Source organism: Labrus bergylta, chromosome 23, assembly GCF_963930695.1.
Source record: "Labrus bergylta chromosome 23, fLabBer1.1, whole genome shotgun sequence".
Taxonomy (NCBI): Eukaryota; Metazoa; Chordata; class Actinopteri; order Labriformes; family Labridae; genus Labrus; species Labrus bergylta.
The window spans coordinates 4696330-4922976 of record NC_089217.1 but is presented as its reverse complement, the minus strand read 5'-3'; the positions used below and the strand labels follow the sequence as shown (position 1 = coordinate 4922976).

Sequence of the window (226647 nt, the reverse complement as noted above, 5' to 3'; positions counted from 1 at the left end):
TTTTTTCTACGTCCAAACATAAGGCTGAAAAAGAAACCCAGAGTCCAGCTGGTGTTGTCAATAATCTATTGATTGCTGTGGTTGGACTCACTTTTCCATGGATCAACAAGATATTTTATATAACTCTGTGTGCTTTGACTGGGCTGCTGTTCCAGGGCCGCTCACTCTGTGTGCTCATCCAGCCGTATTTTGTTGTTGTGTTTGCTCGCACCTCCTGAATATCTGCCTCTCTGTTGACATTTGGATCTCTCACTGTCTCTCTTTTCTTTTTCTGTTTATCTGAGCGTCTGTTTTTCTCTCTCTCCTCCGTCCCCACGGGTCTCCCAGGCACTTTGCCTCTTAACTGCTCTCTCCCTCGCTCTTCTTTTTTTCTCTCTCGCTCTCATCGTCCGTCTCACATCTTCTGTCTGGTGTTCTCGGTGAGTGCCAGGCAGAGGGCGTCCCTGGAGTGACCTTGGGGGGGGGGTAATGAGCTCCTGATCACGAGTCAGGAAATCCAGGCATTCAACACCCACCATCCTCCCCTCACCCCATGCAACACACACAGACACACACACACACACACACACACACACACAAAAAGAAAAAAAAAGAAACTACACAGCTATCTTATGCTCAGCCCACAAAGAGAAATAGTATTGGAGAGGCAGGGCAGCAGGGCAGAGGTGCAGATGAAAAGAGCCTAGAGATACTTCTTCTTCTTCAAGCTCTGTTATATACAACTACCAGACCTCCAAATAAAGTAAGTGGATTTCATTTTTCTTCCGGGTGCAAACTTACTGAAGCACGGCTCTCATGGGGTAGGTGTGATGGGATGGTGAGGTGGTCACTTGAGCAGCCAGGGCAAGCAGAAAAGTTTGGAGTTTGAACTCATTTCTGTGCAAAGAGTATCAGTTGTGCGGAAGACGTGCGAGCCAAAGTTTCTGTGTGTTTGGAGTTGGATTTTTGTGAATTCCTCAAATGCCTGCATCAACCTCCCTTGTTTCAAAAACTCAAAGTAGGAAAAACTTTGGCTAAAGATGCAAAAAAACAAAGCTCAGTAAAAGTTTCTGCAGGGATCAGAACGATGTTTTGCATTTTGCATATTTTCAGATACATTTTCTTCAACAGTTTAACACTTCTGTCGACATGGTTCCGATTGCCTTTTTGTAGCTTTTCCCTATTTAAACAGATCCCCTCCCCCCCGAGGCTGTTGATAGGAGATGATAAACACATGATAACATTAAAGACAATTAAGCTTAAAAATGTTGACAATTAAAACCGCAGATGGGGGGGAAAAAAAAAGTGGCTTGTAGACACGTCGGGTAAACAATTGGAAAGTGCTAATAATCCAGCAGCCACAGGCAGTGTGGACTGGTGGTGTTAAATCATTAACAGGGCCGCTTCCTTGGTGATTAGACTTCAAACATCCATATGTTTTCTAAAGTAGTGCTATCAGGCAAATTTATGCAAGTCCAATTGAATATGTCTTTGCTTGTATGGTGGTTTGAGTGGAACATTTTTAGCCCATCAGGGATGTCGTAATTTGGGTCAGGCCTGACTGGAATGACAAACCCAGAGCAGGCTGTATTGTATCGGCGCTACTTGGTCCGGCAAGACCTTCTTCCTTGCGTTGCCATGGTGTTCTCCAGCACTGGTATAGCAACCCGAGTCAGTCCAAACAGTGTTCCTCTCTGTCTTACCGGCATTCCTTGCTGCGGACAAAAGCAGCTCTCGGGGCTCATTCTTGTTCAAAATGAGGTGTCCGCTTCATTTCTTTAGAATCAAACACATGGTGTGGTCCTCGTGAAAGAGCTGGGGGAGATTAAACAAGAAGTGGAGATGAGCTTGAGAAACCAGCTTTGGTGTGTAGGAAATCGGAACACAATGTGGATTAAGCTGGAGGACGGCCAGCAAAGGCCAAACTCATAAAACTGCGCAATTTCGTAATAGGTCCTGGCATTTTCCTTCTAAGATGGCCACTTGGAGGCCCCTTTTTTAAAAGAGACATTTTACACATCCTGCCCTTTTCTCTTATTAAATGCTTAGCCCAGAGACTCACCCACGTGATCTTAGCCTATATGTCAAGACTAAGCACAAAGCCGGTTCATTTCCGTCTGTGTCTTCACAAATGCTTTTGACGCGACTGTTCTCCATGGAGGAGCCGGAGCAATAAGCCATAGAATTGCACTGTTAGGGGCCCTGAGAAGTCCACTCCAGGGGGGAGGGAAGAGCTCTGAATGGAGCCAATTCTGGTCTATAGGGCACAAGTAAGTAAGAGAGAGGGAGAGAAAAAAGAGTGGGGGGGGGGGGGGGGGGGAGGACATACACAAAGATTCTCACATTGAGTGGCTGGCTTATTCTTGTGGGGTACGCACTGACCCCTCACATGTGGGATGAACAGAATGAGACTTGATGGGGTCCGGAGGGCCTCCAAAGAAAGGGAGGAAGGGATAAAGAGAGGAGATGAAGAAAAGAGGAGGGGAGGGATGCCAGGAGAGAGAGGCCAGTAAAGGAAACATCCTTCATAGCGTCCAGTTTTAGACGTCATAGCTCACATGTAGCACAAAAGTCGACCTGGAGAAGATCATCATTAGGAATAATGGACAAATGGATCCTTACCAATTGTAATTTGGTTAGAAAAACTGTAAGGTTTAGGTTAAGGTTAAGATGGGGATGGATTTAATCCTTGTTTGGTTGCACTGTGGCCTGATATTCAATCAAATCCTTGTAATTGGCACTGGTTTTCATGTTAAAGAGGACAGCTTTTCAGAGTTTTTGTACCTGTTTGGTTTTTTTTTGCGAGTCCTGCTGCCTCTGTTTTTTTCCTTTCCTAGTTGCATATCATTTGAGCAAATGTGTTGTTTCCCCAAGTTAGAGGAGAATGCTCAATCAACCAAGGGCCCATCTGTCTACTGTTCTCCAGTAGAGGTAAAGTGTGCTCACTATGACAGCCCCTGAACTTCTCTCTGAAATCTCACCCTATCTTTTATTCAGTCGTTTGCGCTGAGCGGTGACTGCGAGGAGACCGGCTCCCGAAGCTGCTCGGTTAATAGTCATGTCTGGAGACGTTCTCATGGAGACGTCAAGCAAGCAGCTATCTCATTACAGGCAACGGCGAGACAATCAAAGCTGTCTGCAAAAACCTTTAAGCCGGTGATGAGAGAATGTTCTGCTTGTGTGGGGCTGGTCCCCTTTGTCTGGGGGGGAGACCATGAGTTTATATATGAACTATCTGAGGTTTGTTTTTGTGCACAAGTGTTGAGCGAGGTTTTTCATTTCTTGAATCAAACTTTCCCTTTATTAAGGTTCAGCTTCCAGACAAACATGCTAATTTATTTCCTTCCTCAAACTTTTAAAGGGTTTTTCCATTTCTCCATTTCAAAACTAAATATATAATCACGGCCCGCATCTCTCCAGCATTGGTTTGATCTGGTGTTTGATCCTCAGAGAGCTAATGATAACCCGAGGCTTTCCACTCTAATCAGTCAACTCATTAGTTTCCCTTTCAGTCACGCAGCCACCCACACACACTTAACGCACACATGTACAAACACCAACTGTCCCCAGGCTTGCCGGTTAGGTGACTGAAAGAAGAGAGGGCAGAGGTCACAGGGCTGGGAAATCGGTTCTGTGTTTACTGAAAATAGTAAACATGGAATCATTCAAAACTGAGCTCCAATATTTCCATTAATGTTTGATTGGATTGGATTGAGATTTGTGTCGCACACTTGTTTTTAAGTTGAGCCAATTCTTTTTTTTTTGTGTTACTTTATATCATGTTTTGAAAATGTAAAGTATTCTGTCATCCATGAACATCGTGTAATATTTTGCAAAACCAAGTCTGGCTTAGCCTCCGTTCTTACAAATCGTAAAGTAAAATTCCTGAAAATTCGGGTCAGCTTGATTTGCACTAGCGAATCACATTAGAAAAGTCTGCATAATACGTTTCCAGCCGAACATAAATGGATCTAGATCAATATCTGTCTGGAACAGTTGGAAATAAAACCTCCAAAATGACTGTACTGTACTGCATCGATTCACAAATGGTGAGCAAAAGATGTTAAAGCTGCACTGATTGATTTTTGGCCACTTGGGGGCCGAACAACAAGCTGTAAACACTATATTGACATATTTTCACCTTGTAAAGCTTGCAAATGTAATAGTAAACAATGGTTTATACATACGTGGATTGGACAGGGAGTGACATTAGCATTCTTATTTTGGGCTACACGGACTTGTCAACAAGTCCAAAAGCTAAATAAATGCATGATTCTCTCCCCGCTGCCATTGGCTTTGGCTTTGTGCAGATTGCGTCGTTTTCGTTCATATCTATTTATATCTGCTGAGCATGAAATTGCTTGTAGCAGTAAGCTGTAAACCTAATTAATGAGTGTAAAGAGGCTAATAAGCTCGCTCTGTAGAACTGAGGGGAACTGCAGAGTTGGGCGACAACTTTCTTTGGGTTTGTCCCTCGGAACAACCTCTTCTCATTACACGTAGTCTTTTGTGTCCTTGAGTTAAAAATAGTGTTCATGGCAGCTTTAAGTGTGCATATGTAAAAAAAAAAAAGGAGCTACCCTGTGTTGCGTTCTATAATCTCCCAAGCAGCTTCGACAGACACTACTGTGTACAGTTTGGGACGTTTGGGACGTTTGGGACGGGGAGGCCGTTGTTGTCTGTCTTCAGCAAATGTCATGCCGGGGAATACAGGTCATCAGGGTGCTCCCACTGCCCTAGTATGTGTGTGTTCAGGATTAAGACTGTGAAGCACAGGGGAGTGGAAGTGTTTGTATTCCTCTAATGAACTTGAGGGATGATCGAGTCTCTCTCATTCACGCTATCATCCGTAGAATAAAGAGAAACTTGGACAGGGAGAAAGAGTTGGACAAATTAAGCTGCTGCAATTGATTGATCATGAAAAGAGGAACAGGAAAAACAATTGATTACAGCCTTATAAATGACATTTTTTAAAATTGTAAGTCTTATGTTATCCCTCTTGATAATAACGGGTGCAGAAAGAAGCCAGGTTATCGACTTGGAAAACTTTCAACCCAATGCAGAACATTGCTAAATAGCTTAGAGGTAAACCCTGAGGGGACTATTAAATAACATACACCCAATGGGCTGCCAAAGCACCTCCTAAATGCTGTAATCTATTGTCTCGATCAATGCAATCTCCTTTTATTTAGAGCCACTGTTTTGGCTGCTTTCTAGCTCTGAGTGGATTCGACCCGATGTGTGGAGTTTTTAAAGATATTAAAATAATTTCTAGGCGGAGAATTGGATTCTTGCCAGGTTTAAAGAGATCGTATGTTGTGAAAGGTGGGGGGAAAAGGATTTAGAGATGTCGTTTCTCACATGTTGTGATAGGGCCACTGATGTTGAATGGAAAGTTAAATTGATCGGGAGCATCGCTGTGGAACAACGTCTGCCACTTAGTGCCTCCTTTCCAATCCTACCGCTAATTGGATTGCTAATGGTAATGTTGCACTGAGGTGACAAACTTCTCTGATTAGAAGGGGTTTGCATAGCTTTTGATGAAATAAAATGTTTTTTTAAGTGCACATGAGAGAGAGAGATCCATTGGCTTTAACAATACTTTCTTCAACTAGTACGTGTCAGTTATCAGTCTTTGATTCCTCTTGCAGCCAGCATTTTAATAGGCCAAACAGAACTGTGGTTACCCGGCTTCTTAAAGAGCCCAATCTTCCAGACTTAATACCAAAATAATTTCAACATGTTTATACAGCCACTAATGCCAAAGGGGGTGTCTAATCCTTTGGTAAATCTCAGCGGGTTTTAATCTGGCCCAGTGGAGAGTTTCTGCATCTCTGCGATGTCTTCCTGTTCCTCCCTCAAGGTGCCACAATCTGGAGAAAGTATGATTTGGAATTTAAACTCCTCAAACGCATGGGCAGAGGATTAGGCAGGCCCACACTATGGTTGCGAACACCAAGGCTTGATTTTATGTCCACCCACCAATAAGTGATTAGAAACCAGTATCCGGAAAGGTTGGGGACAAAGCCCCAAAGGAGAAACTGTTCTGTCAAGCACTTTTTTTACTTGGCCTAAATTTCCTTAAATGTGCATGTTTGTCACATCTGTCCCTTTAGTTGTCAATGAATTATGCATTTTTACTCCCTAACTTTGGATTTTCATCCACTTGGAGAGAAGGAACTGAGATGCGAGAGAGTCGAGTAGGAGAGAGAGACTCATTAGTCATATCCATTAGTATTCCATCCACAGCTTGTGCTGTGAGACAGCCGGTCTGTCCAAACAAACAACCAGCAGAGGGGGGATGCCTCATTATTACTTCCCCCTCTTTTTCTCGACCAGAGTTCACATTCCATCTGACCATAAACACCAGGGCCAGGGCTGTGGCCTTGCCCTCTGGCTCTGCTGGAGTTTAGAGATGTTAGCGGGGTTGGTAAAGCAACAGTTCACATGCTGTTCAGTACAAGATGAGGACAGTACAGTACAAGGCGGCCTCCAGGGAGGAAACAAGGAAAAAAAACAACAATCTGACTCGTGTAGTCCGCTGAGAGTTGAGTTCTTCAATGACATTATGTACAGTCTGATCCATTGTCTCGTAGTAGGAACGTCCTTCCACCCTTGAAATGTCCGCTCTTCAAACACCTTCCACTTTCCCTCCCAAGCAGTTTGTCACTGAAGGATCCCGATAAGCGACTTTGCTTTAACACAAACCTAAACTATCATCTTTGTCAGGAGCCCTAAATGTTAAGCAAAATGTTTGCGATCAAAAATTTGAATTAATTAATGTTTGCTTTAACTACCTTCTTGTGAAAATATTCACAAGGGGATCATTATATAATAAATAGAGCATGAGTAACTCTCATACATCAAGGCGTTTCACTGCTGCCTCCCACCTCAGCTGATGTTCTTTTAAGTAATGAGTTTGTCTCTTTTGATCAAGAGTTTGGATTACTAGAAAAGAAGGTGATATGAAACAAGAGCCCCCTCTGGACTTGATCTAGGGAGTTTGCAGTTATGTACACAACCCCCAAAATCTATTGAGTTGAACAGTGAGATGCTTTGGGACACCAGGTGACCACCTATATGTACACAAGTATTATCTGCTGCAAACATCCTTAGTCGACTTAATTACATCATCACTTCAGCCACTAAATTTAACTCAAAACCAATTTATACCTGGACGCCAGGGGCCTAGTGGTTAGTTTGCGCCCCTTGTACAGAGGATGTTGTCCTGGAAGTGGGCGGCCTGGGTTTAAGTCCAACCTGTGGCACCTTTCCCGCATGTCTTTCCCCACTCACTCTCAATCCAAAGCCCAAAAATACATCTAATAAAACAACTACTTTTTAACCTTATTGTCAATCTAAATACTGATGCATGCTCTCTTGAGGGCCTAGTAATTAAATAATGACTTTTGATGATCTAATATTTTTCTCTGGTCCATGTTTCTCTTCTTAAATGTTTTACTTTTCATTTGTCAACCGTTTTGTGTTTTAACTTTTTTAGCTGTGAAGCTTCAAGTTGTGTTTGATTTCTACTTTTCAGTACAAACATTTGTTCTTTTGCCGTTTTGACAGTGTACTCTCTGAAGAGACCAACAGCGCTGCCCTCGAGCCGACTAAACTGAGTGCACTTCGGGGGGACTTGGATGCTCTTTAAACACAGGGTGAAACTACCTTGACTGCAGTGGCCTGTGTGAGCCACATTAACCCCGCCACACTCTGCCTTGTTCGTACACCAAGACTCCCTGTCCCCTCTGACTGTTCTAATTTCCAGTGGCAAGCTAAAAAGGTCATGTTTAACGCCCTGGGCTGTGACTGTGGGCAAAAGCCACCTCCCCCCCAATACACCCTCCCAGAGCACAGCCCCTGTTGTAGTGAAACTACTGGCATTGCTCTGAGTTGTGTTTCCATTTTGAACGGGAATGATTGGATCTGTCAATGCAGGAAAATAAGCTCCCTTATTTATTTGTGCCACATACAGTATCGCAGCATTTATGGTTTGGCAAATAAAGCCGCAGCAAATAGAGTTTTGTGCTGATGAATTTAGACAATGACAGCAGTAGGAACACAGAAAATCTGCCGGGTTGGGTTGCTGATGGATGGAAATAGCTTGCTGCAGAGGCTGGGTGATGGTGAATAGGATGGTGGACACGAGCAAACACTGCATTGTGCGAGTGAGAAACAAGACGGAATGAGTTTGGTTGGGAAATGAAACATACTGTATATTACAAGGAGTGAAAATCAGCCAAACAGTGGCTACCCTTACAGTGTATTATGCGAACGTTAGATTGTACAATCTATTTTATGAGAACACTGCAGCCAATAACAAGGTAAATGAACTGCCCTTTCTATATTTCAAATGCATCATTTCTACAATGGAGTATTTTTGTCATTCTGAGTTTGCTTTTGCAGCTTTCAGTGGAATCAATGTGAAAAAATACATTATGCAAGTCAAAGTTACAGACAATACGAGTAGAAACTTGTCGAAATACAGACACAGATATCTCTGCAAGAGGACAAGATTGCATCTTGAAGCACCTGTGAAATATATTTTTCATATTTAAGCGTATCTTTGTTGTGAATCTTCAATGATGTTGGGGAGATGTGTGAAATATTCAATTGGAGTCTATACCTCACCTTGTTTTCTTGCATTTGCAACCGATAAGGCTACAAACAAACAATTTTACAGTACTTTAGCATCTCTGACAAACCAGTAATCATCGCTTTCCTTTCTTGTAAATATCTACATCATACCCAGGATCTTTTCAGATAAGGGCCTACCAAGTCTGAAGTGCAGATCTGTGAAAATTATATAATCGCGTTGCTCTTTATGCAGTCGCTTTAGAATGCATTAACACCAGGATAAGCCTTAGAGATCGTATATGGACAATGTCATTTTCAGCGTCTGTGTCGGATCAGATCTCCTTGATCTCCCCTGTAAACTTTGATGATATGCGTATCATTGGTGGTCCCTTTTATCAAGTGTTTCCCAACATGCAAAAAGAAAGCCAACAGAACCACAAAAAACACCAGTTAAAGAATCGATGTTGAACGTCAGTGGTGGTTCATCGGCCCCCAAACCATCAATGGAAGTGCAGAAAAACAAGCTGCAGCCGATTGTATTGTGGAATCAATTAGGGGGTGTGGAGGCTGTGTATTGAATTCCCATCAGGTTCTGAGGCTGACGTCAGAGGAGCTCAGGCAGTGGATCTCTGCGATGCGGCACAAGCCCCTCCATGGTGGCTGCTCTCCGCTTCCAACTCACCCAACTTTCCCTCTCACTGTTCGGTCAAGGACGTCGCAGATAAAAAAGTTATTTACATGTTTATTAGGTTTTGTTGTGATGGCAAGATTTTTGAGGACACCTAGGGAAAACAGGTGTTCAATTAAGTTTTGGCCAGCTGGTATTGGAGATGTTTTAAGCTGATTGCTTAAGTAGTTTGTTAAAAGTTGTGACAGACATCCAGACGGTGCATCGTCATGATCAAAGTTGGTGTAATTAATGTTTGGATCAGCAGTTTGCTCTGGAAAATCAAGGCCTTAAGCTACAAAGAAATGTTCTAGTGTTTCCAGACGCTACAGGTTATACAATGGACTTTATCTCTTTCAAAAAACAAAAAAAAAAACGTAGCAGTGGAAGACAGTGCTAGATGAAAGCAATGTGCCACGTTAGCCTTCCATTTCCGTCTCCTCGTGCCAAATGGGCCCCAAAGACAATGCAATAAAAGTGAGGGATTCTCCTCGGTCAAAAGTCATGTCCTTGACAGATCAGGGATGTCCAATCTTCCTCTGTCCACCGTTCTCAGTAAATAACTTTCTCCCCGCCTCCTCGATGGCTGGAAATAAGACTGTCACCGGGGCCCGGAATATAGTGCGTCGCGAGCTATGTTTGATTCATTGAGGGCCGCACCGAGTCTGGCAGAGCAGGAACTGAGTGACACTATCATTGCTAGCCGGAGTAAACAAGTTAAAAATAGCAGTCTTTCTTTGGCGTAGAAGGGATTCAAGAAAAATCATCCCTCACATTTGGCATAGAATAACAAGTTATTGAATAATCAGCAGTGTGTACATGTAAAGATATCAGAAAAATCATTTTAAGCCTCTTCCATTTTGGTCGAGAAGATTCACCTGATTGATGCTCATGCATACTTTTATCGTCAATATTTAACAACATTTAAAGTAGAAACACAGAATACATGCCTTCTTGTGCATGACAGCTTGAAAAAACGACCACACACATGAAACAATCAAATAACAGGAAGTGGGTTTCAAAGCAGGGGTGAAATAGGTTCTTCACCTTTAAAAACAAACCTCAGAAAGTTTGTCTCCTCTGCTAACAGACATGATTACCATTACTCATTGGTATTCATTTTAAGATATCTTCCTGTGGCCTATTGAACCAGTCTGTCTAACGTTTTGGTGCAAAGTCCACACTCTTTACTCTGTAATTAGATGGATGGAATTATCTCCACTCATTAAAAACTAAAGCGGGAGTAAAAACAGTCATCGTACATAAAGGGATGTAATCTATCACAGGGAACGCACTGCCCAAACCGCCAGTAAAAAAAAACCCATCTGCTCTTACTGACTGAAGTAAAACAAGTCAAGTAGCATGCTGCTAGCAATTACAACTTTCAACAAGTTGCAGCTGGAGCAATTCGGGGTTAAGTGTCTTGGCCACGGACACGTCGGACGTGTTGCTGCAGGAGCTGGGGATCGAACCCCCCTGACCGTCTGGTTGAGAGACGACCGACTCTACCAACTGAGCCTCAGCCACAAAAGTTTACTCTGACATGCAGGATGTCTTTTATAACTAAGTGTTTGTGAAGTATTCATTGATAAAAAAAAAAAGACCTGCAGACAGTATTTATCACTTTACCTTTCAAGAAGACAGAAAAACCAAGTGAAGCAAAGGCTTCACGTCTCATATAAAAGTATCTCTCTGTTCTGACGCAGTCTCACAGAGACAAGAAGTGGAGTTTTGACATGTTTGAGAGGCTCTTGCAAGCTGCGGGCATTTCATGCCTGTTTCACCGAATGAATGTTGATGGGCCGCTGTGGTCTCGGCGTCTTTAACAGGCCCGACAAGCCTTTGTTCTTTCCCTGTTTTTCATGTCTGATCCCCAACATCCCACAGGGAAAAAGCTCTGTCGGGCCGCACGCTCCGAAAAGCCTTTCTGTTTGATCAACTTCTAACATATTTGAACAATTTAGGCAGGGATGAGTGCAGGTAATTCAAAGCCTGCCAAAAGAGTGTTTTGGGGAGATGGGGAGATGCTGCGTGTTCACAAGAAACAGCGAAATAACCCAGCCATTTTTCATTCCTACGTCCGTGCATAGTCCAAAACTACCCATCAACACAAACAAGGACCTCTAATGTGGCTGACATCTTCCATCTGCAAAATAATCTTTGAAATAATCCTATACCTTCTCCACCAAAACTAGTCTCTCCTACCCTTTTCTTCTTCCTTTCCTCAGGCAATAACTTAGATCACCCAGTAGAGGCCAGTGTGCAGCTGATGAGGTCATCTGCTCAACATGACAGCTTTTGAACATGTATACTTGAGGACACAGTAAAAGAAAGGGGGGATGGATATCATTTCATCCAGTCTAAACAGGAGCGAGGGAATCAATGTGACATGGAGCAGCAGGAAACAAAGCAACACAGTGCTTGACAGCGAGGTGAGATAATCTCCACCATTGTTTGAGGTGGAAAAAAAAAAACCCCAGCAGGAAGCGGAGAAAAGCCCTGTTCAATATTCTCATGAAAGGACGCTGATGGTGGGAGTCATCAAATACAGTTCCTGCAACAGAGTGCAGATGAGAGGTCAGGGCCGTTATGGATAGATCATGAGAGCCCTCTGCTGACAGTTAAATCAAAAAAGAAACCAATAACAACATCATAACAAAGGCTCCAGCTTCTCATCCATTACCATTAAAAAGAAATATATACTTTAGTGATGATTCTTTTCTGCGGTTGAGTCATCACACTTGAGGTGCTTTTTTTTTTTGTTAAATAGAGATTTGAAAATTCGAATCATCTTTTAGCATGAACGTCTTATTTGAGACACCCACCTGCTGTGGTAAGAAGTAATGAAGAAATGATGTAGGGCCCATAAAGGAGATGTGTAAGACATACTAGTGTGATAATAGCATGTTTAACTGTTCACAGGCTCCAGGAATGGCCAGAGATTTATTCTCAGTTTGGACTGCTAACTGTTGAAGCTGTGCAACTTTACAGCTTCATGGGACACGTGAACCCACTGAAAGAAAAAAATGATTCTTTTTAACTTTGCTAATCATTTCTAAGGGCTCATTATTTACTTTTAAAGCACATTTTTAAAAATGCAATAACTGAAATCTGTTTTTTTCCCCCTGATGCTTCTGCATGTGTCAAAATCAAGATGGAGTAGAACATGTGAAATCATTTTTCTTGGATTGATTCAGTATAAAGAGATTCAAACATTTACATTAAATATTTTTTGATAGTTCATCATCAGAAGCCGTTTCAGCTTTATCAAAGCATGTCTGAATAAAAACAAAAAAAAAATCCAATTCAGACATTTACTATGAATGATTATATCTATTCATGGTGTTTTTCTGCTCTCATCCCAAGCCATTTTAACTTTAAGAAAATTAGCAAAAGAGCAGTATATGCGACATATTCATTATTACATTCATTTTGTGAGGTAATTTAATTGCTTAGACAAGTTTTGTACTCTGCTACAGTTTTGCAGAAGTTCTCTGTTGAAGGGTTCAGCTTCATTTTGACACCAGTGAACCTGCAGGAAGAAGAAATCTTTTTATCTACAAAGCAATTAGTACAGTCGCACATGGCTTCAAATGTCATTTTTACAAACTTTTTTTATTAGCAGGTAAAATATATCATCTTAAATGAAGAAAAGTAAATCTAGAATGTTAATACTAGGCAGTGAATGATTCAAGTTTCTTATTAAAATAATTTTACTACCCTATCTTACATCCCAAGCCATCTTGGCTAAAGGCAAAACTGCTAAAGACAAGATCGTTTTCTTTATTTATCTCATAAGGATTTAAAAAAAAAAAAAAAACCCATTCGACAAGTTGGTTTTCAGCCACAGAATCGTCATTCCAAAACTGCACCTCAACTCTTTCTGGCAAACATTGAGATTCAGTCCAGCTTGCATCGGGTATTTGAGGAGAAAAACCGCAGGGAAAAACAAATCCCCTCAACTAGAGCTGTGGAGAAACACTGCTATCGAAACGGTGCACCTAAAAACTCCCTTCTCTCTGCAGGGCAGCACCTGGTAGCAGCATGTGAGTGAATATTAATCAACAAAACATTTTGAGATGGGGATCGATACAAAACGGGTGGTGCGGTGGGGTTATTAATGCACACATGTTGGGTCACATGTCCAAATCGACGGGTCATGGAGTGGTGTCCTTGGGAGAAAATGACTGAAAATGACCACTGATGATTGCCTTCTAGCAAATCATACAGGTTAGTGATTAAAAGGTCTAAACTCACTCAGTTGCAGCCATCCCTGAAATTGGACGGATATCAAGGTAATGCTGCGACTCAAAGAGCTGTAGAGACTGACTATTTTTATTATTTCAAAATCAATAGGCCTTTTATTTTACCATTGCTTGTCGAGTTTGTGTGACGTTTATCTTATAGATGTCGAGCTGTAACTATTTCTCTCAGCGCTCTGCCGTGTGATCTGAGGTGAGCCTCCAGCCTGGAGGGAAATGTACCGCTGTTTGCTTTTGTGAAGCTTTTGCGTAATCTGGAGTCAAGCTTTTGTTCCACTGCCACACAGGCTGCAAAGCCCAACAGGGGCTGAGGTGCTTGAGCAAAAACAAAGAAGCCATATTGTATATTTGTTATTCTACACCAGAGACCATATAGACTTTTAATAGCTATTTCAAGAAGGCATAAAGAAATATGGAGGAAAAAGCTGCTCTGATTCACTGTGTGTGGGCTCAGGAGAGGACCAGTTTGAATGTGAGAGGTATAAATATACATAATATATATTCTCCGGTATCTGCGACATTAATACTGTAAACACAAACATTACATCTCCTCCAAATTGTAGGACGAGCTGTCAAAACCGTCCAGCGCAATTTGTTCTGCTAAAGTCAGCAAACACACTTTCACCACCCACACTTTCTGAAGTTATTGTCTACAGCTTTGATGTCAGACAGTTGAAACTTCTTATCTGGTACGTGTCTCAGTGACAGCATGTAGCGTTAGCGTGCCACACGGGCTAACGTCATTTCTCATCCAAGTCGCAAAGAGGAGATCTAAAAAGTCCAAGAGAAAAAGTAGAGCATTCACTTCACTTTTATTTGTCGAGCATATGTTGTACAAATGTTAACTCAACGCAAGTAAGGAGTTCAAGTATCTCCGGGTCTTGTTCACTGGTGAGGGTTGGATGGACTGTGGAGAATAGTTTGTTATAGTGATTTAAATGGACCGTTTGTGGTGGAATTTCTGTAGTTATTTAGATTATAACGTACGAACGTCATTAGGTTTATTCACTGTTCTCTAATGTCCGTCAGGCCTGACAGGATCTGCAAGGATGTTTGGTAGACTTGTTGTCTGCTCCAGTGTTGTTGACGTCACAGTTTTGTCTAGGTGGGTCAATGTGACCCTGATAATGGTAATGTCTTTTGGGATATATGCGATGCGTTTTCGAAAAGTTCTGCAGATGTGATTGAGCAAGACACGAGTACAGAAGTGTGATGTTGAATCATGTCTCCTCGAGTGTTCGTCTTATGTATAAACTTTCATCAACGTAAGCCATCTGATGTCAACTGAGTCTTATTGTGTCGAGTCAAGTCTTACCGTTAGGTTTTGACGTTCAGTTCAAAAAAAGAGACAAAAGAACTTTCACCAAACTGTACTACAAAATAATAGAAGCCAATGCTTGTCTCGTCTTAATGTGAATGATTCATTACCGACCTTTTCACTCCAAGATGAATGGGAAAGATGGATTTCTTAGTCTTTGAACTTACCCCAAGGAACTGTAGTTTGACCTTACCCTCATTCTAATTCTTCAAATCGTTTGGCATTATCCTAAAATCTTTAAGCCTGTTTTAACCAACCTTACAGTATCTGGTAGAATCTACCATATTCTGTTCTGTTTCACATTTCCAATAAAACATTTCAGTCATATCACATACAGTAGGTACTGTTATGTTGTGACTGCAGAGCTGACTCCATCCTGCATCCACAGCTTCTTGGCACTCGTAAATTTCCTACAGCTGACCTTGAAGCTCCATTCTACTCTTATTAGGGGAGGATTGGTGGCCGGCTTTAATGACGTAGCTCTTTAATCTTTGCACAGTTGTCACATGGCAGAACACCTTTCTCTTTGCCAACAGGCATCCTACTGACCACAACATCTGGCTTGTGAGGCTTCTTTTACCTTGAAAGCACTCAGATATTGTGCATTTCTCCCAAAAAAACATCCATATTAAGCTTAATTTTCTTAATTATTTTCCAATATTGTACCCTTCATATTTGACTTCCTACAATTTTGTTGCAAAATGTGAGCATATGATATTTAATACCTTAATTTAAGTATCCTTCTAGAGTGGATGAGATAAACTTGAAGTAATCATCTGCATGTGACTTTTTAATAAACATACATTTAGATTATGTTCTTCATCATGCATTTGTGCCAAAATAAAAACACACGTCTGAAGTTGTTGTAGTTAGCTTAGTTTGAACAGAAAGCAAGATGGTTTTTGGAAAAGAAAGCCACATGCAGGAGCTCAAACTTCCGGAGAGAAAGAGAAAGAGAAATTGGAGAGTGGAAATTCCCCAGCCTCTGTAGCCGTGGCTCCTGATGTTCCTGTTCTCAATCTGCTGTTAATCCTACACCTATACCCTGCTGTTGTTCGTGTCGCCGTGTGTTAGAAGCCGGTGTGGGATTACAGGTAAACTGCGGTCGTTATCTCTCCAGCAGCAGCTGTAGTCGTGCTCCCTCTCAGCCGCGCACTGAGGCTCTCGGTTTTGGGGAAAGTGGGTGGTAAAACCTCTGTGGAGAGATGTTGGCGAGTGTGTAGGTGGTAGACGTAGGTTATCTTGGATTGGAATCACAGTTTAATCCAAAGAATGAGCAATGACTTCCCTGTGTGTGTGTGTGTGGTGTACAATATGAAGTCATACAATGAGTCTCAGGTTTATTGGCAGATCTGGTTTTCAGCATAATGTCATTATTTAAATTAGTGCAAATGGGTCATCCAAAGTGGATAACACATCCGACTTAATGCCCCACAGTGGGCTTCAAATCTGGTTATGCCTTTGTTTAGATTTGCCATAATTCAACTAAGATCCTAAATGTCTTTATTTGCAAAACAATTACAAATTCTAAGTGTTGCTAAGAAGACATTTAACTTGGAATGCAGAGATAACACATTTTTGGAGTTACTAAACATTTTAAAATTGATGCGCAACTTTAGTGGATCATCCATCCATTAGCTTTACCAGTTTGGGTCACGGAGGGAGCCGATCCCAGCTGTCATTGTGTGAGAGGCGGGGTACACATTCTCAACCTACAGGCAAATTAGAGTCCCCCCGTCCCCAATTTCCGGTGGGACGCATGCACAGGGAGAACATGTAAACTCCTCACAGAAAGACTCCTGCCCTGAGAGGGCATGGGATTTGAACCAGGTTTCTTCTTTCTGTGAGGCGACAGTGCTAACCACTGCACCACCGTGGCATTACATTCAGGCATGTCTGATCTGACACTGCAGAAATGCAACATAACCACATCCAGCCTTATAAACCTTAAAATCTGTAGATTATGAATCAATGTGTTATTTATACTTTGTACTTTAATATATTATTCATGTTACAGTAAATCCACGACAGCATTATTTACCTTAATCCACTCACATTTTCACAGCCAATACTGGTCTCTTTAATAAGCTCTTACAGCCTTGCCTTACAAATTTGAAATCCAACGGTGTTTACATGCCAAAATGAAGCACACAGAGATATGAGTAGTCTGAAATACAAAGTCTTTGAACATATCTTTGAGCGAAATACATAAAATGAGAAGTCAAGAATGAGGGAGGCAGACGTGATGGGAAAAAATTGTGAAGGAGGGAGGATGACTTAATCAAAAGGCGGACAGAACTTCCTACACTGTGTGCGAAAGCTTTCTCATCCAGCACACTTTAATGAACAAGTGAGTCAAGGTGCTTTCAGTGGCTTCTTGAGAGAAATGCGCACACACACACTCACAAGAGATAAATGTTGCCTTTTCAATTAGACAGACACCTCTAAATTGGTGTCCTCCGAGAGCAGACGGGGAGAGAGAGAGAGAGCGTCTACAGCAGGAGAGAGGGATGTGGAGGATGCTAACAGGGATGGAGATCTGCGTTTCAGGGGCTGTCAGCGGCTGCCAGACTACACAGGGGTCCACAAACCAGCCAGACAGGATCTAAAAGGAGCAAACCCAGTTATTTCTAGAAATCAAAAGGCACTTAAACATCGAGAGAGAAAAGGCAGGTAGCAGAGATAAGACGTCCTCTGCAGCCGACACAGCCGACACAGCCCACACGTGATTTAAATGCAGCTCTCTGCACATTTTGAAAGGAATGGAGATTAATGGTCATGATGAAAAAACAAGGCAGTTTTGTGAATGCAGCAACACCCAGAGCCAGCGTGGTCTTAAATGATCAAACCTGCCGACTCAAAATGTTCCCGCTGTTGGGCTCTTTTTCAGCATTTTCTCTAAATGTGATGCATCTATCAGAGTTTTCGCCTGTGAACCCTTTCAGTTCTGACATTTTGGTTCACGCAGAAAACTTTACTTGAAAATACTGTTGCACCTGGAGTCAGATGTAATTCAAGTTTGTGTGAGCACAGGATATTCTCTCCAAGGGTAACAGAGCTCATCGTTGCAGAGAATGCAAAATCATCCAGGCAGAAAAGTAGCTGTGTTAAACTGCTTTGGCCTTATGGCAAAAATAAGCAATCAACTTCCACATTACACATTCTAAAACTTGTAAAAGCTGCCATGTATTTCTCAGTTATCAACACATGATCATAAGCAAACTATTTAAGGTTTAGAAAGGGTTTCTAGATGAACATAAGGAGACATAACACCTGAATCTGAAGTTTCCCAGCCAGGACACAATTTGTCAAATGTGCCAAGTCTGGTGAAGGTTAACACACCCATATTTGCTTTCAGTTGAGGCTAGTAAATCGGCTTCAAAGTTTTGCCTTCTGACAAACAGCTACGATGTGACTTTTGGAGCAAGCCTCAAGTGGACACTTGAGGAACTGCAGTTTTTTGCACTTCTGCGTTCAGCTTCATTTTTCAACAATGTTACCACTTAGTTTAGACTGAAAGACCATCGTTTCCATTCTGTCGTGAAGTATGCTTTCCACTTCAGTGTGCAACAGATTCTACTTGTTCAAAATGAGAGAAAACTCTCAAGTAAAGTGCTGCGTGCTTTCAAACTTTTCTACCATCATTCTCAGTTTCCAAATTTCAACATTCTCTAATATTTGTCTTGAGCCAGTGCTTATTTGGTGAGGTATTTTACCAACCTGTCTCCACTGAAAAAAAGTCCTTTTTGTAAAATGTCTAGTCCAATTGTGTTTTCTTTGTGCATTTGGTTCTCTTTGTGCAGCCTTTTTCCAAAGTGAAAAAATGGCTGACACCTTACAGAGCCTGATAGACTGTATTTAGAGGGGTTGTGGAGGTGCATTTGCAAATAAAGTTGAATAGACTTCATTTGTGGTAGTGCAGTTGTATAATCCTGAGAAAGGAGGGTAACTGATAACTGCTGGAGTTTGTCAGACCAGTGACAGTATGGTGCACATAATGGCCTTATAAGAGAGCTAATAATAACGTACAAAGGGGCACTGTGATGAGTGGGAGGATAAGCGACTGAGTGGGTGTTTTGAAGCGTAGATATAATGCGATCAGCGTAATGGAAGCATTCGTGCATAAACTAAAGTCTTCAATTTCAGCTGTTTCGGCTTCAATGCTCTCACAGGGTATATTGTTTGTCATCCTTATTATTGTGTTTTTATCATTAAACAAGGCTGCTATTCTGCACCCCTGTTCAAAGTGAGCTCTGTTTTCGAGACTGGGCCTCAAACACAACACATACAGAAAAGCAGACACACACACACACACACACACACAGAGAACCACACATGCTGTTTTTGTTCTGGAGCACGGCTCCCTGGGGGCTCCTCCGGGGCTGTTCTAAGAGATAGCGGGGACCCTCCTCCACACACTCTCTCCCCCACTGTCTGACCTTTACAAAACACAAGTCAGAAAATGTGTGGCATTTTCCTCTAATCATCCGCACCTAAACACATGAGAAATGGCGGCGTACTTCAATTAAGGCGCCTGACAGCCCCGTGAGAAATGATTCACTTTTTCCTCAATGGCGGTCAATCATGCCCCGAGGTATTATGGCACTCAACAGCATTATCTCGCTTTCTCTTCATGATTGAGCTTTTATCTATACCCTTTACACGACCGTTTAGGGTGCTTTCTGATAGTCCATGAAAAGAGTCTTTGTCTGCAAAGTTTTCTTTTTTCTTTTTAAGAAGTTAAAGAAAAATACCAACTCAAAATCCATCCACAAATTGATTTTCTGCGTCTCTTAGGTCCGTAGGTAGTGTTGCCAGTGGAGCCTTCCCCTTGAAGAACAAAAGCCTGTGTAAGTTCCAGTAAACAGCAAGGATGTACTACAACACAGTGAAACTCTTGGGTCTCCATGGGTTGTAAACTTACTGTCCTCAACATAAAGGGTCGAGACAACCTCAGGTTCCGGTATAGCAGTTGAGGAAAGGGCTGTGGATTGTGTTTGCTGCCCATAGCAAATAAAGAACCTGTTTCTACATCATTATCACGACATCTCGCCACAATTATTTTCGACACAGTTAGCTAATTAGCAGCTATAAACCCGTGGGAACCAGTGGTTACCAGTGGTTTTCCCAACTATGTTAGCTACTTAGCACTTTGAGCCTGTCAACGGTTAACGGGATCAGCTCAAAGAAGAACGTCCCATGCACATGTTCACTAGTTAGCATCTACAAGTCAGTCACTAGCTTCCTTAATCAGAGAACAGTCCACCAGCTACAGAAGCTATTTGGCAGCAACTAGCTAGTCCAAATGTATCTTCTTTAGAAAACTGGGTTTCCCAACTACATGAGCTAGTTGGCAGAAGCTAGCTTTGCTAAAGTTCTGAATTGGTCTTCACAAAACATGGGGTCTCCCAAATACATAAACTAGTTAGCAGTTTGGAGCAAGGAAAACGAGAGCGCCTAACTAATCTAGTTAGCTAATCAACCGTCAATAGCCAGGCTAAAGCTAATTTGGTAAGCATAAAGAAGCCAACTGTCTGGCAACAATATTTTGGAGGAGTGACTCCTTCTCTTTGATGTTTTTCTATCACAGTTTTAATAATTTTGCTGTCAGCATTGTTGTATTAGACAGTTCCTGGTTTGTGCATTTAATCATTTATTTGTATAAGAAGACTAAGTAATGTGGTGGTTTTTTTTGTCACTATTGCCAGTGTAACATTCAAACAAGTATCTGTCCCTATCAGTCAACTCATTATATTACCAACAACTGTTGTGGAACAGCAAATTAACTATTGTGACTAGGATACACTTAAGTAGGCAGCTTTACTGTTATTCACAGTTTTTTTTTTTTTTTTTCCGGTCCGTCTATTTCAAAGGCTCTCCTCTGTCCCCTAGCCGATACACTTGTCATTTCATCTGTGCTGGAATCTCTCCAAAGCTCAGCTCAAGGAACACACGGATGGAGAAACTCCTAAATAAATTCTTTCAATATGCCCTGTGTCTAGGTGAGGCATTCGCTTCTCTCTCCTCTGAATCACAACTACTGAGATAGTCAAGTCACTCAGAAGTGGATTTTTCTGCCTGCCTTTTCCCAAGGACGATGAGCTGTATTGTCTGGCTGTATTGAAAGAAAAAATAACACAGAGGTACAGAAACATCTTCTAAAAAGCAGTTGTTTCTGTTTTTCTAAATATCAAAAAACAGCATAGAGAGCAAGAAATTATCCTCCTAGTCAAAACCTGTCTGCGAGACGTGTGTATTGTATTCTATTTCTTTATTACCTTCACCTTCATTGACAAAGTCAAGGTTATTAATTTTGCAAGAGAAATCAATCCAACTGAGAGTTCTTTGAGAAACACCTTTGCCAAGGAAGCATCAACAACAGTAGAGAAAGAAGCTGCAACAACAAAAACTTTCCACACAAAGAAATACAAGAACAGACACATCGCAATGCAATCTAAAATATACATCACACAACCTGAAAGAGCATGATGTAAATTACCTCTCTCTGCTTGAAAGTTTCAAGTTTCTTGCCCCTGGAATCTCGACTTGCAACCAAAGGACGTCAACTAAAATAGAGATTTTAAAACTGTATCTAAGATAGGGCGCACTCACACTAGAAGAGTTGTCCCGTACCGTGTTTAAGCCTGGTTGAGATTCTGACCAATTGACGAGACAAATAAGTACTTTGGTTGTTGCTCTTTTTTGGTTTCAACCATTCAGACAAAAAAAAATTGTTGGCTTGGGCATAATATGGAAGTTGGTCTGGCTGGAGAGATTCCAGGGCACTTCCCGAGTACTGCAAATGTGCCCTTAAGCAAGGCACCGAACACCCAACTGCTCTGATTTGGAAAAAAGCTTGTTACACAACATAAAACTTGCTTAGTGTTGGTGACTGTAATATTTCTCCTCCCCTACTCCAAACTCACATTCGGCGGGTTGTGTTTTTTTCTCATCTTAATCAAATATTTTTGGCTGCCGTCCCTCTTTTTACTTTGCTGATGAATGAGGTGTGGAATCGTGTTATGTTCCTGTCTGACCTGCTGTCAGGGTTTATCCCCTGTTACAGGATATTTAAATTACAACAATTGTTATGCATTGTTGGTCTGCCTCAAAGCACAACCCCGAACATGTTAACCTGGAATTCCATTAAAGACTGAAGATGTAATGACTTCAAGGGCCCTTTAGGATTAGCTTTATGTATTATGCAAATGTTGATACTCAAAGGTGGGTGACGGAGCCCTTTAAGAGGGCTCCACTTGTGGTGAAAGTAGAGCAAGACTTGGGTTATTTTTATCCCAAGATTTGAATATGTATCTTTTCTAATTGAGTGGGAAAACTAAAAGATTTTCACTTCATTTAGAAAAACAACACCAACATCAAAACGACTTTAGAGTCAATAACTCAGTTATGAGTGTACAAAAGTTGATATTAACTTAAACGTGTGAAAAACAGTTTTAAGGCCAATTTAATTAAAAAAAAAAAAAATTAAAAAAAAAAAGGATACCGTCTTGCAGCTTCTGTGATGGATTTGGAGAGAGCTGGGAAAAACTTGCCTTTGGAAACAAGATCCTTTGATTAAGCCTCTAGGGGCAAAGCGATATTAAAAAGCATGTTTAATTCATGCACTGCTAAGTGATACTTAAACCATACACGTGTGTGATGATGATATTTGGGTTCACCGCTTACACACCACAGAGGTACAAAGATATTCTCACATTAAGAATTGTTTTTTAAGACGTTAATGGTTAAATAAAAAGAGACAATAATCCCTGCTTCGCCAAACCTTAATGGAGGAAATCTTTTTTCGCTCAGCCTGCACAGCTAATAACCCAAGTGATTCACCTTTTCCTGGGTCTTATAATTGATTGATTAAACTGTTCTCTGCTTTATTCCTTCTCTGCAGACTCCATCACCTTCTAACTTAGTATTAAAAGTGAGCAAAGGATGTGTTCGTATAAACAGATTCTCCTTTTTCTACCCAGCAGGGATAGCATCAGTTCCAATGAGTAAGAGAAGAGTGATTGAGAGCGTTTTAGCTCCCGTTCTTTGCCTGTGCTCGGGAGTGGTGGAGCATCTTGTGTTTATTTGCTGGAGTCACTGAAGGTCCATCGATTTGTGGCCAGTATTGGCTTTCATCCTCCATTCCTCTCACCAGGAACCCACAGCTGGGTCTGGATCAATGGGGCAAATTGAGGGTTTGATAGGACTAATTCTCACTGGCTCATGAGCCATATCGGCTTCTGGATGTTTCTGATGTTCCAGATAAAGTAACCTCCCTTCGTGTGAGGTTTGCAACCATTTAGTTCTCTTGTTCCCACAGAAGCTCAAAGGGGGAACTGTAATTCATTCCCAATTAAGCTATCTCATTTGGCTTCCACTTTGATACATGAAAAGAACTAGTCTTGTACCATTTCTCTAACTGTCTCATGAGGACTGTATTTATTTCTTCTCCTTTTGTTGCACTGGAGGCTTTTCATGGTGGTTTTGCCTTTGTCAAGTTAGATCTTAACTCCGCCTTTGCTCATACTTTCCATTAAATTAAAACATTGAAACAAACAACTGATGAATAAATCATTAACCAATCCAGAAAATACCAAACAATATGCAGGTCCAGCTACTTAAATTTGAGAATTTCCTTAATTTGTGTGAACAACACAAGCAATTTGTAACAAAACTTTACTGACTCCAGGTTTCTGAAATTTATAATCCCTTTAGCCTATTCACACAGGATTAGTATTCTGTGTGGATCTCTGGTAATTGAGCCCATCCCCAGACTTTTATCCCCTCTATTTTCATTATTTGGAGATATTGATTGAAGAATTACCGCACGGTTGATGTAGTGGTTGCCGAGCAACACTAATTATATCCCTGCCATCTTCTTTTCAAATTAAATTTAATAAAAACCAATGAAGTGCCACTTGCATTCTGCAGGCGACTATGCTTTAATGTACACACAGTGCTAGCATTATACAGGCTTTTGATTGAAACCTGTTGAAAGATATAAATCATCCTAACCACATGCTGTTGAGCCTGTCATCCATCCATTACTTTTTGATATCCTATACATTCTTCTGATGGATTTTATGTTATTTTTTCTGTGAATGGGTCTCCAGCACCAAAAATGATGTCAATCATTTTAGTGACCAAGAAGCCTCCATTTACTCGACTGGAAAAAGCCACAGAGACCTTTTACATTTATTTTACTACCAATCATTACTAGAATACCGATTGGGACAGGATAACTATTATCAGAGGGTTTGTTTGCTTTGTTTGCTCAAATACAACAGGTAATTTGCCTGGGAGGTTTTACATCACAAATTGCAGACATGGTTGATTCAGCCAGGATTAAAAGCACAGATGTCCTGCGCAATTATTACAAATTATCACCGGTCTCCAGGTAATACAGAGTTACCCATTGGGGATAGGGCTTTTGTTTTTTTATTGTAAGGGTGGAATCGGGCCCAAAATTGGCCACTGCTTTGTTCAAACTTTAGAGTCTTGGTGTCTTCAGTGTCCTTGCTTCCTTATTATCCAACCTTCTTCTTCCTGTCATCAAATGTCGAAACTGTCGATATGACTGAATCTGTGTGGTGAAGGAAAAGGAGAAAGAACATACTGGAATGAGAGAAAGTGGACATCCTGTAACTCTGCCAGCGTTTCTTATCAAAGCTTTACACATGCCTGCGAATGAAAGTCAAATGCTCCCATCCACCCAGTCATCCATTATAGGTGCTGTCATGCTCTGAAAATAGAGGCTACATGGTTGGGAGTGACATTAAATATATTGACCTCGAGAGGAGGAGGAGGAACCCGTCTTCTCAGACGATTCTCTGACTGCAGGCAAAAATGGTTAATTCAGAGTAATCGTCAAACTTATTTCTTTCTTTAACCCACTGTATGGAGTATTCAAAGTCATCAACCCCATCTCCCTTCATGCCCGCACTGCACCACGAGCCCATCTCTCTGCTTGTGACTAACTGAGGAAAAGGCTTTCTTATCTTTTGAAAGGCCTCAATGCCTTTTCTCTTGGAAAATGATCCTTATCAAGGAGCTTTCATTGAGTTTTCTCTCTGAAACTCTTAGAAGTCATTGTATGCACTTCTTACAGTTGGGATTCAATAGGTTTTTTTCCCCCTATTTTTTTTGGGTTATGGAGATGAATAGTTTGGATTCTTTTAAAAGAGTCGACAAAAAAGAAACTGGGCGTTGGAGTCGGAAGTATCTAATCAAAACAGGGATTCTCTGTGCACTGGCACAGTTGGAAAATATGAAGATTTCAGATGGTTTCTCCTGGCAGGCACTACCATGAAGCTCATTATTAGTTTCTCACAAGTGCTAGGACACATCCTATGTAAAGTGCACTTTCAATACATTGCAATGACTTAATATAAGGTTTGAATTCCCAGAAACAGACTGAGAGTTAACGTCTGCGGCGTTCTAACCGAGAGGCGGTTTTTAGCACAATGGGGCGTCGGGCTCAAAGCCAGCTCATAATTAATAAAAAATGACAAATGGGTTTTATTTCCCCGCCAGGCTCAACCTTTCCGCCAGAATTTGAGCACAGAGGAGCATTTTTTGGTGTTAGCCAGGTAATTGCTTCAGTCTCACGCTGTCTCTCCTCTTAGAGAGCGCTGACTGCGAGAGGATTTCTCTCACACACAAAAAGAGAGTAGTGGTAGTTTCATCACGGTGCACGAGGCTGGGGACGGTGACAGGAACAGCTTCTCTGGCGATCCAGAAGCAGCCAGAGGATCAAATGATAGAGTCTGATTCTGTTGCTATGAAGTTCATGTTTGATCGTCTTAAACCTTAAAATGTCAGCAGCTCTCTGTTAACAATGAAAAAACAAAGAACGAGTTGGCTGATGACATTCTGCGGTGACAATTCACAGAGCAGTGCTACGACCTCCTTAATGCTTGCACTTTTCTTCACTGTCTTGTGGAAGCAGTGGCGATGCTGGCCTCTGCTGGGGCCATTGGCAAACATTAATTTGGGGCCCCTCCTAACAGCGTTCATCAACATTATGTCTCCCAGTGTCCCAGCGTGAACCCATTTTCCTCTTTTTTTCCCCTCACAGACAGATCATTATTATTTACTTCCATTCCGCGACTCTCATTGACAAACAAACGTTTTCACAGAAATATTGTATTCGAGTGCTGTCAGATGGGGCCCCCTGAGGGAGGTTTCCTAGTGCCGTTGCAGAGTCAGTGCTGTGGTTCAACGTTTGTCAGCCGTCGGGCGCCCCCTTCTGGCCCGGGGCCCCAAGCAGTTGCCTGCCTTGCCTGTTGACAAGCAGCACCTCTCTAATGTCTCTAAAGCCTTTTGCATCTTCTGCCATGTAAAACGTCAAACGGTTGCTGAAATGGTCATCGCTTTCTTTTTGCGACTTTCACATCATTTACCCTTTTTTTCACGAGAAAAAAACTTATCATGAAGCACTTTCACAATTGTTCAAACTTTTAACTCTAAAAGCTGGAAGCATTGGCCGATTTCTCCATTGATGGCAATGATAGAAAAATGCTGCCTCGATGTCATGTGGTCAATCAGAGGTTAATCATTAACATGAACATCACCCACAGTGTCAATTGGAACGGTTCAGATGATGACATGCTGTAGAAACAGGATTTTGAACAAATCAAATCCAACTTTTATCAGACTTTGATCTCCCAGTGACAAGGTTTCACGGAGATTGACAGCAAATATGGTCATGACTGACAGTGTGGTGGCAGTGCAGACAATCATAATGTTCACATTGGAATCCAGCACAGTGGATATGACACAAGATGAGAGATGAACATTCCCCAGGCTATTCCTGTCTCGTGGGCTTTTTTTTTTCTTCTGCTTTCTCCTGTTCCAAACATCTGTCTGAATGTGTCTAAAGCAGACTTCACAAGGGAGTCAAAAGTTTTTAAAAATGGTGTGTTTTGAAATGTTAATTCTACTTGGAATAAGACAAATAATTTACATCGATACCTGGACAACTTCTGGATCTTCACCAAGCATAGCAGAATGATGCAATATGTATTTCCCAACAGGATATACGATACAATACTGTGCGCTTTATTCGTCTCCATGGGGATGTGTAGCATCAATATGGTGATGTATACAGGATTCTCCAAAACATGTTTTTGCATCTCTTTCAGAATGAACGGTCAGAAGCAGTGGACACGGGTGGCCGTGATGGCACTCCTTGTGCTAACGGTGATGGCAGCCGAGGGAGGAAAAGGAGAGAAACAAGGTGAGGCTGAAAACCTTAGAGAGGATTCTTTGACTCTGGAAAAAAAAAGTGTGAATTTAAAAAACAAATATGCAGGGTTAGTCGTGCGACACATCCTGTTTTCTCTGTAACTAAAAAAAGCAAGTCTTCAAAAGGTGTTTTAAAAATGATGTTTTGCTTACTTATTCAGAAGAGTTATTCTTTTTTTTTTGGCATTTTATGACCTTATTGTGATAGGAAACCGGGGTGAGAGAGAGTAGGGGATGATGTGCAGGAAATGAGTCACAGGTTGGACTCGAACCCGAGCTGCTACTTTGAGGACAATGGCCTCTGTACATGGGTTGTGCAAGCTAACCGCTAGGCTACCGGTGCACCTCGCTTACTTTAAAAGATGGAGAAACGCTATCAATCAATTCACCGAAAAAGAACATGTAAAATAATCAACGAGGAGTTCTAGGCGGCTCTGTGAGAGACATCCTTCTTAACTTATTTAGTTGGACACAACTCAAAACAAAACAAAAAAAAGAAAATGAAATGAGGGGGAAAAAAATAGCCACTGGGGTTGAAGTAATTTGTCTCCTATGAGAACTTAGCAGAACAAATAGCAGTATCTTGCAAGAGAGGCAAAATAAGTCGGATAAATCCCACTTGGGTGAAGCACAACAACATTTAGCCTAATTTAAATTCAAGCAAAAAAAAGTTAATTTGCATTGGAAATTAGCACAGGCACCTAAACCAATTACATCTGCCTTGGAATAATTTGAAAAAGCCCGAGAGGGTACAATACTTTTATAAACACTCCATGTTGCATTTCCCACTTCTTGTTTTTAATAAAGAACGAGGACAGCACATATTTAGTTCATCCAGAGCTGGAGATGTGAGACTCACTTCAGTCGAGTCAGATTCACGGCCTCTAATGAGACGCTCAAAACTTCCCTGCTTTGAAACTGAACCTTAAACTCTTCTTCTAGAATACATGACATGACACTTGAAAGCTAAAAGGTGTCGACTGCAGTCTGTATGCGAGAAGAAGACGTAGCCACCATGACACCGTTGGTTGTGAGGCCTTTTATTTTGAAGCCAGAATTGTGGCATTTTTGTGGTTTTTATTTTGCTTCCTTGGAAACATGAAGTACATGTGTGAATGCATTGATTTTTCTCATCTTTGTAAAATGAAACTGATGACACAGTTGACCCAAGTCGTCTTCTGAAGCCTTGTAACTGCATAATGCCCTCAAAATATTTAAACACACCTTGAAGTCTGGCTTGACAAGAGTTGTCATTGTCAATACGTTTCATTAACTCTAGAACTGGTTGTTACTTTCTCCCAAACAACACTGCGTCTTAACTTCATCCTTGGGCGGTTATGTTGGTAACACTGTCGTACGTTTGGTCTTACAGGAAAGAAGGAGCGCAAGTCGGACTGCGGGGATTGGCAGTGGAGTGTGTGTGTAGCAAACGAAGGGGACTGCGGACTCGGCACCAGGGAGGGGACACGCACCGGCACCGACTGCAAGCAGACCATCAAGACCCAACGCTGCAAGATCCCCTGCAACTGGAAGAAGAAGTTTGGAGGTGAGGCAGGATATCATCATCATTCACATGTTTCTTCTAGCACATCTACAATGTCTTCTTCCAAATGGTAGTTACATAATAAGACCAGGGAAAGAAGTCGGATAACTCTCTTTCTCCTGTACAACCCCATTTCTCTCACCCCACATCTTTCTATGATGCATGCCGGCCTGTCATTCACACAAACAATAGCCCCCAACTTCACAATGGGGATGAGTAAGCTAGCTAATTAGAGGTACAACAGAAATGCCTGGTGAGGAGGTGATACATCGCAGTGGAAAAAACACAGGAATAATCATCTTTCTTTGTCATCTGCTTTTTGGGCTGGAGCCTTCACAGCTGAAATGTCTCGCAGTGACAAGCCTCCGGGACTTTTGTTCCCCCCTAGTAAGGCCTGTCAGGCGGGGGCCTGCTGCTCTGCAATGAGCCTGTCAGGAGTGATGAACACACTGCAGGAAATAATGGTCCAGCTAACTGGCTGTATAGATTAGAGCGGCAGAAAGTTTGGCAAGAAGTTGCATGGCCCCTGGCGTTTAAATTGTGGAAAGTTTCTGGCCTTTTTTTTGAGTCAAGAGAGACTGTTTTTTTTATTTTAAGTTTGGTTATTGGGCAATTTAAAAAAGATATGGTAATACCATACACCCCACAAAACACATCAGCATTGCAGACCCCTGCACCCTGGCATGACAAATCTAAATTCAGCTCATGCACTTTTTTTCTTAATCGGTGATGTAAACACTCTTTTGCTACGAGGCTGAGCACGGCTACGTCGGGTATTGCACTGAAGAACAATATTATGTGGCTTTAGGTGCTACTACAAGCACCTTGTAAAAGAGATTAAACTTAAATTATGGGTCGTTCCGCAGCATGAAAGATTTCATGGCAGCCCCTTTTGGCGAAAACTGTTACATCTGATAAAACACTAAACTCCTCAAGAAGTAGGTTAATTGGGTTTCTTAAAGTTTTGCAGCACATGTCCCGGATTTGATTTTTGTTTTAAATTTAGCATAGGACAAAATACTCTTTGAGAAATACAATATAAACATAATTACATAACCAGAATCAACCATGCACCATGATTATACTGAATACAAAGATTTTTCACATTAAAAAATAGTTATGAACCTCATAAGCTCAACATGTATCAGACATGTTTGTTTCACCCACCTTGTCCAACCGCCCTGCCTCCAAATGGATGAGCTTTCCCTCTCAGAATATATTAAATAATCTCAATCTTCTTCCCACTTGTGTTTTTTTTTTTTTTTTGATTTGATTTTTTTTTGACTTGTTTTAATCCAGAAGAAATATGTGACTTTATATTTCAGTTTCTCAAAAGCAAACAGATCACATCTCTTCCACTCCTGACTTCTAATAATCGGACTCTGCAGTCAGGCTTCAGGGTCACTGATGAGTGGGCGTGCTCACACTTTTTTTTTTTGCCTACTTGCTAGTGACACCTTTAAGCGACCGTGGGCTGCATGCCACATCCCAGGGGAGCCTGCGAGAGAATCTCTCTCTCTCACTCTGAGACAAATTATGGAGGCCTTTAAAGTTGGATATTCTCAGGAAGTCCCTGTGGGATTCTTGCAACAATAGCACTGTCACTCCCTCTCTCTCCTCGCCCCGTCCTCTCCCCTCTCCCCTCGTCTGATGAGCACCCTGGGATCTCAGAGGTGCTGACAAGAGGGTCCGACGCTTTCATGTGAGAGGAAGCTGAGGAATGAGTGTCACAGCCTCCAGGGAGGCCCCGGCTGGAGCGGCAACAAAATAATGGAGGGAGATATGAGAGACATACAGTACACATACACACACACACACACACTCTGGTAGACACACAAACTTCAAACACATTTCTCCTAATATACATCCGGCACTGCTGCAATTTTCTGGAGCAACCTTGCATCCTCTAGGGGTTAGTTTGAGGTGTGTTTCATTTAATATCAAATAAAAGCACATATGTGGTATTTATCTGAGGTGTTTCTCACAGTATTGTCTGTTGCTAAGATTGTTTGAGTCCGTTATTTCCAGGCTGCATTTGATTGCGATTGTGTGCTTGCGGGTTTCATCATATAGAAAATATAAGATCAGAACCGAAGCGCCATCTGTTCTGGTTAGCACAAAGCCATAAGCGTCTTTTAATAAAAGGGTCCTTTGATGAGATTCAGCAGGTCTTCCCCTTTAGATAATGGACGTCTTCTACAGATGGGAAGGAGTTATGAGTGAAGTCAATTAAGACAGCTCATCGAACAACATCCATTCAGAGTGTGGAACGCACACCCTCGCAGGCTCCAGGGGGGCTTGTTTCATCGACTGATTGCGGCCGACTGCTTTTAAAAAAACAAAACAAATGCAGACGGTCACTGCACAAGGTTTTTCCCTGCTTGGTCGCTACCATACTCTCGTGTTCTCGGAGCCACTCGAACGCCGAACAAGAGCGTCTAATTAAGTATCTGATTTTCCCTCTCTTTGTGCGCAACAGGAGAATGCAAGTACGACTTCCAGGCTTGGGGGGAGTGCGATCTGGCGACGGGCAGGAAGAACAGGACAGGCGTGCTGAAGCGAGCGCTCACGGATGCGACCTGCGCCTCCACCGTCACCGCCACCAAGCCCTGTGGGAAAATCCCCAAGCCCAAGCTGCAAGGTACGCTGAGAGTGGAGTAAATATTCAGTAGATGATGTGTGACTCTCAGGGGGGACACGCTGAGTCTCAGGCAGGTACACAAGTCTTATTGATGGATTGTTTTGTCCTGTCTCTCACCTGAGGTGAAGATATGATGTTTTATACTCAGCAGAAAAACCCAACAGGGCTTTGTTCTTCTGATTGATCAACCTTTTGGGGAAAGAAGCTTCTACATAATAATTAATGAATATCTCATCAGACAAATTGGATTAGTTCATAGCTACATTTCTTTTGTTGGCAAACCAAGCTCTGCAAACCAAACTATAACTATAAAACTATTTAAAGCCAGCCAACTTGGAGAACAGCGACATCTACAGGCGCTGAGGTCGGTGTGATTGCAGACATTTAATCAAGTGAAAAAAGGTGCCCATGAAATGGCAAAACTCACAGGTCCAAAAAAAAAAGAAGAATTTCTTCAAAAATCCGCTTCAGAAGTTATTTTTCAGAGGGAACTTTCCTCTTCCTCCTTCGTGATGATAACTGTGCGAGTTCAACAGATATTTATCGACTTGAACGCGTCGAGCTGATTGCATCTTCTCGCTACATCTGACAAAAGCCTCGCAAATGATTTTAATCTCGTGCAACAGCCGCTGTAATTCACGTTCAGATCCAAACTCCCCCCCATCAGCGTGATGGAAAGCCACCTACTTAAATGCTGAGTTTGAAGCAGTGCGTGACAGCGTTAAGGCTTGGGTGAAGGGGTTAACTCACCATTCAACTGTAATTACATGCTTTTATGCTTCTTCTTCATCATGTCAAAGAAACTGAAGTCAGGGAAGTGTTCTCGCTGCTTCCAACGCTCGATGGGAAATGGCCAGTTATTAGAAAAGTCACTTTACACAAGATTTTACACAAATTGCAGAATATGAAATGTGGATGTGTGAAGAATAATAATTCCATCTTCTGTGAAGCTGGTGATAAGAAACCACTCGATTCATTCCAATTAAGCCAGTGCCCTTTGTTAACAATGTAAACAAGGCTGTAAGTGACCCGCTGTGAATGTCCCATTGTCCAAACAGGATTATTACGAGTGCAGAATCGCTGCCAGTGGCCATAAACTGCGTCCTTATCACGCTCTGCAGATGACATATGTGCACACAAGGGTTGGCACATGGCGTTTACTTAACCTCATTGTCACTTCATCAAACAGCCGGAGTCAAACAGAGCTCCAGAATGACGTCGATAAGACACAACGGACACCTTTGAGACACAGTAGGGGTGCCAGGTGTAACACATCTGTCTGCTCCACTGTTTGTCTTGAGAATTTAATGCCACACTCTGTTTGACTTTCAAAGGCAGGATGTGTTTAATCTTCCACTCAGTAGCACATCTTTAATGCCTCATGTCGGGAAGAATCTTGAGGGTACATGCTGTACTTGCCATCTGTTATTTATCATTTTCAAATATATATGGTACCGGATGATGCTGTTTAAATATAAAGAGATGTAGATGGGTTTATAGATGGGAAAAATGGATTTGATAAGTCCTGAGTGTCATTGGGCATCATTCACAAACTTTTCTTGGGAATAACTTTATTCTGAAAACCCTCTAATGCGGCTTTCAAGAAGATTCTGAAGCCTCGTATGCACACAATTTCTGGAGAATTTCGAGAAGACTTCTCCTGAAATCCTCCCGATCTGGTTGTTCATACATGATGAACCCCACTGTGGGATTTCACATTTTGTTTGTTTATTTTGGAAGGCATCTTGGCACTGTTGGTTGAGTCGGTCGTCTCTCAAATGGAAGATCGAGGATTCGGTCCCCACATGTCTGATGTGTCCTTGGGCAAGACACTTAACCTCCAAGGGGGGGTTAATGGGATTAGTTACTTCTGATGGTCACTTTATATAGCATCCTCTACCATCAGTGTGTGAATGTGTAGGTGTGACCTGCGGTGTAAAAAGCACTTTGAGGAGTCAGAAGACTAGAAAAGCGTTATACAAGCTCAAGCCCATTTATCATGTTGCGACCCCCCCTTCATTGGGACCCAACAACCTACATAGATCCCGGTGCCTCTTCTTAACAAACCGCTAACTGCTTAAATGTTAAAGCTTTTTGATCAGGTAAGTATCTCTGTGATAGAAAAGGTCAAAGGCCAGATTGAGTCTGTTAAAGGGCCAGACTCAGCCAACGAAAAAGGGGGCTGCCATATTGTTAGTACGTATTTTCATGGATTCATTCATCTTGATAATTTTGTGGACATGTCTTTAAATTGTGTCAACCATCTCACAGTAATTCTACTTTTGGGTCTGTGAAGCTGTAACCTTACATGGGTGAAGCACCTAAGTAGTAGCAGATCTATAAATGGATAGGAGCCAACTATATGTTGTTAGCAACTGTTTGCTAGACAGAGAGTCTACATCTGTTATGTATACAAATCAGTGTCATGTCATCTTTATTGTTTTATAGTGATGCACCCAAATGGAAAGGAATTTGTGGGCTGTACCTTCTAGCAGAATATAAGCAACACTGTGTGATGAAGACTTTGCCATTTTGCCATTTTGCCAATGATTGTCAATGACTGTGAGATCTTGGTCAGCATGGGTCAGCGATGGTCTGCACTTTGTCAGCCATGTGTGTTGTGTTTCTGTGTTGTCTGACCATGGCTGAATAAATCTAAGATGATCCACAGACTGTTTCACGATTTCATGATTGTCCATCTCATACAGAAATAACCCCCACCTAACACACATGGCATAAGAAATGTAAGAAAATCCATAAAGACAGGCGAAGCCATGATCTTAATTAGAATCCTGTTAGAAGATGCATGGACACCTCAACATTATTCTGCTTTTCAAATGTAATTCATCATGTTTCATTATGCAAGAATATCGATGCACATCGTGAAGTATTCATGCGGTGAATGTGCACGTGTATAAATTCATGTCCCATAGATGTGTGTGTGTGTGTGTGTGTGTGTGTGTGTGTGCGTGAATGAGAGTGTGTGTCCCGTGTTTGTAGCTCTGAAAACCTGTGCAAATCAATTCTAATGAAGGCCAGATGTGTGGATGCGGAGTGACAGAGGTGCGAGCGCTGAGGGCAACAGAGAGGCAGAGTGGGGATGACAGCAGCCGGGATGAAGGGAGGCAGCAGGAAGAGAAACTCGCTGGCTGATTGCAAAGCGATTTCCCAGGTCTGCCAGTTGGATGATAAGCCCTGAGAAGCAAAAAAAAGGGGGGGGGGGTTACTGGGAGAAGAGAAAGCACAATGAGGTGTGCACAGGAAGGGGGGAATTGTGTGCCGCTTTTCTGTGTGTGTGTCAGGGGATGGCAGAGATACAGTCCACAGCAGTGGGATCACAGGGCTTATGGGTAAAAAAAACATTTGGCTTCGCCGCGACTTAAAGGCTATCTAACCCGCAGCTGGGAGCAGAGATCTGCACGGCCAAAATCTGCAATTCTGAACACCAGCTTGGCTCTGGGCGATATAGGTGGGTTTCCCCTGAATGCAGCAGGTTGTTGTGATGGATGTAGCATCTGTCATTTGCAGATTCTTGTTGGAGACAATTGTAAGCGGCGACTTGGGAGCGATCCGAGATTCAGAGTTAGTCGTCTAACCCGGGTGAAACACGGACCCCGCGGAGCCAGAGAGAGAGAACAAAGAGTGACTGAAATGAAACGTCATGAACGCCTGTACAAACATTGATGTCCCCGCCTTCTCTTTCAATAGAACAGGCAGCAAGGAGCGCACGATGGGGGAGTGTGTGTGTGTGTGTGTGTGTGTGTGTGTGGATGCCAGGGCTGATTTCAGGTTAAACAAAAAGGCTTTCTCTCCAGAGGAAATTGCTTCCAACTAATTCAGAGATGCCACATTTGTTTGGTTGAGGATCAGAACACCACCTGTCTGTCTATAAGAATAAAACACGTAATGTCAGTCATTTAGTGTGAGTGTCCACACCGCTGAGTTAGGAGAAGAAGTGCAGACGTTTTGAGGCTGGGCGGCCAAACTCTTAACAGATACAGCAGGTTCTTCAAGCTTAATAGACATGCACCAGCAGGTGAATCGAATCAGACAGTTTTCAGCCTGTACTGCCGTGATTAGTGACTTGACCGGTCTTGTCAATATTTGATTCTGAGTCGATCTAAATCTAACCTTGAAACGATTTCCCGCTGAAAAGATTCACGGTGAGTGATACATTTGATTGTTCCAAGAAAGAAGGATTACATTTTTTTTAGATTACATTTTTTTTTAATACACATGTACAATAAAAGATAAGACTTATCACGTCGTCCACAAGGGGGCGCCAAAATCGACCGAAAAAGAAAGTTCCTCACAGGAGCTTTTTGCAGCGATATTAGCATAGAATGACTTAACTCAAGGTTGTATATCTCACTTTTAGAGTGTATGTACATTCGGACACAAAGCAAATGCCAAAAGATCAGATCTGGTGCCTAAGTCAAATTTTGTATGCAGCTCCAGAGGAGAGCGAGCGGTGTCATGGAATGTGCAAATTTGGTGTGTGAGTACGCATCTCAGATATCAAGCAGATACAACAGAGAGAATCTTTTTCTCCATCCATCGCTCCCCCCTGGGGGGCGGGGGGGGAGTAGAATATGCTGACAAAAACAACAGGGGGAAGAAGGAAAAAAAACAAAACAGAAAATGAAAACAAGTGAACAAATGGGATGGAAGAGCAATTTCCACATTTGCATGGGTGTGAACGCTTTGCACGTCAAAATGTTAATGCCCAAGGAAGTTTGCAGTGGAGGTGACAGGAACAGACTTCCTCATAGGGCACAGTCAGAATGTTAAAAAGGTTGAACTGAATTTAATCTCATTGATTTAGCATATGTCGTTCTGAACTGCCCGCCTGAATGACATTAGAGGATTTGTTGCGTTTTAGAAGTGTCCCTTTTCATAAGAAAAATTGATTTAGCTGTAGACTTTCTTTTTATATAAAATGACTTTGATCTCTTTTAAGATACTCGCCTTTATTTTTATTTTGCGCAGCCCTAAGCAGTGTGTGTTTTATTTTGAAACTTGTCAGCTTTTTGCTTAAACGTAGGTAGGAGGTGGTCCCAAGCTGACAGAGCCTGATCACAGCCTTGTGTTGACAAAACATAAGATCAATATCATGACCCTAAAAAGGAATTCAACCATCATTTATTGACTGCTTCAACAAAGGGCGTTCAAAGAGGCTGATTTGGCAGAGAAGCGTCTCATTAAACCGCAAAAAAACAACTTAAAACAATGTCGTTTCAGGTAAATAATCTACTACTGCACACACTCAGTGTCATGTTAAAGACAGACAGTTGAACAAAGAGACAGACATAGATGCATAAATAAGAGCAGGAACACACACCAAGCCCGCCTGATTGACAGTCCAACAAACATTTAGCCAGCAGCTAGCTAGCCAAACCGCTGCTGGGTTGTTCCCTCTTCCGGTCCAGCAGAGCAGAGAGGCGGCAAAGCAGAGAGGGACGCCATGGACTGTGGCTTCTGTCATGGCTGCCAGGTACCAATCCACTCTTGCGGCAAGATTATAAAGCGTGTGTTCATGGGAGCGTGGCGTTCCTAACACGCCACCAAATCAATCCCCGAGCAGAGGCCTGGAGGAGGGGACTGCACGCAGCGCCGCAGCTTCAAACCTGCACTCTGGCACCGAAAAAAAACCAAACTAATTAAACCTCATACTGTTGATTATTACAATCTGAAGCGGAGCATCTGTGCTCTTCACGGACACAATGGGGGTTTGTTTATTTTCAAAAAAGACACCACCTCTGGCAGAGAAATGTTCCGGTTAAGCAAAGTAACTTAACTGTTTGTCTTTCATGCCTTTTTTTTTTTTTTTTTTTTCAGACGCAAAGAAGCAAAAGAAGGACGGCAAGAAGCGAGAGCGCACCCAAATGGACTGATGAGGATGTTTGAGGATGGGAAGAAAAGGGGCGGGGATAAAGACGTCCACTGCCCTATTTCAAACACGGTTCCTCTTTGTATATCCTGTAGCTTTGCCAGTAGGAGCCTGTAGAGCTTTGACAAAACAAATGAAAATGTGTTTTTTAGCGTGTTTGGCTTTTTTTCCCCCCCTCTTTCTAGAACCTGATGAGAGAAACTTGTATGTTGCAATAGAAGACATAATACAAATAATGGATTTGGAAAAAGAAAAGTTTAATAGTGTTCTTCTTACCTAATGATTTGATTTCTAGCATGATTCTCGAAAGAGCGAATTGGATGGGATTTGTTCTACAGTTGCATAGCCTAATTCTCATTTGGGAAACTCTGCGGTCCATGCACTGACTTAATGAGGCAGTTTGCTAAAAGTGAAGCTTGCTCAATTAATTTGGGGAACAAAAAAAAAAAAAAGGAAAGAAAACAGTGTATTTGCAATTTTTAAAGTAACTCAATTAAATGGTAACACTCTCCCCCCAATTATTCTGCGCTATGATATGTTGCTTTAACTCCCACTTAAGAATACAAATAAGCTAGTTCTGTGTGGAAAAAGCTACAAGTTTTTCCCTCTGCTGCTCTGTTGTACCTCAATTTATACGCACTGTAAAAAATGAAGTCGTTGCTTTTGTAGTCCCCCCTCCCCCTCTTCAAGTTGGAGTTAACATCCCCTTTGTTTCCTGTTACATTTCCAAAAATAAAACAATTACAAAAATACAAAAAAATAAATGTTGTCCTTTTTTTTTTTTTTTTTTAATTTTCCCACAACGTCCTCCAAAATAACCCAAAAAACCACATTTTGATATATTTTTATTTGAATGTCATTCTGAGAGCATACGGCACATAGTAACCACTCAATGCCATTCATCTTACAGGGTCATATAGGCGGCCAGAGATATTAACACTCAGTCATTGTCCAGAACAAATAATCAATCAAGAATGCATCAAAAAAAAAAAAAAAAAGAATCAATACCATTGTTACTGTACAGGAAGTATCATAGAGGGGGAGGGGAGTAAATAAGGGTTTTTTGGGGGAAGGGGGGGAAGGGGAAACACTCAGATAGCTATTAAAAGACGTGTCTGTACATTTCAAATGTTCCACATCCCAGTTACATATTATTTATTATCATATAGATATGTACAATGCAAACAATAGACGGTTAAATTTTTCCTATTGCAAGAGAAGCCACAAGCCACAGTGAAGTGAACACACGATGAACATCTACGTACAACGCAAATGAAAAAATGAACACTTGTATGTACATTTAACACTTGCAGCAGGCTACTGATTGTTCCTTTTTTTTTCTATTTTTTTTGTTTTTTTTGTTTTAATTCCACATTTTAATCATGACCTTCGGAGTTCACATCAGGTCAAACAACCTCAACACTTTGGTTGCTCCACGGAAAAAAAACACCCCTCAGGATGTTAAAATTGCAAAAAAGTTATAAAGTGTGTCCAGTAGGATATCACAGCTTCTTTCCAAGGTGAGTGTGAAGCTTCATAACTTTCCAGGTGAAATCAAAATGAAGCCCCCCTTTGCCTCTGGGCCCTTTTGGTCACATTAAAACCAGTTTTAGCCTTTTTTTTAAAAACATTTTTTTGTCCTCCTCCAGGTTTTTTTCTGCCCCCTTTCTTTTCTGGCTGCAAAAGTCACTTTTGAATTCCCCTGGAACCCCGCTTGGAAAGTTCAAAAGTTTTTGATCCAGACGTTCATCTTTGCAAAGCAGGAATTCATTTCTTAGGGAAGTCATGCCCCCAGGAAATGCACATATATTTATAACTTCTACTCTTATAAGCATATTCTCCCCATGATCTTCAAACATTTATAGATTTTATGTAACACTTCAATTCCAAACCAAATAAAAGAAACTCTGGCTGTACAAGAATTATACTCTAATTTGTAATACTACATTTGTACAATGATAAACAGATTTATAAAATGTGATAGAAAATGTACAATATAATGTATTTCTATGTATTCCAGTCCCAAGCAAAGCAGCGTCTTTGTGAGTCTTTGGAAGCCTGTCGCTATTGTTTAAAGAGGAAGGAGGGATGACAGAGAAACAGACAATCACACCACGAGCGTCTTCCCTGATGTGTGCCGAGATATTTTGTCCAATCTGATGAAGTCTTCATGCTGAGGATGCCATTACCAAGGAAATAAACGCCGCACAGCAAGCTGCACACACACACACACATTAGAAAATGACAGCACTGATCTCAGTACAATCTCAGACACACAAACAGGGAAGCATCCCCCATATAGAAAAGTTAAACACACACACACTAACACACAAACACACACACACACATAATGGATGGAGAAATGAGCCAAAATGGCCTGCTGTGCCAGAGGATAGTACTGAAATATGTCACTGCTGTGATTGTAGCTATGCAGTGTTATTTTAAACAGGCATCGAGATGATTTTAAGATTGTTCAGTCCAAAGTTTCATTGCAGCTGCAATCAGTAAGCGGTTGTTAAAATAGAAATCATAGTGATGGGAGCTCAGAGCTGAGAAACATTAACTGTAAAGCCTCTGAGAATTCGGCTTGAAACCTCATAATGAAAAAGATTTACATGTAAATCTCTGCTAAAATAAACCCCTTGCTTTGAATAAAACTCAAGTTCATAATAAGCTAATTTTGCTGTTTAAACAATTTCTCCTGACTGTAGGCGTGGCCTTTGGCGCTTTGATTGACACTTGCCTTATTCCGCACACATCAACTCTTCAATCAATGTACAGCCGTAAACGATATGCTTGAGTCATGTTGGTCAGAATTATAGACTGTATATTAAGATGGATGCAGCAACAGTCGCCTGGGAGTGAAGTCAAAAATATATAGAGCTCCCCCTGCTGACTGGATGCAGTATAGGTCATGAACCCCCACCTCCTTCCATGTTACCAGATGGGACATGTTTCACACTATAAAGTTTAAGTGCACGTCAAATAAATGTTTGTCAAATCCGGTTTTGTTTTTATTAGTTACTTGATGCAAAAAAGGGCAGATTTGGAGTCCCGGTTCAGCTGAGTCAGTGGAGCGGGTGCCCCATGTACAGAGGATGCAGTGGTCGCACTGGTCGAAAGTTCAATTCCCACTCCTGACGCTGTGAGTTTTACGTCAGCAGCACCGTATATCTGCACCAGTCACGGAGGTATTTTGGCTTCACTTTTGGATAAACGGAAAGACAGAGACTCACTGTCTATATTAATAAATAAGTCAATGATCGGGATCAGGGGAGAAGCTAATTAGAAATAACCTGTTTAAACTGGTCACTGAATGGTGAGTTAAAAAAAAAACTCCTTGGTTATCCTTAACATAGCTAGCAGTTAGCTTCCACATTCAGCGTTAGCTAAGATACCATTAATTGTTCTCAAAATGCCGACCCAAAATACCAATCACCAAAAACTGATGATCAAACTCCAGCAGGACAAAGTAGACAACATTGGTGGAGACTCGACACCTGTGGCTGTTAATACTATCCTGCAAACAATGCTAACGTTGGGTGTGAACATCCAAATATCTACTGCATTACATCTACTATACACCCACGGTATCCAAACCAAATTCAAACTCAATATGGATTGAAAATTATTTCCTTTAAGATGCTATGCATAATGGACATAACACCCTTACTGAAAAGGTTTCAAATCTATTGTGGATTTAGCTTTCCAGCTGCTTTTACAGAATATTTTTTGAAGGCTCAACGACATGCACCACAACTTTCATCACAGTCACACTAACAACACAACGAGGATTTACGGATAAAAGGAGAGCAATTTGTTTTTGTCACTCTGGATAAGGCACTTCAAAATTGCTCTGTACAATCTGGCGATATAGATTTATTCTCCGTAACACTTCTCACAGCACGTACACGCTGCTGTGTTTTTTTACTCTGGCCCGGCTGCAGACGTTAGCCATCAGCCCCCATGAAAGAAGCCAGAGAAAACCCTCAAATATCAGAGTAGGTCTCTGAACAACGTTACGTATCACATGTACTCCATAAAAGGAGTTTGAGCCCTTTGACATTAGCCGTATGAAAGAGGAGCCCAGTTAGCTCTGACGGCACAAAATGATCTGTTGACTTGAATGGAGACAATGTTGACGCTAGTTTTATTAATATCAGAATATAGGTCCATGGCATGAGCGTACATGCATGAGAATGGATGGCGGATTCATGGAATTAGGTGCAATAAAAAGCGATGACAGTAAAGGTAAGCGGTGAGGATTCTTGCCATGATTACAGCACGGCAGAGTTTTTTTATTTTTTCCGGGACACTCAAATTCCTGCAGTGAAACCTTTGGCTGACCTGCCAAGAACGTCTGTGACTTTTCCAAACATGGTCGACACGCAGCGGGATCCGCAAGCTTTGGATTTTGTCACAGACAACATCCCCCCCCCCCCCCCCCCAACCACCCCTTTTCCTCCACCTTTTCCTTCCTTACTCTCGCTCTCTATCCCCCTCCCACCCGGTAGCCATGACTACAAAGGCAAGCTTATCTGTTTCATTTGTACAGAGTGTACACCTCAGGGGCTATCAGCCGCCTTTCTCCCGCGTCTGCATGACAGCCGCTCTCTTTCACTGTCAGCCGACAACACTCCGCTGTTCTATCATAAGCCCACATGTTCACACATCACACCCCCCCCCCCCCCCCCCCCCCCCGTTTCTCCTCCCAACATAAAAAGCAACGCCTGATACAAGAATGCTGTTTTGTTCTCATGTGTAGGACATCACGGCAACAGGAGTAGGGGGGGGTGGAAACACTTTACGGGAACTTTGCTCCTGATGTTCTTAAGTGCACGCCGTGAAGATAACCAGTTTTTTTGTGGGACGTATCTCGCCCCCTTTTCCCCCGGCTTCCAGGAGGTGATAAACTGCCATCACCTCCAATCAAACACCATCAAGCAGCTGTTCAAACCAGGACCCCTGGACCTCCGCCTGAGTTGTGAGCCACTTACTCTCCTGCTGGTATCAATCAAACGACAGCTTAGCAAAGATTAATCAAATATTCTGGAAGGCTCTTTACCCACTACTGAGAAGTGTGACAGATGTCAAACAGACACGGCTCGACTTATCACCGTGACGGATGGTTGGATGTGGAACTTGGATGGATGCCTCGGTTTCTCGCTGAAACTGCTCGAGTAGAAAACATGGACTGTCCATGAATGTGCATCAGTGGTGCACAGTACTCAAATACCATACTAAACACAGCTGCGTACAGTATATCTATGTCCAATATTAAACTGCTTTAGTGCCAATTTGACCGCTTTATCAAACCGAGAAAAGGAACAAGATCAATCTTATCTGAGGAATTGGAACCAATGAATTTCTTTCCCGTTGGCCGGGAAAATTTTAGAAAAATTGTTTCATGAAATAATTCAGAGTTAAAGAATAATCTGCTTACTGTGAAGCTGGGGGTCTTATCTGCTTCAGAGTTGGAAATTCCTTTTTTTTGTATGAATCTGTTAAGTACAAGATACCCTGGCCTTAGTATTATGCACTCTGCAAAAGCAACTTCCTAAAATGCAACAGGGTATTACTGATTTCATTTAAATGCATTTTTTGGGTTTAAGGGACAAGAGTTGGAAATTAGCAATAGCTATAAACTCTCTGTGCAGCAGATCAGTTTCATGCTTTGTACTAAAACTATTGAACATTGCATTGTCCCTATTAAATAAATCAATTCAATTAAAATCTCTGCCCGGTGGAGAAATGTGAAAGTTGGAGAAATTTACAGATTCTGTGATAAATGTTGATTACTCTATACACAAACTGTCCTCAGAGTAAAATGTGGTCCCTGGAACACTATTTACACAGTGTACACAGTGTTCACAGGACCCATTTTTTCCTTTGAATACAGTTTGTGTATTTAGTTCAGAAAATATAGCATACAATTGTTTCACTTCTCCAACTTTCAGGTTTTACCACCAGATCTTCATAGAGCACCTTTAATGTAACATTTATCATTTGGCTTTAGGTGGCCAGCAAAGCAAAAGTAAATGTCAGTGTGCTTCAGTAGGTTAATGAAAAATTATGCAAAGATGTTCATCCTGCGCTGGCACGGAACACATACAGCAGCTCGACAGTTTGAATATAGCATAAAGGAAGGGCGAGAATCAACTCAGAAAAAGAGAATGAATAATAACTGATGCTAATGAATGCACATGTGATATTTACATTACATTCATGACCTCATATATCTTGAGGTAGAGACTATAACAGGATTAGGGGCTGAGTGGAGCACTAAGTGGGGCATGGGCGTGGAGCAAGCGAAGCACAAGCTAAGCGTGTAATGGGCAATCTTTAATCTCAAATGTAGGTGTTCCACATCGTCCCGTAATCTGATCAGCCTCATGGTGAGTTTTCATTATAGGATCCGTCCCAGATCTCTCTTTCGGGGGAAAAAAAAAAAAAAAAGGAGACAAGCCTTAAGGAGGTATTCGGTGCAGGCGTAAGTCTTTGCAAAGCCCCCCTACCAGCACCTCTCTGCGGCAACCTCCTGATGGCAAGCGCTCATGAATATTCATGGCTGCGACTGATGTGCATACATTAATGTAACTCGAGAAACGTCTAATAGGCTGAAATGATGGATGACATGCATGGATACACAGAACATGTCTTACACTTAATTGAAATGTTCTCATTTCTTTTACTATGAATACAAACACGACTATATATTACTTATATGGATTTAAATTGGTTGTTGATGAAGCTGAAGATGCGTTACACTGAAGACGTGGAAATAGCCCTTATTTAAATCACAAGGTTTTATCCTGTGATCAGAAGTAGACTCCACTCTTGGAGCGAACACTCGTCAGCATTTATACTACCTACACAAACCTCACACAGGAGCACCCACACACAAACTCACACACACATACAGGTCTTCACAATCATCATCAGTACAGTAGAGTACTGTACACGCTGAGACATCAATCCACTAATCAGCAGGATCAAATGAAGTCTCCCACTCATCCGCACACACCAAAAAACAACAGGAGAAAACAACAAAAAAAAGAACCACACAATACCTTCCCACATACAGTAATGAGTCTCAGCTCTGAGCTCCAGCCACCTGTTTCACTCCCGAGTAGGAAGCTTCCTAGCATCGGTGAGTAAACTCGACAGCAAACATGAAAACCATAAAATATACATCAAACATCCTGTCAGCAGCTGGAAAAGCGGACGTGATGTGATGCAACAAGCTGGCAAATCAAAGAGTGCGACTGAACAATCTCATGCCACATTTTCTTTTTTTCTGTTTTTCTGCTTAGTCATAACGTGTTGTTTGTTGTCACTTTGTTGTTCTTACAGCTATTCTGTTATTCTCTATTATCATGCAGGACAGGATGTTGTCTCAAAGAAAATCTAAAATGTGAAAATGACAAATGATGGTTTTACATTGATTATTTAAGGGACTAGTTTTTGGCTAGATGCACCAAATGTCCTCGTAAGGATGAACTCAGGAAGTTTTTAGCTCCTAGACATTACTTTGTCATCTTTACAAGTTGTTTTTTTGTTTTTTTTTGTCCTCTAAAAATGGGAAAAGACATGGTATATATAGTGGGGTTAAGCAGCCTGTTCTCACTTTGAAGTTGTCAAATACAGCAGCGTGGTCAGTGTATAGATGTGGTTTCATTTCAAGATATGTTACCCTAGCTTAATGTTTCAATGTGATGTTAGACACAATAGGATGAGCACAAAAGTCAACATCGGCTGGCGGTTTTGGGTGCTAAATACTGGACTCTTACTCAGGGCTGTGTCCAAAACCATACACTAACATTCTGCCTGTACATACTCCAACAGTACTGCATACGGCCTAGCCAGTCCGTTAGCATGCCATTAGTAACTTACTCAACTACTGGTCACGGGACTTTGTTGGATAAGCTAGCACCACCGTCGATCCATAGATAGAATTCAACAACAATATTAAATAAAATTATTACTTTTAAGTTCCTGGTTTGAGGCATGAAATTTACACTGACACTTGAGCGCTAACTAGGTTTTTTAATATTTTAAAGCGTTGAGGCCACAGACCAAGCTTCTGTGTTTGACATGTTGGGCTTGAGAACTGGTTTGAGAGATGCTGGGAGTTGATTATTTGTTAAACACAGGGATGGATTTAGGCTAGCTGTTCCCAATGCTTTTATCTGTATGCTAAGTTAAGCTAACTGTTTGAGTTATCAGTTTCAAGTCTAAGACCTAGCGTCTGGTCAAGTCTAAGAATAACGTACATGTCCCAAAATCTGAAACTTCTTCTTTTTTTTTTGTTTAGCTAAGAGGAGGAGGTTCCTTTTTTTGGATGGATCACTGATTAATCTGGAAGGTCCAACTTAGACGATGAGCATTTCTTCACCGATTGCAAGATTTATCTTTTTAATGGCACCAAATTGGTCTAGAAAAGAGTACATTTGTAGAAATTGAAAAATCTCACATATGGTCATCTGTGATGCTGTAATTACAAAGTAATGTTGAAAAAAGGAGTTCAGTGGAAGGTTGACTATGTAGTTTGGATATTGCTTCTGGAAAGACATGCTGCTGTCAAATGTTTTGTATGTTAATCTTTAATGTGGTGAGCACTGCATTCATCTCCATTGTTGTAGATGGAGGTCCTTTTTGGGGCACATATTTCATTAGCTGGCTAAGTAACATAAAGGTACTATATGGTCTAAGACATTGAGAAATTGTTATGTAGTTTGGCTGACTAGATTTTGAAGTTTCTATGTATTCCTCGCCACCAGTTTGGCCCTCCAGCATGCAAAGTCAACAAATGCAGTGTTAATATATTTATACAGTTTATCTATCATGTATTAATAGCAACTCATTCCCATAGAGGCGCATTTGTAGATGGGAAAGCTTCCAGCCCTGATGTGACCATATCAGAGGCAATCTACACTAGCTAGCTGCCCCACTTTATTCTACATGTTGCTGGTTGGAAGTGCCATGATGAAGATCACAGACGGATAGAAGGAAGGCAGGCAGCGGGGCACAAATGGGTGTTCACGGATACTCTGAACCAGCACACACCCACATGTGCGCCCACATGAATATTGATTTCACACTGATATGTACAGTTATCTACAGGTGTCTTCACTGAACTTCAAACTTCTGAGGTTTATAGATTCAGTCAGCCCTATTTTCCCATTTTGAAGTTTTCTTGTGTTTCCGTACTGCGCAGATCTTCCTCTACTCTTTTTTTCAAATGTTTTTATCAGCTCTCTGTCACTCCAAAGTGTTCCCCTGCTTTACAAACCCAATTTTCTTGAGCTTAAAAACTCAGACTAATATTGAATATTTCACGATCTTCTTTTTCTACGCTGCTTCTGCACGACACATATCAACACAACTGGCATCAGTTGAATTCCTGTAAAGTGCTACAACCGGTTATTGAGAGAGGAAAAAAAAAAAAAATGAAATGATGAAAAGTAATTTTCAAATGTTCTCTTGCAGACTTCACAAGCACACCAACCTTTTACAGACAAACCCAGGAATATACATGGATGGAACATACACACACTCAGGCAACTCATACTTCAACATTTTCTCCTTGGTGGCTAAAACTTATCTAGCTGACCTAATGTTTTTATACTGGCAGAGGAGAAGATGTTTGAATGTCTTTTTGAATGTGGCATTGCAGAGAGCATAGCAGGCCGGGTTGATGGTGCTGTTGATGTAGCACAGCCAGTAGCCAATAGTCCACACTGTGTTTGGGATGCAGCTGGAACAGAAGGTGTTTATTAGCACCATCACGTTGTAAGGAGTCCAGGTGGCAACGAAAGCTACCAGGATGGCCATGATGGTTCGGGTAACTTTTTTCTCGCGTGATGGCGCCGCTTTCTTCTTCTTGATGGGCGCTTGCTTTGTCATCTTTACAATCTTCCGTGCCACGTGATTCTGTCTCTCTGTGGCTGGGACAATCTCGACTGTGGCGTTGGACGGTGTGTAGCAGTCACCCTTGGGGGATTTTGTCTTGATCTTGATGCAGGTGAGCTTGGAGACCCCTGCCTTTGCTCGCTGCCGAGGGGGCGGTTGGCTTGTCCCCGCACTGCAGTTCACAGTCGAAGGGGCTGCCTCGTCGTCCTTCTGATTGGACGCAGCCACACTGCCAGATGTTGAATCATTGGAGCTTTCCTTCTCTTCTCCAGGAGCACAGGTCTCTCTCGTGGCGTCTTCACCCTCGGTCTCTCCATCAGCAGTCATCGAGGAAGGTCCTTTTCCGTTTTGCAACTTCCCATCATTGTGGTTGGCTCCATCCACAGCATGCTGGCTCGGGGAACGACCGGTGTCCTCCCCTTGTACATTGTTATTGTTGGGCTTGGGTGTGTTGGTCCTCCTCTGGACAGGTGACAGGGGCTCTGGATTGGCTCCTGAAGAAGGCTTGCGGTTATCCTTCTTCACACGGCTCTTGCTTGCTCTGGAGATTTGCCAGTAGAGCTGAATCATGATGATGACAGGCAGGTAAAAGGCGGCGATGGCAGTGCCAAAAGTGACTGCGGCATTAGAGAAGAACTGGATGTAGCACTCCTTCTCAGGCACTGTCCGCCCACCCACAATGAACTGCCAGAAGAGGATGGCTGGTGCCCAAAGGATAAAAGACAGAACCCAGGCTGCAGCGATCATCATCCCTGCCATCTTGGTGGTCCTTTTGACAGGGTAGCTGAGGGGCTTGGTGACACAGAAATATCTGTCAAAACTGATGATGAGTAGATTCATGACAGACGCATTACTGACTACATAGTCCAAGGCTAACCACAAGTCGCACACCACAGGCCCCAGGGGCCAGTACCCTATTACTATGTAGACTGTGTACAAGTTCATCGAGCACAGTCCGATAATTAGGTCAGCACATGCAAGGCTGAATAAAAAATAGTTGTTGACGGTCTGTAAGTTCCTGTTGACTTTGATGGAAAGCATGACCAGAATATTTCCAATGACGGTGACCAAACTGAGGGAACCGGCCACCAACACGATGAACACCACCTCCACGGTCTTGTAGGGGCTCTCGCTCTCTGCAGCAACTTCTGTGTCATTGCCTTCGGAGGCATTCCAGTAGGTGAAATTGAATACATCCATGGCATTTGGTCTTTTGTTGCCACCTCCTACTCAGATGGAACCTACAAAAGAGAACAGAGAGAGAAGAGAAGATCTGTAATGAGGTGCAAGCATTTGCTTTCCCATGTATACAATGGAGTCATTGGTATCGCACAGTTATGCTGGTGTTCTTATTCAGGAAAATGTCACTTTTCTCTGAACTCAGAAAGAACTCTTACCATATTCCATTTGAATAAGCATAGAAAATATAATGATCTAAATAGAAATACTGAGGCCATCAGCAGCACTTTAACATGCATTAGTTCCATCAACATTCAGAATAACATATTCGATATGCTACAAAAGATCCAGTGCTGTCTCTTTATATATAATGATGTGCAATGATATCAATTTTGATCCTAAGGTACTTTAGAAAATATAAATACAAGATTCTCTAAGCCATCCGTGTGAGCAATGTGACCTTTTCTCTGTTACATCAGCTTTTAAGCTGGTCCAAAAGCAATTCATCATATAACAGTGACAATTTTGGGCTGTACGCCAATTAGATTGGTAATTACAAGCCTAGATATTTGGCACAGATATTTTTCATAATCACTGAGTAAATAACATCTCCCCCATTAGACACCTGCTTCATTATGAAAAAAATTAAAAGGGATTGAATAATCCAAGCGCACATGAATGACTGATGAAAAATGATATGGGAGGAAATTAGGCAAAAAGTCAATTGAGGACATGACAATGATAACTATCATTATACCTATAAACTAACACTTATTACAAGTTAAACCGGCATTAAGAAAACCCTACAGATACTAAACTGAGACACTGGAAACTCATTTCTGAAGATGTCATACATGTCTTTCTGATGAATGTGGACCAACCCAAAAAGCTTCTTTCTTCCACTTCTAGTACTTACATTTTGTTTTACTTTGTAATGCAAGCACGTACATTTGAAAGGGGGAAACTAATCATATACCACACACACAGAGTTCATTTTACCATTACTTTAATAAAAAACCTTAAAAGGAATTATTGACCAAATTGCAGCTGACATTTTATCTTCAAAGGTCCATTTCCAACTTGCACTTAAGAATTCTCTTCATACTGCGCTATAAAATTCTTTTGATCCCCAAGTGACCCACTGCTTCTTGCTTTTAACCTTAAACACATGCTTGTGTTGTAGACCTTGCTTTGATTTATACACTGCTCAGTTCTGCGTTTCACAGAACTTTGATAGTATGAGTAATATGATTTGTCTGCTCGGGGGCTGCCACGACTATTGGAGCTCTTTTGGGAGCTGTAGGTCAGATTTTATAGCACACTTGGTGGCTTTGCACTTATCAATTTGGCATAAATATCATCAGCCTTCAAGTGCTACACCTTTTTTTCATCAAGGTTCTTCTTTGGTGAACATAATTGTTAAACTTGAATTAATTGCAGGTATTCAGTCTGTAAATCACAAGCTTTTGGATGTTTCAATGTGTTACTCAAAAGAAAGATCAAATACATTTGAGCTAGGTCAAGATTCTTGACATTGAAGCTAGAGCTCTTCTTATGTGCTCACCAGCCAACTACCTGATGAAACAGGACAATGTGAAACTGGTGTATCGTGGTGTAACCAAGGTTGATAAAGTGTAATGGATGACACGCCGCCTTGGCTTGAGAGCTGCCTTGTCCAAGACTTTCGGCTTAAAGTCTTAAACAGTTGAGTGCAGTTGCTGAGTAACTAGTGAACATTCACTTATCTGCTGTGCCAGAAATCCCTAATCATTGCATTAGCCATGGAGCTAAGCTGGGCTAATCCCCATAAAATGTTTAAGACGGGTGATTTATATATATATAAATAAAAAAACATCACAATACAAATGGGACACATTTGTGGCTCCCTTGAGACAAGTGGATTAGTAAGGTGAAGTAGATCAGTAAAGATGGTCATAGCACAGTGGGTGCAGTCAACTCCAACTGCTCCCTTTGTCAACTGCCAGCTGCCATAAGCCTTGTTTTCCACTTGAAATCTCTGCCATGACACAGGGGAAGGCGTGCCCTAGCTAGAGTCAACTAAACATGCTCAAATCTAAGTCTACCCATGGTGTCTTAGGGGAGCCTGGACTTGACTTTCAAGCTTCTGGGTGGAGTCATATTCGCTTAAGCCTATTGTGAACAGACACTTCTATTTAAAAAAAAAAAAGAAGCCATTTTATTTTACCCATCAAACTTTACCTAACTGTTTTGCCTCTACTATCCCATCTTAAACGTCCTCATCTAATCTCACTTCGAAAAGGCAACGGTAGGGAAGTTGCACTGAACTGAAGGAAGACATCTTTGCCACAGAGTTGACTGATAGAAAGCTGGCACCCCAGCCTGCTGAGCAGGAGAGCAGTTGCCATTGCCTGGGGAGAGCAGCAGTGGCACTTCTAGCATAGCTATCAATCATAGAGCCTGCCTGTATTTCTCACTACTACTGCAGCCAGTACAAGGGCATCAGACAGAGCCCAATCAGAGGATGAGTGACACATCTTTATCTTTAGACTGATTAATATTCAGATGTGTAAGACTGTCTTATCACTCATCTTAATACATTAGCATACATACAAGACTTGATGCAAAGTAATTGATAGAGTTTTACCATAGTATGACTTGCACTGAGTTGAATTCTATTCCTCAAATTTGCTCTCTTTGTTTTGTACTTTAGACAAAAACAATGACAAGTCAGGGACTGCCATTGGGAGGATGTGAATAAATGAGCTTGAGTATTGCTCTGTGTTCGACTTAGATATTCCAGGAGCTGGCTCACTAGAGCTGAAAATTGCTTATGCCCTTTGGGAAGCAGAAACCTTGCCCTTTCTCCTCAACGTGTGTCCACATTGTCTTTTGTACTGGACCTCAGGATGGTCAAATCATTTCTGAGTAAACCTCAAAAAAACATATTGAACTAAGTGAGAACCATTGACTCTTTTGTATATTATGTATAACTATAATAGATGCTATCTTCGTTTTTCAATGCTAAATAGCCGCTTTGTCAAGGACAGACAACAGCATGTGTCAGCTTTACTGTATGCTTTCAGCAAAAAATATCAGAAACAATGTTTTCAAATGTGGCGGCCTCTGGTTGCACTTGAACCGATACATTTGGCTGCTTCCCTGGTGTCCAGATTCCCATTCTCCATCTCTGAGCACTGATCCAAGGTAAAGCCCAGGGCACATGCCCCCTGCTTTCAATGATTACATGCATTTTCATTGCTGGCTCTCTCCACAGGAGCATGCAGGGTTAGGCCTTCGTTTACTTGCTGTTTGCAGAGAAGCATGACTGGAATGCAAAACCTATCATTGCTGCTGTAGAGCTGCTCCACAGGGGGTTCAGATCCATTCAGCACTCCTCCCACTGGTATCACAGTTAATGGATATAAGTAAGTTTAACAAACTCGCTGCTGCCCTTGCTCATCCAAAGCATGGCCGTTGCCATTTCCTAGATAAAATAAATTCACATGGCAGTTTTGTGACAAGCTCTAAGGTTTATTTTGACAGTGTGGAAAGGTTGTGAAACTGTGACAAATCAATTAAGGCCGGTAAACAAAGAGGACGTCTTTTTCTTCAACGAGACAATCTCCTGCAACTTTTTGAACTCTGTCAGTTTAACTACCTGCTTTGGTAAATATTGGCTTAGTTTATCCTAAGTATGGGTAAATGACAGTCCAGTAGGGCTGTCTTTCAAAGGCGATAATAGGCAAATCCCTGAAGCGCACATGGACACATACATGCATACAAATATTGGAAGAAAGGTTTCGACAGGAAATGAAACTGGTTCTGATAACCATCGGGCCAACACACCGTCTCAGTGTTCTGATGGAACATTTCAACAAAATGATCTGCATCTTGAGCCAGTGAAGTATAATTACAAATTGGCCATTAATTTCCTCGAGGTCTCGTCACTGTCTCAGGAGTATCAGACTCTGAGGGATAGAGCTTTACAGATGTCTGTGGAGATGAATTGTTCATATTTAGAGAGAGGACTTTTTATTCACGCATTTGCAGTAATTTACTCGGGTACTGGATCATTGTGGTAGTAGGTTTTAAACAAAGAAGGCCAAACATCCTCCTCAAACCGAAACCTCCAGCTCCTACTGGATGAAAATGCGGGCGGGGGGGGGGGGGGGGGGGTCCGGGCCCAGAAAAGTGATGTAATTCCTCCAGCAAATTTTATAAAAGCCTTCTCCTGGATATCAACCTGGGAAGTGACCCAGGGGGATGGTACCATGGGGAATACCAACTGAACAACTTGCTCCTTTTAACTTTAAAAGGAGCAGAGGTTCTATCTAAATCCCACTTTGGAAGTCCCCCCCCTAGTGTTCCTGTTCAGTAAGTAAATCACATTAACTTTCACGGTAACTTTCATTGAAACCAAGTAGATCTTTGAAGAATCCCTAACATCGCCCATAATTCTGGGTTAATTTATCTATTGGGAGCTTTTTGCCCAGGGTGACGGTGGCACGCAAATACTCCAACATGATTACCATGTGGACTACAAAAACCCCTTATGAAACTTGACAGTGGCCTCTCATTAAAAGTTAGACAATAGCATTATGCACGAGAGGAGCTAATTACAGGAAAACCACTTCTTTTACAGGTGTGACAAAGCCTCTCATAGCCAGGCCTCTCTGGCAGTACTTGTGTTAAGTGGACGCGAAGCAAGAGACATTAATGGAGAATTAACAAGCAGGAAATGGCATTCAGGCGGGTGGAAAAACAAGCTGTGATAATCTGCAAACAGTCAACTACCCAGAGATTCCCCCGAGAAACTGTGGGTGGCCATGTGTCAGTGTGCGCCAAGTGAGGGGAATGAGATCAAAATGTACACTGGAGAATTTGCCTGTCTTTTGTGTGTGCACATATTTTGATTAAGAACACGGCGAGAGAGGGTAGAAAATACAGACTCTTTTCCATCTTCTGCTGCAGTCCTGATGCAGTCAAACCAATAAAGACCAACCGACTGTTCCACTCCTTCTCTATTTCCGTTTATGAATCGTCTTTGAGTCCTGACAGCGAGAGGCTCGTATTTCTTCCCCGATGACCTTTAAAGGCCACTTCATAGAAATTATATTCATACTGATTTACCGCAAATTATCTTCAACATTGCAATGTCGTTTTAAGGTGCCCTCTCTGAAGCTATCCCCTTCTCCCTACCTCTTGGAAGAATGCTCAGAGATCAACCTATTGATATTCAAGCTGCTTTGCTTTGGCAGCCTCCGCACCATCTGTGAAAAATGACAGTGTCAGATATGACCTCTGCCGATCTGCAAAACCAGCCCTGTCCATCGACCCTGATTCACATAAAGCTGCTACATACAACCAAAGACTCTGTTATGCAACAGTTTTGAGGCTGAATTTACAAGAAGCACATTTTAGCTTCCTGCTATGCACGGATTGAAATAGCACACGAGAGCCAATTCAACATATTTTGAACGGATACAGGTCAATGGAAAGATCAGATACACTTCTAACTGTTGTCAACAGTTGCAAAGCCACGCTGTCTAGAAATATCACACGCCTTCTGGGATGCAAAAAAAAAAACACTGGAGCTCAGCCAGTGGTGGATAAAAAAAAAAAAGTCCTCAAGCAAGCTGGGAAGGTAAGGTAGACGAGTCAATTTTCTCCTGTCATACCGAGACCCCACAGCAGCTACCACTTGAAAAAACACCGCCACGCTTCCTACTCCAACGCTCGCTATCTCGCCTCTCACTTCACACTTAACGTTTCATTTTGAAAAAATAACTTCCCCACAATGGAAGAAACCCTGCACAGTGTATCCTCTGTTGATTTGGCTTTAATTAGCAGATTTCCATTTTTCTAATCATAATTGCTTCTCAAGAGTGAAAACAGCAGTAAGAGCTGTTACCCCAACTAGTACATTTTCATTAGTGGGAATCTCAATGGATAGTTTTTGTTTCATTGTAAATCAACTTTGAGACCACTTTCTGCACGAAATATCAGCGACCTTGACCTCGAATTAAAATTCCCATTCATCCATGTGACATAAACAATAGAAACTAAACCCAGATGCAGATCTGGAAACACAATGGTGTAATGCTATAAGACATGGCTTCTTTTATGTTTTCCTCATGGCGCTCACCCCAGGTGTCTCTGTTAGCAGAGACAAACATTTTTCACTGGGCATGCAAGGAAATTTACTGCAGCAGCAGCAGCACTGAAACAAGCTATAACCAGACTGACTGACGTATTAAGCAACAGCTGGCGGGCAAGTCATTTCTCTGGTGAAATGCTGCAGGACATTGCCAGCGGTTGCTGGCAATGTTACGTTTGTCTTGTACTGTAACTGTGCTACGTTACTACATTGCACAGCAAATGCTGTGCAATGTAGTAACGTAAAAAAAATGTGTACTGATCCAACACGCTGCATGCAGAGATCCTTTGAGCTTGTATAAGTGTATTGACTTTTCCATTTCTTTTCCCATGAAAATACACCCATTTTTGATTATCTAATATGTGTCTCATGTGGGCAGGAATACAACATCGATGATTGTTGTTGCACGATACAGCGAACGCCTTTCTTCACAGTGCATCTTTAACCGACCTGCTGCATCTCAGTATGTGATTCAGATAAATCCAGGGAAATGGAGCCCCTACAGTACTAATCTTTACTTGGCCATGGAATGTTATCGTGTCCCTCGTGACATCTAGAAGTAATATGGTGTTTTACCCTATTGTTGCTATATCAGATGAGAGCATCTCCCCATGTTATGTACACTTGCCGTTAGAATGACAATATAGCCGGTTTCCGTCTCCATATTGCCTCTGGGACTCCCCCCTTCTGTCCCTGCCTCTTCATACTATGCATGGCAATGAGCTGGCCTGTGAGCTTCTCCTGGCAGTTGCTGGCTCATTACTGATTTCACATAGGGCGTCGACATGGATGCACCCTCCGCCCGAGCCTGTGCGTTTATGCAGTGGGTTCAGTAATCGCCTCACGCAGGTGAAACAGAGCCCTGCCGGTGCTGCTCTGGGGCATCCTCTCCCTGGTTTGTTCAATTAAACCTTGCTCTTAGCTGCCACCATGTGTGGAGCATGTGTGCGATGTCACAGTATGGGAATGTAGAGGGAAGGGGTGGATGAGTACATACTACATTTTTGATTTGTTGAAGAGTTCGAGACAGCCCGACTAAGAGAAGGGGAAAAAAAGACCAATGGAAAGGTCAACCTATATTAATGCCCTGCCTTTGAATAATGAGATTGTGTTACGCAAGTGAACTCCCAGACTTTGTGCAGCAAGTGCTTCTGATCATGCCACTAAGTGTGGACCGACTTCATGAACAGACATTTTCAACTCAGGCCGATGAGCAATTAAGAGCTAACCCTCGGACTAGAGTGTGTTAAGTGTGGCGAACATAAGCCTGTTAATGTCACTCTCGGTGTGACACTCCCAAAAGGTTCAAATGCGTCTCATAAAGGTGTCGAGCACATTTAGTTAGTATTCAGCAGATGAGAATCTGCCAAGAAAAAGTCATGATATTACAGGTACCCAGGCTGTAATACTTGAGATTCATTAGGGTCTCTAGTCCAGTCTCAAGAGGGCTTTTATGAAAATTCCCACTGCTGTTTCTATCCGTCGAAAAAAGTAATTTTATTGAATGCTGTATGATGCTGTTTATTCCATTACAGGAGATCAGAAAGGTTTCCGACATTCAGTGCAAACCTTCAAATAAGATGATAAAGGGGGACTGCAGACGATAATTAGTACTTACTGTTTGTAGCCTGCAAACCACTTAAATTGTCTTTCCACTTTATGTTACAGTTACCTATTGACACACATTCTTACACTTACTAACTCCATTCATATACCAATGGCTTTGTTAGGGAGCAATTTGGGGTTCATTGTCTTGCCCAAGGAAACTTCGACCGCTGATCCACAGCCGACAAATCTAGAGTTTCTCCATTGGTCATTACTTGTGTTCATCCCTTTAGGAGCTTGACTCAAACTTATCTAGACTTGGACTTGGAACTTAAGAAGTTTCTTACATTTTTATGTCTTAGGACAATGGCGGGTGCAATCTGCCCCCACGCATGAACATGATGGTGCTCTTTTGCTCACATTCTGAATCAGCATGCCTTCCTCAAGCACTCTTAATCGCTCTGCCAGCATCGGGCGTCACCCTGCGACTGTCCTGTCCTCGTTCCCCCCTGCATGTGTCCTGTGCCTGTGATGTATCACACTGGCACCATCCCTGGATAGAAAGCTGTGCTGCTCATTAAGATAGACAAAGATAGCATAAATGGAAAAAAAAAAAAAAAAAAAGGCAAGGGAAGGCGAAGGGAGAGAGATAAAGCGGGTGCCTGTTGGATTCGTTCCACTTCATTGTTTCTGTATTTCTCTGCCCATCCCCCCCCCCCCCCCCCCGATTGCTGCGTCTCCTGTGATTCAGAGTTTAGTGATAAAAAGCAGAGCCATGTTGCCCTTGGACAGGTTGCTATATTTACAATATCTGCTCTAGATTACCTCATATATAACAGTAAGGCAGACAATAATTTCCATCACAACATACAATGAGTTAGAAGACAATTCAGCGAGGTTATTCTGAGGCGTTCATTGGAGTAAAGTACTCAATAAGCTTTCAACTTTTTGCTAGTTTTGTTTCATTTCTCATCTCTGAATTATTTTCTCACACAATCTTTGAAAACAAAGAGACAGAAAACCAATCCTTGCATTGGAGTGGTGCAGGAATAATCAGAAAAGAACGTTTCCAATTGGGGAAATTGACATATAACATCCCTCAGATAGCCAATCATTTAGGTCGTTCCCCTTGTACGGTGTTCAAAGTCCTCTAAGCGGGAGATCCAGGTTGAAGACTGACCTGTGGCTCCTGTCCCACATGTTATATTGAATATATATTTTCATCACAATTGTAGCCATTATGATGCGTCTATACTACTACTTCAAGTTTTCAAACACAACAAAGTCAGAGAAAGCAACTTTTCAACTCTGTGAATGGGATCATCTGAAGGAGCGCATGAACGCAGCACATGACAAACTTGTCTACTTCACTGGAGCGTTGTGGGACTCGCAGTCCAAGAAGCACTCATGTATGAAGGCTCTCCGCGGTTGTTCACTCGCGGAGAGACACGGGGAATCTGTCTCACACTCCTAAAGAGGCAACTTCAGCGAGGTCTGATAAGACGGGGAACACAATGTGCCACAGCCGGTCACAAGTGGCCATCAGCATCCTTGGCAGTAATCTGCGTTCTGAAGCCAAGTGGTGTCGCTGTAAATAAAGCTGACAGATGCTCGTCCACAAAAGTCAACCTTGATCCAAACAACAGATGCGCCCATGACCAAAACTTAAAGCGTTCAAACCTGATGGCCTGTCAAGCTTTGGGTGTCACTCAAGACAGGAATGTTTTTGACAGGATCTACTTAAGTGGCTTTCTCCTTATGATTACCTTGTCATTGCATTTGGATAATCCTCAGATGAAGAGATTAGTAGTGGAGTAAAGTGATACCTTTTATTTCACCTTAATGCCCTGTTAAGAAGGGATTTACAATGATTTTTTTGACAGTTTTCCCATAACTTCTAATCCTGGGATTTTAAAGACCGGATGTTAGCAAAACTGAAAGAATCCCTTCCAAGTCCACTTTTTAACTTTCTTCAAAAAGTAACTCGATAATAAACTTCCAACCCTTGAATCCAAGTTATATTTCAAACTGTTGTCATCAGTTATAAAAGTTGTATATTAAATACTACAGCGTCACTATTTGCACTCCAATTATTTGCATTGCCTCCAGAGGCTGCCCTGCCTGGAATAAACATCCTTAATGGTTACCGCTTAGTTTGAGGATGTTTGTGAACGTTTAGAAGATAAATATTGACCACAGGGTTTTAGCGTATCTGAAAAAGCAGGACCACACACGGAGAGAGCTGCCCCGCTCGCTGCGAGAGACATTCTGATTCTGCTGGATGCCGGAGAATACAGGAAGCATTTTGATAGACAAGAGATGTGCTCCCGCATCGAATTTGATTTATTTACACCATCTGTTTCCTTTTTGTAGGTCTTGACACGTGGGATTGATAGCACAGACATGCACTTTTTTTTTTCTCTCAGTATTGCAATGGGAATAACAAACTGCCAATATTGTGGTTTGCTCAATACATGTCCCCTATCATTTCTGTCCATTTTACGAAACAATGGGCAAACAGAACAGACAAAAACACATGTTTGCACAACAATGCACACCGCAAACAAAGCCTTCTGTCATTGTGAAATTACTATGGAGATGTGGAAAAAAAAAAAACTTTTGTAAAAGGATGTTAGAAGGCAAAAGGTGTCAGCTATGTAATTAGCCTTTCTTACTTTGTCCTCCCCTAGCTTTCACTATCTCATTCCCTTGTGCTCTGACTGACAGCTTTATATTACAGGGGGGGAGAGCATGCCACTGGACTTTTGTGCTCCAAAGCCACTCTCCATCATTGAAACATGGCTAATTGGTGTTTCACATTTGCTGGAGCGACAGAAAATGCACCTAACCTTAACATATCATCAAAACATTGTGCCCGGAGCCAATCGTATCCCTTCAAACCTCACATTCATTAGCAGACCTGACACTGATGACGGCGATTTTGTTAACATTAGAGCACGCAAAGGAAAATCAGCCCAAGGAAATGAGCTGTCAGGTTGGATTCTGTTAATTGGTCATTTTTTGAGAAAAGTGTCGCCTGCAGCCAAAATCTTTTGTTAAAGTCCAACCTGACCCATTTTCACAGATGTCGTATTTCCATCATCTATTGATTCTGAAGAATTAATTATAAATTCCAGTTAAATTGAATGAACCATATTCGGCCAAGCCTCTCCAAAAAAACAAAAAAAAAAAACATTCTCTACCATCATTGTCTTTGAATTCAGGCTTTAAACATCCAAAACCCCTCTTTTATTTACAACATAAACCCTCCTATTGTTTATGATTAGATCGATAGGCACACATTCACCCAAATTATGTTAATAGGCCAAGTTAATGTGCCATTAAGTATCTCAGTGCCTTTCAGCTCTCAGTTAATTCATTCTCTGGTAACAGTTCTCCAAACAAGATTATTGCACATTACTAGACATGCTACAGCCGCATCTCTGCATTTAAATGTCTTTTTATGTGCAGAGGTTCAACTCAATCAATGATTTCAACCTGAAGAGTTATTACGTGACATTGGAGTTGTATGCAGTGTTCCTGCCCCCCCCCCCCCCCCCCGACACTCATCACTCATCCTGATGAGCTGTCTACCTCCAACACATGTATTCACACTTTATCCCGGCTGTGACTGCCGTGACGTCATCCTGCACCACAGGCGCCGAAACAAGCACACTGGGAAATCAGCCCATTTGGTATTAAAAAAAAAAAAAAAAATGGGATGTTGATGTTCACAGAGTCACAGCTGCCAGATATGGATTTACTGCTTTTTTTTTCACTTGATATATCATCATCGCTGTTACGCCCACACCCTTCCAAAACAGGCACAACAAACGGCGAGCACCGCTTGATTTTCTCCTTTTATGCACATTTGGGAATTGGGCATCTAAAACGTCAGACAGATTGATGATAATAGTTTTTGTATTTTTAAGTTAGTAAACATAACCCCAATCCTTCTATGTTTTTTTTCCAAGACCGGAAATTTCACTGATGCCAAAGCTGCTCAGAGTCGTAAAAACTTAATCGGTGTATGATGAGTTTACACACTGAAGCCTGAATTGCAGGAACACAGGCTTTGTTTGCCGCGCTCCTCTGTTCTGTTTGTATTGTGTTGTGTCCCTCAGTGTGTTTTCCCCCTTATCTTGATTGGATATGCTGAAGTTAATGAAGATAGTTCGGATTTATTGAAGGCATTATTACAAGCTGGGAAGTAACGATCATTACGGTAGACACAGCCAGAGCGTGAGCAAATAGACAGACAATGGCAACAAATGAAGAAGGCTTTTCAGTAGATCAGCCAGCCAGTCATAACACATTAACAGCTGATTGATGGTACACAAACTACAAAGACTGCCTTTTTAAATTGATGTTAGGACATCTACAATGCACTTATGATTGGTTTCCAAATCTTGATTTATAAGCTTTTCTTTCATTAAGCTGTTAAAGCAAGAATAAAAAGGTTTCTGACTGGACGAGCCAACAACTGTAGCTGCAAAGAAAAGGACGTTAAAAGCAAAGTATTGTAAAGCAAGAAGAATGATTTCATGGACAATTGGGATCAGAAACCTTGACATTAATAATAAATGCTAAAACCTTTTTTCAGTCCAAAGTGATTCTTTTTACAAATGGGATAAAGCTTCTTCCCATGCTCAGTCTAATGGGCTAAATCTAACTTCAATAAATCCAAAGGGAGCCTCTTCAAAACTTAGCTTCTTACAGAGATTGAGCACAGCTTTCCGAGTGTTAAAGAGTGCCTACGCAAAATGTGACAGTGACGATGACAGATTCAGATTAGTTTCCAGCGAATTCATCCCACATTTATGCTTCCAACTTCATCGCGGTCTATAATTTACAGAGAGAAAAAGGCTGATTTTGATCCCCTTTGTTGTAATGTGATTCAGATGACTGCCGGTTACACAAAAAAGGATAATTGACCTGAGTGAAAAGGGCGAGAACATCCTTGTCTCTGGGGAATAGATTCAAAATCTGCCTCGGCTGCAATCACGACGCCAGTCAAACAGAAAAGGTGAAAGTAGAAGTAGAGAGCAGACAGCCACAGTATAATGGTGGAAAAGAGGGAAAGTGAGCAATGTGCTGCACAGCTACTCAGAAAATCATGTTTTTATGCACTTGTTTACAATAACGCAGCAGTCCCTCCATGCTGATCAGAATGAAAAACCTCCTATTTGAGTATGACTCGCTGTTTTAATCTTGTTTCATTTTCATTTACTGACTGTTCACACATCGGTTGTGTCATTAAATTGCATAATACGCATATAGACTACCAATAAGCCGTAAGAAAGCGAGGGATTCAGATGGAATGCTGCAATGTAATAATGTCCGCATGGCAGGCTTTTTCATTCTAAGGCTGTTAGCCATCGTTTCTTTATTTGGTTTGAAAAGACATAAAGTTGTTTCTGCAGAAGAAGAAATGATGAAACTCTGGGAAAGTGAGGATTGCACTACGTTGAGTTTGGTCAGCCCCATTGTATCTTTCACAGCAATGGATTATAATTATTTTACCCCATTTTTTTTTTTAATCCTTGCTATTGAATGACGTCCGCAAACTTTAAAGTACTATTCAGTCAAATGGAAAAAGCGTCATAAAGGAAGTTTTATTTACAGATAGACCAAAGCATATTGTACAACAGTGCGTATTGTTTAAATTAGTTCAGCTCCTTCCTATATCCTCATTTCTATATGCCATACAGATGCATTGAGGGCTTTTCTTGCCTATTTTTAGACTCTAACCTTCACCATTTCTATAGCCATCGTCTTTCCATTCAACTCAAATGTCAACCTGGAACACTGTATCTACAGTATTTGCAGTCAAAGAGATGTCATGACTGAGCTCCAAACTGCACAAGCAAAGCTAAACTCGGGTATGTGTTTCAGAAGGAGCTTGTGTTGGATGGAAATGAAGCGAAAACAGAAAGAATCACAGAAAGGGTCTAAAAAAAGAGATAAACCAAGCTTTAGAATCGTCTTTGAGATCGATTTGCTAAAGAGCTGCCAAGTGGAAGAAGAGATGGTCTGCAGTCCCCAAACATTTCCACTATAGTTTTGACACTGTTGTTAGTAAAGCAGAGAGGTCCTTTAAGTGGGCAAAATACATCAACGCTGACTCCACCCACCACCAACCACCACAGCTGAGCGCACTCAGTCATTCGGTGAGCTCATTGGATTATACAAGCCACAGAGTTCAGAGGCATCGCTCATCGAGTTATTTACACAAAGACAAATAGTATATATACACTGAGAGAACATTATTTAGATAAATTTAGACTCTTCACGGCACAAGAAGTAAACCCAACGCCATGACTCACTTTCTTCTATCCGCCAACAAGTGCCATCCATATTTACAAATCGGTCCGTTAAACAGATGAAAGTGTTTAAAGGTGATTCCTCTTTGTAAGGATTCACAGATGTACATTTTCCAACATGACTCCTTTAAAAACTTAAAAAAGTCAGATATTTATGTTAACACTTGAATGAGAGTTTCTACAATCAGAAATCGGGCTGTAAACCTGACATTTGATGAGTCTTTCATGAATGAAATGTGCGGCTGGTAGCGCTGGTCGATGTAGATTTGTACCTTCTGTGAGCTCTGTAGGTAGCTTTTATAATCTTATTGGATCATCTAAAGACTGAGTGCCTGCAGCTGGAAGATGGTGGGCGGGGTCACACAAATATAGAATGCACGACCAAGCGTGCGCGGAGATGCATTTATACACAGAAGAAGGTTTAAAGTGGGAACATTTGTGCTCTATTTATTCCTTATTCCGCTCATAAAAATGTAAATACATAGGAAGGTCTATTTGACGACGGCGTAATTTTCTGCCTCAATATAAAAAATGTGAAGCCGTGTGATGAGATAAGATTATAGTTAATATCCTCTTTATCTGCTTTAAGCCACTGCTATTGGCACCCAGTTTGTTTATCCTTTTCTGCAACCTGTGCGTACCATGTTTGCACCTCCCTGCAGAATGAAAGGAGTCTATCAAAGAAGACATTTAATTTGAGGTGGATAATGGAGGTTTTAACGGTCCTCCAAAAAAAAAAAGAAAGCCTCCTGTGTTGTGTTTGCTTGGTTTAATGCTTTTGATTTGTTTGTTTATTCTCTCTCTGTGTCTGCGTGTGATTTCCCCTGGCTCCCCTGTGGAGCAGTGCTAAATGAAGTGTAGTCCACACACACACACACACACACACACGTACAAAGTGGCACTCTTGTCTCACAGCGAGCCGGGGGGTGGTATCCATCACTGCAGGTTTCATCCCTGGGGAAATGATTGATTTTAGGGTTGGCCTGGATCCCATGATGAATTTCACTGCTGAGGTGGAATTATTTTGTCTTATGGTTTTTTTTTTTTTTTTAAATCAGAAAAAAACGACATATTTTTGAGAAATGAAGCAATCCATAGTGTGAACGGTGACACACCCTTTCACATGACCGAATAAGCTCAAACATGGACTGAAGTGGATTTCAAGTGGTTTCTCTCAAATCAACTGAGCCTCGAAACAGAAGAGGTGATGCAGCGTGCACGCGCAGTAAATTTCCAGTTGAGTGACCATCTTGTCTTTGTATGAGTGTAAGTGGTAACTGCATTTGATGGATCAATGCAATAAATACATAAATGTATATCTATCTATCTCAACAGATTTCATAGATGAAAGAAAAATATCGGCCGATTTATCGGTATCTAATTTTTTTCCCCCTCCCCGATATCAGTATCGGCCCCATAAATCCCGTATCGGTCGGGCCCTACTGATTGTACACCTCCAAGACGCTGAATGGATCTTCAAATTGAAGGTACCACTTTAAAGATTTTCCGAAACTGTTGCCATGACTTTATGGGTGAGTCCCTGTTTTGTATGTTTTGTATGTGGGACACAATTCACATAACTACTGCTGGTTATAACACAACTTTTGACCAAAGATTGTTTATTAAGATGGACAGAGAAACACATCTGCTCGGGAGTGAAGCCAAAAGATTCAGAGCTCCCCCTGCTGACAGGCTGCAGCTGAAGTCATAACCACGGCATCCTCCATGATAAACAAGCATGTTAACAATGCATTTATAAATGCAAATAGATTTTCAGGAAGGAAACGTTAAGACCTCAAGGATGCATACAATGCATATGTTGAGAAACTGAAGGTAAAACAAATCTGCGGGGCATCTTTTAAAGGTCTAAGCTAATTTCAGCTAAGAGGAAAAAAGGATAATTTGCTGTCACAGTGACCTACATTTGAAAACAACTCAATCCATGAGTTTCTGGTGGGGTTTCTGGCTATACGGCTAGTCCTCCTATCAGTTGTGCACAGTTTCTCGTCAGTCTCAGCAGTGCATTTGGAAGTGGCTTAGCGTTCAAGAACACTTCATATGACAACAAACCTCTTACATGTGACATTTTAGCACACTTGGACACGAGTGCACGGCAGGGTTCTTTGTGAGTTAGCCTCTAGACTCATGCACAGAAGAGACCCGTCGTTATGAATCTGCTCCCTCGTGCTCTATTCTGTCCCTCTCGTGCTCAGCTGTGTCCATCTCATAATCAGATTAGGCCATTATATTTCAGGTTGTTGGCCTAATCAGTGTAATAAAGGGGTTTCAGAGAGCTTTGCTGCCCATTAGCGCCATTAGGCCGCGGCTGAAAGAGAGGCTTTGTAGAGTCTGCTTGATCGCAGCTGCTCGGAGGAGGTGAGCATCCATCTCTCAGGTGGGCCTATTGATCTGTTTACTCCCATATGAGCCGGCACGACTCGTAGGAGTTAGCCGCCGCACAGGAGCTAAAAGAGCTGCCTGTGTGTTGCGTAACGACTTCATTTTCTTCAGCTCCCTCCTGGTTTTGGAGAGTAAGAATGTGCTGCTGAGGAGAATGCAAAGGGTTTTTAAGGGTTGAGCTTTTAAAAAATGATGCCACATCTTAGGGTCTTAAAATGAGTACAAAACTGTAAGTAAACTCACTTCATCGTAAACTTCCTGGTCAAACTCAGACCCCTCATTTTGTAACGCAGGCTTTTCAATAAAGGCGTCTTTTCTAAATGTATCTAAATCTCAGATGACCCTGATGACGTGATTGACTGGCGTCCACTCCAGGGTGTAACTCCGCCTCTCGGCCAATGGCCACTGGAATCGGCTCCAGCTCCCAGCGACCCTAAACTGGAAAAGCGGTATAGATAAAGGATGGATGTGAAATTGGTCAGTCTACAGTCTAAATAATTATAGAGAAGTTTTGCTGTGGAAAGTGTAAAAAAAAGCGACGTTTCAGCAGCGTGTTGTTTGACTTTTTGTTTGATGCCTACCCAGCCGCAGCTTTTTTTGAAATTATAGATAACTATATATAACTACTTTAAAGCGACTAGAGCTTAAATGAATAAAATCATGTAAATTATGTTCTCTTTAAAGAGCTGAGTGTAACTTGTGATTTAAAGTTACTCTGTAAAGTTCGAAGCATGATGGGGGAAGTTTTCTTTGTGAATGCCTGTTTCATATTGTGAAGGTGTACACCTGCTTTGTGATCTTTTTAAATAAGATTTTCATTTCTTCTGCTCCTTTCTTGCTTTTGACGGAGGGCTTTTGTTTGGAAATGTTCACTTTGTACATACACAGAAAAGATGCTACCCAGTTTTTTCCTCTTCAAAAACATCTCGTGTTTTGTCTGCATTTCTTTGTGTTTAACATAGGCGAAAATGCATGCATAGGGACTGTCTGACTCTACAGTGCTTTTGCCAGTGGATCATTGTTTAAACAAGGGACGGCGAGATCAAACAGACGGGACCAAACTCAGCAAATTTGGATGAACCGTCAGTGTTTGGGGAGCAAAAAATGGAAAAAGGAAACGAAAAATTCCATCTGGCTCTGACCCAGAGCGATGACTCTTGTCAGACCTATTGTTACAGAGTGTTGCGGCTTCCTTCTTGCAATGTGTGGTTTTAATCTACAGGCCTCACGCCGTCGTACTTTCATAGCACAGTGGGTTTGATAAACCACCGCTAAGCGCCGTGTGCCTGCGATGGCAGGAAGCAAGCAGCACTACCAGGCAGTGGTCCAGCTGGACAGCCGCAGACAGACTCCAGGGGCTGGCATCAGTATGCTACACTCAGTTATACCGTCTTTATGTGGTCGAGGCAGAGACAAGGAGGGGCTTTGCCAGTTTGATTCATAGCTCCAGATTAGCTGCTGCATCGGAGGCTGATGTTGTCATCCTCTAGTCTAGAGGAAGGTCTTAAACGAAACCTTCCAAGTTAAAATTTCAACCAAAACTCAACGCAGGTGTGAAAACTTCATCGTACACTTTAAAACCCCGCCACTGTGTGTGTCAAAATGTGCGTTCAAATGAACAACCGCTTAGTTCATGAGCACGGGGCAGCTCTCTGCTCACAGAAACAGTCATGAAAGGAGCATTATCAATGACCCCTGCAGTAATAAAAGCCGCAGCTTTGTTCATGAGCAACTGGGGAGGCTGTAGCGAGCAGTCACAGAAGGCCAGACGTGAGTAATGGGTCACTGCACACTCTTAGCTGAGAGCTCCTTGAAGCTTTTTCCTCTGCCAGCTTCCGTCATCCGAGGATGTTTTTTCTTTTTTTTTTCTCCCTCACTATAGATTTCACTGAAGTAATTGCCGGAAGTTCAGAAGTGCACATTTTGGAAGTTGCTAAGCATCGAGGCAAATTGGTATTGCACTTATGTGTGTTTGATGATCCTGCTGACGGTTTTGGATAAAGTTAGGAGGAAATTAGTTCAACGAAGCCATTAAAGTTATTAGAGACAGCAGGAGAATGTTTCTCAAAAGCTGAATGGACATGAGATCAAACTGAAGCCATGTGTTCTGCAATACTGAAGGTTAACTTTTCAACCCAAACTCACGAGTTGAACCGGGTGGTAAGTGAACACTGTAAGCTCCATGTTAAGATTCTGAGTTCCCTTTGCTTATTTTTTAACGTCATGTTATAAAAGGAGTAAGATAAAGCTGTAATACGGTATATTACCGTACAAACATCTTTCTATTACTTTGTTTTTGTTCAGTTACCATTTGTTATTTTGTTGTAAACCTGTCCTTGTTTCTTCTAACTTACCACCTTTTGTGCGTCCTGTGATTGAGCGCCCTGTCCTTTTATCAAGAACTGTATTTGTTGTCTTTGTTCTGCCTACTACAAGTTTTTGTTTTCAACCTAGTTTGCCTCGACCTTGTCTTTTTAAATGTTTTACGTGAGCCTTCCACTTACCGGGATTCCTCATGCATTGTATTTCTTTTTACTGTTGCTGGGTCTGCATTTGGGCCTTTTCTCTTGTGTTCTCTTGTACACACTAAAATATTACAGTTCTATTCTACCCAATAACTTTTACAAATCATTGATTGAAGTTGATGTAAAGATCTTAAGTCAACCTCTAAAACTGAAGAGGATTTTAGTCGCTTTGCAGAATTTGAGGCCTGGTCATGTTTAGCCATTTTCTTTATAAAACCTAGAGCAATACATTTAACATGTCGTGCTTTCTCTGTCACAACCACCGTCTGAAAATACAGAACTAGAAGCAGTTTGCCTCAGATTCTCATCGACTTCCTAATGTAACAGCGCTTCTTGGATGATGTTGATTATCCTCAGTTGTCTTGCCGTTAACTATAACACTAAACATACTTAATTAAATATATATATTCGGGTGTGGGTAAGTAAAAGCACTGGAACAACTTCTGTGCGTCTCATACGTTTAATGTCCGTCCGTAACAAAGCATGACATATCCAGACTCAACAACAACAGTGACACCTTACTTGTCTTAAAGCAATATCGCTCCTCAAACCGTAACCATGGGTAACCTTAAAGGCACAGTGCATCATATCAAACAGATACTCTTGTAAAGTACAAATTGTAAATATGAAATGAAATTAGCATTAAATCAAATAATGTATATTATCTCAACCTAAGAAAAATAAAGATCTATAAAATAAAACTTCACAAAAATAAATCTCATCTCCATCTTACACTAAGAATGATTAAATCCACCAATCTGCCTGTCGTTGAAGTATTAACAACAGAAGCAGCTCCAGTACAAAGAAGTTTAACTTCTATATTATAATATCATAGCTGTTTGACAGAAAACTAAGCAGTGTCTGAGAAATTGGTGAAAAAATGCAATCTTGGCCTGTTAACTAGTTTGCAACAATCAATGAGCCTGAATTGATTGTGTGTGTTATAAACTTAGCAGGACTGAATGTTTTAGGTGTAATTAGAAAAGCCAACACTTTTCACTCACTTCTGAATCACTTTCAAAAAAATGTTTTAATGATCAATGATTTAACAACCTGAAACCATTCATTCTGCAGGAAACAGTAATTGCTATTCAACGTGACAAACGCTTAAGGTTTGTTCTCTGAATTGTATATTTGGCCGTACTTCACCCTCTTCTTGAAATATTGATCAGATAGAGGATTTTTCCTCTCTTCTGGCCTGAGATGAATGGGGCTGTTGGGTAATGGGTAGTGAAACCCACTGATTTTCCATTATACCAGAGTCGAAGTGAAAGATAGAGGACCATTGAGAAATGACCAAAGAGGGCAATGTTAATTACATCTGATTAATTCAGGCTGCTTGGCTCTTCCAACCCAACCCTGGTTGTATTGGACAAACCCCAATATTGCTCTCAGCATGCCATCATCCAGTATCAACAGTATCTTTTTATTGAGTGATTTCCAGGAGTAACTAAAATGAATGTTATAACAATTTCTTGCCTCATCATTTTTGCCCATCACTCAGCCCATCATTTTTGTAAAGATCTCAGTCCACCGTAACATGAGAGCAATAAGGATTTAAAGAAACCCTTTCGTAAACAGCAGCAAATGGAACTTTAAAAACAGTGCTGTTGCTGAAAGTTTAAACTCTATGCCAGTAACCTATGTTCATTGTGATGCACCATTTGGTTCCCAGTTAGTTCCCATTGAGTGCATTTCCTTCATTGGCTCTGAACCCATTGTGTGTCTGAATGTATTTGAGACAGAGTTTAACACAAAGAGGCTGGTGATAAAAGTTCAATGAACAAATAGTTTTATTCTCTTTTGCATGTTTTTCTTAATAGGTGGATCGTTTCTTTCTTCACAAGTCCAATTCTGGTGTTGTGCATGAAAGCTGTAGAGGAGTATGTTTTATGAAACTTTTAGTAAATGGTCAACTTGATGCATCTGCTACTTTGAGCTGTACCAACTCCCTTCAGACTCAACAACTGTTAACATGACTATATGGCTGGTCGAACTGGCGATTCAGTGGCAGCTTCTGATACAGCTGACGCCAGTTCATATTTCTTGGAACATATCTTCCAGGTAAATATGTCCACAACCGATCTTTCACCAATGCTAAGACCACAAGCCAACAGCCACTACATTTATCCACTTGAGTCAAACTCAAAGCATTTTGAATAAGACATTTAGACAGCCTGTTGTAAAAGACTACAGAAAGAAATTAACTAGTCATTTTTTTGTGTGATTGCAAATTTAGCTCCAAATCCAAAAATTCAAACTCTGAGAACGGGATATGTCAGTGTACTCTGTATAAACTGTACAAGACTAGCTCCTGCTAAGTGTGAACTTGCACAACACTGCTGCAGTCTTTCCTGTCATTTCCCACGTGGCCAAAGTTTTCACACTTACACATTCAGATGTCATCATATCTTACCAATTATCAGTGGCTGCTGCTGGAAGTCTGTCTTTGAGGCTTCATCCCCATCGCCCCATATCTACTCCCATAATATCGAGATTCTTCCAGGAAATTCAACAGTGCGGTTCTGTTTTCCACTTATATTGGCTTTCCTCCACCACCATCAGCATGTGGAGTCCTGGGGGACCCTTTCCCCATCTCCTGTCTTCATGAGTTGAATATAATGAATATCCCTCACATCCATGGAGCCTTTCTCTTTGGCTTTTTCAATACTGGTAATGTTTGCAATTTATTCATCAATATTCAAAAGGTGTTTTGAGACACTGTTGCTCTGTACTTCAGCTATGTTGGAAATAACTTGCCATGATATAATTGACATTAGGAAATGAACAGTATGAAAACTAAACAGGCAAAATTGGTGCTGTAACACATGGAGCATTAGCTTTGAAACAAAAGAGAATGTTGTCAATAGTATTTTTTGTTGAATTCCATTTAACTCAACAGTCTCAGCTACTAAAACAGCTCAAAAATGTGATTCAAGCTGACAGAACCTTCAGACCAAAATCAAGGTGAACTGACATTCATGAAGAGTGAGAAAGTGAGAAAATTAGAGTGCTGGAATAATCATGTCTGGCATGTTGCCAACCAAAGCAATTCAGAGAAAGTTCCTGAACAATGTGCTGTTGCTAACATTCAGTAGAAGGATTGCTTAATACGATTTACCAAGGCAGCCAAATCAACCATGGCGAATGTAGCCCATAATTACAGCGAGAAGATGAGGAAGGTGTATGACAGAGATTAGAAAAGGTGTACTCCAGCGAGCCATGCAAAATATGCCCTCTCCAAGCTCACAACACACTCACTGAGTTTACAGGCACGGTGTTGCTTTAATTGGATGGATTACTTTTTACAATGTGGACTGTATTTTAAAAAGAGTTGAAACAGGCCTTCCATCCTGTTACTTTCCATCCATTTTTTCTTTAAAAATGGACAAAAACTCAAACTTCAACAGCTTATTTTGTCCAACGACCTCCCGTCTTTTTAGCACTTTAAGTCTAATGGTTCCTTTATTCCGGATTTGTTTTGAGCAAAATCGCATAGCCAGCTTTGTATTGTCATATGTGTGTCTTTGTCAAATAATGTACAGTTGATTTTGTTGTTTGGTTTCTGCTTGTTGTTTTGCTACCTGTGTTCTGTGTACTACGGGTGGAAATCAGCATATGGTATATTTACATGTTTATCTTCATTGTTGTGCACTGTCCCTATTCAAAAAAAAAAGAAGAAAAGAATAAATAAGGACTGACAGGAAGTCGGCCTTAATTTGCACTATTGTTTGTTAAAATACAGTGACTGCTGGGACGGAGTTAGCTGATGACTGATGGGAAAACCTTGACTGGACTCACAGGACTTGTGACTGGTTTGTGAGAATTTCCCTTTTTTTTTCCACCTACTGTCCTTTCTAAATCTTTTTGGATCCAACTGCAATGTTTGTTTTTCCTGAGGAATGCTTTTTCTGTCTTTTTTCTTTGTGAATAATAATGCATTTAAACTAAATTTCAGTTGTTTGTGGAGACAAATATTTATGATTTTTAATACACCGACTCTTGTTGACACAAATTTCTAATATTTGCAGTCACTCCTGCCTCAACAAACATGACATTTGGCTAAACTTGCTTTTTACCCCCTTGCTGACTCTTCTCCCATGTGGGATTCTATTAATTTTCATCACATGTCACACGATGTTGACATTTCATTTACTGGACTCCAATGGGATCCACCTCAAATCAATTGCAGGCAACTGGAAGGTATGGTAAATCTTCCTAACAGGCGTGCCCTTAGGGTAAACGAAAGTGACGGAGCAGGAACGTGAAAACGAGACCCCTAAGATAATGTTCTTGCCAGTTATTCTAATGGTTGGAAAAGAGAATTCTCTTAATGAAACTTCAAAAATGTTCCCCGGGCGATGCATGATTGCAAAGCCAGTGTATTAAGATGTGAAAATGTAATTTAGGACACATCTGGTTTTCCTGAGCCTATCTGTATGAACCTGGCCTACATGTAATTGATCACCAGTCCATTTGCTCAGGCTGTCCTAATCACCATCCATCTAAAGTATTGATTAGGTTACATGAATACGATACAATTGACAGCTGTGATTGAGTTGACCCATACGTCCAAGATGACAGTCTTGAGAAAGCAGTTCTTAGAGGGACAAATGTGTTTAAAAGCATCTTTTAAATTCTTAATTCTCAAACCCGTGTTGTACAATGATATATTTCAGTGGAAGCCTGTACCATTTGAATTCTTGTGAAAGTCCATGCCTTAATTTGGGTCTCGTCTGAAAGAATAAAAATGATTTTGGTGTCTAAATCTTAAAGCAACCCATGTTTTATGTCGACACAAACAAAGCCATTAATCATTAATGTGCACATGTGGCACCTTTGAGACCTCACTGCACACTGCGTTGCCACTTACATAAGCTCATGTGTTTCTGTGCCTGGCACCTCGTCATTTGGCTCTCTTGCTCGAAATGCAATCTGTGTTCCGAAAGCTGCGCGTCTATCCCTCAACCATTGTCCAAGCCATTACATGAAACAGCGCACAAAGTCAAGGCCATCTTGTTTCAGTGGACCAACAGGTAATAGAATGTATTTGATGTAATCTATAATCTGTAATGCCGATATCCCAAGGAGAGAAATTAGTCTCATCTCAGAGGAAGGTGGCCATCCATCAGCGATTTCTCTCAGTTTATCAGCCTGACCAAGTTGAAACGCACAATGATGTCAACCATTCATCATATGCTGACAACTCACATTCAGGAGCGGGACATGTGCCCTTTTCTCCCTGCCCAGATCTGAGCATTTTCCCGTTGAGGCTCTCTGGCTGCAGATTTGAACCTCCTTTTTGGTGTCGAGTGCCAATATCAGGCAGGTGGAATAGTGTGATGGCAAAAGGCTTTCTTGACACATGAACTCAGGGGACTTGACATAAAGCTAAAGGGTACCTTGAAACATCCTCCAATAGACACCATTAGAGAAACATCAAAGAGTACTTAAACATGAAAGCCAATGGGTACCTTAACATAAATGCCATAGGGTGTATCAACCTAATAAGCAAAAGTGTATCTTGACATAAAAGCCAAAGGGTGTATCAACCTAATAAGCAAAAGCATACCTTGACATAAAAGCCAAAGGTTACCTTTAAATGAGTGAAAAGGGCACCATGAAACAAAAGCTAACAGAAATTACCTTGGGCTATTGTATTTGATACAAAAGTGGGGCTAGACAAAGCTTCAACAGTATTAGATGACCTGTGAAAAAGAGTGTGTGTTGGGCATTGGTAAATCTTTAAAAAAAAGAGCATAACCTTGGTATGATATCATAATAACAAAAGATGTGGAGAGTGCCGGGACTGAAGATCAAGCATTCTAAAAGCCCCTTGTTAAAAGGCCTGTACCTCCAGTCACTTCATTACAGTTTTATTCTCACAAAAGTGTTGCTGAAGTGCTCTTGGAGGCTACCCCTTGTAGAGGGAAAAGGCAGGAGGCTGTTCAATGTACTCTGTGTCACTGACTGTGCCGGGGAACAATGTTGTCACTGACAATGCAGCAGGACAGGCAGAAAGAGCTTCTATTGGCAGAGCTTGTTGTCTCATCCCCCACTGACCAATCATTCATTCTGTTTAGAAATAACTGAGTGCTATTGATGTGCTGAATCGAAAACCCTTATAGGAACCAGAGTTGTCATCAATCGAACACCTAGGCTGGCTGATACTCTCCATGGGGCTACATGCATGTCAAAACATTCATCTAAATCTAAGTTTGCCTTTGTAGAGCAAAACTTTATGAAAAGTCTACCACTGCTGTGTTTGATTCCACCACTGAGAGTTCTTTTACTCTTGTGGCTGATTATGAAACCGCTTAGAGGGACTTGATTTTTTCAGATGGATGATTATCCAGATACAAAATTGCAGCGAGCCAGATGTGACCCTGAAACACATTCCTACACTCTTTTGTAGAAATAAAGGATGTTTGCAAGAGATATTGGTTGAATTTGATCCAACCAGTATCCCTTGAAAATATTGAACATGTAGCCCAATAGAAGATGCAAAAAGCTCCACCATTTAGACCTTAATATTATGAACTCCCTATATCGGACACTACGTCCTGAGTTGGATGTAAACGTTTGCATTTGGTGTATCAAGAGGTGTCGATATGCACCAAAATTCTATGAACCCCTGAAAGACAAAGATTGTGTGTTTTTCTTTTAACGCACATTTCACCTTTATTTTTCTGTCATAAAACCAGATCTACAGTTCACCTCCTCCTCTCTGAAGCTGCAGCTTTTGGAGGCCACATTCCCCCCACCTTTTTATGACTATTCTGAGCACTTTAATGTCCAGCACCACAGGCTATGAGGGATTGCCGGTACCAAAACTTTATGACTAAGTATTTCTTTTACAGAAGCACAACCCTTTTCAATAAAAAAGATACTTGAAACCATTTGCACCAGCACTTGGAATCATGAGAAATGTCAGCTGCCATGCAATTACAGGTGGCATGGACTCGCTCTTGCACAGCTGCCATCTCGAGGAGGGAGAAGTCACGCAGAAAATTGCATTTTTCATGTTACCTACACACTGAGTGACTCTAACATGTATGCAAATTTTTGCCACCTGAGAATTCCTCTGTGGTAGACTTGGTGTCAATGCAATATGGCTTGTAACGGAAGACAATTTGCGGTATTTAATGTGCGTTCACTTAGAGATAATGTGTGGATTTTATGAGAATCTATTCGGATGATAATGGAAGCAATGAATGGCAATGGTCTGAGAGAGCAGGTGTACCAATTTCCACCACTAATGCTCAGAAGACACTATGGGATGACCTCCCCTACAGAACAAAAGTGTACACAGATAATTCAATACCTTTTGTCTCTTCAATACGCTATAAGGGCTGTTTAGACTCACATCCTACTAATGTCCCTCCTGTATTGCTTTAACATTACCCTTCCCCCTCAAAGACAATAAACTAACTTGAGCTTTTGTGCAGGTACATTGGCAGCTTTTTTCACAGGGCCATACTGGAGTTCCTTTCTGAGAGAACAGGACATTTCTTGGAGCTGCGTCTCAGGTGTGCCGTGTTGGCAAGTGACAGCCCCATTTGCATATGCACAAAGATCCTGAAAACGTCCTGAAATTATTTGAGGTTAAGCTGCAAGTTTAACACAAACAACCCATTTTTTAATTCTGACTTTACCCTGAATTGCTCTTGCCAGCCCCTAGTACATTTTCTTGTGTGCTGATGTGAAAACGCAGAAGGAAATTTTCAGGAAATTTTACAATAATCTAGTTGGAGGGGGGTGATGATGTTTATATCCCACGACCAGCGCACAACCAGTGCATGCAAGTGATGACACTGCTTCATTAAGTTTCTTGTTTGGCAGTATGTTCTGATCCGATCACATAGCATTTATATAAAGGTCAACATTTTCATCATCGCATCAGACTCTCTGACATTGATAGCCTCCCGCTGTGGGGGTGCATGTTTGAACAAGCAACTCTGGAAGATTGCAGGGGTAGCCCGCATTACATTTTCCAGAAATGTGCATGTGTGAAAACTGCTTGAGTGACTGGACTGAGGCAAAGATATGTCTGGTAGAAATGATATGACTTTAGTGAAAGATAGGAGTCAAAAGGGCACAGATGGCATAGTGGTTAGTTTGCGCACCCCAATTACAGAGGCTACAGTACTCAAAGCGGGCAGTCCAGACTCCAATCCCACCTGTGGCTCCTTTTCCGCATGTCATTCCTGACTCTCTCTCCCTGATTTTCTGACACTATCCACTTTCCTGTCTCTAATAAAGGCGTAAAATCCCTATATCATACCACGACAGGATATCCATACAACTCCCACATCAAGTAGGAAGTAATGTGACCCATATCAATTTTGAAAGATAGGGTATGAAGGTGAGGGTAATGGATGGGAGTGTGTCAGGTCTGACATACATGCAAGAGCTCTCATCCACTTCACACAGAACTGACATTTACTTTCATATTAAATACAACCATGCCCAATCCGCTGTGTTTGCTTCTTCCAACATGTATTTGGCATAACTGCAATCTCTCACCAAACGTAGTAGGACTGTGGTTACTGAGCCGAGAAAAAGTAGGTTATAAGAAGATACAAAAAAAAAACATGGCAACGTGGACACAATGCTGTTTTTTCGTTTTGTTTTAAGCTGCTTAATATTGATTTATTCTGAATTTAAAGCTCCTATGAGGAACTTTTACTTTGTGTCATTTTTGGCGCCCCCATGTGGACACATGCTGTAACACTGCTGATTTTTTTGATTTTTTTCTTGCACATCTGGTGTTTTAACAAACAAATCTCATTTTGCTTTCTTTTACCAATCAAATGCATCGGGGCTGTTTTGCAGTGGGAAGTGCGAACAAAGGCTGTTTAGGCAGCATTGCTGTCAATCACTTCATCTGACCTCCAGCAGCGTTTTTTCAAGCATTATTTATATTTTTAACAGCATAGAAATAATCAATCTTGTCGATAATGGTCTTGTTTGCTTTTGAAGGTCATAAAGAGAGATCAGTATAAATTTCAGTCAGATTCATGACCAGCTATAAACTCCTCACAGGAGCTTTAAGTTCTTTTTAAACCTTTAACATAGAGTCTAAACTTCAGTTGTGTGTGCTTACATCACGAGCTAGCTGAAGCTCAGTACATTAGATGTTTGATTAATTTGTATTTTTTGCTAGAAGACATTTCTATTCTCATATTTGTCATGCTATGTCCACATGTGCAACAAAGAGAGGATGACCAAAAACATAATAAAGGTTGTGCTATCAAAAAAACAAACATGACAACCACCTAATGCTCTTTTTTTCTGTACATCCAATGAACATACAAAAAAAATCTCAGTTTCTGTGTGTTTGCTTTTGATCTATAACCCTACCACCCCAGTGTTTCTGACACCTCACTCTGGGATTAAATCATAGTGAAGATTGAAATAACTTCAACAAATCAGCGATTTCTCAAGCCTTATCTCGCCCTAATGTAACGGCAGGTTGCATGGTCATGTATTCGCCCACTTCTCCGCAGAGAGGGCAAATCCATAGGACATACATAATTCACACAGCAGGCACGGGGCTCCATGCAAAGATTTATCATCACACTGCTAAATAAACGGTCGAGGGAGTGAATAAACATTTAGCAGGGAGGAGTCGTGATCAATCTCCATGTCTGAATGCAGCTGGATTTGGCAACATGTGGGCGCTTTAACGCGATATGAATAATACTGATTCAACAAGATTAATGGATTTCATTGCGAGCCACGGGGGTCACATGTTGCTATCAAGCGCATATTTGGAGATGTTCCCTTGCCTGGAGATTCCCTAAGGGCCAGTCAGAGGCAGAACTGTAATCAATGACCTGGTTCCAGTAATTACGGTTTACTTTAGCTCATTATTAGCAGAGCTTTGAATAAGCAATAGCCCTCATGTGAAGGATATGTGACCTTAATTGGTGGGTTGCCACGACTCGCATCTCCCTTCTGCTGTTGTGATGTCTGTTTGGAGGAATGGAGGTCAGGTTGCGAGAGGTGCCTCAGGTAGCTATTCCTGGCCCTGCCTGTGAGTCATTCACGTTCTGTAATTGTCTGACATGTCAACATGTGACAAAAGATGAACAGCAGTCCCTCGCCCGGCAACGCAAACAGCAAACACTCATGCTTCACGCGGCGGAAGAGAATGGTTCATATGTTGACATTTACAACCTAATTAAAGCCAAGAAAGAAAATGATCCATGTACGGGGTCAGATGCTCATTACATGCAGGTGGTTGCAAAGAAAAACATACACAAGAATACAAGCGCAGTCGTTTCACACGACTAGATCCCACACACAGTTTAGCTACTCTGCACACATTTAGCCGAGCAGCGCTAATCCCACCCGTCTGGCAAGACCTGCTCATTTGAATCGCTAAAATCCTTAGATGATTAAAATATATTACCACGGCACAGAAAATTCATACTGCTGATATTAAAGATGTATGTATGCACATAAATTCCCCCATTGCCCTCCTGCTATTTGATTAGGAGCTGAGAGAGAAATTGTAGGTAACAAATAAAGTGAATCAAAGATGGAATTTTAAGCAGAACAAAGCCGTTATTAGAATACATTTGCACATGATTGCACTATTTGTTCACAAGCATATGCACTCTAAGTTACCTAATGCTCAGCAGAGACCGCTCTCGCATCTAACTTCTCAGGTAGGAGCGCTCGCCTTTACATGGAGGACTAATTAGACTCTAGAACCTGAGACTTGGTGCTGGAACCAAAATGGATTCGGGGGATGCATTAAGATCAGTTTTTCCATTCAATTTTGGTAGATCTTGGATCTGTGTATCATTATGGATAATACCAGAATGGGTTCAAAAGACAAATGAATGTTGGCCACGGGGTAAAAGATCGAGAAGCGCGATGATCAGATTAGATTACTAAAGTGAAAAAAAGGTGAGGAAGAAAGATGGATGGAGCGGTAGGGCTCTGAGTCAGGAGCAGATGGCTGTTCAATATAACTCCGGTTCTGCTCAAGGTTTCTGACCCTTAAAAGGAAGTTAGTCTTTGCCACTAATACAGAAACGGACGCAGTAAGGTTGGCTGCACGCCGTCCCATGGAGCAAAAGCGTGGCTCTGACGGAACGCAGGGCGCACTGACTAAGTGGAATTTTCTCAGTTAGCCTATTTTAAGCCCATAACACATTATGCATCATGTCTCTCTCCTCTTGGACATGCAGTGGTTCTGGATGTGTCATGCTGGGTCCATGACAACTTTTACATCTCAGCCACTTGATTGATGTTCAGCAGGAAAAGAAAACTGGGATTTTGTTTTTGCAGAGGAAAGCATGCAACGCATAACTTTGTATTTATTTGACCATTTTTCCCCCCCCCCAAGTTAGGCATCAAACTGAATGGAAAACAGAATACTCACAGCGTCTCTTAGGTTCGAGATAACTGTAATTAACCATCCTGACTTTTTAATAATTAAGCATCTACATCACAACAGTATCTCCCCCCTTCCTGCTATGACAGCCAGTCCAACTGCATTCCCCAAGCTCCAATCATTAAAATGTCCTTTGAGTCCTCCCCTGTGAAGAACAATACCATCTAGACCTCACAATTCAGTCACCCCCCCCCCCCACCCCCACACCCGACCCCCTTTCCCTACCAAGAACCACTTGCTGTGCTGGTATCCCATGCTGTGTTGGCTTGTGCACAGCCTCCCTTTATAGCACACACTGGACTGTATGGTGTGTACTGAAAAATAGAAATCCAATAAGGTGGTGCCCCATTTTATTATTGCACTCTTTCACTTAAGACGATATAAGCTGAGGGCAGGGATGTGTTTTTTTTGTTCATTATACGCTCCAATACAAAATTTGATAATGAAATACAGCCCTAATACAAAAAATAGCACTTAGCTTCATTAAGCTAACTCCTGTACTACATCCTGCTTCTGCGTCCATGTTCAGGAATCAAGAAGGTGCTTTTTTGTGTGTGTGTGTGTGTGTTTGTGTGTGTGTGTGAATCACTTGCAACTGGCTTTCTCTCCCTTATTTTCACGGGTAATTGGCTATGCAGCACATGGAACCAGAGACCTGCAGGCGACACTGGGATGGAAGAGACTGAGATCATTGGAGCATGCTTGAAAAATTCCCCACCTCCTCTGTTCATTCAGTCCCCTCTCTCTTTTCTTTTCTTGTTTACTTAATAAGTTGCGCTCCTTTTCCCTCTCTCTCTCTTTTTTTACACATATTTTGTCCGATTTTAAAAAGAACATCCATCTCGAGCGGTGCAGGTCTTTTCCTCCACCTGTCTTCCCTCTCCTCCTCGTTCTCACTCCTACTCTGTCTGCGAGTGCTCCCACATCTCGATTAGACCTCTGGAAACGCCCGTGCAATTTCCTGGAAGATTATAGTGATGGATTTACACAATATCAATCAGAGCAAATGTGGGGCTTCAAATAGCCCTCCACTATTGTTTTTTTTTTTTTCAGTTTTAAGGTAGAGTCAATCAGAAACAAGGCTGATGTTTCCAATAATGCTCCTTGCATGCACTTTTTGACCCTCCTTTTGAGCTTGCAGGTTCATCTTTTTTCCTTTTTCTTAATTATATGAATCATTCAGTTAAACTGATCCAAAAAAAGAAAACCAGACATGGCAGACCTGACAGCAGCCACTTCGGATGAAGACGAGCATCTCACCGGCGACTTGTCATCTTACGGACTATTATTGCTCTTGCTCCCTTCAACAAGACGCTCCGGATGAGGTCGCATTCGTCTGACCTCGGGGCATTATTACCCTGTAATCATGTGTTGCTCTGCATGGCTACATTTGTTATTTCTCGTCGACAGCCTAATGTTAGGAGAAAGCAATTTTACCTGATGGATGGTCATAAGAGAGGGAGAGGCTATATCAGCTTCGTGCCTCTCCAGTGAGTTATGCAAGAACAAAATCCCGGCTCAACCACAATACATGCCTGCTCAAATATACTACCAGTGCATGTGTTTTTACATGCCGGGTTATTATTGCCGGAGCTGTGAGGACTTTTCAGCTTGTCAGAATGTGCAGGAGGCTGATCTATTACCATAGCATTTACTTGTCCTCCTAAATCAAACCGCCCGTCAGTCCTTACATTACAGCGGCGCCATGAAAAATTGTTGACTTATTTTCGAGCCCGAGATTCATAGGTCCAAGACCATTCATGATCACAGAAATCAATTGACGCTGCTCCTCGGGCCCCCGCACTTTGTCTGTTGGCGGCAATAGGGATAACGTGTCAAAGTGGGCCTCCTCAATCTTGTCACTTTAAGTGCAATCAATACTGCTTCCCCACCAACCGAATGCCTCTGAATACCAGCCCCCCTTCTTCTTCTTCTTCTTCTTCTTCTTCTTCTTCTCACACTAGGCTGAACATTTCAATCAATATCTGACTAGAGGCTAAAAACATCTTGCAGGAGACAAACAAAAAAGAGAGAGTCAGAATTAAATGCTTTGTAATATAGTGAAGACGACCACTTCCACCCTCTGCAGGAACAGTAATATAATAGAAAGAGCTAGATATATATAAAAAAAAAAATATATTCGTTTTTCAGGTCCATTAAGTACATCGTCACCCTCCTGATACTAAAGCAACAAGGGTCGCAATTATTTTTTAATAGTAAATAGTAATGGTGGATCTCTTTGGGGGGAAAGGGGGAGGGGCACTGTTTCTTACATCTCAGCATGTGAGCTTAATGCGAACACATACTAGAAATTGACTCCAAAGAGCTATCAGAATTAGCATCCCAATTCAGTTATTTTAACTTATGTAAAAAAGTTTATTTCTTGAGTGAAGTGATGCTAAGCTAGTTTCTCAACATTGCTACTGTTGAGTCTGTTACGGGGCAGTCTTGTCATCGGTCAAAAGTCACTCGTTCAACTGAGCTGTCGATCATGACGTGACAGGAAATGTATGTATTAACTCAGTAAATCAAAAAAAACTTCTAAACTGCTGATTTAGTTTTACATGACAGTCGTCAGAACAGGAATATTTTTTTTACCTTGAAAAAAAAGCTTTTCCGTTTTTTCCCTCAGCCCCATACATCACCGAGAGCAATTTTCAATGTATGGCCTGCCGTCTCTTCCCAGACGGCACCAATCCATTAAAGCCAGCCTGTGGCTAGCCTACCTTTAAATTAGTCTACCCTAAAAAAATCAACAAGCCCAGGGGAGAGGTTTAGTATGTGAGTCTTGGTGTTGGGCCTGGGAAACGATTGTATTAATTGCCCTGAGGATTATGAGACACAGACCTCCACTCCCTCATGCATATTTGACACCACTAGCAGCGCACTCAGGCCCCTGTTGCAGCTAATGGATGATGTTTGGTGGGGTGTTGCATATGTATTAGGTAGCAAGTTATGAGTGGGTATGCGGCGAGCGCTTCCCCCTGCGTGCCTATCTGTCTGAGCATGTGTGTGGCTGCTCTGTTATCTCCAGCCAGCCAGTGTGAGCGTGGAGCTGGGTGGTCGGGGTTCTTAATTGGTGCGACTGCTCCCACTATGCTTGCCCTCAAAGGCTGGCGCTGCCCTCTGCTGTTAATCTGTGCCAGTGATTTGGCCGGCTTGACATGGAGCTGACCTGACAGTCCTTTGGGGGTGTATGAGCAAACAAGAACACTTAGAAAAAAAGCAGACAGATGAATATACTCAAAGAATCACACACAAAGGTGCACAAACCCTCATGCAAATGATAGATACAGATATGCAGTTACACACACACACACACACACACACACACATTTTCAATCTCCTTAACATGAAAGTGCAGTGACTCCATTTGAGATATGGTTCTGGATAGTGCTGCGATGATGAAGAGGGGGAGCACTTGACAGTGTTGTTGGTGGAACGGCATCAAACACTGGCGTGAGTGTGTGTGTGTGTGTGTGTACTAGCAGATGCCATGTCTGCTGATAATGTTTGCACACACACACACTCGCAGTGGGGAGTGAGGTTGTTGATATCAAGTGCTCGCACATTGCTTTTTACATGACATCCATTTTGGAGTGCAGATATTGTCTGGCATGACAGAGTGACACGTGATCTGATATGTTTTGAAACCTCTGAACATTATAATCCACTACTGTAGAATCTGTGATTGGGGGTCTTGATTCTCAGCATGGGAAGGGATCTTTGTAGTACATTTGTTGAACGAGCTGTATTGTTCAAATCACCAGGCTTTTGTGTATACAGGAAAAAGAGTCCAGACGTAACACAATCTGCACTAAATGTGAACCAGCTCAGACCTGTCGAAATATTTAGCTCTAAAAACAGACATCTGCAAAAAAAAAAAAAAAAAACTGCCGCTAACAATCAAACATCAGATGCGACATGTCAACTTAACAGACAAATCTACCTTGATGCTGTTTCGCAAAAGCCAATCAGCATTTAGAGTCCCTGATTACCTGAAATGAATCAGAAATGATTGATCCCGACTCCAGTCGACAAACAAGCATCTTAAAAGTTGATTGCTTCTCCTCTCGAGGACAGAATTAACTTAACTCTGAACAAACCTACATCAAGATGTGGTTATTTCTTGAAAATGTAAGATCCCTTAATTGCAAAATAAATCACAAGGAAATTGGTTTCTTTTTTTGGGCACATGCAGTTGAAGTAAGCTAGAAAAGAAGCCTCTGTGTAAATATTCTCGACTGTTGAAGTGAGACTCACAGGAAACAGACATTAAGACATTATGGCGTCAGGGCTTCATGGGAAAGGAAGTCATGGTTAACATCAACTACTGGCAACACCAGAATAACTGAGAAGTTGGCATTGGTTCACAGTGGAATATTTCGCCATCAAATGCTGACAGACGATGATTTCCAAAAGATTCAGAGATTGCCTGGTGTACCTCATTGACTACATAATATTAATATTAAAGAATTCTATCATTAGGTTCAGTAAAGTAATTAATCTTTGGAGGAATTAATTTAGTTGTAAAAACATGTAATTTGGGTTTGGATACATTTAAGTCTGAGGCTTTTGGGTCACTTTTATTCTATCCAAGCCAACAGCAGTTTTTTTCATATTTGAAGACAAACAGAATTAACTTTATTCAAATAAACCTAATGAATAAGGGTAATCCATAACAACAGATGTTTCCCACATTTGAACAGAGAGGGCATGATTTAGGAATGACTCATTCAGAAATCTGGGCAGTAGAATGAGATTTTCAGTTTTTAGGGTTTGACTTTGGTTGAGTTTCATGAGTAAACACTCCAGAGTCAGAGTGTGTGAGTACTTACAGCGGGTGTTAAGCAGTCTGTTGGGCTTTCTCGCACTCGGATGGCATATTCGAAGAGCTTGTGTTCAATGTAGCACCAAAGAGGCTTTTCTTTGACAGAAGGAAGCGATGGGCGTGTCTGGCTCCAGCTTCATGGTTTATGGCCATGACCACTGTTACATAAAAACAGAAAAGTAAACGACAGTCAGCAATGGGCAAGTAATATCTGTTCTGCCTTTGAGTCTTACGAAAACCATTTGCCAACACAACATTAATTTTATGACCTTAACAATCCCTGCATGAATAGCTTAAATGATCTTCAAAATATCTGTGCAAGTCAAGGACATGGTAGACAATCTATTAAGATTCAAATACATTTAGAGAGATCTAAGTGTCTTAGAATTAGATGAAAACCAGTCACATGTCAAAGAGTCTGTTAAATATGAGAATAGAGCCATTAGCTTTACCTTAAGATTAGACAGAAGGGAAAACAGCCAGTGCGGCTATATCCATATCTAATGAAATCCGCCTACGAACATCCCTAATACTCTCTCTTCAAAACATTATATCCCTGACATTCATCCATACAAAAACCCAAGTGTGTAAGACGTATTAGTCATCCGCCTTGTGTTTCTTTTAATGATGTTTTAATGATTTTGTTGTTTTCCAAATCAAGAAATGAATCATCAGTTTTATAGTGCACGGTGTAACTGTTATTTCCACCCACACTTCCCTCATCGGCCATGTTAGATAATGAGAAGAACAAGGGAGAGCATGTTGCTCGGCTAGCTGCTAACTAGCTAACAGTCAAGTGCGGATATGATTCTAGTCGCCCTTAATGTCTTCTGAACGGATGACTAAACTAATTCTCAGTCTTTACAGTGTATGTGTAACTGTTAATTCCATCCACACTTCCTCACCAGCATTGTTAGATAATGATAAGTGTAAGAAGCTATTGTTCTGCTAGCTAATCAATAGCTAACATTCAACTGGATGTAGTGCAAACTGAGTTAGTCACTAATTTGTGTTCTTGTAGAGATTATGAGTTGTTAATCCACAGTCAAAGGGCATCAACATGGAGCTGGCCCGGGAGTTAGGTTTCAGTCCCCCACTTTGTAAATTATACAGTCCTCATTCCCCATGGACCTGTAACCACCAATATACATAATGTAGACATCCTGCATGACAATCAAGGAAAATGATGGTGGTTCAGACCGCCTTCGATGTAAATGATTGTAGCCTGATTTCACTATATGCGCTTGCCCTGTATGGAAGTCGCAGCCCTCTGAGACCATTATCCCAGAGTGCTGCAGCGCTTGCACTTATACTCCCAGATGAAGCCCCCTAACAGGCACACTTCATGTTTAAATGCAAATTTCCAACCAGAGCACCGTGCAAGAGCCACGGCAGTTTAGAAATCCCTTTACCCAAGTCTTGCACGCTTGTTGAAAAAAAAAAAAAAAAAAGCTCTTAACAAGCCCCTGTTAATGTCTTTAGCATAAGGAGTGCAAGAACGAAACAATGTCACACCTGCTTTTTTTGAACTGCGAGCAGGCAGTGGGATAACATGCGCCAGAGAAGTTGAGGGAAAAGACGGTGAGCTGCTGATAAAGGGATAAACCCTGAGGCAACAGTGTTTGGTACACTAAGGCAGTCTGTGTTTGTGAGCAGATGAAGTGTCATGATAACAACTTAGCCCGGGCGCATTTAGCTGTTATTGTCTGCAGAATACCATTCAGTGTTATGACTAATCACAGAAACAGCCTCCTCGAAAAAACATGAAGGTTATTTAGGCTGAATGCAAACAGCAGCGGGGGGGTTTTGGTGAGAGAAGGATTGAGGGGGGGGAAAACTGCAGGGTGAAACATGTTGAGGCCACGTGACGCATCACTGTTGTCTCACATTATTAGACAACACATTGTCCAGATGATTTCCCCATGGTGTGAATCCGCCCAATGATCTTTGTTTCTGGTGCTCTAATTCATTTATTATGCTAATAAGAAAAACTGTCAGTCCGTTCAGACATTGCATAAACATAAGTGTACTTCAATGTCCATTAATCATGTTGCAAGGCTCCAAGCAATTCTGCCATGTTATAAGTTGATGAAAATTAGTCGTACAATTATCAGATGGTGATAAGCGTTTTAAATGTTTAATAGGCAGCCTTGGACGTGGATTGCAATCTCCCAAGTGGACAGGCGGTTAATTCCCCCACGAGCTGGTCTGAGTACATGTGCAGTAAGGCTTAACGTATATGGATGAGATTTACTACCCGCTGATTGGCCTGTAGGTCGGCCTGACCTGAGTTCCTCCCCCTTTCCAAGCAGTGGACCTTTCGTATGTGTGTGACAGTGCAAACGTACAACAGTGTGTTTCTCCCAGGTGGGCTGTTTTTATCCTCACTCTATCACCGTAATCTCCCAAGAATTACCTCCGGCTCTGGGGAGAAGGGGGGCTCTCATTAAATAAAGTGAGCGACCTGTGCAGGAGACTGTCATCACAGCTCTGACACCAACTGGGCCTGAATGTGTGTAAGCCTAAAGATATAAGAATGAACTTTGTCCCTTGCTGGCTAAGGGATGATTGTTAGTGTGAAAGCTCTAAGCTGGAATTCGCCTCGACTACTGTTTCTGTTCTATTCTAACAATGTTTCATCCTTGCGGAAATATCACAACATTTATCAGCTTTTAAGACGTTTTAAATCTGAGCCTTGGCTCTCCAAAATTAACTCATTTATCCCAATTATTGTGCGGACAATCCGATTTTGTTCCCTACCCTTCTGTTTTCACAGCGGTAATCGGGTACCCTAAAGATACACATTAAATTAGATTGCTTCGAATTGGCAGGGCTGCCAACTAAATCGCATTTACATGTGATTACCGCTCTAAAAACACAATTTGTAGATGTGTAAGCAGACACCAGGATGGCCTGATACTAAAACTTTTTCTCATTGATTCATGGAGTGTTCAGCCAAGTTAGTGAAATCTCTTTCTGATTGCTCGGTGTTGATTTGTGGGTTTTAAATTATTCGGAGATCTTTATATTGATTGTTCATCAGTATCAGTGAGTTAAAATGACTTAAAATATGGACATACCATCTGCGAGGAATCCAATACGCCTCTGAGAGGACATTTTAAAGCTGCTCATATGCTCCTACTGGAGACAATTCATCTTATAGACGCCAATAGTTGATCAGTGGAATAGTGTCAAACAAACAATCTGTCTAACTGTCCCATGCCAGCCCCATTTATCTCCAAGTCCAGTCAGTGCTTCTCTTCACAGATCCACCATATGTCCGTCGTCGTCGTCATCGTCTTCTTCTTCTTCTTCTTTTGTATTTCTGGCAGACTAGATGCCTCTCTCAGATCACCAAATGCACTCACACTTTCCCTCCTTTTCCCCCATCACCTGACTGCCCCACCCAACTCCTCACTTGGGGTGCGTTCAAAGCACAACAAGAAATGTTTGTTCACCATGTGTTTTTGTGTTATACCAATGATACAGAAGGGTTTAAGCTCCTTGCAATGCTGATCAAGTTAACACAATGTCCAAAAAGAGAAAAAAAAACCACATTAAAACCTGTTGCAAACAGTCTCTGGGAAACATGTGGTTCAATGGAGCATATCTTCCCGAAATAGTTGTAGACAGTGTGAAAAAGGCCTTCAGATGTTTTTTCTTCTCTGAAGGTGTTACACAGGCTTTAATTTTGGTAACACAACATTCACAAAAGGATGTTCAGTGCAGCACTGTGTTTGTTGAAATTAACATTTAGCAACATCTCAACAGAGCTGAACGCAGCCCTGGACTGCACCCGCCCACTTCCTCACCTGCACCCCATTTTTCTGATCAGCCACTCACTATGAGCCAAAGCTCCTTTGTTCCCTTTCCTTGGATTCTCATGCAGACATTATTCTTTTGTTTTCAACCTTTTGACCTGGACATGTCCTGTGTGTTCCAAAAGTAAAGCAGTGAAAAAGAACAACTGCTTAAAGAGTTTTCAGATTTGGGAATACATCAATTTTCGCTGAAATCAATTCTATCTTTTGGAAGTGAAAGGGCTATTTTGACTTTCTTAAGGACCACTGGACTTTATTCGAGAATTGAAGTCAAAGTGAATCAATTCATTGGAATTCCGGCTGAGGACATCATTTTGCCTTGTAGCATAGCCTGCTGCAAATTCAGAAGAAGAAGAAGAAGACATGTATCTACCTATCTTCCTGTTACCTGTGGACCTGCCTGCCTGCCTGCACCTGCACCCACCTGTAAGTCTTTGCTTCTTTAAACTCTCAGATCACCATGCCTGTCTTTTATCTGTCTCCATTTGCGTTGAAGCCTGTTTTTCCTGAATCTTGGAAAAACAAACAAAATGGGTAAAAACCCAACATGGCTTCATACCACTGCTAGTTGTCATTTTTCGCAGCAGATCATTTAAGTAGCAGCCACATGTTAAACCTTACATTTCACACAGTAAGACAGCAGACTTGCAGGGTGAAGCTTTGGCCTTCTAGAGTTCTTTTAATCATCTTGCTTTTAAATAAGAATGTGACTCACTTTGAGTCAACACTGCATAGCAATACAGTAATCTCCATTAAGGAGCCATCGGTACACAGAGTACAATGAGGCATTCATGTGTTGGAAAATGGGGAATTTTGTTTGCCAAAGTAAATTCTAGGCCTATATCCTGGGAGATTAAACTATTCATAGCACCTTTTTCACTCATCCTCACTTCACCTCAGAAAACCCCTCTGTTAAACCGCTGTTTTACGTCTCATGACTTCTGCTTCTCCGCAAGATCCCCCAAAGAGCGCCGTGTTAACCGTCTCATAACAAAAACATGTGCGCACTGCTACGAACTGTTGGAAGTGCTTTGGAGAGAGCTCATTGAAAGCATCAGCAATAAAACGAGCCTTCCAGTGTTTCCATTTTTAAATACTCCAAGGGGAACGTCTGTAATGCAATTTCCTAGTACTTGGTGTCCCCTGACTGCAACCGCTAGAGCCCTCCTTCAAAGTGTGGAATGCTGCTTTATTGCACCATCAGCATTATGACGGGGAAGAAGGAGTGGGGGCGTTGCTTCTGCAAGTCTAAACCTGGTCATAGATCTCAGTGGACATGTACACTAGCTCTTCATTATCTGCTCTCAGCTAGCATCCCAGCAGGGAGGCATGTGCCTGGATAAAAAGCCTCAATTATGTAACCGTCTGAAAGGGTTGGCTGTCAGCCTCTTCTCCAGGCCAATGCATCAATCTTCGACTGACTCTGCATCTCTGCAGAATATTGCGGACCATTGCTCTCAATATACATGATGGATTTGAAAGCATGGTCAGCTGGTAAATGTTTTCCATTTAACTGCCTGCTCTGATCGATCAAGAAACTCGAATAACAAGTCGCTAAACATGCATGGACAAGTGCCAACATTTATTAAATCTCAATCTTGACTAATATAACCATCTATCTCGTTTACAGAGGATTGATGTTTTCTGCAACTGCATATCTAGCCAAATGTTTAAGCTTGAGGTACTTGGAAACAGCTGAACTGCAAATATACTTCCAGGTTCTGCCGAGATAAGCGCAAAAGCCAAAACCAAACAAAGGCAGTGATTAGTGGATCTGTTCAACCTTAGGGGAGAAGGATCCTGTTTTTCAGACCAGAGAGTTTACTTAGGGTTTTGCATTGTTGGTTTTCCAATCTTCTTCCTCTGAAGTACGTCCCAATACTGTCATTCAGAGCTAATGGCCCTAATAAGAGAAACCACCAAAAGCTGCAAATGGGGGTTTTCCATTGGGAAAGCTAATTTCATATTCAGTCACTGCAATACTGCACTGAAAGTAGCAATCTTTAACTTCAGCGTCTCTATCTTTGGCAAAAACAAATGTTTTGACTGTTTGGCTACATCTATAAGTCAAATTTGTTTTTTGAGAATTGGCTCTTCTTTATTAGTTTGTCTGTTCTGTTTTGGAGTAGTCTGTATTCTCTCTCTTATGGGCCAACCAGTGGGGGGTGAAATATTAAGCATGTGGCGATTCTAGAGCCCCGTTGGGGCCCTAGGCAAAAACCAATTGGGGGGGCCCTCCAACCAATGTTCAGTAGGGCAACAATCCTGAGAGTGAGCGCTGTCAGATGGGGCCCCCTTAGGGAGGTTTTCCAAGGTTTGCAGAATTTGCACATTTTAGGCCACTGCTTTGGGGCCCCCTACTGGTGTTGGGGCCCAAAGCAGTTGCCTGCCTTTGCCTGTTGATAAGCAGTGCCTCTGATTCCCGGTATGATACTGGACACCCAGTTCATAAAACCAAAGAACATTGCAAACGCAAGGGTTTTCATCATTGGGCTATGGGCCGACTCTTGAGAGTAGCATTCATTTGAAAATATATTCATAACTAAACATCTTTTGGTTCTAGACTTTGACTACAATGTTTACAGTACTCTATTGTATACTCCTTTGTGTTTCTATTCCATTAGAGCAAGATTTAATTATTGGTTTTCTTTGAATGAGAGCCCAATATCTTAATACGATAATGTTCAGATTATATCTCGACAATGGGCTGAGGCTTTGATAAACTTGGAGCTGTTGATGTTTTTCCCTATATGCTGCAACCAGACGGTTACCCTTTCAACAGTTCTAAGAAGTCTCTCTGATGTCTCCTCCAAAAACATCACAATGGGTTTGATTTTTTAATATATTTTTTGAATTGTTTCTCGTTTGTTAAGCTGAAAAAATTGTGTTCATTGTGAAAATGAATAGAAACATACTAGAAAGCATGATTTTTGTGTGCCTTTATTGGCCGTGAATAAAGTGAGATCAAAGTCAACAGATGGAGAAGGTCTTTGCTTGAGATGAATGTTTTATGTACACCTTCTCTGGCAAATAAATTTAGTATAGAGGGAAAAAAACATCAAGGCACAGGGTCCAAGTTTTAAAATGGAGCAGAAAAAAGCTCAAACTTTAGATGTCTATCCACCGAGCATACATGATAAGAAGTCCAATTTACTCTTTCCCTCTTTACTAAAAAAACACCACCTGCATATTTATAGAAATTCATTCTATCAGCTTTTCATATCCGTGCTATTGAAAAATGTGCTTTTACACTGTTCATCGTCTCTTCAGTGGAAATCGCTTTCCTTGGCCAAGCTTTTTTTTTCTTCCTTTTTTTTTCGCAGGGATGAATAGAGATTTGGGTTAAAAGTTCAGGGTGAAGCCTCAGCATGTGGATAAGATATGAATAAACACTTGGTGGGGATAATACAAAGGTTGGCTTTGCACATTATAGTCAATCAGAGCTGCAAAGAATTCCTCTCAAGAAGATTAAATTGAATTCCACTGTGCTGTGATTCATCTGTAATCTTGAATGCAACTTAATGGACCTCTTTTCAGACAATACAACTAGATTTTTTAAAATGATACATGTCTGAGTCTGTATTTAAAAGCTCCAGTCAAGAAGGTGGTAATGTCTGAATCACAGCAGCTTTGTTAGGGATTTCAGTGAAGGAGCATTTTACTCTTCCCTTGGACTAATTTAATTTACAGAGGACCTTTTTTATTTGGGACTTACATTAAGTGAAACAGCAGGGAATGTTTCCAAAAAGACTCATTCCCGAAATGGGTTTTAGGCCGACTTCAGTCAAAGTTGTTTGCTCCTTCCTTCCGGATATTCTGTTAGTTTCATTTCCTTTTGTAAATTTGACCTCCTTCTTGCAAATGCTGACATTAATTTGTGGCAAGTTCCAAAGGCTTTTGGACAGCTGAAAAGTACATTAATACTACTCTTGATCACATAATCCTATCGGAGGATTAGGAGAATTATTTCTGACGAAGTATGAACTTGACGTGACTTTACCAGCTTTTCATATCAAACCTCGAAATCCCTCATGAGATTTTCAGTGTTAGTTTTGAAGTCATGACTCTTCGTCTCCTCAAAACTTTATTTGTTATAATATATCTGTTACATATTTGAATCATTTTCCAGGTTGAGTTGACACAAGGCTAAGTCACATGAATCGAAGCAAAGGTAGTCACAACAGACCCAATGCTGACCTGTTTCCTGTCTTTAATTTACTACTTCCTCCTGTGGGGCCATACACTTGCATGGTGTTTACACAAGTCTTAATGTAGAATTAGTTTTGGATCTTCTCTTGCTCTTGAACAGGCAGCTGTTCGGAAGCTACGTTTCCAAACTCAGACTTAATACCGTTCTGAAAAAGCAGTGAATGCGTTGTTTTGATGCAATTTATCTGTATTTCTTGCTAGGACGTTTCCTTCTGTCTGCCTTTTATAAAAATGACCAAAATATATCATAGGAAATAGAGTAAAATAAAATATAGGGATGCATGTCCCCTTTGGGCTTCCGTACACAATACCCCAACCACCTATTAGTTTACCTTTTGTTTTTCCCTTTTCATAGTTTGCCAATCTAGTTTGACCTCATTTGGACCTAATTTCAAGAGTTAATGACTGAATGATTGTATGGTATAACAACAATCATTTCCATCAATGAAACCAACATGCCTGACGTCACCTTCACATTACCTCCAGATAATCATTTGCTGTAATATTTTTTATTACAACACTAAAAGAAGAGTGTTTCTATTCAGTGGATTCAATCGTGATCTGCCTTATAAGAAGATAGGCTCTTTCTTGTATCTTTTGTATATATTCATACACAAATTGAGCACTATATAAACACATGATAAACTTGTGGTTTTTTTTTTTACATTTTGGTGTATATTTTTTACACAGGATGAATCTCACCCTCTGCAAATCATCTTAGTCCTCCGGGAGGTAGCATGCTGCAGTCTGCTCTAGATTAATACCAAGGCATGTCTTTGGAATTGATCATTTAACTTTTTTTTCTTCGTCATGTTTTATCTCGGCCCAACAGAGTGGCTCCGTGTCGCTATAGAAGGCTTTGCCAGTGAATTGAAATCCTTCAGTGCAGGTGTGGAAAGCGGAGTGGTGAAGAGGCTCCTTCACTCCTGCACACCACAGATAACTTTAACATTTGACCACGTATTGTGCTCAGGCAGCTGGTCCTATAAAAGCGCTCGGCGATGCTTTCCCTCCAAACAGATTCCCATTTTTTTGTTCTCGCATTACTTTGAGTTTTTCAAAAAGGAGAGGAAACTCTTGAGAAGCAAATAAGATGGTGCGCAGGGGTTCAGCTGCTGCACAGACCAGATTAATGAGCATTTCTTATCTGCAATCTGCTTATTTAAGTTGGTGGACGCTTCAGACAAATTGAACCGCTCGCACCAAGTGGGTGTTGAAGTGAATTCTTAAGAAGATGCATTTTGTATTTACCTTCACTGTGGTCAGGTCTGAAATGATTTTTGGACTGTGAGCAGTTTGGTATTTCTCAGATTCAGGTTATAACAAAAGGGAGAGTTCTGGCACTCAAATGGCTTTATAGTGAATTGGTCAAGCTTGGAAATGAAAACATCCGCTGTCAGATGGATGGAAGTCAGACCTGTGCTCGCTGCCGCTACAAGAAGGGAAGATGAAGTGCCTGTGTGCTGATTTTTCGACTGGGTTATTGGTCACTCCTTCCTCCATTCTTGCCATTTCCTCCTTTTTCCTCTTATCTGCCAAAAGTCTGTCAGCGCCTGCTGGATGTTTATGAAGTGCTTTCATGTATCCTGAAGAAACTTCTAAATTCTAATAATAAACTCATTCCCTCCGTGGAAACTTGACATTTCAATTTATCTCCCTACCTGACCTTGCTTTTGCTCTCACTGGTTACATACCCAACCAATGAACCATTTCTATGCAACCAACCAACCGACCAACCAATCCCCACCCCCACCGCAAACCTCCACAAAACCCCAATCACCAATTCCCGTCTTCACGCTGCAGCCATTTTCCGGAGCGATTCCAGCGAATATTATAGTACTCACAAATCATCCGCTGGGTCGTGGAGCCCGTGAAATTGATGTGCCTTCATTTTAAAACAATGGAGGTGCCTTATGAGAGGCCTCATGATGTCATAACTTTAAGCAGCTGACAGGCAGGGCAGGTGTATTTTGGCCGCAGGACGGGCACGGGGCCAATGGGAAAACCCAGTTGGGACAGCTTAATCAATCGCTGCATCGAGTGAGATGGCAAGACTGTGGTGTAAGCAGCCACCAGACATGCTCAATCACATTCTCCGTACTGAGCAAACTGACAGCTTTTACTTAGAAAAAGCCGGCCTTCTTATCTCCTTGGAGTTGAGTAATGTTTCACTGTCAGTCTGTTAGTATCTCTCTGCAATATCCAGCACCAACAAAACAGCCCAAACAATGAAAAAGACAAACAACCATAAAAACCATTAAAAACGGCGGACATTCCAACAGAGTCTGATTCTATGATTAAATTAATTGCTTTTAAATGCAATGTGTAGTTTGTCATAATCATGGTATCAACAAGAGTGGAGAATTACTTACTACAACAGAAGACATGATGACGCAGTTTCAATATGCATATGAGATCGCACCGGTCGTAGGATAGAAACATCATCACCCAGCTGCTTGCTCGCGGTGATATTTCCTGAATATTTCCTGCTGTGTTCTCACATTGGCTCACTCTTCACAACTTCACGAGTATAATCTGCTAGGGGGCTCGTTCACACTTGCAGCTCTCCCTGAAAAGTAGTAATGTGTGAAAGCACCACTACTCTATTCTAATTAGGGGTCTGATACCAGCACCAAGAGGATGCTCCAGTTTTCTTAGAGAGATTGAAGAATTAATTATTAATGTGGCCCTGGAAGTCTTTAGATTTTTCAGAGCTTTAAAAAGGTTGGATTCTAAGTATTTGGACTTGGCTTCAGAAGCATTATAGTATATATGAAGTTAGGTGTCTTTTTGACTTTCTTCTTTTAATATATAAATTGACAATGTAGGCTACAAACAAAGTTTAGGTGCTAAACCCCAGGAGATTACCTCAATTCCACTAGATTTAAAAGTTACTGATGACATGTTTAGCTAGTTAGCTATAGCAGGAGCTTAGCAGTTTTTTCCTCCACCATTTTAACCACTGTCTCAAGGTCCATTCAGTCCACATTTGCACCGCCATGGTACCTACTCTGAAGCAGGAACTAAAAAGGATTCTCTAAACTAACTAATAGTTGTACTTTTGGACACAACCAAACAGACTCCAGTCTCAGCTTAGTTTTTCCCCAGATCTATTAACTAAGGTATCATAATACTCGTATTAAACCAAGTGGTTCGTCGACTAACTCACAATGCCCAACCTAAAGGTAATCAATTCCGAATGTCTCTCAAAAATCTTCAGAATAATTTAATATTTAGCAGTAATTGGGTTTCATGACTCTTACTCTCTTCTAAATAAGAGTCTGACTCTTGGACCAGCCAAAGAGTTGCTTGACTTTTTAGGAAAGATTGAGTGATAAATTATTCAGTTGGCAGAGTGAAATGACACCATAAATCTCTGCCAGTTTCTCAACTGTAAACGAGTGGGCTGGGCGTCAGTGCAACTGCCATTCTGATCTGCATGCATTAATTAAATTAAAACAAATGAACTGTATTTTTCAGAGGGAGAACATTCAACACTATCCATCTGACTGGTTGCCTCTTTTAATTAATTCCTTCTGCACTCGTTGACATTTTTCATCGAGGGTGCATGGGTTAAGCACACCTCCTGTATGAAAAGATTAAAAAGCCACTTACAAGCTAAAAAGAGTTATGGATGACCGAGGAGCACGGCTTAATTGGAAATTGATTGACTTGGCCGAGCTACACCTGGTCTCATAACATTTCACATCCCTCATACAGAGGAGGTTTGATGCATTTTGCAATAAGCAGAATCGTTTTCATACTGAGGATGTTGTGTGGATGAAGCCATGTTGCCTCAAACATATCCAAGCCATCACTTGAGGTGGAGTTGATCTTTGCATGACTGATGCAGCTCTCTTAGATGTAAGTGGTAAGCAAAAAAAAAGATCAGTCTTTTTCAAGTTTTATGTGCCTATGCCCTGAAATTGCTATTAACGAAAAATGCACTAGTGTCAAGAAATCTGCTAGTCCTTTTCCAAGATGGATGCATGGTGTTTATTCTGTGCAGCCAATGTTTTTCTCTTCTAAAAAAATCTCACTCTTGATGCATAAGAATACAGAAGCCTTGCACATCAATTATAATCCAAGTACATGTTGAATATAATCAAAATGCATGTTCTAAACACATGGTGCAGTTTACCAGATTTGCAGGCTGCCAATACAATTTGAATTATCCAAGATTTCTCAACAACATTCTGGTGAATAATGCATGAGAAAGCAAGATTCATGCAGGACGCACAAGTTGATTACACAATTGGTAAACATGCCGTTGTCAGTGTTTTGCAATCTGCATGTAAGCAGTTCCCTCAAGTTGCTCTTTTGGAACAGGCCCATATGTTCTAATTTAACCAGCTGTTTGGCAGTTTTGACATTCAATCAAATATGCAGTGGATTAGATTTTCGTAGTTGACTTCTTACGACAGATACTCAAATAAAGCTGCAGGAAGAAACTTTTAAAGGTTGTTGTGACTGAAATCTGAAATGTTTTAAACTTCATTACCCAGACAAACCAGAAAGCAGTAGTTGTTAAGTATGCAAATCTCTCAACTTTGGCAGACACCCAATGGTTCAATGAGTTAACAGCTCTGAGCATGAACCATGGTTGAACATAGAAGCAACTGCAAATGGCTTCCACCAAAATACACCAACTGTTTGGTCAAATGGAAAAACCCAGATGGTGTCGACTGATCTGGGATGCATTTCATCAAATTTGCAACATGAGATAATTGCCACTTGTTCATTCTGACATTTTTGCATATTTTCACAGAGGAAAACAAACACCATATTTTGGGCTCATGTACAAGCATTGGAGCAAATCGCAATAAACAATCATTTTGGAAAATAGATTTTCGCATCCATTCACAATCTGTATGTAGTTTGATAAACGGCTCCTGGAAGTATTATGGGTTATTTGCCATGGACCAATACCATGCTTTTATGTCCAATGGAAACCAATGAATTTGGCCAAAAAGCTAAATAATAAAAGAAAACCCAGAGGGCTTTTTATGGGCTACTTTATTACCTTGAATTTGGTGCAGTTGGTTGGCTGGTCCTTGATCAAATTATCAATATAAAAAAAACATGCAGTGCAAAAAGTTGGGGCTTTCATGTAGATCATGTAATGTATAAAATACATTTTGGCAGATGGAAGCTATTTGCTAGAACAACCTTTTCTTGCCTAGTGAATCGACATTTTAACCAGTCAGACAACTCGACTTGTTCTCTGTACACAAACATCAGAGAGGAGTTTTAGATTAGGGTTGTGCCTCAGAAGAGAACCTCCAAACAGACCTAATATAGTTTGCACTAAATAGATTAGACATCAAGCTTTAAAAGCATGAGTGGGCATGGCAGAGAGAGTCCATCTCTGTGATGGAGGGAAGGCATGCATGGCTGCTCAGCAGGCTCCAGACAGAGCGCGACTGACAGGAGGAACGTGGGGAAAAGCTAGACAGAGGAAACTCCTTCTCGTCTGCCCATGTACGTCAGCCAGGGTCACTGGTGCGGCTATCCTCAGATGTAAATGCAGCTAAGCACAGTGGCAGACAGACAGATGCACACACCTCGCCAAGAACACAGCACATCTCTGGCTGTCAGATCGAAAACCAAGGAGGTCAAGGCAGGTCAGAGTGGCAGAGCCGGAGCAGGCAGACAGCTTGTCAATGCTGTTGACAACCAGATGGATGAACCAATGCTTTAGGGAGCTTCAGGTCTACGTCCCTGTTTTTTAATTTATTTTTTATATGGAATGCACTTTTGTACTTGGATTTTCATCAAATTGATTAGACTGATTAGCAATTCATGTCAAGAGCATGTTAAGAGCACTCTGAAACATTCCCTTATGACTTGAATTAAAATTCTCTTCCCTCATATCCTCATCTTTTTCTTTCAATCAACCCGTTTTATTTGTACAGCAACAAACCTAAACAGTATTTTTTTTAGGTATTTTTACAAATACCCAACAATGTAAAAAATGTCCTTTTTAAAAGGTAGAAAACCTTTAGCAGGACCAGACTCATTGGTGGACAGGTCAACTGCCGAGATCAGACTGGTTGAGAAACCTTGAGCAGAATTTCGGTGGACTGACTCGCGCTATCAAGCTGGGCCAAAAAAAAAAGTTCAAAAAAGTGAGACCAAACCCTAGAGAAGGACTGCTCCCATTGGTGGACAGCCATCTGCCAGAATCAGGCTAAGCAGAAAATGTGAAATAGACAGAGACAAAAATAAATCTGTCTGCAAAGCATCCCAGCTCCCAGCTCTCAGTCAAAGCCATGGATCTATATGCGCTGTGTTATTGGTCTTGGGTTGGCTCAAGCTGGCACATTCATTTGTCACTGCTGTATGTCTTCGAGCAGAATCTGATCCCAGAGTCAACATTAACATGGCTTTTCTAGGGCAGTGGCTTCATTATTGAGCCCTGGCATGGTGAACCAGACCATTACTGCCCCGGAATCTAGAGACCGAACGATGAGAGAGAGAGAGAGAGACAGAGAGAGAGAGAGGAAGATGGAAAGATTTGAACATCAGGAATATATGGATAAGGAGAATGAAAGAGCAGGAAAAGGGAATGAAAAGAGGGATGCTAGGAGAAAAAGAAGTTACCAAATAAATCACCCCTACACAGATAATTGGACAAGCTGCACTCAAGGGACAGTTGCAGCACCATGAAAAGTGACACTGTGGTTTGCAATTAACTCAGAGAGGAGGAATGGGGATTTAGTTCCCTTTGGATTGATTTCAAGAACGTGATACCTGACAAAGTCGGTCCCCATAATGAATCTGTTGGGCTGCAGTAATCATTATCATCATTTAACTTGGCACCATTTCATGATGGCACCAATGTCTAGGGAGCAAATGTCTCGATCTGGATAAGCAGAAATACATCAAATAAGAGCTGCAGGTAGACCTGGAAATGTAATGATCCAAAGGAATCAACATGTACTGCTATGACAGGTCTTTTTTGTGTTTGATATTTGTCATTTCCCGCACCTTCGAAGCTCTTGTAAAGAGGTATTATCCTTTTCCCTGTTAGCTAAATGCTCCCACTTTAAGTCTGTTAGTATTGTGGAGAAAGTTAAGTGGCTGCAAGGACTCTCAGGCTTGATGTCTTCTGAACAGAGGTCGTTCATCAACGCCGTAATTAACCCGAACACGACAATCCCATTCTCACAGAAGAGTCATTTAAAGATAGGATCGAACAAATGCAAGACTTGTCTCGATTTATCTACAAAAAGTATTCTATTTCCTAATAAGGAGGTTTGTCTGAAGACGTAGAACTTTCTTGGTTCACTCAGTTGAGAAACAAAAAAAAAAAAGACCTAGAGAGGGCCCTTTAAAGTGTTTAAGTACTGTGCTTAAACAGAATGTCAAGGTCTCTTTTGTCTTTGATTTATGGTATTTGGAAGCTTTTAATGTGAAGGCTGACATTGGGGAACGACAGGAAATAAGGAAAGTTAGATCCTGAGAGGACTTTGCTGTAAGATATTTTTTAGTTAAACTCTGAGATGGGTTTAATGAAAAATGGACTTCACCGTAATCACTCTGATTAGGCAGCTGAAGCAAACGTGCTACTTTCCTGCAATGCACCTTGTAATTGCCTCTGATTGTAGAAAACTGGTTGACCTTTCTAGCACACCTGGTTCTTTATAAAGAACGGATTACAGGAAGTGTCCTCATTCAGAGAATAGCAAAGGAATAGGTCTTTAAATAAGATAGACGAGGCAAGATGCTACAAATGCAAGTTTCAATGATTTTTTATGGTCGTTTTCATTGGCTTTATCTTAGTACTGCTCAATATATAGCGCTTAAAACACTTGACTATTTTTCTTCCTGATCTGGTGTTAATTCATTGTTCTCTACACATCATTTAAAGGTAAATTGTTTGGCAGAGCAGTAGGCATACACTCTGCCAAACCTAGTGAAGGCTGAAGTGTCAATTATTTCTGCTAATATAAACTCAAGGATTTTATGAAGTGACAAACCAAAAGAAGTGAATGTTGAAGTGCTGTTTTTAAAACATCCAACACTTGAGCTTTTGACACAGAGCTCATCAGGCTCGGGCCTATACTAGAAAAAAAGTAAGACACTGTGCCAATTGATAGTCCCGTTCCATCCTCCATGGTAAAAGCTTCCAATTACCAGGTGACATGGGAATGAGACCTCGCTGATTTAGCCATGTTGGGCTGTATCGATCCGGCTGGAAAACTGTGTAAAATTGGAGAGAAGTGGGATGACCTTGTCTCTTGTACTCCTCTCCTGATTGACAAAGAAAGTAGAGACAGCAGGGGAGATGTACCTGCATAGCAATGCTTTCAGTTTTAGCCCCCAGGTACTTCAGCCAGAATGTGTGTTTTTGAAACACAGTGGAATAAAAAAAGTTGGTGGGTCTTCAGTCTTCTTAAAAGTGACATGTTTGAAAGGTAAAGGTAGAATATAACTTTAAGAGGGTATTAAATCGACTGTGAACATTACTAAGGGGGTTTTCACACCTATAGTTAATTTCCTGTCCGATACATGGACCAATTTGTTATGTCGTTGCATCATTTTGGTCTGTCTTCACATTGGGACATTTACAAGTGGACCAAAATGTGTGATGAAAATCCAGACGTGAACACAACATTTTGACATCTTAAGTTAAGAATTTCATTGGCTACAAGAAACATCCGTCATTGGCACAGTATGCTCCAATTGGCCGGTTATACATACATAAGAACAGGGCACACACCTCCTTTCAGCTCATGCTCTCATTGGTTATTATAGGCTGGGAACAGTGAATGGAAGGTGCTAATTGGCTAAATGAATCGCTCTTGAAAGGTCAGAGTGCGGCTGCCTTTTGGATTTATCTCAACCCAAATATGAGTTCAAATGAAATATGAAATATTACAGAAAATTCCGCGGGAAAGCGGCGGCAAAATTTGAAGCAATCCTTGGATCTTTGTGGATATAACATGTTGACATGGCGGTTAATGGGACTTCCTGGCCTTTTGGAGTCAGCCTCAAGTTGGACACTCGAGGGACTGCAGTATTTTGCATTGCATCATTTGGTTTCATCTTACAAGTTAAAGGTTTCTGCTTGGTTTAAAGTGACTAGTAAACGTGTTATGTCAGGAGCTTTTTCCAAACCTTCATACGTCAGTACCACTGTTTACTGATGTAAATTACTGCGGCAAAGTGAGAACTTGCACCAACAGTCAGTAAAACTGAGATTTACCAGAGCTTCTGCTCATAAATATCTTACAAGTTACAAAACGTTAAAGACTCGATACTCAGAAAAGACTTTTGACACATTCTAAGAGAGGGCTCAAGAAAGAGTTCAACACAATTTCAGAACTTGGGAAAAAAAGTATTTCTCTTTTTACTGCGTCTTTTAAGTTCCCTCATGATCAGACATGTCTATTCTCTGCTATGACTGCTCTGTTTGTGAGCGGCTTGTCAAAAAGGGCCATCAGAGAGTGTGAACATCGGAGGGGGAGTGTTTGCCCCCACACTGTGAATCTATCCCGCAGTCTGTTTGTGCTCCACTGACACAGTGTAGTCTCTGGACTCTGTCGGCAGTACTGTTCCTGTCAAGTCAAATAACAGCATTTCAGATGGGCTCCCCTGCTCTGACACGACTCAGGCCGGCTCATGGGGAGGCCGGAGAGGTTGAAAAACATTGTCGGAAAACTGTGCAGAACACGTGGTGTCGGCCTGCAGAATGCAAAGAAGAATTCCGAGAAGTTCTACAACCCAAAAACAAGGATGGATAGAAATTCTAGAAGTGCTCACTTTTCCTTCTTGCTGGCCTTTCTTTCAAAATGTCAAATCATTCACCTGGAACGAGTTACACGGACCTTCAGGGATCTTCTGTGAGAATGTCAAACCGGACCATGAAACTGTTCAAAGCTTTGGCCAAAGCACAACGTCCACTTCTTTTTGGCTCCTCATACTGAAGCCTTAGGGTGGGAAGTGAGGCACCCTGATCTCAGAAGATTGGGTCACGCTGCGCATTTCAAGGCAAGTAATCCAAGTCTGTGTTTGTCTCCTAAATAACCCGGTCATGCTTATCCTCATGATCCGGTTTCCTGTGCAACTTGGAATAATACTCTATGTTTGCAAGTAATTTCCTCTACAGCTCCCTAAGGCACTGCGAAAAAAAAAAAAAAAACAGAACAGTTGTCATTTCTTCAGGGAAAAAAACATCAACTGATACAAGAGAGTGGAATTTACTACCCTCATCTGGGTTATGTCTCAAGTTTACTTTTGAACAGAGTAGACAAGAGTCTATAAATTCAACCTGCTGACCACATAAAATGAAGCTACAGTTTACACTCCGCCCGGGCATTAAAAGAAACACAGGCTGAACCCAGTTACACCTAAGGTGATAAACAGGTCTTCTCTTGCAAAAGCGCAAAAATAAACAAAGACCTAAGTCAGAATCCAATGGCAATAACAGTCGATGATTATGACTTGACATAATAAATACCGGTTCAGGATGGGTGGCATGGCTTGCCCCCGATTCTTCCAACAGTTTGAAAGCCTCAGTTAGTGCTGCATAGTGACTCTCCAGGCAAAGAGAGATTGATGTTTACCTTTGGATTTGATCCGCAGAATCCAGGGGTCAGGACCTGTGTTTATCTGTTGAGTGTGTACACAGTATTGAGCTTTGTGTCAAGTTGTCTGTCTCCAAAGCAACTCTACTTCAGCTTTGATACAACACGTTCTACTTCTCGCTAGGAATGTGAAGAGGAAAGTAATTGACACACTTTAAGACAATTTGCAGACTACCTGAGCCATTTCTTTTCTGTTATTGTCATCTGTGCGCAGAGGAAATTCTCGAAGCCTTAGGAGAGGAAAGAAAAAACTCTCAAGCTATTTCAGCAATTGCTTCTTTAAATTAGTGATTATTAAAATTCTTGTAGAGAGGAAAGTGAAAGTTCTTGTGGTTTTCTACAGCCTTCCTTTTATTGCAGAGAAAAAAGGAATTGAATATCCTGTCACTGCCCCCACGGTGAGATATCTTTCATTGTGAAATGAACCGAGGGTGTCTCTAGCGTTCCAATTTTACTGGCGGTTTCGGGTTAATGGACTCACGTTGGTCACAAGAGATCCAAGTTCTCAAATTCTTAGGAAAGCCCAGGGACACATACCGGTACTTCTAACAGAGAATAATGATATAGAGTGTAAGTACAGAAAGCAATAAAGCACAGATTCATAATTTCTCACAGCTTCTGTAACCTGATAGATCAATATGATTCATTCAAGGTACACAATTACAAACATCATGTTCTTTTTAAAGTATTTCTTCAAAGTATGAGTTAATTATCAAGCACAGCCATAGGGACAAATCTGAACCTGAGTCATATTTCTATGTTCAATAAAAATAATATCACAAAGCCACTCATTTTATATCAGGAATATAATCCCTTATGCACAAATGTAATTAACTGATCCCGAATTCAACTTTCGAGAAAGTAGCTTTAAATGGCTAAAAGAATGAAAACAACAAATTGTCATCATCAATCATGCTAGCAGCTCTGTGAGCAGGTGTGAAGGCAGTTCCTTAAGTCTTTTAAGCTAAATGCTACAGGAAACATGAAAACCTGCTAGCAGTAGGATTTAGGATTCTTTGCTGCATTGAAGTTATTGCTAGCCAGCATGGCAACATGCTAGCTGTTGCTCTAAGGACAGCTTAGCTCCTTTATGCTAAATAATACAGTGAGAAATGCAACAAGGTGCACAGGTTGTACTTTGCACATTTAGCACATAAATGCTACAGCCATCATGACATCAAGCCATTTTGTCTTCACTTTTGAAAACAAATAGGACAGAGACACGCTGTCCATATTATTTTATAGTCAATGGGATCCCCAAGTAGTTGGAATTCATCTTTTTGGAAGCATAACTGTCTGCACAAAACTCCCACCAAATACATCCAGTGCTTGTTGAGAAAACTGCAATCGTAACTAAAACGTCTGAATTATAAACAGACCAACAGACTGTATCCAGGCAGAACCACACTATGACAAGAGGGCAGTGATTTATTATGGACATCAAGTCCATGGTGCCTCCATTTGGCCATCATTCCTGTTTATCAGCTTCAGGCAGGTCTGTAATTAGGACAGCAATACCTTCAGGAGTACAGTTTGACTTTTATTGCCCATTCAAACAGAAGTCAGCCTGCCAACAGCTCATTGACTTGCACTGAAAAGTGGCTGGATTAACACTTTACAGTATGTGTGATGCATTTGAAGCAGCAGTTTTAATGCGTGGAAAAATCTGAAAAATCTCTTAACTGGATATTCTAACTCATGAATATGCGTCTGTATCTTGTGTTTGGACATTTTCTGCTTTCATTAAAAATCCTCGAATATTCCCCTGGGGCCTTATTTGTCATGTCTAAATGATTTTAAGCTTCTTTCATGTCTGCTATGGCTGAAACGAGCGAAAAATCTGTCAAGAAACAAACAGAAAAAGAACAAACTCCGACTTTGTAAACTTGCATTTCATCCCCTGAAATACCAAGTGCTCTTCCTGTTGGCTAATTGCTTGTTAGTGCTCCTGGCCCAAGAGAAGAAAAAGTCACACAGGGCTACTTAAAAAAAAAAAAAAAAAAAACACCCACACAAGCAGCATCTCCAGCGGCACAGTGAGATATTGAGTCGCACTGTCGTGTTGGTGCCTTTTGCAAGAAGTTGTCGGTTCCCGCTGCTGCTAAAGAAGCAGCACAAAAAAGAGATAGGAAAAGTAATTTCCCTCCTACTTACTGTCTTATCTTTTTTTAATCTACATCACCAAACTCTTTTCCAACTGTGTGAAAAGTGGAGGTCAGAGGGAAAAGTTGGATACTGCCATTTATTTTTGTCTTACAATCTGCCATCACAGAGGAATTAGGGCCTGCTGGCAATTACAATAACCCTTCCCTGCCAAGGTCCCGAAGAGAGCAGTCGGGCACGCTGAATGTTTTATGGAGCCAGTGATAACGGCAGAGCCAAAGCTTGAAGTAGTCGGCTGGAATTATCTGCTGCTGAGGCTTACAGTAATTAAGAACAGCCCGACATCGTCGCTGGATGAGAGGCAGGACTGAGGAACACCTGAGGCTTTTGGAAAGCAGGGCACATTCGAAAAAGGAATCTCCAGAGATCTTTACTGGGAAAATCCACAACTGCTGCTCCAGCTGCTGTTCAGATTTTCACAAAGACTGACATGGAAGGTAGTAGTATACTGGCTTAAATAGAGGAAATGAGAAACAAACATTCCGAGTTAGAGTTAACAAGGACATTTTACAGCCAGCTTAATTAAAAAAAACAGAAATATTCTTCAGTAATAAACCGAACAAAAGATGCTTCTTTGTGCTGTTGTGAAAAGGCAGGGTTACATGTCAGCGCGCTCCCATTCAACGCTTCTAAAACGTAAACAAATCCTAATTTTCCATTTCTGATTGCGATTCAGCATCACCATGGTTACCAGCTTTGGCAGCAGCCCACCTGAAGAGTTTCCTTGATTTTTTTTTTTTTTTTTTTTAGTGACACAAATGCTGATGTGAGACATTGCCAGGTGTACAGTTTGATGTTTAATCAAATCCCCAGCGTTTTATTTTAATTGTGAACCTGATTGTGCCTTCTAAAAGGTGCTACCGTTGGATGCAAATCAAGGTCAACAGTTGCCTCATCATTTATTTAAATGCTTATGTTCCTGCTGGTGGAAATCCAGTTTGTGTGAAAGTGTTGAAATTTGTGTTGGCCAATTGAAATGTGCCGTTCACCTTCCTGAGGATATTCTTATCAAGCCATTTCTATTCTGTAGTTTATTTAAGTGGTTCAGCAACTTCAGTAATCTAAACGTTTAACAAACAAAACTGCTGGAGATTAGTCCAACATTACTACCGTTCAACTTTGAACCTTCTAAAATGATCTCTAACAGAAATTGATCGTGTGAATGCACGTAAAAGAAGAAAGTTGCCATTTTTAAGGACAAACTCACAGTTTTCAAACGATTTAGGGTCCCTCTGCACCTTTAAGAAAAAGCTAAAGACCCAGCTCTTTCATGAATACCTACTAACTTAATGATGATGGTCTCCATATTATTGATGATGATGATGGTAATGACGATGGTTTGATAACGACGACTTATAAGATGGTTTCTATACTGATTAGAGCTCTCAAGAACTGCCCTCAATGTTGTGCTTTGCCTCTGGTCACTTCCTGTCAGCACCTGTGTGTCCAATCAGACTCAAAGCTGATCGTTTGCTCTTACTGACATTGTTCCTTTTTTCTAGATCCTTGCTTGTGTTGTACTTACTCTCTGATGTACGTCGCTTTGGATAAAAGCGTCTGCTAAGTGAATTGTAGTGTCTTTCAGCTCACTTTGTTGGGTTAAAATCCCACAATTTAAATATTTATGATCAACACCCTCCGCTCTTATGATGTTCATATGATGTTCTTAGTGGAAACAAACTTTTTAAATTCCACAGTACGCAACCACTGAACAACCAAAACAGCCAACAAACAACGCTAGCAGCTAGCTGGTAAACATAGTAGAGTACCTAACAGCGAAAGAGCAGTATATTAAAAAAAACTGAGCCGAAAAGAGAGTGATTATTGTACTTACGTCTGCCAGGCAGCAAGGAAAACAACTCCTACAAAATTAATTAAAATAACATTTTAATGCTCAGAATTTAGCCGCATCCCGCTTGCTAGCAAATTAGCCACCAACAGTTTCTGCTGCCCCCAAGTGGCAACAAAAGCAGGTGCAGGTTTAAAAAAAGTCAAAAACATTACATCACTGCTCAAACCTCGACTAGGATTTACAGCATAATATTTTTCTCCAGCATTTTTTTATTACCCAAGTTTTTGGTTCACATCCTGGCTGTCAATCAACACTCGTAGCTCAGCTGTAATCACCGCAAACACTTAAGTGCAACACTTTACTCTCATGACTTTCAAATGTCAGAGTCCACACTGACTGCAGGCTTCAAGGAGCTACTGAATTTCCCTCGTAGAATAGACTTTATGAGCAATTATGGGCCGACTGGATCCATCTGCATGTTGATGAAAAACGCTGACACAATGCCGTAAGTAGTGCTTAGTCCATTGATTCCGAGTCTTTTGTTACAAATGCAATTACACTGGTTTGTTTCGTCCGACTCTCTCTGTCTGCCAGATAATGACCTGAAGGAGGAATCTCTCCCCCCCCCCCCATCTCTTCCAGTCAATGCCTCATGGTGAGGTTGTTTAATGGCACTTCATATTGTGAAGCTCAGCAATCACTTAGCATCTGATAAAACGAACAGCTAAAGGCTACACCACCCATTTGTCCAACTAGCTGAAGGTGCAGCATTAGCATGTGGATACTAATCTCTGCATGGACATTAAGAAACCATATTCTAGATGCATCAATGAGACAAATGCACACTTATCCACTCCGTCCTTTCACCGGTACAACCTTCCTCCACACGTTCATATGCAATGAACGTTACATAAAAACCTCTTTCCAACAAAATGTCCACACACAACCAGAGCCAATATAGTGTTTCTGCAAAATCACACCTTCCTTCAACACCCAAGTAGATCCTGCACAAACTTTTTCAGCTCATCCACAAAATGTGCAAAATAGCATTTTAATTGCGTAAAATGAAAAATAAATAAGTGTGTAATGACAGAAAAGGAAAGCGATTAGAGGAGCAGATCAGTGCAAATAGAGGAGCCTACTGCGGTTGAAAGCGTGATAATTAGACATTCCTTTCTGAGCGCGCCAGCTACACAGATTGACTAATGTGCACTGTGCAGCCGCTCTACAACAGAGGAGCTTATGTCCGTGGAATGAGGCATCCCAGCGGCTAAATTTAACTTTTCACAAAAGCAAAGACCTTGCTCCTAACGGTGTTCTCCACCTCTGCCAAAAATGCATATTTAAAGGATATGTGTGCGATGTGAATTCATGAAGGTAGGAGCCTTTTCCTTCACTCTTCACTCCTCTTAAGTGTGCCCAACAAATATTCCCATTTAGGATTTTGCATGCATGTCATTGATTAACATCCACATGATGTCAATATGAAGGAGAAATCAGCAAACTCTCACTTGAATCAAATCTATCCATGCCTTGTTTTCACCACAGGGGGCTCTCAGCATCCAAAAAATGTGTGCTTCTCTCCTAAAACGTGGGCGTTCTTTGATACATTTGAACAATCACATTCCCCATAGACGTTACCTCTCTCCCATCTGAGACATGCCGATCTGCAATATTCATGCAGAATCGCTGGCCAAGCAAATCAATGAAAGCTATAATTTGCTATCATAGTAAAACTCACTGACACCTCCAGAAAGAAAATGCAATATAGTCTATAGTATCTGCATCTCTAATGTGATATCAATAGATTCAGGAGAGGATATTGGAAGGAATTGGGGGCGGGGGGGGCAACATGTCTGACCTGGCGAGAGGTATTGAAAAACCTGTCAAATAACTGTTCGGTCACAGTGTATCAGAAGCTCATCCGTCAACATCAGGACGTCACACAGGATGAGGAAGAAGGAGGGCAACAAGTGTGAGGAAGTTCTGCAAAGTTGCGCGGAGCAATGATGCAACATGTTGGAAAGTTTCAGATCCAGAATGATTGCTATGGATGTAAAATGTTGCTAAAATTTGCTTGAAAACTAATCCTCTGCACAAATGTATTTAAACGTATATTCCAACATGGCAGTCCTCACAAATCTGAGTTTTTTTCCCTTTAAAAATAGAATTTGAATAACGTTAGTTTTTTGTGGCGTTTGAACATCTCAAAAAGTTCTTACCTTGATTGCATTTAAATATTTTTGGGGTTTCTGAGATTTATTTTTTTAAGCGAAAGGGATATTTGTGGCCCTACACATTTATGTAGCCTAATAAGCTGTCAAGAGTCCATATCAGCAGGCAATCTAATAGAAAATGTATTTTCTGCAACATTTATACATCACATTTGTTATCTTTTGATAGATACACATCATCCACACCAAGGCTACAAACATGAGTCTTCACCTATTTAAAAAACAGCATCATAGGACAACTGATGGAAAACTTTAAAATGGTTTCAAAACACAAGCAAAATGCAAATCATCTCCTTTTTCCTCTCCTAATCCCTAATTGAAGTCATGCATAAATCTGGAAGAACAAAAAAAAAACAGCATCGACCTGCAAACCCACGAGCGGTACGGTGGCAATGACAGATATTAAAGTCAACATCAGTCGTTTTCTTGTTCACCTGCCATCTCTTTCAAACAAAAAAACCAATTACAGCCTGAGACTTAATCAAGGTCAAGCCACAGCACTCACTCGGCACGCTGCGTGACAAAATATCAAATCTCTGCACATGGCTGCTGCAGGTGAAGTGTATCTGCAGGATTATTTGGGATCTGTCTGTAAATATGTGCAGAAAAGTAATCAAAATAAACACAACATACCACTGTATCATATAATCCACAGAGGCATCGGAGCATCATTAGGCTGTTACAGTGCAGGCATAAGCAGCAGGGTCCTTTTTCATCCCATATTTAGACACAGCCACAAAACCTGGCATTCACAGATTTTCCTTTTGCTGAAAACAAGTGATAATAACTTTCCATTTTTTTGATTAACAAGCTCTACTTACAACAGTAACACCTCTCTTAGTAATGCCAAGGTGAAGCCAAAAAGCCCGGAAACTGGAACCTGCCTCCATCCATCACAAGAAGAACTTTGCTCTGCACTGGTATATCCAAACCAATGATGGAAAAAGTACAGCCGATTTGTCTTCCCTCTTTATTAACATGAAGGGACTAAGCTGCTGTTAGTGTTGTGTTTCCCTATGCAGCCTGAAATAGTGTAAAAGAAGCTCGATCAATCACAGCGTTACCTTCAGGATAACGCGTCCTCCCGTGGATCTGCAGCCAGAGACCTCGCTGCACGTCACTCGGAGCATGGTTTGAGAGATCAAGTGCGCGCAAAGCATCTCACCCATAAGCCCCAACAGTGACACAGTCCGACACAAACCCTGCGCGTTGCGCTTTTACGCACGTAGGCTGCGTTTGGAAGGCGAAAACACCTCTCATTCTAAAATGGGTTTGATGATCTGAATGTAGACATAACGGCATCAGTTTTTCGATCAGACCGATCTTTAAACACAGGAATCACATGGTCGCTTAAAACACGTATTTCCCCACCGATCTGTGGTTGGAAACACGCCGGAAATCAAGACTGCTCGAGCGAATTGAGAAAGGAGAGGAGCACCCAGGCAATGACAGACTCACGATCATGTGCACCACTGCTAAGTGTGGACGATTAAACATCAAGGTTTATAGCACAGATGAAATATCAGAGAAGAAAGTAACCTGCTGTTATTCTGAGGGCAGGAATAAACTGAGATGGAGGACGCTTTTATCCAATGCGCATTGGAGTGCCATGGGCGCACACATTACTGCTCAACCGTTTCTTCAGATCAACGTTGTTTGAAAATCGTTTGATAGAGATGTGCTAAATTACTGAGAATAAAAAACGATTGTTTAATTGGATGAATGTCGAGCCAGAGCGCAATCTGCTGTCTGTGGTTTGGAAGTATTTGGCTTTAACATAAACCTGATGATGGCATTAAACGATCAAACCTTACGATCTGACACTGAGGCTGTTTTTTTTTTTTTATTGACCATAATAAACGAAACAAATCACTAATGAAGTTCTCACCTACATACGACACGCTGTCGTTTGGCTCAACATGCAAAGCTTCCACAGGAGGAGAGATATTGGTTAGCCTGATTTCTACGCGTTATTTTAACTGATGGCATCTCATCTTTGTCCACATTATACACTCAGGCTTGTTCTCTTTAAATCTCCGTAAAAAACTAAAGTTAGGCACACGTGTCAATGTGGCTTGCAGTAGAACTTTGAATGTCTTTAAGAGGGGGAAAAAAAACACTCACTTATGCGACCGAGTTTCTATATTTCGCCTTTTACGCGCCGGTGGGTCATGATTACAGGTGTCGACGTTGATGAATGAGCAACCGGGCGGTTTTGGAGGGACATCCCCACATCTCGAAAAAGTCCCAGGTTCGATTGCTGGCAAGAACTAGTCCCTGTTGTCGGACTTGTCCGCTCGCCCAGTCACTGTGGAGAACACCTCTATCTCCTGGTTCCAGAGAGCCGCTTGAGAAATATCGATTCCTTCTGGTTTTTATCAGAGTAAAAACACGCTACAGTTCACATGTGAAGGAGGGGGGGAGGGGGAAGATGATTCGGGATTTACCTGCTGTCATTCTGTCATGGTGGTGGCGTCTTTTGGTCCGCTTCATCGCACCGTGGCTGCATGTCTGAGGACATGCTTCTGGAGACAGGCTTTGGAGACGAGAAGCGCCTCGGCTGCAAGAGAGAAAGTCAGGAGGTGGGGGGGAGGGGGGGAGTGTGAGGGGGGAGTGAGAGTGTATGTGTGTATATATGTGTGTGTGTGGGATTGAGAGAGAGAGGGAGGGACACAGAGAAAGAGCTATAAGAAGTAGGCAGGGATTTTGTTTTGACGATAATGACAGTCGTTATTTGCCTTTTTATAGTCGATGAAACCAGCCTGAAGGTTTCGCACGAGTGCAACAACACCTCATTTAAAAATGCAAAAATGCCCATAATGTCCACAAATTGTAGGAATTATTGTCCAATACTCCAAATACACCTCAAAACCAGCAAGATAAGACGAATTCCACCAAATGTTCAATCGCACATTTAGCTTGTTTGGACCCAAGGCACTGTCTATTTTTCCACATTTTCTTGAATTTGGCGTAGGAACACATTTTTCCCTTTTACTTTTTGTGGGGTAAACAACTTCTGATAGTTTAGTTTCAATTCAGAAAAAAGACTTTCAGCACCAAGGAGAGCGAAAATTTGGAGAGGCGAGGGGGGAAAAAAGCAATTTCTCTCCCCCCCAAAAAAACTGATTATGTTGTGTGTTTAAAGGGGACAACGCTGTCTTTAAAACAACCATCAATGCTACCATTAAGTATAAAAATGTAATGTTAATATTTCCTCATTTCAAGCCAAACTTAGTGGGAAAATCCTGTGGGAGGGAGGCAAATCCGTTTCTGAATATCTTCAAGCAAGGCAGAAGAAAAGGCATTAAACTGTTCTTCTTAATTTGATACTTTAAGGGGAAAAAAACTAATTCGAAAGTGGAACAATTAAAAGTATACAAAAGAAGAATTAAAGTTCATGTATTACATCCACTGATTGGGTACTTTTTTCGCTCTCTCTGTAGGACTTGAACTCGGTCCCCACAAGGGAGCCTGTTGATCGTCTGAACACATGGCCGAGCGGAGCTGCTCTTCGTCACGTTGTATACATTGTATGGCCTGAGCCTCTCTCTCTCTCTCTCTCTCTCTCTCTCTCTCTCTCTCTCTCTCTCCCTATCCCTATCCCCGAATTGTTCGTTTCATCATAGCTGACTGGCACTTTATTGAGATTTACCCGCCTAACAAGTTTAGGAGGCGAGCTCCTGTCTGATTTATTAATGCGTTGGATTTGAAAAGAGGGCTGGTGGTATTAAAGGCTTAGTGTGATCTGACTATATTTAGTATTTACTTAATAAACCTGCCAAAGAGGCAAGATTGTTAGTGAAAAATAAACACGTGGATGTTTTACTGACATCTACTGGGGGAATAATCTCAAAAGACCTCTCTCTCCCTCTGTGTGTGTGTGTGTGTGTGTGTGTGTGTGTGTGTGTGGTTTATGCCTCTCACAGGGAGAATTCAGTTTCTTTAAACTTGAACCCTATGATTAAGATACATTAAAGTCTTAGTAATTTATGGGCACAATTTTATTTTAGGGATTGCTTCAACAAGCTGTAATTGCTGCAATGTAATCCAAGGGGGCAATTGCTCATGTTACTAAAAGAATTCCCACAGAGATTGTGTCATTGTGTGATTTTTATTTATTTTTTTACAAGAAAAGGCTGTTTCATGGCTTTCTTCAAAGCCACCAGACTCCATTCACAAAAACGACGTTTTTGCTGCATACGTTTAGCTTCCTCCACAGATGTTTCAATAAATAAAAGCAAATAAAAATCCCAAAAACAGAATGAAATGACTTATTCAAACACATCATAGCATATTGCACAAGATTTGCTTCGAACACAACATAATGAGTGAAAAAGAGAAGAATGACAAGGTGCTTTTGCACAGCCTCTTCCTCCAGGTCCACTCACACCCACAGTCAACACAAACTCCATTTTAATGATTGTACTCCTATAAGAGGAAAAAAAAAAACCTGTTTCCTCCTCCACCTCCCCTCCCTCCCTCCTCATTCTTACGATGCTATCAATCCACATTTCATCTCGTCACTTTTCAGACTTTTTATTTGTTTGCAAATTTGGGGAAAGAAGCCATTAGGCACAATTTGAATGGTGCCATCTTGAACCTCGGCTGTCAATTAAAGCATATCAAGCAGCCGTGTTTGGGGAGACGCATACATACTGTACTTGAATTATTTAACAATGTGGCTCGTCTGGCTGAGGAGTCTAAATTGGTATGCGGAAGTGATGCGTGGAGGTTGCATATAGAGCAGGAGAGGTCTGTGAAGAAGACAAAATAAGATACCGACGAGACGCTGTTCTCATCTTAGTGACAGATGTCAGACACAGTTTTACATATTTAAACTTTGTGAGGACGCGCTAATGGCTTGAATAAGTGCTCCCGTTTAGGCAATGTGTTATTAGCAAAACAATAAGAATATGTCTGTTCTTATTATTGAATCCAGTCATGACTGTTGAAGCCAGTTAATACGGTGACAAGGTGACATGCTTATAGATATTCACAGTAAAAACGCATGACTCACAGTAAATGCATGCATGCTAATCAGAGAAGATGTTTGGCTTCTGAATATGGGGAGAAAATACCACAAGAGTGATTGCATGGCAAAATAGAGCTCACCAGTCACCGCCCGCTTTTTCGGCGGCTCTGATTGAGGAAGTAAATTTTCCCGTTCACATCGTCCAATGATTTTTCACAAAATCCTTACATCAAGAGACTGAAGCCTCAAACCCAGACAAACAGCGACCCCAATACTTGTGACTATACAACATTTAATTCGGCGCCAAAACGGCTTTGGAAAACAGAGAAAAAGTCGAAAAAGTACAAGCCTGTGTACATAATTTTCCTCCCGAGTTAAGGAACTACCTAGGGCTGGGAAATAGATATAGATATATATAAAAGATATAGGGTAAGACAATACTGTTAATATCGATATAGTTTATGTTGCTTTAAAATAACGTTACAGAGGTGCCAGGTCACCTTTTTCTCATCTCACTGATGATGACTGACTGTCTGTCCCTCTTAACCCTGCTCCTCCTCTCTCTCTCTCTCTCTCTCTCTCTTTATTGTATTTAAGGAACATTTTTATTTTATAATATTACTTTTTAAATTCACAAACAGGTAGTTTATTTTCCATGTGTTTTCACTCTTAATAAAATACCTATCAATATTTATCGAGTATCGCCATTCAGCTAAACAATATCAAGATATGAGTTTTAGTCCATATCGCCCCGGCCTTAGAACTACCTATCACACAATCCATCAGGACCATAAAACACATGACTCTTAGTAAAAGCACGTAGTTGCTGTTTGTGTGTTTCACTGCAAACTGGCTCCTAAATGGTCGTGTCCCATTAGATCCCGTGTTGCATGTTGCACCTGTGTAATGCTGATGAACGAGGCGAGCCTCAAAGGCCGGCTTGAGTGCTCCGCAATTAGTTGAGGAAAATCCCAGTTTCTAAATGGACTCCCTGCTGCCAAAGTGAGAGAGACGCCGTGAACAAAGAGGCGTCTAATGCACCGTCCTGTAAATGGCAGATACATCAAAGTGCCTACATAAAAACTGAGTGTTACTGTATTTTTCTTTTCCTTTTATGGCTGCACGGAGCTGCCAGGTCTGCTGTGTGGTCTCGCAGTTTGAACCTGTCGAAGCTGTATGCTTTTTTTTTCTTCTGCGTTTTAGATCCCATCCTCACATCAGGGTGAAAACACTCATCTCTTCTATTTGTTGTAACATCAGTTAGACTCCTTATATCCTCTCTCTGTAGGATCCAAAGCTTTCTGCTTGTCAGACTGTTTTCTTTGACTGTTGTCTTTTGTACATGTCATCCTCTCTCACACAACCAAGGCATAAATGAAGTGCAAGAACACACTTGAAATGCATTAAAGTCTCATTCAACAACACAATGAAATCATCTTCTCTGATGTGGAATGAAGAGTTAGAGCAATATTTACTCAAATAAAAGCAATAAAATACAAGGGCTGTATTGAGAAGACAAACATTTTTCAAGCTAAAAACGTCTAAGAGTGTCCTGCCAATAAAGAAGGGGCAGGGATTGGACATAATCAGCCAGAGAGCAGAAATAAGTAGCTTCGTTTGTTTAAGAGAAAGTAAAGTGCATCCATTGATTTGGCTCATGTTTGCGGCTAAGTGGTGTTCTATTCTTTGTCGACGATCTCCTTGTGATTACTTCACTAAGTTGTAACAGTTACAATCCATCCACTAGGTCAACCACTTCAAGTGCTCTCTGTATCAGCGGGATCTGCTTCAGTTTACAGATAGTTTATTGATCACTGGGGCTGTCGGTCAATGCAAACAGCTGTCGAGAGACTTCAACTAGCTGTTTAAAAATCAAGAGCCACAGAAGGGTGACATAATCCTCTCTGCGTCTTAAAGCACCTTCCTATGATATTCTGCTTGGTCCTTCTAGTTGTGTTGGAGCCCAAAGTATACCCCATCAGAACCCGTAACAGCTGGTCCAACCAATTAGAATTCAGTTGTTTTAATTGTGTCTTGATTGGTTTTAAACGTAGCTCATGAAACCTTTAGCGGCAACTCAAGTGTTGAAAAATTGCGCCAATGGGGAAGTGCAAAAAAAACTGCAGTTCCTTGAGTGGTCACATGAGACTGGCTACAAAAACCTCAGAAGTCCCATTAATGCCCATATTTACAGCCTGGACAGCAATTCCAATATGGCGGCCAACATCATTGGGCTTGGAAACATCACTCAGACTATGTTCATGATTTATATAATCCCCCCCTGTGCAGACATCTAACAACAAATGTGACACACAAGATTTGAATCCATGACATAAAATCTAGGCTATAGGCCTGACATCAGATAATTAAGTTTGTGTATGACCTAGTTTTCTAAATCAGGTTTGGCAAGTCACTGACAATCTTGGACCGAAATTCTACCAGGACCAGAACAAAAGAAGTGAAGGGACAAAAAGGCAGCAGAATAAATTAAATCTGAACAAATCGATACAGAGCATGGGGAGGGCACGTTGCCTTCTATACAGTGAACAGGCCAAAAGCCTTTTCCAATAATTTCATATCCAGACTAATTAATTACTCTCAGGAATCAGCACAGAACAGTATCGTATCCCTTATTGTGGCATTTGTGTTCGTTTGGAAAATTAGAATTTGTTTGCTTATCTTTCCCTAACTATGCAGATTTTCCTTGTACTCCTGTTTACAGTTTGGCACAATACTCAGTGAAAAGTCTGGAAGTGTCAGCATTCTGAAGTATGTTTCACTACAGACTGGTGACCTGCCTGCTGCTCCGCATGTTGTGCTGAGCTATTAGTCTTTGTATTTGGCAGCGCCATTAGCAAGGTAAATCTCCAGCTTCAGCATTATCCAACACACTGATGGACACACCCTGGATGGAAACTCGAAACATGTTCACCTCTTCATTAACCTGTGTTGTGTTTTCTGACAGTAGCACAACATTAATACCATATGCTACTGTAACAGCGTAATGATGGATAAGGATGGCTTTGCTGGACTTGCTTGCAGAAACACTCCAGCTGCATTTGACCACCAATACCTAGTTGTTATAAGGCTCATCCCTTGGGCTTATCTTTTCCAGCCCAAGGACTTAAACGTCCTACCTCCATTTATTTCTGCAGTGTGAATATGTGACAGCTGTCATTACATGCCCCCCTCCCCTTATTTGCTGATCATTTGGGCTAATCCATTCATCCCAGAGGCCATTGACTTTTGATCAATGACACAACTGTTGCTTTACAGACTCTAAAGAGAAAAAGAAACTAACTTAGCATCACATAACTTAAAAAATGAGTTGTTTTTTTCTTTACATTGTTAAGTAGAATAGACGTTTTCTTAAGTTAAAATAACCCCAATCGCTGTGCGCTCTGTTAGCCCATTGATGGCCATTTTCCATTATGTGTTAGCATCGAGCTAACGAAAAAGACATCGACGTTACTCCTACAATTATCTGGCAAAGTTAAGTCTACCTACTGTATGTTTCAACCCTTTTCACTTCGATCATCCAATGGTTTTGAGTTAGTGCCATGTCACCTGTATCCAATGGGATACAAAATCTGTGAATGAATTTAAAGAGAATCAAGCAGATTTCTTTTTTGTGAAAGATGTTACAGCTCTGATTGACATCTCTCTTCAACCCCAATGAAGCAACATGTGAAGGCATAACTATCATAAATCCACCAGTTTGTGCATTTATTCATGATGAGCGGAGCAAATATTTACCTTGAAATATTGATTGAGCTGTCTCGTATTTTCATTTTTTAAGCTCACATTTTCTCTGCACATCCAGAGGGGAGGGTTAAGGGAGTGAAGAGGCTTATCTATCATGCCTGGGGTTAATTGCCCTCTATCCAGGATCTCCTTTTGAATGTTTCCACGTCTCCAAATTAGTTCATTAGCAATTCTTTGCAATTCTTCTATAGTGTCTTAATTGGGGGTAATTAAGTGAAGTGATGGCATTAGTGGGTCGGCGGACAAAGCATCAAAACCTCTGCTAGGGGTGTAGCATACATGAACATGTCATTAATGGTGACACTCAGAAATAAAACCCACAACCTCTTATTGTGCTCGAGCTTTAGATGAGAAGTGTGTTCATTTGCCTGAAACGTGTTTTGTTATTTAGATAAGTGGGATAATTGGAGGAAAGGGTGAGGAGTGCAGACGTGCAAAAAGGGCCTTTGTTAACATCGTGCAGACCAGGAGGATTTGGCTCTCCATGTCACGCCTTCAGGGACCGGATGACCTCTCCACAGTCAACTTTATCTCCCGGATGCATTAAGGCTCTCCTGAAACCTTCCGTAATGATATGAATACTGAACTGTTGCTACTGAGGTGAGCTCTCCTCCCATTTGTCAGATCAATGGATTAGGCTTCACTGTTGAAAGTTTTCGACCGCTCAATCTTTAAAAAAAAAAAAAAAGAAGCTTAATCATGAATCTGAAAGTAGTGTGGAAAGAGATATTAGAAGTGTAACCATTTCATGTGGTGTGGGCAAACAAAGTAAGGGAAAAAGTATTGATTTCATCCTACGCCCGCAAGGAGTTACCTGACTTGCCTGTTGACAAGCAGCACCTCCATGAAAAAATGTGACCACTGCCGTAATAATACAGCAATTTACTGGGTTGTATTGAGAAGAGAGACTTTGCTGGAGGCAGAATTACTTTCAAAAAGAGGTATCAAAGTCACCTTTAATTTGTTACTTTTAAGCTAAAAATGTTGCATCATGGGGTGGCTGTGGTCAGTCATTCTGGAGGATTTCCAGCCCTCACATTGCTAAAGAGAACAGACAAAAACACAACTTTGTCTTTGCTCCACAGGCCGTCACTTTGACTTTGCTCTGGGTCTGTCCTGTTGAAGATACTCCACTCCGTCTTAAACGTTTTTCTTCCACCTGCGACTGCACTGAAGACAAGACCAGCCTGCTGTTGTGTCTGTGCCTCTAAAATACCTCACCTGCAGCAAAAGAAGCTCAGCGCTGCAGTGACTCACCGAGACAGTTGTTTTGATATAAAAATGCACCGTAAGAGGCAATTTGGCCTTTTGCTCCTCTGCGCTAGGAGACAAATACTCAGATTATATGTTTAAGAGCTGTCTGATTCTGTCAGGCGATGTGCCCCTGGAATGGAAAGTCTATTTAAAAGTTCTATTCTTTGTTTCTTCTTCGACTTTTATTTCTCTCTGTCGACTCCCTCTTGTCTTTAACTTTTAAACGGTCTCCTGCTTAGATAATCTGTGTTTCTTCATACGGAGACATCTGAAAAAATCACAACAACCGCCCCGGAGAAGTGTAATTCACAGGAAAAACAAGGCCCACTAGGAGCTGCGCGTGTGTGTGCATGTGTGTGTGTGTGAGATGTGCGACGAGCATCGTCTAATTATCAGTTTGTGGTGATTAGAGCGAAGGCAAACGCTCTGTGACAATGCTGCAAAGGCATCAGGATGGAAAAATGTCCTCAAAAGTTTTGTTGTCCATGCTGAATGTGTGCACGCAGCTGGAGATTCTTGGGAGGAAGTTTTTGCCACTGAATTAATAAACCGAATAAAGATCAAATTGAAACTTTTGTGAAAGAACGTCCGTCTGAGCAGTTGCATAAACACTCAATTTGACTCCTGGTGTGTCATTAAGTTACAATGCCAAATCCAGAGTGACTTCATGAGAAGTGACAGACAGATATAGTTGTGAGTCATAAAAATGCAAATTCTTTTTTTTTTTATGGAATTTATTTTTTGTTCCTCATTTGCTTCCACACACAGTAGTCTCATATTGTGTGGACAACAATAAGCTGGAAATTGGAAACCGTGCAGTTTGACGTGAAACGGGCCAGATTGTATACCGCAGCATTCACAGAACACGATTTTTCACTTTCTCATTTCTTAGTGATCAAATCTGACCCGCGACGGGCTCCAGGTAAACCACATGAAATGAAGTGGAGCGGGGAATAGGATGGAAGGTGTTGCTCTATAGTCGGGCAAATTATGGAAAACTAGCGGGAGTAAAATTGGGTGCTAGATCAAAGGTTCTCCGCTAAATGTGGCTCCCTTTTGTCTCTAAATAACAAGGACTTTGAAATTGATTATGCAAAGTGGAGAAAGACAATGAAAAGGAAAAATGGAAAGCATTGGATTGGAGAAACCTCGGTGGAGAAGGACGGAAGTACTCAGCCAATGGCAATTCATGGAACAGCGGCTCCAATCCAATTTTTTTTTTTTTTTTTTTGTGAATTCTCCCCTTAATTGTTTTAGCCTCTAGCATTTGAAGAAATGTGAATTTTCAAGTCGTGCTCAAAAAGTGGTAAACATTCAAAGACTTTTGAGGAAGATTTCATATTCTTCCACATTATGTTAGAACACCAATGGGAACAAAATGAGGTAATTATTTTCCTCAAATACAACAACGTTACTGCTGCAAGTCAGGTCGTTTTTTTAACGCTGACAAAAATAACGAGTTTCAGCAGAGATTGTCATCATGCTTGACAATGTGTGCAAATGAGTAATCTTCATGTTAATGGCCAAAAGTAATAACTTTTTCAGGTGGAGGGCATTTCATTTATTCCTCTACTCACTATGTGTTGCTCGCAGCAGAGACAACACTGTTGGCGTTACGGCACATGGGGAAGTCGAGCAATGCGGACAGTGGCAGTGTTATGTGCGAAACGGTTTGCTTGTAAGTGCCATAGTCCCCGGGATTGAATTTAAATCACTTGCTGTGATGAGGGTAATAAGAAACCACCAGAGGGAGAATGAGAGATGGGAGCAGTCTTTTATTTTACACTAATTACACTGTAAATCTGAGCGGCAACATTAAGCATTGCCGGCCAAATCTAAAGGGAAATTATGCAGCACAATTAATTAGGAATCAGGGAGCTGGTCAAGCTCTGTACTTTCTTATTTATGGGCGGATTTTAATTCTATTTGCGTTGGATCCAATTGGTTATAGCTACAGGGAGGGTTACCTACTGTAGTCAAGGAGGTAAGCAATCTGATCGTCTCTTCTTGATGACTAAGACGGTTTGGTGAAATATTTCCGTTATCAAATCTTTTTTTTTTTTTTTTTGAAGTATTTAAAGCATAATTGTTGAATATTTGCCTGTTTTTAACGTCTTAAATGTTTAAATTTGTTGATTTTCTCAGTTTGTAAACTAGAAGTTTGGGGTTTCAAACTGTGGGTTTGACGAAAGAAGACATTTGAAGATGTATCCTTGGATTCTAGAGGTGCTTTTACACTTGCACAAAACTTAAAACTTAAAGTAAAGGAAAACTGTTGCACTATCAATGTAGAAAAGCTTTAACAATGCCGTCTAGATTTTTAAAAAATCTATTAAACTGACCTCAGTATCCATAACTAGCTCTTTTTGTTTGCGCTAAAATCCAATTTAGTATAAGTTTAGTAAAACCTGATAATTTGGCCTCTGACATTAAACGTTTCTCTTCACACTGACTACAAATATTTCTCCAAAAGTCACAGGATGAAGGTGTTAAATTCTCCCTGCTGAGAGTTTTACGCTCATACATGACTCCTGGTTTCTCATTCGGCCACAGACAGTGGATCATATTTGTTATGCCTCGGAATACGTTTGCCTTGAATGTGTAAAAAAAATTAATAAATAAATAAATCTGAGTACCAGTGATTACAATCTCCCTGAGACGTGGAAGCTTCCCTGTTGGACTCCATCGCTGCTCTTTCACTGCTCATCAAAAGTCCCAGAGAAGGGAGAGGAGTGAGAGGCACAAGTGTGGAGTGCTGACTGGCAAACTGCCAAAACACAGACTGTGGCTTCGGAAGGAAAATAAAAAAATAAAAAAACGAGTCGTATTTTTGGCAGACGAGCGGGATGTAGCAGTTGGATGACATTGGCAATGACTAGGAGCTCTGCAGTGATGATCAGCAGACATTTAAGAGTTCATTTTATCGAGCTTTTATGGTTTAGAAGTTACTTTAATTACACTGATGTTCAATTATGGACACATTTGGAAACCTGTGTGGATAGTAAGAGGTGTCTTTTTTCCCCATCTCTCCCCTGGTGACACAATCCAGACACTGTTAATTTACTAACTCCTAAAACAGTCATTTTTATTTTTATTAGCTCTTGTCTTTATTGGCTCACATGTAACAGTGGTTAACATTTTTTGTAAGTCATTCATTTTGATTATATTATGGCTAAGAATTCTTTATAATTAGGGAGGTGGCTAAACGTCTTTGCCTGTTTTTAAGGTTGACTGCATGTTAGTTTGAGACAGCATTTCCAATATGGCGGCCGTCGTCATTGAGCTTTAAAAGTCTGATCGGTGATGTCACTGAGACTACGTCTGTGTTTTATCAATCAATCAATCAATCAATCAAACTTTATTTGTATAGCACTTCTCACACAACAAATGTATCCCAAAGTGCTTTACATCAACATAAATCAAACAGCAACAACATGACTCCCTCCCTCCCTCCCCCACCTCTATCCCATAATACAAAAACTATGGTAACAATAACTAGATAAGTACAGGTACTGGGGAAACGCTATCATTTATTCTAAATGAGAAAACACAGGAGGTTCAAAATGTAATAAAACTAGATGAAATGAGTTCAGTTTAAAGATCTACTAAAAAGGTAGGTCTTGAGTTTGCTTTTAAAAATGATTACATTGTCTTCTGCCCTTGTCTTATACAGTCTATGGTTTCAATCCATTATGAAAATGTGTATATGGTTCTAGAGTAACACAGGTTTTTACAAGAAAAATATGATTTTTTTTTTTGCCTGATTGAAAAACCAATTCTTCAACAACAAACATTTATTGCAATTTGTGACACTTGAGGTGTTACTTTTGCCGGACCAGTTGGAGAGAAACGGATGACTTCTGAAGTGATATTTGGTGAAAATTGAATAAAAAGGGAGGAAGAAAAGTTTTTATTGTCTCATGAGTGAACTGCGTGTGAACTGGGATGTCACTATCTCAAGCTCTTCTGGTGATTATCACTTATCGTTCTGTAACTGGGCAGGTTGTGTAAGAATAGTCGGAGAAATAACAACAGAACAGACAAGTGTACAGAAGTCGGTGTGCAACAGACCGGTGCTGGGTGCTCAAGACCTAATCAGCTATCCACAGTGGATCTGGTTGACTAATCACACTTTGACAATGAACGTCACTTGAATTAGACTCTGCAGATGGAAACCATACCTGCAGCCTCCACAAAGCTCGGAAGGGAGTTAATCAGCCCGAAGAGAAAGACGTCATACGGGCAAGCTGTTGTGGATGAGGGAGGCTGGAAAGAAGTTTTATTACCATTCATGGTTTGTCTTTGTTGCTTCTTTTCCAGCTTTAGTCAAACTTTGATACAACTATGATATAGCTTACAATACATCTATCCTTAAAGCAGCAATATGTAACTTTTCCATCTAAAAAATTGAGTTTCAAAGGTCGATTTATTTTCATTATAACTTTCAACATGATGAATGGTGTCTCTCCAATGTCCACAGCATTGCCTGATCACCTGTTTACTGCAGTTTGCCACTTTGGCATGGGGGTGAGGTCATCTTACGAGAAGGGCATAAGGCTTCACACAACTAATTCACACACAAGCCATCAGTTATAAAAGAAAAAAGATGCCTGTTAGCTGTGGCTAAGAGGAATGACAGATGAAGCTAAGAAGAGATAAAGAGTGACCTGGAAGTTTACAGAGTGCAGAAAGTCTTCTTGCATAATGTCTCAGATTTGCACACAAATTAATAATTACATCCATCTGACGCGGAAAAGTTGTGTCTTTCCATGTTGATCTTCAAGTTAGTTTCATTTCTTTGTGACCTTAGAAACCTATTTAGCCACAGCCCATAAATTTCACGGCAACAGTTGAATACACATACTCCACATGCAAGCAGTTTGCAAAGAATGGGATGAAGACGCTTGCAGAGTCATGTTTTTAGCTAAATCTTACTCAGGGTTCCCGCTCGTCCTGGAAAACAGTTGACTAACACGTTAATAAAAGTATGTATTTGTTACATATTCCACAACTCAGATTGAATGGAAGTCTATAGATAATGTAATGGCTCCGCCTCCCCCTTGTGTCAAAAGTGGATATTTATTTACAATTTAGTTGAGAAGATGGAGCGAAAAGATCCTTCACAAAAAGAGAAAACAATCACGGACTGTCATACCAGCTCATACCAGCTCGATCATCGCTGAAAATGTCCCGGAAAATAATCTCTGGAAAAAAGTGAGAACCCTGTTACTGAAACTTGTCAGTTAACATGGTTGGTTGGCTTCTCGCAGCATATTTGTCAGCTTCGTTCCTTCTGCTTGTAAAGAAATGCACGTTGTCTAAGAGGGGTTAGGTGTTGTAGATCAGACATGTCAAACACACAGAAACAGAGTTTCTGTAACAAACCTGTCAGCTACATCTGCATGCCAATTCATGACAAAGAAAGTCATCCTCCTGGTCCGTCTTAATCGAAGGCCAACTTGTAATTGTACACTTCTGAAAAGTCAGGAACACGGGTAATTACTTTTTCATCCATCTTTCAGTTCAATCAGTGGTCAACAGGGATTAGCTGCGCCCACAAAGGTCAGAGCAGCTCACATCAAAGTTCAACTAATTTGAACTTTCGGCACCAGCACACCCCCGCTTCACTCCCTTTGCAATTATACGGATACGCCTTTACTCTGAAATGCTCACGAAGTGGACTAGTTTCCATATTTTTGGAGAAGTCTGTCCCACTGTTTTGTAGCCCCCTTTCAAGCCTTAAACACCACTCATTTGGGTGAACTATACCGTTTTAAGAACAGGAGGCAGGTGCAGAGATCAGCAGTTAAAAAGATGTTGAGCGCTTAAAAAAGCAGCCGCTCTTCTGAACCGAGCGTTTAAACCAGTAAAGAAAGTTACTGGTGATTGTGAGGACCTCGTGAATATTTAAGGCAATTATAATGAGAGGCTTACTTTTTTTGCGAGGCTCTTAATGGTCTTTAAGTTATAGATGAGCGGTCAAAAGGTTGAAGCTGATGCGAGAGCTCAAGAGAAACTGGAAAGTCTCATAGCAAGTTAATTGGTAGCGCGTGTTGTCTCTTGGTACATTTCCAGCGCTCAAGCTTCCTTATTTTCCTCTTCCCTTTCTGACATCAATGTCTTCTTTTTCCTCATTCTCCCTCCTCCGTCTGCTGTAGTTTCAGGTTGTCTGACTTTTTTTTTCTCCTTCCTCTCTACACCTATAATAATCAATGCTGTTTTTATTGAACCATATAGTACAGTGCTACCGGGGAAACAGTAACAGCCTCTGTTGTCATAAAAACAGGAACATTGGCTCTTAATGAGCTTGTGTAGCGACTCTGAACGCGGGGAAGGGGGGATGGCCCCCGTGAATCAATTTTTAAAACGGTTGTAAACTCGTACAAGAGTTTTGTTTGCTCTTGGACAAAGGGGGAGAGAGATAACAAGACACACTGACTTTTTGCTGAGTCTGCAATATATGCTCCAGAAGCCAAGCCAGTCAATACCTGAGACACTTGGCACAGCTACAAGATCGATCAAGTTCACACTTTTATTGGCACCAGGAAACAGTGGACATTCCTTAAAGCATGCTAAGACGTTTCTGTCTCCCAAACAAGCCGATATTATCTCTTGATTACATGTTTCTTTGTCCAGGTTGTTTGCCATGTATTCATTAAAGAAGCAGACGGCGTAATAGCAGGGGTCAGCCATGAATCTTAAATCAGCCTCATTATTTCACAATCTAACTCGATGGTTGTTGTTGATTTCCAACCAACACGATGCTAAAAAAAAGGATACTTAGCGTTGTGTTGGTTGAGCCATTAAGACATCGAGCCTCTGTTCTAAACCCAATTATTTACCTTAAATAAAATAAATACTTACCTTCTTAGTTACAGCTTAGTCTGTTCTAGATGTCTTTATTGTGTGATCTAAGGTTTTCGTTTTCTCTTTGCCCTTTTTAGCAATCAGCTTCCCTGCCTAGCTCTTTCTCCTGCTAGCTTACCAATAGCACTGCTGTCAGAAGTAGCTCGGCTTGTGACTAGGATTAAATAGGCTCTTGAAATCTCAATTTCCCTAACATGTGATGTACGTACTTTTAAGGACGCACTTTTAATACCTAATTTGTCATCTAAAAGTTAGTTGCGTCCTACATACTGCTGAAACCAATACACCAGGATAAAATGCTGAGACATACCGAGGGACGGTAGGTCCACTTTGAAAACACTGCACAGTGTAGTCAGTAATGAGTAGGTGACCCTGTTCATATTACACATACAGTACTGATTGATTAATTGCTCATGTACAAATATTAATGAGTGAAACTAACAGCACTAAGAGGAAACGGAGACATTCATCACGTCAACTCAAAAACATCTGAATCCTAAATATTTGTGTCCCTTAAATTTACTATATGAACAAGTTACTGCAGACACACTATACCCCTCCTCCCTCTCCCCTGTTTGCTTTAGTTACAGCTAATTATGTTATACTTTGTAATTTTAAAGATGATTGTGGCATTTAAGAGGTGCCCGTGGGGATTTATATTTTCTGAACATCTGCAGTGGAAGCTGCATCAAAGCACATGATGTACTGAAGTGTCTGACAAACAGATCTATTGTCATAACTTGAGTCAAATCATTAGAAAGGATATGTCCATATTGAGGCGATGCAGCCTCAATATGGACTCAAGAAGCTTTTTGCCTTTCTGTAGATGTGTGCCTGGTTGGTCATAACTTTGAAGGGCTCTACAGTTAATTGGAGTGAGTAGAGAAAGGAAAAAAAAAAAAAGTCCCATGGTAAATGGAATTAAATCATTATCAATATGTTTTTATTTTCGTCCGTCTCTTTAGTAGCTTCCCAGGGCTGTGAAGCATTTTTCAGCTAACCGTGTCAAAAGAGGCTAACGGGGTCATTGTCGTGTCTGTTTGCATGCTGGGTCTGTTTGCATGCTGTGCCGCTCTAGGTGTGTGTTTGTGTGTGTGGGGTGTGTGCCCATGTTTGTTGATCATCAAATTTTCAAAGGAGCCCCTCAGCCTTCTGAACGCTTCCAAAAATTGCCATCAAATCAAAATTTTAAATAGAGTTTATTCTTTTCTGGAAGGAAACGCACATTTTCAAGACACAGAGAAATATCCAGCTCCTTCAGCTTGGTTGAAAACCATTAGAAAACCACTGACTTTAGCAGATAAATGCTTGAAATTTAAATGCAAAGACTTGTCATTCTTCATGTCCCCCACTTCATAATATGCCTGATGTCTTTGTCTCTCTCCCTTGGTGAATATACAAAGCTTATTGCATTGCTGTATCTCACTGAGAGATTAGCTGCAATGGTGTGAAAACCAATCATGCTCTATGCTTCGTACAAAAATACACATTTCCCGTAGAAAGTGTCCAAATAACAGCTCCCCTTCCTTTTTACATATTCCATTTTCAGTGTGTTGCTTTAGTTATTTCTCCTGCCAAGCCATGAAAGCAAAGGAGAGCAGTTATTCTCTGGACTCATTGTTCAAGTCTTGCTCAAGAGAAAAAAGGAGTCAACAGTGAGTCTTATCTCATTTCAAAGTGTGGATCTCTCACTTTCTGCTGCTCACCCACTCATCATACCTCTCAGGTCTCATTTAACAAGTTACAAAGGAAAGTTGTTGTTATCCACAGAGACTATTAGCTTCTTAACAGAGCCTTTTTGGCAGTGCTGTGATCCCATCTGCAATCATGCCTCTCTATACTTAGACATACTAGCAAAACAAAAAAAAAAAATCTCTGAATCATATTCGGCAGTAACCTGAAATTTGACCCTAAAAAAAAAATCAGCACAGTCAGCAAAACCTGCTTCTTTCAACTCAGGATCATTGCGAATATCAGGAAATTCATACCATGCAAAGTCCTAGAAAAAGTCACCCATGCCGTGATATCATTAATAGTTTTATTCATCAGTTTATCTGTCAGGGACAAACCATGCAGGCATTGCTACTTCTAATTTAAGTGCAACCAATTTCAATGTATATGGGACGTCCTGCCTTGCCTAACAAACAAGCTGCTAGCTAACTTGAGCGCAATGACACAAGCACAGCGACAAAGAGAAGATGCGTAGGTTGCTGACTGAAAGGATGTAAGCTAACAAACAAGCTGCTAGCTAACTTGAGCGCAATGACACAAGCACAGCGACAAAGAGAAGATGCGTAGGTTGCTGACTGAAAGGATGTAAACTAGCAAACAAGCTACCTGCTAGCTTAAACATGATGACACAGCACCAGGGCAAAGTGGCAGACATCAGTTGTCCTGTTCTGCCTTGCCGGAAAACCCTTCGGGTACAAATAAAGTTCAAAATGATCATTTGGGGTTTTTTGCTTTTAGTGTGTTTTCATATCTTATTTTTATAGCCCAGATTTCCCTGCTTGCCTGACAGTGACTCAATTATCCTTTAAGGAGAAGTTCTAGTTAGTTGAGCGACAGCTGAATATAGTGCCGCTCACTGAGAAGATAAACAGAGGTTGCCAAATCGGACTTCATTCTTGATGTAATAAGTGGGGATAAAAATAAAGTAATTATTAGCAAGATTTAGAGTTCTTCAAGCGATAACTGGCTTGGTTGTGTAAAAGCTGAACAGCAGCATGTTTTTGCCAGATTAAAATTCCTTTGGTCCCCTACTAGACTTCTACTGCAGCGGTGCCACAGATTAGTGTTTCTCGTGCTTAAATAGATCAATCAAGGCAATAATCCAAGCACATTCCAGTGAAATGTGTCATGCTTGATGTTAATGGCATGCACAACAGGACAATTAAAAATGTAGTTTAATTATCTGTTATAGGCAAAGAGGGAAAGTGTTTACAACTAGTTGGCGGTTCAATTTGGTTTTAACATTACGCCCATGAGTAGCAGTTTTGTTCATCTGATCCATGGAAATGTCACACTCATTTCTAATAAGAGAAATTTAACTCAAATTAATCTACTACATCCAAACACAATATGCAGAACGTTGACAATAAAAAAAAAAAAAAAAAGTCAGGTTGAAATTATAACTGTTTCCTTTGCTCACGGCTTCCAGCCCAGCTGTAGTGGTGTTAGGGATAAAATAATGATAAACTGAAACAGCTTCAGAGTTGAATCACACTGCTGGATTCAGAGAGTAGCTTTTTGCCGAGGGCTAACGAAAGTTTTTAGTATTTCTCAGTTGTTCGGGTTCATTATTAAGTTTGGAGCGTCCTGCTGGATTTCTGACCAGATTGTTATCTTCCTTCTATGTTTGTTTTTCTTTCCAAAAAACAAAGTAAAGATGCTTTATTGCAAAAAACGATTTCCTTAAACCTTTGTACATTGTGTAAAATGTGAATAAAAACAGAATGTGGTGAGTTTCAAACATTGAAAACCCATCTTTGATTGGAAATAACTCAAAGATTACATCATTATGTGATTTTATTAGCATGTTACACAATGTCCCAACACTTTAGAAAACGGGGAATTTGTATATAGTGCCTATCTATACAAACATCCCAATGCACACATGGCATTTAATATTAAGGGTTAACTACTCTTCAGTGGCCAGGGACCTTTACATTTCCAGAAAAGCTCACTCCACAAAAGCTTCCTAGGGGTTACCAGCCTCCTCACAACCATAGCTCTCAATGCATTAACATTGTTCCAAACCATTAAATGAATTTTCACACAGCACATACAAAGGCAGAGTACACAATGTAAGACATGATTCAATTACCCGGAGACATCCCGCGCCCCGGCTATATTTTCATATCAGGCCTGCGTTTCCCCCGCGGGGGTCACCGTCTGTCGTACTGGTGGATAATGTCACATTAGTGCATTTCAACATTTACCATGATGGCCTCATTGTGCTGCAGCCACTGCAGCGTGAAGGACAATAAAGAAATCCGGGAAACACACACGTGCATACCAAGCAGCTGTGATTGCATCCCCACCAGTGAATACTTAGCGGATTCTGCAGAGGGGGAGAGAGAGAATAGGAGTCAATTAAAATGTTTTAACTTTAATATATCCTCACATGGCGTGGCTCTGGGAGAAAAGCAGATCCCAGTCATTGATTTATATTTCCACCTGCCTGGGTTTGTCTCAGAGGCCTTCAGCGCCTCTGCACATCAAAATGAATTCCATAAAAGACTAAATGAGTATCTGTTATTAAATTAAACGCCACACGAGTTGTTCTCCTTGATGTTTGACACCAGTGTGGCTACATTTTAACATCCATTTATTCTGCTACTACAGGCTTCTGTCTTCTCAAACCTCTGGAGTCTGAGCGTCACACAGGGCAATACTAACTTTTATTTGTGTTTTTTTTTTTTTTAATATGAAGTTGGGGACTTTTCGTTCCTCTCCAGCAATGTGGACACACAGAGATGCAGCCAGTCATGCATACACTACCGTTGTGACGGCAGATATTAAAGCGCAGGCAAAAAGCAGAAGCAGTGATTAATTAATACGTTTCTGTTGATGATTAATAGTGTGTGCTTTTTTTTCCGTGCCTGAAAAGAAAATCTTTTTTTTTAATTCAAGAATAATAAGTAAAAAAGACTCTCTGTTTGGTACAAAAACACGTTTTGTTGATTACACTTGACTGGCTGATGTGCCACCATGCTTAGGACAGCAGCTATTAATCAAATTCAGTTTCTCCACAGCATCCTGAACAATAACCAGAACCAAACATTATCAGAGGAAAAAATATGTTTAAGGAAGCAGAAATCAAGTTTTTCCTCTGTAAATGTCTCTCTGAGTCATGACTGTCTGCGATGAGTGAGAAGCTCGAGTCCCGCCAGCTGTGTTGTTGTCTAAGCCGTGCAAAGTGACCTCAAAGCCAGCAGAATCCAGAAGAAGTGCCCTTTCAGTTGGGTTTATTTTTCTTCTCAAAGGGAAGATAATGTGCCTTTTACATACCAGCGCACAAGGACCAAATATTTCATTTCATATATCTCTGTCTTTCTTTGTTTTTAATTTCACCCAAACTGTCTGGACCCGGCTGATTTATGAACCTCTTCAACAGAAATACAACCGTTGCTTCCAACAGCCTCTTTTAACTTCTGTGCATGATTGAACTTCTTTCAACCAGGTCGATTGTGCCTTACAGAGAATATAGACGTCTTTGTTTAATGATCTTTGACTTATGTCTGGAAAACAAAAACGAATGTTGAAAGATTGCAGAGATGAAAGTCCTTACAGGTATAATGTGTGAATTTGGATCCAATAGAGGTCGCACTTTAGCACCAGTCAGCCAGCCACCAATGTTTTCCTCATGACTGTATACACTACTATTTCTGAATATACGTATATGATGGTGTAAGAGAGTCAACAAACATGTGAATACATTTATTGCTTTTATAAACTGTGTTGAACTGAAAGGGCAATCTATAAAGCTATATTCCCCTTTATGTTATTGTACATATCCATACCATCCGGACTGATGTTACAGTGAAGTGAACATGCAGAACTCTCATGTACTTAGAGTCCATACCTGACTGACCCATGCAGAGAATCGATAATGAATTTCACTCGGCCAGACGTGGAAACGTTTTGGATCATTTCTCTTGATCACTTGGCTGGCAAATTATGAAGCCAAGAGATTCGGATGCAGCTCACATTGATCTGTGAAGTCTTGCCTCGGGGTCCCTTGTAACCTTCCCACCAGGAGCAGCTAGGTCCGCTCGATAGGGCTCGAAGGCTAAGCAATCAAATTACACAGACAGGAACGGTAGTGCTCGGTGCGGTGTGCTACATGGAGTGGGTTCTTTGGTATAGATACAAGGGTAATATCCCCATCTACTATAAAATAGTCATGGTATTTCTACCACAGGTTCATCTGTACTCACACAACATATTCTTCCCAAAGGCTTTCCCATTGGGAAAGAGTCGACCCCGTGCTCCAATAAAAATGTAAGTTTGAGCCTTAAAGCAACATGACCTTCATTTCATTATACAGCTAAAAGTTATGAACCGTTAAAACCTGACCATATCTGACCTGAGTCCGTGTCTGCAGCCAGTGCACACTAAATGGTCAAAAGTATGGTGGTTTTACCAAGCAGCAACCTCTGGTCTTGAAAAATGAAGCCAGGTTCGTCGAGTGTACGTTTGAGGCTGGAACACAAGAAGTCACATACACATGACTGGCAAAAAGACGATTGCTGGCGTCGCTAGGGCTTCATCAATTAATATTTACAGTCTATGGGTTTTACACAAGAACACAATCCCAAGATTTCTTGAACCAAATAAATGAACAGGTGAAAAAAAACAACAAATTTTTGTAGACAGTATGTCTGCGATACCAAACTTGAAGACGTGAGTATCCTTGTCATTTTTCTAAAGTTGCAAAGATTAACGTGGCATTTCAAACTGTGCTTTTGGGGTTAAATTTAGAAATGTATTAATTCCGAAGCCAATCTCAAAACCCATCAGCTAATCATGCCTGATTAGTCTCTGGAGGGAAACGGGCAATGAAATGGGACTGCAGTGCAATGATTAAGACTAATCATTTTTTACACCCACACACAAAGTAAGTAAAAAAAAATCCAACTGAAAAGCAGAATGACACATGGTGTCTATGGACTGCAGGTGTCCCTGTGGGTTTGTTTGGCAGTGATTGGAAAATCTCAATGCCTGAACATAAAAGCAACATTAGGAGATGAGAAGTCTTGCATACTGTAGCAAGACATTCTAATGTCATAGTCCATAAAGTCTGTACGCTGTGTTTTATGGTTATTGAGATCGTTACACCACTGAGGAAGGGAGAAGACACGGATAACAAAGACTTGTGTAAAGAGAGGCTTATTGGATTCATAATTTAAAAAGTAAATATCCCAAGGCTTTGAATAAGGAGTAAGCACTATCTCGCTTTATTTGTAATGTGTTTGTGCAGAGGAGCTCGTCAAACATTGAATTTTAAAGATTGTGCTTGTGTAAATAAATGGGTTCATTTTGTATTTTGCATATTTATTTGACCAGTAAGACTGTTTACATGGACCCCTCAGATTATCATGGAATACAAAGATGACCTCTTCAGACATCAGAATTGATTATGGTTTAATAGAAATTAAGCAGTTGTAAATTATACAATATAAAAGCAGAGGTGGATTTTAGACATGTGACTGTGATAATCATAAACTGTGTTCTGGTTTAAGACAAAAGTAGCCTCAATTTTTTTTTAGGTGAATATAATTTTGATTGCCATCTAATTATGGGTACAGACCGAAGATGAAGTGTAAATTTAACGTAGTGAGATTAAATATAATATATGTGTGCAGAAAAAGAGCTAATCTATTCCTTCATTCTGCAAAAGTTAGTTCAATAAAGTGAGCTGGTCTGTGATTTTCCTTTATACTGTTTGTTTTGATTGATTTCTTTTAATCCAATTTGAAACTGCCAATGTCACAAGAATATATTATATCGGTTTCATTAAGACCATCAGGTTAAGTTCAAATTCATGCAAAATAATAACACCCATTTAGTCAGTCTGCTAGGAATCCATTAGAATATGTTTGCAACACATAACAAGTCATCAGCCACAAGCAACACCCCACATCTATTGACTCAATTTATCGAAACAGACATGCCTCAGGCAGGATGCTGGGGACCCTCATGAGTGTTAAACACCTTAGCTTTTTCTTTCAACCAGCTGTTTAAAATTACTTGGATTTCTCCTGTGTTCATTAATGGAAAAATGCGATAAAATATTCATGCAAAGTTAATAAAGCTAGCTCATAATGAGGAATAATTAAATTTGCTAGCTTGTTTTACACCCAAGCAGCTACACAGCTAAAGGATAAATCCATGACTTACAACTCATGTTTGAATTATTCTTTAGAAAGAGTTTGGTTAGAAAAGATACAAGACTGAATTGTATTGGATCCAGAAATGTAGCTTAAAGGTCAAATTAAGTTTGCTAATGAAGGTTTTTTTTTTCTTTTTTTTGCATGTCCAGTTCCCTGGATCCTGGATGGGGTAATACGAAACAAAATGTTAGCCTAAATGCTAGAAAGAGATTATGATAAGGCTGAATATGTAAGGTATAGAAATATGTGAATGACCAAGTATGCTGGCAAATTCTGCTGGCAAACTGTTCTTGAAGTTTCCCCAAGAGCATTAAATGTCCAAAATGCTTTGGCACTGATGTAAAATCATAGTCGTAAACAGGACCATTTGTTTACCCACTGCAAATATATGACAAAGGATTTATTAAGAAAGCTGTCTGGAGTAGATAAAGATGACAAATAACATCATCTAAAATGACAAAGACAATGGAATTGGAAGCAGAGCTCTGAAAGATGTTACCACTTGCATTTGACAAATGAATGCTTTGCAAGAGACATGTCAGAAATAATGACAAACAAAGCAAGAGAAGCAACATGCGCTTTGGGAAATTATAACAAAGGCAAAGGAAAGGAAAACAGTTCTGGTGTAATGGGATTGTCAGGGGCCCACATCATTTATTTAATGCATGCAGTTTCATTCGCCTCATTCGTTGGTAATAGACAATGAATACAAGGCTCAGTCTTGACTAAGTATCGAGAGGGCGTCGAGGTGACAGGAATGAAAATAAGCTGGCCCATTGAATGGAGGTGAAAGGCTATCATCTACTTCAATACAGATGACACTGTATGTGTCCTCCCAATCATTCATCAAGGTTTTCCTTGTTCCGTTGCACCCCCATATCAACTCTTTTGCTCTTTACACCAGAGTATACTTTAAAATAATGCAAAAAAAGGCAATTCACTGCATTGGTTCATTTTGAAGCTCAGCTGTTTCTACTTTAGGGATGGATTATTGTTTGTCTTTGATTGAATATGCAGTTTTATCCTCAGTGTCTTTCATTTTAATTACAACCCGTTCTCTGCTTCTTCGTATGCAGTATACTGTAAAGGATTTGGTAAAGCTGTACTCATTGGAGCTTTGAATGTTCTTTAATACGGTCTAGGCAGTTAAAACAACAGCAGCCCAGGGGGAAGTCACAGAGGACAATAAGGTGAGCACACCGTGAAACTGATTTTACACATTCACTGCTTCAGCCTCCTTGGTGTTAACTCTTGATTTCTGCACATCATGATGTTGGATTCTACAGACTTAACTATGCTTTTGGATAATACCCCATTCTCCTCGTTACTATGAAAAGTTGTCTCATGTAACAATATATTCTGTACCATATATCTGTAAACTGAACCCAACTGACCGACAATTCGCATTTCGAATTCAAAACATTGGAGAGAGCTGTCTCCCTCGCCCCCTCGTCCCTAGAGTTGATATGCATGCAGGTTGCTAGGTCGAGGACACAGAAGCTAAAGTGTTTAGCCACCTCTGCATCGTTCTTGAAACCTTTCTGCATTCTAACCTCTCTCCATTTTTCTAAAGCATCTCCAATATTCATTCCAGTTATACCACGTTTCTGTTACTGGACCTCTTTAGAAAATCCCATGGCTTTTTAGATCGGGTAGAATCAGTTACATCTGAACCAGTTTGCTTGCCCAGTAAACCAGTGCAACACTTGTTGGTGTGTTGTTTGCCTCACAAACCGAGGGGGGGGGGGGTTTAGCTGTGTTCGAAAGATTTTGCTAAATTTGAACTGTTTTTGGAACGTTTTCCTTCCTTTCAAATACTTTGCTAGTCTGAATAGAAATTTGTGTTCAATCGACTTTGAAATTATTTGTCTAGGAACACCCCCAATTGTAACCTATACTGGGAACTACAACATTGCAACAACATTGGGAAAAGCATTGAGAGAAAAGTGGCCACTGAGTGAACTTGGTGAAAGGATGCAGCCAAGTTTCTTTTTCGCCAACCCCTCAATTTCCAGATGCTGGTACTTCAGCCAGAGCACCATGAGTCTTAGAGATCAATGCTTTTTCGAGTGAGCAATGACAAACTCAGTAGCTGTGGGTTTTTTTTTTTCTCTCCTGCTTGCCAGCCTCATCATCCACTCCCTGCCAGTGCAAAAGTATTTCCCAGTAATGCCCTGGGCTTTGCTTTGTATTCCCATTAAAAACTGTCTGTATGAGCAAGCGGCAGAGTTCAGCAGGCTTTCGAGGATGTAATCCAATTATCAAAGCACATATCCCCAGTTTTATGTCTGTCCTGTTTGGTGCAAAAGTACAGTGAGGTTTCGCCTGAAATTCTGGTCTTTTTCTTGTTTTTGTGTTATTAAGGGACACAAGGTTAAGTCACCCTCTCCAGCTGCTGACGTTCCATTATTTTTCTGGACGTATATCCCAGCATTTCTGGGACTAAAATACTGTTACTGATCATAACACTTCTTTATTTATGTTTGAAGGGAAAGCCTTTCATTGGTCCATCCTGTAGCTATTTGTTAAAGTTCTTTCCTATTCACACAGACATGGAGCTGAGGTGGGTTTTAAGCCTCCAGGTAAACCTTTACTTCGCTCCCACCTTTCAATCAGGTCAGCTACCTGTCTAACTATGGATAACACGTATTGAAAATCCAAATGGACGTGTTTTAATAAACTCACCCCAGTACAGTGTTTGTCCATGCCATTTTTGAAAGTGGTATGTATGAGACTTCCAGGGCTCTTGGAGCCAGCCTTATGCCGACCCTTGACAACCTGCAGGATTGTGCACTTCACATTTGCTTTATTTTTCAACACCGTAGGTTGCCGCTTGGTGACAACATTTATATCCTGCGACCAGGAGGACAAAATTCTTACGGTGAACCTGTTGTTGTAAGTCACATCTACGTACAAACCAATCAAAATACATCAATAAACAACAAAATGACAGGGGCTGATACATCGCAACTGGCCTTGAATGGATGATGTGTCTCTCCTTGTATCACATCACTAAGGTTTACTTTGCTTTCATCTCATTCTCTTGACTTTCCCCGCAGTATGACACTATTCACTCCGACACAGATTTAAATCAAGATTTTTATTATGCACATCTTTAAAAATTGGCCGAAGACTCCTGCAGATGCCTCCTGGCTCTTTCTGTTTTGGGTGTTGCTGCAACCATGTGTAATCAGCAAGACCTTGTGCCAACAATTGTAAATTAAAAGACTGAAAAATGGCTTGCCAGCTTAAAATGATGCAATGCATACAAAATAAATCTCACCAGTATACATGATAGGATTTTGAGCTTGAGTAAATCAAGAGAATATGTCTCTCCTTGTACATCTGCGGAGGACTCCGTGTTTGAAAAAAAGAATGCTGATTGGCCTCATTGAGATGTTAATTTTAATTTTAAAGGCCTCTTCCTGCTCCTCCATGCTTTGAATTTGATATACCATGGAGGCATGATGCATTATGGTTTCTGATCAGTCAAAATGGGGCATAAACGCTTAAATCCTGGAACATGAGATATGTTTCCTGTTTGTGTTTTATGCTACCGCCATTTTTTTTTTTTTTTTGTATTCCTCAGTTGTCTGGCACTACACTGCAAATCTAACGTTTACACAAGTTGTTATCGATATATAAGGAAATAGAAGAATCCAAGTGTGGACGTGATGATGCTGTCTCTTGAGTGCTTCAATCTTGTTTTTTTTCTCTCCGTTTAATCTGTTTCCACTGATGTGCACCCATTGCCTTATCTTAGTGTCTCTCCCAAAACGAGCGTATATCATTGCTTTTCCTCTCCTGACTCTCCCACTCTCTTTCTCACCTACATCTTTTGGTGTGCTTTTTTATCTTCACTGGCTGCCTCTGCATCCATCATTTCAGTTTCACTACCGCTGAGTAGCTTCTCCCACTGCGTACAGACACTGCTGTCTTCAGTGGACCAATTACAAATGCATCTATATGTTCATCACCAAACACAGTATGTACTTCTCTTTGTAAATACTGATAAAGGGCCTCCCGTCCTCCCGCTTATCACCTGCCGTACTGTAGCTTCAGATGTGAGGAATGAGAACGCTCCTTGGTTTACCTAGAAGGCCGTCTCTCAAATCCCACACTGCCCTTTATCTGAAAGACAAGTTAAGTAGATATATGATGCAGTCACTGCTAATCTTGTGGAGTGTTTTGCAGGTCTGAATAATGTTAGATTAGTAATCTTGGATCTGCAAAAGGAAAATAAACTTTGTTGAATGTTTTACAGAGAGCAGGAGAGGGAATTGTAGAGTGTGTTTTCTCATTTACTGGCCTCATACCTGCAAGAGATAACTGTCTGATAGTACATATTATATTAATGGAGATGGCACATTGACACCAAGTGAAGAATTGTGAGTCTGTTCTTAAAAGTCTGTGACCAAATGAAAATTAAAACTCCCAGAACAGGATATTACTAAAGAACAACAAAAAGCTTCAGTCTTTGCTGAAACTATCATAGTTTCTTATCAATTTTATTACCTTATTTGACACCAGTAAGATACGATCTGGACAAAATTAATAAGATAGAGCTTCACAATGTTGGGGAGGGAAGGGACTCATCAGAAAAGCTTCTTTTTACAACAGTATCCACATTAGCTGGGCCCTTTATAAAAAGACAGAGTATTGAACTTGCTATTAAGCTAGCAGCTCTGCTAACCAAAAGCACATCCAGCCATACACTTCTAAAATAACTTTAATTTCATTGTAGCTTAGCAAAACTGCTTCATGAAAGAAGTTACTTGGTTGGAACACCTGATTGGGTGACTATCTGGTTTGGTATTGTCTTCCAAGGACAGCATGGCACTGTTTGCTCCTCAGGGTTAGCTTGTCTACCTGCTAGCTATCTGCGAGCTGGTCCCAACTTTGTGATGCAGGGGAGAAGTTGGGAGTTGGTGGTTGATTTTCAAACACTTTCAGCCTTGTTTTTTTGCCTTTCAGCAAGACACATGAGGTCATGACATCCATTTATAAAAAGTAAAGTAAGCATCAGAGGTGACAAGTATTGCGAGCTGCAAGCCATAAGCACCATGTTCCCAGTGCTCATTCATAATTTTGATAGTCTCTTTCTTTTATTTGTAGGCTATGTTGCCTTTTTTTCATGGTCCACAGAGGTCGATAGCATTTCCAATATGGCGTCAGCGATTGTTTGGCTTCAGAAACTAATGGGGTGCGTCACTGAGACTCCTTTTTTTTTCTTTCTTTTTTTTAACACTCTGTAGCCAAAGTATAAAACCTTCCACATATCAGGGAGACATCATTAATATGGGGAACCATTTGACAAACTTGAAGGCATCATGTGCCACACTCCTAGAAGATTTTCAAAGTAATTTCTAATTTATTCTTAAAATTGGTTGCACTGTCGCTTGATTTCCCCTGCTTAGAGGTCAGGACTTTTTTGCTCCCTTGTATAGTCTCCATTAGATCACTGGGTGCATAACATTAAAATGATTAATGCAGGTTATAGGTTTGCAATGAGTTTTGCATTTTGATGCAAATTGCTTGGGGGACACTTGCATGAACAAACATAAATCTGTCTGCCACACAGAGGATGATGCATGCTTCAGGTCTTGTCAACGTTTGACCTTGACAAGCTTGTCTTCGTGAAGATAACTGTGCTTGAAAGGTTTCCTTTACATAAATCTGAATAATTAGATATCATTCATTGCTGGGGCGTCTCAGGAATACTTGTGTTACAGATTCATGCTCCACCTTTACATAGGAAAACAAAACCTCTGTAAGGATTGTTTAGGCACCATTACCTGCATCCAACGGTGGATGAAGAGTGTAGTCAGGAACTTAGGGATGTTCCAAAAACCTCCATTCTTTAGCAAACACCAGACCAAGCAACCTTTGCAGTTCCTTGAGTGTCAACTTGAAGCTGGCTGCTAAATCCCATTACCACCCATGTTAAAATGCCAATTTGACAGCAGAAATAAACATGTTTACAGCCTGGCTCAAAAAAGGTTTTGTTTTCTATGGCTCACGTCTTTATTGGTTAACACAGGGGTTGAGTTGTTTTATAACCCCTGTCTTAATTATAATAAGGCTAACGGTTGTGCAAAATTTGGGGCATAGCTGAGTTGACTGACAGGCTGGTTCATTGTAGCTGTTTGGAACAACATTACCAATATGGCGATCGCCATCACAGGGCTTCAAAACTCCACTTCAGAAATGAGTGGGTGACTATTGTTTGTGCTGTGATGATCCAGGAGAGACCGACAATTCCATCTTTGTTTATCTATTGTTTTTTTTCCCTCTCTTTTTGATATTTTCAATGGATTATGAACATGTACATGACCCCCTCTCCTGTGTATTTGATGGATGTTGATGTAACCACAACACTGTCATCATTGGGAATGACAATGACCTCACTGACACTACATCCATATTTTCACAGTCTATGGATCAGACATGAACAAAAGGTTAAGGGCGCCCTACTTAAATGAAGTTTACAAAATACAACAGGTGCTATTAGATATATTTTATGGATTGATCGAGTGGCACCACTGCTAATAATACATCAACTTCTCTTTTAATAAAGAAGAGTTCTAAAGAAGATGCAGAAATACTACTTGAAAAAATCTGACATTTAAAAGATATTAAGACAACCTCATATTGTGTTCTCATTTTCATCTCCTCTTTCATGCAGTCCATTTATAGTCACTTATTATGCAATACCACCATCTATATTTGTAATACTTTTACTTAAGTGCACTTTAATGGTCCTGGCTGTACCGTTAGTTACTCCAGTAAAATGCAAAGCTAGTTATCATATTAAAGAACATAAATAGATAATATCCTCCATTGGTTTGTCAGCACAGCCAAGGCTCTCAAGCTCTCTTCCCCCTCTCCCCCGCTGCCCACATTAGCCTTAACAGTACAGCTATACTGCAACTTTGTACAGTTGGCTCCATACTTAAATATCCATTCAGCTTTCTTTATAGCACTCAAGTTTCCTTTGGTATAAACAAGGTTAGAGTCCATTGTTTAAAGGAATAGTTACTAATCAAATAAGCATTAAAAAGCCATAAAAGGGTCTTAGCTGCTCCCATGTTTTACTCATAAATTTTAATTTGTATGACTTTTATTCTGAATTCTGACCTTTTCAACACCTAATCAGACATTTTCATATCGTTCAGTAAACTACTTTTTCTTCTACTTTAAGGCATGAAAATGTGCTTTTTACTTACGATATCTAGCAGGGAGGAGCAGAGAGAATCACTCCCATGATTCCCCACCAGCCTTAACGTCAACTTTTCGTTATTGTATTGATTGAGAGCCCCCTGGTGGCAGAATCTACAGACTGTGCCTTTAACCGGCATATATATGTCAGAATTGCTGATGAATGAGATTCAGTCCAACGTGATTTCAGCAAATGGTGTGTGATAAATACTTGACATAATATACATCATGTCTGAATAGTTGTTGTAAAGCAGGCCTATTCTCTTTTCTCTTGGATACGTAATAAACACAAGGACTAAAAAAATACACACTGGATTCAATTATGAATTCCTATCCTATCGAATTGTACCAAATAATTTTATTAATGTTGTTGAATCATCTTGTAGAGGAGAGATTCACACCCCTTATCTGCAGAACAGCTGATTATTTGGTTGCTTATTGGCCTCGATGATAACACTATTTAACCCTAATCCTGTGTATATTTACAATTTGTTAGTTTATTCCGATAGCAAACCTGCTCTGTCACATCGATGTTAGACAACATGTACTCCCCTCTTCTCCTCCGTTTGGCAGCAATGTGTGTGGGAGTCACTGTGTTTCTGTTTTTCCAGGTGGAGGACAGGAAGGCTGCGAGACAGAACAGTGTTTGGCAGGTAGTGAAGAGTGAACGGTGACATCCCTGACACTTTAACTTAATTAGCCGCCATATTCTCCAGCTGCTAAGATACCTGCTGCAGTTGTCAAAAACTTTCTTTCCTTTTCCCCAATGCCGGTTAATTATGCATTCAAGGTGCTCATGTAATGTATGAGTCGTTAAGTCTTTTGATTAAATTTGTGCTAGTTTTAAAATTGTACAGTTTTTGTGAGTTAAGAGAACATTTTGTCTTAGTCATTTTATTACATAACCCGTAAGAATTGACGGGAACATGCAACAGATCAATTTCCAAATTGTAAAGCATGTCATTAAATCAAACTTTTGTACATGTCATAGTTACAGTATGACATGAAAGAGAGTCACTTTAAGGACTGTTCAATACCAGTGTCTTGAAGTTTCATAGATCATCTGTCTTTTCTCAGAGGAGGGCACAACCAATTAAGTCAGAGAGGCTAATACTGGGTGTATGGGCAGGCCAATGTACCCATTTCTATCAACGGATATCTGCAAACAATTCAGAATGTGTAGGCAAGGGACACGTTTTTATTGTTGTTGTTGTTGAAGTGTTCAGGTTTCCATTTCTAGACTTGTACTCATCCATCACTTTCAAGTGCGCTCTGGTTGTCAGCAGGAAAACAGGCCATGTGGACATTGACCGAAATGTAATCCAAAAACCCGCTACCATCTATTGTCTGACAACACTTCAGCTTTTTACTCGTTTTTACAAACATACATCCACACACATATAGCAATCTGCTTGTAGATGTTGTATCCCATCTATCACCTCATTCTTGCATTTGAACTTACTAATTCAACCTAAAAAGATCCCAAGCAGACAGAAGAGCTTGAATTTGGTATCGGCTGGATATTGGCAAGCTAAACTGTAAGCCCTGAGATATTGGTGTTTCCCCCCAAGCGTTGAAAGCAGTTGGACGACAGCAAATGGGTTTCAAGATTTTCAATTAACCATCCAGACCATCCAGATTCTTGAGACAGGAGTTGAATCTTGTCTACCTAGTCCACCTCTTTAGGCGGACTCGGGCACAGTACCCGAGTACGGTACATTTGTGTTCACACGGAGATAATTAAGCCGACTTTGGTCAAGCTCCCAGGTCCCTAATGTGAAACCACCCTAAGTGTAGGCAATTGTGACAATCCATCTCCTTGAATCTTAAGCCCCCTTTCCACCAAGCCGTCCGGTTCAGTTTGGTTCGGTATGGTACCCATTTATTGGCTTTTTCCACCGTCAAAAGTTAGGAATGGTACCAAAGTAAGGCCCTTCTGTTGGGGCGCCAAGGTTACCAATCTGACTCTAAAGGGTCCGTTGTTTGCTGTTTCCCTGTTATTCATGAATGTTGAACTTAATTAATAGCGGGCCACACTGTGTTGGGCTGCTATGATGTCACACTATTACATAGCTGACGCGGTGATCTACATCTGGCTTATAGTCCGCTTACCAAATAAGGGTACGGTTGTCTGTGGAAACGCAAGCAAGATCAGGGTTTACCGTACCGAACTGTACTGAACCAAACCAGACTGCTTGGTGGAAATGGGGCTTAAGTATATATATTTATATAAGTGATATTATTTTCCAGTACTAATGGTTCATCTGAGTGAAAACCAGACTCTATCTTTTGAAATTCAATACATTCATAGCATAACTCCAGACTCGTTCTGAGGCTCAAAGAGTCTGTCTGCTCTTAATTTGTTTCGCTTCCAATTTTTGTCACACACCAACAGCTCAATCACTCCTGCGGAACATCTTGTCAGGTTTTCTGTTTTTTTTTTTTTGTTTGGTTATGATATATAGAGCGCCAAAGATGAGTGTGTTTCTTCTGTTTTCTCCCCAAAATCAGGTCCAGTCAACGCGTGACAAATGAGATGAGCGCCGGCAGAGAAAGCCCGGTCTGCTCGTGTTTGGACAGACGGTGCAGCGGCTTTTCTGACAAACTAATTGTGTTGTATGTTTACAGTTTAAAGATGCTACTAATCTCATAATTTCATTAATCTCTTGTTTGTATTTCATTAAAAAGACATTAAATTCCATCAGTCTTACAAGTAACAATCAAGGCGTCTCGACTCAGATAAAAGATATATTTATGTTCAAAGACAAACCAGCCAAGTTTTCCCTCGTAGAACGAAAGTTGTTTTCACCTGAGTATATCGAAGCAAAAAAAAAAAAAGATAGGGGAGAAACTCATTAAATGATTATGTGTGAGTTGTTTGGCAACACTGAATAATTCATGCGTCTTTGATTGCTGTGTATGAAGGATTTATTGGAAGGTGGTGCATCAAGGGAGGAGATGCTTGTCTGGGTCGGTGAAGTTCAAATTCCAAAAGGTAGAGCACTATTTACGTGAAGCACAAAGAACGCATTAAACAGCGTCTGTGGTATTTGAATCGCCTCCTCATTATTTTTTATTATTTTGCATATTTTTTCCCGTGGCCTTGTAGCACATACTTAACTGATGTATCAATCGGATCTCTCTTGTGCTCCTTCACACTCGGGTCTGAAGTCAGTTCTGGCACTCGTCTCTTTGCTTCCTATCTGCGGACCACGACTGGTGTCTCCATAGCAACAGCGTTTGATACCGTTTCAATTGTATCCCTTTTTAAAGAACAAAAGATGAATTAGCTTTGAAACACTTCAGATGAAGCTCCTCCTTTTTGAATGATTAATTTCCCATTCTGAGGAGGCACATCCTCCTGCACACTCACAGCAGGGCGATGTGATTCTGCTTACTGTTGTTGATAGCCCTGCTAGCGTTGTCACTGTACTGAAGCATCACAAAAAATAATAAGGAAAGAAAGCACCCTGTATGCAAATAAATAGGACACTGCCACATTTTAAACACTCAATTTTGAGCTCTTCAGTTTAAATTGTTTTTTTGCCCCCAAAAAAACTTGCTGATTGATGCCTTTCACTTGACGCAAGGCGTGTATGTGAAGCACAGCTCATCTCCTGCACGGCGGGGGAAGGGGAAGCATAGTACACCTGTCAGGTGTGGGGGGGGGGGGGGGGGGGGTCACTGGACATATGGCAATTACAGCAAGTGGTGAGGAGATAATGGCCATTATCTTTATTTCACCAACCTGCTGGCTTAGTCCACCGTGCAGCTCCTTTCAAGACAGCCCATCAGCCCGGGCAAGAAAGCAGCAACTGCTCATCCATTAGTTTGTCAGCTGGGGGCTAGGGTGGGTTGGGGGGGGGGGGGGGGGTTACTAACATAACCCTGACATAAATATAGAAGTCCAGACGGGCTCAGTGCAAAGACAAGGAGGGAGGCCAATAAAGCCAGCAAGTCACACATGTTGCAATTCGCTGGAGTTGCAGGACTACATGCAGTTAAACATGCAAAAGTAGCAAAGAAGCCTAAAATACTTGATTCTTTGCTTTGCCTATGTACATACTCATTTGTGAGTCCATGAATCTGAGTCATTTAAACATGGTTTGAAGTGTTTCTAAAGGAGAGCTTTAAGGGATGCCATGTATGTCTACTGGAGAAATACAGCTGTGAGGTAAGGGACCGTCAGTATCGTCAGTGTATTTGGTAATGACACTTTGAGAGCTGCAGTTGCACTCCAGAAAAAAATGGGCCATTTGTTTTAGTATACAAGTGGATAAAATCCTCTGGCAGATTTGAGCCATCTTCCCATTACAGGCTGTGAAGTTTTACCTGCCTGCTGTTTGAACAAAAGTCACATCAGACACCAGCTGCACTCGCTTTCTTCCAGTCAGCTGTGGGCAACATTCAAACTAAGGAAAATATGGCCGATTCATCTCCCTGCGGCTTCCCGCTTTGACTCGCGTTTGCTTAGTTTTGTAAGCTGCGTATGGCAATCGCTGAAGTGCAGTGACAGCTAAAAACTGGCATAGGTGCCCAAAATATCTCAAAACTGTTCATATTAAGTAAGTAAGTTATGGGGAATGTCTTTCAGACTCCCGATGAGCAAACTCTAAAGAGAGACTTCTCTTACACACACACACATACACATACCTGGAAAAATAAAGCTCCTCTAACCCTTTAAACACTCCCCCTTTTTCTCCTCTTATCTGCAGAGCTTTCTGCTGCTTATCTTTTTATCCAGGCCTAAACTCTTTGATTCTTTTGATGCAAGCTGAGGCTCACCTTTTCAGGGGCGCCTTGCATGCGCTGTTCTAGCTTTGTCAGCAAGAACCCCCTTAAAAAGGGGGACAGTACAAAAACCCCAATGCAGCAGGAACACACTTTACCCTGGAAAAGAAACTGCACTAATGGGAGAAAGGGCAGAAGTACAACCCAGAGGTCCAGCTACAAAAGCTCTCTGCATTCTTGGACATTTTTCCTCATTACCGAATACGCTTTAGGGCATTTCTGAGACATCATGTCCAGTAAAGGATTGGGAACCATTTTGGGGTAAACAAGATATGTCCAAATGTTTTTTTCTGCCAAGCATTTATTACGTAAACTTGGTAGGTAATTCAACAGTAATGTGACCAGGTTGGACCCATTAGAATACAGCACAATATCTGAATGCTCTTGCATGAACAGAAAGTCGACAGCAGCAGGTTTTTATAAACAGTCAGGTTTTTAATGGGCACCCTGTTATACCTCTTTCAAAAGAGAACCGGAATACTTTGTCACACTAATAAACATCATTTTACTTTGAATAAGGCCATTTGTAGTTGTCATGGAGATTCTTTTCATGTCAGATCGGTCTGTAAAGATGAGCTGACATTCATTTTTTTTCTCCCCTTGTAAAGAAGACAAAAGAGACAAGAGGCTTTCAAAACCACATTAACCAATAGGATCCAGTGTTTTAGACCGCAGTATGAAATCATGCTAAACACCTTTCAGCAAGAATGACATAAAAGTAACAACCTACATTTGTCTTTTTTAAACCTATGTGAGCATTTACAGTTTGTCCAAAATGCCATCATGATGCTGTAATGCATGTGCTACAGTTAAACTTAGGGATGTGCTCGATTAGCTGATCAAACTTTAAAAAGGTTGTCATCCTTGGTGGTTGGCACCAGAATTACTTGTCGGTTAAACTAATTATGAATATTGTTACTAATTCTTGCCCATAATGCCCGTTAAATGATGTAACGCAGTCGGCCACCACTAGCCGAGGTTGTAGCTTCAGCCACAAGGCCCCATATCCAACTAGAGTCAGAGCAGAAATCCTGCACGATAACACATGTCACCTGTGTGACAGGGTGCTTATCTCACTGTAGACTCTTGTCCAACAGATACACAAAATGCTCTTTATCCACCTTGGCAAGCAGCTGAAAAAGCAGTGTTCATATTAAATAGAATTCCAGGCTAAAGGCTCACATGAGACGGAGTGAAGTGGTCAACGTGGAGATGCTCTTTAGAGATCTCTCTGCAGCTCCTGCTCATTCTACAGTACATTCATGCTATCTTTTGAATATGCAGGCACAGGCTAATTTACTGAGAATTGACAGATTAATCATAAGATTATGCCTGGGCGCTGCAGGGTGTTACATTATCTGGATTAAGAAAGAGTCTACTCATAACTCAGAGCTGGATACAGAGCCCATTTGAGATGCTAAAGGGGAAGCATTACGCAGGAGTCAAGGGTGTATTTCCAAGCAGTAATAAGAAAGATAATTCAGAAACAATGGACAGAACTCGTCAAAATGAAAAAATAAAAAAAGTCAGATATACTTGCAGAATGACAGGAAAATGTTGTCTGTATTGAGTCCTCATTTGTCCCTAAGGTTGTTTGCGAGTAGTGCAGACTCAGAGATCTAAGTCAGTGGAAGCTGTTGAATCATTCATGCTGAAGGCGATTACAGTTTTCTCCTTTACCCTGAGGTTCAGGGACAGAGCAGGAGGGTTTTTGAAAGTGAGACAGACCTTGATCCCTTCCTTGCTGGCAGGCTTGAAATTGCCGGCCTTTTAGCCGACAGCAGACAGTTCCATAGTGCCTGAGAGCTCAAAATAAGGCTTGTATACATTGTCGGGAGTCCTTGATGTAGCAGTGACAGGCAGTGTTGCCATGGAGATGGGTGCTTTAATAGAATTTTTTTTTTTTAAACCAAGTGTCTTCTAGTATGATGGATGATTTCACAGTTGTTGAACATGAAGTCTACAAAGGCTTGCCACTTATTAAAGTGGGCGCTTGCAGTGGATATTTAAGTGCAAACAGTAACATTACATAGTCACAGAGTCAAAATCTATAGACAACCTTGATGGAAAGGTAAAAAAAAAATTTAAACTACAGGTACCTCTGATTTTTTTCTTCTTCTGTTGTATTTTGCAGGTTAAATTGTGCTTTACCGCCATCTTCTGTTTGGGGGTGGGACTGCACAGGCTGATCAATCCATCACTTTTTTGGCCAGGCTTCACAATATCCATAATAGAATAGGTGGTTCCAAATACATGTCCATTGCCAAGGAAGGAAGACTCCTGGAAATGGTGAGATTTGAAATAAAATTGGCATTGGACATGAAAAAAAAAAAAGGAGCTAACATTAGCATGGTTTGGCAAGATTACCATATAAAATTTTAAAGCCTTATAACAATTGTATTATGCATTGTTTTTAGTGGCATCCAAAAATAAGCAATTATGTTAAGGATTGGAAGTGACAGCAGCCTCTTGACTTCTGTTCTATGTAGATGACACCCTTGTGTTTTCGTGGCTTACAGTTTTTTAATTGTTCACTTCAAGTATTTAAAAGTTGGAATAATACGGTACGAAGACACATCTGTCATGTTTGAGAATACAAGTAATGTTCTAACAAAGAAAGCGCAAGTGTTATTATGACAAGTAGCAAGACTTGTCTAGAAAAATCTATTTAAATAGCACAAGTTCTAAATGTGAAGAAGTTTGAATCCAGATTTTGACCAAACTGACAACATTAATAGGTCTCAGCAGGGACGGGACACTTTACTTCTCCAAATACAAACAACTCTTGGATTGGACGATTGGTCATTAGTGTTGTTACGCCTTACTCATTAAATCATGCCCTGTAACGCCAGAGATGACCAGCCACCCACAATATGCCTTGTTCTATGAATCCTTGTCAGATTTTTGAGGGTTAGTGAGCCCACTGGGATCCATTAACAGCGACATTACAGAAAAGGCTGCATACCGCAAGCTCTCAAAACTTTAGCTCGGGCGGTAGAAAAAACATTTAGAAACCAATGAAGCGAAAGTCTGATGTCAGACAATGTAAATACTGTGACTTGCTTGGCTTATTAGTATCGTGTTTTGGATGATTGGTCCTCGTTACAGCTGTCTGCTCTCTATCAGAAATTAAAGCCACAGGAAATTCAAATCTGCAATAGCCCTCTAATGATGTTATTACGGAACTTACATAAGAGTAAGCATCCCAAAAAGAAACTTTCCTGATACTTGGTTTGAATGCTCAGATATGTTTTGCTTGTTTTAACAGAAATCCAGCTTTTAATTCTGCAACCCAAGAAGGGTCACAAGGCAGCTCTTATGCCATTAACACCCAGCATTAGCATCTGCTAGGTGATTAATGATGGCTTTAGATGTTCAGTGTTGACCGTGGTGTTCTGTTTCCGACTAAAAATTCAGGACGAACCACTACTGATCTATTGGTATTTGAACTACACAGCATTAGCTAACACCGTTGTTCAGCAGGGTGTTCATAGCTTTGACAAGAATTGGTGCTAACAATAGCTAATGTTGCTTGTGTATGCTAACTGCTAACTTTGACATTGACCGAAATATATAATGTCATCAACTTATCTTTCTTTCTCCTAAGATTCAGCTAGCTCAAACAAGACATGTCTTGGTTAGCTTGATAGTTCTGGCATTCTGCCAATGCTGTGTGGAGCTAGGCAGATGTTAATTTATGTGTTGGCCACGACCCCACAGTTTTTACAAAACCTGACCCTGACAGTAAAATATGCTGGTTTTGAAATTGGTTTTTGAATAGTAATGAACTTTTTTCCCAGTCAGTTTTATCACTTGCTCAACCTTGATATCCTGTATGTATTTCTTATCATATAAAGCCAAATTTGCACAAACCTTGATGAATGGTCAAAGTCTGAAAACTAAATTCCAAATTCAAAACTTGAGTTGGTGTGGTGCTCATTCAGTGACGCAGTAGAAAACTAATAATTTTCAGATTCACTGTTTTGCCCGAAAAGAAAAATGGCCTTTGGTTTCAAACTACTTCATCACACCTTCCAACAAATACCACTGAGCGCTGTACATGATTCATCCTTACACACATTCAGTCATAATCGTTATTATGTTCAGCTAACACAGTTCATTGAGTCTAGTTTTTTGCTTTTTTTAATTACCATGTCATCATGAGTTCGAAAAAAAAGTTTGTAACTTGTGACTTTTTTAATTATTTTTCATTTTCAAACTTTCTCACTATGGCGAGCCACTATGTTCCACTGTCAGTGCCAAACCCAAAATAGTAGCTTTCAAGTGAAGCCTAGGAGGTGAGGTAAATTGGTTTTACAAGCACTGGAAACAAAAGACTTGTTATTATTTTTCCCAAGAACTCTACAGTGTACTTTCATTCTCTTTTTTTGTTATTTCACTTCAGCTCGGATGGTTCTACTCATACTGTACAGTGGGCTTTTACAAACTTGTGACTTATCCTCCATTTCCAGAATAAAAGAGCAACATATTTTACCTTCTACGAGTGAATTCTTGGAACAGTATTATCAGCCAATAAAGAAGAGAAGGTGCTACTTTGACGTTTATTAGTGCTAACATTTATCTCATTGGATGACTTATATATTTCTCTGTTGGGAGAGTCTCATAAAATCTTTCTCCAGGCAGTCACCCCATAACTTTGTGTCTATTAAATCAAACTTTGTGGGAACATTTCCCAGATTCTGGGCAATATCAATATCTTACATTGAACCATATGGTTCTGTTGAGACAAAAAGATATGTTCTGGCTCCCTTGATGACACCAAAAAATGCTGGCTTTATGAAACATTGGAGGGTAAGACAACAATTAGGATGGGGTCTCATACATTACTCTCAAAATTAACAGGTAGGAGTTAATGTAGATTAATGGCAATACGCTATTGGTAAGCATCTGAATAAAACCTGACAAATGTATTCATGTCTTTGCCAGGATGAGTTGTAATATCTTTGTTTTCATCTAGCACCAACACCAGGTCAAAGTTTTTATTGGTTTGATACATTGGTTCATTCAAGCTAACATGCTTAAGACACTAAACAAGGATGCTCAAGTAAGTTTTAAGCTCATAACATAACTCAAGTAAGTACACCCACGCTGATCTGCCTCTCAAAATCTCATCTGAAGTGTCCAAAGGCAAATTAAAAAATATATTTTATTAGCTTTCATTTGCAGAGTGAACCGCGAAAACCTGAACCTCCATTTTAAAGTTTAATATAATGTCCAACGGGCATTAAGAAAGGCAACATATAACAATGCAGAGCACCACTTAGTTGCATAATAATTGCCTTTCTCTCAGACAAACCACACACAGACACTCCCGGCAGCTGAATCTGGAAGGAAAAGACTCACACTGAGCCTGCTGGCAGAGGCCATGTATAATTGATTAATGTATTTTCCAGGACAGGGCCAAATCTGTGATAGATATGCTTTATTAAATGAATATTATGTGCACATTTTGGAAAGTTGGACAACCCTTAGGTAGTTTGCTCCGAGGTAATCCCACAATGTGCTATATTTGATTAAGAGCCATGTCCCTGAAATGTGACATTAATCAGCAACAAGTCAAATAAATGGTTGTGCACTTGGACAAATAAGGCAAAGTCTTAATTTGGATTCATTGACCGCATCCCAGATATCCTACAAAGATAATTAAGCTTTCAAATAGTGTAATATAAATGTGTTAGTAGCGAATGGGAACAATACTATCGTGCTTCAGAGGCTGTTCCTCGGAACCGAAAATATCTCTAAATGTTTGGAAAATAAATGATTGTAATGCTTACCAGCTGATCTGACTGGGAAAACAGAGACAATGTGCCTGCCTTGGTCCATCTCTTTGCCTGTTACTCGGCTGACCCAAAGTTAGTTTGAGACGGCATTTCCTGCTTGTTGAATTGCTGGGCTTCAAAAGTCTGCTTCAGGAACCAATGGGCGATGTCGCTGAGACTATGTCCATGTTTCATACAGTCTATTGTAAGAGATGTGGTATAAACAAAAGTTATAATTACAACTTGATTGCAAGACTTTCCAAAACATTTTAAGGAATGAAGGTTATTGAACATATCATCAAGAAACAAATGTTAGGGAAAAATATTGTTGGAAGTTATCCATTCAAAGTTGTGAATTTAGGCATAGTTGAAAAGAGCTGATTGATGTAAGACACTTTGGGAGTTGAAAACCATTTAAGAAAATAACAAAATGGTACAGAAAACTTATAGTCCTAATAAACAATTAAGTGTTTCTTTTTAATCTGATGTAATCAGCGTGCTGGTTTATGTTATTTGCACAACACGTGGACACCCCAGTGTGGGCTTAGCCCCCAAAACTTGAAATTCCTGGAGACGTTCCTGGTCTGTACGGATATTGGTTATCCAATCCTGAATGTAAATGTAGATCAAAATAAGAAGTTGCATAAGGTAATGGACCCTTGGAATAAACATCTCTGTGCATTTAATGCTGACAACAAACAGTGAACCTCAAACACTGTTACTAACTCCGACCTATGGAGCCTCTTTGTAGCATTTAGTTGTTCTCTAATTATCCATTACAGAGAGATCACCAACTCTCCAGCTGAAGCCGTGTGACAGGTGTTAATGCGACAAGTTTTTAATAATGCATCCAAAGCACTAGTGACCCTTCTCAGGAATTTTGGGCCACACAAACTCAACACCCTCGTACACACACCTACCCACATTAGTCCTGCATGCAAAAACACCATCTGCTCCTCTTTTTGTTATGATCTTCTTTTCTTTCTCTTTATCCCTTTCCAAGCTACCTGACGCACATTAGATATGTATTATCAGGGTGTAGGCACTTGAAGCACGCATTAAAGTACGAGTTATCAAAGCTTATTCCCACGTAAGGATTGCTTAGTGTGGGGAAATTGCAGCCGTGTTGCTTGTTGATTGTTTGTGTTGCAACAGGATAGTCGGTCTCTGAGGCTCATATTCAAGTATTTTCTCTCCAAGCCTGTGCTGATCTGTCTCCAACAAGACATCTGATTCCCATTCTAACTGTTCTCAGCGGGTACAGCCTCAGGCTTTGCTGCTTGAAACACACACACACACACACACACACACACACACACACACACACACACACACACACACACACACACACACACACACACACACACACACACACACACACAAATATAGTCTGCCCAAGTTAAGAAAGTACTGGCTTCTGTTCAGTGTATTCTGGCCATATCTCAACCATACTTCTGCGATTTTTGCCCTCCAGTCTTTCAGGCCACATTCTCCCCTCCGTCCATCCTTTTTCTCAACCTTCCTGTCAGCATTTCTACATTTCAGAAACCTTTCTTCGGTTTGTCCGCCCTCCTCACTTTTTCCATCTACCCTGAATACCATCTTTAAAAAAATATATATATACCCAGTTCACAGCGTATAGTGACTACTTCGTCCCAGCCCCCGAAGCTCAGTCTTTGCTTCACAAAATCAGATACTTGCCTCAAATTTCTCGTTCCGCAACCTTCCTTTTATGCTCCACATAAACCACAGATTTATACCTGAATTACGCTCCTGGTGCCAGCGCACAGCCAGTGTTCACACAGCGCTTATCTATCCATTTATTACTCACACAACAGCGAGTGTTCAACCTTGGGGTTTGTGACCAGAGGCAGAGATGTTCAAGGAAATTTCTTGATTATCCCTCATTTTTTTTTGGGGGGGGGGGGGGGGGGGGGGTTTCTCGAAGGCATAGTTATAGCGGGAATTGTATTGCACAAGTTAAGGGCTCAGAAGTTAAGATAAGTAACTTCAGGAATATGCAGCTATGAGCTTTCCCCCCCCCCCCCCCCCTCTGCAGCCTTTATCAGAGGAGACATGATAGGATATTTTAATTTGCTGTTAATTCATTTGATGTAGCATAAAGGTCCATTTGGGAAGTTTAGTATCACTTTTACTCAATCAGGGAATTCAGGCCAAAATTCTCCCCTTCCAACAAAAATAAGCAAAGTCACACATTTTGATCTTACCAGATTTTCCTGTGTTGTGAAGTACGTTTACATTGATCTGATTGGCTCAGAAGATGGCCATTGATTTCCCTCCTGTGAGTGTGCATGTACAACAAACTAGTATGCTGCTGTGTTTTCAGCCACTCTAGAAGCAGACACCAGCCTGCACACCGCCGATGGTGGATCTGCTCACCACCCAGCAGCAGATTGAGTCTGCAGGACACACAGGCGGGAACAAGGCTGACTCACCTTGCGTGCTGTTTTGGGGGAGTTTTGCGTTCGCGTGTGTTCGCACGTCTGCGCACAGTCATGTCTGTGTGAGCGTAGTATGTGTTCGGGGGGGGAGGACATTAGAAGCTGACCTGTGACCCTGCTGGGGTCTGCTGTGTTAACTACAGTGGTATACGGCAGGAGGACTGGAGGGATTAATGACAACGGGTGTGACCACCTCACAGTCACCGCCGCAGGGACCGGACGCCGCTAATTAGGAACAAGGGAGTAAAGGAAAGTGCCCTTGTCTGAGCAGCGAGATATCAAAGGAGGCGCCAACAAGCTATGTTATGTAATGTTTTCACAAAGCGTGCCTTTTTGAAATCGTCTCACACTTAGCCCTACGGAAGAAGGGAGGAGGACAGAGTCGTGTGATCCCAAAATATATTTTTTTCTCACAAAAAAATAGCATTTTAACCTAAAGTCCTTCATTTTAATTTTATGTTTTGGCATAGTATTTCTGTTTTTCCTAAGTCCTATTTTTTGTCGGGTCAGAGTGGCAATTTTTCTTGTAGTGCAGCCATGTGCTTGAGCATGTGTTGTATACTACAGACTTGAAATAGAGCTGTTGAGAGATAAGTCCAAGTTTTCATATTTAAAAAAAGAAATTCTGAATTCAAACAAAATCTAACCAAAAAACTAGCCAGGTATTACTGCAAACTAGTGATCAACCTCTAAGTCCATTTTCTATTTCTACAGTATGCATTGTTAGCAATGGCTGCAGGCCAAATGGCCTTGAACCAGTTCTTTTAGAAAAGGGGATTTAACCTCTTGGTTGACTTAAATGAAGAAATGCCTTAAACCTTTCTTCTTCTTTTTTAAAAGGTTTATTATTGGGCTTTTTGTGCCTTTATTTGAGAGATAGGACAGTGGATAGAGTCAGAAATGGGAGAGACAGAGAGTGGGGAACGACATGCAGGAAAGGAACCAAAGGCCGGATTTGAACCTGGGAGGACTACAGCTTCCATACATGGAACGCGCGCACAAACCACTGCCCCACCAAATGCCTTAAACCTTTCTGTAGGCCAATAGGATGGGATCTTCCTTCCTGAAAGCTGGAAACCTAATCATGAACGACTTCTTCATGCTGGAATTTGGTTATGGCTGTCCAAACAAAAAAAGAGGATGAGGTTTACACTCACTTTGGCTTGCAACTGAAAATAAAAGTGTTTGTTTCAGACGGCATGAACACAGGAAATTGCCTTTGATGTCAGCATGACAGGTGAGAGAAAACAATTTGCTGATTCCACTCGTGGGCGTGGAGCTTTGTCAGGTTCTTCAGGCGTTTTAGGGCCTGCAGATTTTTTTTGTGTAGAATACTGGCGAGTAGAGTACGTCCTCTTCAATCTATATCCGAGCTAATGCGGTGTGACGCGGCAGTGCTTTCATGTTGAAATCGGTTTCTCAGGACTCAATTCCTTTTCTTCTACTATCTGCTTTCCAGGGAGCAAATGGGGGGGGGGGGGGAAGGCAGCAGTGTATTTCAGTTTGAATTTGTGTTGTGCTGTGAGGGATATCACTTGTGCTCGGATCTCCCGCTACACTTTTCAGCTTGCCCCCTTTCCCCTGCTTCTTCCTCTGGCTTTTACTTGTGTGTGTTCTCATGTCCCAGGAAGTGTGGTTGAGAGAGGAGGGGGAAAAAAAAAGGGTGGCCAGCTGCTCAGATGTGTGCTCTGAATGCAGTACAGTATAGTCTCCTCTCCATCCAGCTGTCTCGCACGTCTCCCCTGGGTTCCTCCGACACACTCCGTCAGCCACAAAAAGCCAGGCTGCATTCACTCCATAGCTCTCTGTCATGGTTTGTATATCCCGTCACAGCATGTATGTTTTTCCTCTGTATGTTTATCTCTCTGTCTGTGTTTCTGACAAGCTCTTCTACACACACTAAACCTTCATTTCAAGCCTGCTGTGTCTCTCTTTTTTTTTTTTTTTTTTTTGCCTTTGCTAGAGAACATCTCTGTCCAAAGCATGGCAGCTGACACTTTGCAGTACAAAAAATAAAAAAAAGCCAGTGATAGACGATCCTCCGTCAACACCACCTGGGTAATTAAACCTTCAGAATCCATCGATAGAGAATACAGGTGGCGAGCGGTTTATTTAGCACTGTTTAATGAATGCATGGGCAGCGTGGCAGCTACAGTAAACAGAACTGTAAGCCTTCCTTAAATCACACACGCCTAAACAGCATTCACACATTTGTAGAGTAGGCTGGTTTTGTTACAGGAACACTCCGCCCCGGGACAACCCACATTTGTGTTTCGAGTTGCAGAACAGGTTGATTTCCTCTTTCGGGGGAACCTTTCATTTCCACTATTCTTCTTTTCAAAGTTTTTGTAAATAATAGGAATTAAAAACTGAGAAAACTACGTTTGCTGTCAAATGACCGACATGTTTCTAATTACTTAAAATCTATATATCTATCTATATCTATTTGAAAGTAAAAGTGTTCAGACAAAGTGCAGATATGATTCCAGAGGCTGTCGGGGGCCTTGGGCAAAAAAATGAAGTAGGGCCTCCTCGAGTCATTACACCCGTGTTCCCGTTTTGTCTTGTTTCTTTTTTCTCTCCTAAAGACGGATCATTTTAAATGATTCATTGTTGACTCTCATTGACAAACTTTGGTTTTCACAGCGATAATTCATGCAACACTTTGCAGGGCAGCGTGAGGGAGTGCTGTCAGATGGGGAGGTTTCCTACTGTCGTTGCAAAAATTTTCACATTGCTTTGGTTTAAGTTTGTGAGCCCCCCTGCTGGTCTGGGGCCCCCAAGCAGTTGCCTGCCTCGCCTGACAAGCGGCACCTCTGATGTCAGAAGTATCGAAAAAGTTACACTTGGGTTGGTCGGTACTGGGTACATTTTTGAAAATTGCAGAGGCGTAACTCCACCGGGCTAACCTTCAATTCACACATACTCCGTGTCAGCCGCGGTCCGTCAGCGCTGCGCACTACGCCGTACTTCGCTGCCACTCTAGTCAATCATTGCGTTCACCCAGGGCGCGCTGCGGTCCGTCTCCGGCGCGTGCCACCGACGGCACTACGTCTCTGCTCCGTTTCAAATACGCAGCGAGTCTTTTTTCACCGGAGTACGCTGCAGTCACACGTCAAGCTGGACAGAATATGACAGCCCGGACAGGAAGTCAGACAAGGAAAACGCACAGAGCATCCGGTCAATTTCAAAATAAAACACAATATATCGACTCGCGATCGTATTTTTCATCACTTTATGAACATCACGTCAAAACAGGAACCGAATTAACAACAATGCATCCTCAGAAAGACAAAGCAACATGTTGTTTGCATGTTTTTCCTCTTTATTCCCACGGGATCTTGTAGTTCTCCTGTGATGTGTCATGGGTGCCCCGAAACGGATCCAGTGTGAATGGGCGCGAGCCGTCCGACGGAGCAAAACCGTGGCACTGACGGACCGCGGCGCGCAACGAAGTACGTGTGAATTGGGGGGTAAAAAAGCAACAAAGAAGTCCAACGGGCTGAGATGCATGCAAATCAAGACACGAGTGGTCATACATAAAGGTGCTCACAGTGCAAAAAGTGCGGGGAAAAATTTTTTTTAGTCCTTGACTATCATCAGTGCCAGTATCAAATCTCAACAGATCTGTCCACAGATTGGTTACTCCTTCTTTTTGCACTTTTTTTTTGCCCTAAATGTGTTATTGTTCCTTGTAGAAGCCCCTGTGCCGCCCCCCTTAGATTGATCAATCACCTGCTCGTAGGAGCTTGAAAGTACGAGGGGACATTTGTCAGCCTGAGCAAGTCAACCTCCCCCCCCCCTCCCCCCCATCCTCCCTCTCAGCATCCACCTGCACCCTTCACACTGGCAGCCCTGTGGGCACGAGCGCTGCATGGATGACTCAGAGTTGTTCTGCTTGTGCGTGTGTTTCCATCTGTCTGTGTGTGGGTGTGTGCCTGTGTTTCTTTGTTACACACACACACAAGCACACACACACACACACGCATGTATCCATCAGAGCAGGAGAGGAAAGTCAAGCGGGAGATTGACTTTAGCGAACAGAGCAGACAGACGTCGCCAGCTGAACGCTTGAGATGTTTCCTTCATAGCACTCAGCTTTTCACAGCAGATTACAGACACTCGCTGACTGGTCTTCACTTTAGTGGCCGAGCTTTCTGGAATACTGATGACGACCCGGCGTGGGGATCTGTGACTGCAGGGCTGCGAACGTTCTTCTCCTTGCTTTGAAACAACATTTTGGAAGCCTTTTAGAAAAAAATGTCGGCATTCAAAGTAGCGGCCATTTGTGTCATCCAATGTTAACACGAGAGCGAGAGATTTTAACATCTGAAAGAAGAATCTTTTCTGGTATTCATATTCCACACTTCAGTCAGAAATATTTTCCTATTCAAAGCCGAATGTGAATAAAGAATGAGTCACCCTGACTTGCAGAGCTGTTAACCTGCTGAGCTGATTAAAGTGATGCACAAATGACGCACATATCAACTCCTGGTGAGGATGGGAAGCAAACTTCTTTTGAACATTTTGAGTTTACTTTAGTTCAGAAGTAATCCCAATGAGGGTCTCTTTAGGGTTGCAATTATTGTTTACAATGTTTTTTCAGCGATTCTCTCTTGAAAGAAATTGATCGAATTGTCCATGGTTGTATTTTTAAACGGCTTCTTTTGCTCTCGAAGCGGCACAAACACATTTCTTTATTATTACACAATTATGAAAGCAGCAAATCCTTACAACCGAGCCCTTTTGGATATTGTTTCCAGACGCTGGACTCGGCCACTTTGATTTTTCCTTTAAATCCATAAATGAGGAGATTATCCACACCTTTTGGATGATCAAGCACATTGAGCATTGTGAGTCGAGCACAATAACCTCGTTAACCTGAACGAAGGGCTGGAAGGTTGAACCATTACCAAAAAACATGACGTGCAGCTGATCATTGTTCAAATCTGAAAATCAATACTTTTGAGTCATACCATACCATAGCCTCCTAAGATATCTCTTTTTAGCGATTCTGATCATTTGACTTTGTTCGATAAATGACAGCCTTAATTCAATATGTCATGGTATCGCTGTACGGTGAGTGTTTGGAACAAACTACAAATCCAAAGTGAATCCACTCGGTTGAGACATGGCAGAGTCTTTAGTGGATTTCTATCCGTGGAGAAACAAACTCCTTGGAGCTTGGCGGCCCTCCTTCCTGTCTGTGCTGGCCCTGCAGAGTGCAGCTCATTGATAAGGGTTTCTGTCCTTGTCACCAAGGACTGATGTCTTTCTGTCAGCTCCCAGGCAGCCCTGTTTCTCATTCTGCGCTATTGTTTTTCTTCTATTCTATACCTGACAGATCCCTATCTCCGTCCCTTCCCCCTTCCCTCCCTCCTCCCTCCACCCTGATACTATCCGCTCCTTTCTCCCCGAGAGACATTCAGGCTTACAAGTTATTGTCTCAATCAGAGCTCCTTCTCTAAAGTCACATCACCACCATCTTATAAAGCTCCGGGAGGGCGCTCATCTTGTGAATCCCATAAGCTCTCTTCGTCTGAAGCTCATACGTGCATTCGAGCATTAAGCGCGGAACATTACATTGCCCGTTGTTCTAACATCCAATCAGTCGAGATGTGCTATTTCTGCATGCACAAATACGCTCTCTTTTCAAGCCACCAGTACGCACACACACACACACACGCACAGCCATTTTGCCATTTCACCACCCACCTCCACAATAAAGCTGTGACTGCGTCTCCTGTGGCTTAACACCTCTCGTGTTCATTAGTACTGTGCAGCGGCGTGTCAACAGCTCTTATTTACTAATTAGCTACTGATGACAATAGCTGAGCTGCACAATGGAGGGGACAATGGTGATCCTCATCTCTGTCGCCCGCCGTCCTATGACAATTTGAAGTATTACTCATTCAACTGTATAACAGGCTCTTATGCTCCCATTGGAATGCACAGGGTTTTTTGTTTTTTTCTATGTGTTACAAAAAAATGATGAAAAGTTGCCCAGATTATAGATGGAAAAAGTTTAGTTTGGCAGAACGCTTCCTCCAAGGTCGAAGGCATTGCTCTGACCGTGTCCAGCCAGTGGGAGTGTAGATAAAAATGTCAAAGCGGTCGTAAATAAGAATATAAATAATAAAATCCCCCGCCGAGCTCAGTTAAATTGAACAGCGAAAGGGGTCGTTTTGCAGCCGTCCCACTGAGATTTTAATCTCTCCTGCTGAATCTTTTCCACCCCTTCTTCCGTTTGTCTTACGCCTGTTCCCCAGTGAGACGACGAACGCATACTCTTGTGTGATGTAACGCCCCTCCAGTTCGACTCCCAGGGGTAGTAAAACCTGTGAGTCAGAGAGGGAGGATCATGCATTTCATCAGTTTACACAATGACTTCTTGAAGCTGCCAGTGGCCACATATTTCCTGAAGATCAAGAGGAAAACAGTCCTCACTCTCAAGGGACAAAATAGGTAATTCGACAGTACATACAAAATATACAGCGCCTGAGTGTTTGGATTTCAGGACAAGATTATCTTTGATGCTTACTCTAAGTTGAAAGATAATATGAGCTTGTTCCTTACTAGTACTTGATTGCTTAATTGTTTGCATGACCTGGAGATAAAGCAGTATAATGTAAGCTACCTCAGCAGCAATGTGAAAGGCTAGCTAAACGTTAGCGTTTCATAGCTTTACCAGACAATAATCGAGCAGCTTATTGTTTTTGCTCATACAGCTCTCATTTCCAAGAGTGTGGTTCACTTTTACCACACTCTTGGAATATATTTGGGTCATAACAGGGAGCTGTTTTCAAACAGAAAATCCCAAGAAATGCCCCCTCTTCACTTAAAGGCTAACTGATAAAGCACCAAGCTAGCTAACGCACAGTTTTTATTTATCCTCTAAGATTTGGTAAATAAATCAAATGGAGCTTAATACAAGCACATATTGGTATAAAATGGACACATGTACGTCTCCTATTTAAGGCTAATGTGTCTCAATATTTCTTACATGTGTAAGAAGGGCAACTGTTTGCTAACAACGTCAAGATGTTAGCTAAAATGGTATACTGTGTCGATAGTGTGAACAGCTTTTGGCGGCACAAAACTGGCAGGAAATAAAATGTTGTGTTGATCAAAAATAATGTCCTGTGTTCTAAGCTTGCAAGACATTCATTTCAACTAAAACCGCCAGATACAATGAAAGTAGTTCCAAGCTCTCAGGCTTTAGCACAACTGAATTAGAGTACCTCTTCGGTTGAGACGGCTGGTCCCCCACAGAAATGAAGAGAATAAAAACAAAACACTATCTCTCTGCTCTACGGGACTTTAGAAGCTTTGTTGGAGCCGGTTGCTGAAATTGTGAAAATACAAAAAGTGTTTGTGACATTATTGTGTATGAATAAAAAGTCAGCTTGGCCTGTGCGCGTCACTAATTTCCAATTATCACACAGCCTGCTGCCGGTGCTCGGGGCATGGGGATTTGCTGATCCTGCTTCCCCCATCAGCAGGCTGTTTATACACCAGCAGTGTTACTTTCCTGAATCTGGCAATCAAAAGCAGTTGGTTATGGTTCACAGAAAATTATATTTATGGTTAAAAGACATTAACCATGACAGTCGGTGAGAGACACAAAGCAATAACCACACATGCCTGCCAATCGCCATGGAGACTTGGTGATTGGTAGAACTGGCATCTTTGATAGCAACATAAAACAGGCTGTATTTTTTAAAAATGAAGGGTACTGAAAAAAGGGTATAATATGGAAAAAAAGTCTGGTTTGAAATAATGTATAGCATCACCAGAGCAAGGGGAGGTGGAAAATAATTCTGAGTGAACAGCTGGATTCAGGGAAGGAATTTACAACATGCATGTGCTCTCATAAACAAAGTATGAGCTATCTGCCTGAACAGATGCCCTTGAGATCATGAGCAATGCAAATGCATGCACACTTCACATTTTCTCCTGACAGACAACCACTGATACATATGCCAGTCATTCATTATGTAAAATTCTTGATCATGGACACCTCTTTGGCATTTTTCCTTGGAAAAAATTCCATTCCATTGCATTCTTTCAACCACAAGCTAAAAATAGACGAACACCAGGCCCACATTTTAGCTTTTTGGTGTGATGCTCATTTTATCTTCCTGCCACCCTTTCTTCATCGCTCCCTCTTCCTTTTTCCAAATCCTTCTCCGACCTGCTCGTGAGTGGGCGCCGGCCTTTCTGATCCTCCCAACACTCAACCACGCCTGACCCTGATGCATCACTCGCTCAGGGGCACGGAGGAGAGGAACACAGAAAATAGAAAAAGAGGTTTCCGCTATCCATCTCCTGCAGCAGTGCACTGTACAGTAGATCAGTGGTCTTCTCCGGCTTTCATCTCCCAACTCCAGCAATCTGCCACCTGGCCTCCGCACAAAAACGGTTCATCCGAGCCTCAGAGCTTCCTCTTTTTCTCTCTCTCGCTCTGGTTCTCCACTTCCTTCTATGCGTCAGTCCAGTCTGGATCTTAACACATGGAAAAAGACACATCCACCCAGATACAAGCATTTTCATAACACAATTACGAAACAGCTATGTAATCTTTTGTGTTTTATTCCTGATGGGGGCTGGATTTCCGCCTCGGGTGAAGTTTAGCATGTTCAAAGTCTTGTATAGTGTCTTCCACTATCAGCACCATTCATCTTGGCCTACATTTTGATCGTTTGAGAGGTAGCTCACTCACTCAGTGCATACTAAAATGAACATTTTCAGGCCTTTAATGTAAGGTGACTAGGATAGTGAGGATAGCACCATTTGAATTCCCCAAGGCACTCGCACAGCAGGACCACCCAAACGTGGGAGCCCGGTCCCTTGTGGTAGTGACGACCTCTCCCCAGAGTCCCCAAAAGCTCCTTGCCAACGTCACACAATTAATCACAAGCCTCCAGGACGTAATCGCCTTTCCTTGACCCATGGGGGTTTTTAATCCTCCATTTTCTCCTCATTTGTCACAGGAAGCCCATCACTGAAAGTCCTCTCTTTAGTCACATTAACCTGATTTCAGCGACCAGCACTTAAGGTTAATGACTTTAGGATATTCTAGAAAACGCACAATCCATTGCAACGATACAGGATTGTGTGCAGACAGGAAAAGCATTACTCTCCACTGGCAGTGAGACGCCAGTCACTTTATCATCCTTTCGATGGCTGACCTTTCGAGTTGCTTATGAAAATGTTTCAAGAGCAGGTCACGCTCTGGACTTCAACGAGTCAACAATGCTCTGGGGAGAGACAAAGGGAACTCTGATATAAAAGACTGGTCATTGAGAGTGATTTAATGTTATCTGTCTTAAACCTCACACCATTGCACTTCACTCTCAGCTGTACTTTTCCTCTTTTCTTTTACCCCTTTTAACCTCCCTCTCAACTAAAACACTGCATCCCCCCACCCTGCAGGGTTTCTGCCTCAGGTTGTCTTTCATGGTGTAACTTTGTCACCCACTTTTACACAAAAGTGCTCCGTACTGTGCTTTCTGCTGCCACTCGACCACAAGAGTAATCCATCCATGCTGTGGAGAGGCACCTCTCAGTGTGCCCCGTTCCATTAGCTTTGAAGAGATACAGTGTGGTTGCATTGGTCTGAGGCTGTTCATGTTGCATTTATAGTGCTGTGACTTTGGTTTCAGTTCGTCACGACCGGGGTTATTGTCAAGAAAGAAACTCAATTCCAAGAACTGTTGGGAGTTCAGTCAGGGTTCCTGTAATATTGGGAACATTTGGGGATTATTAATGTTTTCTGTAGACAAAGCTAAATATCTTTTAAAGTCTTCAACCCTTTCCACCATGCGGCTTCAAAAACCTGAACTATCAGGACTTTTGATTCAGTTTTTCCTGCACTGGCAGAGCAAATTTGTCTTGGGGACAGGTTGAAATACAGTTTGTCAACCTGCTCACACTGGGGAGCTACTCTCGCAGTGCAGCTGTCGTAAATTTTAAGGGAAAAGATGGCAGATGATGCCAACGTAATCAGACACTTACCTGCTTTGTGTCTGTCTCGACTCTAGAGGTTGTGTTATGTGAATGGAGATAGACTTGGGCTGAAAGATATGATGAGACAGAGCATAAATCCAGCTGATTTAGGAACAACTTGTATCTGCCTGTCTGTTGCTCAATGATAACGCTGGCATTACACTGTTTGTTTAAAAGCTTTTCTTTAACATGAACTTGGAGTTTTTATTGTGTTGTGAAAAGCCTTTCAAACTTTGTAATGGATTGATAACACTGGACCAACTGTTAAAATGCCGATTTGTATTATGGGACGTGTCGAGACCAGCTTTTCCAAAGCCCAAATTAGCCAATTTCATACATATATGTGAAATGCACCAAGTGGTGTACCCATTAGCATGACCTAGAATTTAAATTATCACCCATTTTAGCTGCGTGTGCAATGTTTCTTGAGTATTTGAGCAAAATAGGCCCTTGAAAGTTCTATTCTTTTGGCACAATTGGGCAAACTCTTTTCCAAACTAAGAACAATTGGTTCTTGGGCTCACACAAATGGGAAATGATGGGTAGACCAAACCATCTGATCTGCCTGAGTGGTCTACAACAGGTTTCGAAGGTTGGCCCCTTTATAGGCTGGATTCTTTAAAGGATGCAAACCCTGCAATGAGTCACACATCTCAAATGGTCACTGCTGGCTCCTAAAAAACAAGATGGCTACTGTCAAAATACCAACTCAGGACACTGAAACAAAGCGGGGGAGTAGTGGCAGTTGATGCTTGAGGCCAGAAGTAAACTCCAAACTACAATATATAAAATCCCTGTTTCATTAAGTCTCTGCTCATTGGCACAGCTGTAATGTGTATATCTTTGAGTACTTGTGTTGTTTACGCATTATTCATTTTATGTATGCAGTATAATAAACGCCCTTTCTTTTGGCTATAGCCACATTGCTGAATAATCCCCCCCCCCAACACACACACACACACACACACACACATGATTATGATTCAAAAATAGTGCTGAACAGATGCTATGTTTCAAGACATTAGGACCCTGATGAAAGCAGCACACAAACATCAACACACACACACATAAACCTTCTGTAGCTGGAGGCAGTTGTGGCAGAGTTTCTGTCTTATTTGGGTTTTTGTGTCATTTGTGACTTTGGGCTATTATGTCGACTTCCTCTGCAGACTTTGCAGGGCTGAGGTGGCTCCTGCAGGACGGAGCTGAGCTGGCTGAGCATATGGTGAGAGGAAGCAGCCTACGGATCCCCCTCTTCTTCTAACTTAGGAAACAATTTGCATTTTTCCCCCATTTTTCGCTGAGGAGCCAAAGTGATAATAAACATCACTTCACCGTTTCAAATTGTATCATCTCTGAGCTGACTGATCAAACAGTGACAGAAACTGCAGTTTTAGAACTCTGGCTGGCTTGGGGTGTGTGCATATTGTTGCAGTAGTTTTGTTTTCCTGTAGCTCTTGGAAGGAAATGATTAGGCTTTAGAGGAACTTAATTGAGTACAGTAAATTATCATAAAATGTGACGTCGTGGAAGAGCTTTATGAAACAGTCCAATATTTACTACCAGCAGCCTGTGGTAACACAGCCAAAATAGTTTATTTGACTTTACTGCTTGATGTTCTGAGATCTTCTGACATTGTCTACCTTCACAAGAACAGATGCAATCTCGGAATACTGATATTAATCTCCTTAAAACCAAAACTTGCGCTAAATAAATCATTTTAAAGATATAACAATCTAAAACTCTACACATAAAGAAACAATTATTCTTGGTATAACTGCCCAGCCACACTGAAAATTCTATATTTAGTATAAGTGGAAGGAGAGTTAGCAGGGGGCACAACTCCTTTGGAAAATGATAGAGGGTCAATGGAAATTGTGAGATTTTTCAAAACATAAAATGTCACGTTCACTTATTCATGAGCTCCTCTACTGTACTCGGCTTCACTCTTTCTGAGTCAGCTGGCACCAGCAGATCCCTGCTTGTGGCGAGTAGCATTGTTAGGACAACTGTTAATGATTGAATACACAATCTATCTCTGTGGGAGTGTGAGCGACAAAGTGCCATTTGAAAAGGGAATTGGGACTGAATACAGCATTTTAAGGATTGTTATAGGACGAGTCGAGGGGCTCCCTGCAGTGATCCTGGCAGGAGTGACTGAATGTGGGTAAGCAAGGGTCCTACCCTCATTAGCGATCGGTGCCACCATCCTGCCTTTGTCACTTGAATATGTGAGCTATTATAAGTGGAAGCAGCCAAGTGCAAAAACTTACAGAAGGGGAAGGAAATGTCTGAAAAATACAGAGAAACAACAAGTCTGCTTTTATGTCTGGCAAAGAGTTGTGGTGCTTGCCCGTCTGGAGACTTTCTGCAAGGAAAACTGGGTGGCAGTCCTGCCAAGTATCTGACATCTGGCCAGACAGCAAGGTAGAGATCTTCTTCTGTGGTGCAGAGAAGCTGTGCATCTGACCAGCCACCTGTCCACCTCAATATGCAGATGGCAATAGACTGACGAGGTGAAGACTGTCACTGACGTCAGCATGTTAGAGCTGAGTTGGTATCATACATGATTAGATTTTCTTGGATATTAATCGACAAAATGACAGAAGACGTGTTTTTCTATCGAAGTAAAGTAAATGCCTACACTTGAATATTTGAGTTATTGTAAGAACTAAGAACTAACTTTTCTCAAAGAAATTATTTTTGGCATTACAAGAGTTCTGGTTTCCATTTGTAGTATGACGAGAACAGAAAGTATTGTCAGATGAGGTTTGATTGGGTTCTAGTTATATGAAAAATTGTTGGGTAAAAGAGGCAGATCATGATTCTAATGCAATTCAAGAACCAATGTACCATTGTATGCTGATGACATAGCGTTCTACCTCTGTAAAGAGACACGTGAATATAGTGTACCCATCTGTCAGTCATATCAACTACACCCCTAATATTAAAGAATACATGACCTTTAACCTTGATTTAATCAAAACAGATGAGCTCTAAATAAAATCACCCCATGAACAGTCTGTACCGACAAATATGCGCTATATAGAGCAAGACTACTTTTCTTGCCGAAAACATGCTTATTTCTGCTGTCAAAATGGGTATTTTAACACAAGTGTTAATGGGCCTTTAAGGGCCTTTGGAGCCAGCCTAAAGTGGACAGTCGAGCAATTGCTGTTTTTTTAAACGTCCATATTGTATACCCTAGAGTCACCCGATGCTTTACCGTTGTCAGAGATTGGTAAATGGGTCCCAAATCTGAAGACATACAAACCTGCACACATACCAAAGTGCCAGGTGTAGGGAGATACTGCTGAAGTAAGTGCCTAAAAAACTTGACTGGTCAAAGTGTGAAATATGAAATATGCCTCAAAGCAAGTCCATCTGTCTAGCATAGTGTCCTGGCTATAGCTCCACAGAGTCCAAGGAAATAACTTGACACACAAGACGTGTGTCTGTCCTCTTCTAAAGCCTATCCCTGTCTTCTCCCTCCAGCTGGCTCTCCTCTCGGTGCATCTGTGAGCCTCAGCACTTACACAGGGAGGTGTCACTATTTGCTTTCAAGGCATTTAGCTAATGCTATCGTATCCCAGAGTGATGAAGGGGAAAAATCAGCAGCAAATGCTTCTCCATATGGGTGCACAACTAGGTTCTTGGCATGGCTGAAGCTTTCCACCCTCGGTTTGCCTAGTCATGGCCTGTAGTTTTATTGTTCTTATAGTAAATGGGCCATATTTAGAAATGAATCAGAAAAAGGATAAAATGGAAGCTATTTTAATAAGCTTCAGTGCCTTAATGTTGTTCAGAGATTTGAGATACTGAATTATGAAAGAGTGTATTGCACCACTCTTGTGATTGAATTCCCATGCCCACATGAGTGATTGTATCAAACAGGATAAGGCTTTCGAAAACCGTCTGAAGTCCTGTGCAGGTGTACCTGTGGCTGACTCCTGAGGCTCTACCTTTTTATTAAAAGATTCTACTTACCCTGAAGTGACTGTCTGTGTAAATGTACCCAAACAGATGCAGCTGTTATCTAACTTACTCTGTGTGTAGCTTAGATTGTCCTGATTGTATTTTCTTCTGTTTCATCTCCATCCCCCTTGCAGCAAAGCAAACAAATGGTGCTTTCATTGAATAAAGTTGTGCTCTGAGTACCGAGGCACTCTCCGGAACCAAACAGGATTTTCTAAAACGAGGACTGTTAAACTCCCCCTTAGTATATCGTATTTCTTTGGATGCTCAGAACAAACGGTGCTCACATAGACACTACAATGTGATTAAACTAATGGACCATTTTCATTAACTTACGGATAAAAAAAACATGTCATAATATCCATACAAGTCCAACAGTTCCAAATATGTGTCACGGCATCCACAGGGTTCTGGATATTTCTCCCTAGGCTAGTAGATTGATACGAGAATTATCACAAGGAAGCAAAAACATGCCAGCATATAACAGCTGTGATGTATTATTGGGTTGCTGCTAATGAGAACTGCCCACTTACAGCACAAACAGAGCAGCATGGCCCTCCCATTGGAATTGCCTTTGTTTATTAGCCACCATCTGTAAAGCAAGAATTCATTGGTGTCCTAGCCTTGTTTTGGTCTTTCAACTCTAGAGAGAAAATATCCATGTCTCTCTGGCTTTCTACATGTTAGACTCTTTTTTCACCCAGGACTCATTCTCTCCATGTTTCTGCCATTTCTTACTGGGCAGGCGACTCACACTCGGCTTGTGCAAGCTTGTTAGTTGAGTGTATCAGCCCAAAGCTCCAAATGTTGGTGGACTAAAACAGACAAGAACATAAGACAGAAAAGAAAAGTTCAATGTGTTGATTCTCAGTGGGATAGTCGTACCAGTCACTTATACTAGTACCCCATCACTTTTACAGGTAGTCATTTAAATTATTATTATGATTATCTATGAGAAATAGCATGTGATTAATAGCGATTATAAAATGAATGCATTATATAAGACTAATTAATCGTGATTAACTTGTTAACAGCCGTGTTTACCTTTATATGCCAGAGCAAGTCTATGCAAAAACTGCAGGTACATACATTGCTACACTATGTTGACTTTTTTGTGTTAATACAACAAAATAATACCATTGTCCCCATGTGAGGTCATTTTAAAAAGAAAAAAGTAACTCCAGTTTAAAGATAACGCTTGGTTTGTATACACATCGGGTCACACCAATCCCAAATAGCGAGGAGAGAGTGAAAATGCATAACAAACAAACAAAAGCTCAGGACTCAGGGTCAAGCTTCAGGAAGAAAAATACAACTGTTAAGAAAAATGTATTGGAAGGAATACCACAGGGGGAAACAGAGCCTTGAAAACAAAAATGAAAACAAAGTAAAGCTAAAGTGTATTAAAGAGATAAGACTGATTCTTTATCGCTCAAACGTTTGGATTCTAGCTGTACCTTGTAAACGAACAGAAATTATTACCTTACTGGTTTTAGCAGGTTTTCAGTGAAACATCTGCAGTAATAAAAGGATGGTAACGGGTAGTGCATGCTCAAAAAGCAACGGGGAACATCAAACACAAAAACTAAGAGCCATCTTAAAAGCATACATCTCTGCATCCTTTCACTCAATGTTCCATTTAGAGAATAAGAAGAATCAGGATGAGAAGATTTAGCATGTTTTAACTGAATGTTGTTTTTGTCCAATCCGACATCAGAACAGTTACTTCCTCAACCTTTAGTCTGTACCAACTTCATCTGAATGCTCTATTTTTTATTAATGAAGCACTTAAGCGTATTTATCCACCTACATACACCTTAACTGAGTCACAACCCAGCGTGCATCAACTCGACGCAGTGCTGAGTGACACCTTTAACATCCATTCTGCTCTCCTCGACTCTCGAACCATAAATGGAATACATTAATGCACCATGATTTTTATGCAGTGCTCCTATGGAAGACATAGAGATGTGCTTCTATATCTGCCACCTCGAGAGTCCCTGCTCCCCATCACTCTCAGTCACAGCTCTTTATTGCCACATTAGTGATTTCATACGTATGCTAAGCTCTCCCTGTGGCTTAGCCATGTGCTTCCCTCAGAGAGGTGGAGCAGACGCCCAAGGGACTGAAGTGAGCAATTAGCTGCCTCTTCAAGTCCCCATGAAACAGCTAGCAGAGTGCTATTTGATTTCATGTATCTACTGTACATGTTTCCTCTCAACGCAAGTAAGGGACTTGTCTTGGATATTGATTGGCATTGCAGCCGCTAATAGCCCTGGAGTTGGCTAGTAGTAGTGTTAAAAAAACTGATTTGATTTGTCGTTGATGGGTAGATTTTAAACTTTGATCGTGAGGGTAAAAATCTAAAGAGCGGAAGATCAGGTGAACAGCAGAGAGAGGGGCAAACAAGTCAAATTAGAATGAGAAAGTATTGAACACTAACTTGCTAGCTAGCTTGTAGGGCCTGTGCTCTGGATGGTAACTTTACATTCTCAAAGGCTTTATATGCGATTTTTTGATCCAGCAGATGTCGCCCAGCATGAAACCAAAACAACTTGCGCTGCATTGTTGTGTTAGCATGCTAATGCTAGCGATCTTTATTATGCTCGTATCTTCGCACTGCATGTAAATTTACCTGAAATGAGCGTGATCTAGAAACGCAGTTAAGCAGTGAGTACAGTATGTTATTCTTCTTTTCTCTAGTCCCTCAATTAAACAACTTTTATACATGAGGGGATGAGCCGACCGGCCGTCCTGGCGATGTAAACAAACTGAAGATAGGACTCGGAAAGCATCACAGACAGTGGGACTCGGGTGTTACACCCATTGTAGACAGTCATGACTCACAGAGTTGTTTTCAGAGGATGTACTTGATTTATATTATATTTAAGTGCACATATTACGCCTTTATGAGAGGGCTCCAAGGAAAGAAGGTTGGGATCCAATGCCCTAATCTGCCACCCCAGTCCAAAAGTCTGGCTCCGGCCCTGGCCAGAAATCTTGCTACAGTACTTATATTAACTTAGGGAACAGGCTTTTGTTCCCTATCTATTTTGATTGAAATGGGACGTGAAGGACATTTCAATCACAAGTGGTCCACAATGTCTACATTTCTTATTGTTTTTCATGGTTTACTTACTCTGAAGAAACATCCCTGCATGACTGTGTGGATCCACACACAGATGTTTTGTCTGTGACTTTCAGTCAATCCATAGCCAGATGATTTGATGTTCTCCTTCTATACGCTAACGCAGGAGATAATTCAATAGACGTGGGACCGACTGGGGCGACAGGAACGAGCCTTGTCGTCTTTCTACTGCTGCGTTTACATCCACACATCTTATGGCTCTCTGCAAGCTGTCAGCCTGCCTGTTGATCAATAGCTGCACTCGAGTGTCCTCAAAGAACACAGCGAGGGATGGAGAAATACATCAACACATAATACACAGTGTTTATTTATATTCCCAGCATGCGTGCCCTTTTCTTTAGTCCCACTGTAAACACTGTTCTGCTGATGGCACCAGTGATAAAACGAGGTGCCAGCTCTTATTGTCTGCCTTTACTCATCACCCGGGCTCTCTTTTATTCTCGCGCTGTGCGGCCGTGGAAAGCAGACATCGAGGGGCCACTCGAGAGTTGAGCTTCTTCTTCTTCTTCTTCTTCACAGTGGCCTGATAAATCCCGAGTATAAAACGACCGTGTCATGAAAGCTGCAGAGATTGGACAAGAGAGCAAGAATGTGAAATTGAAATTGAGCGCATGTACTTCAAAGGGGAAGGCCGGGATTCAATCAAGGCTGTGTTCACTGATCAACTGGAAACAAACGAGAGGATGGTTTTAGAGTATGATGTAAGAAAAGTCGGAGTATTTCCTCACTGTCTTGCATTACGTATGAAGAACTACGACGGCTGAGCGAAAACTCTTTTGTCCAAAAACAACTAATTAGAAGAGGAGAGTGATGTATTGCTGAGCCGTGATTTATTTTGAATGTGTCCTGTGCAGAATGTGAAATCCTCTCCTCAGCTGTTTGGATATAATCACTGCGTAGCTCTGGGCTATGGCTACTGCAGGCCAGAGGGTATTCTCATAATTTACCCCTTGCCACATTGTATTTGTGTTTTCCCTGACCTTGATTCAAGGTAAGCTCTCTATAATATCACAGCTTACACTTGCTAATACACTGCGGTTTGACCTCGCTCTCGTCGGACTACGCAGCTTCTGACTGGTAATGGTTATTGTTTGGAAGTCATGACCCTCGATTTAGCTCGCCCGTTTTCACCCAGGCATGAGAGCTAAGTTGACAAACAGTCATGCCTGTAAGTGGTTTTCCATTTGGACCTTTGACCTGACTACATAAATTGGACTTAACGTATAGCTGGGGCTCAGTGTTTTCTATTTTTATTCAATTCCACATCCACAAAACAAACACACATATATATAGATCTGCTAAATAGTTCCTGAAAGGCACATCATTTCTGGAAATGTGAAAATATGAAGATAAATAAAATGCTTTTAAATCTCCTCAGTTATCTCAAGAACAGCCAGGCGGTATGCTCTTTTCAGAGGTGGTATGCTCTTTTCAGAGGTGGTATGCTCTTTTCAGAGGCGGTATGCTCTTGCTCAGGTTGTCCACAATCCATCTGACTATGTGAGAGCGTAGCAGTTATGAATCTTAAAACGCTGGTTGCAAATTTATTTCCATAAAAAGCCAAATATGTAGTTGCAACTATGTATTTAAAACAAAAGAATACATCAATATAAAATGCAATTACTTTCTATTTTTCTCGGCTTTTCTTGGTTGACGGGTGTCTTGACCCGGCTCTTAAAGCCTGACAAAATCACAAGAATTGTACGTTTTATGTTAACCAAACGGTGCAAGGTTTATTACCAAAATGCCACCAAGATACCACAAAAAAAAAAAAGATGGTGCAAGTCAGGAGCTGTGGTGATGGTGCGACGCTCAGGATGGATGCGAGAGAGTGGGTGGTTGACAGCCCCGATCTTTAAATTGCCTACACCTGGGTGCCTGCCCACATCTGCCCAGGTGTGGCAGAACACCGCCCACCAGCGACCTGCGGGGGACACAAACACACTGACAGAAGGGCAAAACACACTGAAATCTTCATATATTTCAGGGATTTGAACCCAGTCTCCCCGACTCTGATGAGAGAATGATTGAAGCTGCCTCTCTGTCAACTGCGGCCCATAATAGAGTCTTTAGAATTGGCTTTTAGGCTTTGTGTATGCATTATTTAACTCTGTGTGATACAGTGACCTACTATAGGAAAGGCTATTCTTAACACCAATTACCACCTTCATCTTCCCTGGAGAGACTCGGAGAATGAGGGGGCACAAGAGAGAGATTTCAATTGAGATAGATAGCAGCGGTTTATCTTACACTACTGTACCACACAGAAGCCCCCCCCCCCCCCAACCTTCCCTCCCCTTTGATGATGAGCAGACGATATCTCCGCTGTATTCGAGTGTGGGAGGTGGCATCCCCCTCGTCCTTCCTCCTCCTTTAGTGGTTCAATTAGAGAACTGTGTCAGGCACTCCCATGCTTCACATCACCACACACATTCAGAAACACACCAACCAGAAAACTGAACAATTTATGTCCCAGTAAAGCTGCTCTCCGGTCACAGGTTCCCATTCAACCACGTGGAGAGCTTCACACACCTAAAGGCTTGAATTAGCAACAATGGGAATATCGGTTGCTGTATTTTGTGTCACTTCTTAATGTTTCAGTATGAAACATTTTGCTCCTGTTATTTCCATTTCCATCTATATTAAAAAGTAAACAATCTTCAGGAAAGGTAAAGGGGTAATAATGGATTTGAAGTGACTAAAAATGTAAATTCTCGTTGCCGTTTTTTGTTTTGGATTTTGAAAATTTCAAAAAATGCGAGAATCGAGAGACCAATTACTTTGAGTTTTCTGTGGTTTCTTTCATCACAAGAAGTACACTGATTTACACAACCAAGGACACCCATGTGGTCATCACTGCTTCCCTTTATCAGGGTTAAGAAGGTGGATCTCATGGGACCAGCAATGGAACAGAGGTGCCATACTAATGTTTAAGGCGTTAAAGACACTGGGAAACCATATCCACCATAGCCTTCAAACGACGTTATTTAGGGTCTTAGGTTCATTACATAACCAATCTATCCGTTACATGTACCGCTTTTCCCGGTCGCATGGGGGGCTGGAGCCGATCCCATCTGTCATTGGGCGAGTGGTGAGGTACACCCTGGACCGGTCAGCAGTCAATCACAGGGCTGACATATAGAGACGGACAAGCAGCCACACTCACATTCACACCTATCGACAATTTCACAGCCCATGTTCACCTTTTTTTTCAATGTGAATTTTCAAAAAAAGTAGTCCATAAAACATCTGCCTGCCGGTCTTTCTCCATGTTTGTTTACTCAAAAGACAGGTTCTTTCTACATGAATGGAATCTGTGACTGTGTGGTGTGCTGTTTAGGTCACTTTGGCGCTCTCCAAATCGAGAACAAAATTGTTAAAACTGTGTTTTTCTATTTTTCAGGCCAATCTCCCATCGGCGTCAAAATTCCTCATCCTTCCCCTCCCAGTTTGACTCACCACGACCAGTCACTGTGAAACAATGAGGTATGTTAAGAATAAGGGGAGGGTTATGACTCAGGGTTGGGGGTGGTGGTGGTGGCTCTTATCAGTCCAATTAGTGCTTTAATGGCTTCAAGGTCAGGTCCTGCTGCTTTCTAAAAGACGACACATGCTTTTAACGCCCTCACAAGCTCCTCGTCTACGCACGAGGAGCTGAAAGGTGTCACCCCATATGGGGAGATTGTCTTGTTCTCTGTCTGGGTTAAAGGTCTACAGTAGCTATGATAAGACACTGTGGTCTTCTCTCAGTTACATGCATTTTTATCTCTGTCGGTTAGTTGTGTATCTGTTGTTTGGTGCGGGGCAGACGGGGTAAAGTTGGTTTGACATGGTTTGAATCACATGTCCACGATTCCTCCATTGCCTACTTTTCATTTGCCACACCATACAAAATTCCTCAACTTGACTGAACATTTCCTGAAATAACACCCAAAAGGTTCTTTCCATGCCTCATCCGTTATTCATATAATTTCTCCAGTATGACCCACGGTGGTGAGGCATACATTTCTCAGCAGTCGTCGTATTGGACTAGAGTGCCTGGATCTCGCAGTGAGAATGGTCAACACACCAGTATATGCAATATAGAGACCCATCTGCAGTGCAATATCCAGCAGTCAACGAGATGCATGCTTTACAAATGCACATAAACTCTTGCATGTGCTGGTTACATTTTACACATACATGCATTTTTAGTGTACCTGCCTGTCCGTCCCATTATGCAAGGCGTGTGTGTGTGACAGGTGCAGGTGGATTTTTTTTTAATGCTTGTAGAGCGACCACGGCCTGCAGGAGAGAAAAGCGAAGAGAGGGTTGGTAGGGGAATATTAACGGCAGAATAAAATGATGGTGACAGCAGAAAATGGCAGTGGCGCTCCAACATGGTGCTTATGGATTTATTTGCTGTGTGTGACTTGCAGAGGGGAGATAGAGAGATGTGTCACTGAGAGTCTCTGGGTGACATTTTGTTATCACTCTCTCTGGTTAGGGCTCACTCACAGGAGACCTACTTTATAAAATGGCATAATGATCCCTATTTGATGCATCAGGGGTGACGCCTGTTATGACACATCATCTTTAACGTTTCATGTCGTGCAATTTCTCGCAGTTTGTGAAAGAGCAGATTATTCAACTAAACTGGAATTTGAAGTGGTTGGGTGTGCTTAAATAAATATCTAACGAGTATGATTTCCTTTTCTCAGTTAGAACTTTGATTCTAATCAGCTCCAATCTGGAAATCTGGGATGCGGTTTGGTGAACAAAAGCCAATTTTCTTCAACAAATTACTTGGAACTGGAAACAAAACCCCTTCGTTGCTTTGCCAAATTGCAAGCAGTATGAGGGGGTAAATGGGAATTCACCACAGCTACCATCCCAGCATTTGTCCCAATAGAGCAACATTTTTAAAAACATTCCTTAAAGGTAAAGCATGTAGAATTTTATGACAATGTTTACATTCAAATATCTAAATTAATAAAAAATTGACTAAGCCTATGTTATAATTTTTTTTTGTTGAGTACTTATATTACCTGAAATATTTAAACAGTTTTCAAAGCCAGAGAAATACAGAATTCTATAGTTGTCTTGCTGTTGCAGTCGCCATGATAGAGCCGCCATAACAGACACAAAAATGTTTATCGTTGCCTTGGAAACACCGGCTTCTTCGTCAAAGACCACTTCCCATTTAAGGTAATAACAAAGAGAAACACACCTAATGTTCAAGTGCAGCCTGATCTGCTGGCAGTCACCTGTCACCGATCCATGGATGATGCAGGATCATCAAAACTGTTTGTCCGATTAATGATTTATTGATCAGCTCAATCCACAAAATTTAAATCCCACACAGTTTGTAAAGCATCAGTGTTAACACGAAGGACACTATGAAAGTGGGAATGTATCACCTGTAGCTGCCATGTCCCCCGTATCTTCCTGTATGGTGAGTAGAATCTTATCACAGGGCACGATAGCATGCCGGTTAAAATAAGCTCTTCTAAATTCAGCAAGTTCAAGAAAGGTTGCCTATTGATTTTTTTTTTTAGTGGTACTGCATCTCATGTGCTCCTGTGATGCTTTGAAAACACCTACAAAGACGTGATTCTGTGCGTCACCTCCAGCTCTCCTTGATAGTGCATGCACACAACACAGCGTCTGCTATACAGACACCATCAGATAACAGAATTAGATGCTGAGCTCTTTTCCCATCAATTATCCGGTTGCTCTTCCATGTTTAGGCTCCTGCTGCTTCTCAGTCATCCTTTCTCCCCAACATCCTTGAGGGGGGGATAAGTTGAAATGCCATATCGATTTCTGCCATTTCTCACATTGTTGCCTTCAGTGGTTGGCTGGTTTTTGGTTGTGTTACTTTAATTCTTTCTTTTTTCCAGACTCTCTCTCTCTCACTCTCTCGCTGACTCTGTGAGGCAAAGCTTCATTGTACCTTGTCAGATGAAACAGTCTATAAAAGTAGAAAGAAGCTATACTAACAGTTAAAAAAAACATTTCAAGTCTGGTTGGTGCGCAAAGAGTGTGAATAACTTTTAAACATAAAATTGTGAGACATCAAAGCCTTCTGGAAATGCATTTTCTAAACCCAAAGGGAATATTATTCTCCTCTTTTATTTTCCTCTCCTCTCTTTGTTCGTTTACAATTTCCACTTTTTCATCTTTGTTCTCTTGGACAATGCGAAGGTATCCAGGGATTTCAGTGTCAGTGGGAGAAAATGATTGCATATTTTCAATTTTCATTCGTTTGCATTTTAAAACATTTAAAATCCCACAGCTTACCATGATTCACAACCAAACGCACTCGAACCCCAGGAGCTACTGCTGCAGTCGTATTGTCAAATTAAGTACTTATTGCTCAGATCAAAAGAAGAGTAATTATGTAAAACTTTTAAACAATGAAAATCCATTTGACAGGCTGACTTAAAATGTGTGAAAATAAACAGGTGAAAATGTGTGCAGAAAATCTTGGTAAGAAGTCAAAATAGTTAGCTAGAAGTGCCAGTTGACCTAGACGTTAGTGTATAAAGGCTTGTCCTTGAAGTGAGGGCCATGGTTAGGGTCTGTCCTGTGGCTCCTTCCCGCATGTAATTCCCCACTATCTTTCTAATTCACTTTCCCATCTGAATAAACGCACAATAGGCTCCAAAATAAATCTTTAAAAAAAAGAAAACGGTTAGACTAACAGTTGAGATTAATAGCCAGAGGTATGGAATTGGTTGTGGTAGGTAACTAAAAGTAATCCCTTAGGGGTGCCGGCTGTGTGGTTAGGGTGTGTGCCCCATGTTCAGAGGCTGTAGTCCATGAAGTGAGCGGTCCGAGTTTAAATCCGACCTTTGGCTCCTTTCCCGCAGGTCGTTCCCCACTCTCTTTTCCTAATTTCCAACGCTGTCCTGTCTCTACATGAAGGCATAAAAAGCCCAAAAATAAACCTCCAAATGTAAACGCGTATAAAACTGGAAAGCAGTAACAGAAAAGCAGTTTAAGTAGTAAAAGAAACAGAGACCGTTGAAGTAGCTAGCTTGAAAGAAACCGTTAAAGTAGTTAGCTTGAAAGAAACAGAGACCGTTGAAGTAGGTTAGCTTGAAAGAAACCGTTAAAGTAGTTAGCTTGAAAGAAACAGACAGTTGAAGTAGTTAGCTTGAAAGAAACAGGCAGTTGAAGTAGTTAGCTTGAAAGAAACAGGCAGTTGAAGTAGTTAGCTTGAAAGAAACAGGCAGTTGAAGTAGTTAGCTTGAAAGAAACAGGCAGTTGAAGTAGTTAGCTTGAAAGAAACAGACAGTTGAAGTAGTTAGCTTGAAAGAAACAGGCAGTTGAAGTAGTTAGCTTGAAAGAAACAGGCAGTTGAAGTAGTTAGCTTGAAAGAAACAGGCAGTTGAAGTAGTTAGCTTGAAAGAAACAGAGGCAGTTGAAGTAGTTAGCTTGAAAGAAACAGGCAGTTGAAGTAGTTAGCTTGAAAGAAACAGGCAGTTGAAGTAGTTAGCTTGAAAGAAACAGGCAGTTGAAGTAGTTAGCTTGAAAGAAACAGAGACAGTTGAAGTAGCTAGCTTGAAAGAAACCGTTAAAGTAGTTAGCTTGAAAGAAACAGACAGTTGAAGTAGTTGGCTTGAAAGAAACAAGCAGTTGAAGTAGTTAGCTTGAAAGAAACCGTTAAAGTAGTAAGCTTAAAATAAATAGAAACAGTTAATTCGCTAGCTAGTAGTTAGCTTGAACAACATTTGACTCAACACCTACCAAACCATGACCTTATCTTTAATTTAACCAAAAGATGTTGTACCTAACAGTGACCAAACGGCACTCAATGGAAACATTGGATCATTATGTCTTTGGTAGATGAAAGGGGACTTGAGCTCATCTGATGTTTGGGCATTTGCGACGAGAAATTCTTCACCTTGACACTGCTCCATATCCTTTTAATCATTTAAGGCAGAATTCACAATAGGAGTTATTTGATCTTATTCCTGTGTAACTCTCACTGTCCTGTGTTCAAATACAATACAAAAAAAGAACTTCCTCATTTTGCTGGCTCCCCCTTGACACCCTTCAAGGACCCTCTGAGGTCCTCAGACATCACATATCATTAAACTACAAAAAAAACTGCGAAAGAAATGGGGTTACAGCAGGAGGGTCTGCCTCTCTGCAGTGGTCCTTCCCCTCTTCTTTGTCTCCGCTGATTCCTCCCTGCAGGTGCACAAATGAAGAACAGACTCACTACATTGCTCTCCGGCTTTGTTTTAAGTGCAGGACTTGAAAGGCCTCAGACTCCCACCCTGTTAATTAGGCAATTGAGAGATCTGAGGCACAGGGGTAATTTGGGTTAAAACAGCAACGTGTGTCAAGCATTTATACAAATGGCATTTGCCATCCACAACAAAGGTTGGGGGCAGCTGTGATCTGAATGCGAGGTCTTTAATATTTCCTTCCGCTTACACATGCACAGGTTATTATTGAGCAGGTTGGTCGATATGCTGGGGTACGTACTGTTCCCTCTTTTCAATGCGCCCAAGCATTGGATTAAATCTGAATTACAGGTTCTGTTAGATGAGTTTTGTTACTCTCTCTTTCATCGAGATGTTTTACTCGTCCACTGAACCAAAGTTTGGTTTGCAGGAGAGAGAAAAAAGAGCAAAAGGGGGGAAAAAAAGATGGATTTGAATGGATTTCGCTGCAGGAAGCCAGTTCGTTAAATAAAAATCATGAGAGAGCATCACAATGTAACTTCAAACAATGCATTTATGAGTAGGCTGGTTTTTTTCTTCAATGATCACAAGCACTGTAGCCTTTTAATAACTCGTCTGTTATTTATGGAAGAAGCAGGCGCAACCATGAACAAACCTTGATTCAAAGATTTTAATTTATAGCTCAAAAACAAAGGAGGAAAATAACCTCATTCAGAGTATTGCCATCAGTTGATATATATCTTCACTGGCTTGGTGGAGTCTCTGCGGAGGATTTCTTTTATTCTTTAACTTCACTTCTGCTGGGTTCACATTGTGATAAATCGTGGCGGTCTGACCGCTCAGCACACAATAGAGGAGATGATGGAGAGAAAAAACCCCTTCATTGCACTGATTTATTTGCTCTTTCTGTCTTGATCATTACTGAGCTTTTCAAGTAGAACAAAGTCATGCTTCAAATTTCTGAAATAGAAAGTGAAAATACAAATTTGGAGGGTTGGGAGGTTGCTTGTTAAAAGTGCAGTCTCTCCTGTCTAATTAGATTGCCATATCTAATTGTCACCCTCGTTCTTCTCCAAATCAGCAATTATCCTATTTGCTTAGTGGAGGATACATGAATTACTTTATTATTTTTACAATAATTATGTTTTGTTTCTTACAAATAAATCTAATCTACCTGTCCGACAAGTCCTCATACAGAAGTGATTATTGTGTTTAAGGTTGAGTTAATACTCTGGCATTTAAAACTTTAAATGCCAGTGGTGTAGTACCCAAAATCTGGGGCACAACCATTACCAATCCATCCAGCCAAACCTCCTGCTTTCTGTTCAGCATTTTCCTTCTATTTGTCAACCATCTGATTCTCAAGCTTAGTCGTCGGAACAACAGTGTTTCCATGATACAGGCCATCCGAAAAAGCTATGTTTATTCCGACTCCTTTTATTCACATCAGGGGAGATCAGCCTTTAGAGATCATTTGGTGCCTTTTGCAGTATACCTTTTACATCCCTGCTGCTCCTCGTAGCTCTCAGCAGCTCGGCCTCTTGCTCCCTGCATCAACCCCCAGTGTTCAACCTCTTGCATTGTCAGAGAAACACTCTTATAGAGAATGCATTTGGATTGAGCACACCCTGATAAATTTATCAACCGGGAAAAAAACAGGAAATAGCTGTTGGATTGTATGATTTTGCATTCTGTTTTATGAATGTATTGTGATGCTCTACACTAGCAGCTTGCGTACTGAAGCCCTCAGGAGCCCAGGAGGCTTCTTTACTGTTAGCCGCTTGTAAACAGCCAGGCTATTGTGTATCAGCTGCTTGGCAATGCGTAGATGCTGCTTAACCTCTATGATATTGTTTTATATCCACTATCAACAGCCATAAGACATTTCCCACACTGATTATATCCTTCCCATATCACATATCCCACCGCTTATCCCAAGAAGCCTGAGGCTAAAAGAAAACATGATTTAAAATTTTGTGCAGAGCTCAACCAGTAAGCTTCTGAAGTAGACTTTCCCCTCAGAAACACCAGGAAATGCTGGTAGAGACTTGCTTGGGTTTGGGTAAATGAGGCTTCATTACGCCGAATCTTTAGGCATGACCTTGAGTTTGAGGTTAATGTGTTAACATGCTGACACTGGTATGTTTCATAGCCGGTCAGCAGGTTTGTGCTGACGCTCTCTGTATTAACTAATAGTCTGGTTGGTGGACACCCAAGACACCCAGTCCTTCATCTTACGGAGATCCAGGGATACAAAGACAATTACTCTGATCACAGGGGGCAGCACTCTAGCACAGAGTCAACATGAAAAGGATGGCCTTTTATTTACAAGGCAGTCCATGAGAACAATCGGTAGTTTTTGGTGGAAAAAACGGGTAAACCATCACGGCGGCCTCCCTTAAAGAATCTAATCTTCAAAACCCAGTCATGTGAGAAGTTTAGCTTTCAAACGACTCCTAAGAGAGCCTCAAAAAAAAGCTTTTGTACATCCTAAAAGTCTGCCCTATTTTCCAGCCTTTTAAAAAACCTTTACTTTGTGAAAGACGCCCATTATTTCTCACATTGTTTGTCTGAGATGAGCAAAGTCACTCCCCTTTAGGCACCTACTCTACAGACTTGCCATTAATGATGGCCTGCCATGCCTGGGCTGAGAGATGTGCCTAATTAATTCGACATGTAAACCAGGCCTTATTCTAAACAGACCTTTCCGCCGAATGATACAGGCGTCAATCAAAACCACTGAGACGCAGTCAAGTCGTCGACTAGAGTCACTGTCATGCTTTTGGGTTGTTAGAAATAAGGGCGGAGGCGAGCCTGTGGAAAAAGTACAGCGCGCATTTGTCATGTTTGAAATCAGGATGGGATTAGGGACGAGTCATATTAGTCATCATTAGGGAAGAGAGAGGCAGGGAAGGCGAGGAAGGAAATCAGCATCCCCGTCTAATAAAGCAGCGGAACAGAGTTTCACTAAAACTGCATTTCTCTTCTTGACAGTTGCAGAAGTGATTTTGGAAATGAGAATGTGGCATGGGAATTCACATTTTTATATCAAATATCCCTTTAGAAACACAAGTGAAACTCACTTTTATACTTAAAAAAAAAGACTATGAGTTTGCTTCTCAAGCATTATCATTTCAGTCAGAGGATGTTTACGAGGAGTGCTGAAAAGTACGAATCGATGAGTTGATTGACACAAAAATGAGAGTCCCTTCTCCACTCAGATGTGTTGTTCTTGTATTTTTCTTTTGCGTGGTTTATCCTTAAAAGAATAACACAAATGACATGTCCAGACAGGGAATAAAACGTCTTCAATAAAGTCGCCAATGAGAAGCTTTAAAAACAGTTATCAAGTTGTTTAGCTATCAAAAGATTCAGTACTTTTTGGGCGGTCTGACCCTTTAGGAGTATCAATCTAACAGAACCAAAGTCACCTTGTGCTCTGTTATGGAAACTTTTTTGCACAGCCTTTTGGACATTTTACACATTTAACAGATTTCATCATTCTTTTTTGCTGCTCCACACAGAGCAGATCATTTTTCCACTTCTATTGCAGCTAGTTACCGCATGATGACATCTCTTGTGCTCTCCCACACTCGACCACTGACAGTGAATACAAATGCAATCTTTCAACTCAGACAGACCGTTTGCTTGATCCCATTTCGGGGCGGCACACCATTGCCCATCCTCTTCCCCGTGTTCACAATCTGTCGTGTCTCATTCTCGGCTTGTGTCACTGCCTTCATCCCTCACATCTCTGTCTCGTCTAATGGATCCACGGACGCTCTCTAGATACTTCATTATGGTGACAGACATCAGCCGGACAGGAACAGTGCACACCCTACTTTCCACTTTTACACATCTTATTCAATGAAGGGAAATCATCAGAGAGGGCAAGACGGCAAAGCCTTGGTTTAGTCACACCCAATAAGAAGTGAACATTTGCTTGTAAAAGCAGCATGTTGACGACAATGGCAGCAAGGAAATGTATCAGTAAGAGAATATTAAACTCAGTCTGACAGGCTAAATTGCTCCCCGGTTGACAAATCAGAGTTCTGTAAGAGAAAGTGTCACTGGCATGATCTTCTTGATTGGGCTTCAAGTGATAGTTACAGTTCTTTATTTCATTTCTTTCAGATTCAATAAGGAAAGACAGCATATCAAGCCCACAAGCAACCAGACTGTAACATAGCTGTCATGGAGACGAGGCGCTTTACAGCAGTTAGGATGTAAATATGAAACGAAGTGGTACACCGTGTTAATAAGACACGGTGTAAAGGAATCTGTCTGAGTGGAAAGCAGGTGTTTAAATCACAAAGTGAAACACAAGTGGAGTCTGACAGAAGGAAGAACTTGGGAAACTTTCATTCTCAGAAACAGCCTGTTCATGTTTACCAGACTGGCTGGTGTTCAAATAGCTGATTTAGAACTATCGCTTCTGAATCCAAATTTCTCTGGCTGGAGTTTTCTCACATCTGTTCAAATGGCAGTTTCCAGTTAATGCTTATGTTTTAGGAACATTTTATGGAACGCTTTAGACTCAGGTCTTTCCCGCTGTGAGGCAGCAGTCAAAACCACTGAGTTCAAACCACACTGGGGGCCGCTCTCTGTGGGTTTGCATGTTCTTCCAATTCTTATACAGATTTCCTCCGGGTGCCCCAGTTTCCTCCTACATCAAAAGGCACGCGTGTTAAGGATATGCTTCTGACACTGCACTCCACCAAGGTGCCAGTCTTACATCAGGAGCTGTTCATTCAAGCATCAGAATGTAGATTAATTCAAATGCAGAGGACAAATTCAAGATGGGAGTGAAATGTTCTGTTTCAGAAACGTGATTGTACTTCAGATTAAGGCTTGAAAGACTCCCTACAGTCACTGCAATTCATCTTGCACATATAGACAACCATGGCTCTAAGATGACGCACGTGTTAATTGTAGATATAAATGACTGTAGTTTTCTTAAGGCCAAGTCAAACTTGCATGTAAGATGCAACATTTTGTGAAGTCATCTCATTTGGATGGGATCTTCAGGATCAGCGGATTCACTGTAGATGTTAGATCTTTTATGTTGAGTTCAATTATTCGACTTTGACCAGTGAATTTGCACTGCTAGCTTAAAGTAAGCCATCTTGCAGTCCTAAGGTACCAAATTAGCATTTTTGCATTTATTCAACATCGCACAGAGTATAAACCACTCAACAGAAGAAAGACATGTGTTGTTCTTCTTGTAATATATTGAGATTTCCCAACCAGAGAAGGTCAGTGGCTGCACTGTCCACCATCAGGGGGTCCTCATGTTCTCTGATAGCTCCCATGTTCCCGCTGTTAATCGCTTTATTAACTGCACTTTCTGCAATTCAATTAAAGGGAAGCGTAATGGTGTACAATGTGTGGAACAGCATTGACCCCTGAGGCAATCCACAGTCCCTCGACAATTACCCGGCCTTCTACGAGAAGAACTGTCTGAGGGGGCAAAGGATTATTATGTGAGCGCTTTATGGACGGTTCCTTTCAGAGGCAATATGGCTGAATGGAAATAATGTTAATGTGAAGTGAGATGATGTGGATTACTGTGATTGTGAATGAATCAGTGGAAGAGCTTTTTGAATAATTCAATTATCCATAACCGAATTGAATCAATCGTGCGTCAAACATGCCCTCAGCATCTTTGACACCATGTTCCCAGACTTACGGGTGGGCAAGGTTAAAGTAGTGCCATTTCTTCTGTTCTGTGAAAACCAACGGAATGTGAAAACAACCACAATCCCAGAAACTTCAGGAAGTCATATGATATTCATGGGAAGTCCTCGGATCAGGTTTCATTTGAGGTAAATCCTTTGGGTAGGCAATCTTTCCATTGCCCTTATATGTCATATTCAAATGTAGGCCAGCCAATCTTAAAAAGAAAGTGAGCACTGGGGAACTGAATAAGAAATCGTAGGCCAATTGTATCGACCTCTGTCCAATTTGTTTACATGGAAACTAATCTGGAAGAAAAGTTTCTGTATAATTGCATTTACATCTGGTATATTGCCTCGATAATGAAGGTGAAGACTGGTGACAGGACGCTTGCAGGAAAGCATGTAACGCTTTGATTGGGCTGTTTGATGAAGACAGGGTCAGGACGAGAAGCAACACTTTTTTTTTTGCGCACCCTTCTAATGCGTCCCCTCGCGACTGTCCGACCCCCTTTTTTTCGGCTCTCATTATGAAAGTGCATATGCAGCAAAGTTCTCACTACCATAATGTACCTCTTCTGGAGTTAATTAATGGCCTAATTAGGGGGGACTCATTAGCAATGAACTGTAATTCTCTTATTTCATCTGCTCATTAGGCGACAATATTCATAATTAGCGGCATTAGGACGATTAGTGCATGGCACGTTGGCCAGCATCAGGTCCCGTTTAGTGCCATAGGCGTTCTGCTGTGCACGCAGTGAGGTCTCGTATCGACTCCATAAATCAGATTTTGATGGATAACAAAGCTTATAACAAGTATAGATGCAGGACTAGAAGATGTGTGGATCTAACCAAGAAGGTCAGTGTGGCCAAATCAACTACCATGAACAGGATCACATCATCAATAAAAAAGCAGAACATAAGGGCAAGCGTCCATAGTGGTGGGTGTCTTAGCATTCACTCAATAACGGCGAGTTCTCCAGGGAACAGGAATCACAATCATTAGCAAGAAAACAATTCAGATGTCAGTACCGCTCACCTCGGCTTTGCCGCGCATGTACTCTCCCCAGATGGCTTTCAATTCCCCACAAAAACTCCATGTCCATATTCATCGTCAGAGTGTTTTTTTTTTAATTTAGAGCATTTGTCATTCTGCTTATTATCTTGTATAACAAACCTATTTCAGGCACACACTGTGAAAAGAAATGCAACAGCACAACAATGAGGGCCAGTATATTTATTTAAATCACGATTAATCAAACGGAGAGCTTAATAATACGGCTGCGTGGTAATTCATCACCAATCTGAGCTGCTGCTGAAACATCCTTTTCAAACGGTTATTGAACTAGATGTTGTTGTTTTTTTTAATGTGATTGGGAATTAGACTCATGCTCCAGTTAGAAAGAGAGTGTTTCTGCACAAGAAGTGACATGTATGAAAGGGGCCATGAGCGTGTTAATGACTACGCTGGACTGCACCGGTCTGAGAAGCAGCTCACACTGGCTCTCATTTTGATTTATGACAGCGTCAAAGAGAAGACACAATACTGTTTTCCTTCTGTTTACCATTATTTGGAAAGCATCAGGAGGTGATTGGATGGTTCATTACTTGATTAATCTCTCCTGTACTCACATGGAAGGGTAAAAAATCTGCAGTAAGATATGCTCCAGCAGGTATGTTTGCTAATGAAGAAGCTGTCTTATTTTAACTTGTGAGAGGTCTTACATTTGAGCTGGAGCTTTGATTGAGAAATACCTAGATCCTTATCAAATCTACCTTGTCATATAGGCTTTGTATTATTATTATTATACATTTTTTAAATTTTTGTGGAATTGCTTCGTCTCTTGAAAATTTACGTCTTTTAAAGCAGAATGTTATATTCACATTTACAGACTGTGAACGGAGGAGAGAAGGGGAGGAAGCTTGGGAAACGCAAGTTCTAGGAAATTTGGATTCATGATGAAATGTATTTGAAAAAGTTGACAGGCAAATTATTGGACGACTTTCAAGATATGCAAAAAAGCTTTTGAACTATTGACAATTGGAATCACAGCTGTTGAGTCCCAAATGAAATCGTAAAAAAAAAATCGCATATATTTTTATATTTTGGTATGGTTCTTTAAAAAGTCTTAAAATTGATTCCAAAATGTGCCGCAACCCTGAAATGTCAAGTGGATTCTCTTCTCCACCACCAATACTTCTCTTTGAGCAGACAGGCACTCAAGGATGTTTTTTATAGTTTGAAGTGACTGAAAGTTGAAGTACTTTTCTCTTTTCTCCGTCCTGTCTTTGGCCAGGTCTTAATCAGCATGCCTCCTGTGGCTTTTACTGAGAAATCGAGCTGCCAAGGCAGGAGATGATTGGATGTCGCCATTTGGGGTCCTGCAGTGTTCTTGGAATGACCCCCAGGCACGGGGGGGCCTGGTTTCACACAGTCTGGGAGGCACTGTGGGAAAGTCAGAACATCAGAGGGTGTTGACAGGCAGCTCAATCGTAAAGTCCAGTTTTTTGAAGAACCCTTCTTCACCAAGCACAATTTCTACGAGCGGTGAAACAAAAATAGATACTTACATCCATGAGATTGACAATGCAATGGCTGTTTGACAAACCAGGGATCTCCCAATATGAAACAAGTCTCTTCATTGTGTCTCCAGCAAATTGCAGTTCCCCCACAGGCCATGAAATGAAAATGTGGACTCAACCAGTCAAAGCCAGTCCTCTTTATTCCTAGTTATTTCGCTCTTCATTGACTCTCAGCTTTCATAGCCAGAAGTGCCTGGATAGAGCTATAAGACCAGGACCTCTTCGATTATTCTCCGAGAAAATGCAAGCCCAACCTTTAATCCGGCCTCGAACCAAGATTAATTCCACTGCCGCCTCAAACTCTCCCCCTTTTGTTTGTTTTTCTATTTCACACATGCCCCCTTTGCTTATCTCCTGGAATGGTAAATGCCATTTGTTTTCTACAAAGTAATTCAGGGGTGTATTGGAGTGTGATTGTGTTTCTGAGAAGGGCTGCCAGGGCACAGATAAGCATGTCAGTAGTACATCCTCTGAGTTAAGGCTGGAGTCCAAGACCCTTATAGGACTCTATATTATGTATAGAATAAAGGATACGGCTGTCAAATAAATGCATCAGCGACACAGTATGGCTGTAGGTTATGCTTGGATTGTTGGATATTGGACCTTGGAATCTTCCCCCCCAAGGTGTCTTCAGCCTGCATACAAAGTTGTATAAGTTTGATGCAAGTTATACACTTCTTTGTTTTGCTGTAGGAAGGTTCTGTTTCCCTGTCACCCTAGTGGAAACCATTTTTTTGTGTAAAGGATAATGTGAGTACCATGTGAAATGGAACCATAACTATAGATTTCTACTAAAAAGTGCATGGAAGCTTTTCACTAGATAATATTTATATTCAATTATAAATTTGGTCATATGCCAGCCAGCCACTGAAGACAATTGCTATAGCTTTCCCCTCAAGTGCACAATGACATTATCATCTAAAGTCAATGCAGTTAAGGGCCCCAATTACAGGGATTCTTTGGTTGGTCCAATGACTCTTATTGCACAAAACAGAATAGGATTTGTGAGTACAAGCCTTCAGCAAAGGAGTATCAAACAAATATGAATCTAAATGTGTTTGAAGTTGCAGCACTTCTTTTCCAATATGGAGCCTGCGGTGATAACGAGCCAACATCAGGCACCAATCATGTAGCAACAGTCCGACGCAGTCCAGGGGTTTCGCTCTCAACTGGGTGAAAAATGGTCTCATCTGTGAGCGCCCCTTATCTTCTTGACTTGTGACCTGCACTCGCTCCGCAAACTCATTGACAGAAACATCCCATCATTTACCCTCCACACCACAGAGACGAGTGAAGTGGGGGATACTTGTTATGAAAGGCATGGCTATGGTTCAGTGGACATTTATTGGCCAATTTGGCTGATTTATTTTTAACATTCGTCCGAGGAGATAAATCTAGATAACAATTGTGTCAATTTGATTCACTGACACCTGAAATACAAAGGTTGGATATTGGTGCATTCAGCACTATTATAAAAGAATAAACGGACAACACAACTTCATGTGGGTTTTGCAGTTTTATCCCTAGTGTAAATAGTGCTTTCTTTTGGCGGTGTGTTTGCCCAGTGGTGATAATTGATAGTGTGTCCTTCCTTATTCAAAGGAACTCCTTAGAGTTGCTCAGTTGACCTTTCAAGATGAACTTGATCGTGATAGTTACTTAATTGGTTGACCTGAGCAGGTACACCTGAGGGCTTTGCTCTTTCAGTCAACATGTCAATTCTGCAATTCAATACTCTGTGTAAAGTAGGCAACCTACATGGCTTGTCATCAGGTTTTCTCCATTGGAGGACTTCACTTGAGAGCAGTTTTTTTTAATTAAGACATACCTTAGACATACACTCTGGAAGACCTTTGATTATTTTTGGATATATGTTTTTCCTTGAAAGGCCTTTGTGTCAAAAGTCACACTAAAATCATGCAGTTATTTGGTTATACACTTGATTACTGTTTGAGGGGAACTTTATGTATGTCCTCTTACACAGCGAGATAACAGATTTATGTTTAATTTGAATTTTGTCCTGCAAAATACAACACCTTGCTTGAACAATGTATCATTCCAGTGATTGGATACATGCTTCCAATTTATCCTCCAGTTAGCTTTATTACATTTTCTTTCCTTTTTTTTTACACCGAGTAGTCCCTTAAAGCTATATCAGGTGCATCATTATGCATTAGAGCATCTTTGTGATGCTGCTGACTTTAGCCCTTGGACCCTGGGAGGGACCAAACAAAAAAAGACAGATGTGCATCCAAACTTGGTTCCAGATGACAACGCTGATATTAGACCTATAAAAAAAAAAAGAAAAAGACGGTTTAGAGGTGACAGCTCTTTTTGTTGGATTTTTTTTTTCTTCTTCTGTCTGAAGGTTGAGTTGAACTGCCATCCCCTTGGTGCCTAGAGCAACGCAGGCGGTCCCAGGCAGCGGTGTTTGGATGAATAGATGAGCCAGGGTAACGTCAGATGCAAAAACGCCAGCTGGACAGCAACCTGCACAGGACACCGAGAGGGCACGCGGCCGACGCCTTGTGATCTGCATCTCAGCATTGTCTCAGCCCGAGGGGGGGGGGGAAATGAGGCACTGCATTCATTGACTTTCATGGCCGTGGATGTATTCATGCTGAATACCCTCTTTTTGTCACAGTTTGCTGCCTCACATACTTTTCCCTTCAGGCTTTTTAGCATTATGTTGATCAAACCAAAATGCACATAACCTCGGAGGCACAGAGGCAATGTTTGCTCGGTTAGCGTACCTTTTCATCAAGTGCGCTCAGTATGGGCTGAACTCTATATACACTGAGTCAGCTGGCTGTCGACAACTACTCTTTGACTGAGCCCTAATGTCTTTAGACCTTTATTTCACCTGTGAATACCTGATATGCTGCGTGGACTGGGTTACATAAATGTCTCTGCGGGGGGAAAATCACGACGCTGTAAACACAGGCCACCGCAACAAACAGGCACAAACCAAATTAGATGCAGCAGCGGTGAGGATTGGGCTTCGGGTGAGTGTTGGGGGTTCAATTTAATCAATCATCCGCTCTGATATCAGGGGGTTGGAGGAAGTGGGGGCTGAGCAGCAGTTGGTTGGGATGTGGCCTGTTTTTGCGAGGGGAAAAAGAACCCTTTTTTTTCTCTCTCTCTCTCTCTCTCTCTCTCTCTCTCTCTCTCTCTCTCTCTTAAGGCGCTGTGTTGAGCCAGCTCATTTTTCACCTGGGCGCGGCTCATTCCTTCATTAGGCAGAGAGATAGGGGTGTACGTGGCGGATCCAAAGAGCTGCTTCATTACTCTCTGAAGACCGGCAAGAGCGGACCGCGCTGAGGAATATTTAACCCCCTCCCTTCCCTTCCCTCACCACCCCCCCCCCCCCTTTCCCCTACCATTGGGCGAGGAATGATGTGTGTTCAACAGGGTTTGAGAGTTCCTGCTCATTATACAGGCATGATCATAACTCAAACGATTGGGTGAGAGCGACATGCTGAGAGAGCAGAGCTCGCAAAGAGATGCTGAACCAGTGAAGGCGCCGCTGCCCTGAGGAGATAAATAACAGCAGGGGGCTTTGACTGATATGTTGATCTCTCTGAGGAAGATAGAACACCCTTTTTAAAAACAGCACTCCTCCACTTCCTTTAAAACGCTGTCAAACGACAGAGCTGTGAAAAGTTGACACAGGTTTTTCATTAAAGAAATAGGGGATACAGGCTTTCTGGTGAGTGCAGTCTTTATCGATCTCTGGTTACTTTTGCATTTGCAGGTCAAAGGCCCCTGGAGTAGCCTATTAGAGAGACCTCATCCATTAACAAACGGTAATAAAATTGCAATTATTGCCTCTTAAGTGACTTAAGGTTATAATTCTATACCCCAGTGTAGTCCATTTCAGAAAACTCTTAATGCCAGTTTGCAATTAAAGGGAAAAAATGATTATAACTAGCATTTGTAATGAGCTATATATTTAGCACATGTCAGGATCAGTAGGGTTCATAACCAGTGACCAACTTCAGAATCTAAACCACTTCATGTGGCGGATAAATCTCACCTTTAATATTCATATACATCAGTATATGTAAGTCCACACAAGATGTTGTACGTCATCCTAACTGCTAAATTCCACTTGATGAGTGTTGGGTCGGTCTCCTCAAGCAGGACAGGAAGTTAGACACCTGAACAACATTATAACATCCAGTTTAGTTTCAGAATAAAACACTCTGTTTTGACAGTTCGGACTGGAGCCGACAAGTAATGCACATCCATCTGGTGGAAGTTCTGGGTGACTGATATAAAGGCTGTATCCAAAACGTAATGCTCACATGATCGTGGACTTTTCGGGTGTTTTTCTGCTTAGTGTGTGAGTGTTTGGTTTGAGTTTTTGCATACTTTTGTCAGTAGCTAATTATGTGTTTGATAATTTGAATATTCATTACCACCCTTAGAGCAAAACAACCGAAAGTATGGTGCGTCCAATTCGAACAAGGAAGTTGTTTGTGTTTTAAAAACTGGGATGGATTTCAAGAACAGGCAGTCTGGGTGTTAGTTGTTTTCTCCTTCCCCAAAAAAGTTTGGCCAACTTGAAAGTCTGTTTGAAAAACTGCCTGATCCTTTGACCCGTCTGTTCTTCCTCGCCCTGCTGGACTATATTTCAGCCAAGTTGTTGTGCTCCAAGGTTTGGAGGAATACAATGTTCTTAACCTGGTGGCCGAACTCCAGAATGAGACTCAGGTTGTTCTAACGAGATATCAGGTTTGTTTTTTGAGAACTATATATGCGCTTTCTTTGGAGCAGCTCATGCTATAGGGAAGATGTCCTTACTGTGGAGCTTCTTCTGTGTTCTGTGTGTGTCGCCTCCATACGAGCCGGGTGTCGGGGAGAAGCAGACACACGGCAGAGCTGGCTGGTATCGTGCTGACATCTGTCATATGTGTTTGTTTATCAGGAACGAGGGTGGATACTCTCCAGGGAGTGACTGAGATGAGGTGTACTCTCTGTCTCGAGGGGGGGTGGGGGGGGGGGGGGGGTGTACTATACAGACCCTTTGCCTGTACATATGGGCTATAGTGTGGGAACAACACACACAAACTCCAATGCTACAGCTAGGCAAGGGTTGGTATTTCACTGCGGACTCTTTATCTCCCATTATCAAGCGATTTCTGGCAATTTTTTCTTTTTATCTCCAGCCAAAGCGCTGTGATGATTTATCTCTATAGAGTGTCATGATAAACGATTCTCCGGTGTAAAAATACTATTTGTGTAATTGGATCATTCTTCGGCCCCTCACTCCATAACTCCTCCGTCTGCTGCCGGTAGAGTTATGTGCCCTGGTGGCAGGTAATGTTTTTCATTATATGCCAGGCCAGTTTTTATATATAGAAAATAGGTGGGAATGAGACTGGGTCTAGCCCTAGAGCCCTTTTTTTTTTCTTGGTCAGTCCCTGTAGGTGCATCCACTATCGATTCCTTGGGAGTGGATTGCTCTATCCCTGAAGGGAAAAAGCAGCATAATGTAGCCAGTATGTGATCGCACAGCGGAGATACCAGGTGTTCTCTTGCGGCTAAATTTAGCTAGGCAAAGCAACACCTAGGATGACAACCTCCTATTGGAGGTGCCATGAAGCCACAAGTGCACATTATAGCCTGTGGAGACAACACAAACAAACTCCAACAAAAGGCATCCGAGCGTGAAAGCCAGCAAGAAAAACTTGTTTTCATCTCGTATTTTTGAGTTGTAATTATCGTCAAGTCGCTTGCAAAGGCAACGCTCTCTCCGGAAAACTTCAAAGTGTTCGGCAACGGGGTCATCGAGGTGGATACATAAAAGCAGAAAGATGCACCTCGCAGGAAGTGTTTAACGCTTCCGAGGCTGTTATGTAAAAGCATCAAGTTGAGTTCAGGTGTTTGACGGCGGCGCACATTCCCCACGATAAGACTTTTTCCCCGAAAGCCTCCAGAGAAAAAAATGAAGCCGCATATTTATCTATCCATTAGTCTCCGTCTCCCCCCTCTCATCGTCTCATCCTCTCACATCTAAAAGGTATCAGTTACACCGCGGAGCACGGTAAATATTTGAGCTCCCGCTCTGCCCATGAATCAAGTCTTGTTTTCAGAGTGGGTGGGCACGCTCCGGCAGAGAGAGAGAGAAAAAAGAAATGACAGTGTTTATCTTCCTCCCCTTTTTATTTTTTTTCAGAGCTCAGATGAATGATGAGCAGCCTCGCTTTTGTAGTGCTCTCTCACAGATTCATTCCCGTCAAAAGTTCCTGATTTGCATTCCCGAGGTTGACTCTAGTCTCGTCTGATTTTTCCCTTTTTAAGATTTGATCAATCTGCTGCGGCTGAATTCTTTTTTTTTTTTTTTTTTTCACTGAATGAAAGAGCCGTGATTTTTTTGAAGCGCTTGTCGTTTTTGTTTCTGGCAGCGAAAGTGTGTTTATTCCTGCACACGCAGCACAGATTTCTCCTAATCTACGCATTTCACATGAAAATGATGTCGTTCACTCTTTTCATGTACGCTTAATAATGAGTCGAGGAAAAGAAAAGGCCTAAATGAGATAAGCAGGTCGGCTCGTCTATGTTGCAGAGCTTGCATTGTGGAAAATTCAGAATCGGCTTTATTGCACGACACACTATTGTGTTTTTTTTTTTTTTGTCCTCTGGTGACACAAAATCAATATTTCCAGAAAAATCTTTTGGCGCCAAGTCATTGTTTCAGATTATGATGTATCTCTTCGGGGGCCATATTTCGCTCATTAGCCACCATGGATTAGCCCTAGCATGCGATCAGCTCGTTAGATACCAGTGATGGGGAGGTTCAGTCGAAACTGGCAGCTGAGAACATTGGAGAGAAGAAGAAAAAAAACCAGGAGCGATACATCAAATCAGAGCAACAAAAAAAAAGTGTTTGTTCAGCAGGAATAAAACGTCCTCTGATTTTCTCCCCCCTTGTTTTCCTCCTCTCCCTCCTTTAAAAAAAACAGTCCAGGCAGCATTCAGCAAAAAATGTGTCATTAAGGAAAGCCGGGGCCTCTAAAAAGTTGTAACTCGTCCCGCTTTCTGCGAGGCGTTCGGATCTGGAATCGGGCAATTTAAAGTGATTCACGGTGGAACAAAGGAAGATGGGAGGAAAAAGCAGGGTTCTCATCTGATAGTTACCTGGGGCATCAGCCGGGTTTTCTGCCCACACAGGTAATTACAATTATGCAAATGAAGCATATATAGACAAGCCCTGGAAGAAAAGCAATGCCTCGTATGCAAACTGAGAGCCCCCAAAGCTGCTTCACCTGTGTGTTTCAAATGCACGCAGAAGAAGACACCATGGGATGATGACGTTAATGCACCCAATAAGACGGGTTAATCATCTTTTTACTGCAATAAACAATATGGACGTGGCAATACAAGCAAAGTGTGTTTGGAGGAATCAAAGAGTCGTCCCTAGGAATTGGCTCACAATGCTCTCCCTCCCCGCGTTCGACAACTCGATTGCTTTAGCGGGAGGTTGAGAGGTGAGGGAGGAGATTAGGAGGAAAAAAAGACAAAAAAGCTAGGCGGAGGTGATGAGTTTTGGAAGTGGACCTTTTTTTCTTTTTTTTTTATTGAGGCTCAGGTGATGAAAAGACGGTGTTCTCTCTAATTCATTAGTTGTGGAGGGGGTGCAATGAGCTGTGACGAGATGGCACCGCCGAGCACAGTGGAGCGCGACGTTTTGAGGGAGTGAAACACGCTGAACACCAGATTCAGTCACAGTGCTATGATTCAGAGATACAGTTGGAGGCTTTTTAAAAAAAAAAAAAAAAAAAGTACAGTCATTAGAAAGAACAAGGTGCTAAAAGCAGGCAAATCGCATCCAGGCATGCTGCTCATGTTTTAGTGGGGGTAAATCTGTCTGCAGTGATTTCTTACATCATGCATGTGTAACCTCTCTGGCTATTTGTACTGATCCTAAGCAGACAGGTGAATTGGGCTGTATTGAATTTGCTGAATGAAATGTTGATCCCTGTGGTGTTGTGCTTCAAGCCGATATGCTCCCCTCGCCTGCTGTTTCTCCTGAAACGATAACGACAGTCTGTTGAATGGTAGACTTTTTTTTGACTTGAACGAATCGTGTCTGAATGTAATTTAGCAGCACCTGTTTCAGGTATTTCATGCACGTTGCCTCACTTTTACAACATTTAAACACCGTTGTATTCTAAACCGCACACTCGTTCCCTTACTTCCGACTTGTGGAGTTCTCTGCTCTGAACTCATCGGTGCATTAAAAAAAAACAAAAAAAAACAGTCACTGCACGTTGTCATTGACGTCATCGCTGTTGTGCAACTAACACACACACAGCAATGCCAGCTGAGATCAATAAACGGAATCGAACAATTAAAAGCCAGAACCCCCCCCCCCACCCTCCACACATATATTGCATTGGCATAAAGCCTATATGTGAAACTTATAAGCTTAACTACTTTAAATGTGCATGACGACTGCTGACACATTTTAAACATTTACAAACCTCAGTGTCATCAACATTGCAGCCCTGCACAATGCCTTATGTAACATGACTTACTAGATGGTAAAAAAAAAAAAGGGGCACCGGGGGCCTAGTGGTTTGTACGCACACCCTGTGTACAGACTGCAACAAACAGCTCTTCCAAAAAATAATTTAATGTGAAAAATATTGCCTGTTTAAATTAAACATAGATTTAGATACTCTCTCTGTGATGTGCTGTGCAGCTGACAATTCTGCTTTCTGACAGCTTCGCCTGTATTGCCAATAGCATACACATTCTGGAGGGCTCCCCAAGTAACCAGCCCAGTGCTAATGAGCCCATCTACTATTAATCTCATTTACAGCCCGGGCTCCTCCCAGGAGCCGCAGCGCTGTCTGCCTGAATATGCCACTGCTCCCAGCTGGAGGGTGTTTAACCTGCGAGCACCTCAACAACATGTATCGTAATACCGCCACACCTTTGGCTCCATGCCTACACGTTCATATATTCTACACACACTTTCTTTCCAGTCACGTTTTTTTTCCGCCTTTGTTTTTACTTGTAAAAGCAGGAACATTGATTTGCACACAGATACTCATCTGCAAGCCCCTCCCCCATGCAAACACAACACACATATGTTAATATCTACAGTACAGGAGCAACATTTGATCAGAGAATCCAACACTTGCAGCTCTTTAATGAGTTGCTGCAGGCAATCTGGTAATCTGGTTATCCAAGCAGATTGGAAAGATTATTGGAGAGGTTTTCTGATAAGATGGACTGTGCTAGTCATGATTTTCAGAAGATTCAGAGGGTCCTTATTTACTGACCCTTATCGTTGTGATATCGCACCTTCAGCATCTAGGTGTTGATTGGTCAAGCATTGCCGAATGTGAAAAAATAACCACTAAGCAATATAGGGAAGTGAAGGTCAGTTTAAAAAAAACATACAAAAAACAGTATTGTTTGGTTGAGCTTTAATAAGAACCAACTAAGATTGGATATTTTTTGGTAAAATCTTTAAGTAAATGTTTTGTTTTGTTTTGTTTTGTTTTGTTTTGGATTCTGAAAAAATCAAAAAATCTGAGAATCAAAAAAGACCAAGTACTTTGAGTTTTCTGTTGTATCTTTCATCACTAGAAGTACACTGATTAACACAAGTCTTGTGCCGCATCATATGCCGCATATGAGTGGCATATTCCGCTACACGAGTGGCACATGCCGCTACACATGAGTGGCACGTGCCAACACATATGACTGGCACTGGCCGGTCGTGCCGCAGCATGCCGCATATGAGTGGCGCATGCCGCATATGAGTGGCACATGCCGCGGTACGATCCTAGTCCTGGTCTATTCCACTCATATGCAGCATATCGGCACGTGCCGTCGCATATGGCAGCATATGAGTGGCACATGAGTGGCATCATATGAGCCGGCGTATATGCCAAGCAGAGTTCCAAAGGGACTTAGGCAAGATCCATCGCTTCATTTGAACAATGGGATGTAAATTAGTTTTGTTCCTAAAAATCCTTGATGTAGGTGTTTATCACTTTTTAAAGATTGGCTGGAGACTTGATTTATAAATATGGTGTTGAATCTACCTCTTCTTTTGTTCTTTTTTTAAACTGGAGCTGGAATCGTGAAACCTAGCTAACGCCTATTTATCGAGATCTAAAAATAGAACCTGCTGGCACCATAACCGTAAAAAAAAGGACTTATCACTTTTACTGTTTCAGAAGACACACTTCCACTTGAATTTATACATGCAACGAAAAGAAGAAGGGACATAAATGGTCTTCTGTCCTTAAATCTTTCTTTCTTTTCTGATCTCCCCCTGAGGGATGAACTGTTTAACAAAGCCAGAATGAATGCAGAGAAAAATGTTTATGCACCAAATCCGTCTTGTCTTCCTTGTGTGTCCGTAATGCCGTTCAATTTGCCTAAACTTCTCACTGAGAAATTGGAAGATTTCCATTTTGCTCTCTTGACGGGGGAGCTTTGGGAACATGTCTGTGTTAATCTCCTCAGGAACCCCTCTGTTTAACCCGGCGCTGTAACACACTGACGAGGGGATTTTTCCTTTCTCTGTCGCCGTGATATAAATAATCTCACCTGACGTTGATGGAATATACTGGAGATATGGAAAATCATTATTTATCCTTGTACTCTTTTATTACCGCTAAAGCCAATCAAGTTTTCAGTGCCTTCGAATTTATCCCTTCTGATCCGTGACAGGGTAAAGGATTTACTAGAAGTAAAAGGTATTTTACGATGAGCCTTTACACTGGCTTTTTATGCGCAGTTTGGTGTGGATGGGTTGATGAGTTATGTCGTTTGACTGGATCTGGATGTGACTCCAAGCTAACAATGGTCAGTGTTGACATATGTGCTAATTTTTTTGTGATGGGCTTGTCGGTGTTGGCCAGTGACAGGACCAACAATCCATGCTACGATGTGTCCCCTACAGGATTCTGTCTGCGATGGTGGAGAGCGGGCTATAATGTCTGGGCACGGCCTGGAGGCTTTGAATAAAAAAAAAAGAGGGAGATAAAAAGATAGAAAGGATCCCACGCGTTCCGACAAACCACGGCTCGAGGCGCACATCGCTCACACAACCAGTAGAGAATGAAACCGCGGCGGCCTGATTTGTGCCTAATAAAGTTGTCACATCCTATCAGGACTCGCATCCACAACAGAAAGCACAGGCCCCCAGTCAGGGCTAGTCAGAGGTGATCAGGGGCAGCATCCATTGGACAACGCCACGGAGTGATGGATGGTGGAAAAAGAGCAGTTCCTGATGGAAGTGAGGGGCCAGATGATGGGAGGTGATACGGGTGAACAATGGACAGCCACAGCTGTTTCTGCTCCATCCATTAGGGGCTGTAAGCAGTGTTGTGCAAGGTCATATTAAAAAGAGCGAGCTTTAAGTTAAGTTCCCGCAGATGTAAAATGAATTAGTTTATTTTCATAGTTCAATTTTAAAATGTTGAATCAGTCCAAAAGAAATCATTAATCTGATTTTTTTTTTTTTTTATAGCTGCAACGAGCTATTCTTCTGAGTAGATCGCCTTTACTTCCATCTTTTCTTGATGTCATTAGTAACTCACAAAAGGTAAGAAAACCAAAACAAGATCTGCACACCAAGAAGCTGTTTGAAGGATTTATTGAGTGACGTTTCGAGCAACTTAAAGGCTTTATATTTTTTTGATCCAGCAGATGTCGCCCTTGAGCACCAGCATGAAACCAAAACACCTTGCGCTGCATTGTTGTGTTAGCATGCTAATGCTAGCGATCTTTATTATGCTGGTATCTTTACACTGCATGTAAATTTACCTGAAATGAGCGTGATCTAGAAACGCAGTTAAGCAGTGAGTACAGTATGTTATTCTTCTTTTCTCTAGTCCCTCAATTAAACAACTTTTATACGCGAGGGGAGGAGTCAGCCGGCCGTCCCGACGATGTAAACAAACTGAAGATAGGACTCGGAAAGCATCACAGACAGTGGGACTTGAGTGTTACACCCATTGTAGACAGTCATGACTCAGAGTTATTTTCAGAGGATATACTTGATTTATATTACATTTAAGTGTGAAAAATCGCATATAAAGCCTTTAATGAATCCTTCTAATGGGAGTTTCTCGGTGTGCGGATCTTGCTTTCCTTTCCTTCCCTTACCTTTAGTTTTTTTTTTTTGATCCAGCACCCACTGAGGGACTTGCATGTCTTTTTTTTATTTTTAGTCACTCGCAAGTCTTACAAATTAAGGCCATAAACTAAGGGATTAATCTGTGCAGGAAACGGAGAAGAAGCTGTGTGTCAATAAAATAAACACAGTTAAAGCTCTTCACTTTTCAGGCTATTTGCATTCCCTTCATGTTTTAAGAGCTAATTTCTGTTGTGGTTTTGGGGGTTGGGCTTTGAGAAAAGGATGGTATTTACATTATAATCGGGTGCCTAGTTAACATATAGGCGCAAAAAAAAGGGCTACATTTTCAAGTTAATCAGGGACGACAAGAAAGATCTAAAAAGCCTTGCAAGTGACTTCACTCAGAACGCTGTCCAATAAAAGAACATTTTGAATGTAAGCACTGTGTGAAAATGTGGGTAATCCCATCATAGAAAAAGGCCATTCTGGGGCTGTGTCTGTTGCATGCCAGGTGCCATATATTACACTTTGACATACCTTTGAGTACCTTAAAAAATGAGTTGTCATTCATTGTCTCAGGAATGACCAGCGCTCATGTTCTTCTTCATTCGTTACAAATTGATTTATTCGGTAAGCATCCGATATTACGCTGATGATCCTGCGATCTCTGTAACAACTTTGTCCCAGAGTCCATGTGAATTTCTAGAGATGTGTGTATTTTTTCTTCCTGCATCTGTGAACATTTTCTGGGACTGCCATGTCTCCTCACCTCAGCATCTCTAAACCCACGCCTGCAGCAACTGTAAAGGGAGGTATGAATGCAGTTCACAGCTCCTCAAAGACAGGTCCTGTCCTGTGCCTCGCCTGCCTCCTCTCGCCCACGCTCCCATTATGGGAGGCAGTATCTATGGCCTGACCTGTGGAGGGAGGCAGCATGTGGAGTCAGAAGAAGCGTCACATGTCTGCCCACTGAGGCCATATAGGCTGTGCCGTTGAACAAAGATGAGGCAGCCGCAGATTGATCAGATTGCATGCCTGCCGATAAGGATTTAGAGAGGAATGGCTATTTGCGATGTCTGTTTGGTGAAAGTCAGGACAAGAGGCCTTTAGGTCTGTAAAAGGTTCCATTACCAGCGGAGATGATTCAATTACAGCTTGTGCTTATTTCCTTTTTCAGAAAAGCATGGACAGCATCATGTGCGAGAGTTTCCTTTTCAAGATTTATTTCAGTGTTCTGCTGGCAACATGTCTTCAACAAAAGAACAGAAGGTACTTTCAAAACTGTCCAGCATGACTGTCCATTGCCTCATGAAGTAATAATACTTTATCTCTGCATTGCAGGCATCGACAGAGATTTAATTTCTCTTGAGATTACGCTCCAAAGCTTATGTGTCTTTTGGACGCAAAATTATTTAATACTAATGTTTCCGCTGCACTCAAAACACTATGCACTCTCCTGCAGTTACCAGATTTTTATTACTTTTCCCAACAGCCTTTTTTTTTCATCCAGCAGCTCTATAAATTCATCACAAAGAGTTGTGGTTGCGCTGCCTTTATCGCAAGTTTTCAAATCGTGAAGCTGGAAAACCAGATGATGCTCAGCCTCTCTTTCATAATGCATTCCCAGTTTAGAAACCAAATTTGCTCCATGCGCAATATCTGAGTACAACAGGCCAGCTGTGATTGAGAGGTTGGAGGTCTAAATCAATCATGGATGGCATGTTACTGGGAGAGTTAAGGAAATTGCTTTCATTCCTAACTCAGTGATGCTGCTCTTGCATTAAATCTGTGATGCAACACGGAACCTAGCAACAAGTTTGAGGAAGCTGAGGTTGTGACGAGCTGATGCCACAGAGGCAATAGTGTATAGTGTAAGGATACTGGTGGAAACAAATATTGCTTTTTCGGAAGAAAAAAAATGATAGTGTACCTGTTGTTCAAAACTATTTTATTTCTAATTAAAGTTGCAGTTGTCGAGGTTTTTATCTTAATATTGTCACCTTAAGTGATGAATTATCATCAACCCCTGCAGATTGTATCTTTTGAATCATTGTTTTAATTGAATGGCATACAATTTAACAGTTCCAACTTTACTGTACACTACCTGCACACATAAACAAAGTTGACCACTAGCTGGTGGAAATAGTGGAGCATTCAGCTGCTACAGAACCAGGTGTTTTCTTGAGCCATTGGTGGAGACCAAAATAGAGGTAAAAGGCGAGTTAGTTAAACTCGTCAAAATAACAAAATCTGAATTCATGCTAATGTTACATTTTTATCTGCTGGATGTAAAAATAAGCTAACCTTTTAGGGGTGTACATTCTTGCAAAGTGATATGTCAGTTTCATATTTAAAGGTTGTTACACTGCCCTCTAGTGGCCAAAACACCAACTAGCCCATTTATAACCAGCTACTGCATTAAGAATGTTAAAGGAGCGTTTGTTAGTTGGTCATATTGTATTGCTTTTTGTGCAATATATGAGTCATTGTGCACAATATGAGTCATTGTGCACAATATTAGTCATAGTGGGTACATATTACATTTGGGATGTCATGTCAACTTCCATTCCCTTCTTTTGTCTGATCGCCTTGACCTTGCCTATGATGGACAAAGCATGCCTCTTCTTGAGTTTCATACCCAATTTCCATTTGACCCTACAGGTGGCCTACTTCCCCTCTCATCTGCATTGCAACTGAAAAAGCTCAACCATCCAACCAAGAACACGCTGAAGGAATCTACAGAAAAGTCTTCTATACGGTATGAATCCAAAGGCATGTAAGCGAGAGCAACAAAAAAAAAACACCCCCCAAAAAAGTCTCAGTTTTTGACAGTTCAGGAATATCAAAGTTAGAATGTGTAGCTTAGTATCAACTGTACAGGCCCCTGATAATCTCAGTGATGCAGGTGGCTTAGTAAACACACCTGACATTTAGGCAACGCTCAGTGCGTCCCGAGGATTGTGCCGAGGCTGTAGACTCAGCATATCTTGGGTGTATGCAACAGTCACAGCAGGCCTCGTTAATCACGTTACATTTAGCCGTGACAAAGACAAGGCCATGTACAACTGAGATAGATGGATTAAACCAATTTAGTAAGTATGGATTACCCTTCAGTACATGTATCAACTTGCTGAGGATGGTCTAGAGAAGTACCTAGAGGGGGAGAATGAACAGAATCACAACGGGTGGAGGATTTTATTTTGCAGAAATCAGCTCCCTTTTTTATAGTTGGTTGGTAATTCTTGTTTAATATTCTTCCCTGAAATAACAAAATCAACTTGGCTTATATATATTTATTGCAGCTTTCATACAAACATGTTGCCTAAGGTGCTTCACATATTACACGGCAAAAAAGCAAAGACGGAATTGACAAAAAATAAAGTTAAGGGTAAAAAGTTTTAAGGGTAAAAATCCGAATTTACAAAGAAGAGTTACCACTTTGTCCACAGGGGGCGCCAAAATCAACAAAAAATGAAAGTTACCCACAGGAGCTTTAAAATATACAACAACTCTTGTTCCTGAGTTTTGGTGCTACCGATGGAAAAAGCAGTCTCCTCTGCTCTTCAGGGGTGAAAAAGTTCTGAAGTATATTGTCTTGCTGACTCATGTTATCTTCCAAAACATGTAGTAACATTTTAAAATGAATCCTAAATTGAACTATAAAGATCAACCTAAAAGCTCCTCACAGCTGCTTTAAAGCTTCAATTAAAATCTCACATTTAGAAAAAAATGTCCTAAGTCCTCATGAAGTGATTGTATTTGATCCATAAAAAATATATCCAATTGACTTACAGCAGAGGTTATATCTCTTAATTATATCACTTTTTATAGTGCTGAGTGTTCTAGCAGGTTGTCATTTGAGTGTTATCTTCAGAATTTGCATCAACAACTGCCGGGGAGGAAAGAGACTGTGTTTCAGCAGAGAAGCCCCTCCTGGACTTTTCAACGGACACAGTTGCATGCAGCGCTTGGTTCTGCTGCCTGAGCGCTGCTAATAGACTGAAAAATAGAGGTGCCACGCTGCCGTGCCTATGGACAGAATTGCTTTAACATTTCTGTCAGGCAAAAAAACTTTCTCTCTGACGTCCATACATCTTTTTTTTTTTTTTTTAAATCCCATTGTGCTCGTCACTTACATAACAGGGGCTTCCTTTTCCCTCAGCAACAGCTTTAATATGTGCTATTAACACTGCGGATGTGAATACAGATAATCAAATATACATTATGCTGTAAGTATCCATGTCGAGAACAGTGTTTGAGAATATTTCACGGGTTGATGGAGCAAGATGATTGCTGTGCTGAAATCATTATGACACGTGACTATAGCTGGACTGCAATTGATTTACACTACATACGTATGAACATGGGATTAACCATTCAGGGAGTCGTCTCAGGCATATATGTCACATTAGCATAACAAGCAGGAGAGACCTGGGCGGTAATCACCTGTGTCCTTATTACCATTGGGGTGTAAAATGCGCTACAAACAGGAGCGAGGCAGTTTATTACTTCCACATAAAACTGTTTTAATACCTGTTTTGTGCCTGTGTGTGTGAGAGAGAGAGATAGAGAGGGGTCTTGGGGGAGGGTTGCTGTACAAGTAGGAGGATGGGGGTTGAATCTCATTAGTGCCATTTTTATTCTCACCATAGTGCCATATTGAATTTTCTCCGAATGGTGCCCCTTGTTGTCCCCTTCATCTCCAACAAGGATGGTCTTCTCCTAGAGGCTGCTGATGGGTGATCGTCATCACCTATATTTCACACTAAGAGGCTCGAGAGTGGATGTATACAATAGGCTTCATTTGAAGAGAGATGTTTATGGGTTGTCTTTTTGTGTGGCTTTTAACTTGATGTGCTGTCCTTCATGCTGCACAGATCAAGGTGAAGTAACAATCGTTCCTCTCTCCTCCCATATTGACGTGCTGTCGTTCTGCGCCCGTTTCATTTGTCAACGACTGATTGCGCAGTTCTTCAAATCTTGGGTGACAATAGAGGCCGCTCTGGAAGTGCAGATTGCTTCCAATTTGCTGCCGAATCGAACACCAAGTGTACTCCAAGTACCGTCCACATAATGACGCCAAAGCAGCTACGTAGCATCATCAGTCATGAAGAGAGCAGTGGCTCATTGAGGCCGGAGCACTCCATCTTATACTAATCATGGGCAAAAACACTTTATTGATCTTGGCCTGAAAGGGTCAGAGGGCAAGTTCAGGCTGCAGGAGCTGAACTGGTTCAGGCTGGTTGTAGCAGGTCGGGTCGGGACGTCGGAATGAAACCAACGTCAACTGATGAAAAGATCAGATCTATGTCAACACCTTCCAATAGGAAATCAACAGCAAATGATCATTTAGTATTCCCTACTGCTTTGTTAGGAAGCATATTGCATTGACATTGGAGAACAAAAATCAGCTCAACGGTGGAGGAGGGGTGTTGTCTTGAAATATTTTTTTTACAGTTGGGTACGTGTGTCGTCTTCTTCATTATTTACGACAAGGTGTGTTGTCTTTTTAAAGTTTTTCCTTAAAACACAGTGGACATCTGGACATTTTAGCTGTTATATTAAAGGAAGCATGTGCAACATTTTTATCCAGCAGATGTCGCCCTTGAGCACAACCAACACAAAATTCTGTTTAACAGCAACCTCTGCTGTACCAAAGCCTCCACACTCTCTTGCGACGCCTCCAAACCCGCTCCCATCGCATTTGCTCGAAGGAGTCAAGCGCAAGTGGTGGAAAAAAAATGGATTAAAAAAAAAATAAAAAAAAAAGATGGGAGGGAGACAAAGGAATGGAGATGTTATGGTGAAGGACTTCAGTAATTTGCCAGTTACAAAGACAAGCGACAGAGAGAAAACATGACAGCGTTATGTGGAAAAGGTGCATAATGTCCCCATTTCTGTGTGGAATAATTAAAAAAAGCCACTGGACAAAAAAAAGATGATTGCACCTGGCAGAGATGAAAAAAGTCCATACCATGTAAAAACATCAAAGAGGAGGAAGTCTGGAGAAATGACTGCTTTTATACAGCAAAGTGTGGGATGAGGGACGAATGCCAGGGAGCTGGGAAGCTGGAAAAAGGTGATAATAAGTTCAATATTAAAGGTAATAAGGCGATAATATGGCGACGTATATGGAAATTACATACCAATTTCTTTAAGGTCCCACGTCTGTCAAATAACTGAATGTTTGATAAATGAGAGGTTAATTCTTCTTGAGAGGGGGGGGAGGGATGGTGGTAACAAAGTGAAATCAGAACAGAAATGATTGGCCTGTCATGGATAAATTGTTGTGGATAAAAAAGTAAAGTTCAAACAGTTATGCACGGAGAAAATTGGCTTCTAACTAAACTGCACTTCACAGGAATCAGAGTAAAAATGAGAGTTGGGTTGTGGACTTCATGGATGGAAGAACTATTCAGGTATAGATAATGTTGAAGTTATCAACATTGTAGAAAGATATTGGCCTCACAGAAGACTTCGTTTATGTAGCTATGTGGAAAAAGTGACAATAAATAAAAGGATGTGTCATGCCGGATTGGAGTTGAGAGCAGATTTTGTATCTCTAGTCTGGATTTCTTTGGCCTTTAAAAGATCTTAAGAAGTATCATATGACTCACACACAAAGGCCTGGATATTGTGCAAGCTCAGGCTCCTAAAAGAGCGGGTTAGAAAGCAGTTCCTCTGAAGTGTTTGCACTCCATGTTGAAGCAGGTGAAATGCCATTACGGTTACGTCTGTTACAGATTGTGGCCAATTACTGGGTCAACATTTGGGGGATTGGTCATAGCCATCCAACAAAAAAGCACTTGCTGGGGGAAAAAGGAGAGAGTTGGCTGGATAGGAGATGAAATTGAGAAGAAAATTACAGTGTATTTTTTTTTTTTTTTGCAATGGTGGTGTGGCCTGTAAGACCTGTGCATCGATCCAGAGTTTTTAAATATTAAGCATTGTGATAAGAATGCAGATTTAACAAGGGAGCATTGTGGTAATAGGGTGCATACAGTTACAGTGTATAGATTTTACAAGAAATCTGCAACGAAAGCTGTCAATGTAAGTATTTTTTTCATTCAATTTTTAACAATCAGAGGGAAAAGGCATATTATGGGGGACAAAAACTCAAGGCGCTGCCGTGTCCAGACGCCGTCCGGGTTGCTCCGCTGAGGCTGTGTGTTTTTTTTTCTTCAGTTATGTTGTTTTTGTGATATTCTATTTTACTGTATTTATGTGTATTAGCAAATTTGAGTGTTATTGCATGGCCTTGCGGAACAGTCTTTACATTTCACTGCACATCTGTAAGAGCATGTGACAAATAAAAATCTTGAATCTTGAAAACAGCGCTGCAAAGAGCAAGTACCACTAAACAGGCTGACAATACAAAGGCAAAAGACCTTAACTCGCCAGAGTGTAGAACTGAGAAAAATGACTTTAAAGTCTTTTTGTTGTCCAGCCAAATGAGTTGCAGGCAGAATATTGGAAATGTGGCAATTCTTTGTTTTTTTACTGAGGTTGTTAATGTTCATAAAAATCTTTAGCTCAAACATGACCTTTGACCCTTATTTGGAAGTTAAAATAACACAACCAACGTTGGTTGACGGCCTGCCAGAACAACCCCACCACCTCTTCCTGCATCTTATCCCATCTCTCCCTCTATCCCTTTCCAACCCCGGCGCAGTCTCGGCCTGTGAAGGCTGTTTCGTCATGAGCCGGGGATCCAGCCCGAAGATTTCTGCCTTTTAATAAGGCAGTTTTTTCTTACCACTGTAACTTTTGCTGCTTTGCTAAAGTGCTCATGATGGATAGGCCGGGTCTTTGTAATATAGCAATAAGTGAGGTCTTTTATCTGCTTTTTGTAACATAACAATGAGTAAGGTCTTTTTACCTGCTCTTTTGTAATGTTAACAGACAAAGAGTAAGGTATTTTACCTGCTTTCTGTAAAGTGTCTTGAGATAACACTTGTTATGAGTTGACGCTATACAAAATAAATTTAATTGAAATTGAAAATTGAATATTTCTTTGCTACACTTTAGTCAAGCTACTGTGTGTGTGTGTCAGAAGTGCTTGATGACAGATATTAAAACAAAGACATAACACCTTAACTCCACTGCAGTAAAACAGTAACTTCACTTTGATCTGCAGCAAAACAAAGGCAAAGACCCTGATGAGTGAAGTTACTCTGCTTTGGTTTCTCCGGGGCTTTTGGAAGTTAAGGAAAATACAACCTACTATTTTCTTTAAAAAAAAAAAAAACAGCACAATTGACTCAAGATATCTGTCCACATAATAAAGCACATCTGTTTGCCTTTGTAAGGCAGAATATGTCTCTACAGCAGTATAGCCTAAATAGTGTGAGGCTGTGACATTAAGCATATCTCTTTCAGTTAAATCAAATTTACACGAGATGAAAGCAGATATAGACAACATATTTTTTTTATTGAAAGTTATAAAATAAGAGTTATTGCAATGAATAGAGTATACTATACTTTGCAATATCTGCTTTTTAAACATTGCTGTACATATATAAACAACACAACTTCAGAAGGTCAACACTTTTTTACTTTTTTTATATTCAGGTCTAATTACAGATTTTTTCCCTCAACTGTTTATAGGATCTTGTTTTAAATCTCACATATTTTTTTTATCCCTGTCTACATGTCTACTGTCTAAGTCTATTTTTAATTGCACAGTTTAATTTTGATTCATCTAGAGGTATTCTTTAAATCTTTTTTTCAGGTTAATATATATGTATGGGAGGGGGGGGGTGGTTTAATTTGTAGCAAATGTTTCATGTCATGTTCGTCTTTGTAACCTGCTACTGGATGCTTTGAATTTCCCTCGGGATCAGTAAAGTTTCTATCTATCTATCTATCTATCTATATGTCTGTCTGTCTATCTGTCTGTCTATCTGTCTGTCTATCTATCTATCTGTCTGTCTGTCTGTCTGTCTATCTATCTAGCTATATGTCTATCTGTCTAGCTGTCTGTCTGTCTATCTATCTATCTGTCTATCTATCTAGCTGTCTATCTGTCTGTCTGTCTGTCTATCTATCTAGCTATATGTCTATCTGTCTGTCTATCTATCTGTCTGTCTATCTATCTATCTATCTGTCTGTCTGTCTGTCTATCTATCTAGCTATATGTCTATCTGTCTAGCTGTCTGTCTGTCTATCTATCTATCTGTCTATCTATCTAGCTGTCTATCTGTCTGTCTGTCTATCTGTCTATCTATGTATCTATCTATCTAGCTAAGCTGCAAAAAGGACAGATTTAAAAATACTTTTTTACCTTCTACAATTGCACTTTATAACGACTCCCCTTTAAGTAAGGACAGAAGACATTTACACTTTTAAACTTTAGCCTGAGTTGCATATATCATACATCAAACTGTATTGTGGGCTCATGTTTTTTTTGTATGGGTGGGATATGTATGTATATATGTGTTGTGTTGTGTGTTTGTATGTATGCTGACTGCTGGAACACCTAAATTTCCCTGCTGGGATGAATAAAGCATATCATATATAAAAAAACAGTGCAAAACATTTCACTCTAAGAATCAATCCTGTTGGTTTGCTCATTTGCTGGGCTCTTTGTGGCTGTGCAGCGATCTTCTTTGACCTCCATGCTCTGGATCTGCAGTTTCTGGAGGGATTCAGGGATGCGGTGGTGGTGTATATATATATATATATATATATATATATATCTGTCTATCTATCTATATGTTTATATATCTATCTATCTATCTATATATTTATCTCTATATATATATGTATCCATCTGTCTATCTATCTATATATAGAGAGATATATATATACAGTATGAGGGACAACACAACCTGAAGGTGGCGGTAATGCAGCATTGCTTGTGTATACTGCAGTAAAATCCCAGAAGAAGAAGAAGAACATCGGAAACTCTTCTTCTTGTAGAAAGGCGGATCCCTCTCGACCACTTCACCTCTCACAACTTCTCTTCGGGCTAGTTTTTTTTTTTTTAACACTCCATTCAAATTCACAAATCCAGCCCCAACAACAAAAAAACAAAAAACCCCACCCAGCCTTCCTCTCTTCATTCAAGACGACGTCGTGTTGAGTGGAAGTCCCGAGTGACTGAACTCAACCTGCTAACTTTTAACACCGGAGCTAAACCGACCTGCAGCACCTGAGCTAACACAGGGGGGGAAAAAATGTCCGATACTGATTTGATATGGGCGTTGCAGACTGGAGACCTGGAAGAGGTCAAAACCAAGCTGGTAACGGTAAGGAAAATGTTATTTATTTGCAGCTGTGTGCATCGATTTGAAACAATAATCCGGCTGCTTGGCTCAAAGGTAGATAAGCTACTAGCCTAGCCGGGCGAGCTAACGGTAACTGGAGTTGGGCAATGTTACAGTTTGACAACAATTGCGAGATATTGGAGCTTGTTTTTGTACATGTAACACTTAATTATGTTTAATTAATGAGCTTTAACTCGGATTGAATTCACCACGAGTCATTTAAAAGGTTTTAAAGGAGTGCTTACTGTGCAGGCTAATGCAGCACAGCTAGGTAGCCGCATGCTGCTTTTATTATTATTCAGGGTGTTTGTGTGTTTGTGTTCTCACCGCATGTCAGTCTGATTTAGGATAGGAAACTTGAAGGTGATGGGGTTGGCTTTGGTTCAGGAACATGTTGGAGTCGATTAGGAAGCGATTTCGTGTCCTCTGTCCACAGGAAGCAACCTGTTGGTAAAGGTAGACACCGAGCTACCACCAGCTGTCAATCACCTGCACGTCACTCAGGCTTTTAATGTTTCCACTTTATGCTTTATTGTTTATTTATTTCAGATGTTGGTTAAAAAAAAAAAGGCCCTTTCTTAGCCTGATGTGGAACAAGTTTAGCTATATGTTTTGGAGATAAAGCACCAGGCCTGCAGCAAACATTCAATTCAAAAAAACTTTATTAGTCCCCAATTCAAAGGCACACACAGCAGTAAGGATAGGATAATACTTTATTGATCCCCATGTTAGTATTCATACAGCTCTGGTTGTTTATTCCTGATGTTTCTTATCCATCATTGCACAGACACGAAGCTCAAAAATACACATTAAACAGAATATATGAGGTAAATACAAATAAAAACAGGGGGTGTATACAAGTACAAAAACGAATGATTAAGTTAACCGGGGGGATTGAGATTTAGTATTTGCAGAGAATGACACGATAAAGTGACTTGGTATGATAAATTAACACCAGTGGAAGTACGAAACATGTTAACCTAAATATAAAGTGTCAGTTTAAATACAACTTAAAGCTTAAACTTAACTTAAAAATACAAAATAAAAAGAGTAGATATGAGTGGACAGTGATCGGACTAACAGATGTAAACGAGAAATAAATAAACTTCATATATATATATACTGTTCTGTACCTTATGCCTACACTGTGTGTATGTACTGTATAGTGTGTAGGCATTTATAAGGCGCATATGGACTTGAGTTTATATAGCGCTTTTCTAGTCTTCCAACCTCATTGAAATGTACTTTGTTGTAACTTTTGTACACATAGGGGCGTCCATGGAAATAGATGTGAGACACCACATGTCACACCACCACATGTCACACCACCACATGTCACACCCACCCACCCACACTGATGGTAGTGATGATCGCTTTGTAGTATCATCCATCAGACGTAACTAATCCCATTCATACACCACCACCGAAGCAGCGGGGGCAATTTGGGGTTCTTGCCCAAGGACACATCGGACATGTTGCTCAGCTGGGGATCAAACCCTCGACCTTCCCGGTTCCGCCCATGCATATGTGTGCATGGGTGTACACAGCTCTACCTTTACATGTATGTTATTGCAGAGATTTTTCTTTCTTTCTTTTTTCTTTTTTTCTCTCTTCAGATTTTTTCTGATTGTGTAATATTGTTCTGGATGGTGGGTGGCTAGGCTTGGGGGAGCATTAAGTGTGTGTGTGTTTGTGGTGTGGGTGTCTCTGTGTTTAAATGTTTGGTATTATGTTTTGGATTTACCTTTTATTTTTATTTTGTATTATGATGATTAATTTATGTTTTGTAAGGACCCCCTTGAAAATGAGAGCTGGAGGCGCGGCTATAGCAAATCCCCAGATACCCTCCATGCTAGCCATAATAACCTTTTTTGGAAAAGGCTGGAAGTGTGTTTGCTTAAACTCCTAAGTGCCTGTTATGCCACTCTGTATTTCACAACATAGCTTAAAAGTTCCCCCTTTTTTTCTATAGAGAAGCTTTTGTTTACACCTCTGCTGAAAAGCCATTGGGGTCAACAAGGAAGTGAGTTATCGTATCAAAAACTATGACCATCGGAGTTCTTTCAACTTTATGTTTCCAAATACACAAAGACACTCAGGATCCTGTTTGTGTATGTGTGTGTATATTTCAGCCTGTGTGTGTGTGTGTTCATGACTTACAGAGTGTAGAAACTGAAATCTCCCCTTGCAGGGATCAATAAAAGTAAATCTTAATCTTAAAGCAGGAGTCACAATTTCCGACCAGCTCCCTGGTCAATTTTTGGGGTGAAGTCGGGGTAATGTGAGAAAGCAGCAGGAAAAATTCAGGAAAACTTACAAGCAAGCCAGGGTAAAGTCGTGACCAGTGCAATCTCAGTGAGCGTAATAAACAGCTTTAAAGTGTTTCCTTATGTTCTCCTCCGCTCTCTCGTGATATACCGCAAATATGTCTGACTACAAGTAGCATTGATATTAAGGCAGAAATTGTCATTATAGCATCAAACTCTGTTGCTATGTCAGGCATTATCTTGTTGTTCTTTCATGTCATGACCTGCCTCTTGAGAAGACCCCCACCCCCCACCCCCCCCCCCACACCCCCCATACCACCCCACTGTCAAGTGCATTTTTGAACTAGCAACTCATAAAGAGGGGGTGGTTCTGCTTTATTGAAATATTGTAATAGACATTATCTTTTTGTTGTGCTAATTTACTTTTCCTCTTTTATATTTACCTCCCAGCTTTATTGCGTTTGCTGTAGTTGCCTCAGGGGAGCCAGACAGCCAAGGTAGCTCTGCCATCCCCAGATCAGGTCTTTAGTAACTAGATTCTCCTTTTATTTAACAACAGTGTTTCAACAAATTCTATAACAATAATTCAGTTTTGACCGCCAATTTTTGGAGTGAATAACAGCTTCTGTTCTCACTTTCCTTAACCATGAAGTGTCAGAAAAGACTTAACTGGGTGCTACAGCTGTGGTTGATTTGAAGGTTTTCTCACCAGAAGGGCCCCTAAGCACATCCTCAGACGTGCGTGTGTGGTTAGGGAACTTAGGACTGTGGTGAGTGTCTGTTATTTTTGGCTGCAAAGTTTCAGTCTGTGACTCTTAGGGTAGAACAGAAGCTTCCGTTTTAAAGAAAAGCTGCCCTCAGCTCCTCCTTTTTAAGGCAGATTATTGGTTTGTGACAGCAATGTCGTTATTTATTTCAGCGCCGCTAACATGCCATCTTTTTTCCTCTGCAGGCTGAAGATGTAAACCGGACCCTGAACGGTGGTAGGAAGCCCCTGCACTACGCTGCAGACTACAATCAGACAGAAGTGGTGTTGTTCCTCCTTTCTAAGGGAGCAGATATCAATGTAAGAGTCGCAACATCCAGCTCCTATCACAATCTCTTTGCATTCATTTGCCTACTGGCTTTAAATGACCATAAAGTAAAACAGTGCCTGTATGTGCTTCCTTTTCCTCGTCAAATGTTATTGTTTAAACTGCTTGATTTGATTCCTATTTATGTTATCAGTTTTTGCATTTTAGTGTTTTCATTGGGCCCCATGCGCAGCGCTGACATTGGCATTGTTTGAACTGCAGTACTATGGCTGTTCTAACCAGTTTATTATGAGCTATTTCAGCCATTGTCCTTTCTCTCATTCAACAATTGTCTCAGCTTGCCAGACCACACATTAAGCCTGATTGGCCCCCTGAGCTTCAATAGTCTCTTCTGATGTTGTTGTACTGGATTGATCCATATCCACTTAAAGGGCACTTAGCCACCCAACTGTATTGACATCTGTAATTCGGCTGAAGCTCTTTTTTAATTTGCAGCTTTTTTATTCATTTTTATTTTTTAAAGGTCTCCCACATCTACTGTGTCATCAGTTGAATTTTATGTGAAAAGCAGTGTTGATCTTTGAACCTGGGCACAAGTAGAACCAAAGCAGGAAGCCAATCTCTGTGAAAACTGAGCTTGAAAAATAATTTACATATCAACATACAAGATCTTGATGGTTGATTTCATTTCGTCAAAAATAGAGACGGGTGCATGCTGTTAAGGCACCCACACATAAGCAATGTGCCGTTCATCTCCTTGACTAATTGAGCTCACAACAACTTTTCATCATAGCATCGTGGTGTTTTCTTTTTCGTCTTTTCTCATGCCTTTTTCCAACCGTTCCCCCCCTACAGGCTACAGACAGGCACGGGTTCACTCCATTGCTCTGCGCCTGTTACGAGAGTAACGTCGCCTGTGTCAAGGTCCTGCTAGAAAAGGTTAGTACTTTGCATCTACATCTGTACACAGAGGTGGCCTCTTGTTCTTCAGCAACCAGTGCATGCTGATGTGTCAGAGCCTGTGCTGATGAGGTAACTCACCGGACAAAAGGACCTTTAACGCAGCCCCGTGTGTGCCGTGCTGGAATGTTCATGGAGCACATCACTCAGTGTTGCAGCTGTTCTCTTGTTTTGTGTCTGTGTTATTGAGCAGTTTCATTCACACATGCCTAGGCCTTTCCTCCATCTATATCTGCACCATCCTTCACCCTGTCCTCCCTCAGTTGTTTAGCTCTCGTCCCATTTGAATGCTACCTCGGTCAGACAGATAGATGTGGACGTCTGCACACAGAGTCACAGCTGAGACGGGAGAGACAACATAGAGGCAGACACAGCTGTTACACACTGAAAAAGTGCAGCTGAATAACAAGCTTTCTATAAATGAATGTCCAATCAAACCAATGTCATGCAGCAGGAGGATTTTTGCTTCTCCATCATATTTAAATATAAATCCTCGCTTGAAGGTGTTGGAGCTCATTTCTGGAAAGCCCATACGTTTCTCTTTGTTTATGTCTTTCCTGATGTTCAGGCACGCCAATCATTTACAAACAAATTACAGATTTCGTCTAGACTGCTGGAGTTTTTTTTCACCTCTGGACAAATAAGCCAGACTGCAGTGGTATTGATGCCCATGTGCTCGGTTAATTTTACACACATGGTGGCCAGAATAGCAACCCGTCATTGAAAATACCACAAAGACAGACAAAACAAAAACAAAACAAAGACCATTTTGAACTTGAGGGTCATGCTTTCCACTCTGATGCATCACTTTTTCTTTTGACAACACTTAAAGCATTTTAGTAACCGAGGAGATCAATTTCTGAAATCATGAAAGTGGAATGTTTTACCGTTCTTGTTTAATGTAGGATTCCAGCTGTTCAGAACGATCAGAGTTTCCTTTATCTCAGTTAACACTTCACAATGTGCCTCGCATTTTTTTAAATGATTGACAAGTCAGATCTGCAGGAAGGCCAGTTTCTCACCTTGACTCTTCTACCGCAGAGCCATGCTTTTGTAATGTGTGCAGAATGTGATTTGGCACTGTCTCACTAAAATAAGCAAAGCCTTTCCTGAAAATTAAGTCGTGTATTTAGCAGTTTATGCTGCTCCAAATCCTGTTTGGGGTAATGAGGTCTTCACATATGCCATGTGCACTTGTGCATCCCCCTACCATCATGGCTGCTGGCTTTTGAACAATGCACTGATAACAAGCCAGAGGGTTCCTCTCCTCTGTAGTCAAGAGATCTTGGTATCTTAAATTGAATTAAAGGACAAGTTTGTGTTTTAAAATATAAAGCTGAATGATATTGATATTATATAACTTGCAGGGTGCAGTAATGCAAAGAAGGTTAGCTCAGTGATAAACTCATGGAACAAGCTCAACACCAGTATAGGACATAACTTTTAGGGCAGGATCCCAAATGTTTATGTGAGATTGAGAGCTAGATATTCGAAGGCTGGCAGTGAGTGAGAAGCTGTCTGTTCCCAGCCAAGCTTAATGAGCCAGGGTAAATGGAACGCTCCTCTACATACAGAGTCGTTTCACTGTGGCATCATCTTGGCTCAACAAAAGTAATGGAAGGAGGGGAGGGGAGGGGGGGGGGATTCACAAGCTACGTCCCACTAACGATTTGGGAAGTCAATTTTTCTCTATACTGTCACATATGTCCCATTCAGGCAAACTTTTCAATCGATCAACAGTTCAAACCTCATTTTGCAGAAGGAATTTGAAAAGAGGAAACCATAATCTATGTGTGGGAAACACTGGTATTCAGTTAGAGAGACACTTAATGCGGTACTCCACTGCTAACTTATTCCTGTTGGCATCGGCTGTATTAATCCGCCACTTTCATCAACACTACAGCACGCCTCAGCCCTCGCATCCAGAAGCCAACAGTCTAGTAAGCAATTGGCCAGCAGCTGGCCGGCAGCTGGCTACTGCTGTCAGCTGGCCGTCAGATCTGTTGGCGCCGAGATACACGGAAAGAAGCAGCCCGTGCCAACAGGAAGAAGATAGCAGTTTACTTCTCTGTAACTTCCCTCCTCTGAAAGTTGCAAGCGGGATGTTGGCAAGCATGGACAGGCACATTGTTTAGACTTCTACTTTTACACAGAACTATTGTTTGGTTGCCTGTACTGTTTGTGTCAGAGGCTTTAGGGTAAAAAAATGTATTGTCTGTAAGCTTGGAACCTAATGTACTTTTTCAGCTCTTAACATTAACATTTATCTAAAAAACATGGTACATACAATTATTCCTTGGTTGTCTCATTTGGGTAATGCCTCTGCCTTTTATTGGAGGTAGGTCTACTCTAAATTAGGAGGAGTTTGAGTATGAGTTTTTTGTAATATCAATTCTGAAAAAAACCATTAGAAATTGGATTTAAAACCAGCGTCTCTTTTATTGAGTCTTCATTATTGGCTGCAGTCATCTCCTTTTATTTCCCCCGGCACCAGTCACATATTCACAGCCACAGCTCATCGTCCTGAAAGTCACAAGCTCTTCTGCACGTGGAATAGGAAGATATGCAAGTAGCACCTCTGCATTGGATATTAAAGCCCCCTGGGTGGTCCTTAAAAAAAAGCCTTTGTCTGTGGTATCTTATGAGGCAAGACATATGGCCGTAGCTCCTCTGAACAGGGATTACAGTGGAAGGCAGAGATATGAGCCAACCCACAGGTTTGCTCCTCTCATGGCTCCATCCTCATCCTCACTAAGCACCAACAAGGATTAACACCCAGATGTAGCCGAAAGGTCATCAGTCACCACGGGGACCAGATCTCAATACATCTACCCCTCGCGGCTTTTCAAAACTCACCCTGCGTCTCAACATGAGATAAATAGATTGTCCCAAAGCCACACCATGGAATGTGCGGCTGCATATCCACTCCTGTCTGGCAGCACCTGTAGCTCCATTGCCACCACACTTCAGTGGATAAAAGGATCCCGATGAGAATATTGAATTGTGACTATTCAACTGTCAGGCGATCCTGTGTTTGCAAACAAAATGGCTTGGTTCCCTGGTGCATTATGGGCGCTGACCCTCGCCCCCCTGACTGCATGCTGAGCTGTTGTTGGAAATAAATTATGAAAGACTGCTTTAACCCCAATAGGTGACCCAGCTGTAAGATCCTGGCTGAAAGTGCTGACTATAGTCTGCAGAGGCTGGCCAGTTCATTTTGAGTCAACAATGAAAGGGCATACACTGGCATACTCGCATGAATAGACACGTCTTTTTATTCTATGAGGAACTGTGTACACAAGCATTGAGTAGGAAGAATTGCTTTATTATTATGTCAAGTCAGTTCATTATCCCATAAAGTTTTATTATACTAGATGTGGCAGACTTGATACAAAGAAGGGATTTGCAATTACATTTCTTTAAATCAGTCCACAAGTAAGTTAGAAAGCAATCATGTAGACATCATTTTCAAGGGCGCTTTGCCAATTTGATTTAATTTACTAAATTCTGTTTATTATAAGAACAAGGTTCTCAATATACGCCTTTTAAACACCAATTTCCAATGATTTCAGACCTAAAATATGAACAAAAAAATGCTCAGAAGACTTAAAATTTGATTTGCTTTTGGCATATGAATATACTCTACGTTTAGGTTTACCTCGAGACACCCTGAGGATGTAGAGTCTTAATCATTAGGCTGTGTCTCTCTCGGCTACACGCTCCTCTTTGATTGATAAACTGTGACCATGAGGTGTTTGTGATGGGTCATTACTCAAGTTGGTGAAGGCTCATTAAAGGAAGGTTGTGCCAGGAGTATGCCAGGAAGCTGGATAGCCAATGGGTATGGTATGTCATGTGTCCTTAGAGATGGTACCTATATAGGCCAGAGTTATAACTGTGACTCTACCATGAAGACCATTAGACTGTGTCAATGTTTGGCAGACCCTTCAGAATAACGTTTTATGGGAAGGGAATAGCCATTGAGATCTTTCCTCCTCAAATATGGCGGTATATGAAGTGGTTAAGTTTGTCAGCTAGATGCCTTGTGAGGCAGTATTGATGGTGAAGGGTTATGGTCAAGGTGTAATGCTGTCTCCAACCGTCTAAATAAAGCTTGTAGTGTCAGTCATGCGGTATGATCCGGAACAAGCTACTAATGGCTTCCCAAGAGCTGCAGAAATAAAGAAGTAGAAAGTAAAGCTTCCTCCTACCTTCACACCCTCCCCCCCCCCCCCCAACCCCTGAACTCACTAGAGTGCAGAGCAAAATGATTGGTTGGCGATTACTTTGTCGACTTATTTTTCCTTTAATACTCGGCAGCAAAGCCTAGAAACATTTTTTTTTTTTTAACCAAAATGTCAAACTTTTTCTGCAAAGTATTTAATGTACACGTATAAACCTGTATTTAAAAAAATAAAAAAATAAAAATGTTACACAGCTGGTGCGTTGACAGCTGCACACTTTATAGAAATATGAAGTCAGGTTTTTTTTTTTTGTCTTAATACCAATTAGAGATGCAGATCTGACAAGTTACCAGCTCAGCTTTGGTAAATCTCTTGCTCTGGATGCGCTCTGTCGCTCCTGTGGCATGGAATTTGCACTCAGACAAAACTCCTCATACTGCTGGGCACTTGAAGTAGGGCACAATGTTTTCGATGCCCTGCTTCTCCACGCAACAATAGACTCTTTCTGCCTTGGTTCTGGTAAGCCCTTTGCTAAGAGGCTAAAGTTGGCAGGCCAAACAAAGACAAGTCTTTCTCCCTCTCTGCTTTCACCCGACGCTCCTCTTTTTGCCCATTAAATCTGTTGTCACATTCAACACTGTTGTCTGTCTCACTGTCGTGCTTTTTCTGCATTTGTTTTTCAGTCCCTAGTAATCCAAATGATTGCGTCCACTCCCATCTTTGTCACATTAATTCTTTTATCCCCTTAAAGCTCAAATTGATTTGTGCCTCAGCATCCAGGAATTTTGTTTTGCATGTGTGGATGAAGGCAGGCTGACAGGCGAGTTATTAGTGGCAGAGTTTGAGAAAAGTAAGTGACAGAAGTTTTGCCATCAATGGTTTTTGTAGCATGTTAGGCAAGTTAAGGGTGACGAGCTATAACCCACAGAGGGCCAGCAATTTACTGGTGTATAGTGCAAGCAACATCCACTGATTAGCACTATATGATAACAATGTTACGTTGCTGACAATCCCATACATCGATTCTACTGGTCCATGATAATTTACCAGTTGTCTTTTTCATGTTGCCAATTCAAGGCGTTATATGTACACACCTGTAACATCTCTTATTAGCTGGTTGGTTTCATATGTAGGCTTTAAAATAACCTCCTTTTAATGTCATTTTTTGACTTCCAAGCTGCAACCTCTGCTGTCTAGAGTCTCACCGCACCGGATTTTGAAACGAGGCTATAGATTGAGGTCGCTGCTCCTCACCTTAACCCTCACTTAATGAAGCGGGGTTGGCATCCTACTGGGATACATACTTAACACACCCTGTAAGCATCTTTAATATTCATGTCCCCTCTCCTCCACAGGGAGCTGACAAAGACCAAAAAGGACCGGATGGCGTCAGTGCCTTTGAAGCTGCAGCTGATAGCGAAGCCATAAAGGCTCTGCTGAAGTGAGACACAGCGGTGTGGGACGTGGCCGGACAGGTGGGTGAACGAACGGACAGATGGATGCAGTGGTCCCTTGACACAAGATGGACTCGCCCCTTTTACCCCAATCAACTTCTGTCGTCACACTGCTTTTGTCTGTTTGTTGGAGGTCATTTCGTCTGTCTGGTGATTTTTTTTTTTTCTTCCTACACCCTGTTTTTTTTTTCTTTTCTTTTCCAGGTTTTTGGGATAGGATGTTTCTCTTCTTTTGGCCTCTGTCTGTAGTCACTTAACAGGCTTGTCAATTATGTCTCCCTTAGGGACCAAACACTGGGGGAGTACTCTCGCACCTGGATCCTAGACCACTGCTCAGACTAGAAAATCACTCTGTAATGTAAAAGCAAAGCTAGCACTTAATTACACATTTGACGTTTGCCGTTCTCTCTTTAAACTGTAAAGAAATGAAAATAGGTAGAAGTGTGTTGACATTTTTTTACAAATTCATTTTAAATATTGTTCAGGCAGGGCTTAATCTCATGAACAGTAATTGCACTGTACTACTATACTAGATAGTTGAAAGGAAAGGTTGTAAAGTTCCACAGAAAACCTTTCATTACGTGTGGCCTCTTCCTCTTACCTTGATTTCTTTTGTAATAGACCAAACTGTCCTTTCAATCCAATCGTGTAATTTTGGAAAAATAAGTGGGTTGAGAGAGGTCCGGAGGTTAGGGTTTTCCTTTTCTACTTGGCATATCACTAACATATCAAAAGGTGTCTTTTAGGGGGGGAAAAGCTATGTTGGTAACGCATTAAAGATGTTCTGTAGACCAATCACCATGCTGGGTAACTAGAAAGACTTGAATGTTGCTATTTAAAAAAAAATATGTTACTGAATCCCTTTTTTTGAAGCAATGTTAACATCACAAAATAGAATAAAGAATTTTAGACACATGTTCATTTTGTCATCCCTGGAGCGAGAGTTCAGAGCAAAAAAAACAACAACAACAACAACCCCTTTTTGTTGCATCTTCTGTGTGTATTTTGTAATCGATGGGCTCTAGGGGCTCCGTGATGGATAAATGGGGGTGAGAGTTGGAACTGGATGGTGGGGGCTGCTAGCATTCCCCTTGCCTTGGACGTGGTTAGAAGCCCTGCCTGTTTTGCTGCATGTCAAAATTGCCTCTGCTTTTTTTCGCTATGACATGGTCCGCTGGTCCTCTCTTGGTTGCTTTGAAATTACTACAATGTAATGAACAAACGAAAATACAAATGCTCTTGCTGACTTTGTTGTGACAAAAAGTCTGTAAAAACAAATAAAAATATCTATAAAAACATCTTTTGTCATGTCGACTGCTTTGACAACTACATGAGAAGGTTGGTGCTCAAGCAAAAATACATGTACAGATTTTTTTAACTATCAAGAAAGTTAAAGTACACAAAAAATACTCAGATACAGTAATGTGAGTAAATGTAATTTGTTACTTTCCATCCCTGGTTAAATCTATGGAAACAAGATCTTGGGATTACCTGCAAGAATCATTAATTTTTTGGAGTGTGTGTGTGTAGTCTTGTTTTTATGTTGTAATGGGAACCAGATGCAACAACAATACAAGGCTACAGGGACCACTCTCCAAAATATGTAGTGATCCATTAGCATGTTTTCATTTAATATTCTTACTATTTCAATAAGTCTAATTTGTATTCTGAGCACAAATACTGATGTCTGCTTGCTTACCGGTTTGTTATCTCTTACACAGTCAATCATAACAAATGGTGTTGTTTGTTTTTTTGTAAAACTGACAGGCTTGTCAGAAAGTGTAAGCATTGAGGTTTCTTATATTCCCCTGAGTCATAAGTCTTTATTTTAAGAAACTAACTACAAATTGAGTTGTTTGCTCTTGCACTTTTCTCAGCCGTTTATTGATTCTCTATCACATTTGGCTCGTCAAAACTTGTCAAATTCATAATAAAACATTAAAGACTATCCACTCCATCAAAACAGAAATTACAGGGTGTCCTGTGGTTCACTTCAAACACATTTCCCTGTAACTCATCCTGATACATTTTGGACTATCGACTAGAAATCAAAAATGAAGTTTAGATTGCATGCTGCCACATACGTTAGTGTTGATGGACCTGCGAGCGTGTCAACAGCGTAGAAGGAAGTGAGAAAAGTCAAAAAAAGCATGTAAGTCAGAGGTAGCATGCCATGTACTGTGGTCGAGCTGCACCAGGTCTTGTCAAATAAAGGTCTGAGGAGTGTGTGAGTGTTGCACTGCTTAGTTAATCAGACAGACACATGGCTCTCTAGTCCACTTGCCATGTTTGTATACAAAGACAAATCAATTACTGCGATGTGGGCAAACATCTCGATAAAATTACTTTGCCACTATTTGACAGCCCCCGTGTCCCTTATTTCAACCCCTCCCCGAGATTCCCATCTTATTTCTCTGCTCATGTAAATTGCTTTCAAAGTGAACGACTACCGAAACTGATGTCCGCTCTCGGCTGACAGTGACATTCATGGAATATAAAAGACCTAATTTTCCCCCCTTTGTCTTTGTCAAGCAAATAGTCTCTGATGCGGGCAGAAGACAATCTGTGATTCTTGCCGATTAAAGATGTGAAATGAATCATTGGTGATACATTTTCATTTAGCCCTTGACTTGCTTTCCATTTGAGGTTGCCGTGCAGGCTCCCTGGGCAGTTCTCGGGCTTTCCTTACGGCACTAGTCCACCGTGTTTGGTCTGATGTATAGCGGATCAAACATCACAGTAGATCAACCAACCATTATGATATATACATTTCTATTGAAGTTCTAGGGGTCAAATCCTGGAAATTGACATCCAGAAAAAAACCTGCAGAAACCTACTTCCATGAAAGTTTGAACATGCTTCAACATAACGCCTGTTGTTGAGGTTTTAATGCAGTATCTCACCACTATCTCATTTTGAATTGTTTGCTTATTTTCTTCCAGCAGTTAATTGATCCTATATCACAAAAGTCAAAACATTGAAAAACTAAAACTTTTTGCAGCAGCTCAGCAACAATTTGAAAATTGCAAATATCCAAAGCATTTTTTGGTATTTCTGAAGTCTTCCCCCCTTGTCCGCCAGAAAAACAGAACTGTAAGAATATTTCAGTAGTCACAATGGCATGAGCGTCAGTATTCTGACAAGAAAGGGAAGAGTGTTATAAGAAGCCACGCTTGAATTGAACTCTGCTCCCATCTGCTGTTTTTCAAAGAAAACTGCGGGAACTTATCTGCTGGATCTGAGATTATTTTTTTCCAACCAAAGAACTGTTTTTCTTTAACAGAAAATAACACTTTGTAATTATAAAAATCATTATCCGGAGTCACTTACATGCGGTGCTATCTGCTGGCGTAAGCAAGGAATAGAGCTTAATTGATTGCTAAGTGTCTCAACAGTAATTACCAGATGTTATAATTAGCATGTGTGCCTACATACATGCACAGAGATGTATGCACACACTTAAAAACACACACACACTCTCTTTGTTTCGCTTCTTTTTTCTTTTTTTTTACCCCTCAGTTGCTACCCTGGTGATCAACCAGCTCAAAATGGTGGTTAATGAAGTAGCAAATCCAAATCATTAGCATAATTAATATGGACTCCGGTTGCCTTTTGGGTATCTCTGGCTCTCGCTCTCTTTCCCTCTAATCTATTATTGACTCCTTGTCTTGTGCATTAGTTGAGCTTATGACTGATTTTCAACAAATCTATAACTTATTTGCCCGGTTGTAGTTACGCAGCAGTGTGACCTGAAGGGAAGCCAACCATGAAATCAACAATTAAATCCAAGAGGTCCAAGAAATTATAAATGGCTGGACAAATTTAGATTGAACATTTTAATTTAAATGACTTTTCTCTTTTTTTTTTATATCAGACATCGATCAGTTGTGGTGGTGGGCACATACTTGCCACAGGGGACAGAGGGTCATGCCATTACAGTATATGGAAGCTGAGATTGAGTGCACTAGAGTAAATGTGGTATATCATAGCAGACTGAGGCCAAGTACAGTGACAATGGCAAATGCCATGCTTAAGGAAAAATATTGGTCAAATAACAGAAATGCAGCAACTGAGATGTGCAGCAAATAGCCTGGGAAGCTGCATTAATGCGCTGCGAATTCATAAACGATGCATAATCAAAATATACACATATTCAAAAACACCTTCAAGTACTCAAGTGCTGCAGGCCTATAGGGGCGCTCAGTGGAACAGTTTATCAACACAGAATGTGTTTGGGAAGATTGGTAAGTGGAATAGTTTGATGACAGAGAATATCGTTAAAATTGACAGCAACTAGGAGATTAAAAGCGAGTGCGGCCTGGATGCTGACACCAGGAATGAGAGAGCTGAGCCGGGGATCTGTTTGGGTATCCTGGGGATGCCTGGAGCTAGTGCTAGGTGTAGGGCCTTATTTTTAAGGCCCTACACCTTATTTTGTGCACCTTATTTTTATTTTTTATATGTAAATACATGCTGCTGTTTTTATCCTGCACTACAACGGGCCAAATGCAACGAATTCGTTCTTATCTGCACTGTAAAGTACAAGTTTGAATGACAATAAAGAAAGTCTAAGTCTAAGTCTAAGTCTAAGTCTAAAACTAAGTCTAAGTCTAAGTCTAAGTCTAAGTCTAAGTCTAAGTCTAAGTCTAAGTCTAAGTCTAAGTCTAAGTCTAAGTCTAAGTCTAAGTCTAAGTCTAAGTCTAAGTCTAAGTCTAAGTCTAAGTCTAAGTCTAAGTCTAAGTCTCTAACTAAGCTCCGGTCACCTGGTAGAGTCAGCTCATTACACCGCTAGCTGCAGCACAGCTAACGCCATAGCTACGGACCTTGGATGTAACCAATTACAACTCGACTTAGCAGAAGAGCTTTGAACCGTCAGGAGATCCATGCCCAGTCACAAGAAATAGACATACCTTACTATAACAAACTTATTTTTTGACGGATCACGATCTGGGGCTTAAGTCAATGCGGCCAACATTTTCTTTGATGAGGCGGTAAATCTGAATATAACTGTTGCTAAGGGAAAGGCTTCAAAGTTTTACTCTGCAAAACTAAACAGCCTTGTGTTGTTTTTGATTCACCTCTTCACTACCATCAGAAAACCTGATATATGGATTCATACGGGCTCTCAGCGATCCACAAAAGTCCAAGATTTTGTTATAGCCTCTGCATGGCTACTGCTTCACTGGAAGTGAGCACAAATTGGCTTTAATGCTGCATGGCTATAGGAGCCAACAGTTTGTTTTTATATTTAATAGTGTAGCTTAAGGACACAGGGCGATAGTGGGGGATTGTTAAATAATGGATTAGCAGAGGGGGGAGTGGAGCAGACTTTCTCCTGAATGCATTTATATCTGAGTGTTTTGTATTGCAGGACCGTGTGGCGCTGTACTGTATTGTGAATTAAGCACATTCATGTAACTGCCTGATCAGGCTCTTAAAAATGCACACACACTAACATAGCCAGCTGCCAGTTAATGAGGTGTTTTCAGGTTTTTACCAGTTAGTTCATTAAAATGTACCATGCGTTCCTCCTTACATACACGAGGTGGTTATATACTGGATGAGCAACAGCTGGATGAGTAAAAGCACCCCAAACACGAGGATGTTTATCTTCAAAAGTGCTAAGATTCTAAACCATTGGTGGTTTTTATGTGCATTTCTATTCGGTGCATACAATTATTTATCGAGTCCAATTTTGCATTCTGAGTTTTATTACCATTTCCAACAGCTGCCGAGTAAGTTGTACGGGCCCCTTACTTTCCCCCGACCACTCTTCTATTTGTCTTTGTTGCTGAGGGAAGAAAGATGGAGGGTAGACTGAGCTGGAAACTTAAATCATCATCAGCGCCTCCTGAAGTCCATTGAGCAGCTGTAGAAGGCAGCAGCAAAACATTTAAAAAGCAGGCTGTTGTGCTCTGACATGCTCATAAACACATGCATAAGCGCAAATCTCCAACCGGCTATTTACTTAACAATCCCTCTTTGTTTGTACTCGGAGCCAATGTGCGATGAGCCCGATCCAAATCCCTCTAGATGCCTCGGTGCAAATGTTCTCCGCTGAACGGCCATTTGCGGAGAAATCAATGCGACCACAACGCTATTAGGAACATTTTAATTGGATGTTAAAGCAGATTCATTATTACTGTTATGACGGCTGAGCGGGCCGAATGTAGCACGGCCGCTAGCCATGTTGATGTGTGCTGCTGAGCACTTCAGGGCGGCCTGTGTAATTTGTCTTACATTCTCTTTCAGGGACTTGGAAACATTTTTTATTGTCCACATTAACTTTGTCAATATTTAACAAAGAAATGCAGATTGTGATGAATTGCACAATGGTACGCAGTCCAACAGTCCATCCATGATTATGTAAACGATATAAATAATCGAAAAATAAAGAAACGAGAAGATAATATTAACTACAGCTGTATACATTATAGTCGATCGAAAAGAAATCATCCAGGAGCCTTTTTTACGAGACAAAACAAATCCATAGTCATTTTCTCTAATTTCAAATTCAGCCGATGCCCCGCTGTGGTGAAGAATGTGTTGCAGGTAATCATCATTGCAACCTTTGTGCTATTATCTCATATCCTGTAATCGATTCATAAACATAAGGGCAATCTGTTCCATGTAGCAGGTTAATAACTCAATCAATAGACTGATGCAAAGTGCAATTAGATGCTTTGTTTGCTAATTTGATTTAGAAAAGACGAGAAATGTATTCCTCAGTAGTTTATTACAGAGATGGCGGATGTAAAGCAAACAGTACATTTAAATGTGTGGTTCACTTACCCATCGAGACAGTGTTTCACAGTTTGCCGTAGCAGCCACAATGTAGGGCTGCTGTTCCTCCATATGTTGAAATGGGCAGGGCCTTGGCCCAGACTTTCTGGAGAAACAGAATCTGAGGAAATCAAGCACTGAAGTACATAAGCTGCAGGCGGTGGCAGCCTGTTCTGAATGTCTGTCGGATAAAAATATAAAAATCAAGCGTAGTACGTAAGTGGCTGAGTTATGCTGCTGTCACTAAAACTGGATATTTGACAAGAAGTTGAAAGTGCTGCCTGGTCCAAATATTGGTTCCTGCTATGACATGATGATAGCAGGGGGTTGAACTTTGAAAAAAACAGCAGCATGAATCATTGATCTATGTATCTTTTGCAGGTGATGGCAGGCTATAAATGTTTGCTCTAGTAGTGCCTGTACTCACAGGTAAATGATAGCATTATTGCTCACCTTACACAGAACGAGCAAATTTAAAAATTGTTACAACACATAATTAGGGAAGCAATGATGTCTCAGTTAAACATTGGTGTCTGACGATAACAGCCCGTTGACAAATGTAGGCCCGTCTGAAAATAATTAGCATTTCCTTGAGTGTCAACTTCAGGCTGGTTGCAAAATATATATATATACACATACGAGACAACTTAACTTGAGAAAACAAGGATTTATTAGACTAACTACCATAGCACAAACAAACATGGAGTGAATGTGGATGTGTTTCGAGAGAGAGAGCTCCACCCTGGGGTCGGGCTCTAATGCCTTAGAGCTACCGGCCCAGGTGCTCCAGATTGGAGTCCTAGTACAC

The 226647-nt window shown here is 41.2% G+C and overlaps 3 protein-coding genes and 1 long non-coding RNA gene across 5 annotated transcripts; 3 read left to right on the top strand and 1 right to left on the bottom strand.

The window, feature by feature from the left end:
• Positions 1 to 569: 569 nt before the first annotated feature.
• ptn (pleiotrophin) lies at positions 570 to 37246 on the top strand. The gene is made up of 5 exons (XM_020649452.3): positions 570 to 742; positions 26950 to 27044; positions 28425 to 28598; positions 31075 to 31236; positions 37075 to 37246. The coding sequence occupies exons 2-5, from the start codon at positions 26951 to 26953 to the stop codon at positions 37128 to 37130; spliced, it is 486 nt and encodes a 161-aa protein (XP_020505108.1). The 5' UTR covers positions 570 to 742; position 26950; the 3' UTR covers positions 37131 to 37246.
• A 6293-nt stretch (positions 37247 to 43539) lies between these two features.
• On the bottom strand, positions 43540 to 110786 carry chrm2a (cholinergic receptor, muscarinic 2a). The gene is made up of 3 exons (XM_029280330.2): positions 110649 to 110786; positions 83398 to 83548; positions 43540 to 48279 (listed from the first exon to the last, which is right to left on the bottom strand). Exon 3 carries the CDS (start codon positions 48236 to 48238, stop codon positions 46727 to 46729), a length of 1512 nt encoding a protein of 503 aa, XP_029136163.2. The 5' UTR covers positions 48239 to 48279; positions 83398 to 83548; positions 110649 to 110786; the 3' UTR covers positions 43540 to 46726.
• LOC114921071 (uncharacterized) lies at positions 87269 to 201800 on the top strand. Its single transcript, XR_003809378.2, has 3 exons — positions 87269 to 87637; positions 173743 to 173825; positions 201551 to 201800. It is a non-coding gene; the product is annotated as an uncharacterized lncRNA (long non-coding RNA).
• Positions 201801 to 208776: 6976 nt separating this feature from the next.
• mtpn (myotrophin) lies at positions 208777 to 220354 on the top strand. Of its 2 annotated transcripts, XM_020649461.3 has the most exons (5): positions 208777 to 209139; positions 212377 to 212490; positions 213314 to 213397; positions 218958 to 219077; positions 219341 to 220354. In XM_020649461.3, the coding sequence occupies exons 1-4, from the start codon at positions 209068 to 209070 to the stop codon at positions 219045 to 219047; spliced, it is 360 nt and encodes a 119-aa protein (XP_020505117.1). In that variant the 5' UTR covers positions 208777 to 209067; the 3' UTR covers positions 219048 to 219077; positions 219341 to 220354. The 2 variants fall into 2 exon arrangements, with proteins under 2 accessions (XP_020505117.1, XP_020505116.1); XM_020649460.3 differs by having other exon boundaries at positions 208778 to 209139; positions 218958 to 220354.
• Positions 220355 to 226647: the final 6293 nt, after the last annotated feature.

What these genes read in the sequence shown, in the direction of transcription:
- ptn (XM_020649452.3), top strand. Translation starts at nt 26,951, where the DNA reads ATGAACGGTCAGAAGCAGTGGACACGGGTGGCCGTGATGGCACTCCTT. An exon ending in CTGGAAGAAGAAGTTTGGAG is followed by an intron (nt 28,599 to 31,074) that starts GTGAGGCAGGAT and finishes TGTGCGCAACAG; the next exon opens with GAGAATGCAAGTACGACTTC. An exon ending in CCCCAAGCCCAAGCTGCAAG is followed by an intron (nt 31,237 to 37,074) that starts GTACGCTGAGAG and finishes TTTTTTTTTCAG; the next exon opens with ACGCAAAGAAGCAAAAGAAG.
- chrm2a (XM_029280330.2), bottom strand. Translation starts at nt 48,238, where the DNA reads ATGGATGTATTCAATTTCACCTACTGGAATGCCTCCGAAGGCAATGAC.
- mtpn (XM_020649461.3), top strand. Translation starts at nt 209,068, where the DNA reads ATGTCCGATACTGATTTGATATGGGCGTTGCAGACTGGAGACCTGGAA. An exon ending in TCAAAACCAAGCTGGTAACG is followed by an intron (nt 209,140 to 212,376) that starts GTAAGGAAAATG and finishes TTTCCTCTGCAG; the next exon opens with GCTGAAGATGTAAACCGGAC. An exon ending in TCAAGGTCCTGCTAGAAAAG is followed by an intron (nt 213,398 to 218,957) that starts GTTAGTACTTTG and finishes TCTCCTCCACAG; the next exon opens with GGAGCTGACAAAGACCAAAA.